Here is a 232,894-nt window from a genome sequence, read left to right on the forward strand (position 1 = left end):
AGAAGAAAAAAGGGAAAGCAAAAAGAATTACAACTCAATTGATCACCCTTAACAAAACCCAAAATAGACGTGACTAATTACATAGATTAATTAGCCAAACAGCACCTCCAAAGGGACCAAAAACAAATATCAATTAGCAATGGCCCTGAACTAGAATGTACCCCTCCAATGAGTAGACCAGATGCATCAAGTAAGTGGCCCAACACATTCAATCTCATGTTTTCACGGTGGTTGAAATCGCTGCAAAGTTACAAGAAAATGCAGGGTGATTTAAACCACCAGGAGAGATAAAAACGTGTTTTTTATTTTGTGAACTTAACGACGTGAGACCCGCCGCCATATCTCCAAAAAAATTAAACTTATTTTTTGCAAATTTTTTTCACCCTACTTTGTAATTTTGCGTACATAAGAAAATAATCCAAACAGAAAAAGAATTTTCCAAAATAAGTATTTATCAATAAGTTTTACACAATCAAAAGTACTTCAAATGACAATTAACATGGAAATAACATTGTCCACACATGATCCACCAAGTATATCATAAGGAAACCAGATAATCTAGATGGTGCTTTTTGATTTTCAAGCACATAATCCTTCTTGTATTTGGGTTTAACACCCATTATACTAAATTTAAATGCAATTAATTGATTTATAAAAAAAAAACTAAATGACGAAGAGCGACTCATTTTTCTTGGTGACTTTAAATTAATCAACTAAAATTAAAAAAATTATAAATTAAGTGAGATCGATCTACTAGTTGGGAAAGCTATAAATGCTTATCAAATTTACTGAAAAATTCTTTACCCCATTTTCCTTATTAACTTTCATAAGGAAAACAAGTTATTCTTTCAAAATATTCACTAGATTGCATTCTTAAATCCTGCCATCATTTTCAGGGATTGACTTGCAAAAGCTAGGTTCAATGATTTGAGTAGGAGTAATTCCATGTCTCACGTACATACCTATGATGATGTTGAAGAAAGACATACATAAAAGCATAGACGGATCTATGTGCCTCGCTTGATTTTGAATAAAATTATTAGAAAAAAAATTAAGTAGTAAAAAAGTATGTGGTCTTTATAACTTATTTGGTAAAAAAATATCATCACTTGTATTATTTTACATTGCTAAATATGTTGAACTGTTGGAATATTGTGATATGTTTAACTGTGCTTTGAAGTTGGAATATTGAATTTATTTGCTTAATGTACTTTTAATGTGCTTTTACATTTTCTTTACACGTACACTGAAACAATTTTCTGAAGTATTTTTTTTTCTGTGTGAAGTCTTGCAAGTTTACGGGGTCGGGTCTACGAACCTCCTGCTAATTGTTTATCATAAAAGGAGAACTTTTTCTCGACCATGAAAAATAAGTTAAACACTGATTTTTAATTGCTCATTTCAGATCACATTTTATTTTATCAGAAAACGATATATTATTCTAACTTGACATTATTTTGTCCTCTTGACATTGCATATACATTACATGTTCAGCAGTGAGACTCTTGTCTCAGTTCATGACCATTGTTCCGGTTAACCCATATGACTACACTATCAGTAACTATTAATTAAGTTGGTCGGCTAGGATGACCAAATGCAAAACTTTCACCCTTTAACCAAGTGACTCAACATAAAGCTAAAGTTGTTACAATTACGGTCAAGTCCAATTAAGCAAGGCAAAAACATCAATTTCACCTAAATGACCGGATGACAAATAGTAAACTGGCTCTACAATTGATCAAATGATCATTATATGTACAAGTTTGGTCGCACTATAAGTTAAGTACGTACAACTCATTTGCTCTTGTTGGTTGTCTAAACTTTGAGTCTTTTTCTCTCTGATCTCGAGCTGACTTGAGCATTAAAATGTCTTTTATAGGTACCTGCCACATCGGAGATTCTCATTCCACCACCTTTATCTCAGTTGCATTCACCAGCTTGCACCAAGTTGTCTAAGAACCCTTTACTAGTTTAACTAGACTCAAGAGTTTGAGGACCTTCCCTATGCATAGGAAAACATTAGCTTTTGGTTTTAAATTATAGCTTGAACAGCTAAGACTGATCAAAGTGAGAGAGCAAGTGTTCAATGTAAAATATATAATCATTGTTGAAAAAAAAGGGGTTCCACCTTATGGAGTACTCGACTAATTGCCTTCAAGGACTGTTTGAATGTACATGTTGTTGATTCCACTTCACATTCATCTCAACACTTTATTTATTAGGTTGCTGACTTGCCGTTATGTGAAGGATCGAATAGTAAACAATTAAATACAATTGTTCGGCTTAGCTTCTTATATAAATAGTATCTAACGTGAGCTTGATTTTGTACAGAACAAGTGCGAAGTGCACGTTTCTATTTAAACTTCCAATGCATGCATGGCGAATGCAAGTAGAATAATGCGAGTGTTTATAGTTATGTTGATGATGTCCACCTTGTTCATCATGAGTTTGGTGCAGGCTCGAAGTCTAGAGAGACGTGTAGACAGCCAACACCTACTTCAAATGATGAAACATAAACATCCTCGGAGAGCTTTGGAAGATTGGATCTCACCGGGAGGACCAGATCCTAAGCATAATAAGCAGGGTCATGGTTGACTGATTGTTAATTTAGAGTATGCTCCCCCTTCTTCGTATTTTCCAATAAAATGAGTATTCTGAACAAGAATACATAGTTAGAGTTTGGTTGTCATCAATTGGTTTGTGTTTTCTCTTCTCTGCGGTGTGATATTTAATTTGTTTTGTTCTCCTATTTTCTTCGTCGGTTGTTTAAATTACTTATGAGTGTTATTTAACTTCATCATAGATTGACCAATGATATTTAAGATAAATGAGTTAGAAAGTTTACAATTGTTTACTTTATTTTTTATAAATAATCATATTGGTCCACTAGGAATGAGTTAAATAACTATCATGGTTTTTTTACCTAACTATCTTAATTTCTTTTTTTGTTAGTTTTCTCACTAATTGGAAAAGGGGGAGGTCATGTTGTAACAGCTGTGATTTCTGTTTTTTTTTTCTTATAGAGAACCTTGTCTCCTCATACATTATCTGTTCCTTTTCTTTCTCATTATCAATTTTGTCTAAATTAATGTCAACTCGTTTTATGACTCTTAATTAATAATGAACGTGGGAATCCATAATCGCATGTCCTCGTGTTTAAGAAAGTTATTGACATTGTTATTGAATAGTATCACTTTGCAACAAGATGAAAACGAAAGATCTGCTCATTAAAAGAAGTCTGAGATTCAGTTTTACATCATTCAATAATATATACTCCTATAATGCAGTGGTTAATTGGTTGTACATATACCCTGAAAATTTTATGAAAAGTTGGTATATCGAATATTTTTTTTTCACAAGCTACTGACAAGTGATTAATTGTACATGTTTAATTTTCTTTAAGTACGAATCTTAAGTTCAAATTTTACATATAAAATAACATTATTAACAATTTCACTTTAAAAAACTTATAGTTAGATATTTTTCCCATTCAAATATTATTGTCTCCAATAGAATGATACTCGTGTAAAAGTAATTGCTTGATTGAAGAATTCAGTTACAAAATGTAAGTGGGATTGCGGGTGTGCCACCAAGGCATATGTACCAAGCTACTAGCTACCTGAACGAGCACCGCCTCTAATTAGGAAGGGAATAGAAAATAATACTCCCTCCGTTCCTAATCTTTTGTTGTTTTAACTTTTGGCCTAAATTCCAAAACTTTTGTTGTTTTACAAATCCAATGCATTTTTTCTCAATTTATTTCATATATACCCTCATTTAATACTATACCTCTCACCTGCCACCTCTTTTTTCACCAATCAAAATCATAACAAATTTCTTAACCAATAACTATTATTCTCTCTCTTCACTATAAGAGAACATTAAATAGGGGTGTTTATGTCAACAAATATATCAATGATTGCACTCTTAAACAATGTGCATAACCTTAAACAACAAAAGATTAGAAACGGAAGGAGTAAATAATTGTGATATGTATGTGAATCACTTGAGAGTTAAGGTAGTAGATTTTTTTTATACATCGGAAAGCTACCAAAGAAACGATCCCTCCAAATGAGGATTAATATAGTTTAAAATAAGTCCGAATTTTTTTTATTATAATTTATTTTTTATTTTTATAAATATCTTTATTAGTCCACTGGGCGAGGTTAAATCACCCTATAGATAATTTAGAAATTCCTGTGATATAATGTGCCTCGAAGAGATAGTGTTTGACGGTCTAGAAAATAGGAGATAGATTGGTATGATTCACAGATTCTACGATGACAAGATATGCACTAATTTACGTTTACTAACCATAAAAATAATAAAGCAGCATGGGATCAGAAAACTGAGTTCAGTGAGATTCATTTCAATAACATTTTCAGAGTTCTAGCTATGGCACACCCTTAATGAAAGCCAAAGAACAAAAGTATGGAGGTATCTTGCTTAGCGCCGAAATCCTCCAAAAAGAAAGTCACAGAATCATGATAATAATTTGTAGGCCTAAAAGCATTTTTAGTCCCCCACGAATGCGTTTCGTGCAAAATGAGTCCCTAAACTATTTATTTAGCATTCTCAGTCCCCCATGTTACATTCCGTCAATAGTTTTGATCCCTCTTCAGTTTTCCGTCAATTTTCTAACGTTTAAGTGATGTAGAATCTTATTAGGAGAGAGAATTCATAATTAAAAAATCATAAATATATTAAAATGAAAAAATATAACAGAATCACATTTGTTATTTTTTTATTTGATATCTCTAAAATTAAAATTAAAATAGAAAAATAATCTAAACAAATCTAAAATCTAAATAGAAAAACAAGAAAACTTAAACGGTGAAACACTCCAGAACTTCAACCTTTCTTCTTCCCTTCCAATGTCACTATCCCTCTCTCTATTGTTTTCTTCATTCGTTGCAATGTTTCTTTTTAACCGTAAAACCTTCTACAAACAAAAAGGAGGAGGCTTCTCCTCTGTCGTCGGAGGTTCAAGAACTGGGCATGGGTTTACCCAATTTGAGAATCGAGAAAAAAGGTAAACAGAAGGTTTCTAAAGATACCCATGTCTCCGAAGCCCTCAACAAGCTCAAGGAACAGACCAAAGAGGCTGGAAAACCCTCCCTCAACCCACACCCAAACTCACCATCGCCAGATCTGGAAAAAGAAAACTCGAGATAGACACCATTAACGAGAGAGAAGGAGAACACGATGGCTGGGAGAGGGAAAACGCGATGGCTCCGAAATGGCTTTGGGGTTTTGGAGGTTGCAGGTTACAGGCGATGGCTCCGAGAGACATGATTTTGGGTGTTGTGCATTGAAGAAGGAGTCTGGCATGGTGAAGGTGTTGGGTGGTAGGGACTGATTTTGGGTGTTGTGTTGTGGCTATGGGTGGAGAAGGTTTAACAGAAGTGGAAGGTTAAACTGTTGAAGAAGGTTGACTTACAGATGAAAGATGAAGAAGCCAGATGAGGATTGATTTTTTTTTTATTGGAGTTTTTTAATTAAAAAAATCCTAATTGAGATTTAAAAAAAAATGAAGAGTCAGCACTCAGCATGTGGAACTCTCTCTCCTACCAACCTTCTTCTCTCTCCTCCAAGTCACTTAAAAAACTCCACCAAGGCAAAAACCGTTTAAAATTTAACAGAAGGACTAACTATGGTAACAGGAGATAACGTGGGGACTAAGAATGCTAAAAAAATAGTTTAGGGATTCATTTTGCACAAAACGCATTTATGGGGGACCAAATATGTTTTTAAGCCTAATTTGTATACAATATTTGCTTTAAAAAGCTTGAACTTTGAAGCTGTAGTACTGTTTGCTTTGCACAGCCACGACTCCCATACTTCATTTCCTTATTTAGGCTGTAAAAAGGTTGTAAGTGCCCTTTCGACTTCTGTGAAAGAAAAGAAGCAACATTATTTTAGAAGAATGATGGACAGAACTACCTAAACTAGCTACACGGCCTCAAGACCTTTGCATGTTACTTTAGGACTCGCAAGGGACATCACCTATCTTTCTTTTCCTTTTTTTTTTTCCTTACTTAACTACACTCTGTTCTTCATCTATTGAGATTGAATGATTTGGGTATCTTTTTTTTTTTACATAGGCATTTGGGTATCTGTTATTTCAAATGAGCTATTCTATCTTTAATTTTTTGACGTGTGAAAATTAAATTCATCAACGTCCAAAATTTAACAATGTGAGTTTATGTCGCGCTTTTTAAAAAAACATGAACACTATAAAAGTGTCACTTAAATTTTCTTTTCTTTTATTTTAAAATAAAATTTCCATTTTACCATTTTTTATCTTCATCCTTCTCATCACCACACCTCCATATCCTAACCTCTCTCACCACCTTCCCTTCTTTTCTGGCTCGCCATATCTCTCGAAGCAAACCACTAGTCTCACATGTGCAGCCACCCCCACCCACTAGAACCCCTGACCACTGGCCTCTCAATCTCAGGCCAACAAAATCCCTATTCGCAAACAAAACACCTTCTAGTCATATTGTTTTATCGAATTTACATTTCCAAAATTTCCTTCACTTTCTTGCAGATTCGTCTCCACTTTTTCTTATATTTTCGCACGCATAATCTCGAACGTCAACAATCACGTAGAGCATTGCGAGGATGGCGAGAGTACTTGGAGAGTCTTCTCCACCCTCGCATTCAGGCTACAACTGCTCGTCCCCATAGATTACACCATCACCCTATGCCTCTATGTCATTGTTGATATCAATACAATTCATGAATGCTTTCAGGATTTCACTCAACATATATAGATTCGGGAAAAAGAGATGGGTTGCAAGCTGGTCTTCCGCACCCGAGAATTGGGAAAAAAATAGGAGATGGGTTTCAAACGGCCGCAAACAACATGACTAATCTAACAACCAACGACAATCCCTCGCTAACCCGTCATAAAACAAGTGTCGCTATTCAACTTTTTCTTGTAGTGAGTAGTGATGGTGAAGGAGTAGTGAATTATGTGGAGGTGAAAACTTTGGAGTTTTTGGCGGGGGTCGAAGGTAGAGGAAATAAAACATGGGCTTTCATACACACGCATATCGAGATATATATATATATATATATAGTTGAAGATCAAGAAGATGATATGACTTTGACACTCCCTGACCCTAACACTGTGTGTGTTTCTGGCCATTTATCAGGGAAAGAAAAGGCGAGATGAGTTATAAGGTTAGAACATAATCTTGGTGTGTGTTTGAAACACAAAGGACAATGTGATGGGATTGAAACTAAAATTTAGTTTTCCCTCGCACTTGCAATGAAAAGTGACATAGGGCTCAACAGTACATTTTACTCTATTTTGTTACATATATTAACTTATCTTTTTATTTTAAGGGTGTAAACATAATTTTTTTATAGGCTAGAGAATTGTATTAAAAAGAAGCACAAGAGGTGCTCTAGCCCTTAATTCAAGAGGAAAGAGAGAAATTTCTTCTTGAAAGGAAATTGCACTTTTTCTTTCTTTCAATTCAAACAACTTAAAAATGACCTTATTATTATGTTATTTATATTATTCACTCTTATGTTTATTCTTCTTTTTTCACCTCCAAATCCAAATAAAGCATAAAGGCCCTGTTTGGAAGAGCTTATTTGAGCTTATCTGATAGCATAATCGCTTATGTCGGTGTTTGGGAGAGCTTATGCAAACAGCTTATGGCCTACCATAAGCTGTTTTGAGCTTATTTTCATAAGCTATTCAGGATAGCTTATGAAAAACAGCTTATGCTTATGTATAGCTTATCTTTCCTTTTATTTCAATAAATTTTTTAAAATAAGTTATGAATAAGCACTTATGTCATAAGCGTTTATGGTCATAAGCGCTTAATTAAGTTGTTTTTCAAAACGGGGCCAAAATCCGCCTAAGGTTAGTATTAAAAAAAAACTCAATTGGAAGAACCAACCTCCATTAATGTTACCTCACTCGAAAACCTCATTTTTCCATTTTACATATATTGGAATACGGGCTAGATAAGAAATGTGGAAATAAACATAGCCTAAGTATCAAATATCAATTTGATTACCCATTTACGTTGACTTAAACGGGAAAACACACATCCCAAAACATTAATGAAGAAGTAAGATTTTATCACGCTAACTTAACTATAGATCAACATTGAGTTTGATGGGTTTCCAACATTTATTTGGTTTAACGTTTTTTTTTGAAAGAATTGGATTTAATGTTGAATTAATGTGAGAGCACATTCATCTTAATCAATAAAAATGATTTTATTCATTTTTTTCTCCCAAACTAAATGATAACACCCAATTCATGATTGAGTCAACGTGACAAAATATTACTTCCCCATTAATACATTACAATGTTTCTTAGTTTGCATTGATGATAACACCAAATCAAATGAGCATGAATTATAACATCTAACACATTTGAATCAACTTCTATTTTCTCCAAATCAATTTTAACATTTAAAAGAGAAGCTATCCGTAATCTCCACAATTAATTTTACCTTTAGAATAAATTGTAGCAAGATTTGCAAATCTTTACAAATATATAATGGCACAACCATATTGAATGGTTTTTTTTTTTTTTTTTGGTCAATATATTGAATGGTTTATGATTAGAATTTATAAGTTTTCTCTTTCTGATCATACATTAGAAGCTCACATAGCTTTAAAGTTTTTGTCAGCAGAAGCCCAGAACTTGAGCCAGAGCAACATGCAGTTGACAAAAATTAAGTGAGCTTTTTAACCCTTAACATTAGCCCATAGATGAACACAACACAACACATCCAAAGGCCCTATAAAACTTGAGCAATGCAGTTCAACCGCCACCCCGGCGCGTGGAAACCCCTTCTGGGAATCAGTCTGCACCAGTCACCGTCGCACTGCATGTATACGTCACGCGCCACGACACCACTACTAAAACTTTTCAAATTTTCACAAACCAAACTCCGCGCCACAAACTTCCCTCTCCCACTCACCACCGCGTCAAAAACACCACACACTCTCCCTCCCCCCTAATTGGTGCGTGTTTTTCACTCTCTACAACACCGCGTGAATCCGTATCCCCAAAATCTAGTCCTATAACACTTCCCTGACTGAACCCTGTTTCTCACGCGTGCCGGTACAACATCCCACCGTTGCCGTACACCTGTTAATCGATGAGAGGTCATCTCCGTTTCTAGAGAGAGAAACTCTGAAGAATTCTAGAGAGAGAAAGCTCGAGATCTGATCGGAAAACGAACCAAAAACGAAGGTAAACGAAGCTCCAAACCCTACTCTGTTAGTTTCTTTTTCTCCTCTTGTTGGGTAAAAGTAAAATCCTAGTTTTTTTTTGGAATCTAGGGTTTTGAATTTTTGTGCGGTGAAGAAAATTAGGGTTTGAATGTATGGCTTCGGAATCTGTAGTTGGTGATGATGGACCTAGAGAGAAGCAGAGATACGCGGAGAGCAAGGTGTACACCAGAAAAGCCTTTAAAGGTTTGAAGAACAGAGGCAACGGTGTTACTGTTCCTCCTCCTCCGCCTCCTGCTACCACCGTGACTACAACTGCCAGCTCAGCTACTGTGACTGCTGTTAGCAATAACGGTAATTGCAATGGTACTGTTGAGAAACGTGATGACAAGGCCAAGGATAGCTGCAACGAGGGCTCGGTTCAGCTGCCGGCGCCGGAGGATGGGAGTGCGGTTCAGCCGGTTGTGAGTTTGAGGTTGGATGTGGTTTCGGATGACTTGACAAGCTTGAATCGTCGGCAGGATGAGCCGCCGAGCGTCGATGTTGGGCAGAAGGATGTTCCTGGCTTGCGAGAATTGGGTTCGGAGCAGGGGCCGGAGAATCGTGTGAAGGTGAGCTTGGCGTCGAGGTCTAAGCTGGAGAAGCGGGAGCTCAGGAGGAAGCTTAAGGGGGAGCTTGTGAAGGTGAGGAGTTTGGTGCATAGGATTCAAGAGAAGCAGGGGAATGTTGGTGGTAATTCGAAAATGTCGGTAGTCGGTAGTGAGGTTGGGGCAAAGCGTGCTCACTCAGAGGTAGCATCTGTTGGTGTTCCCGGAGAGCCCACCAGGCTTCAGCGGCAGTTAAGTGTAGCGGGGTTAGAAAATAGTCAAGGGGTTGTCAGTGTAAATGTTGAGAAGGAGAAGAGAACGCCTAAGGCGAACCAGTTTTATCGCAATTCGGAGTTCTTGCTTGCGAAAGATAAATTTCCACCTGCAGAGAGTAACAAGAAGTCCAAATCGAGTGGAAAGAAGCATGGTGGGGGAGAAATGAGACACGCGCTTGTGATGGAATCCAAGTATTCCAAGAGCTGTAGCTCATTGCTGGAGAAGTTGATGAAACACAAGCATGGTTGGGTGTTTAATTCTCCAGTTGATGCTGAGGCTCTTGGTCTGCATGATTATTTTACTATTATCACACATCCAATGGACTTGGGTACTGTGAAGTCAAGACTGAACAGTAACTGGTACAAATCACCCAAGGAGTTTGCTGAGGATGTAAGACTTACATTTCATAATGCCATGACATATAATCCTAAAGGGCAAGATGTTCATGTAATGGCAGAGCAGCTTTCAGAATTATTTGAGGAAAGATGGGCTATAATTGAGTCAAATTACAATCGGGAGTTGAGATATGGCTTAGAATATGGGGCAGCTATTCCTGCAACTTCACCTCTGTCTAGAAAGGCTCATGCATTCCGACCACCCCCTCTTGATATGAGACGGATTTTGGATAGGTCAGAGTCAATGACGCAACCTTCAAAACTTATGAACGTCACTCCTTCATCCCGAACCCCTGCTCTGAAGAAGCCAAAGGCAAGAGATCTTTATAAGAGAGACATGACATATGAGGAAAAGCAGAAACTTAGCACACATCTTCAGAGTCTTCCTTCTGAGAAGCTAGATGCCATCGTACAGATCATTAAAAAGAGAAATTCAGCACTTTCCCAACATGATGATGAAATTGAAGTTGATATTGATAGTGTGGATAATGAAACTCTTTGGGAGCTTGATAGATTTGTGACCAACTTTAAGAAAAGTTTGAGCAAGAACAAGAGAAAGGCTGAACTTGCTATTGAAGCTAGAGCACGAGCTGAGCAAACTTCCAACAAGAAGGTAAACTTTTCAATTTTAACATCTAATAGCTGGTGCCTTCTTTTGCAAACAGTCATGGCTAAAGGCATTTATTTCATGCTTTGTGTAGAGTCTGGCACCATTTGTCGAGGTCCAGAGAGAAACACAAGCAGGTAAATTTTAAACGGTAAATGGACTGTTGTCATTCTCATCCATTGAATTAATTTAAATATCTTGTCTTCCTGTTCGTGAGCAGAAGAAAGAAATGTTCCCCCCTCCTTGCCTGTGCATGGAGAAATTCAAGTGGATAATGGGAGCAAGACAAGTAGTTCAAGTAGCTCAGGCAGTGACTCTGGTTCTTCATCAAGTGGTACTTTAAATTTTTGTTTTTGACAATTTTTTTCCAACTATTCATGCTTCTGCAAGTTCATTTCTGCTTATATATTTAATTTTTATGTTTTTACAGATTCTGACAGTGATAGTTCTTCAGCGTCTGGGTCTGATGTAGGGTCACAAAAAACCTGAGTACAGTCTGTCAGGTAAAATCACAACCTCCAAAGTTTTTATTCTGCTATGTTGTGCTTTTTGTATTGTATGCTTTCTGCACTGTATTTTTTTACTTCTGTCTTTTGATTTCATAAGGGGCATATGTATCTTTCTTGATGATTTATGTTTAACTGCAACTCGTGATTTTATTTATCATAAATGAGTAATACTGGATTAACATGAGATGTGTAATGAATGCATTTCTGGTGCTGCCGTTTTGTTACTGTTGTTTACTGTTTGCTAACCCCAACCCAGACCCATTTTAATGACCACTGTATGTCTGCTTATTGAAAATTTAAGATGGGCAATGTTGAATTTCATTGTGTCATGTTGATGGACGTTCAATACAGTTGTTTGATGTGAAATTATGTAGTCTTTAGATTGTAAAGAGATTAGTGGTACAGTGTAAATTTGTAAGGTATGTTTTATTGAAAAGTAAAATTTGATAGTATGTCGGAAGTTATGTTTGTTTTCTTACCTCATAATACTTCTCTGAAGTCTGAGTTATTTGGTATATGAACTGGTATAAGTACACAATTCAAGGATTCTTCATTTTTATTTTTTGCTGTGTGTAGGCACTTTTCGATGTGTAGGAATCATCATAAATTGTTTTGTACCTTGATCTCTTATTTTATTTTTGGCTCTGTAGCACTACCCTTATTTGCAGCTTCACCACTTCCTGTCACATTGGAATTCACCCTGTATGAGTTTGTATCATCGATTTTGAAATGTGGGTTTCTGTTTATTTGTTTATATACTTGGTGATGGGTTGCTTTGCTTATTAGCTATTATTTTACATGTCTAATTTGCTCTCTTGATGTTTACACTTTAAAGTTTAAACTAGAGGAACTGAAATCACAAGTCTCGGGAAATTTCCATGCATTCCTTGTGATTATTGCTCAGTATTATATTTTCTGATGAGTCTACAATGTTAAAATTTCTGTGGATGCCAATAGTTGTTCACTTTTGGCACAATCTACCTTGTTACAGTAGTAACTATTTATGCAATACTTGTCTTGAACAAATCAATATCCCGCCCGTTTGCAAGATTAAGTTGTCTAACATGTTCATCATAGAAAGAGGGAACTACCAACTGTTAACCACTTGTTTTTTCATCTTATGTGCCAAATTTTCAGGTGTGTAGATTAGCTAGTGATGTGATGCTTGCCTAGTTGATTTTTTTCAAGTTTCTAGATTATGGATCTGAATTTAGCAGTTGGTTTGTAGAGGAAGCATTCTCAAGGCCGCCTGTGATCCTTACTGAAGTATGGGATCTTTTCACTCATTTGTTGGAGCTGTCGCTCCATGACTATTTATGGCCTTGTTTGTGACACCACAACCTCTTGTATATTATTTGGTAGAATGTGAAGATAATTAGATAGTTCCTGTAGCAGTGTATATTGCTAACTACTGCTACTCTCATCAAGTTCCATTGATCACATGTTTACATTTGTTCTGGCAGATCAGGATTCTTGTTGTTATGCAAAGATAATCTGCAAGTCATTATTGGTTCACATGACATCTCATCCCATACCATATGGTAGCACTAATTTGGCATTAGTTTTGTTAAAATGACATTTTTTTGGGGGGTGTGTGTGTGGGGGGGGGGGGGGGGGGGGGGGGTACTTCAGGTCTGTTTTTTCCTCTGGTTTTTGAAGATTTGATCCTCTAAAGTATTTTACTGTGGTAAGCCTTTATTTGGTGAGCCTAATTTTTTTGTTATTATGCATGGTTCTGGTTCGCTTTTTCAAAGACGCACAAGCTTCAAGCAGTGTACATCATCAGTTGTGTACGATTATTTTCATTGGCCTTATTATAACACACATCATTTCTATGTTTTTGTTAACAATTAGTTTACGCTAGGTGGAAACTTTTCCATGTTTTTGTTAACGACTAGTATAAATTGGTGACTTGTAGTATTAGGAGTAATGTGAAGAGAAAATAACCATAAAAGAGTTGGATTTAATTCTAGTTCTAGTTGAATTTAACGCCACAATATCACGTTTGTTTCATCTTCATTTCTTCATGTGCTATTATGTATTTACCATACATTCAAATTCAAGTGGCATACACTGCGCTTTTCACGCGCTATGTTTAAATGTCCGTGAAAATTTATATGTTTAGCTATCATTTCCGATTTTCCAATAAAAAATTCAAGTGACATCCACTCTTCTGGCGGTTTTCAGCTGCTATATCTAAAGGAAGTCCGCGATCCATTATTTCCGAATTCCCAATTAAGAACTACACTTAACACAAAAAGAAAATTTGATAACATTAATATATTTCCGATTTCCCAATAAAGAATTATACTTAGCACAAAAAGAAAATCAATAAGATAGATATATAACCTAAAAACGAATTACATAACTTGGATTTTAATTTTAATTTATTATACATTTCAAAAAGAAAAGTTAATTTATTATAGTTGCATTTATGTTTTTTGGTAGTTTCAACATTAGTCATCACAACAGTCGGGCCGTCTTTGGGATCAAGGCCGCTTACAAATGTACTCGTAGATTACCTACTAACACAATCTTAAGGGAAATGATATTTCGTTACCAATTGAGTCAATATATATTTACATATATCCTATAACCTATTAATCTAATTTATCATATATTGTTTTATATAACCTTAGTGTATCTATTAATAAACAAGTTTTAGCTCCCTCAAAAAATAAACATGTTTTTTTATAAGACCAAAAAAAGTGAAACTATACAACATAAAAATTTAGCCACAATGGTTAATTGGTTATGTAGAGTCCATTTTGCGAGGTTTGGATTACACACCAGCGAGTGATGCAGCGTCTCAAGCTCCAACTGGTGCTACCATCACTATCACCCTCACGCTGCTCACACGTTTCTCTGAAACCCAATTTCCGCTTCTCTTCTTCCAAGGTTTCACCATGGCCTGGTCTCTGTTCATGGAGGGAGAGTCCTCTCAATGAGAATCGCAACTGGGGTCCCAATGGCCCTCAACCCGAACCCGAATCCGAACCCATTCACTCCCCATTCGGACAAGCTTCTTCATTGGCCGAGCTTGGTTCTATCGTTCTTTCCACCGCCGACCCTCTCACCAAGTCTCGCCTCTCTCACATGGCTTACTCCCTCTGGCGCCGCCGCAACCTCCCTGTTGGACGTTCGGATCCTCCCTCTCGACCCGCCCGACCCGAGAAGCCTCAATTGGTTCGTTCTCTGTTTCGCCCACCAACTGTTTGTTTCAATTCGTGAATGAAGCTTTTTTGATGACCCTTTGTCTTAATCATAAACCTCATTATGGAAAATTTGCATTTTTCAGTCTTAGGTGCTAGCAGCATTACAACACTGTTTTTCTTTTGAAACATGTTTAAGCAACTTCTATTGAAACATGATGTGTGTGCTTGATGAAGTTGTTTTCTTTGTTTTCAGGTTTCCCCTAAGGAAATTCCTGCTCCCAAGAACTCAGGTTTGCCTCTGAATGCTTATCTGCTTCACAATTTGGCACACGTGGAGCTCAATGCAATTGATTTGGCGTGGGATACTGTTGTTAGGTTTTCTCCCTATAGTGAGGTTCTTGGGGAGGGGTTCTTTGCTGACTTTGCTCATGTTGCTGATGACGAGAGCCGTCATTTCTCTTGGTGTTCACAGAGGCTTGCTGAGCTTGGTTTTAAGTAAGGGCAGTTGTTAATTCTGTTTTGTAGCAAAAACTAGTTGATTGTGCTGATTTTTGCTACTCTTTTCTAACTAGATATGGAGATATGCCAGCCCACAATTTGCTATGGAGGGAATGTGAGAAATCATCAGACAATGTTGCTGCACGTTTGGCAGTGATCCCACTAGTCCAGGTACCTTTTTTCCCCACCTACAGTTTTCATTTCAAGTCTCTAGTCAAAATTTTCCAGCACATCGTGGTTGGTACCATTTAGTGAAAGCTGATTAATATATATGATGATGCAGTTCTTTCCCACGAGTCCATTTTCCTTTTAGTTTAATAGTGTGTTTGGATTGACAGTGGGCACATTCCGAAGCACAGTATCCTCATAGACTATACATTGTAGCCTCTCCGATGAGTATTTTGAGGCATCCAACAGAGAACTAAACATGCTATAAGTTATAGAATATGTCACAAGTAGAATGACTCATACTGGTTTAATAATGAACATGACTTTATGCTTTGTATGCTACTGATACGATTAGTCATCACCGTCATATTGAATGATTCTTTTTAGTTTTACCTTCATGTGTGGGTCGGGTAGAAATGGATGGAGTACTAGTGAGCTACAGAAAAATGTCTGGGTACTTTTGTGAAGATTTCTAGAGGATTATTTTCTATGCAATGTAATTTAGGGCCCATCCAGCAACTTCTTTGAGGTTATGATGAGATAATTGACATGAGCCCACCACCATATTTTGATCAATGTTTCTGCCTTTTGACCTTGTATCTAACTTTTCACTAGCAATTGCCTTTCTTGGAATGGGGAAAGGCTTTTAGCAAAATGGGTGCTAATGCCTTTGTAGTCACTTGCTACAGAGATAGATAAGCTTTGAATTTATGCAATCCTTATCTTCTAATAGGATCCGGTTACTTCACTTGTAGGAGGCTAGAGGACTTGATGCTGGGCCACGCCTGGTTCAAAAATTAGTGGGTTTTGGTGATAATTGGACATCTAAAATTGTGGCTAGAATCGCTGAGGAGGAAGTTGCACATGTAGCAGTTGGGCTCTACTGGTTTCTTTCTGTCTGTCAAAAAATGGATTGTGCCCCAGACTCCACCTTCAAAGGTTGGGAAGCCTGATTAACTTCAGCTTATCTTCTCACTTACCCCTGCTCCCAAGGGACACAAGCTTCATAAATATTTTTCTGTAACCATGCAGACTTGCTTAAGGAATATAATGTGGAACTAAAGGGTCCTTTCAACTATACAGCTCGAGAGGAAGCTGGCATTCCCCGAGATTGGTAAGAGCCTGTACATTGCGACTAGTTTTCTTGGCTGTACCTCCTGCATTTCAGACTTTATGGCATACAAGAGTTGAAAATTTCTATCCTGGTGCTTGCATATAAATCTAACATTTCTTGTTGTCTCTTAATGTCCTGTCTAGGTATGATGCACTATCTTCAAGCAACGAGGACAAGAAAGACAAAGATGGCTATAAAAAGCAGCTCTCTCCGGTAAGTGACCATAATCTTGGTCATCACTTTAATTTGACTTAGTTTTTTGTTTGGTTTGATGTTTGTGCCTATGGATGAACTGTGACAGGTTTATGAGAGGCTGGCTTCCATCATTGCTATGGAAAGAGAGAATTCAAGTTTGGCCAAGCCACCTGAATGATGTTGTCATCATATAATATGATCAATTCTGTTCTTGAACGAAAAATATTGGCTGCTGTTTGAACTAATCTCCTCAACCGCCAACGAGCACGAGAGCGCCATCATATACAAGGGATGAGGTTAGTGATGCATTCTCTCATTAGCAACGTTGTTTGACTGGAAGTGCTGATGTAAATTCTGAAATCCAGCTGTCCACCCATCCACTATCTTTTGAGAAAAGTAAGCAAAAGAAAAATTCATTTTACCATGTACGTATACACATTACACCAGCTTTTAGTATAGACACTGATGTAAATATACAAACTTTATGAATTCTTAAGATCATTACAAGCTCCGAGCAACACTTAATCAAAGCTCTGTGTATTACTCGCGGAACCACATGTCTTCAAATCTTCGTTGTATTACATATTCAGTATAAAATTCCTGGATTTTACCGTGAAATACCCAAAAGTCGACATGTTATTTATTCATGAAATTAGGCAGATTGCATGAGTAAATATTTACAAAATATTGTGAATATATATTGGTATTGTGCAAATATATATTTTTATTAAAATTTTCAATTTTTTTTAATCCACAACAAGAGACCGAAGGTAGTAACAAACATGGTGTTTCTCCTAAGTACTCAACGAGATAGAGTAAGCTCAGCTGTCAATGTTTCTATGGCATATTTTAAATGTTTTTTTTTTGAAATTTTAGGTTCTACGTATGATGATGAATATGTTGATTTGATCTTGGAGTGTTGAATGCATTATTGAGAAAATTAGGACTGTTGATTTGACTTGATTAAATCAAGTGTGCCTTGTCTTAGATTATCCTTTGAGGTTTCAAATCTCGTACCAGCTCCCAGCCTCCTGCACTGTGGGGAGGGCTCATCCTCATGGGAGGCTTTCTAGTTTCTACCCATTTTAGGTGGGTTTTCTCCCCCTCTCTTGCGAGGGTCTTTTATCCTTTTAAGTGTGATTTTTCCTTATGTTATTTCAATCATGTTTTTCTCATTCTCCTCCCACTATCTCTCAACCTCTTTCTTTCTGTCATCACTTCTGAATACCTTCCTTAAATATTTGTTTTTGCTTCACTCTCATCTAGTTTTCAACCACCTCTTCCCCCTGTCCCTTCTCTTATATTTTAGTTTCAATCACCTCTGGAATTTTGTGCGGCTAAGCCTCTTGTGCTGTCACTAGTCTCCCTCGCAGAAGATCTGGCAAAGCCAGCTGGCCTGTGAAAATAGGACATTGAAGTAAAAATCGAAGGAATGGATGTATGAAAAAATAGCCAAAGGTTTGGGATTAACATCAAATTTGATAGATGAGTTTATTTTTGTGTTCTTATTTTTTTGTTGCTGATTTTGTGACAAACACGCTTTGGTTTTGTAATGTTCAATTATGTGCATTGTGGTATTGCTCATTTAATTTGTACTCCTCACATGGAGATTTAAGTGTCGTTTTGCTGCCTTAGTGGCATTAATCCAATCATACAAAAAAAAATTCTCATTTGATGCAAGTGTTGATGAGCTTCTCAATCCAAGACTCTTGGGGGAAAAAAAACTGAGTATTTTCATACAATGTCAATATATAATACTAATGTGTAGTTATGTTCGTCTCATAAATTTACAAAGTCTGCATGTTTGTATTTGATAATCCATATAACTTGTCTATCTTTATTACTATAAGCAAACATTACACGAATTGTCACTGTTAAACTTTAATAGTAGTAGTTAGGTAAGACTAAACATTTACTATTACCATTTTAATTAGCTTCTAACACATTATTGTTCATTGTTTGTGTTATAAATTAGTTAAAATATTAAAAATATCTTATGATGTACTAATAAAAATTTAATGTGCCATCTTATATATTCATAAAATTTTGATGAACATTGTACTGAAATTATTGGGATCATAAAATTTAAATTATAATCATAAGCCGTACAACTAGTATTCTATTTCTGTAATATATAAATAGCGTATTCTGCAGTAGTATAACTTTCCTTTCACGAAAATCTTGCTGTACTAGGCTCATATATTATCCTAGTGTTCTAGTTGCTTTGGCTTAAAGTCAGAAAACGTATCTATCCTCCTTTCCCAGCAGGACAAAGATTCTCAAGTTACACCTATTTCTTCTTCTCTCATCTTTCTTTCTCAAACAAATAAAGGAAAAAAACACTGATAGCTAGAAATTCATAGAAATGTGCAACGCAGACGGTGAGTGCAGGCCCTTGGGGTTTCTCTTGGGTCTTCCCTTCGCCTTTCTCTGTCTCGTCCTCTCAATCGTTGGCCTTCTTATATGGATTGTCGGGTAAGACACTCATCTCTCTCTTCCCATATGCTCTACTATAATCAATTGTTTGTGGCATCTATGTAAAAATACCATGTATTTTGATTTTGCTGTTGTTCTGGGTTGAGGTTGGTGTGATTTTTATAGGTTTGGATCTCTGATTCAATGAAAATATAAAAAAGATTAAAACCTTGCTTCTTAAAATTTGTAGGTTGTTGCTTACATGCATATGCCCCTGCTGCTTATGCCTCACATTAATAGTGGAGTTTGCTTTGGAGTTAGTCAAGGCTCCCTTGCATGTCATGGAGTGGTTCACCTCTCAGATTCCCTGTTGAGTGCTTTCGCGAATTGTATCAGAAAGTGCATGCTACACTGGTATTTGGATGGTGGATTGGTGGTGGTGGTGATGTCTTCTTTTTTTAATATGCTGGCTTGGGAAAATGACATAGTTTTCAAGTTTTTGACTTCTTGTGATTTCTGGTTTCTCTGGAAAATAACTGTATTGGGTTCAATGAATTTGCACAAAAAAGAGGAATAAAGAGTTCATAGTAGATTGTTGTTTCTTATGCATATATTGTATATATGAACTATTGGATAGATGATTGTTTTGGCTGATTTTTATCATCTACTAAATTGGCAATGAAAGCAACATAATTGTTAGTTGAAGATAAGAAACATGGTTTAGAAGATAGATATAAGAGATGATATGATAATAAGGAAAAAAAAATGCAGATAAAGAGACGTTTATGGGAAGAGAAATTCAATGGAATATATGGTAATATCAAAAAATGCAGTTAAAGAGATGTTTATGAGAAATGAAAAAACTAGTGTAAGAAAAGCATATAATTTGTTAGAAATGCTCTTTTTCTTTTCTTTCTTTTCAATTTGTTCCCATATGCTCTTTACATATTCACTTGCACTTTCATTTTGTGGCTGTTTTAAATGATAAAAAATGAAAAAACATTTTGGAATGGGGGGTTATTTTGCCATGCGAGCAAGCCACTATGGCATTTAACGTGACACATAAAATTAACTATTAATGCCTCTTAATGTTTTTAACACCAGAGACTAATTTGACCGATGATTTACAACATCGGAAACTACATGAGGTATTTGTTTAGTCTAAGAACAAATCAGTGAACGTCCAACACTTTCGGTCTCAGAGATCAATTTGGCCATTTGCATTACCAGTTAAGGTAAACAATGGAAACAACAAATTTTAGAGGTGTAATTCTTTAAAAACTGGCGAAGGAATAAAAATAAAAATAAAAAATGGTACTTTTTGGTGAGAGTAGTGCAAACGTGAGAATCATAGATGGCTATAGGGAGAAAGGGGATGAGGATGGGCCTACGTGGAAAATTGGCTGGCCCAAAGCTCAATTAGGCCATGCCCCTTTCGGCCTCTCAAAATGGCCCAAAGCTTTTTGTATGCTCATATTTTTTAACAAGGGGTTGCTTAAATCACTAATGAGAGTGAGAGTGATTAATCTCACCCTTGTACCATGAGATTATTATTAAAAAAATTGTGAAATTTTTCCCCAGTTATATTAAATTCTACCCGAAAAAACAAAAAACGTGTCACTTAGTTATCCGGAGAAATGATAAAGAATTGATTAATTGAATGTCTTATAAGAGTTAATTATCCTAAATTAGATAATAAGTTATTCAGTGTATGCAATAAAAAAACACTATTGCCGATATTGTTTGATGCAAAATCGTTTTTGTCCTTCTCATAATTATTGGACCATGATTGGCTTATAAAACTCCACGCATGCAATTCTAATATTTCTTGCATTGCCTCTTCGTAAAGATTAGCACTACTCATAAAAAAATTATATAATCTAATCACTCCCTCATTGATATGAAGCGATTATTAGAGACCCACATTAACTAGACATATGATCGATAATAGGGTATTAGCGACATGCAATCTAAATCCACACCAACATTTGTTAAGAATGCTTCAACAACATTGTGCTGAAGTCTGAAGATGTTGAAATATCACTTGGTTACAATACAGATAACAAGATCTACTAAAATATATGATGAATCAACACAAAATTAAGCAAAAATCAACGACCACATCGGAATGAGATTACAAAGTTGATTATGTGAGATATTCTCAACCCCTTATCTGTATCTCTATCTCTACATACATATAATATGAAGAAATTAAGTTTACGAAGCCGCTGATATTCTCCCATACTTTTCATGCCGCTATCATTGCATTTGCATAACCCTTCGAAATTCATGATATCTTGTGTCACAATTATCACACCACCATAATACGTTCTTCCTTCTCTCACTGATCAACAATATTTAATTAGTTAACAACACCACATTTCCAACCTCCATAGTTTTGTCGGCATGCAAGCTAGAAACACGTTTTTGTTAAACAGGAAAATTAACCACTAATAAAACGGAAAAGATACTTCAACTGCATAATAGTAGTGACTACAATATTTTGATACACACTTTGTGCTGGTTTTTACTGCCACAAAGTGAACAATAAATAAAAGTTGTTTTTACTTTAAATGTTAAATTTAGTGTAATAAAGTTTACACTATACCCAATATTGAGGGGTTCTTACTCATTTTGTAAATATAATATAAACAGTTTTACAAAAAGTTATTTTTACAAGCGATTTGAATCCGTGACCACAGTCACATTACAGTTGCATCGAGGCTCGCCCTATGCTAACTTTTCACTTTCAAAATGAGGGTCCAATTGTGGTCACTTTTTTTTTTGTCGAATTGTGGTCATTACTATACTACTACTCTGCAGTTCAAGTATTTGGGCCGGTTTGTTAAGAAAATATGTATAAAAAACTTATGTACTTTTTTTCGATACATCCGAAAGCAGGACACTTATGTACTGAATCAAATTCAAACTTGACTGTAAAAATTGTGACATGCATCATTTTCTCTCCTATTATTTTTTGTTCTATCTTTTAACATGCTTTAATTTGATTTGAAACTTGCAAAACTTTACCAAAAATTTCATTCTATTACGGCAGTGGTCCGTTCTCCCTAACCATGTGATGATTAATTCTTTTTCAAGTTTATCAATAGAACAATTCAATTTCAATTATATCACACATTTAGACTGAGAAAAGGCTACATCACCCACGTTTCACGATGCTGTACTGCGTTTCATTAACACTCTGGAAATTGTGCCTGTGGATTAAGAAAAGTGCGTACTAGAGGAGAAACTTGAATTTAAACAAAAGAAAATATATAAATTAAAGAAAAAGTATTTCTTTTCATTTTTTTACATGTAATTGATATATTTATATTGGCGAATTCTATGTTCAAATTATAGTATCATTAAATGCTTCAAGCTTAGGTCAACCTTATTTATCTCATTTAATTTGTGGAGAGAAATATTGCTAATAAGATTCTTCAGTTTGATGTCAGTATGTAGAGTGCTACAGTACTCATACATGGAATTACGGTGATAGTCGTGATGGATAACAATAATGCAATGTTTGTAAGACTTTTCTAGAAATATCACAAAGATTCTGTGGGTATATATTAGCTTTGAAATTTTTGGCACAGGCACATTCGAACGTGCAGCCCTTGTGTCTTTGTTTTTTCTAGCAAATTATGATTTATATCTTGGCAGGTATAAGAGAGGATCACATGTAGTTGTGGAAATTTAACTAGCAATTAGTTTTTTCTTTTTTGGTACATAACTAGCAATTTGTTAAACATATATATTGTACCAAAAAAATTAGTTAAACATATATAGACAGTCAGTCTTAATTAGGTTTATTTCTGTTAATGCTGTGCTGATCCCAAATCAGTTAAAAACTGCAAAACTGCTAATTATTTCCAAAATACTGCACTACAATTTAGTAATGGATTATTTGTACGTTCACATGGTATATGTTTGTTTCACTTTAGGAAAGTTTTATGGTTCGAGTGTTTAAATAAAATATTTTGACGAGGATAATGTAGTTTGACTGAAAACATACTCTCCTTATATACATACCCTTTGTTATTCAATTTTTGCTTTTAATATTTTTTTTTGTATAATTAGCAGCACAGGTGCATCAATAGTTAGTTGACTGATGATAACCTCATTAATTGTTAGCTTAGTGGCTAATCCATACACTTTCATAAATGATTAGCTATATATTTATATATCAGCGTGTATATAAAATTATAATTAATTAACATAATTTTAGATACGAATAAAAAATAATTCGTATCTTTTTATTTTGGAAAAAAATTAGATACGAATTGAAGGAATATTTTTCATTTCGAAAATATTCCTAAAATGACGAGCATATTCCTATCTATACAGTAGTCTCCTCCTTATTGTAGTATGAATAATTGTTAACACCCTTTTTAAATGGTGTACTCCTTATGCTATGATATGAATCATGCATAGATACCATCCTTCAATTCCTCCTTGATAAATGCAATTGCTTTTAATATAACTTTTCTATATGATTAGCAAAATAGTCCGTTGACGCTTTGGTCTGTCAATTACTCCCTCCGTTCCTTATTATAAGTCACATTTTTTGAAAAACAATATGTTTGGTTTTTGTGTTTAGAAAAACATATACCGTTAGCTAATCCATCAATACACGTTATTAATCAATAATTTGGTCATCATTAACTTGTGTAGAGGAGGTATAATTTCACACATCGAAGAAACTTATTCATTTCCATAAGAATTACTAGAAATAACGGATTCCTTTACTAATTAACTGCAAATTGTTACTCTCTTTTTTTGAAACTAATATATATTTTAGCTAGCCTGTCCACAGAAAAAATATTAGTGGTGCATGGTTTTAAAAATAAATTTGTATATAATTTATATTATAGGTTTAAAATAAAATGTTTTCCGATGAATAAGAAAAAAAAATAGATAAGCTTAATATTTACATTTTAAACTATAATTGTATAAGTGAATAATTTTTTAAATTTAATATATAATATATAATATAAAATATTATATGTTTGAGTTTATCTTAAATATTAACTATCACGAACTTGATTTAGTATATCTTCTTCTCGAAGGGGTTATGATAAGAATTGAAAATTTGATGTTATCATAATTTTTTTTGAAAGAATATGATGTTATCATGCATGCCATAACAAAGATAATAGAAAATGAAGTAAACATTAAAGAAAAAAAACAATATTACATAGATAATAAATTTAATTAAAATTTTAAATAAATTTTTTTCCGTGCAAAGGAAATAAAAAAAAACAGAAAAAGGGAGCAAGAACGTTCCTAAGTTCTAACCAACACGCCTATTGGAAACTAAAATAGAAAACACAATTGGGGAGATAATAATTTTTACATTATTTTTTTTACATCGGAAAGATAACTGCACCCTCCAGGGGTTAATTCCTGAACCTCCATCACTCAACTCATATGTTTTCTAGCTCTTACCACTTGATATATCATTCAGGGACAATTTTTCGTTATTTTTTTTTTTGGTTACAACGGAAAATTAAACAAAACTAAGAAAGGACATCCTGGCACAGCAGGGGAACGATGAACGCCGGAGGTAGCTTCCAGACCTGCCACCTGCATCTCGTTCTCGTCGCAAATTTAGCCAAAGCATCCGCCACCATGTTACTCTCGCGAGGAGTGTAACGCACCGTCACTTGCCATTCCCGCTGAATTAATCCCCGGATCCTCAGGATTTCATCACGCTGCCAGTGTAACCTCACATCCTGCGTGCCCATCACAAGCTCCACCATCTGATTACAGTCCGTGAAACAATCAACCTTGCGATGCCCAAGGTCCCAAACATGGCACATGCCACTGTACAACGCATGTAGTTCCGCTGCAAGCGCATCATCCCCATCCCAAGCTGCTGCAAACCCCGAAATATATCTCCCCTCAATGTCGCGGACTACACCACCACCTCCCAGGGTCCCCAATCCTGGTACCCTACTCCCATCAGTGCACAACTCGACAGTGCCTCTCTCCCTCCCGTCACCGGATGTTGCTGTCGTATCCTTCACGGAACTCATTCTGCCCCATCTCTGAAATTCTACCACTGCTATCTGGACCTTCCGTAGCACAACCTCCACTGACCATGGTGTTTGCTCGAAGGCCGCATTGTTTCTCCAAAGCCAAATCAGCCACATGACAGCGCACGCAAGCGAGTGATCCGAGTGCTGCAAATTCCCCACCAGCCACTCACAGAAACTCAGCGAACCTGGCAACCTTGGAAGTAGCGTACGAAAATGACTCCAAACCTGCACTGCCGCCGGACACGTTCTCAAGATGTGATCAACATCCTCAACCGCTCCACCGCATCGCCCACATGCCGGCGATGCTGCAAGCCTACAGCGGTACCTCCGGTGATTCGAAGGGAGAGCATCCCTAGCAGCCAACCATAGAAAGAATCTCACCTTTTCGGGTGCCCGGCATTTCCAAATAAGCTTCCACATCTGTGAAGGTTGTTGATCAGTTTCAGTGAGTAGGTTATACGCTGAAGCTGTTGAGTAGCACCCATTACTCTCCTCAGTCCATAATATCTGATCCTCACCCTCTGGCTTACTAGGTATTGAAACCATGCCAATTTCCTCTTTGATCTCCTCCGGTAACTGCGTATAGAGACCTGTAAAGCTCCACCTGCCATCACGCCACAAATCTGAGACCTTCATACTTGTGTCAGAAATGTGAACGAAAGGGATCCGAGTAGCCAACATGCCAGTCCCAAGCCAGTTACTGTACCAAAGAGATGATTCACCCGTACCCAACCTTGCCCTGAACCCGTGTGCAATTGCCTCCTTAGCCTTTAGAATACCTCGCCAGAGATAGGACTCCCCACGCTGATGTTGGGCTGTCAAAATGGACTCCTCCTGCAGATACTTGCCTTCCAAAACCCTTACCCACATCTTATCCTTCTCACGTAGCATGCTATGCACCATCTTACCCAACATGGCCTCATTATTCCGCCTAGCACTTCGAAGCCCCAAACCACCTTTATCCTTTGGCTGGGTGATGTCCTTCCAAGCCACCAAATTCCAGCTCCTGCTATTTGTGCCGTTGGACCAAACACAATTTCGAACCATTTTATCCACATGATCACAAACCGTTTCTGGCAACCAAAGGGCTTGCATGGTATAGACAGGTAGTGACGTCAAGACTGATTTCGCAAGACATAGCCTCCCCGCCTTATTAAGAAGCTTCCCTTTCCATGATGCCAACCGCGAGTTGACCTTATCCATAATGGGTGCAAATTGTGCTCTCGTAACCCTCCCTTTAAGGAGCGGGATACCGAGATACTTGCCAAGATCATGAGCCCGACTTATCCCCGAAATACTTGACAGTTCTTGCTGCCTTCTGTTATCGACATTAGTGGAGCAGAACATGCGGGACTTATCCACATTCACCTTCATCCCAGATGCCTCACAGAATGCATTCAGGGTATCTGTAACAACCTGAATTTGATCCCTAGAGGCCTGACAAAACAGCAGCACATCATCAGCAAAGAATAAGTGAGAGATACCTATCCCATCCTTTGATACCCTGACCGGTTGCCAAGAACCCTCTTCCACTTGCTTCTGGATCTGAATAGCAAGTCGCTCCATGCACAAGACAAACAGATAAGGTGACAGAGGATCCCCTTGCCTAAGTCCTCTTTGGGGGGTGAAGGACTCAAGCTTGGAGCCATTCCACAACACAGAGATGTTAGACCCTTGCACACCCCACATAATCAATGAGACGATCGCCGGAGGGAACCCAAAGTCATAGAGTGTAGCTCGGAGAAAATCCCAGTTAACTCGGTCATACGCCTTCTCAAGATCTATTTTAATTGCAACCAGCCCCCCCCCCCCTCTTATGAGTATGGATGGTGTGCATAACTTCCTGAGCCAAGATGATGTTGTCCCTTGTCCCTCTCCCTGGAATGAAGCTCCCCTGCAGTGGTCCTACTAAGTCTGATAGTAGAGGGCGAAACTTGTTCACCAACACCTTCGTAATCACCTTGTAGGCCACGTTGCACAAACTTATGGGTCTAAGTTCCTTGAAACGACATGGGTCATCCACCTTCGGGATTAACACAAGGAGAGTATCCAACAAAGTCGGGTCAGCACGCCCCTCCTGGAATGCCTTAGCCACCATCTGATGAAGATCACTCCCCACAATGTGCCAATAGCGTATGTAGAAGAACGCTTGGAACCCATCTGCTCCTGGCGCTTTGAAAGAATGCATGGCCATAAGCGCTCTCCGGACTTCTTCTAAGGACACTGGGGCAATAAGCGTCCTACGCTCGTTCTCCGGGATAGAAGGTGTCCTGTTCTCCATGATGTGGTTTCTAGTCACCTGTACATCGACAGAAAACAAGTTAATAAAAAATCCTCTCGCCTCCTCCTGTAACATCATAGGGTCTGTACACCAAGTGCCATCCTGAACAAACATGCCATGGATTTTGTTCCGCTTGCGGCGCACAATGGTTTGGAGATGGAAAAACTTCGTATTGCGATCCCCAAACATCACCCACTTCTCCCTAGATTTCTGGTACCACATCAGTTCCTCCTGGAGCAGAATGTCGTCATATTCTTGTTGGAGCTCTCTCTCAAGCCTAGCCAAAGATTCTGATGCATTCCAATCCAGCTCTCTCTGAATGCCCTGTAACCTGCGTTCCACTCGCCATTTCCTTCTCTGAATGCTACCAAAAACCTCCTTGTTGAATTTCAACGCCGCGTGTCGGGTGCTCTCGAGCTTCTCCTTTAAGGAGAGTCCCTGAAGATCCCATGAGCGGCCTACAATTTCCTCAAACGACGGATGAGTTGCCCAGGCAGCCTGGAATCGGAATGGTCGTGGCCTCCGTTCACCTGGCGCAGCATCGCACCGGACCAGGATGGGAGCATGGTCCGAGTATACCCGTGCCAAGTGCTCCACATACGCTTCCGGGAACAGCAACCTCCAAGCAACGTCCCCAAGCGCCCTGTCAAGTCGTTTGGAAAGTACTCTTACACCGTTAGCGTGTCTCTCCCATGTAAACTTAGGTCCTGTGAAACCTAAGTCAATGAAATTGCACCCATCAACCATACTCATCATCTCCATTGCCCTTGCCTCATAGAAATCACCCCCCACTACTTCCGATGGGTTACAGATCTCGTTATAGTCCCCCAACGCCATCCATGGTACCTGACATCGGTCCCTGAAATTAACCAAATAGTTCCACAGTTCCCGTCGTCGTATCGGATTTGGGTTGCCATATACCACTGAGCATATCCATCGCTTCCCTCCATGCTGGACCTCAGCAGAAACCACTTGGTCCCATGCTTCTACAAGGCTGACGTTGAAGCTTCGTTATTTAAGTACATTCTAAAAATTAAAATTATAAAAAAATCAATTTATCTTCAAATTAAAACATAATTTTAAATAAAATAGAAATAGTAAGAGGTTTTAAATTTAAATCTAAAAACAAATATTAAACCTTCAAATTCAGAAAGAATTGAATTTAAATAATTTTCTTACTTAGGAGAATCTCACTCTCATAAATAGTGTGATATTCTAAGATAGTGTTGCGAGATGAAAGAGACTTGGTCTTTTAGCGGCTTCCTCCTTCTCATATTGTTCCCGTGCTCTTTTAAGATGCTCTAGTGCAATTTGTTGTTTTAATGTTTTCCTTTGTAAAAAAAATATAATAATGTGAAATTTACATCTAGTTTGAGAAGAAAGAAAAACCTCAATATTCGTAGTCTCACTATCTAAAAAGAGTACTCTAATTTGTACATAGTGTTGATAAATAGTGTGTCAGAACCACACTCCAATATAAGAAGGGAGAACAACTGTTAGAATATAATATAAAACCATTGATGTGACCCTTACCTATCAGCTTAAGCTTTTGGGGGGTGTTGGCCATCAAAATAGACTTGGAGAAAGCCTATGATAATGTCAACTGGGATTTCCTTCGCCTTACTTTGCTGCAATTTGGGTTTCCCCTCTCCATCACTCGTCTAATCATGTGGTGTGTGACAAATTCGAGCCTTAGTATTTTGTGGAACGGGAGTAGACTTCCTAATTTCTGTCCCTCTCGAGGGTTGCGACAAGGAGATCCGATGTCGCCTTATCTCTTCCTCCTGTGTATGGAAAAATTATCCCTACATATTCAGGAGTTGGTTGATGCAGGAAAATGGATGCCGATTCACTTGGCTAGGAATAGCCCGGGCTTATCCCATTTACTGTTCGTGGATGATATTCTTTTGTTTGCGCATGCTCGATCCTCTCAGGTGGCCTTGATTGCTGAGGCGCTGCAGACGTTTTCGTCAGCTTCGGGACTCAAGGTGAATGTGGATAAGTCTCGGATGATGTGCTCTAGCACGGTGGCAAGAGTTCGCCGCAACATGTTCACTGCCATCTCTTCGATCCGGTGTGCTTCAAATCTGGGCAAGTACCTAGGTGTGAAGTTGGGCCACGAGAGGTCAAAGCGGAACCAATTCCTGTCTGTGATGGAGAAGATAGAGCAGCGCATGTCCTCTTGGAAAATGAGGCTTCTGAACCGTGCGGGAAAGTTGTGCCTGATCAAGTCTGTGGTGAATTCTCTTTCGGTGTATGAAATGCAGGTTGCGTGGATCCCTAAAAGTATCTGTACTCGCATAGACCAAGCCTGTAGGAGATTCTTATGGGGTCCGAAGGGAGATGGAAGAGGCTGGAACCTGGTTAACTGGAAAACAGTCACTGACATTCGTAGCGCTGGTGGCCTGGGTATCCGCGATGCTCGTAAGACTAACACGGCGTTGCTGGGTAAGTTGACTTGGAAGATGGTAAGCGATCCTCAATGCATTTGGGTCCGCTTGTTCTCTAGTATCTACTTGAAGGATACCAAGTTTATGGACTATAAGTTGAGTGGGAATGTCTCTTATACGTGGCGAAGCATAGTTCGCGCCCGGGATAGCTTGGATCAGTGCTTTTCTTTCTTGTTGCAGAGGGGGAACTCATCCTTTTGGTATGAGGACTGGCTGTGTATTGGTGCCCTATGTCACTATGTCCCTTTTGTTCATATCACCGACACAACCTTGACGGTGAGAGACGTTTGGGATAATGGCTGGAATTTGGATTCTTTGTTCACCATTATTCCCCCGCAGGTGCGTGACCTGATCTTGGCAGCAAAAGGTCCAACACTAGTGGATTTTGTGGATGCTTGGCACTGGAACCAAGAACCGGATGGCCACTTCACGGCCCGCTCTGCGTATACCTACTTAAGTTCGTGTGTTAGAGGGGATAATGATCACCCAATTTGGCAACAGCTGTGGCGTATTCAGATACCGGAGAAAATTAAGTTTATGGTTTGGTTGACGTTACACAAAGCCCTTCCAGTAAATTCTCACAGGCACCACTGCTCCTTGGCACCAAGTGCTGCGTGCGGTCGTTGTTCCTCCCCTCTAGAGGATGCTCTCCACTGTCTCCGGGATTGTCCCCATTCTAGAGAACTTTGGAACAGATTCGGGTGTGGTACTGTGGCGGGTTTTTTCTCCCCGGATGCATGGACTTGGTTGGCTAGCTTGCTGAATCACGTAGAAGCCAGAAGGCTATTATCTATCCTATGGTGGGTATGGCGGTGGCGGTGCAATATGGCTCTTGATCCTGAAAAGTGGACGATTGAAACTGTTGCTAGGAACATCATGACTGAGCTAAGTGAGGCAGTAATGATATCTACCCGTGTTCATTCGTTTTCTCCCCGTTATTCTGGTTGGGTGGCTCCGGAGGAAGGTTGGATTAAGGTTAATGTTGATGGGAGCTGTGGCCGGCGGTTGGCAGGTATTGCAACTGGGGGAGTGCTCCGCGACCATCATGGGAAATGGCAGTGTGGTTTCTCAAGTTTTGAGGGCCAAGGAGATGCTTATATGGCAGAGCTTCTGGGTGTGATTCGAGGGCTTCAGGTGGCTTGGCGGTGCGGGTTCAGGAAGATAGTGTGTGAATCTGACTGCTTGAAGGTAGTGGAGAGTTTACAAGCCAACAAAGTGCTGAACCTTCATTCATGTGCTGCAATTCTAGCAGAGATTAGATGTTATCTTATGTATGAATGGCAAGTGATTTTCCAGTATGTGCCAAGGGAGAATAATTGTGCAGCTGACACTCTGGCCAAGCTCGGGTTGATGAAACGTTGGAGACTCACCACTTGGAACTCTCCTCCTGCTGAAGTCTTGCATCTGCAAGAATTTGGATAGTTTTCTTTTTCTGCCTTCTTGTTTTTTTCTTTCAGTAATCTACCAAAAAAAAAAGTTTAAGCTTTTGGGATTAAGTGGTTGTTTGACATGGTATCAGAGCCTCTATGGCCGAGAGGTCTAGAGTTCGATCCTTGCTTCCCTCACTTTCTAATTAAAACGTGGAATTTGATTAAGCACATGGTAGGTGAGCCTGTGCATTTATCCACGCTTCAAGCCCAAAGGGCTCTTGCGTGAGGGGGCGTGTTAGAATATAATATAAAACCATTGATGTGACCCTTACCTATCAGCTTAAGCTTTTGGGATTAAGTGGTTGTTTGACAACAACCTTGTTGATAGAGTTTAAACAACTATAATTTCACTGTGGAAGAAGAGTAATCTAATTTGTATGATAAATAGATTAATAAAAAAATAATGGTTGAAATTACAACATATAACTCAATGAAAAAATATTTAAACGACATACTACCTCTGTTACAAAATAATAATTTTTAAAGTTATGCGTAAACAGTAATATATTGTTTTTAATATAAAATTTGATTGTAATACTCTTTTTTTTTTTTGATGTATTGTAATACTCTTATTATACTCAAATGTATCATTTACTATCTACCGAAAAAAATGTATCATTTACTCTTCAATTTTTCACAACAAACACGAATTAATACTTTTTTTTTAAGAAAAACACGAATTAATACTTATTAGGCTTAATTATAACTTTGGTCCCCGACGTTTACCAATGCCACGATTTTGGTCCTCCACCTAATTTAATTACATGGATGGTCCCCGACGTTGTAGGCAGTGTGCAACATTAGTCCTACTGTTTATTTCTTAATGGAGGAGACTTACGTGGACGTCTAGTTGGAGAGAAAAATGAGATCTGAGGAGAGAGGAAAGCACTTGAGTATCACGTGAACTCACGTGAACCTTATATGAACCTATTATACCCAAATCTGAAACTCTAGGGATCTAAATCGCGTTACCTTCTTCGTTCCAGGGAGGTCAGGGGTTTGGGTATAATGAGTTCAGATAAGGGTCACGTGCTGTGAAGCACGGGTACTTTGAAATTGGCTACGCACCCGCACCGGGTACGTACCGGGTACCGGTACTCTGTGGGTACGCCATGGGTACTTTGAAACCATGTGTTTTTTTTTTACAAGCTTTACCATGTGTTTGAATTGTTATTATATGCAAGATATATGAATATTGAGAGATTTGATATGTAATTAATAATATTATGTAACATAGATTATTTGATATCTATTTTTTTACTTCACTATATATATATATTTATATATATATTTTTAATATATATATTAACGTACCTATAACGTACCCGTACCTAGGATTTTCTAAAAATGTCGTACCTCGTACCCGGTACCGTACCCGTACCCGGTACCACACCCGTACCTGTGCATCCTAGGTCACGTGATACTCACGTGCTTCCCTCTCTCCTCATACCTCCTTTCTCTCTCCAACTGGACGTCCACGTAAGCCTCCTCCATTAAGAAATAAACAGTAGGACTAACGTTGCACACGACCTGCAACGTCGGGGGCCATCCATGTAATTAAATTAGGTGGGGGACCAAAATCGTGGCATTGGTAAACGTCGGGGATCAAAATTGCAATTAAGCCTACTTACTAATGCTAAATATAGAAGAATGATAGTTGGTTAAGATAAGATGTGACATAAATATTTAGGTAAATTCTGTGGTACCCTGAAATTCTTTTGGGTACGGTACCCCGACTAAAAGAAAATGTGAAATTGAAGGGCAAAGAAAGAGAGGAGATTAGACCTTTTGACTTTTGTTGGAATCTTAGACGTCATGTTGGTTGTTGTAGCTTTTTTTAAGTCAGAATTTAGTGGTGGAAGTGGAAATGTATGCGATGTAAGAACAAGAGAGTTATTGACCACAATAAGGGTGAGATATGGAAATTGGTGTCTGGCGAACGACAAGATAGTGAGATAATCTACTAAAATGCTCATAAATGATGGTGCTAGAGGCTTTTAGAAGTTAATTTTTTTTGGAGATAAATAAGTTTTACATCATTTAAGGTACCATACCCTCATTTAAATTAAGGTACCACAGCAAGCACCAAATATTTATTGAATGAGAATTAAATGGTAAATAAATAAGTTATCTTCAATTTCTAAAATAACAAATATTTTGAAAATGGAAAAGCTAAAATAACTCTTGTTCTGCAACAGAGGTAGTAGTAACATTTTTTTTATAAGTCAAAGTAAATTATAGAGGTACAAGGGATACCTCAAACCCAAATGCAAGAAAAAGCTAAGCATAAGGTCCTCAAGATAAAACATCATGGTAAGATGAATACAAAATGAAAAGCATGGAAAAGAGAGAGTTATAAAATGTGTGTAGTTCATTTAAGTTTCGTTTGGTAAATTAAAGATGAGAAAGAGCAGTACTAAACGCTTATAGAAAAGTTTAGTAGAGTGCTTATCTTAAGTTCTTAACCAATCTCGCTAGGCAAAGTGAGTTGCAAGAGAATGATAGAAATAATCAATCTCTTTTCTCAAATAAAAAATCAATTTTTTAAAAGCTGAGAAAAACTTAAACATTCTTTCTAGGGGCACATATAGAAATCGTCACAATTGGTTAAGTTTGAATTAAACATCCTTTAATTCGTGGTGATTAGAGATCGTCACAATTTCAATTTTTTTAATTTGTAGCGACATCATGGTAAGAAAACATTAAGTGATCCATGAACAAGCAAAAAAAAAAAAATGGTAAGAAAACATTTCAACCAAGAATAACTCCAAGCAAATGGTTAAGTTTGAATAGCTTGACATGTGATAGCTTGACATGTCACATGTCAAGTTGGGAGCTTCTAAATCTGGCCGGCCCAAAAGGCCGAATGTCTAATAGCATCTCACTTGACCAAGAGGTCCTGCAATTAACCAAGTATCCTAAAGGCAGACGAGATGACTAAATAAGAAACTTGGCGCCCAAGCACGACCCAGAGCAAGAACTCTGACCTACTAACTAAGGCTGGACAGCTAATATCTCAGAATATCTTCTAAAGGCATTGGGAGACATTATGATTGACACCGAGTATGTAAATACAAGCATAGTTGTCATGTAAGTATTACTCATAATGCAAAACATAGAGTTCTTAAACTCGGAAATCCTTTCTTTGTTCTCTCAGTGACTTAAGCGTCATAGCATCATAATATCTTTTGCAGATATACCCCACCATATCAACGCAATTCTTTCATGCTAGAAAAGAGACAAATATTAGAGACGTTCTCATTTGTGAAACTAACTCATATGTAAAAGAATTTTACAATAACTATTTTCAAGAGTGATTAGCATTATATAAGATAACGATTCTACCATGTCCAAGTGGGGCATGTCTTGCTGAACTGTATCATGAGATCATCTATACACCTACCATTGTTATATGAACAGAGCTAGTTGCTAAATGACACATTTCTACTTGAGCAACGCGTAGCACAAACAGTTACGTGTAAATACCAGAGTCTCAAGAATTTAATGACGATAAAAGACCCAGGGGTGTTAATGCAGCAAGAAGATATGCACGCATAAATTCATGCCACCACGCAGAGAACCTTATTTTCTGGTCATAAGAAAAGCATTTCTGTTATTACATTGAAGCAGAAAGATCACCAACACTTTCAGTTGATCACCATGGGAGAAGCATCATCAGAGATGAAGATAGCCAGGTTCTCAAGCTGTCGTGGTGTTGCATTTGAGATCAATCCAAACAAAGCCAGCCCCTTCGCAATAGAATCACCACCAAAAAAACAGGACAGAACAGGAACATGGCTCTGGCTTCCTTGGACTTCTCGAAACAACTCCTTCAAGGTTCTTCCTCATTCACACAACACTATTAGTCCAACTCGGAGCAGGGCTAGTAGCAGCCACTTCTGTGACATTGATATTGATGATGCTGATGATCTTGAACTTGAGCTTGAGTTCCTTGCTGAAGTTCAGGACATAGAGAAAAGAACAGAGAAAGCAAATGGAGTTGTTAAAGCTGATCCATCAAGGAGAAGTTCAAAATCAAGGCTCTCCATAATCCTGTTTGACCAGGGATTCACAGTGTACAAATGGCTTTTCCTGGTTTCATTGACATTGAATTTGGTGGCACTGTCTCTTTCAGCTGCAGGGTACTTCCCATATGCAGAGAAAAAGGCTGCACTTTTCTCAATTGGCAACATTCTAGCTCTCACACTCTGTAGAAGTGAAGCAGTTTTGAGGATTGTTTTCTGGTTCACTGTGAAGACAATTGGGAGGTCCTTTGTACCTCTTAGAATGAAAACTGCTACCACTTCATTCCTTCAAAGCATTGGAGGAATCCACAGTGGTTGTGGTGTTTCCTCTATAGCATGGCTTGTTTATTCCCTTGTTCTGACTCTGAAGAACAGAGACAAAACTTCCCCTGAGATTGTTGGTGTTGCATTCACCATCCTCAGCCTTATCTCACTATCGTCCCTTGCAGCTTTCCCTCTTTTCCGCCATCTCCACCACAATGTCTTCGAGCGAATCCACCGATTCTCAGGGTGGATGGCCCTGATTCTCCTCTGGCTGTTCATTCTTCTGACCATTAGTTATGATCCTAGTTCAAAGACTTATGATTTGACCATTTCTAAGGTAATCAAGAAGCAAGAGTGCTGGCTCACTTTGGCAATCACAATTCTCATTGTGATTCCTTGGATCAGTGTTAGAAAGGTACCAGTTAGTGTTTCAGCACCATCAGGGCATGCTTCTTTAATCAAATTTGAAGGTGGTGTTCAAGCAGGGTTACTAGGTAGAATTAGTCCTTCACCTTTATCAGAATGGCATGCTTTTGGAATCATATCTGATGGGAAGAAAGATCACATGATGCTAGCTGGTGCAGTTGGTGATTTCACCAAATCCTTGGTTTCTAACCCACCTAAGCATCTTTGGGTTCGTGCAATTCACTTTGCAGGCTTGCCTTATTTGGTGAACTTGTATCAGAGAGTGTTGTTGGTGGCCACAGGTTCAGGGATTTGTGTGTTCTTGTCATTTCTTCTGCAGAAAAGCCATGCTGATGTATGCTTGATATGGGTGGCTAAGGATATTGAATTGAACTTTGGGAAGGAGATGAGAGAATTGGTGGACAGATATCCGAAGGAGAAGGTGGTGGTTCATGACACGGCGGTTTCTGGTCGCCCCAATGTGGCGGATATGAGCGTGAATGCTGCAATTAAGTGGAATGTTGAAGTGGTTATTGTTACTAGCAACCCTGAGGGTAGTAGAGATGTGGTTAGAGCTTGCAATAGGGCTAAGATTCCTGCCTTTGGTCCCATTTGGGATTCCTGAAAGGCTCAATCTTCAAACACACGTGAAATTCTGAGGAATGTATCTCATAATAATTGTTCTGTTTGTGCATCTAAGGGTGCACAAACTAGTGATAAAATTTTAACTTAGTAGTACTTTACTCTAAATTCCTTCATTCTTTTTCTCTGTCTTTTCTTGTTTCAGTTTGATACAGAGAACTAGTTAAAATAAACTAGGTAACCATGACATTTCTTTAAAGCGATTGAACATACAAACAATGTAAGCATACATACAATACACACTCCATTTTTCTCCATAATCTCTATCTCTCTTCTATCATATATCATGTCCATTAGTTTACTTTTTTCCTTTCTAACTCTAAGTGTAATTCAGACACAACGACGCAATAATCAGGAGTGACTTTTATGTGGTATTCTATCAAGAGTGACTTCTATGTGGGCCTCCCACTAGAGGCCACTATGTCAAAAGTGAAAGAACTCATCTTCATTATTATCTTTATCTTTCCTATGATTCTGCAATGTGCAGATGTCTGTGCATTGCCATCCTTAAGAGTGGCGAAAGGAAAGAGGCAACACCAATAGCCACAATAAAATTCGTTCACAGTGAATTATTAGCTGAATTGAAAAAAAATTATGTTAAAATATACTAGATGTTAAGCTTTCATAGTATAGTAATATTGAATATACTGTTAAATACAACTGCACCAAATTGTATGTGTACATGAAACTCCACTTGCATTGCTTACAACAAAACATTACATATTTTTACTGCTGTTGACAAATCTCAAAAAAGAGATTCTTATTCACAACTCCATAAAACAGACCCAAAACATGGAACTTGCACTTACAGCTAAGCATGAACATGACATGTTACTAAACCTCCATGGAATTAACAAACTGTTCCCACTCATTTAAACACTCTTTGGTGATTGATCAACACCTTCATGCTTGGCACGATCAGAACTTGAGCGAGATTCTGACCCAATAATGTTATGTTTCCTTGACTCTCTTTCCCCCTCACCAGCAACAATGATTTTAGTTGTCTGCGCGATCTCTACTATGGTTTCACCAATAGCATCCAGCACACCACCCTCTTGTCCTTGTTGAACTTGACCATGTTCCTGAACTTTCTCTGCTGATTTAATCAAGTTTTTCCCAATCTCACCCACAGTTTCACCTACTGCTCCTAAAACCTCTGTTCCTCCTACAGTGATGTTCTCTAGTGGTTTCTTCACGTTCTCACCACTCTTTTTCACTGTCTCACTTACCTTCCCCCCTGCACTTTGGTCAGTACTCTCAGTTCCCTTCCTTCCTGCTCCAGTGATGTTTTCAAATGGCTTCTTCACCTTTTCCCCGACACTGCCCACTGTTTCTCCAATGGTGTTCAACACATTGCTCCCCATTCCCTCTTGATTACCAGTACTGCCTTGTGCTTGGCTTCCAGCGATGTTTTCAAATGGTTTCTTCACCTTCTCCCCAACATTGCTCACAGTTTCTCCAATGGTATTCATTACATTGCTCCCCATCCCCTCTTGATTGCCAGTACTACCTTGTGCTTGGCTCCTCTGAGTGCTTTCTCCACTTGGCATCATCTTTTGTGCATATTGGCTTACAGTTTCCCCAATACCCTCTGATGGCCTTTGCTCAACTTCCTAAATCAAAACATCATATTTCAGTTTGAAGTTGCATTAGAGTCCTTAATAACATAAATTACCTGCATATTGTGTTCTGGCCAAAAGACACAGAACCTCTCAAATTCATAAAAACTTGCTAGCAAAATTAAATTAGACAGCAGAGTTATTTTCTCCAACTAGACCATTTTGCCTTTACAACAAGGCAGATATCCACCTAAATTATGTTTTGGATGAGGTTGATTCTGAACAAAGTTGATTCTAGTTAATTCTATTAAGATTGTATGGTAAATATTAGTTAAAATGATGTGATTTATATGCGAATATTTTATTAAAAAAAGTGGGATTTGCAAAGTAATATTATGAAATTCTAAAGTTAATCATTTACTCTTCTATATGCAATAGTTTCTACTATAGTCATTAAAATCAGTTGAAGCATACCAAGGTAGGAAACGATGTTTCAAAAAAAATGTAGGAAGCAAACAAGCATAGGCCATAGACTATAGAGTGATGATAAAGAATAGAACCTGTTGTTGTGCAGCTTTTTTGGCCTCCAATTCCCTCTGTGCTTCCTCCTTCTTCCTTGCAGTGTACTCCTTAGCAGTCTCACCAGCAGCAGCAGCCAAACCCTTAACAGTATCCACCGACTTAGAAGCAAGCTCAGCCGCCTTATGACCTGCATACCCTGCCACTCCCTCCACAACATTCGCCGCAGCCTTAGTCCCCTCCACCGTCAACTCAGCAGAGTAATTCGCCGCAGTCCACCCCACCGCCGTGGCCTTGTCCTTCAAATCCGCCGCCACCTTCCCAGCATACTCGGCCGCCGTCTTCCCAGTCTCCACAGTCACATCCTTAGCCTGCACCGCATTCTCTCCCACGAACTGAACCGTGGTGCCGCCTGCAGACTTTGCCATCTCCGCAGCCTGAGCGGTGTACCCTTTTGCCTTCTCCGCCACCGGAGCAGTGTACTCCGCCGCGGTTTTCGCCGCGCTGGACAGCGTGTCTTTGGTCGCTACGTAACCCTGTTGCCCCTTCTCAAGTGTTGTGTCCTTTGCTTGTGATGCTTTTTCCATTGCTTGTGCTGTTTTCTCTTGCGCGGTTTGCGTTGTGCTGCTCAGTGCCTCGTTCGTTGCTTGCTTCGCTCTCTCGTATCTCTCTTGAGCAGCAGAAATCACATCGTTTGATTTCTGCTGAGCTTGTGCTCTGTACTTGGAGAGTTCTTCCAAGTAAGACTTTTCACTCTGTTCTCTTTCCTTCTCTGATTTTTCTTCTCTTCCAGTTTCTCCTTTCTCACCAGTTCTATTGAATCTCATTGTCATCCCTGCAGGGATATTTTCAGCCCCAACTCTTCCTTCTCCCTCTTTCATTCTTCCTTTCTCCGCCACTACTTGCCCTTTCTCAAGTGCTCTGTTTTTCTCCATTGCTCTGTTTTTTTCTTTATCCTCTGTTCCTCCGGTTATCACTCTGGTTCTTCTTTCGAGTACTTCTCTGTCTTTGGTTCTATCTGGACCCACTAGACCTGCGTTCCCTTCTGGTTTCAATTCGAACTTCCCCATGTCACGAACACCGCCACGATCCTCTATTCCTGCACCACCCTGAACGAAATTTGCAGCGCCACTCTGTTTTTTCTCGGTGCGGTCTTCGTCCTTCACTTTGTCAGCAATGGACTCGAATTGTGCTCCCAGTTCGTGTGTTTCTCTTGCTTTGCCACGTCCGCCGACGTCGCCGATGGCTTTCCCGGCGTTGTCTTTGCCAAGTTCACCGCCCTGTAAGGCTTCTATGCTCCCCTGCGGAGGCTTATTGCCTTGCAAGGAGAGGTGCTCGAAGTGGGTGGTCATTTTGGGGACCCTGTCCTTCTCAACTTGAATCTTTCTCTCGCTGGTGGTGTTCTCTCTGCGAGATAACTGCTCAGACGCCATGTTGTTGTTGTTGTTGTTTCAAATCGAATACACTCTCAAAGAAATTTTGAAGCAGTGGTTTCTGTGTTTGAGAACAATGTAGATAGGAAATGGTGTTTCAATGTGTGTGCTTGAGGGATTTAAATGGAGAAGTATTGGCGGTTCGAGGAGGTTGGTCGTGGTTGGGTTTGCATGGAGGAGGACATGTGGTACGAGATTTAATGGGTGGTGCTACGTGGGATGGTTCTGCATCTGACAAATGTTACTCAGGGGACATGCTCTGAAGAAAAGTTTAAGTTAGCTTAGGATTAGGATGATTGGATTGGATCAAGGCCCTTGATTCAAGGGGTTGGGTTGAGGACTTTCATGTTGAAGACACGTGGAACTGGAAGGACTGCCACGTATGAGTCAGTACTTGATACAATACGATGTGAGACACCTGGCCTGAGAGTGCTTGGTCTTCGAAGAGATTAGATCATCGATATTTGATGTGTTATTTCTTGTTCTGTGGAGGATAGAAGATCTTGATCTAGATTGATAGTGACAAAAATGTAAATTTATAGGTTGTATGGTATAAGAGAAATTAGAGGTGCACATATTTTAGACTAATTCATATAACTCAACCTGATTCAAACACAAAAGAATGAGTTGGTCGGGTAAATAGGAGGTTTGGATTTTGTAAGAAGGAAATCGATGACTTTGCCAACTTGAGTAAACCCGAAGTGAACTAAATAGGTTAATTAAAAACTAAAAGGTTTAAATTTGAAGTTACCTTGCTAGGCTACGTTTGAATTTTACTGCTCACATTTTAGTTCACATTTTCATTCAAAGTTTCACTCTCACTCAAAACACACTTACATCAAGAGAGATAAAGAAACACAAAAAATAAATGAATTTTTGTTGTTGTCAATGGTACGAATTAATAACCAAATGGTTATTATCAAAAAAAAAAATAACCAAATGGTTGTCTAGGACATTTATAAGTTATAACAATGAGGCTAAAATATCAAAATATGATACTACAATACAATCACATAAAACACACACTCATGCCAATAAAAGTACTTGTTATACTAGTAATCAGACATAATTTAGAATAAAAAAAAATCAGACAGCCCCTAAATTTCTAGGGACAACATTAGATTATCTATTGGGCTTGATAATATGATTGAAGTTTTACTTTTATAGGGCTTGACTCTTCTATTTTGAATAGGCCCACGCATGGATGAAGAATTACATGTGATCCATTAGGCAATTTATTTTTTAAATTCAGTATATTTCCATTTTATTTTATGCTTCTAAGAATAACCCATAAAATAGGTTGTGCCATCAGTGTAACTAGTGCGATAATCCGTGCGTTGCACGGAATTTTATGTTATATTTTTTTAATAAATAAATTAGTTTTCATATATAATTAAATAATAAATAAGTCAATTGTGTATAAGTCAACCGTATAATAATATATGAAGAGAAAAATGAAATTATGTTGTATACATCAACAATTTCAAAAAATTTCTTAAACACTACATTTACAGTACTGGTCTATTGTTTGCTCGAATCATCCAGTTAGGGATGACAATTTTCCTGCATGTGGGGATTACCCCATTTGGGGACCCATTATATTCTTGGGGAATTTTTTCCCGTGATGGTGGGCGTGGGGACGAAATCCCCCGAGATGAATTTGGGGATGGGGTGGGGATCACCCTCCCCGCCCCGCAGGATCCCCGCCTCATGTCTATAGGTAAAAATTCAATAATACCCTTAATAATAAAGTCAAGTAGCTAATAAGAAAAAATATAAAGGATCATAAACGTAGCTGATTCAGTACCTCAAAATTTCAGTTTGAACAACATATTTCTAATGAAGATAAAGATGTTATTCAGGTAAAAAATATGTGGTTTTTATATTTAAACATTTGTGATCCAGGTATAAATTTATGTATTTCTTATTTTATTTTTAATGATATATTAGTGATCCCTATGGAGATCCGTGGGACCTGTGGGGAGGTGGAAGATGTAGTAAAAATTCATCCCGTCACGGGGATAGGGAGTGGGGATGGGGACAGAGAAGGGATACGGGGATGGGGAGTGGGGAGGCACTCCCCGCCCCCACCCAGCGCGAGTGTCATCTCTGTATCCAGTATACAAATTCTAAGACTCTTTCTTGAGCGCATTGCAGAGAGAGGTACATATGACTGACCATGAGTGAAGACGGACCTCAGAAGGAAGAGTTCAACCTGAGATAGTGTTTGTCCTTGCTTTTGTTTATGGTCATCGCGAAGCATACTGCAATTGGAAACTGTCTTCTTCTGAATTTAACTCGAGATTTGGAATTAGAATGGACTTGGTTCCTTCTTGAAATGTGTACTTTGTCATTAGCATGTGTTCCCGTGATAACAGTTGTACCAATAGCACGTTCACCAAGTTCCATTGCTTAAACCTGTTGCTTGGTCTATATTTCTCAAAAGCATGATTGGAGTACCTACTTTCAATAATAGTTTGTGGTTAGGGATTCTTGAACTTTTAATGTCGTTCAAAATTCTATGGTAAAACCCAATGTTCTGAAAACCGGACCGGTCATCAAACCGGTTGAGGCACAGGTTCAAGGTTCAAAGGTTGAACCGGGGTTGAACCGAGGTCTGACCGTAGTAATTTAAATAATACATTACATATAATAATATAGATAATATATGTTATTTTTGTGATTAATGAATAGCTTATTAAATATGATAAAATTAATTTTTATTACATATAAAAAAAATAATACAATATTACATTTACATAACTTATTACTTAGTTTATCTCTATATTAAATTAAATACAAACTAATATGTCATTAATATGTATATGTATTCAAGTGATCATTACTCATAAATTAAATATGTGAGAGAAAGTTGTTTTTATTCAATAAGTAATATATAATTATATATATTACTTTGCAGAATACAACTCAAGTTCAATGTTGTCATAGTGGCTTGCGTCCCTTTTTATTACCTTGACGTGTTGTGTTCGAATCCTATCTAGGTGTTTTTTTTCCATTTATTTGATAACCGGTTTTTCTTCCATTTATTTGATAATCGTGAACCGGCCGGTTCTGGCCGGTTTGCCCGGTTCCAGACCGATTCAGCGGTTTGTTCTCCGGTTTGATAATAGGCCGGTTATATATGATGACCTAACCGGCCATAAGCCCGGTTCCCGGTTGAACCGGTCGGACCGGCCGGTCCGGTCCGGTTTTCAGAACACTGGTAAAACCACTCACCCCAGATTTCAGAATCCTCATCAGATCGAAAGGCAGAGTCGGAGCTCAGATATTCATGTTATGGTGCAGCTACCATGCCAAGCATGTAAGTGTTTATCATTTCAACAGTCTCTAGTGTAGGCGCAAATATTGCTCTATCTTGAAAGAATTGCGGGTCTTTCATTTTGCGTGGAAGGTCAGGATATGTATATTTAATCAATTCCATTAATGGGTCGGGACTAATTGGGATGAGCAGATATGGCGAGATTTGAACATCATACTTTCATGCTCTGGAATCAGGATGATCGTCATTTCCAATTTTAAGAATCCAATCTGCAAACTCTTTGATTTCTTTTGCTTCATCAGCCGTCTCAGCCGTGCTTAGACGCATGTTCTTAGACAATTTCATAACTTTAAAATGCTTCCACAACTTACTGTTTGCTTCCTCTAGTTATTACATGTAATATTGACTAAAATCATCTCCAAGTATTAATATTTTTCCTCCAAAAGGTTTATGTACGTTGTCTTCATTTTTCAACCCCATTAAATCTCGGAGTGTAACGTCAAAGAGTTTCGAAACAAAACTTTTTCAAGTGACGCAGATAAAGTGCTCCAAATAAAAGTCTTTTCGGTTCCACCATAGCCATGTAAAAAGTAGAAGCCTCCTGAGTTTGACAACACAGATGTGACAACCTTATCATATACAGACTTCTGCTAAGGTGTAAGCATACACAACAACTTTTCATATTGTACCTTTAATGCATCTTTGTCATAGTTTAGTTCATCGACAATAAATATATTATCATATTGCAGGACTTCATCATATTCTGGAGATGGCAAAGATGAGTAATCATTTAATGACCTACCATTTCTTTGGAGCAACTTCTCAATTTCAATGACACGTAAAATTTTTAAATTAGCATCTGCGATTCGTAGTCCAACAGTCGAGAAGGAATATTCACTAATTTTTTTTAACTGTATCGAATATAACTAATGATGTTCACACATTTTGCATAATTATCACGCGCAAGTGATTTTCTAAACTTTTGAATTTCATTTATATTAAATCTCAAGAAATAATTATATTATTATGGCAACATTTTAAATCTTAATAATATAACTTGAAAATCTACATACCTGGATCATGAAATATTTTTCTTTTATGGTGTAAAATGTCTTCTAATAAGAGAAGTCAGCATGCGTCACAAACATCATTAGGTTTTGAGATTGAATTTATCATTAACATTCTTACAAAGAGTTTGCTCATTTGTTGTTCGGAAGCTAAATCAGAGACTTCTTTAATTGCATATATATATTCTTTATTATCTGTTAGCAACCTCAATTGATCGCATGCTTCCTTAAAAGTATCATATGTTATTCCTTTCACCGTTCTGATATTTCTATATGATGTACAACTCTTTAGCATAATTAGTAGGATTCTTATGTAATATAATTCTTCGATGCCTGGATGGATATATTGTAGTCTACAAATTTTAAAACCTCTATTTCTTGGTTTTCAGATTCTATCTTTTTTATGATAAACAAATCTACTGAAAAAATCAGCTTATGTTCGATTCCGCTCGTCCCGGTATTTCTCATTAGCTGCAAACCAAGCTATAAACATTGTGGATTTTTTACCACTCTTTTCAATAACATCTCCAACGTCTTCATCATCATTATAATATACCAAATATTCATTTAGAAGAAAAAAAAATAGTTTTTGCACCGACGGTCATCGTTTGTATATGGTAAAGGCAAATGTTCTTCAAGTTGCCTCACACGGAGAAATATAACGACAATCATAATATTGTTTTACCTTGTCCACATGCTCTTTTGCTTGATCTTCGTTGTCCTTACAACTATAATAAATAACATACCTGAGCTATTTTTCATTTTTCACGAAGTTATGTTTCTTCAAATTTGGTATCAATTTACTGTATTCGCAATGCATATTACAACTGTAGTAAATAACATACCCGTTATCAATTTCAATTCTAAATAGTAAAAAATTTAGTTAGGGTTTGGGTCTAAAATAAAAATATTTTTTAATTTGTATAAATTTCAAAAAAATCAATGATGCACAATAATATTTTTATCTATTTAGTAAATAAAATTTTAATTCCCGATATTGGTTTAAAATTCATATCTAATTACAAAAATATTGAATTTCAAAATAAATATGAATTTTCTCAAACAAACCTTAGCATTCATGAGGAGCATGTCGATAAAGTCAGGTTAATCAGGCTACTTTGCGTTAGGGACCCTCCATAGTCGTAGTATTCTGACAACTATCTTCCAAGCTTTTGATTCTGGGGATAGATTCGAATTTTGAATTCATAGTGTGTTATCTCTGAAGTCACTAACAACATGAATAAAAAAGATAATATTTTGCTCTAAATAAACACAATATCAATGGTTATGTTTATATTTAATTGTGATTGACTTGTATAGTTTTTTTTTTGACAGCAAAAAGAGGAACTTTATTAATATTGAAACCTCCATGAGAACAACACCCTCATGAAAACTTGAAAATCATCCAAAAGCAACCCAACTCTTGTCTATAGTTTTATATTGTTCTATCAAATCAATCTTTAAGTTTGGCAGTGGCAGTGGCTAAGTGTTTTTGTGCTAGTAGTTTTGGTGCATTATATGCGTGAATAGCTTGGAAGGATTTTGTTTATGAATTGGCCTTTGAATGGGGAGTTTGAATGTGGGGCATTGGTTACTTTAGGTGATATTTTGTGACATAAAAATGGGTTGAATACAGGCTGTTTGCTTTTTCTTGTTCAATTTTTTTGGGTGGATTTAATGGTATGGCATGATGTATTGTTCAATTGCTCTTTATAGTTTGTTGTACTCTTTTTCCTACTCTAGGTTTTTTCCCAATGAGTTTTACCTAGAGAGGTTTTAATGAGTCTCAAACGATTGACTTGTATAGTTACTAACAATTTTCGTTGAATTTAAAAAGAAATGATAATATACCAATCACACTTTTACTTCACCAATTGGAAAAAAATGTATCAATTATGAGCATTTAATCAATGAGAATATTACTTTCAGTAAGTCATTCAACAATTGGAATAAAACATGGTATCTTTTTTGACATTTTATATGTGTCATTTATGTAGCAATCAGAAATTATGAGCATTTAAGCAAGATTTTCTATTTTTGGCATTTATCACAATTTTGCACTTAATTCAAAGAAAAATGATTTTTAATTTTTCGTTAATAATGGTTTGGGTCTAAATTAGGAAATAATTTTTTATTTGTTTAAATTCGGAAAATTGAAAATTAAATAATTAGTGATGCACAAAAATTGATAACATATATATATATATTCATTTGATTTGAAAATATTAAAATTCAAAATAAATATTGAATTCTGATTTTTAATTTTGTATTTGAATTTGAAAATTGTAATTAAGTCTATTCATTAATTTTAGATATCTAAAATAGGAAATTTTTATTTGTTTTGAAATAATCAGATTTCAAAAAATAGTGATGCTTTAAATAAAAAAAATACCGATTTTGCTTAGAATATAAAAAATATATTTGAAAAAATAAATAAAAATAAAACTAATATTGAGGTTGTAAATTTAAAATCAATATTTATTTATTTATTTGCTCATCTTACTCATTTTAAAACCAATCTAATATTAATTATACTGTAAAAAATTTAAATTTTAAATGTAAAAGTTTGAGAATTTATTTATTAATGATAAAAAATTGAATATTAATATTTCATTTCAAATTTAAAATTTTCAAAAATGGAAATAAATTTTTATTGGAACCGTATAAGTAATTTGGAATTTTTAATTTAGTTTTTTCTTTTGAAATTTTGCATTAAATAGTAATAATAATTAATTTCAAATTTGAATAATTTTTCATTAATCAGTATGATCTTCTAAACATTTCAAGTTGACTGCATTAAGAAAAGTAAATGGTTTATTTTGTTTAGTTAATGAGATGTTGAAAAGTTTAATTCAGGATAAAAAACCTATATATATATACACACACATTTAAAACAGGTTACCTATTGAATTAAATTGAAAAAATTCGAAAAAATCAAAATTTAAAATAATTATGTTTTAAAATTAAAAATGTATCCGAAAATGGATTAAAAATATCTATTAGATTTAGAAAATAAATAGCAATTAACGTGATTGACTATTCTGTAAAAAAAAACGTGATTGACTATTCTGTCAATAAAAAAGTCAAACCAATGGTATCAAATTAATTGATTCCACATGAAAGGCATCATAAGGTATCAACTATTAATTGATTAATTTATTGATTTATTTAATTATTGATTTATTGACTCATTAAATTCGACCAATGAAAATTAAATATGTGGACCAATCAAACGATGTCATTTGGAAATTCAGTGGTAACAACTAATAGAATACAAACATGTGGAAATTATTTAGCAATGTGGCCCACTTTGGTGGATGGACTTTATATATTATTAAGATTCTCATTCATTTTAAGGTTGCTTCACTTAGACCTAGTATAAGCTGATTTATGATGTTAATGAAAGGTAACGAGAAAGTTGATGCATTTGCCTTTCTTTTTTTGCTTGGCTTTTCTATGAGTAATGAAAGTTCTTGTCAGTGGCGGAACTAGGAAAAATAATATGAGGGGGCTAAATTTTAAATATAAATTAAATTTTTTTATTAACAATAGACATGTATATATACACACAAAATTGAAATTTGCTTTTTCATTTTTTTTTTTAAAGTTTCTATTCTCGAGTTATTTTTTGCATTTAATTAATTTTTTTCTTCTCAAAAGTTGTTTCTCTTGAAAAAAAATGAAATTCATATTTTTATGTTATACTATGAGACTATTAACTTTTTGCATGTAACGAATAAAAATATTTCAAGACTATTATATTTTCGACACACATTTTTTTTTTGCAAAGAAAAAATATATTGTTTTGATTCTTGTACTAACTAATAGTATAAAAGTTATTAAGTGATAATAAGTAAAATAGGAAATTCTGACAATGCTTAATGTAAGGACTAACAAAAATGAAATTGTATCAAATATTACTTAAAAAAAAGGTGAGTATAAAAGTTAAGTGATAATAAGTAAAATAGGAAATTTTGACAATGCTTAATGTAAGGACTAACAAAAATGAAATTGTATCAAATATTACTAAAAAAAAGGTGAGTATAAAAGTTAAGTGATAATAAGTAAAATAGGAAATTTTGACAATGCTTAATGTAAGGACTAACAAAAATGAAATTGTATCAAATATTACTAAAAAAAAAAGGTGAGTATAAAAGTTAAGTGATAATAAGTAAAATAGGAAATTTTGACAATGCTTAATGTAAGGACTAACAAAAATGAAATTGTATCAAATATTACTAAAAAAAAGGTGAGGTGGGATCAAACCTTATAAGCTATGGTAAAAGGGGAAAGCTTCTACCACTAGGACAATCTGTCTAGATTGCCATAATATGCACCGTAATATATATGTAAGAATTATTAACACAAAAAATATTTAATTCCTCTTCATTATTAAAGAAATTTCTAGAACATTGGGGGGGGGGGGGCATGGCCCTCTCTTGTCTCTATGTAGTTCCGCCATTGGTTCTTGTTAGATATAGTATTTCATTCTATCATAATATGATAAATGATGTGATAAGTAATGCAGATAAATATTGGAAAAGTTAGTGAAAATTAGATGGAATTAAAATGTTAGTTTTGTTATGAATCAATATAAAAGAAAAAAAATGATTCGAAGAAGAAGAAAGAAGAGAGAAAATAAAAATAAAAAGAGTAAAATACACTCACCCCCCTCAAGATTTGCAAGAATGACACTCCACCCCATTCTTTTTAAAAATCTACACTCCACCCCATTTTTTATAAAGGCAAATTTTAGTGACGAAAACAAATTCCTCACTACTAAAAACTAATTACTAATTAGTAAAAATTTAAATAAATTTAATGCATATACACTATCATACATTAATTTATGAAAATAATTTTACTGAATTAAATTTAAAAAAACCATTCACTCTGTCTGTTAAGTCCACGTCCCATCTATCTCCAAATCATATTTCTCACCACAAACGGCCACCACCAAGCCTTTACTCCCTTTAACACGGCTCCACTGTCCCACAATGTGAAACCCCATGGCACCTCCATGCCTCAAAGTTTTGTTGCAACCTGAACCCCAGAACGTGAATCGCACATCCCTAAAGCCACTTGTTCAACTACTTCTTGTGAATTTCACCCCTTGAAGTTGTGAGCGAACGCTCTGTTGGTCTTAGATATTGTTGGATTTTGTTAAAAACGATGCTCCACCGCCTCGTTGGGCTCTAATAACCTCAGATCCACTTCATATTTTCATAATTTTGTTTCTCTATTTTCTTCACCCATTTGTGTTGCTTTTTTGGCCTACAACCCAATTTTGAAAATTGGAGGTATAAAGAGATTATTTTGATTAAAATTGAATTATTACCAAATATGAAAACACAAGCATGTTTCACTATGTTCGAGATATGGTTTGTAAATCGGGCAGGTGTGCTATTGCATAATTTGCATTATGAATTTACGGAGGAAAAACGCGATTGAGAGAATGAGGAGGATTGTGATGTTTTCATTTTTAAATTTATTGGATTATATTGATTTTTTTTTTTGAAATTATTGATTAACAATTTAAATAATAACTAATTATTAATGAAAAATATTTTTCGTCACTAAATTTGCCTCTATATAAAATGGAGTGGGATGTAGATTTTAGATAAGAATGGGGTGGAGTGTAATTCTAACAAACCTTAAGGGGGGTGAGTGTACTTTACTCAAATAAAAATAAAAATTATAATCTTCCACATGGATGTGGTATTTACTCGCTTGAAAGAGAATTGAGAGAACTTAGGAATTCTGGAGAGACGATCGTGCTGATAACGTGTTATGAATAAAGAGTACACAAGAGAGGGAAAAAAATGTATGAGAGATAGAGAAATAGTCTAATGGGGATACTCTGCTAGGTGCAGACTCACTTGTATTTATATTATTAGGTTTGGAGTACTGAACAAGTATACATGTGAGCATGGCCCATGGACTCCTAACTCAGATGGGCATCCATATATTCATAACAAGTTTGAATGAATCATCACTCTTCTTATTCAAGGAAAAAACCCAACCCTAAGCACACTTCACAGTTCACATATGCACTGCAGCACTGTCGTCTTTCATCTCCAGTTCTTTTTCCCTTCAGTCCCTCACCTGATGCCACAAAATGTTCTTCCAAAAATTTAACCATGCGCTCTTGTAATCTTCGTGTGGTAGTTGTAGGCTGGATGTGGTGGAATTACTGAGTTTTATAAAGAATAATCTTTTAGTAAATAAACGATTAACCTTGTGTTTATAGGTTAAATGATCATAATTTCTATGACTTTAGGTTCTCGGTGTTGGCTTCAGTGGGACAGGTGAAAATTGTCACATGGTGGTGTAGTTGGATAGTAACCCTTAGATATATTAATTTTAAAATTGAACAGCTAAGATTGATTGGAGTTAAAGTGTTAAATTACAAAAATATCCATTACTCATATTACCCATTTACCCCACCATTTTCATCTGAAGTTCCATCTCCTCCTACCTCTGTTACCATGCTTGGAGCGCAACCATGCTCAAGTCTTGGTGTTACTTATTGATTCTTCTTATGTTAGGATAAAATACAGAGGCATTTGGGCTTGTTTCTTCTGCTTTGTAGTCATGGACTCATGGGTTAGGGTTGGGGGCGTGCCACTCTCTGGTGTGTTGTTTTTTGTTTTCCTTTTTTCTGTTCTTGTATCTTTGCAGATCTGATTATAGAGATCTATAAATGTTAGTGAATATTTGTGTAAACGGTTAAAGCTTTGCAGATCTGCCATGTTAATGCCTCTATCTTTAAAACACGAACAATGAATTTTTGTGAATGTGCTGAACAATCTCAAGCTTTCTGGGTTTACTAAATTTGTTTTTTATTTGTTTCTCACTTTCTCATCATAAACGAGTTCACACACACATATTCAGTTGTTGATGAAATTTAATGGACTAGCTAAACCCCAGACAACAATATGGCAATCGTACTGTAGTGAGTTTGGTGTTGTAGTGGAGAGAGAAGTCAAGGGTATTTTGGTGGTTGTAAATTAAGGGTATTACTGTCTTCACAATCAAAAAATTTATGTGTACCATGGTGTGTCACCAAACTTACTGTCCCACCGAAGCCATCGTCTTCTTATTCGAAGGTCTTCTGACATTTAGATACTTCCAAAGGTTAAGTCCATATTTTCCTCCTAAGCCTTCCTCAGCCGGCCCCATTGAACACCCATTCTACAATTTTCTTTATTGACCAAAAAAGAGTAGAGTTTTTCATATTTTTGTTCATAAGTCAGTACAAATTTCTTCCAACAATATATTTGTTCTTCTTGTTGAGTTGTATAATCCAAGTCCTATGTGGCTAATTAGTGTGATTAGTTAACTGAGTCAGCGTTTAGAAAGATTAGTTTTCTGTTGTTAAAGCCTTATTATAAAAGGCATGCTTTGTTACTTGTACAGTACAATTACTCATTCAATAAAAACTGAGAATTGTGGTTCTCTTCCTCATCTTTTCTCTCTCAAATTCTCTTAGTCTCTAACAAATTGGTATCCAGAGCAAGAGTGATCCAGGACCCGTGTTTGGCTTCAGAAATTGCACGTTCAGAATTGCGTTTCTACTGCGTGCAGAACACGATTCTTAGATTCACTGCGTGTGAATCCTTGTGTGATTGAAGCAAGAAAGGTGTTCTTGTGAGTGAAGCGGTGAAGGCTCGTGCTCGGTCTTGTGAGTGAAGCGGTGAAGACTTGGGTGCGTTCGTGTGAATTGAAGCGGTGAAAATTTGCGTTCTTGAGAAGTTGTGCGCAGAATTGGGAATCAGCGAGAGGATCTGTCAATTGATCTGAAGGTGTTGATACTGGGAAATTCAAGCTGCAATCAAGATTAGGATTGCTTTCAATTCTTCTGGGTGCGACCAATTTCGATTCTTCTGCGTGTTGAGTTGAGATTGAATTGGTGACTATTGATCTGCAGATTGTGATCAAGAACTCTGTAGCAGTAATCCACAATGGGTGGAAACAGCAATGGAAATCTTCCATCTATGTCCCTCCCAATTCTAACAGAGAAAAATTGGGACCGATGGTGTACGCAAATGAAGGTCTTGTTCAGTTTTCAAGAAGTGAACGATGTGATTGAGACTGCATTTCCAGTTCCTGGAAACAATGCTTCTGATGCTCAGAAATCTACCTACAAAGAGAACCAGAAGAAGGACAACAAAGCCTTATTCTTGTTGCATCAATGTGTGAATGATGTGCATTTTGAGAAGCTTCAGAATGCAAAGACTGCAAAAGAAGCATGGGATATTCTGGTTAGAAGTCATGAAGGAAGCGATAGGGTGAAGAAGGTGAAACTCCAAGCTCTTAGGAGGCAGCATGAGATGTTGCACATGTCTGAAGGTGAAAAGATTTGTGAGTATTTCAATAAAATTGTTACTCTTACAAATCAAATGAAAAGTTGTGGAGAAGTCATCACTGATCTCATGATTATGGAGAAGGTGATGAGATCATTGCCTCAGAAATTTGATCATGTTGTTGCTGCCATAGAAGAGGCAAAGGATCTGTCCAAGATGACAATAGAAGAACTGCAAAGTTCTCTTGAAGCTCATGAGATGAGGCTAGCTGAAAGAGTTCAGGTAAACAAAACTGAGCAAGCCCTGAAAGCAATTCACTACAGGGATGATGACAAGAAGAAGAAGAAAAAATGGAAGAGCAAGCGTGAGGGTAACAAAGAAGGATGGAATCAGAATACTGATAAAGGGAAGCAAGATTCAGATAGGGCAGAAACCTCAGAGAAAGGAGGATGGCAAGGAAAGAAGCAAAAGAAGCGAGATAAGAAGAATGTAGAGTGCTTCAATTGCCATAAGTATGGTCACTACTCATATGAGTGTAAATCTGAAAAAGGAAAACAGAAGAAGCACCATGAGAAGGAGGCCTATACTGCACAAGAAGATTCAGATTCTGAACCATTGAACTTGATGGTTATCAATTCTGTTCCAGAAGAATCAGATTCTGAACCATTGAACTTGATGGTTATCAATTCTGTTCCAGAAGAATCAGGTTCTGAACCATTGAACTTGATGGTTACCAATCCTGCAGAAAGCTCATCATCAGAGGTTTGGTATCTTGACTCAGGATGTTCAAACCATATGACAAGCCATAAAGAATGGCTTTCTGACCTTGATACATCAAGGAAGAGTAAGGTGAAGTTTGCAGATGATAGCACATTGAAAGTGGAAGGTGTTGGGAATGTGGAGATTCAGAGAAGTAATGGCACTAAAGCCATTATCACACATGTGTTGTTTGTTCCTGAGATGAAGGTCAATCTGCATAGTGTAGGGCAGTTGATTGAGAAGGGTTTTGTTGCAGTCATGGGACATGGCAAGGCTGAATTGTATGATCCAGATGACAACTTAATTCTGAGAAGCAAATTGTCCAGGAACAGAACTTTTAGAGTGAATATCAAATCTGAGGCCATTCAATGTCTATCTGCTAGAGATTCAAATGAAGAAAGTTGGCTATGGCATTCAAGGTATGGTCACTTGAATTTTAAAAGTCTCTCTCAGCTAGGTTCTAAACATATGGTATCTGGAATCCCTAGAATTTCCCAACCTGATAAAGTCTGTGAAGTTTTCTTAGCTGGTAAGCAACCTAGGAACTCATTTCAGTCAGAAGTTAAGCATAGATCTCGAGCAGTTTTAGATATAGTTCATTCAGATGTATGTGGACCTTTTGAGACACTTTCATTGGCTGGAAATAGGTATTTTGTTACCTTTGTTGATGAATTCAGTAGGATGGTATGGTTGTATTTGATTAAATTGAAGAGTGATGTTTTTGAAACATTTCTGAACTTTAAAGCATCAGTAGAAAGGGAGAGTGGGAACCTCTTGAAGACTCTTAGAACTGATGGAGGTGGCGAATACACTTCAAATCAGTTTGAGGTTTATTGTCAGAAGTCTGGTATCACTCATGAAACCACAGCTCCTTATACCCCTCAGCACAATGGATTGGCTGAGAGAAGGAATAGAACAATCATGAATATGGCCAGAAGCTTGATTAAAGAGAAGGGGTTACCACAGAAACTTTGGGGAGAGGCAGTATCAACTTCAGTCTACATTCTAAATAGATGTCCAACAAAGAAACTTGCTGGAAAGGTCCCTCTTGAGGTATGGACAGGAACAAAGCCTTCAGTGAGTCACTTCAAAGTGTTTGGCTCACTGGAATTTAGGCATGTACCTGATCAGAAAAGGACCAAGCTTCAAGATAAGAGTGAAGCTATGGTTCTAGTTGGATATCATCCTACAGGAGCTTACAGATTGTTTGATCCTTTGAAGGATAAGGTGTCGATTAGTAGAGATGTTGTTATATTGGAGAATGAGCATTGGGATTGGCAGACAAACACTACGAGCTTGAGCCAGAAATCAAATAAAAGCATGACTGGTACCAGGATGAAGCAGTTTAATTTTCTGGAACCTAATAGTGAAGACTCTTCTCCTATTGCAGTTGATACACTCCCAACAGATGATGTAACACTTCAAAGATCACAGAGAGTGAGGAATAGACCTTCAAGGTTTGCTGACTATGAAGTGTTCTCTGATGACCAAATTGGTGATGAAGGTGATTTGCTTCACCTTGTTCTCATGGCTGGAGCTGAACCTCTTGATTCTACTGAGGCATTGAAGCACACAGTGTGGAAGGATGCTATGATTGAAGAAATCAAGTCCATTGAGAAGAATCAGACCTGGAAACTTGTTGAATTACCAGCTGGAAAAACACCAATTGGTGTGAAATGGGTTTTTAAGCAGAAACTTAATCCAGATGGTACAATCTCTAAACACAAGGCTCGTCTTGTGGCAAAGGGATTTCTTCAGAAACAAGGCTTAGACTACTTAGAGGTGTTTGCTCCAGTTGCTCGCATTGAGACAGTTAGGCTTGTAGTGGCAGTTGCTTGTGCAAAGAATTGGTCACTTTTCCAGCTTGATGTAAAATCAGCTTTTCTTCATGGACCACTGGAAGAGGAAGTGTATGTGCAGCAACCATCTGGATTCATTGTGGAAGGGAAGGAGCAAATGGTTTACAAGCTGCATAAGGCCTTGTATGGGCTTAAACAAGCACCTAGGGCTTGGAACAAGAGAATAGATTCATTTCTGTTTCAGCAGAACTTCGTTAAGTGCATGGTTGAACATGGAGTCTATGTGAAAGTATGTGATGATAGTCATTTGCTGATTATATGCCTCTATGTTGATGACCTCTTAGTGACTGGCTCAAATGTTGGAAAAATTGAAGAATTCAAGAGGGTAATGAAAACTGAGTTTGAGATGACAGACTTGGGCGAATTGAGCTATTTTCTAGGCATGGAATTTGCTTATACTACTGCTGGCTTATTGATGCATCAAAGAAAGTATGTTAAAGAGATTTTGAGAAAGCTTAATATGCTCACTTGTAATTCAGTGACAAGTCCAGTGGAGGTTAACTTGAAGCTCACTAAAGATGAATCAGGAGAGGCTGTTGATGAGACTCTGTTCAAGCAGATAATTGGTTCATTAAGGTTTCTGTGCAATAGTAGACCAGATTTGTCCTTTGGAGTTGGCTTAGTGAGCATATTCATGTGTAATCCAAAGAAGTCACATATGTTGGCAGCCAAAAGATTGCTGAGATATTTGCAAGGTACCTCTGATCATGGAATTTTGTTTCCATTTGGAAAGGATCAATCAGAACTGCAACTGGTAGGATATTCTGATTCTGATTATTGTGGTGATCTGGTTGAGAGGAAGAGTACCTCTGGCTATTTGTTTCTCTTGAACAATGCTCCTATTTCCTGGTGTTCTAAGAAACAACCAGTGATAGCATTGTCTAGCTGTGAGGCTGAGTATATCTCAGGGAGTTATGCAGCATGTCAAGCAATGTGGCTTGAAGAGTTGATGAAAGAGATGAAGATTTCTGTTCAATCTCCACTGCAGTTACAAGTTGATAATATTTCTGCAATTAGTTTGTCCAAGAATCCTGTTAGCCATGGAAGGTCCAAGCATATTGAGGTGCGATTTCATTTCCTCATGGACTTGGTGAATAGAGAGAAGCTCAAGGTGGTGTACTGCAACACTGAAGTGCAGTTAGCAGATGCTTTCACTAAAGCATTGAAGACTGACAGATTTGAGAGCTTGAGGAAGAAGATTGGTGTTATGTCTCTTAAGTACTTGGCTTAAGGGAGAGTGTTGAGTTGTATAATCCAAGTCCTATGTGGCTAATTAGTGTGATTAGTTAACTGAGTCAGCGTTTAGAAAGATTAGTTTTCTGTTGTTAAAGCCTTATTATAAAAGGCATGCTTTGTTACTTGTACAGTACAATTACTCATTCAATAAAAACTGAGAACTGTGGTTCTCTTCCTCATCTTTTCTCTCTCAAATTCTCTTAGTCTCTAACACTTCTCGACCCATTTAATAAAATGTTACTTTCTTTGCCCATTTTGTTGTTCATCAATTGGGTCACACACATTTAATTAAAAACTTAAGGTGATATCAAGATTATTTGAGTATGAATTTCAATATTCTTAACTATTATTTTAATGTTCCCTAAACTTTTAATTAGTTAAGTTGAACCTCATAGACCATGAAGAATAATTATATCTTCACAAATCACACCTCATTTTTGAGGTGTGGAGAGGTGGATGAAGAGAGAGATAGGAAGAAAGGAGAGAGAAAGTAAAGATGTGATAAGTGATTTGATTGATAGAATAAGGGAAATAGATAGAAAATGAAGGTGGAAAAGAAGTGGAGAGAAGATGTGTGTATATATCATAACTCGACCATGAACTCCCTCAAAATTGACTCTCATCTAAATCTGGATGCCTTATTCTCACCCCCCTGGTAATTTAAAGCGAACTGCTGATGCTAAAGTTGGAGATCAGATTCTCTGCTTTGCTTTTTCATTCTTAAGCTTCAAAAAAGAGGAATTTCATAAAGTACCTTGTTCACAACAATCCAGCAACAAGTTATTCCAATCCAAAGTAAAATGCAAATGCTTTTCAATATTCCAAAGGGGAGTGTAATTCGGTACAATGAATGCATGTTTCTGGCAAAATAATATGAAAATTTACAATTAGGAGCATCAAATCAACCCTTTTATTGTCCAATTTCAAGAAGCCAAAATGCCAAATTAACTATTTCCTACATTAGAAAACAACAAGTTTTCCTCTAATAAATTGCACCTATTAAATAATTTAAGCTATATATCAAGTCTTCAACCAAAGAGAGATGCATGCAGAAGCACATTCCAAGTATCAGGAAGTCCTGGAAGACACCAATGGCTGCAATCAGTTGCCATAATCCCACTATACCCTTCAGGATGTGCATCTTTCCTGTACTGTGAGAGAGTAGTCACATCTAGAAAAGTCACTGGCTTCTTTATCCTGCTTAGAACCTTGTTCACCACTACCCAAGCCATTGGTGTCCCTGCGGGGTACTTCAAACCAAAGAAAGGTTCTGTCTCCCTCATGCATGATCTTGCTGGTTGATTCCAATCTCTCCCCCTAATTTACCAACACAAATATGTTATGATTTATACACCACAATGGACAGTCAACAAAAAATTCATCTCTGAAATATAAAACTTACTAATTTAATTGCATTGTTGGTCCATTAGTTTTGACTATGGGTGATTTTAGCACCAATTTTTTTAGCAGTCCCTCAACTTTTCAATTGTTGCAAATTAAGTCTCTATATTATTCTTTTCCTACTTAAAACTCTAAAATTTGCATTCTTTAAAAAAAATCTTCACAAATTGAATCAATTTAATAATCATGAACACTATTTTCATCAAAACTCCCTAATCAAAATATTAATATCAATAAAAAAAGTTAAAATTCCCATTTCCCACCTCTTAACACCCTGATCTTCCTTCAAAATTTAACAAATTTTCACTATTTTTTTTACTTGTAAAATTGCATCACACATAAAATTTAATTTTTTAGTACATCAAAAAGATAAATTACACACATAAAATTCAATTGATAGTCTTTTTTTCAATCTTTTAGGCATGAAAAAATGAAATTTTCAAGTAAAACTAGAATGTGTAATCTTATTTTTCATGTTCCTCTATTATTTAAGTAAATATTGTGCATCTACATTCTATTACTACTTAAATAATCAATGAAATGGAAGCAGAAGTAGAAATAACTTACTCGTAATGGACAGGAGAAATTCCTAAAAAGAAGACCTTGGTTTGGGCTGGATTTACATTGATGTTAACCCATCTAGCCCAAGTTGTCAAACCCTTGTAGAATGCAATGAATCGGTTCATGTCCTTGGACAACTTGTTACCCTCTTGAATATAATCCCACCTACAATCAATGAACACAGAATAATTAGTGTTAATTCATCATCACCATAATAACGAAATTGATGATGACATGATGATGTGGAAGATTAAGATTGATCCTACGGCTGGGCGTTTGCTGTGTGGGTCCACCAGTGCCACGTGTTGAATACCAGCACGTCCATCCCTCTCCAAGCATTACCACTCTTTATTGAGTCCAGCTTCAGAACACGTCCAACTTTCTCACGATCAAGGTCTACTAAGTATGGTGTGCGGTATAGAAATAATTGAAGACCATAATCCTGAAATTAAATAAAAAAAATTAAGCATCATTTGAGAATAAACTTTTAGTTTTAACCAAGATATCATTAACATCGATAGCCATGAAACTAATCTCTCACATCACAATTAACACACTAAGTAGTTAGCTTACCGATAAGTTTTCATCATTTATAAAAGTTAAGAATTAAACCTCTACTCACTTGATTATTCGTGAACAATCTTTTCACAACCATACTTTTTTGTTGCATTTTCTAATAACTTTTCTCTTTTGATACTTTTCTTCAAGTGAGCTACTACTTGACAAAGTGATTAAGCTTACTACCTAAGAAATTCCCCCACCCATTTACTTTTGAGTGATGAGTTTTCTTGCCTCAAGGTTGGATGAATAAATTAAAGGATCATGGAATAAAAATAACTAGGTAGAAGACAAAAGAAAATCTCATCACCAAGAAGTGGCCCACTCTTTGACACTTTTGCAGTTTGATCTTTGAATTTATACAAGAAAAATCGTGGAAGTAGAGGGCTGCGTCTGAATCAAGCGTATCGTGTCAAGTGGTCCATTGTGAAAGTGATTAAGAACTACTTACAAATTAATTGTTATTTTCAGAACATATATACACACAAGCATCGAAATAATTTAATGGCTCACTTCAACTTTGTTCTGTTTGATTGAACTCAATAGCAATAATATTGTGTAATAATGCTTGTAATATTGTGGTAAATAACATGATTGAACATTTGAAGCGTATATCATGGGTAATCAATCAGAGAAGGCAAATATATCAAATTGCCAATCATTACAGTTGCGTTATGTTCATAATTTAGTTACCAGTAATGATGATTGAGACAGGGTGGTGTTAGTTGCCAAAGGGCAAAGATTAGGAGGAAAAACAAGAGGTCCAACACTAATCATTGCTAATTAAGAAATTTGTTTAACAAAGTTGTCACATAAAGCAAGGTATTGAAAATAAGGAAGAAAAAAGCAAAAGAGAAATGATTTCTCTTTATCCTTTCTTTTGATCTAAGAAAATTATGCGCACGTTCGAATTCTGTAGAAAAAGTAACAGTTCGATAAGATAATCTAATGCATTTTAGTTTCTTAATGAACTTCAATATTAAATTAAAAATTAAGCTATTAATACATCAAAATACTTTATGCAACTTTTCAAATTCTGTGCACCGGAAACTTCACTTTATGTGAAAAAGAAAATGATGAGGGCTACCAATCCAACTCTTTTAAAGATACACTCCAACACATTTATTATAATTTATTTATTTTTTAAAATGTTATCATATTTTCTAAAAAAAGTTAAATTTTTATAAATAAAATAAATCATAGTGTTGAAGGGTATTTAAAAAGTGTGTTTGCTAGCTTTTTCTAAAAAGAAAACTAGAAAAATTAGAATGCCATGTTAATAAATACACCATTAAAGAATAATATACCAAACCAACACGAACAAAAAAGAAGAAGTAGTAAAGATTCACATTTATTATCCATTTAATTAACAATCACAAATGTCCCCTGCAAAAGGTAAACACCCCCACCAATCACGTCTCAAACTTTATTGCTCACGCTCTAGTGCCACACAGCACACATTCAAATGGATCAAACTTGAAGGTTTGGGTTCAAATATGGCAATTACTCACAAAACAAAACAAAAAGACTCTTCAACTTTTAGGTGCAGGGAAAACGACACTACTTGCATGAATTAAACAAAGCACACCAAACAATCATCATTTCCAGCACTCTCATTCAATGCCCAATTTTCAAATTAAAACATGGAGAGAGGAGAGAAAGTAAGAAGCACAAAAATAGTACAACAAGAATGAAAAAATTAAAAAAAAAAATCAAAAACAAACCTCAAATGTTATTGTGGTGATAACGTTCTGCTTTGAGAATGAGGTTCTTGTGTTTGGCACCCAAGAGTGAATCATACAAGCCAGTGAATTGAACTGGTTCAAGCTCAAAGAGTCACCTACAAACATAATCTTCTTGTTTCTGTATTTCAGCAGAAAATCCCAAGCATTGAACCTGTGAATATAAATATGAAACAATTATAATGAGCTACTTAGTTATACGTCTAGTCAATGTGAAACTTCTCGATACAAATGAAAATGGTTGAATTGAAGAAGACAAAGATGGAGCAATTAAGGGATGTACCTTGGTAAAGGACAAGTGAAGGGTTGCCACCTATATTGCTGGTACAGTGTGTCAGGGCGACCGTACTTTTGGCAATTGAATTGTGGATCTATGAAGGGACAGGTAGAAGGGTTGTAGAGAGGGTAGGAACGGTCGTAGACCCATTTGCCACGGAACCAGTTGCATCTTCCTCCAGCGAGCTTTCTGGAAATGGTGGTTGTTGCATTGGTGGTGGAGAAAGAGTTCAAGAACTCAGCCTCTGTTTGGTGGGAAAACAGAGCAAACAGAGACAGAAACAGAAACAGAGTAGTTGGTAAAAGGAAACCCATTCTTTCTTGGGTTTCGATCCTTGATTATCACCACCCTCCTATTGAGAGGGTTTTGTTTTGTTGAAGGAAAAAAAGGACTAGGAGTGCAGAAAAAGTTGTCTGGAACAGAAGCTTATATAATGTAAATAATCATGTGTTTGTGAAGAGATAGAGAGAGAGGGAGATAGAGACAACACAGAGTGAATAGAGGGTGAAGAATGTGAAAACTGATCCAATACCCTTTTATTTCTTTTCTTTTCTCTTTTTTAAATTATTATAATTTGGATGATAGAATCAGTGCAAGTTTAGGTGGATTCTTTCTTCAAACAGCAGCATGTGGTGGGGTTGGATCTCGTTTTTGATCCCTACATTGGAAATTTCTGGGATTCCGATGGTTTGGATTAAATAAAGATTGACATCATTCTCTCTAAGAAAGAACCAATTGAAATTTGCCTTGTATAAGTAATTTTCATTGATAATTACTTCTCATTTACTTTATTAATGATTAATTTGAGCATTGTGTTACAGTATTTTTTGAGTGTAAAGTGAACAAAGAGTTGTGATATATACATACATCTCCACTCCTTTTCCACTTTCATTTTCTATTATTTTTATTTTCTCTATTAATCAAATTATCTATCGCATTTTTACTTTCTCTCTCCTTTCTTCGTATCTCTCCCTTCCTCCACCTCTTCACACCTCAAAAATGAGGTGTGAAGATATAATTATTCAGTGAACAAATTTTCATTTGCAAATATTTACTACTTATCGTTGTTAGGGCGAATGATTTAGGCTCACCCAAAAATACCTACTGACATGTTTATGTCGATGTGAATGAGTCTTATTTTTAAACTCAAGCATTTCTCGAAATAATGAGTGATTAATTTGAAAGAGTTTATTGAGCTTGAAACGTAGGCATTCAATTTTACATACACTCATTTGCCATTTGGTGAAATCCAATTTTATTAGAATATTAAGGCCAACAAAGATCAAAATTCAGATTGTTCAGTCATATAAGCTCTAATATCATATTATGTATGAATGGAAAAATGTGTATGACCTGCGATTTTGGTGGGTCTGCTTTTTTTTTTTTTTGGTTTCCTAAGGTATTCCCACAACCGACAGCATTGAGACTAATCCTTCGAAACTCTGAAATCACGTTAAGCGGGTAGGCCTTTCCCAACATTTTCTTCATACGCACCGCCCAGGAATCGAATCCTGGACTAAATGATTAAGGAGCTCAACTATTTACCGGTTGTGCTACACTTTGTTGGTGTGGGTCTGCTTTTCCAACTCACTAAATCAAGTAGGATTAGGTTGGTCCAAATCACTAAGTTAGGTACTAAAAATATTACAACTTAATTAATATAAGATTTTGTGGTTTGCATTTGCTTAATTGCTTTTAGTTAAGATATTTGAACAATGTCGTGGTTGTGTTTATTAAGAAGGCCTTTAAGTCAAATTGTGATTGTGTAATTTGGGAGATTATTTTGTGTAGTGTGAACCTAATTGACTATTGGTAAAGTTAATGCTTAATATTGATTGTTGAATGATTTCATTAGATTTTGAGTTTGTTTTACAATATGTTTTTGTATTATAAAGGTATCCCACAACTGACAATTATGAGACTAATTTATTAAAGTTTGGAGATCACGTTTAATGGGTAAATCTCTCCAACAAATGTTTTTGTATCTTCAAGGTATCCTTACAAATGATAATCATGTAAATTTTTTTTTTTATTTTTAGGGGTCAACCCACTAAAATATGGACCGGATATAGACATCTAACTCAAATATCAAAAGTAGGTCAGCCAAATCCAACTTATTCTTGAAGAGTTTGATCCAATTGTCTTGTCTATCGACTTTTTTACTCCTAATAATTTATCGTAATAATTTAAACGATTGAGTAAAAGATGAATGAACGACTTTATATTATATTTCTACCAATTAAGGTCTCGTTTAAATGTGTTGAATAAAAGTTTAACAAGTGATCTTTCATCCAACGAGTGTTATTCACATTGGTAAAAAATAATTATTTGAATTTCTAAAATCCAGAGTAAGATCGGATTGAATCTTAGGGAGATATTTGACATTTACAATATTCAGGTCGAATAGGATTGTCTCAATACAAAATGTATATGGTGAAAAAATAAAGTGCTATTTGATCAACACTAAAAGGACATAACTTCGATTCTTTGTCATTTGTGCAGCTAGCTTCAATTCTGCTGCTTCCCTTCAAGTAACTCTGCCACCACCTCTGTTGGTATATATTTGTTGGCATCAAATATCTACCCTGCATGATTTGGAGTTCGGATCATAGAAACAGAGCATACCAGTTGACCACGGAATTAAAGTAGTTCATCTTTCATGTGCTTGGCTTTTCTTTTTTAATGTAAATTGTATACATTGCATCCAATTGGGAAAATAATATTGTTTGCAGAGCTATTATCAAAATGTGAAAAGAACAAAAATCACACCTGACTGAAATTAAATCTTTTTACCATGTCTAGATGATAAACAAAAACACCAATTCACGTGATTAGATTCAGACTTAGGTGTGAAAAGCAAACTTGTCAATTAACGATTAATTGATCAGGATAGTAGAGCACGCATCTCATGCAAAGATGTAGATCTCCTAACAGAGGGACCATGACGCTTGGCACTATTATATAATTAAGGATATAAAGTTGACAAGTTATCTCGAATCACAGATATGATCGAGCTTCCATTATACAAAAAATTGACAAGTTAATAAAGTTGACGTACATCTACTCCGTGACTGTTCATGTCTGTTTCTGTTCTTCCTATATATCTATTTTTAATTAATTATCCAATGTATTTACAAATGGTTAAGACTTATTTATGCAAAACTAAAGCTAGGGGTGAGCAGGGCCCGGCTCTGTCCAAAACCGATCATAGAAGAAAAAAATATAATAGATTTAGTTGAGGGCTGCGTCTACCGTGGGTTGTTTTGAAACTGACCCACGGTGGTGCAGTTTTACTATACTGCTGATAAGACAAAAATAACCTTCAATCTTAAATTTTTTCCATGTTTATCCTTCACCTAAATTCTTTCTTCTTCATCTGTATGTGTCCAATTTTGTCACCATTGTTCTGTACGTGTAAGCTTGATTCAAAAATGAATTTCCTAATTTTAGATTCTGTTTGATTCAAAGGTTTTGATAAGAAAAGTTAAATTAAAATTCTGATTTTTGTGGAAACACCGTTACTTGTTTATATAGTGATGTGTTTTAAATCCAGATTTTGAAACCTTTTACCGACAGCACCAGAGCATCGTCGTTGCAGCACCGTAGTCTCGCCGTTCCACCCAGTTCTTGTGTCGCCTCATTGTTGGCCTCATCTCCAACGGCTCCTTCCCCACCATACCCGAGACAGGTCAATCCACCAAATCCTCAACAGCCCCCTTTCTCTCCCATGCCACTGGCTTTCTTCATACAAGAATCAATCTCCAACAACCATGCTGCTCCTCCCACCGCCGCAGAACCACCCCAGCAGCCACCGTCCAGATAGAGGCCACCGTCCAGATAGCGGCCACCGGTGCCGTTTTCCAAGCCTGAAACCATCAAACGTTTTGCCTCTCTCTGATTCTCGTCAGGTTTCCTTCTCCCTTACCAGATCTGTGCCATGCACTCTTTCTTTTCCCTTTCTCTTTGCTACTTACACAAATTAGGCATGAGCAATTTTGGATCTGGGTTTTGCTCTTGAAGCCATGCAATTTCGGATCTGGGCTTTGCTAATGCGATTTTGGATCTGGGTGTTTGGAGGGGTGGCTTTGAGTGGGGGATTTGGTCGTTGCGGGTGGATTCAGTGTGGGTGGATGTGATAATCGTGGCTCCGGCGAGCTGGATTTGACACAAGTGAAGTTCTAGATATGAGTTTTTGGTAGGGTGGCTTTGGGGGAGGTGATGGGTTTACATGTTGCTTCAACTCCGGATCTAGATTTTTGATGGATCCATGGTGGCGGTGGTGCTGGTAGGCTGAGGGAGATTGACGGTGGCAGCATAGTGGTTCAGGCTTGGTAGTGCGGTTGAAGGAAGCATGGGAAAGGAGAAGGGTGTTTTTGTAAAGTTATATATATTTAATTAATTTATTTTTATTATTATTAACTGATCTGAACCGTTTAAATTAAAAATATTAAATCCAACGGTAGAAAGTGGAACTGAAGCACCGTGGGTCAGTTTCAAACTGACCCACGCTAGGTAAAAACCTTAGTTGAGTTATTTGTATTGGAAATTAAAATATATTGACACACAAGCTTTAGGGTCTTAAGGCTTAAGTGGTACGTGACTGATAGATAGTCTTGCGAGTAAGATAGAGTGCATACACGTAGGGTTAGAGATACACTAACAATTCACTCACTCGATTTATACACACATTTTCTAGAAAACAATAAAATCATAATTTTTTAAACAACATTTTAGCAAGAGTAATGTTGAGACAACAAACGAGGGTCAGGAGAAAAGAACGACCAAGAGCAAGGTGCAAGAACTAGGAAGAAAAAAATAGAAGAAATTCAAAGAGAGAACACTCACTCGACTGCGAAGCTAGATCAAGGTCCGATAGTGGTGATGACTCCATTGTGGCAGAGGCAACTCCAACGGTGGCGACATCTCCCTCTCTCAAGTGCATGTGTACGTGACTGTTTTCTTCTTAGGGTTTGAATAATGGGCGAAGAACCTGATTCATTGTATTTGAAGAAAAATTTAAAGAAAAAACCTAAATTACGATCTTCCAATTTGGAGATTTAGGTCAAAATTAAAAATTGTATGGACTTTTAAACTCGTCCTAGACTTGCAATTCTATGCAGATCTACCCGAGTCTACTCAAGTCAAGGAAATTGTGAGTTTGCCAACGAATTCACTCGATTTTGTAATTTGGATAAAATACAAAAATGGTAAAAGGATAAACAATAACAAAGAGCTCATATGTTAACCCAAAAAAAACAAGAGATCATATTAAGGAAAACTTTATAGTACTAGCTAGGGGCCTCCTGAGTGATATTGTCAACCCAGTGCTCGTGTCGTGTTATACTGAAAGCAAATTAAGGCCAAACTCACAAGTGTCAAAGTAGTAGTAGTCATCAAACTGTGAGTTGTCATCATTTACTATGTGCAATAATTTTCAAATTACGAAATTATACTATGTACAATATTTCTACCCGAACACATGCATTGTACGTACATCTTCATGATGATCTTCTTTTTTTTCCTTTTCGGATTCCAGCCAGAATAGTTGAAGACTTGATGGAGATCTTGTATCTATAATTAATAATTAATTACATGAAATTTCTTAGTGTTTACCGTGATATTTAGTAAACAAACATTTTCCAAGTTTGACTGGAAAAAGTTTAAGAGTTTTGCGAATTAAGGGTTCTTTTGGGAAAACGTCTTGTCAAAGCGCGTGTGAAATTGGGTTTTTCGACAGCCGTGTGTCGAAGGATAAAAAGAAATAAAGATTCGAAGGCAAAACGCAATACAATCAAAAGCGCTTGAAGGTAAAATTCAAATCCAAGTTCATAAATTCGACAGAAAATCTAACAAAAGCAACAACGACAACAAATTCGAAAATCTAAGTGCAGGAATTGTAAACGACTGGTTCGGCAACGTACTCCTCCATGATCACGTTAGGCTCGTTGAGTCTTTTTGATGCGGACATGAGAGCTTTTTAGTGATTTTAGAGCTGAGTTGGGAACCCTTTTTCTGAATTGGATTATCCTATTTATAGAGCTTCATGTCCCGCGTGTTCTTGGCGGTTTTCTTCCTTATTGGATGGGTTAGTGGGTCTGATTTCACCCCACGATCTGATGCTTGCCCCGGAAGTTCCCTGCATAGTGGTGAAGATCGTGCTCTTCAACTGCTTCAACTGCTTCTTGGCCACGTACTTAGCCATCGTGGTGAGAAACTGACTCAGTCAATGCTGCACGTGTTAAATATGCCTGTGTTTATAGCAACGGTTACCAGTGTCCCTTTGTCGAATTCGACTACCTCTCTAACTTGGCATTTTTTCTTAATTCTTTTGGTCCATATTCGACTGCCTCATGCTTTTTGGGCCAAATATTTTGGGCCAACACTTGGCCATATAACGTGCGGTCTAATGTGAAAACTTCACAGTTGACATCGGAAGTGCGCTGCTGGCTATATATTATGATTATTATGACAACTAGATTTGATGACTTGGTGAGGTTATGGAAAGAATGTAATAAGATCAGTTGTACTGCGTATAATAATACTCATCTTCACATGCAGAGGATAATTTGATCTGCCCACAGTTTGCAAATGATCCAATGATGGTGTGATGTCATTGATTACGAAATAAATATGAGGCAAAACTAAATAAAAAAGAAAGACAATAGAAAGGGTGACTTAATTGCAGGAGGTTTCTTCGGCGCGGGTAACATAATTTGTTTAAATCATTGAAAAAATTAAATTGCAGTTTGTTTGTGGGTCAAATTTCACTTATTTTATTGGGGGATCAATTTATATCTGTGCAAGACTTTAGTGGTCTTGTATTTTTCAATAACTTTTTTTTTCTATAATCTCTAATTGTATTATGAGATTCATCGTTAGATTGAAAGTTATTCTCACATAAATTAGAGATTTGGCAGCTGGAATGTGTGCCAACAGAGTTCAACCTAATACCCAAACAGATTGAACAATAGTAGGCTGGCTATGTATGTAGAATGTGTGCCGACAAAGTTCAAACTAATACCCAAACATGCACGTAATTGGCAGGCTAATGTTAGTTTGATTCGCGCCTTTCAAACTAATACCCAAACATGCACGTAATTGGCAGGCTAAGGTTAGTTTGATTCGCGCCTTTCCAAATCCCAACAGTGAAGCTAGCTAGCCCTAGCCTGCCAATTACGTGCACGTTTGGGTATTAATTTGAACTCTGTCGGCACACATTCTACACACATAGCCTGCTATGTCCATAAATAACATATTGACCAATAGCATTTGTTGCATTTGATTCTCTAATCCACTTACATTTAAAGAAATAACTCTAAAAACAAACATGCTTTCCATGAGCCATATACAAGTACTCATCTATGTAATATTTTCTATCTTTAATTAATTAATTAGGCAGCCACTATCATCCACCACCTTCTTGTAGGGCCTTTTCCTTTATGATCTGTTTGTCATCTTCTTTTGAACAAGTAGCATATATACCATCCAAAGAAATTTATAATAGTTGTTAAGTAGTTGACGACAATTATCCAAACAACATATATAGTTACTTAATTGCAAGGTTTTCTCTGATGAAAACCTATTGGTTAAGGTGGACGTACAAGAGTATGTGGAATCTCTCTTGTTCAAGAAAATTGCTATTTTAGGTGAGCTATGTGGGTCATGTCCAACAAAAGTGCCCCTGGTCCATCTTGATGGAATTCTGATGCAAGTTGCTTGTTAATGAGTAAACTTTTAGATACATGCATTTTCTTAACAGGTTCACTATTTCTTTTTAATTTGTTCTTGCACTTTCAATTTAGTAAGTCAATCATGGCTGGCATTATCCTGAGAGAAACCAGATGTGCATTGATGAACCTAACTTTGTACTTAAAGCTATGTGCTTTATGGTTGCAAATGTATTTAAGAACTAATGGTGGGTAGAAAGTATGATTCGCATGTTAATTACAATTAGACTTTTATGCAAAGAAGGCATAATAGACTTTCAAAAAAGGCTTTCTTTCTAGAGCTAACTACCACCCGAAGCATAAAAACATTGGCGATGGCACGAGGTAATGAACTAAAGGGTCCAAAGTATCATTCAATACTTAATTCTATGGACTAGATGATACTAGAAAAAGTTGATAAGAATTTCACATTAAGTTAAAAGAAAGTGGTGAGTTTATTAAATGAGGGGAATGTTGTGAAGTTAAGTATGAATTTGAAGTTCTTAGATTGTACACTTTATTTATTTGTGAGAATACTCATACGGAGGCGTTTAACATGGACCAGTTTTTTCTGGTCCATGGTTGCACCACTTGCTTTTTGACCTTCCATTGCAGGTTTCCCGATTTTAAAATAAAAATAAAGATACATATTTATTAATCACAACAATTAATTTGTGATAATTTTAATTAAGTTAATTAAAACCTAATTCTCCATAATCTCTCCTCTCTCTCTCCTCTTCATCTTCTACCTCCCAATTTCAGAAATCAAAACCTCTCCCCATTCTCATTTTTGTTGTTCTTCCTCATCATCATCACTCTGTCTTCTTCCCCTGTATTGTTGCTTCCTCTGTCCAAGACCAGCCTCCAAACCAAGCACCTCCCCTGTCCATGACCCATCAATCCTCCAAACCAAGCACCTTCAAATTGTACAAACCAACCCCAACGTCTTGCACCAAACACCAAAACTTGACACCAAACTAAGACAGCCCATTACATTACCAAAGCCAGCACAAAAACGCAATTTTATAACATAATACCAATATATGTAACTTAAATAAAAACAATCTTCATCCAGCTTCTTCTCATCTTCTTCATGTTCACCCATCGTCCTCCTCCTCCATCTTCTTCTTCTTCTTCCCTCCACATTTCCCCTTCATCTCAACAAATTAATAACTGAAACCTAGGAACCCAACACCAGAAAACCCAGAAACAAAGCCACATAAAACCAAGATTCCAGAAACCAAATAACAAACCCAGAATTTTGCTCCTCACAAAACAACCTGTTAGAGCATCAAACCCCCACAACCACTAAACAATAACAAGAACACCAAAATAAAAATAAGAAGAACAAACTCACTCCTAACCCAGAATCTCCACCACCACCCAGATTCCACTCCCAACCCAGAACCACCACCACCACCCACCCTGAACTCCTCACAAACCCCAGATCCAAACCACCACCCAGAACCCACTCCCAACCCACTACCACCCAGAACCCACTCCCAATCCACGCCACCACCAACCCAAAACCCCCCTCAAACCCCAGATCCAAACCCCAAACTCATAACTCATACAAAATCGAAGGAAAAAAAGAGAAGAAGAAGGTGGGTCGTGATTGAAGTCTCAACCCAGAAATCAGACGCCGCGAGAAGCGGAGGTGGCTGGCGCTAGCCGTGGAGATGCAATCGGATCTGGAAAAAATTTCGAAGGCACCAAATCTTGTGGTTTCCCTCTACTTGTCTCAACTTTTTTGTGAAATTTTCCGATTTCAACTTCACCCAACCACCTTAGAGAAGATTGACGACCCAAAGCTTTTCTCTTTCGATTTTGTGGTGGTGGTGGCGGCGGGGTTGTGGTGGCGGCGGTGGGTTTAGGGTTGTGGGTGGCAGGAAGAAAAGAAGAAGATGAAAACTATATAATTTCATCTAATTTAATTAATCTAATAATTAATTAAAGATTAATAAAATATGTTTTTTGATTTTTTTTTAAAAACCTGTTATTGTGGGTCAAAAGGGGGTTGTGCAACTTTGCACCACACAAAAGTGGTCCATAATAAATTTTTCCTACTCATACACTTGAAGTCCATTTTTTTTTTTTTATCTTCGTAGCTAGGTCAATGTGGCGTGTGAAGAGACCTATATGCCCCATTCATACACATTCTGGATGCAGACATTTTATTTAGTTTTGGTAATTTTGTATTTGCTTATTCTATCTTGTTTCTAGAATATTTCTTTTACTTAGATAATGTCACTTTTAGAGCCATTATTGCTTCATGGTATTTATATAGTGTAGCTTTCTATCAATGAAAATATTAACGAGAAAATTGATCAATGTCTCTCTTTTGTTTTTTTAGTTTAGATTTTAGAATTCTTAGTGTTCTTCCTTGATAGGAATTATCATCTTATCAGAAATAACACCACCAAGCACAAAAGGGGGAAAAAAACCATCCCCATCTCATATACTAGCCTGAAATGCACCAATTCGCACCAAGCCTTTGGACCATTATAGGCTCAATATATGAATGAAGGGTTAAATGGCTAAAATGCTAACTGTCTTGGAAATCAAGCTTTGCAATAGACCAGAAAGGAAATCCTCAAAACTAAAACCATCCCACAACATATGCACATGCAAATAATAGCACAAGCCTAATTGCAGCAACCACAAAACAGCACAGACATCACTCATCAGAGTAAGAGCTCTAGGAAAAACTGATCCATGACATCCAGCCAAAGAAAGAACAGTAAAATTCAAGTAATAAATACTAGATAGCATCCTTAAGCCTAGGAATGGCAATTTTGCCCAAACCCATGGGTACCCGCCCGAACCCGATCCAATTTGACGGGCAAAATCCGAGTTGACTGGATTTGGGTTTGGGTTTGGGTTTTGCCCGTTACTATAGCCATTTATGGGTTTGGATTTGGTATTAGTTAAATCCGTGCCCATACCCGCCCAAACCCGAACCCAAAGATACCCGAAACATAAAATTACAAAAAAACCCTCATACATATATATATTTATAAACTTTGTTCTTAGTGTTTGATGATTAATTGTACTTTTGTATGTTTGAGAAAGTAAACTTTAAACTATTGTTGTCTCACTTTAGTGATGAATGAGGATGACGAATAGTATTTATTTTTTTTTTCTTTATATGAATTTCACTTTTTTTTTATATGAAAGTAAGTTCTGGATTGAGTTGCTACGTAACTAATGGGTTTGAGTTTGGGTTTCGGGTAAATCCGAAACCCAATGGATTTGGGCATGGATTTCATTTTATCGCCCATAAGGGTTTGTGTTTGGGTTTGGGTTTGGGTTCTGGGATTTGGGTTTGGGTTTGGTAATTGTTAAACCTGTGCCCGATCCTACCCGTTGCCATCCCTACTTAAGCCAAAAGGAAAACCTTCAACAACCAGACATTGAACAAAACCTCCTTCCCAGAGCACAAACACTCCATCTAAAACACTAAGAGCTATGACTATGCATCATTTTTCAGTTGATTTTCGTCACAATGGTTCCCCAAGCTTGTAATAAAGGTGAAGCAATTTGAGTTGTTATTTCTTTGTGATTCAGATTTCAGCGCATGGTTGTTGTATCATTCTTCTTAAAACACCTAATTGAACAAATTCATATTTGTATATCTGAAATTATATAATTATGAAATTTGATTATTAAAATAGTAAATTAGGTATACAAGTGAAATCTCTAGCTATCGGCTATGGGAACTCTTGGTACACAAAAAGTTGTAAACTGAGTAATAAAAATTGTAACTAAATAAGGAGTTAAAATTTAAGCGAGAGCATAGAAACTATAAAAATCATAAGTGTAATTTTAACTTTTCCATTTTGAATAAGAAAAAAGAGAATAGAAATAGGATATACCCAAGCAAGACATTCATCATCCATGATAAAGCATTAAATCTTCTAAAAAGATGTGTGTATTTGTGTGTGTGCACATGTTCATGTAAATGGTATATTCGTTTTAAGTTTCTAATGCTCAAATGAAGAAGCAAGATTTTTTCAGGGTGACTTCCACTTGAATCGGCGTTGAGTTTAAAGAAAATTCAAACACATGAAGAATCAAAGGACATTGCCAATGGAGAAAATCTAAATAGTAAATACTGACATGAATAGTAGGCCCGAGCTGCATTAACTATTCTATTTGCAGCAACTCATTTGAATGGTTTGTTACGGCTTCTTTTTTTGTTTTTTCTTTCACCAGAAAAGAGAGGATAGGGGAGGGCATTTTGGAGCAAGGAAAGCACATGTAGTAACATAGTAGATATTGTGGGACATTGAGACTAAAAGGTGAGTGTAAAATATGCAGGGTTGGTTGTGTATTTACACAACTTATCACCCTGGAATTCAGAGAAGCTCCCATTCAGGTTCAGAGATACCAGGAAGCAGTAATTCCTTTTGATCCTCTTGTAAAGTTCGACCTGAATTCTCCAAGCAACCATTCTTGCCTTTTTCATTGTTCCCATGCCATATGGCAAGCTCCTCATATTCTTGCTTCCTCGCAAACTTCTTGGATAAAGAAAACGGCCTCTTTTGTTTGAAACACAAGCATAAAAAAATACTTTAATTAGAAGTTTAATATGCGCCAAAAACCGAAAGCGGGGTTCAGGGCAGGGTGTACCTTGCTAGTCTTTGAATTAACCCTTGCCTTGGGAACAAATTGTAGATCATCTCTGGTTACCATAACACATGTTTCCTCAAGCTTTAACTCATCAAATTGTGTGGTTTTACGGCCTTGCTCTTTCACACTATCAACCTCTGCTATATCCAAATTCCATGTCTCTGCGACTTCTGAAATAATTAGAAGTGTCAGCTTTATACCATGAGTAAGGACAACATGAAACTGAATGACTACACGTCTAAACCCTACCTGCTTCTATGTGCATGAACCCTGAGCCCCTGAGCTGTTGACACTTGACAGAGGGATTACCAGGCGTTTTTTATATCTAATACTTGAAAACAAAATCTACTCCAAAATGAGTCTAAACACACCCATGAAGACTTTGCAAAGTGTAAAAATCCCAATCAGAGACAAAATGAATATAATTATGTCTAAGAAACCATTTTTGGGTCTAAGGGGAATCTCAATTGGTAACGCAGGCTGAGTGTGCAGGAAGAACACTCGGATCTAATTCCCGCATAATACACCCTGGGGGAGGGATGATGAGCCTTAACTGTGACTAAATCTCGAGTGTGAAATAGTCGGCATCCGAAGGGTGATCGGATACGGGGTGGTTTATACCAAAAAAAACGAGCTACAAGTTCTCTACATACTATATAAAAATACAGTTGATTTATCTAGGACAATTAATAAGATAAGCAGCAGAGAAAATGTTTTCTAACAGGAAATTGTCCAGAAAACTTCATCACACCCCCATCTCTCAAATGTTGTTATGATCTCACAGATACAATCAAATGGGAATGCCTCAACTTTTGGTTCTAATGCACTTTTTGTAAAAAGAGACCACAGCAGCACCAAGATATATTACCACAAATTCAAATCAAAGATGTTCATACTCCATATGCTAATCTGAGTTAGTACTTCTTGACAATTGAATTCAGTAAGTGTGGTCTGAATTAATACCTGGACGAGATACAATGACTGTATCACAACAACAATCTTCAGGCTGCATCGTACTGACCATCGAGAACTCTACCAGAAAAGTAATACAATTGTCACAACTCAAATCAAAAGAAAAAAGTTAACAACCAGAAACAATGAGGAAAAATAAACTATATTTGATATACGCTCAAATACTGACCATAAGGATCTCCATATAGGACAATGGAGGAAGAACTCATATCCTCTTTCTCTTCATCTGATTTAAGAACATTGAGGATGTGTTCAGTATTTTCATTTCCAAATTCATTGCAGCAGTCTGCTACAGAGGCAAGGGTTGTTACTTCAGTAGAAGCTGGTTGTGAAACAGTAGCTTCCTGCGTTTGATTTACATTGGAGAGTTCACTTGTATCTGTTTTTGAGGAAGTGATTTCATTAACTGTTTTGGGTGCAGGCATCTTTCTTTTTTGTAGACTTTCATCAGTGTCAAGGTTTAATTGGATACCTGTGCTCCTAACATGACGTCCTGTATGTGAAATAAAATTGTTCCCTTTGACAGAATTGCCAGAAACTGACATGATGGACACATCAGCATCATAGGATTCAGCATGGATTACACCAATGTCAACATCATTTTTGGTTCTTGAATCCTTGGTTGTTAACTTAGTATCAGGCTTTATAGTAATTTTCATGGAACCTTGAAATGACTTCTTACAGAAGTCAGCATCGGTATATTGATCCACAGGCAATTCAGGGACTTGCTTTTCACCCAAATGACATGAAGATGGAGGAACTAAATCTTGCATGACATCTGAATAGATCTTTTTAACACTTTCCCCGACAGTCTTCTCCATGTATTTAACTGTTTCCTATCCCAAAAAACAAAATTGAAAAAGAAAAAGATTATTGAGGACTGTTAATGCAAATCAATTTCAGGACAGGAACTATCAGTCCCCAGAACAGTTCAACCAGGGTAGTGTTACACACTTTAGATCATATGCAAAAAGGATTTCTGAAAGTTATCAAAGATTTCCATAAATACCAAGGCATATAAGAGACTAGTTGCTTTCATGATTCAATTCTGGTGTAGTGTAATAATATATATGGTAACAATACAAGCAAGAACATTATATATAATGCTAAGCACACATAAGCCAAAGGTGAAAAAACTTGCAGCTCTACCAATAGCAGTGAAACAACTTGAATTATAGTCTGTTTTCAAATGCTTACCTCCAACATTGTCTCTTCCACCTCCAGCCACATATTCTCAAACTTCTGGTACATATTTCCGACCCATGTTATGCCTTTTATGTCCATACTCATCGTAATACAGTTGCTAGAACAGTAATTAGACCTGCCCCTGCATACCCTATTTGAAGGTGATGATTCTACCTGATTATCTGGCAAGAAACCATGTGGAAAAAAATGCTCAATCGATGGAGTCATTACTGTAAAAAGACATAAAATGGGATGCAGGGGAATCTCAGCCCAGAACACATTTATGCCAAAATCAACCCAACATTCCCACAATCCCACTACCCACTTATAAAATTCAGGATCAGTTATGATTCATAAACCATTAACAGTACATACACCCTTAAACACCCAAATTTTCTCTGTATGTCCCTTTTGATCGCATCACATCATATATCACATGTATTGCTTCTCTCTCGTCTCTTCCTTTCTCATTCTAGGTGTATACACGCATTGGTTGTCTACCAAACATTTTCCATTCAGGATTAGTCCATAATTATATCCTGAAAATTATACCACAGACTTCAATTAATTTACTGCACAGGATTAACAACCCTATATACTCTTAACTAATTTTTTTTTTCCTTAATGGCCTCTCTCAACTAGAAAGAAAAGAAAGAGAAAAAAAGATAAACAAACAGCACGCAAACTACTATTTTACATGATCAGAATCACCACAAACAAGACAACCAAAGAAAGAGTACAAATTAGCCTAAAGGAACAGCTGAAACTAAATAAACCGAGAGAGGGAGAGTATCAGAATTCAGAATAACAACATATAGTTAAATATGTGAACAAAAATGAAACATGTTATCAGAAAATAAAACCCATTTAGAAACAAGAAGAGCAGCATAGAACAGAGTTTACTTGTTGCAAGATATAGAACGAGAAGAGATCACTCAGCAATTGACAAGGCTAAAGTAGAGTGAAGAAAAGAAGAGTACTATGAGGAAGGAAGAAAGAGAGAGTAGAAAGTGAGAAACGCATATAGTCACTCAGCTCTACTGAGCCTTACGTTTGACATGTGGATTCTGATTCCTAAGTTACCTTTTGATGACTGTTGTTCACTTTACCAGTGTGAGGTGAGGCCCCATCGTCCATTCCATTATTTTTTCACCTGCCATTGTTGTTGCCTTGTACTATTCTTTTGTTTTATTCAGTTCCTTTATGATATAGTGACAACCGTGACAAGTAGGGTTTGTTGTGGTCCTTCATTACTTCATTTAATTCAATCTTTATCTTTAAAAAAAATCGGATTGGTTTAACTTTAATCTCCGCTACGGGTCGGGATATATCTTCGAATCATAAGTTGTTTATAAAGGTACTTACAAATCACTCGTTAATACAACTCTCACATTGATGATAGAAGTTGAAAACACAATCTTCTAAGAGTAAACTAAATTTTTGATCCACTTCAAAAGCGGTAGGTTTTGAAGAGGAAATAAATTGTATGCCTAAAATGTCATTATTCATTTAGAAACTCAAATATATGTAAAAGCAACACCAATAAAAGTATTTTAAAATTTCTTCCCCCATGAATCAAATAAAAATGGTTTTTAAAACATGCCAATTTTATGTGTTGATATTGAAGCAATTGATTCATGCAACAACCCATATTTGTTGTCCATTTACCCCCCAGCTTATATATGTTGAGGGTTTGGTCAGTAGCTTGAGTTCAATGGACATTTAACAACCTAGCAATGCATGAAGCAACTTCCCAAGGATGAAGACATGTCAATGCAAAAAGTGAATAAAACTTTTGATAAACTAAGATAAAAGTTTGTTCGCATTACACTCAAATGGTATCCAAACACACAAAAACATGGGGAAAAGGTAAAACATAATTGGCGTTCAACGGAAACCAACCTAAGTCAAACACGTCTTTCATTTTTCTTTGTCCTTGCTTGTTGCTACTCATGGTCCTCAACCACGCAAGGGAACGGATACACAAGGCCATAAAAGCTAAATTTGGTTCTTTGATAATAGCAACATTTATATTATCAACAAAGCTATGAACCCATGTTTAGAATGTACCAAATGACTATTGACTATTGAGGTATGCCAACACTGAGAAGTATAAACAAAGCATAATACTGAAAGAAAGAGACTCAAGGAGGGAGGAAAAACTCTCAATAGTAGTTACCCACAGTGCAACTAAGACAACAACCTATTGACAAGCAGAAGAGGTAGATTCTTAAATCTTAATGATATTTTGTTGGCTATTTTGGAAGGACATAATTGAATCTCCAAGCTGAATCAGCAGTCTGAACAAGGAGTCCACAATTGAGCATGTTTCCTAATCATTTCAAATTCAAACTGCCCAATGGATAGGCTAACCAGCTGCTTGGAAATCGCCAAAATCATCATCTACTACATCCTGTGTGCTTTGGTTTTCAGGAGGTTTTTCACCTTCTGCATCTTCTTGAATCGTTTTAGAGGTCTCAAGTTTTGAAGTTTTCTCAGGGCTAAATTCTGTAGGTGAGTTTGTTGGAGAATTCTGTACGGCAGCAACAGTTAAAACTGATGCAGGAGGAGGTGGGGGTAACTTAATTGCGGGTACAGATTCTTTTCCACTCTTTTCTTCTGAGGAGTTGTTCAGACCCTGCTCAAAAAACTTGGACTTCACATTGGGGCCACTTCTCTGCACACCACAGATAGGATATATAGAGATCATAATAATGGAAAAATAAATGAACCTCATGCATAACAGGAAAGTGCAGATTTCCATACATTGTTCTTAAGTTGCAGCACAAGAGTCTCTCCTTCTTTCAAACTGTAATCAACTGACGAAGATTGCTGGTAATGCTGTTCCATCTCTTCTGCAGTCTTCTTTTTGTTCAGGTATCTTAAAAACAGTTTAGGAAAAGACAAACTTTCCATTTGTAAAAAAACAGCATGAAGACTTTTATCCTCTATGCCAACAAGAATGTATGCAAAGTGTAAAGAATACTAAGTTTTGCAGATAGTGAGATCGACAAATCCAATAAAAATGGTGAATCTAATTATACTGGATGGAGGATACTTCATATGATCATGCAAGGCAGCTTGGAAGTCATAAGCCTCTGTTCTTTCTCGGAATCCTACGCCAATAAATGCGTGTCGAAGACGACCACCTGCATGATTTACAAGTAATCAAGACCAAACTTTGTAAGTAATAAGAAGTAGATTGCAGCAAAATGAAAAATACTCTTTGATAACGAGGGAGCAAAACTAAACAGCCTTTCCATTTTGAAATGTCGAAACAGGAAACAGGTAAAAAGCACTAAAACATAAATTTCCTCATGTTCAAAAGAAGTAATGTGATAACATGGATAGAAAATTATAAATTATGGTTGTTACAAGAAGAAAGTGGAACTGGGGAAGATGGTAAAAGTCACTTGTCATTAAAGGATCAGAGGATGTATTTCCCTTGTACTGCATCACAAAAGATTGTCCTATATTATACTAGTAGTAGAGTACCGAGAATATGATCTGGGCACAATCATATTCTAAGAATTCTTTATTTAAAGACAAGTGGTGCAATGAGCCGATCTTGAGACCTCTTGGTTATAATGGTAACTAACTAGAATTTTAAGACAGTTGTGCAATAAAATTTTATTTTGAGACAATTTGTGCAAGAATGTAAAGATTCTGGAGTTAGGAATATTTATGGTCATGAAACACTACGGTTGTTCACCTATTCAGAAGGTCTAAACACTACGGTTGTTCACCTGTACTAGGGCGGAAGATAAAAACAAATAAATTGTCGTAAACTCAAGAATTCAATGATTGCAAGTCGGTTTTCAGAAGCTTTCACAAACAAGCTAAATTCTTAATAAAAACAAATAAATTGTCCACAACTAAGAACTTTTTCTATGTACTTGATAGTTGAAACCAAGCTAATTGTTCATTATAGTTTGTTTTGAGAGGAATATAAACCAACCAAATAGGTTATCATTTCATTTTATCCAATTTCATTCGTTTACAAATCCTACCTTTAGCCCGCACATGGGAAGTAAGATGATTAAGGGAACAAAAGAAGTAAAGAAAAATGTAGATGAAATGGCTTACCTATGTTCTCTTCTATGCGAAGAACAAAATATCTGCAGAACGTAAATATAATTATTTAATCATCCTAAAGTACAAAAAAAGGTATGATAACAACTAAAATCTACCAACAGTAATGAAAAACCACCTGCTGCTATCAATAACAGCTTCCACAGGATGCGGCTCTCCATTCCTTAAAAATGCCCGAGCATATAACTCACCTAGTTAAATGCATTTCATTGTAGTAATGAACAATTTAATAGAAGAAAAACAATTAACTGTATAATCTAATTAAAGCTTATTTTAAACATTACCTGTGTTCTTATCTTCAAGTTTTATGATGCATTCTTCTCCCTTGCTAACTACTTTCAATATCCCTTCCCATGCCCATTTATTGACATCCCATTCATCAGCCCTGAAATGTACTTCAAAAACATAAATATTGGACAATCACACGCTTAACAGCAGCCAATAATAATAACAACAAAAACACCAATAGTTAGTGACTAAACAGTCAAAAGTTGAAAATCAATTCCTTCATAAAGATCACTGTTCCATCATCCATGAGGGTAATGAGACACAAAATAATTAAAAGAATAGCAAATATACTCAAATAGATCCTATTGACCTATTCCTACACACTTCCATGGACTCTGAAAACAGCAGTTTCTTTATCAAGAGCAGAGTGCATTATTAACTTTAACAATATGCTGTGCAGGAACACAACAGATCACAAGTACAAAGATCAGAAGCTAGTTTTAAATTGATCACAAACCTGTAAGAAGCTGCACTCTTTCTTGGAGGTATCTGCACAAATAGTAGAATACATTAGCTTGAAAGCAGAAAAGTGTTCAAATTCCAAGCCCCATCTCATCACCGAAAGAGTGACAGTCAATATTGAAAAGAAAAAAAATGAAGTAATATTCAATGCCACCATAATCTCTTGACAAGCTTAAATTGCAATTCCAAACCCTAATATCAAACTCGATCCTCTATACCCCATTCAATTGCAAATTGCAAAATATTCATCAAAATCAAATTTTGAAACAAACCCATCAAAAGTATTGGCAAGACTTACTATGTAGACGTAACACTCAGGCACTTGAAAGAGAACGAGCTCAATGGGTTCAGTGTCATCGGTTTCGCCGCCATTATTCTCAATGTCGGGTTTGTTCTCCTCCTTCTCCATGATTGGGAGGCGAATTTGATTATGGAAATGGGGAATCGATCTGGGTCAGCAGAGAGTGAGGATTTGGGGGAAGAAATGGGGAATCGAATTTCAGAGAATTAGGGTTTGGTAATTTCTGGTTGAAGAGGACGGAGACGACGCCGCATCGAAACGGTTGTGCATTGGAGCAATGAGCACCGTACGATTGGGACACGTTAGGTATCAGACGGTCTGAAATGGAGGGTTTGGTACATGGATTGGGTGGGACAATGGTTGCTTCAATTTCAAGTCAACCAAAAAAATACAGAGAAAAATATAAGCCAAAAATATATTAGTCAATACAACATATGCTTAGAGTTAATGGAATATACTGTAGAAATGTTTTTGGAGACTTTAGGCTTACATAAACTTAAGCATTTTTATTTGAAAAAAATATTTTTGTTTTCATTTTGAATAGCATTTTGTAGCAAGCATTATTGAATTTTTAGTACATATGTTCTTATTTATAAATCACTTTGATGATGTTTTTTCCATAATATATAAGTTCGTAAATAGTATATATATATATATATATATATATTTTTTCAAATTTACTCTCATATTTACTATAAAAGAGATGATGAGATTTTAAAAAATTGTTAGTTTTGCAAAAGAAATTCATAGGAAATTAAACAGATAATTAAAGTTGAGAGAAATTAAAAATATTGTTATTTACAATCTTGGAGGAGGAGTCGAAGGAGTAGTTTATTATTATTATTTTATATTGTATTGTATTTTCATTAGTATAAATTTAAAAATAAATACACTTTTGATAACACCATTGTCCATTGGTACATTGTCAATTTGGTCACCATTAGCAGCCGATTGAATTATTGATGGTTGTAATCGTTAGTAACTTACTAAAAACTCTATAAATAAACCATCAGTAAATATTACCGGCAAACCTAGTACCGACGATCATTCAGTACTCAGAAGTCCATTGGATATAAGTAATTATCGACTGACTTATTTAAGATGCAAGATATTCAAGATCATACATATGCAACCATCCTCAAAACTTTCAAGAACTAAGCCTCATATCATTGCTTAGTCAATATCCTTGTATAATTCAACTCATAGTGACCAAGCTCTCTCTTCACAACCCTTCATGTCACATGGTGAATTTTTCATACGGCATATCAATATCCATTATGATAACCCCATAAACATTTTGATGTAGTTTTCAAATGCACAGGCAAATTGTTCTTAGATAAAGAGCATTGAATAACATGGCCACATAGGTTATTTTTTGAACAAATTTCAAATTAGCAGCTTACAAAAGTTTTGTTTGCTTTTGTGGGCTGGGCGGGACACAAAGGAAGGAACGGCGACACAATTATCAGAAGAACGAAGTAAATGGTAAAAGCAGGCGACGAAGCAGCATATAAAGACATTTCGACTCAACTTACTTAAGTCTCATGTCTTGGGGGCATGTGGACTGGGCGGGACATAAGTATCCCTTATTCCCGCCCAAATCAAGCATTTAGATAAACGAAAGCAGCCATGGCGGGGTTTGTGGAACAACGTCGAAGCCCGCCCCTCTTTTGGATGGGTCCACGCGCCAGCTGGAAGATTCCTTTAGTTTTGTCTTATATGTATAGAGGCTTGGGCCCCGGTTGTCAGGCCCAAGTACAGTGAAAGTCCACGTTATGATCATTCCCTCTATAAAAGGAGAGGTCAACCCCTTGTAAAAAGCACCTTTTTAACATTTAATGAGAATATTCCTTTTGTGATATTTTTAGTACTCTGCTAGGGTTTACTTTCTGTCAGTTTCCGACGTCAGATCTCCCTAGTACAGAACATTGGCGCCGTCTGTGGATCTTACCTCGATCTACAACTTGACGTAGACGGTGAGCTTAAAGATCCATGGAAACCCGTTCGTGTGGCATGGGCCGCCGAGATCATCGCCGGAGGGGGGGTGGTCGTTACGGTGGCCGCGGCGGCGGACGACACAACAATCACGAAGTACCACAAGAGCCGGAGCAGGAGGCTTCGTCGGAAGGAGTTCACTCGGTGGCACAATCACCGGTGTCGTTGGTGAAGGTTGCTCCGGGAAAACCTTCAGATCTGATCGCTAGATCAGATCCAGGAGTCAGGCGACGATCAGCACCGCCTGAATACGTGAATCTGGACGACTACAAAAGCAACGTTCCGAGAAAAGCACCAGAAGTAGTGACGGGAATCACTCCGGCGGCCTTGCAACAAATGTTGGATACTTTGCAAAAAGTGCAAAGTCAGAATGAACAATTGCAAGCCCAGGTGGAGTATTTAACCCGGCGACAAGACTATAAGCAAGAACAACGGCTCGAGGCTGAAGACGTTGTTGAGTTCCAGCCTTTTGTTTCCGCCATCACAAGGGTGGGCATACCAAAGCATCTGCAAACGATGGCTTTGGACGCCTTTTCAGGCGACTCAGACCCCATGGAACACTTGCGTTACTTTAATACGAAAATGGTTATTGGAGGAGCAACAGATGAGGTGAAGTGTAGGTTGTTACCATCAACATTCAAGGGGATGGCGATGCAATGGTTCATCCGTCAACCGCCCTTCTCTATCGACAATTTTACTGATTTGTCCACAAAGTTCTTAACTCAATTCTCCGCCAATAAAACTACCAAGGCAACCATGTTTGATCTTATCAGCATACATCAACAGCCAGGGGAGAAGCTCAAGAACTACATGGCGCGATTTAGTAAAATGGCGGTTCAATTGGAGGAAGACAATCCGGATGTTTGCCTAGCGTCTTTCAAAAATGGCCTTCGGGCAGGAGATCTGAATCGAGACCTAACGAGGCGACCGGCGAAGGATATGATGGATCTTCGTGCTCGTGTTCAGGAATTCATATTGATTGAACAAGATGATCAGAAGAAACAAGAAAGAGAGGAAGGACGCAAGCAATCTCAATCTGGCGGTGTTTCACAAGAGAAACCCAAGGCGGGGAAGGAAACCAGGGTAGCGCAAACCCCCCGTGTACCAAGACCGGGACCATATCAAAACTCCAAACCCGGATTTCAGAATACATGGCACAGAAATGCTCAAGGTCCCACGGCAGCCACAACCGGTCAGCATGGTGCACCGCCAACTCCAACGCCACTCACTAAGTTGAATGCACCCTTGAGTACCATTTTAAGGGCAGTTGGGCAGACACACGTTGTACAGTACCCGCCACCACCACGGCGGCCGCCAGCTAATGTGGATACCAATAGGTGGTGCGAGTACCATAAAGCGTTGGGACATACGACAGATAATTGTTGGAACTTAAGGCGGGAAATTAATCGTTTGATTAAGGCTGGTCATTTGGCAAACTTCGTTAAAGACACAGCAACGCCAGAGGTCGCTAGGATCACCCAAGGGGACAAAGGCAAAGGCAAGGAGATAGTTGAAGAGTTGGGTGATCCTGTTGGGGAATGTTCATCTATTGCAGGAGGATTTGGCGGGGGTGCAATTTCAAGTAAGGCTAGAAAACGCTATGTGGCGGCAGTACACTCAGTACATGAGGCAAGCGAAAGCGAGTGTGGGGTGAATCACTCCCCTATCATATTTACCCCTCAGGACTTTGCGTATGTGATTCCCCATGACAACGATCCAATTGTGGTAACAATCAGGGTTAACAATTATGTGACGAAGAAAGTGTTTTTAGACCAGGGGTCTTCGGCAGATATCATTTATGGAGATGCCTTTGATCGCCTGGGGCTAAAAGAATCAGACTTAAGGCCGTATAAAGGAACCTTGGTAGGATTTACAGGGGACCGTGTCACTGTGCGGGGATATGTGGAAATACCAACTGCCTTTGGTGAAGGAGAGTTTGTAAAGAAATTTCAAGTGAAGTACTTGGTCTTGGCGTGCAGAGCCAATTACAATGTACTCCTGGGGCGAGACACCCTCAACAAGCTATGTGCGGTCATTTCAACTGCTCATTTGACTGTTAAATATCCAGCCTGCAATGGAAAGGTTGGGGTATTACATGTGGACCAAAACGCAGCAAGAGAATGTTATTTAAGAAGTGTGGCGCTCTATGGGCGTAAGGCCGCCAAAGAAAGTCACAGAATCACGGAAATCTTTCCACAAGAAGGATTTAGTTTGGATCCAAGAGACGATGCTGATGATTTCCGCCCACAACCTTTGGAGGAAACCAAGCAAGTACAAATTAAGGATAAATTTTTAAAAATTGGCAGCAGTTTAACAAAGGAGCAAGAAGAAAGATTGATCACCCTGCTGGGTGACAATTTGGATCTCTTTGCATGGACCATCAATGACGTACCAGGGATTGACCCCAACGTGATCACTCACAAACTGGCCATACGACCAGGGGCGACCCCAATCATCCAACCAAGGCGAAGAATGAGTGAAGAAAAGAACAAGGCTGTACAATTAGAAACTGAGAAACTGATCAAGGCTAGCTTCATCCGTGAGGTGCAGTATCCAACATGGCTCGCCAATGTTGTGATGGTCAAAAAAGCCAATGGGAAATGACGGATGTGCACGGATTACACAAGCTTGAACAAAGTGTGCCCCAAAGATTCGTATCCACTTCCCAATGTTGATAAGCTTGTGGATGGAGCTTCCGGGAATGAACTTTTAAGTCTCATGGATGCTTACTCGGGCTACAATCAAATCATGATGCATCCCTCGGACGAGGAAAGTACAACATTTATGACCAATCAGGCGAATTATTGTTACAAGACAATGCCTTTTGGTTTGAAGAATGCAGGAGCTACGTACCAACGGCTCATGGATAAAATCTTTTCGAAACAAGTGAGCAGGAATATGGAGGTGTATGTGGACGACATGATTGTAAAGTCCGCCAGGGCTAGTGATCATGGCGGCGATCTTAAGGAAGCGTTTACTCAATTAAGAACATATCAAATGAAGTTGAATCCCGAGAAGTGTTCTTTTGGGATCCAGGGAGGAAAGTTCTTGGGATTTATGTTGACATCGAGAGGAATAGAAGTGAATCCTGATAAGGGAAGGGCGATATTGGAGATGAAAAGCCCAACAAGTGTCAAAGAAGTTCAACGTTTGACAGGACGAATGGCCGCCTTATCACGTTTCTTGCCAATGGCGGGTGACAAAGCGGCCCCATTCTTCACATGCTTAAAAAAGAATTCAAAGTTTCAGTGGACAGAGGAATGCGAACAAGCTTTTACCAAATTAAAAGAATCATTGGCCACATTACCAGTACTTTCCAAGCCAACACCAGGCGTTCCATTAGTGCTCTATCTAACAGTTACTGACAAGGCGGTGAGTACAGTGTTGCTCCAGGAAGAGGGAAAAAAGCAGAAAGTTATATATTTCGTGAGCCATACTTTACAGGGGGCAGAGTTGCGGTACCAAAAAATTGAAAAGGCTGCATTGGCGATTCTGAAAACTGCGAGGCGCCTCAGGCCTTATTTCCAAAGTTTCCAAATTAAAGTTAAAACTGATGTCCCCTTAAGACAAGTACTTCAGAAGCCTGATTTATCAGGGCGATTGGTTAGCTGGTCAGTGGAATTGTCAGAATATGATATACAATATGAGCCAAGGGGCTAAGTCACAGTTCAAAGTTTGATCGACTTCGTGGCGGAATTAACACCCACGGAAGGCGAGAAGACTCAAGGAGAATGGGTCCTATCTGTGGATGGATCCTCTAATAACACTGGAAGTGGGGCTGGGATAACAATTGAAAGTCCAGACAAAATGATCATTGAACAGTCTCTAAAGTTCGAGTTCAAGGCGAGCAACAATCAATCTGAGTATGAGGCTTTGATCGCCGGCTTAAGGCTAGCCATTGAGCTGGGGGTCCAAAAGTTATTTATCAAGGGAGATTCGCAGTTAGTGGTTAAACAGGTGAAAGGCGAGTATCAAGTAAAGGATCCGCAACTTTCCAAATACTTGGAAGTGGTGCGCAGATTGATGATGGAGGTCAAAGAAATTAAGATAGAACATGTCCCGAGGGGACAAAATGAGAGGGCAGATGTGTTAGCAAAATTGGCGAGCACAGGGAGATTGGGCAATTACCAAACAGTCATTCAGGAAACCCTGCCTCGCCCGAGCATTGATTTGGTATAAATAAAGTTGAAAGCAGTCAAGTCAGTAAGTGAGGGCGAGCCTTCTTGGATGGAGTCAATCAAGATCTTCTTAGAAAATCCTCCAAAGGATGATGATCTGAACATTAGAGCAAAACGCAGGGAAGCCAGTTTTTACACAATGGTGGATGGTGAGTTGTATCGACGAGGAATTATGTCCCCTATGCTCAAATGCGTTGACACCAAGGACGCCCATGGAATAATGGCGGAAGTCCATGAAGGTGTTTGTTCAAGCCATATAGGCGGGAAATCCTTGGCGGTAAAAATTGTGAGAGCAGGATTTTATTGGCCGACAATGAAGAAGGACTGTCTGGAGTATGTTAAGAAATGTGAAAAATGCCAAGTCTTCTCTGACTTACACAAGGCTCCGCCAGAAGAATTAACAACCATGATGGCGCCTTGGCCATTTGCTATGTGGGGGACTGACATTTTGGGACCATTCCCAGTAGCGAAGGCACAAATGAAGTATATCATCGTGGCGGTTGATTACTTCACTAAGTGGATAGAAGCCGAGGCAGTGGCAACTATCACGGCCGCCAAGGTCAGGAGCTTCTTGTGGCGAAGGATTGTTTGTAGATTTGGGGTCCCCATGGCATTAGTAATGGATAACGGAACACAATTCACAAGTAGTGTTACCCGGGAATTTTGTACAGAAATGGGAATCGAGATGCGATTTGCCTCTGTAGAACATCCACAAACCAATGGGCAGGCTGAATCGGCTAACAAGGTTATCCTGAAAGGTTTAAAGAAGAAACTGGATGAAGCAAAAGGGCTTTGGGCGGAGGAACTACCAGGCGTTCTTTGGGCATACAACACCACTGAACAGTCAAGCACAAAGGAAACCCCGTATCGTTTAACTTATGGGACTGACGCCATGCTCCCAGTGGAAATTGAAAACCAAAATTGGCGAGTGGCTCGGTTTAATGAGAATGACAACGGGGAAAATTTAATAGCAAATCTAATCATGCTGCCCGAGGAACAACGTGAGGCTCACATAAGGAATGAGGCGGGAAAAGTGAAGGTTGCAAGAAAATTCTCAACGAAAGTAGTGCCAAGAAAAATGAGGGTAGGAGACTTAGTGCTCCGAAAAAATACAATACCCGATAAACACAACAAACTTTCACCCAACTGGGGCGGGCCTTACAGGATTATAGGCGATGTTGGAGGAGGAGCTTATAAGTTGGAACAACTAAATGGTCAAAAGGTTCCACGAACATGGAACGCCTCTCATCTAAAGCAGTATTTTAGTTAATAGAAACAACCAAAGGTGAATGAAGCCGCACTCTTTTTTCCTTTCTTTGGAGAGGTTTTTAATGAGGCGGCATGTAAAAAGAATGGAGACAATTGTTCTCATGTATGAAAGAGAAATGAAGATTATTTCAACAGAAGTTACTTTTTAATTTTTTAATTTATATTACGAGTTTGTGCAAAGTAAATCGTATCAAGGTATATAATACCGCGAATAAACCTTTCGGAATAAGAAAGTATCGCCATCCAATATTGCAAGCCTTGGCAATTCTAGTGGCCACTAGAAACCAAGCCGCGTCGAAAAATCGACAAAGGTATATAGACCTAAGTAACAACAAAAGTTGGTAACAACTCAAGATAACAACGACTGAACTTAAAGCTGTCTTCATTAAAGGTAAGAAAAAGGGGCGACGCCCGTACATGATTGAGAATGATGACAAACAAAAGGGCAAGGCCCAAAGAAAAAATTGACTTAAACAAAATAAAAACAAATTACAAATTCAAGCTACATTATCATTGTTGGCGTCGTTTCCCTGGCTTGCTCCAACTTGAGGGTCTTCCTTCTCTTGATCCTTATCCTTGTTCCGCTCATTCCTATCCCCGCCATCATTTTCTTCTTCTTCAGACTCACTTTCATCATTGAATTGAGGAAGGAGGTCGAGGCTAATGTCGTCATCACCAACCACTTGACCATCCTTGATCTCCTTCAGCCACCCAATGCGGAAAAGATCAAAGCCCGGCTCAACCACACTAATCTGCTCTTTGGCCGCCAGAAAGCCTTGAGCAAACTGAAGAGAAGCACGCCCTAAGATGGAAGCATTCAGGCGTTCGCACTTCTTTTCCAGTTTTTGGCACTTGGCTTGAACAGCAGTGTGCTTATCATTGATGGCCTCTTTTAGAGACTTGGTCTTCTGAAGAAGCAGGTCAGAAGCCGCCAGATCAGCAGTTAACTTAGTGCACTTTTCCTCAGCAGATGTCAGCTTCTTATTGGCGGTCTCAGCATCAGCCTTAGCTCGCTCATAGGCGGTTTTATAATCGGCTACCTTCTTCTCGAGACGATTCTTGGCTGAAATCACTTCTTTCACGCACTGGGCCATTCCCGCCACAGTGCTGGCGGCGGAAAGTGCATGAAATATGGCCAAGGAAGCAATGTTGGGGGGACCTTGACCGGAAATGTCTTTGTGGACCCGATTGTCAAAAGTACGGGTCATGAAGTCCAACCCGTTGAAGTGAGGATCATTTAAACTCAGCAAGGGGGGAGGAGCCTCGCCACCAATGGCTGAGCTAGTGCCAGCTTGGCTAAATGGAGTTGGCGGGCGGTTAATCAGCAAGCTTGAATCCTGGTGAGGTGGCGGGACAGCGTCGTGTCCCTTCTTTTTCTCTGCAGGCTGCCTTTTGGAAGCCTCGCCAGCTGATTGATGAGAAGGTTTACCACCAGCTGCACCTGAGGTTCTTTGGCGTTTGGGGTCCCTGACGTTATCAGAGCCCGAGGCATCTTCATTCTTTTTCTTCTGTTCATTATCGGCGGCCCTTTTCTTGGCCGCCGCAGCAGACTGGGCGAGGTAGTCCTTCAACTTCAATGGGTTAGTGTCAACCTTGCCTTTTCCCATCGTAGCTACATGGAAAGTATTAGTTAGATAAAGCACATGCACAAAAAGAAAGGCAAGTTATGTGCAAGATTATAAACTTACTAAAAAATTGATTTAAAGTGCCGGATTTCGACGCCTCAATCAAGTCATGACCAGAGATTACTGGTAGTGTGCGAAGGTAATCGGCGATGCCTTGCTCAGATTCATCCAAGGCGTCATATGAAACGGATATTTTCCGGCGAGGGTTTTTTGTCCAGTAAAAAGGGAAGAGGGGATTATTGTCAGAATCTCGGAACAAGTTCTTTATCTCGGGCGACTCCATAACTTTGAAATATTTTTTCTGCCATACTTTGTAATGGCTTTTAAGGGCGGTGAACCGGCTCATGTTCTTACGGGCCAAAAGGGGAACCCATTTCACCGAAGTCGGTTTAGTGGTGACTGACTTATAAAAAAGGAAAAATAAGGGGTAGGTCGGAGTGAAACTCAAATGTTCACAAAGAATTTCAAAGCAGCGGATAAAACCCCAGGCGTTGGGTTGGAGTTGGCAAGGCGCCACATTTAGAAAAGAAAGAATGTGACATATAAAAGGCGAGAATGGAAGCTTGATATTCAAGTCTAAGAAGAAATAACCATAAACAAAAAAGAAATCAGGCGATCCATCGGCTGGCTCTTTGCGCAAAAGAACGCAATCATCCTCGCCACATGGAAGAACATTCAACTGAAGGTCTTCATTATTGGAGGTGGCGGGGTTTATTTTCGTAAACCCTTAGGCAGATATTCGAAGCGAATTAATGCTCCCAACGCTGCTCCAGATAGAACGCCAGAGACACTTATCTTCAACTAAATGCGCGTTTGAGCGCCATTCAGGTGAAGACAACTCTCCATTAGAGGAGAGAATTGAGTCTACGGAGCCGGCGGGACCGGAATCCTCGTGAGTGGAAGGCGAGGATTGAATTTCGATAACGGTGGGGGCAGAAACTTCCCCCTCCGTAGAAGGGGAAGTGAGTTCTAAAGAGGAAATGCTAAAGTTTTGTGTCGACATACTGGGTAATTTCATAAAAATAAAAAAGAAGATGAACAGGTCCAAACACAAAAAAAAAAAAAGAAGACGCACAGTGTCAAGAAAAGAGAAAGGGGAAGGACTCACCGGAAGAAGAAGCGGAGGATTGAGTAAAGAGAACGTCGGCGATGGGGGAGCACCGCGCAATGACGACGGCCGGAGTGAGCAAGGTTCACCGGAGAACAAAGAAGAGAGGGAAAGCTGCGATGAAAAGTTTTCAGAACAAAGGTTTCCAGAAAAGTGAAAAATGAAAGGTGAAAAGGGTATTTATAGAAGAAAAAGGAAGAGAGAGAATGAGTGGGAAAGATTGTGAAAGGTCGTGGGATCGTGGGATTTGAAATTTGAAAAGGTATGAAACGAAAAGACATAACTCCTCGAGACGCACAACTGCATTTATGGCAAATGATAACAAAATCCCGGAAAAGAAGGATACGTGCGTCAGTTGAAAAGACGTGATTGACGGGTGTGATAACGGCGATGTATCAACAAAGATAAGAATGGCGACATATAAAGAAACATGAAAATGGCGAGAACTCATAAGCAAGAATGCGACGACAGGCCCATGACTACGAAGAATGGCGATATACTGTAAAGACGTCTCGACTCGAGGAACCTAAGTCTCATGTCTTGGGGGCATGTGGACTGGGCGGGACACAAAGGAAGGAACAACGACACAATTATCAGAAGAACGAAGTAAATGGTAAAAGCAGGCGACGAAGCAGCATATAAAGACATTTCGACTCAACTTACTTAAGTCTCATGTCTTGGGGGCATGTGGACTGGGCGGGACATAGTATCCCTTATTCCCGCCCAAATCAAGCATTTAGATAAACGAAAGCAGCCATGGCGGGGTTTGTGGAACAACGTCGAAGCCCGCCCCTCTTTTGGATGGGTCCACGCGCCAGCTGGAAGATTCCTTTAGTTTTGTCTTATATGTATAGAGGCTTGGGCCCCGGTTGTCAGACCTAAGTACAGTGAAAGTCCACGTTATGATCATTCCCTCTATAAAAGGAGAGGTCAACCCCTTGTAAAAAGCACCTTTTTAACATTTAATGAGAATATTCCTTTTGTGATATTTTTAGTACTCTGCTAGGGTTTACTTTCTGTCAGTTTCCGACGTCAGATCTCCCTAGTACAGAACAATTTGTAATAAACTAAGGAGAAAAAACTTCAGCTCTTATTACAAAGGGAAAAAGAATTCATGACAGCAGAAACTTTTCTCTGAACAAGTCACAACATCATCCAAAGAGTTCATATTGTATTTTGGTCAAAAGATAAAAGATGCAGCAATCAGTCATCAGTCCATATTACTGAAAGTTCCCCAATACATTTACAACCCAGATTCACATGATTCGTCTTCAGAAATTACAAATCCATTAGAAGAATGGAATGACAACACTGCAGTATATCTAGTCTAGTTTACATGGCCATTGAAATTTCCAGTTAGCTCCCAATCCCTTATCATAGTCAGATATATGTTATTCATATGGAGATTTAAATGTTTTCACAAGAAATCTTCTAAAGATGTAGAACTGAATATAGAAATCCTCCTTCTCTTTCTGCTTTCTAAAATATCTTGTGAAACAGAAAATCTATCAAGCACAGATCTAAGAGCTTGATGTACAGAGCCAGCTAGAAACTGCCGGTACTCGGCATCTTCGAAGTTCTGTTCTTTGCAGCTAATTATCACAAAGACATTCTTCATCCTGCCTCCCAAGGTTGCAATCTCTGCCCTCATTATCATAAGATGAAGTGCATCAAGTGCTTGTCTTATATCAGACAATAACCCAGGCTTATATTCGCAACATAGCGATGCCCGAATTGAATAAGGGAAACCATTCAATCCACCTTCTTGTTCTTCAACTCTTATTTCATCATTGTCCTTCGGTATCATTAAGCCTTCACTAGCTTGTGCTGCATTTGTTTTCAGCTCTTTCAAATGTGTAATTACCTCAGCCAGCAAGGAGGCCTTGTCCATCTGAATTCAAAAAAAGTGTACAAAGAAAAACTAAGATTTTCAAGCTATGAATGAATAATGTAACTTATTTATCTGTACTGATATGAATTCAAAACTCAAACTATGCGTATAACTAAGTTCCCCAGTTAATAACAAGTTCTTCTCTTCCCTTCTTTTAGGAAGGAAAATTGAAATTAAATCCTTCAAAACAAAACTAAATTAACCAAAAAAAGGAAGAAGCAAGACTTGTAATCTTTTACTCACACATTGGTCCAAAATATGGTCATTGACTACCTGATATCCACTCCAATTGTATGAGCATCCAAAAAATCTTTTAATACAGTTCCAGATGCATTGATTAAGAACATAATTGTTTAATAAGTATCACTTCCAGTTAAAAGCTTTAGTGCTGATGCATGTGAAACAAGGCTATTCTTTTATTCCAATGACCATAAAAGAGGGCAAAGGGTACATCATCAAAATATGAGCAAAACCAGCATTGACTAATTGAAAATAAACCAAAATTAAAAAACTGGTGATGGAGAAAGCAGCATGTTGAACTTGAAACTAACCTTGTTAGCACCTGGAATCACAGTGCGAAGGGTATCAAGATGTGCATTAATTCTTGCTCTCCTCCTTCGCTCTGCTTCACTATGGTTCCTCAAAGCTTCAATACTTCTCTCAGGGGACACACCCTTTCGTTCCAATTGCATAGGGGCCTCAACGAGCTCTCCCTTGTCCCTATCCAAAACCAGAGACGAAGATGAAGCATACCCACTTCCAATTACCCCTGAGCTCACTTGAAAATGGGTAAAAGCTTCCATTTCCATGGCAAAAAATCACAGAACCCAAGAGGGTGTCTAGAAGAGTATACTTTAGCTTTGGCTGTGTTGTGTTTGTGTTGATTTATGTTGTGTAGTTTCTTGTATGAGGAAAATAAGGCTAAGATTGTTACTTGTTAGTGTTTGGGACAAATTGAATGATGAAATGGGAAAGGGTTGAGAGGTGGATGCCAGTGGAAAGTGAAGTATCTGTGTCAGATGTGTATGTTATGATGATGCTGATGATGACAGGAGTGGGTGGGTTTGATGAGATCCAGATAGTACAGCTTCTGCTACGGATTACCTCTTATGGTGGGGGGCTACAACTATACACTTTTAAATAGTGCAACTTCTTGTCCCTTTTCTTTTAAGATTTAAATATCAACAAAATGGATACACATGATGATTCATGTTCTTGGATTTGCTTTTGTCAAAGAAAAAATCTCCTATTGAGACAATTGTATTCTTTTTTTAGTGAGACAATTGTATTTGATACGGTACAAATCACCTTTAAAATTCTGTTCAGATGTATAAGTTATTATGAGTGATAAAATTGTAGATGAGTTCAACTCTTATTGTTATTATAGGTTAAGATATACCTCCCAAATTATATACTTTTACGAAGATACTTATAGATCATCTATCAACACAATTTTCACATTAAAATTTATAGAAATTGAACACAAAGTCATATAAGAGAAAGTAATTCATTCTTACTAAATAAATTGCTAGTAGTATTTACTGCAGCTTGATCCTCAACATAGAGAAAATAGATAATGTTACCCTTTTATAGAATTGCATAAAGTTTAAGAGTTTCATTTATATAATTCTAAAGTTTAAAATAATAAATTAAGGTGAATACGTGAGGAGTAGAATACACGTTAGAAAACTATTTGTGACTTAAGGTATTTACTATTTATGTTTATGCTAATGGTATATTGACTTTCTTCAAATGCTTAATGGTATAAATATTCCAATGTTATCTTTATATATACGACACCATCTCAAATAGACAATGATGCAGAGTAAATAGAAATGGAAATACTAAAAAGTAGTCACTAGATTTAGCAGAAAGTCCAGTCATGGGATATTATGTCCAATTTAGTGGTCCATGTTTTGAAATTTGATTTACATTTCAAACTTTACCCTGCGCTGTAAATTACACATGATAAACTTCAAAAGAAACTCAAATATCTAGAAGAGTGCCTCATGGAGTACTGAAAATTTCACTGTTGGATTAGTTTGTCGTGATTAATATGAACCAAATCAGACTTTTTTTGGAACGGAACAATATTGTTTGTCCACACAGTGACACAAACAAATGAACCCTCACGAGTGCATTTATGAATGTGTTTGAATAATGACAAATGCATATTCTAGCACATTATGAAGGGAATCTTATGCACGAGTCTTCATAGTCTTTGAAAGGATATAATATTATTCATTGTTTGCCATTACCTCAATGCTTTTGGGCTCATTCATACCAATATAGAACTGCATTAGCACTTATTGAGATTTTTTTTCTCCCTTTTTGGGTTTGAATCAAGTATCATCTACTGAATTAATTTTATTCGAGTTAAATAAAACCACTATAAACGTCAAAGCCTTTTTACCAAGTATTTAGCATGACAGCATGACTGAAATATGTGCTTAAGCTATAACAAGTTATGTTAGTTAATCTACACGTTTGGTGATAGCAATAATTGGGATTTCTTGTAATTTCTAAATTGCCGGAATTTGCGTTTGCGTCTCTTTCGCGTCTCTAACGCACACTATGGTTGAAATTTCTTTCGGAGTTATGCATAATAGTGAGATTTGTGGGGGAATGTGCTGGGTTTTTTAATGAGCAACTATGATCTTTAAGATAGACAAAAGGCAATTTTAGATGTCACCCTTTAGAGTAAAGAGGTAGCTACTTACTTTTTTTTATAGTCTAATCACCGCTTTGTCTATCATTTTGCTTTGACAATGGAAAAGCAATCCATTATCCACATCACCGATTGTGACACTAAACGCAGTTTTATTTGAATACGGCCACTTGGATTCACACTCATTTATGAAAGTGGCACTAATGTTTCCTTTGTCACCTTATTTTAGTCATTCTATGGTTGTCCTCAACTTTCCACTAAGGCAAAAATGAAGTTAAAGGTTGCTAATTTGGTTCAATGTACATAATTTCATCTTCTCGATGATTATGTGAGAGTTGTAATGATATTGGGCTTTGTCAACAACTATTATTAACCCTAAATAGATGCATTAATACTTTCAATTACTAATTTAGATATTTGTTATTCAAGAATGTTCTTAGTAAAAGAATGTGGTCACTTGTATGCGTATGACTATCCTTAGCTTAAGGGGATCATTTGTAACATTAATCGTAAGTTCTGATGATGAAGATATCCAGAAAATTGAAATATTGCTCTGCACTAATCTTTGTTGATTTTATTTTCTTTGAATTTATTCTAGTTCTAGCTTGGAAGAAAATTTCTAACTATTAATTGATGCTTTCATTCTCGTTCTTCATGCCTCCTACTACAGTTCCACACTTCCACTAGTTTTGTCTGATGTACAAACTTTCATACTTGGCCAACAACCTTCAAGGTTCAAGCTAGGATTGAATCCAGACAGCATACCCTCACATTTGTTATTTTTGGTTTCACTCCTCAACAGTCAGCCACCCCCCATTTCACCACAACCCCTTACCCCACATATAAATGCTTACCCCTTTTTCTTCTTTTTTTTCGCTTTGAGAAAAATTATATTTGCTGACAAGTTGAGCAAATAATTCGAGATTGAAAGCATGAAGGAGATGGAAAGCATCAAAGGATTTGCTGACAAGTTATTAAGCATAACAAACAAAGTGCAAATTCTTGGTAAAGATTTTTCTGATGAAAGAATAGTGCTAAAGATTCTTGTCACTAAGTCTGAAAAAAAATTCAGCATTAGAGTCAAAAAGACCTGTAAACATACACCTTGATAGATGCTTTACAGGCAGGTGAGCAAAGAAGAATTACGAGACATGAGAAGGTGGTACCGTGGTACAAGGTTCTATTAATATGGATGCAAAAAATTCAAGAAGTGGCAAAGACAACAAATAGAAGACCCCAACAAGAAGCAATGTGAGATTTCCCCCCTTGTCCTCAATCATCCTCAAAGATGTTGGTGGAGGCCGCATGTCGAGTTCATAAAATCTTGCAATATGGGACATATAGAGTGAAAACCGAAGGAGACTACCACGAAATAACAAGATGAAGTATTTTTTATCACAACGTGCTTGGCTACAAGCAATAGTTCAAGTAAATCATTGTTAATGGGAATTTTTGTGCAAACCATATAACCAATGACAAAAACTATATAAAGGGCTTGGCAAAACTTTAGTTTCCAAAGTAACAATTGATAATGATGATTTCATCTTTTTACATGTTTGAATCATATCACCGATGTTTTATTTGTCCCTGACATTGATTAAAACTTGCTTAGTGACAAAAATTCAATGTAATTAGTGCTTTGACGTATTTAAGGTGAAAATAAAAGCCAAAAGGCATGCTCTGATGGCATAGAAGAAGGTGATGGAAAATGAAAGCTCACAATTGCAAAAATAAACTACAGAATATGCGAAGTAATAATAAAAGAATATCCCATAGGATATTATGCCTATTTATCTCTAACAATTTCATCACTTAAAACATGTTAGGTACTTTTTACAGGGATGAAAAAATTGACTCATTTCTCATTGTTTGTATCATATTCTATCATTATCATGTCCCCTCAAACACGAAAAAAGGGTGAGAAACTATCCTACTCTTATCATATCATGCACTTGTATCATACCTTATCCAATTCTAACCAACAAGCTAGCCCTAAGTTAAGTGTGGGTCACGAGTAGAAACTTTCCTCATAATGACCTGGGTCGGAAACTATTTATACTTACTTGTTGTATTCACAACAAATTACAATTGTGAAGGAGTGGTCATTAGCTTTTAGGACATTTCATGAAGTGACAAACTTTCAAAATTACATATATACGACTATTACAGGAAGTCAGGAATAGAATAAATGAGAGCACCGGATTTAATGTATTAGGGGAGTAAGGTAACCCCCATATCTTTCTTCCAGTTCTTGAGGCAAGTCATGATGGTCAATTGTCACAACTCACAAATGGCTCAAATCCTAGATTAGCAAATGTCCAGATTTAGGTACAACTAAGGACAATCTCATGCTGCTATAAAATATATCTATTAATTAAACCACTTATGAGGCCTCAGGAGAATCCTAGTCCATGAAATTGGAGTAACATGCCTTAACGACAAAACTATGAATTTCATTTCAATAGACTCTTTTAGTTTGCAGAGGGACATACCAAAAGTACAAAAGGCCTTTTTTGTGTGAATAAATTAACCAAAGCCTTTTAATTTGTGGTTTGTTGTCTTACATATGTTTATTAGCTATTTATATGTTGTCTATATTGACCAATATATATATATATATATATATATATATATATATACAGTTACACACACACACATATATTGTCTATTAATGTCCAGAAGATTGTACTAAACAACAATGCTTTAGTGTTGAGCATTAGCAGTATACAATCAGAGAAAAGGAGCACTCATGCATAAGATCAATTCTAATTTCTAAGCATCGAAGTCACCTTTCTGGGATATTTAATAATTGTGGAAATAAATCATGTCATGCCAAATCATTAAAAAGAAAGTTGAAACTATAAAATAGATACTACACCTCAAGCATGAAATACAAGTTAGCTGCATATAGTTAGCATTGTAATACATTCAATCAGTTAGTGAAAAGAGAGATTCAGTATATGATCTCTCTCTCTCTCTTCTACTCTATCTCTCTATCAAATATAACAAGATAAAAATCATTTCGCAAATATTTCAGTCAGAAAAAAGATTTATAATTAAGTATTGAAAAATAGATAGGAAAATATAATTTTAGAAACTAAGTTGAAGTTAGATAAAAACATTTCGTAAAGTAATTAGATAAAATCATTTCGCAAATATTCAAGTAAAAAAAGAGTGTAAAAACAATGAGGGTGAAACAATATTTAATAGCTTCTTCTTATAAAAAGAATAGAGAAAAAAACCAGATTATACTTTACCTCTTGGAGAAGACATAAACTAACATATCTATCTAGTTCCAATATGAATCAAGGGTTCGACTGCCGCATTGTCTCCTATTTTTCTTCTAAAATCCAAGAAGAAACTCAAGAATCACCTAATTCTGGACTAGGTGATCTCTCTGTGTTTAGAGCAACTCTTAGCTCTTAAACTGAATAGGAGGCACTGAATGTATCTTTCTGACATTGCTACACTGACCCTTTTCTCCATTCAGTTGATCATTTCCATTCAAGATCAGATCTGAAGTTGTGGAACTTTAAAGGATTTTGAGAACCCATACCAGAAACTTGGCTTGAAGGATTGTGGCAAAGATTGTTGATGGAAGATAACCCCTTGATGAAGACAGAGAAGACCCTGATAATATCTTCAGGCATGAGCAGAGCATCCTACCACTTCCAATCTGAATGTAAAAGACAAGAAATGGGAAATAGGAACAGGGTTATTAAGTGGAAAATGAATGCAAAGTCAAATGAATAAAGATATATTATCATGGCAACTATCAGTAAAAGAATACAGTGTTGATGAGATTCCTAATTTATCTTTGATAGGTACCAGAGGTAAATAGAAAAGCAAACAAGATAATGATGTATGTATTATCAACTATGCTGGAATTCTGATGAATTCAAAACCAGCTTGAAGGAATGTACAATCAAGAAAAATAATAGAAATGGACTACAGGCAGTTCTGAGGCTACCTTCCCCTACCAATTCACAGTCAGTTTCTGCCTAACTCCCTCTGCTATCTCCTTGGTTATATTTACCTCGCTTCCCACTCTTTCTCTCTCATTCACACACTCACACACTCCTTGCTTAGATAATTCTACTCGAGAGTGAGTGCCACTTCAGCATGGTGGTTTCCTCTTGGTGGGGATTTAAAGTATTCCCTATCCTACCCCTCCTTTCATACACTGCAGTGATCCTTGGTCTGTTGGTAACACCTTGGCCCCTGTCATTTTTTTACTGGTTTGCATCATCACACCCCTACCCCTCAAAATTCTCCTTGTCCTCAAGAGGAATGATGAAAACTGTGCTTTCATGACAATCACAGGTTACCAAAAATTCTTCAAGTCAGGCAGGTCCTTCCACATCACTAGAACTTCCTGTTCTTCTTGCAGTCGCCGCCTGATATCTACAACCTGTTCTGGCTCAGGTTGTAATTCCCAGTCATCAGTCAAACAAGAAAGGAGTGGTTGGCTCTGGATGTTTGTCTTCGTTGTCCTTTTTAGCAAGAAAATGTGAAATACTGGGCGTACTTGGCTTGTCTTAGGTAGTTTCTTTTCATAGGCCACTAGATTGATCTTAGCAATTATCCCATAGGGTCCATAATACCTAGGACTTAGCTTTTGGTTCATCCTCTCCGCCATAATTTTCAGTTTGTAGGGTTTGAATCTTGAGGTACACCAGTCACCATGTCTCCCACTTCATATTCAATTTCCCTCCTCCTTTTATTTGCTTGCTGCTGCATCCTGTTCTGAGCTTTAATAAGTTGCTCTTTAAGTTCTTCCAACCATAAAGAGCCTAAATGGAGTTGTTTTAATAGAAGAATGATAGTTTGTGTTAAACCAGAATTCTGCTCACCCAATCCACTTTGGCCACTGCTTGGGTTTTTTCCCTGTAACACACCTGAGATAAGTTTCTAAACATCGGTTCACAACCGCGGTCTGCTCATCTATCTGTGGGTGATACGCAGAACTGAATTTCAGCTTGGTTCCAGCCAGTTTAAATAGCTCAGACCAAAAAATGCTCAAAAATATTGTCTCTATCTGAAACAATAGGTGTAGGAAAACCAACAAGTTTTACAACCTCATTTACAAAAATCTCAACCACTTCTTTGGCTGTATAAGGATGAACTAGTAGAATGAAATGAGTGTATTTGGTCATCCTATCAACAATAACTAATATAGTGTCTGATAGGTTCAAGCGGGTTTATTCAAGAAGAAGGGCTCAGGGATAAATATTAGTTAGTAAGGGGACTTAATTGTAATAAGCTGTTAGGTTGTTAGCTGACAGCTGGCTACAGCTGGAGCAGTTATAGTTAGTAACAGTTGTTAGTTACAACTGAGTAGTATAAATAGTTATATTACTTGTTGAGGAAGGCATTGAAGTTAGAGGTTCATTTCTGATTGAGGAATCAGAGAGAGATCGAGGGATCTCTAGGTTGAAACCCTAACCTTGTGTTCTTCCCCAATTTCCCAGTTTTTCCCAAATTCTCTGTAAAATCCCTAGATTCCCAGTCATAGCTCTATTGAGCAATTGCATTGTAATCATTTTTCAGTTCAATAACAATCCCTGAATTTACCAGTGTTATCACTGGTATCAGAGCACCATTCTTGGAGCCTGAGGGTGAACCCACGCGATTTCTGCAACTCTGAATGGTTACGACAAGAACCATGGCAAGAAGCGATGGAAGCTGGAGCCAGGAGAGAGATGAATTGCGACAGGAAACAGAGGGCTTGCGCACTCGATTGGAGTTGACTGAGGCGCGAACCAAGGTGGCAGAGGACCTCATCGCGTCGCTGCGAGCCAGGCTGGAGGTTCGAGATCGCGAATCCGCTGGAGAAGACGAAATCGAAGGCAGTAGGAGCAGAGAGGAACGAGATCGAGTTCCTAGCAAGAATCGTTGGAGGAAATTGGAGATTCCAATTTTTTCTGGAACTGATGATGTAGGTTGGACACAGAAATTGGAACGTTACTTTGCACTGAGGGAAGTGACTGAAGAGGAAAGAATGCAAGCAACTATGGTGGCATTGGAGGGTAGAGCACTCAGTTGGTTCCAGTGGTGGGAGCGATGCAATCCATCACCTTCATGGGAAGCTTTCAAGCTGGCAGTGGTACGAAGATTTCAACCCTCTATGGTTCAAAATCCTTTTGAATTACTGTTATCTTTGAAGCAAGTAGGATCTGTAGATGAATATGTTGAGGAGTTTGAAAAATATGCTGGAGCTTTGAAAGAGATTGACCATGATTTTGTGAGAGGAATTTTCCTAAATGGACTCAAAGAAGAGATTAAGGCTGAAGTGAGGTTGTTTGAGTTGAATACTCTTGTTGAGGTTATTCAAAAGTCTTTATTGATTGAACAAAAGAACCAGGTTGTTACTAAGAAGAGTGGGGGGTTTGTGAGATCTGTAGGTTCTTACAGAAGCAACAATTACAATAAAACTGTTACAATAGAGCCTCATAGCAATAGTGAGCATAAACAGGACAATCCTGTAGGAACTGCTAGGAGTGGGCCAGTTCCAGAAGCTGGTAGGACCAGGGTAGAGGGTTACAAGCCCTTGACTGCTGCTGAAATGAAGGAAAAGAGGGAGAAAAACCTGTGTTTCAGGTGTGATGAACCCTTTACTAGAGACCATAAATGCAAAAACAGGCAACTTAGGATGTTACTCTTGGAAGAAGAGGAGGACTTGGAGGGGGGAGAATTTGAGGATGCTCTATCTGGAGAGTTTAATTCTCTGCAGTTGTCCCTCTGTTCAATGAGTGGGTTTACTTCCCGCAAGTCTTGGAAAATGCAGGGAACTGTCAAGGACCAAGCAGTGGTGGTTCTCATAGATTGTGGAGCCTCACATAGTTTCATTTCTAAGAAACTGGTTGGAGAAATGCTGTTACCAGTGGAAAACACCCCAGATTACACAGTGGAAGTTGGTGATGGTTATAAGATTGGATGTAAGGGGAAGTGTTCTGATCTGAAGTTGATGATACAATCATTAGAAGTCACTCAAGACTTTTACCTGTTTGGCCTCAATGGTATAGATCTGGTGCTGGGTTTAGATTGGTTAGCTAGCCTGGGTGATATTAAAGTTAACTTCAGCAAGATGAGGTTGTCCCTAAAGAAGGATGGTCAATGGTTTACCCTGGAAGGTGATCCATCTCTGACAAAATCTGAGTTGTCTTATGGAGCACTCATGCAGATTTTGAGGGAGGAAGGGGAAGGTTTGCTGGTTCACTGTGATAAAAAAGCCACAACAGCACAGGATGACAGAATTATTCCAGCAAGTTTGGCTGCAGTTTTGGCCAAATTTGACTCAGTCTTCCAAGATCCTCAGGGCTTACCTCCAAGGAGAAGGCATGACCATGCCATACAACTGAAAGAAGGTGCTGACATACCAAATCTGAGGCCATACAAGTGCCCTCACTATCAGAAAAATGAAATAGAAAAATTGGTGGCAGAAATGTTGGAAGGAGGGGTCATAAGGCCTAGTATTAGCCCTTATTCCAGCCCTATCATTTTGGTGAAGAAGAAGGATGGGGGATGGAGATTTTGTGTTGATTTTAGGGCTCTTAATAAAATCACTGTTCCAAATAAGTTCCCTATTCCTATTATAGAGGAACTTTTGGATGAAATTGGAGGTGCCAAGGTGTTTTCCAAGCTGGACCTGAAATCAGGGTACCATCAAATAAGGATGAAGGAAGAGGATATAGAAAAGACAGCTTTTCGTACACATGAGGGCCATTATGAGTTCCTTGTTATGCCGATTGGCCTCACAAATGCGCCCTCTACATTCCAAGCCCTTATGAATGAAGTCCTCAAGCCTTATTTGAGGAAATTTGCCTTAGTATTCTTTGATGACATTCTGATTTACAGCTCAGATTTATCATCCCATTTTGAACATTTACAGTTGGTCCTATCTTTGCTAAAACAAAACTCTCTCAAGGCAAATAGGAAAAAATGCACTTTTGGCCAGTCAAGCTTGGAATTTTTGGGCCATACTATTTCCGGAGCTGGTGTGGCAGCAGAACAGACTAAGGTGGAAGCCATTAAAGATTGGCCAATCCCTAAAGATATTAAGGGGTTGAGAGGGTTCCTAGGGCTCACTGGTTATTACAGGCGCTTTGTGCATAACTATGGTAAGATTGCCAGGCCCTTGACTGATTTGTTAAAAAAAGAGGGGTTCAAATGGACACCAGCAGCCACTGAGGCTTTTGAAGAGCTGAAAACAGCTATGATTAACCTTCCATTACTGGCAGCCCCTGATTTTTCCAAACAGTTCGTGGTGGAAACAAATGCTTCCAGTAAGGGCCTTGGAGCTGTTCTCATGCAGGAGGGCAGGCCATTAGCTTTTTGGAGTAAAGGCCTATCTCCAAGAGCACAACAGAAATCTGTGTATGAGAGAGAACTCATGGCACTTGTCCAGGCCATACAAAAGTGGAGACACTATCTCATGGGAAGACACTTTGTCATCAAAACAGATCAAAAGAGTTTGAAATTCTTGAATGATCAAAGGTTGTTTACAGATGAGCAATTTAAATGGGCAGTGAAGTTGGTGGGATTGGATTTTGAGATTCAGTACAAGCCTGAAAGTGAGAATTCTGCAGCTGATGCACTTTCTAGGAAGATGATGTACTCAGCTATTTCTGTCATTTCTACAGCTGATAAGGATGAATGGAATTCAGAGCTTCACCAAGATCCTAAGCTTGCTAAGTTGATTCAGGAACTTCTCATCTCTCCTACTTCCCATAGTGGGTACAGTTTTAGGAATGGATTCCTGTTTTACAAGGAGAGGCTGGTCTTGCCCAAGAACTCTAATCGGATCCCTATGATTCTTTCTGAATGTCATGAAACACCTATGGGAGGCCATTCTGGCCATTTCAGAACCTACAAGAAGATAGCCAGCTTCCTTTATTGGGAAGGAATGAAGGCTGACATAAGGAAGTTTGTAGAGGAATGTGATATATGTCAAAGGAACAAGTATTCTACCTTAGCTCCCGGAGGGTTGCTGCAACCATTGCCTATTCCTACTGAAGTTTGGATGGACATTTCCATGGATTTTGTGGGGGGGCTACCTAGAGTTAGAGGCAAGGATACCATTTTGGTGGTAGTGGACAGGCTTTCTAAATTTGTTCATTTCTTTGCACTAGGACACCCTTATACAGCCAAGGATGTTGCTTTGATTTTCATCAGAGAGGTGGTTAAGCTCCATGGTTTCCCCACGACTATCATTTCTGATAGGGACCCCTTGTTCCTCAGTCAATTTTGGAAGGAGATTTTCAGATTGGCTGGCACGCAACTGAAATTGAGCACCTCATATCATCCACAAACCGATGGCCAAACTGAGGTGGTCAATATGTGCTTGGAGACATACTTGAGGTGTTTTTGTGGCCCTAAACCCAAGCAATGGCTGGACTGGTTATCCTGGGCAGAATTTTGGTTTAATACCAATTTCCATGGTTCCGCAGGAATGACTCCATTTAGAGCTTTATATGGGAGGGACCCTCCTATTCTTCTCAAGGCTGGAGCTATTCCTTCAAGGGTGGAGGAAGTCAATCAGTTGTTTTTGCACAGGGATGCTATCTTGGAAGAGTTGAAAGGGAATTTAACTAAGGCTCAGAATCAGATGAAGGTGCAGGCTGATAAGCATAGAAGAAATGTGGAATTTAAGGAAGGGGACTGGGTATATCTCAAGCTGCAACCTTACAAATTAAAGTCTCTAGCTTCTAGACCCTTTGCTAAGTTAGCCCCAAGGTTCTATGGACCTTATCAAATTCTGAGTCGGGTGGGACCAGTAGCTTACAAGCTAGAGCTGCCACCACAAGCTAGAATTCATGCAGTTTTTCATGTGTCTCTCTTAAAGAAAGCTCTGAAGCCAGATCAGCAACCTCATTCCCTACCTCCTATGCTCAATGAGGAGCTGGAGTTGGAAGTCACACCTGCTGAAGTCATAGCTACCAGGGAAGATGCTTTTGGCAACTTGGAAGTACTTGTGAGCTGGGACACTTTACCCACTTGTGATAATTCTTGGGAATCAGCTGCCAAGATCCAGGAACTTTTTCCTTCTTTTCCCCTTGAGGACAAGGTCAAACTTTTAGGGGGAAGTATTGATAGGTTCAAGCGGGTTTATTCAAGAAGAAGGGCTCAGGGATAAATATTAGTTAGTAAGGGGACTTAATTGTAATAAGCTGTTAGGTTGTTAGCTGACAGCTGGCTACAGCTGGAGCAGTTATAGTTAGTAACAGTTGTTAGTTACAACTGAGTAGTATAAATAGTTAGATTACTTGTTGAGGAAGGCATTGAAGTTAGAGGTTCATTTCTGATTGAGGAATCAGAGAGAGATCGAGGGATCTCTAGGTTGAAACCCTAACCTTGTGTTCTTCCCCAATTTCCCAGTTTTTCCCAAATTCTCTGTAAAATCCCTAGATTCCCAGTCATAGCTCTATTGAGCAATTGCATTGTAATCATTTTTCAGTTCAATAACAATCCCTGAATTTACCAGTGTTATCAGTGTCTTTCCCCATGGCCTTTGGGCTGTTTCTCCTTTTCATTGCAGCTTCTGAAAATGCTACTGCAACCACTGCCTATCGTGCTGCCTCTTCAGCTTCTGCTTCCTCAACTGCTCGAGCAGCAACTGCAGCTGCTTAACCTTGCTGTTGTGGAGTCATGGACCTTAACCTTGCTATTGAAATATCTATCTGAGATTTCGTCAGGATGTTGGTCTCATCCTTCTCAAGTTTCACAGAGGCTTTCTGCCTCCCAGGCAACAATGACATGGATAAGTGTGTTGCTCTCACATCTGAGCAGGAGCTGCAGGTAATAATATCATTAGTGTAAGTGTTTTCCTCAAGTTCAAAAGCAACATTAAAGGGCACTTTGCTTAGTTGCTTCAATTAGATCATACCATGTTCTGCTGTCATCATATACTTTTCTATTTAAAAAATAAACAAAAAGAAAAAGATATAACATATAACAATGTTCAGATACATTAAACATGGGAGTTAAGGTCCATAGATCGATCTATAGTCTAAAACTTGCTATTACCTAACATGAAACTCAACGCAAAAGGAATAAATTTTGGTATACAATATCTATATATGCTAATATAGATAGAAATCACCAATATAGAGCTTCTGTCAGTCAAGAGATACAGAAGTAAGCGGGGAGGATCCGATAAGCTTACTTGAGTGAAAGAGTTATCCAGCATCTGATATAAAAATTCAATGATATCACCCAATACATCAAAGTAGAAACACTATGTCTAATAACTGTTCGCCTCAATTATCCCTTCTGGAAATTCTTTCCATGTTGGCATCTTCCTTATTGTCACTTGCTTCAAGAAAAGATCCTCTCCTAAAGTTAACTTGACAAAACCCGTTAAACATCATGTGATTTTACATTTTAGCTGATCCAGAGTGAAAGCAAATATTTAGCAAACCTACAACCCCTTCAAGTGTGTACTACTAACATAGATTTGTCCAGAGTCATTTCCATCAATAACGATGGAAGAGGGTACGCAGTGTGGAACATGAATGGATATAGGAGAAATGCATACTTTGAATAAGATGCTTTGAACCATTTTACTCCACCTCAGTCCCTGCATACTTTGAATATACAAATCAAGCCCCTGTCTGTACAAAAGAAATGCATCACATAAAGTTCAAAATTAGATGGAAGGAAACAACCCCTATGATTTCCAAAGACAGTATGATCACCTTCACACTAATATCAACTTTGTTGTTCCCAACTGACTTCCCTTCTCGAACAGCAACCACCTCACCTCCTTGAGGCTTTGTTTGAGCAGTCGTAGGCAGTAAAATCCCACCGACAGTCTTCTCTTCGGCATCCTTAATTTTTACCAGTACTCTATCACCCAGTGGCTTAATAGCAGTGCGCTGTATAATGAAATTACCAATCAGGTCCATGTAGCAATATGTGTGTGTGAAAGATACTATCAATAAGACATGTTCAATTACAAATGCCACCAAGAAAAGAAACTTAAAAATTATATTACTCGCGAAATAATGATAGAAAGTTGCATCTCTCCTAGTGAATGAAAATGATAGATAAGAGAAAATGAAAATAACTGGTAGTTAATTGGTAGTTAATTGATGAGCATTGTTCAATTGCTCTCAAACATATAACGAAATGATAACTGTTTGCAAAGAGAAGTTTCACCAAACCCATAACACTCCCAATAAACAAGTGAACAAATACACGAGCACAAAAAAGAACTCTACAAATGTTAATATAGACTTTCTGCAGAACTGGACAAATCAATTTACCTTGGGGGCGAAGACAGTAGCAGCTTTGAGTGAAAGTGTCAACTGAAGAGCTGAAGGTCGAAACCCTTCAAGGGATGTGGCAAGTTCTTGGCAGAAATCGTTGATGCAGTGAGCTGAGAGGTCGCCATTGGAGTGTGTTGTTTGTTGTAGCTGCTCATTGCTCAACAAACGAACGAACTTGAGGTTTATCATCAATGATTGGGTTTTTAATTTGATATAAAATATAGCCTAGCTTGTGACTCAATTTAGATGGCAACAGTGAAAGAATAATCGCTGGGAGAAGAAGATCTTAATTTAGGATCTTAAAATAACATCTTGATCTAACAAGATCTCACGACTGGAGTAGTCCTACATGACATTAAATTTTACCACTGTACCTTAACTCGCTACTCTCAAAAGTAAAGTAAAATCTGAATTATTAAAGCAAAATATGCATCAGGACTGGGTATCTTAAATCTTATGTGGCAGTACGGGTCCACAAAAAGTGAGTCAAATCCCAAAATAAGATCTCCTTGCTAGAGCATCTCAAACAATACTCAATATATTTATATTATTTCTCACACAACGTTGGGCTAGTCAAACAAGGCCCAATGTTCTGGTCCATTACCGACTGAGCTGGTCAAAGAGCTTAAATATATATTCCCCATTTCAGCAAAACCGTCATCCTTTCTCTGGTCAAGTCCTTCATCTCTTCACCCAAAACGCGATTCTCTCTGTGGCCCTCTCCATCGCACCCCCTCTCATCTCCTCCATCACCATACCTCTGATCTCCCATCTGGACCCATCCAATTCCTCTCCATGTCGCGAATCCTTCAATGGAGTGGTACACCCGTGACGGACATGGCAGATATGCGGCTATGAAGACACGATGAAGACATAATGACAGATCTAGGGTTTGATTTTATTTTTTATTTTTAGGGTTTGATTTTTTCCATTTTCTGAAGCTGATCTTTGTAATCAGCATTTGTATAACATTCTTGTTAATGAAAGTGATTCAGTTTCTTTCCCTCCCTATTTTTCACTTTAGTTCTAGTACTGAATGAGAAAAAATACTATTTTGTTTAAGATCTCAGCTTTGAGAGTACCTAGGCTAAGGCACGGATCTTAGCAAAAGCTAAGATCTCATGTCATGCAGGATAGCTCCAATTGTGGGATCTAACAAAAGCCGAATTTTATTTTAAGATCCTAATTTAAGGACTCTAAGGGTAATTGCAGGTGAAAAACAAGGTTCGAACCTTGAGGGAAGATAATTTGTATTAATTTACTAATAACTAACATTTGCCTGTAAAAAAGATCTTACATTTGAGGTGGTCGATTGCACTATGAATATGCATTTTGGCATTGAATATCGCCAAATGCACCTTTGGGTCAGAGTTGCTATTGTGCAAATCCAAAATTAGGGTTTTGAACTTGTCAAACACCTCCACAGTGATGACTATGAATTATGCTTGCTCCTTCTACTGTGATAGTTGATGCTTGATTCGAAGCGGACCTAAGGATCTTGATCAATTACTTTCGTAGATTAAGGGATTCACTAATCATTCATGACAAGAGAAGATTCTGGTGAGATGAGGAGATATAACCATTGATATGATCATGGTGGAAATATGATTGATCGGGCAGACCAAGAACAATTAGATGGTACGATTTTCAAAATAAGAAAAAATCTCACTTTTGTTGGTTCGAATTTTCAGCTGAACATACACACGCTAACTCGGTTGAGTAATGATTCACCCACATTCCACTTTCTCTTACATATTATTTCCACTTTTTTTTTTCTCTACATTTTCTATTGCATTACTTATCATATCACTTATTTACCTCTCTTTTCTTCATATTTAAAGAGGTGAAGATAAAATGAACATGTTAACAAACTATTATTTTAACTCAGGCGACAAAGAGTGCATTGTTGAGAATTCAAGTGCGGAGTTGGAGTCCCACATTGGTTAAGTATGAGTGAGGAGAAGAGTTTATAAGAGATGTGACTCATAAACCTAATGCCTTAAGGTTTTGGGTTAAGATGTGACATCGATATCTCTTAGTGTTTTGCTCCTCGGCTCATAGGCCCCCCTGTCTCCGTTGAATTTAAACTTTAGATTGAAAGGAAAAAAAAATCAAATTGGAATGGGTTTTTGCTACGGTAAAAACCTAAAATATATCTACTCTATCGCTTTCCCAACGATGGATCTAATTCTAAACATGATATAGTTGCTTGCATTATAAAGCCATACCAATCATTTAATATATTTGGACAATTCATAGTTTATGTACTTGTTTACCGTGATATTTGGTAAACAAACATCTTTCAAGTTCGACTGGAAAAAGTTTAAAGTTTTGCGCATTAAGGGTTCTTTTGGGAAAACGTCTTGCCAAAGCGTGTGTGAAGTTGGGTTTTTCGACAGTCGTGTGTCGAGGGATAAAAAGAAGTAAAGATTCGAAGACGAAACACAAGACAATCAAAATGCTTGAAAGTAAAATTTACTAATTGAAAAAGCTTTACACAAAGTAAGATTGATAAACTCGATAACAAATCCAACAAAAGCAATAACAGCAACAAATTCGAAAATCTAAGTGCAGGAATCATAAATGGCTGGTTCGTCAACGTACTCCTCCATGATCACGTTAGGCTCGTTGAGTCTCTTTGATGCAGACATGAGAGCTTTTTGAGTGATTTTTAGAGATGAGTTGGGAACCTCTTTTTTTGAATTGGATTCTCCTATTTATAGAGTCTCATGTTCCGCATGTCCTTGGCGGTTTTCTTTCTTCTGGATGGGTTAGTGGGTCTGATTCCCCCCCACGATCTGATGCTTGTTCTGGAAGTTCTTTGCATAGCGGTGGAGATCGTGTTCTTCAACTGTTTCAACCGCTTATTGACCACGTACTCAGCCATCGTGGTGAGAAACTGACTCAGTCAATGTTGCACATGTTAAATGTGCCCGTGTTTGTAGCAACGGTTACCAATGTCCCTTTGTCGAATTCGACTGCCTCTTTAACTTGGTGTTTTTTCCTTTCATTCCTTCAGTCCATGTTCGACTGCCTTGTGCGCTTTGGGCCAAATATCTTGGGCCAACAGTACTATTATCTTCAACTCAGCTCTAACGCATTATTAATTATTGGATTATTAGTTCATATGGGATTTTTTTAAAGAATCACTCTTAAAAAATATTCCGGGAAGAAAATCTACAATACCAACAAAAAAGGTTCACGTCAACACCAGAGACAGTTTTTCTTTAATGCATTATATTATGTGACTTATAGCATTAAGTATTTAAGTTAATAAGTTAATTGATTCGCATTTCAAAGCAGAAACCAAAAAAACTGATATTGAAATGGCAATGTGGAAAGAAATGGCAATATGGAAATGCAAGTTAACTAGAGCAAGCAATGAGCTGGATTGCATGATTTACCTGAAGCGTCTTTTATATTATTTGAGACCGGCGATTTTGACATGCGTGCACGACCGTTATCACTGCAAAATCAAAAGAATTTGAGCTTAGGTTGAGGTGAATAAATTTTGGAAGAAGTTATTATAAATAATTTTTGTGATTTGAGATATAATTTTGAGAAAGATAATCCTTTAATGTGGAGTAATGTTATATCTCTTACAAAGTTACAGGTCATTTCATATACTAAATTATATTAAGTAAAAATTAAATTTTGCGATTCTGATGTTAATAAGATCCAATTCTTGACCAAGTAGATGAAATAGATGTTGTTAATACATGAACTTCTTAGGATTAATTTTAACCAATTAAAATTGATTTTATAGAATTAACTATACTTTTCAAACACCCACAAAGCCATGTCGACATAAAAAGATGAAATCAACAACAGCATCATTCTTTGTCAAGAATTAACCAAACTTCGGAGACAAAAATGGAGTTATCTTTAGGTAGTGTTGTGCAAAGGGAAGTAAAAGATGGGCAGCAAAAGTCGCAATCGTGATGGGCATGCATGAGACAAGAGGACAGTGGACATATGAGAAGCCATGCCATGCAATCTTTCTCATTTTATCAGTAACATTCACTTTAACATTTTTTTAAATACTTTTTAATTAATTGAAAAAAATTTATATATATATCGCACGGGAAGCTTATAAACTTGGATCGCCAGTTCAAGTGTGAAAGAGATCCCCTTCTTTTATTTATGCTTCCTCGTATTTAAATGCAGTTAGCTAGTCTTACTTTTATGTTAATTTTCCTCGTGTAACAAAAAAAAATTAAAAATTAAAAACAATGATATTCCTCTTATAACAAAAAAAAATAAAAGCAATCAACACTTCATTTTTATTTTCAATGAATCTCACTTAAGCTGTCTTCGAATGATGGCTCAAGCGATGAGAGTTAAAAAAACACATAAATTGAGTGTGAGAATGTCTAGAGATCAATCATTCAAACCAATGAGAAAGCAAGAGGATCATTGTTTCTGTTTTGTAAAGTTGCAACTAATAGTTTTTTTTATCCTCTTTTCCTACTTGTATTGAGTCGAATTACCCGTTTAGACTTGAGAATTGAGTGTTGTTAAGGATTTTGTTAGACTACCCACAATGGTGTTGAAAGTGGGTAGTTGAAAGTTGAAATGAGGTTTTAATGGTGTTGAAAGTGGGTGTTGAAAGTTAGAAGGAGGAGAGAGGTGTTGAAAATTTTCAACACAGCTGAAACCTGCCCTCGGTGACACGTGGCACGGCCTGGTTGGCGAATGCCACACACGCGCAGACAAGGCGCGTTTCTGCAGGCCGTGGTGGGACGCGTGGCACGCGTCGGTTGGGCACCGACAGGCGCGTGCGTGCCACGCGTCAGAGGAGAGAGACGGTATGAGGAGTGACGCGTGTCACGCGTTGATTGGTCCGGACGATTTTCTTTTATCCTAATCTTTCCAACTCAATTATTTCATTCAAAAAAAAATTAAAAAAAATATAAAAAAATTACCAAAATTCATGATTTTTTTTTCTCTATAAATAGAGACTTGGCTCGTTTGATTTGAACACAGAAAAAAAAACCAAGTTTTCCATCATCTTATTCATCTTATTATCTTTCTACTATCTCCTTTGCTTTGAAATGGATCTCAACAAGTACCATTTCAACACCCAGAATTCTTCTAACCAAATTCCCAACAATTATCAACATCCAAATCAGTTTCCCAACAACCAAATTCCCAACAATTATCAACATCCAAATCAGTTTCCAACTACCAAAATCCCAACATTTATCAACATCCAAATCAAATTTCCAACTACCAAAATTCCAACAATTATCGAGATCAAAATCAATCCAACTACCAAAATCACAACAATTTTCAAGATCCAACCCAATTTCTCAACCAACGTCCTCATCCCCATCATGGATCTATGTTCAGATATCCATCTCCAACACCGCCGTCTAATGATGGTACACCTGAATTTCCCAAGTTTTCAACACAAATGAATCTTGCTGGCATGACAGCTGGTAATGAAGCCACTCCAAATTATGAGGATTCAACTCCTACGAGCAGGAGAAGTCACTTACCAGCATGGAACACTGATCAAAATAAGGTGTTAATTAGTGGGTGGCTTAAATATGGAACAAACAGTGTTGTCGGGAGAAACAAAAAAGGAGACACATTTTGGGGTCAAATTGCTGAGTATTGTAATCAGCATTGCTCATTCGATCCTCCGTGAGATGGAAATGCATGCCGAAACCGTTATAATTATATGAGCAAACAAATAAATAAATGGATTGGCGCTTATGAAGGCGCTAAGCGTATGCAACGAAGCGGTTGGTCGGAGAATGATATTTTAACCCAAGCACAAGAATTATACGCAGATGGGAATAAGGGTCAATTTAATTTGATGGCAGAATGACAGGCTCTCCGTGATCAACCACGTTACTGTAGTCAAGCAGGAGGAAGTGTTCGCTCAGGGAGTAGTGGATCTAAGAGATCTCGCGAGAGTGGTGCATGTGGCTCAAACTCTATAGGATCGATTCCCCGTCCAATGGGTAGAGATGCAGCTAAAAAAAAGGGTAAAAAGAAGAGCACAACGGTTGCCTTGGAGGCGATGGAGAAAGATTGGGCTGCATACAAACAAGTCAAGGAGATTGAGGTTGAACAATTGAAGCAGATGGCGGCGATGCAACAAGAGACTAATAGATTGAGGAAATAGGAGAATGAAGCTAAGGAAATAGAATTATTTCTAAAGTTAAGTGAAGAGGAACATCTCAGTGACCACAAGAAAGAGCTGTTGAAGCGGTTGTCCCAAGAGCTCTTTGGAAATTAATTGTCTGTAGTGTTTGCTTTATTATTTTTCAAGTGGTGTCAAGTCTGTAGTGTTTGCTTTAATAATTTGTCAGTGTTGTCGAGTCTGTAGTGTTTGCTTTAATAATTTGTCAGTGTTTTGTCAAGTCTGTACTGTTTACTTTAATAATTTGTCGGTGTTGTCAGTGGCTTTAATGTATCGGTTACCAAGTTTGAACATGCATCACTCAATTCGAATCTAGTCATTATCCGATAATTAACTATAGTTCATATTATTTCGAATCCGTCAATGTCCACCATTCAATTTATCTATATATATGGACTCATAGATCCACCATTCAATGTATCTCTTCCCATCTACTTCTCATCTCTTCCCATCTCTTCCCATCTACTTCAAATTTCACAAAAAATGGATCCACTAGAGTTTGATCTCAAAGCTTACCTTGAAAAAAGCAAGAGAGAAGACACTTATGTACTCAACCACTTTAGGGAGCGTCGAAATCTAATTTTGGAGGATAGCGCACCTCGTGGTAGAAAACATTTCAGTAGAGATCATGCAGGGGCAAACCAAAGGTTAATTGCCGACTACTTTGCCAATGAGCCTACATACGACGATGAAATATTTTGTCGCCGGTACCGGATGCAAAAACATGTGTTCCTTCGAATCGTTGCAGACCTTTCAAGTAGTGATAACTACTTCACCCAGCGAGTTGATGCAGCGAAGAAAGAAGGTATATCTCCCTTAGCAAAATGCACCACAGCAATGCGAATGTTAGCATATGGTGTGGCAGCAGATGCAGTCGATGAGTACATCAAAATAGGAGAGACTACAGTATTGAAGTGTTTACGTAGATTCTGTAAAGGAATCATACGATTGTACGAGCAAGAGTACATGAGAGCACCAACCCAAGAGGACCTGCAAAGAATACTACAGGTTAGTGAAATGCAGGGGTTCCCAGACATGATCGGGAGTATTGACTGCATGCACTGGGAGTGGAAAAATTGTCCTAAAGCATGGGAAGGTCAATTTGCTATAGGGGATAAGGGAACCACCACAGTTATTCTTGAAGCAGTTGCATCTCCTGATCTTTGGATCTGGCATGCCTTTTTTGGATGTCCGGGAACGTTGAACGATATAAACGTTCTAGACCGGTCACCAGTGTTTGATGAATTGGAACAGGGAAACGCTCCACGTGTGAATTTCATCGTGAACCAACGTCCCTATAATATGACATACTATCTAGCTAATGGTATCTACCCTTCTGATCCAACTTTCGTCAAGTCTATTAGACTTCCTCAAACTGAACCCGATAAGTGCTTTGCAAAACATCATGAGGGATGTCGGAAGGACATCGAACGTGCATTTGGAGTGCTTCAAGCTCGTTTTAAAATCATCTGTGAACCAGCTCGCTTCTGGGACATAACTGATTTGGGTATCATCATGAGGTCATGCATCATATTACATAATATGATTGTTGAGGATGAACGAGATTCATATGCTCAACGCTGGACCGATTTTGAGCAAGCTGAGGGAAGTGGATCTAGTACACCGCAACCATACTCGACCGAGGTGTTACCCGCTTTTGCGGATCATGTGCGTGCTAGATCCGAGTTCCGTGATCCAAATGTCAATCACCAACTGAAAGCAGATCTAGTGAAGCACATATGGGCAAAGTTTGGAATGTATGATGATTAAATATGCTTTGTATCGTACTAATTACATTATTTGTGTGTTGTGTGTTTAGTTTGTTGTCTTGCATTTTAAGTTAAGCAAATAAAATGTATTATTGTGTGCTTAGTTTCTTTTCTCCCATTTGAAGTTAATAAAATAAAATAAATTATTGTGCATATTTTTTTAAAAAAATATTAAATTGTTAAGTGTTTTAATTTAATTTACGTTAAAAAAATATCACGTTAATTTAATTTAATTTAAATAAATAAAAAATATTAAATTAAATTAAATCGATAATAATTTATTTAATTTAATTTTTATCGTAAATTTTAATTTTATGAAATTATAAAAAGAAAAATATAAAATTAAATCAAAATATGAAATAAAAGTGGTGAAGTAGGGGGTAGAGTGTTGAATGAAAAACCATTGGAATGAGTAAAAGTTGAATGAAGTGTTGAACTGGAGAGAGAAGGTGATGTGGAGTGTTGGGAAGAGAAAAAGTAAAGTGTTAAGAGTGTTGAATGTTGAAACCAATGTGGGTAATCTTATGGTCAAAGTCACAAGTGAAGTCACACCCTATGGGCTATGGCTATATCCTGGTAGCCCATGTTTTTCCACTGGCATTGAATTAAACATTGCTTTTTCTGATAACGTGTAGTAGTACTAGAATGTGTAGCCGGAATATGCTTGGCACGAGACCCCAGAGTAGCACCTACCTCAAATCAAAGGCGAATTGAAGCTTACAAGTGGATAATTAATCGAATATTGATGAGTGGGACCATGACCTATGAGTAGGGAATATGATGTGCCAAGCTGGCACTGTACTCTATGCACATGCCAACCTGTCACCACTTCACCCTCACAATCACAAGTCACAACACAAATATAACCTCTACCGTTTTACTCTTTAATTAATCCAAATTACTAAATATTGACATTATTTAATTAATCCAAATTATTGAAGAAATTTTAGAATGATTAAAAGTAATGTGAGAAATTCACACAAATTGGTCATGTGAGTACCATCGATCACATCACTTGTCATAATTTAAATAATTTTTTTATTAAGGACCAAAAGTCATAAATAAATATATATTGATGTATTTGAATTTGAACGTTTATGTGCTTGATTGGTTTTCAGTTAGGAAGTCCATTTGAAACATTGGAATTCGAGATCACGATTTTCAATGCACATTCAGGCAACGGAATACACTTGCACGATTGAGTGAATGTGCTTTCACATTCACCCAACTGAAAACCAAACAGGCTCTATGTTAGTGACTTAAAACATATATAACTCATTTATTAATATTAACATAATGTCATAATGTGTTTTTGTGCTCATAATTATAATATATAATATTTATATCCATTTTAGTAATCACACCCTAAAACAACTCTACTAATTTTTTTCAAACAAGATTCTTATAGAGAAAAAGTTTGATACACCGACGGTGTAAAGATTTTTTACACCGTCAACCAATCAGATTTCAAGGATGTGCCACGTCAATTAATGAAATTAAATAAAATGAGAGATTTTCTCACATCCTTGAAATCTGATTGGTTGATGATGTAAAAAAACTTTACACCGTCGATGCATAGAAATTAAACTCATTCTTATAAAGAAATTACTTTTATCATAAAATATTCAAATATAAATTACATCATTTTAACTTAAGCTTAAAAGACTCAAATTTTCCTTTCTTCTTTTCAAATTCTACTCCAAACACATTACTAGTAATTTGCTATCCTCCCTTAAATTACTTATTACTTTTTAAAAATAAGAGCCACGGGCAAATCTTCAAAATTCTTCCCTAGGTGCCACAATATAAATGGAAATAGGTGCTATCCATGTTTTTTTATTGGAAATGGAATAAAATTATAGAAAATCTACAAAATCTTTCAGGGTCTGGATTAAGATTAAAAATATTCTTAATGAAAATTGAAAATACTAAAGAAATAAAAATTCTTAGAAGTTGTGATGGTGTAAAACCCCTTTAAATACATCAATTAGTGAAAATAGTATGGAAGATTCAATTCTCCTCGACTACATAGTAACTTCACTACATGTTGCTATCACCAGCATTGTCGTGTTTAGAAAAGATGAGATCATGAGAGAGAAGGGGGTGATGAGTAGTAATATCCGCAAAGTTAGAGAGAGATAGAGAATCTAGCATAGAGAGTAAGAAAAATCCACCATTCTTCTCTCTCACTCTCTGTCGAAATAAAATCTACAATTTCCCTCCATGGTGTTGTTCTATAACAAGTAACAACAATCAATTCAATGCACCATATCTCACATCTTTCCTTTCCATTTCTATCTTAAACTCAAAACCAAACCAAACCAAGCACACTGATTACCATTAACCACACTTAATTAACCAACAAGCCTTTTGTATCAATCAAATCTCCCTCCTATATATATAAAAACAACATCACCAAACAACAACATTAAAATTCAGACACACAGAATTAAAATGTCCAAGACTATGCAACAACAACAACAACAACAACAGGGTTTCGATTCCCTGTGTTGCGACTACAATAAGCCCGATTCCAAACAACTCGATCTGCCCGCTTCTTCCACCGCCGTTCCTCCCAAACTCCCCACCAGCCACTCCGGCGAGCTTTCTCGCGCTTCCAGACCCGCTCACCGGAGATCGGTCTCCGCCGGAGCTCCGCTAATCTACTCCGGCGGAGCCAATGGTGGTGGAGGTTCTGGTTCTGGTTCGAGTCCGACCCTGCTTCCGACCGGGAACATTTGCCCCTCAGGGAAGATCCTCAGACCGGGTTTGCCATCTCGCGGCCCGAACCGGACAGAAGTTTTGGGTTCTGGCACCGGGAACTATGGCCGCGGTAACATAGTTCGCGGCGGCGGCGGTGGGAACTCGGTGGCGGCGGATTCACCGGTGAAGCGGGCGATGCGTGGCTATGATCCCGAGGAGGCGAAGAGGGTTGGGAACGAGATGTATAGGAGTGGGAACTTTGCGGATGCGTTGGCATTGTATGATCGTGCTGTTGCCATGTCGCCTGGGAACGCTGCTTACCGGAGTAACCGTGCGGCGGCGCTCACGGCGTTGGGGAGGTTGGGTGAGGCGGTTAGGGAATGTGAAGAGGCTGTGAAGTTGGACAATGGTTATGCTAGGGCTCATAAGAGGCTTGCTTCTCTTTATCTAAGGTATCTAACTATGCTCTCTCATGTTATGCTATGATATGTTATCTAAACTCTGCAGTTTATCTGGATTCATCATTTGTGTGCTATAATGAAATGTGATAATACTAGCATTTTGCAATGACTTGGTTCACCCAATCATATTGATTTTGGTATCAGCTCATTTTGGCTTATTGCTTAGTATGATGAATTGATGATGCTTGAAATTGAATGTCTAATTTCTATTGGTTTTGTTGACAATGGAATAGGAGGGGTTCAATTTTTTGTTGGGTTATTAGATTTGGAATTTTCTATATATGTAGAATCGGGCAGGTTGAGAATTCGCGGCTCCACCTGTGTCTCTCTGGGCTGCCGGAGGATCCATCGGAAGAGCAGAAGCTGTGCTTGTTGGAGAAGCAGCTGAGTCGATGTGCTGATTCACGGAAGATTGGTGATTGGAAGAGGGCACTTAGGGAATCCGAGGCAGCCATTGCTGTTGGAGCAGATTTCTCACCTCAGGTAGGTTTTGGTTGATGAAATAAGCCCATAATGTCTGGGTCAGTTCCGTTAAAGATAGCATTTATGTGTTTTTCGAGCTTGTTTGAATTAACTTATGTTTCATTAGAATCGCTCCTCACATAAGTTTCTTCCCATAAATGATTGTATTTAAAATCAATTAAAGAAATATTTATAAACATGCTTATGAGTCTGTTTTTTATTTTAGCCCAATCAATGTGCATTGTTTACATTGGCTAACTTGTTGGTTTGCTGCTACCTTCAGTTAGTTGCTTGTAAAGCTGAAGCTTATTTAAAACTCCATCAACTTGAGGATGCTGAATCCTGTGCTTCCAAAATTCCCAAGATGGAAGGTTGTCCTCCATCCTGCTCTCAAGCCAGGTTCTTCGGCATGATTGGTGAAGCCTATGTGCATTTGGTCTCCGCTCAGGTTGAAATGGCATTGGGAAGGTAAAACACCTAAGACACCAAATCCAAAACTACATAGAACTTTTGTGTGAATGAGTGAGAAACCAATGATGGGTTGTTGCAGGTTTGAGAATGCTGTCACAGCAGCAGGAAAGGCTAGGCTGTTAGATTATAGTAATTACGAAGTTTCTAGGATTGTAAATACTGTGAACAGAGTGGCGCAAGCTCGTTCAAGGGGCAATGAACTTTTCAGTTCTGGAAAATTTTCTGATGCTTGTACTGCTTATGGAGAAGGCCTCAAATATGACAATTCCAACTATGTTTTATATTGCAATAGAGCTATTTGCTGGTCTAAACTTGGCCTATGGGAACAATCAGTTCAAGACTGCAACCAAGCTCTTAACATTCAGCCAAACTACACCAAAGCCCTTCTCCGCAGGGCTGCGTCAAATGCAAAGGTGAGCCCTCCTTGCAATGCGCATATATGGGTCTGTTCATTTTCATTGTTGTTTTGTTGTCTGGATTTGTTTCATTGTCGTTTTTAAAAATGTATAATCTTGTTGCAGCTTGAAAGATGGGCAGAAGTTGTTAAAGATTACCAGGCCTTGAAACACGAGCTGCCTAATGACAATGATGTTGCTGTATCTCTTCATCAAGCTCAACTAGCATTGGAAAAATCTCGTGGCCTGGCCAATGGTACCAAGTTTGGAGTTGAAGTTGAAGAAATCTCTTCAGTAGATAAATTTAAATCTGCGATTGCTTCTGCTGGTAATTTTAATACCTTCTTAAAATGTTGAGTTAGCATTTTTCTAGCTTCATTTAAGCGTACTTCTTTTTATTAATGCAAATCTGAATTTGCAGGTGTTTCGGTAGTTTATTTCAAAGAGACATTAAATGAACAATGTGAAGAAATTTCTCCATTCATCAATACATTATGTGTTAGATATCCCTCTGTTAAATTTATTAAGGTACACAATGTTGTAAGTGGCTTCCATGAATTTACTAACATAATTGTCCTATCTGTCTAATTTTCTTTATAATTTAATTGAAGGTGGACGTGGAGGAGTGTCTAGCAATAGCAAAAGTTGAAAGCATAAGAAGTGTTCCCACTTTTAAAATTTATAAAAATGGGGAGAAGGTGAAGGAGATGTTCCGCCCAACCCATCAGGCCTTAGAGGACTCAGTAAGGAAAAGTAATAGCATCTAGATTTTTGAATTCATACTCTCATTATTTGCATTCACCAGCAACTCAAACCATAGCAATTGAAGAAGGTGCACCAAGAAAGCACCAAATATTCTTTAGTTTACGTTAGAATTTCAGCTTTTCTCTGTGACACACACGCACACGTGGATACCAATTTTTCAGTGCTTTTAGACAGGAAAACCTCATAGAGATAGATGTTCGTTAGCATTTTTGAAACCTTATATGTATATTTCTTCCTTTGTTCCTCTGATGTGCTTCCCAAAAGAGATATTTTTTCCTCAATACCTTTTATTTTGTTGCATGAGGCTTAAGAAAAATGCTTGAGTAAATATATACTCCAATCTTCAAACAATGAGGTAGATAGATTTGGTCCCTGAACATATTGTAATTGTCTTATTCAGTTCTTCAGCATTTTAAATGCCATATCAGTTAAAACTGGACAAAATTGCAGATATTGCATGTTCTGAGGTTAACAGCTCTGTTAGCATGGTTAATAAAGCATCACACAATGCTGACACTACATTTGGATACATTGATAGATGGGGTATCAGGTATGTAAAGTATTCAAAAGTCAAAACAACAAACCAAGAAAAAAAAACGTGATAGAATATGTTATAAATGTGATACTTTCGCATCCATTATTTGATATAGCGAGCTTGAAAAGATAGATCAATTAAAACTGTAGATATTGTAAGCTTGACATATAGCTAACAGAATCCTGTTACATGAAATAGAGTAGAGAGATCAAGCAGATGTTTTTTATTCTAAGCCAATTAAGCATCTATATTGGCTTGCTGGCTTACTCTTGAGTGATCTTTTTTATCTCACTGGCCTGCAGCAAAGGCCTCAACTGGGAAAGTCTTGGTGATACCAGCAAGACTCTTGAAGTGAACCTTCCCAGTTGGTTGGTCATCAACAGTGATCTCACTCACAGGGGGCCATAGCATGAGCTCTTTAGCCTTCACACCCTTGAGCTTCTTGATCTTTTTCTTTGAAATGAACCCTGTGATCTCGGTGTCATAGCTCACGAGCTTGCTCACCATCTTGAACTGGTGCTCCACCTTCTTCTTCTGTGCGATCCACATGTAACCTGTGGCTTTCACATGACCAACTTCGATCACGTCAGCCAGAGGTAGAAGCCCTGCTGGAAGTTCAAACTCTTGCAGCAGGGAAACAGCCATTTTCAGGCCTTCTTCATGCCCTTTCTTCACAATCCCTCCTTCCCTTTCGGCCATTGTTTCAATGCTGAGGATAGAAACTGTTTTGTTGCTTTGGAATGTGAATTAGTTGATTTGAGAGTTTTCTTTGTGTGAGAGTATATATAGATTCTGCTTGAGGAGCTAGCGGTAATGAGGGACAATATTTGTGCTTGGTAGAGATCGAAGTAACTAAATTTCTGGTATGTGCCGTCCAATGTGGTCCTTAATTTTGCTTCTCTTCACCACCTTGTCAGCTAGCATTTGTCATGTACAATACCAATTTGAATTTTACCTTTTCGAGCATTGTTATGATGAAAGTTACACAAAAATTGTAGGACGTGGGTGTGATTTTCTAGAAATAGTGACCAAGGCAGAGATGTAGAAGATGCCAAAATATCCACCTGAATAACCAATGCAAAACCATGGAGAACATAGTGTGTGGGTGTATGAAAAAGAATGGTTTTTGTTTGTTTATGTAAAAGAAAAAAAATCTCACATTTTTCTAGGTAAGATGTTCAGGAAATTGTTGTATAATTCTTCTAACTAATGTTTTTTTTATTATTTGAACTTGTGATTTCATTTTTATAGGGGTTACCACTAGACCAACATGAGATAAATAACTAAGATAAAATAAATAAATTTACATAAAAGGATGAGAAGATAGGGAATTGTAAGAGGAATTAAAAATAGTATTTCAGTTTGTAAGTAATAATGTATTTTTATATAGTTAGAATTAAATATATTTAAATATAAATTATATTTTTGAATTTGAAATGAATAGGCAAGAGGGAAGGAGCTGATGGTTCTGCCGAAGGAGTTCTTAAAGCCTTATGGCGTTTTGACTAGGGTGAGGAGCGTTATTTTGATGGGGGAAGCGATGTGGCATGAGGTATGACTGCACAGATGATGTTGCCCTCTACCAGATAGTGGCCCAAATCAATGTGCACAAGTCGTCTTTGGGGAGTTGAGGTAGTTCCTTGGGGTCTTAGTAGTTTGAGGTCTTGGTTTGTTCCTAGTTCTTTTAGGGTCTTAATAGGTTTTGGTTCGTTAGGGTTTTTGCATGTTTGCCTGTTGGCCTTGGGAGGTTTTGTATTTAGGTTGGGTTGTTTGGGTAGTTGTTAGTCTTACTGATTTTTTAAGCCCTTTTGAGGAGGGTTGTATATCTTGATCAATTTCTAAATTTCCTCATTTATATATACATATTTTGCTTTAAAAAAAAGATATTATGGTAAAAATATATTGAACTAATAATTTATTTTAAACTTAAGATATAGATATTAAAGTATTATTATTTGAAATTAAAAAAACCATTGATCTCAATACTTAATATTATAGAAACTTAATAAATTCGGTCATTATAATTATTAAGTTTCCTATAAATTAAAACAAATTCAAAATTGATTTCTTTAACCATTAATGTTTGATGCACCAAGAAAGCACCAAACACATTCTTTAGTTCAAGTTAGAAATTTCAGCTTTTTCTTTGTGACACACATGCACTCGTGGATGCCAATTTTTCAGTGCTTTTAGGCAGGAAATGTTAGGAAATAACACAACTGAATAAGTAAAATAAATCAGGAGCGCAATCAGCAACACTAGAATATAACGTGGAAACTCTAAAATCGGAGAAAAAACAACGGCCGTTGTCAAAACCGACAACCAGAGAATAAACACTATGTGGAAATTGTTACAACACATAGACTTCACTCTCAACCACCACATGACTCCAGTACACCCACACTATCCAAAGTAAATATTTGAACTACATCTCACAATATTCTAAAACAAAAGCATAAGAGAAAGGCTTAATCCTCAAATTAGTCCCTGTTTTTGTGTCGCCGTTAGAACCAGGTCCCTGACCGGATTTTTTTTTTGGAATACGTCCCCTTTTTTGCAAAACGTTTGGAGCCAGTCCTAGCCGGAGCCCGGAGCTTCGACGAGTGATGAAATGACATGATGATTGTGTAAATGAAGCTGACATGACATTAAAAAAATAATAAAAAATAATAATTTACAATCATATAGTTAACATAATTAAACCTATTTCAAATTCTAACCCAAATCTAATTAACAAATCTTAATTCCCCCACATTAATCTTAATTCCCCCAAATTACCCCAATTTCCAATTGCATCAACTCAGAAATTAGGGTTCATCTGTTCTTCCTCTTCTTCTCCTTCCCAATCTTCTTCTTCTTCCTCTGCCATTCTTCTTCTTCCTTTCTTCTTCTCTTTTCTTCTCAATCATCACCCTCTGAATCTCAAACATCATCATAGCCATGCCTGAAAGAGAGGGACGAGATCGAGGGCGAGAGAGGGGCGATGTAATCCATATAGATGGACAGAGGAAGCTTCATGGTCGTTTGTAACCATCACGACCATAGCCGTGGCGTGGTGGTGCGAAGTGGAAGCATCGTCGTTGACGTTGTAGAGTCTGGGTCATGGGTTTAGTGGCTGAAATGGCGAGGGGAAGGGACAATGACCTCGATTCGCAACAGTGAGGTTTTCTGGGTTGAGAATGGAATTTTGGTTGAGTTGAACAAGCTTTTTCGTCGTTTTATGCTCAAAGGTTCCTAAAGGTTCAAGCTTTTTCTCCTTCTGGCTTCATCAAGGATTTTTTCTGGGTTGAGTTTTTTTGGGTTGGGGGTGCTTGATATGAGAAAGAAGGGCAGTTGAAGAGGATGAGGGTTGGGGTTTGAGTTTTTCGTTTTTGGATTTTTGATTTGACATGAGTTTCTGGATTATTTGTTTTTGGCTTTCACTTTCTAAATGCAAACATTGGAGGAAGATGAAAAAGATGAAGGTGGAGGTTTTGTGGGGGAGTTTGATTTACTGGGTTTTTGTTATAGGTTCTGGAATATACCCATGTACCCTGTCGTTCCAATGTTTGCTTTGGAGGGATTTCCTTGAGATGAAGAACTTGGGAGTTTGGGTTTTTAGCTTTATGGTTTTTTACTTTAATTAATGGGTTTTTGTTTTTGTGTTTGGATTTGAGAGTTTGATTTTCTCGGTTTTTGTTATAGGTTCTGGATTTCTTGTTCTTGTTTTGGGTTGATGAAGATGAAGATTAGTTTGGGGTTCATGGTTGCCAGAAATGTTAGATAACGTTGTTAACTTTTTTTTTGTTGCAGATAAGGTTGTTAACTAAAAGACAAGCTTTTGACTTTTTATTTTTAATTAATAGTTTTAATTTAATTTAATTATTAATATATGTGTCATTTAAAATTTAATCAATAATGACGTGGAAATGCCACGTAAGCGTTTTCCTGCCACTTAGCAAACTCGCCGGAGCTCCGCCCTCCGGCGATGACTGGCTCCATACGTTTTTCAAAGTTAGGGATTTATTCCACAAATTTTTCTGGTCAGGGACCTAGTTCAGATGGCGACAAAAAGATAAGGACTAATTTGAGGATTAAGCCTAAGAGAAAAAAAAACACAAAATATAAACTTAAAGTGTTTTCAGGTGCTACTACATCGTGTTTTTGGTGTGTTGAAACAAGGAGCTTGAGATCCCTATATATAGCCTTGGACTCTCCCACCCCTCACTAATCTAAGCAATGTGGGACTTTTCCAATAGCTTTTCTTGATCTTTTTTCTTCTTCATTAATCATTAGCAATGTAGGACTTACATTCCAATCAACCCCAACAATCTCCACCTTAATTGTAATGGTCTTCAATCTTCATTGTCTACACCAACAATCATTGTCTTCACCGACAAACATAATTTTCATTGTCTATATACTGACAAATTAAATTATCATACTCCACCATAAATAGTACACTACACTTGGAACTAAACCATCCCAAGAATTTTCTTCACTTGGAACTAAATCATTCCAAGAATTTTCACATGCCGAAACTTTGCTGAAAATTTATGGTGTAACTTCCATGTTGACTTTCCCCGGAAGTTCATCAGCCATCGACATAACCATGTACCTTGCATCAACGCCAACCATTGCCCGCACACTATCACCACACACCTTGCATCTATATCAACCAATGCCCGTGTGTTACCTGGACAATTTCATGACCAGAACGCCTTGTGTAATTATGATTGCATCGACTCTTCCATCACATCATCATCGCAGCTGCAGACCACTTCTTCAGCACCTTCGCAATACCACACAAAGTGATATCCATCGAACCGGAAGCTCTAATACCATTGTTAGGAAATAACACAGCTGAAAAAGTAAAATAAATGAGGAGCGCAATCAGCAACACAAGAATATAACGTGGAAACTCTAAAACCGGAGAAAAAACCATAGCCGTTGTCAAAACCGACAACCAGAGAATAAACACTATGTGTTAATTGTTACAACACATAGACTTCACTCTCAACCACCCCATGACCCCATTACACCCACACTCTCCAAAGTAAATATTTGAACTACATCTCACAATACTCTAAAACAAGAGCATAAGAGAAAAAGAAAACACAAATATAAACTTAAAGTGTTTTCAGGTGCTACTACATGGTGTTCTTGGTGTGCTGAAACAAGAAGCTTGAGATCCCTATATATAGTCTTGGACTCTCCCACCTCTCACTAATCTAAGCAATGTAGGACTTTTCCAATAGTTTTTCTTGATCTTTTTCTCCTTCATTAGCAATGTTGGACTTAAATTGCAATCAACCCCAACAGGAAAACCTCGTAGTCATAGAGATAGATGTTAGTTAGCATTTTTGAAACCTTATATGTATATTTTTTTCTTTGTTTGTTCCTCTAATGTGCTTCTTAAAAGTGATCTATTTATCTCAATACCTTTTATATATTTTGTTGCATGACGCTTAAGAAAAATGCTTGATTAAATATGTACCCCAATCTTCAAACAATGAGGCAGATAGATTTGGTCCCTGAACATACTGTAAATTGTCTTATTCAGTTCTTCAGCATTTTAAATGCCCTATCAGTTAAAATTGGACAAAATTGTAGATATTGCATGTCTGAGACTAACAACTCAGTTAGCAAGCATCTCGCAATGCTAACACTTCATTTAGATACTTTCATATCCATTATTTGATATAGATAGCTTGAAAATACATATCAATAGAATATGTAGATTTGTAAGCTTAATATGTAGCTAAAAGAATCCTATTACATGATATAGAGTAGAGAGATCAAGCAATTACTTTTTATTCGAAGCCAATTAATTAAGCATCTAGATTTGCTTGATGGCATACTCTTGAGCCTATTCTTATGTCACTGGGCTGCAGTAAAGGCCTCAACTGGGAAAGTCATGGTGATACCAGCAAGACTCTTGAAGTGAATCTTCCCAGTTGGTGGGTCATCAACAGTGATCTCACACACAGGGGGCCATAGCATGAGCTCTTTAACCTTCGCACCCTTGAGCTTCTTGATCTTTTTCTTTGAAATGAACCCTGTGATCTCTGTGTCATAGCTCACAAGCTTGCCCACCATCTTGAACTGGTGATTCAGTTTCTTCTTCTGCTTGATCCACATGTACCCTGTGGCTTTCACGTAACCAAATGTAAGTGGTTAGAATTAGTATTTTAGTTTGTAAGTTTTTTTTTATAAGCAAATGTTAGTGGTTAGAAATGTTATTATTTTAGTTTGTAAGTAATAATGTATTTTTATATAGTTAAAATCAAATATATAAAATATATTTAAATATAAATTATATTTTGAATTTGAAATGAATAAATAAAATTTGATATTTAAATATTATAGTCGGACCATAATACTTTAATATCTATGTCTTAAAATAAAATATATTTAAAAAACTATTGATCTTAATATTTTTTATTATAGAAATTTAATAAATTTGTCTGGTCATTATAATTATTAAGTTTCCTAACATTATTAAATAACATTTATTAAATAAGACAAATTCAATTTTTTTGAAAGTGATGATTTTCTAAATTGATGATATAATGCTGATATATTGATTTTCTAAAGAAAAAATTAATTATTTTGTAGTTATATCAATTTATCATCATCATTTTTTAAGGGAAATATTGCTGATATATTAAGATGCTAAAGCTACATCAGAAAGTCGATCTACGTAAGATATTTTAAGTCGTAGGAGCTGGGGGACATATGAGTTGGGTATGAGAGGTTCATGGATCGATTCCTGGCGCGTGCAATTTTACTTTCCGATTTACCAAAAGAAAGTTGCATCAGAAAACAAGAATTTAGAAAATAATCACTTTCAAAAAATTGAATTTGTCTTATTTAATAAATGACATTTAATGATATTAGGAAACTTAAGTAAATATAATGACCTAATTTTGAGACAAATTTATTAAGTTTCTATAAAAAAAAATTAAGATCAAGTTTTTTAAAATTCCAAATGATAATACTTTAATATTTATGTCTTAAGTTTAAAATAAATTATTAGTTCAATATATTCGTACCATAATATTTAAATATCAAATTTTATCTATTTATTTCAAATTAAAAATATAATTTATATATTATATATTTGATTTTAACTATGTAATGTGAATCTTTATTATTATAGAAACTTAATAAATTTGGTCCCAAAATTAGTCATTGGAATTAGTAAGTTTCCTAAAAACATTCAATTTCATTTATAAATTAAGAAAAATTCAAATTTTTTAAGAATGATGATAACGAATTGATATAATTTGATACAATTATAAAGTCATTCATATCAATCATTTCTTTTTTCTATTATAGAAACTTAATAAATTTGGTTCAAATATGTGGTCATTACAATTATTAGGTTTCTTAACATCAATAAATGTCATTTATAAATTAAGATAAATTCAAACATTTCGAAAATGATGATAATAAATTGATATAAATTGATTTGATTACAAAATCGTTAATCTCAATTATTATTATTATTAATGTTTGCAGAAAAGGACTGGTCATCGAACTGGCCGAGGCACCGGTTTAAGGTTAATTGGTTGGACCAAGATTGAACCGGGTTCGAACCAGTGAGAATTAATTAATATAATTTTATGTATATAATATACTAAACACTATTTTAAATTGATTTGATTGCAAAATCATTAATCTCAATTTTTTTATTATCAATGTTTGCAAAACCGGACTGATCATCAAACCGATCGAGGCACCGATTTAAGGTTCACTGGTAACTCATCGTTAAGAGTTGTTTTCCTTTTTTTTATACTTTTAATCATGTGTCTTATTCTCCTTAGAGCAAGTGAAGTGCCCCTCGGGTGAGGGACACGAACGCTTGCTTTAAGAAGCAGTGCTTTGTTGGGGTGGTCAAGATCCGGTTGAAGAGGAAGAGAGAGTTGGATGAAGCCTGCCAGGGTGCGGAGAAAGAAGAAGGTGTGATCTAAGGAAGAAATATCTCGTCTCGCTATCCGCCTTGTCCAATCTACGATCGATATTTTGCAGCTGACTATCTTATTGTACTATCCATTACTGTGTGAGTGTGAAGCATCTCAATCCGGCTTCAACCCTTCCTTTAAATAAAGGTGCCTAACAAGGTCTTTCGAACTCCGAGGTTGAATGCCAACTACGATGCCGACAACACTCGAAGCTAGGTCCACACGCATAGGGAAGTGATAGATTAGTTAATGCTCAAGTACAGGCAGAGTTAGCAAAGGAAGAGGTACAACATAAGCAAGTAAGCGGGTCACAAGGAAGTCAGATTCCAATCACAGTGAGTCACGCCGCTTTCAAGCCAGTAGTCATCCTGTCCCAGTTTCTGTCTCTGCTTTCTAAATTGTCTTTACCGTCTTTGAACGAATCTGTTTGTTGGTTTTCGCGTCCCTATGCCAAAAAGGATGGGTGAGTTCGGTTCGAGTCTTCATCAATCGGGTGGATCTATATGCTGAGGGGTGAGACGAGGTGTAGCGCAGTCTAGTCAGCGCATATGTTTCGGGTACAGAGGGCCATAGGACCAAAGATTGAACCGGGGTCGAACCAATGAGAATTAATTAATATAATTTTATTTATATAATATACTAAATACTATTTTAAAATATTATTAGCACATTAAAAGGTCATTCACCAGATGTTGGGGTGACTTTGAATAAAGAAACAAAACATAAATCCTAAACTTACTTACATTAAAAAAGATGCTTATAGTGGCTTTTCAATTTTCAAAAATACATGGATGATTGAGAACAATAACTGACTTTATATATTATTATTTGTTAATACAATATTTAGAAATTATTACAGACCTAGCCTAATAAATAATTTCATGTATACTTTATACAATTAATTTCATTATGATGAAAACTGCAACAAGTTAAAAAGTTATTCTGTCTTCCCCAGTTATAAGGTCACTCGAGCGAAGCTTTTTTGTAAAAAACAAGGGAATGATGGCAAATCTAGTGAAGCTCTCGCAATGGACTTGTATTCTTCAACTTTCTCCGATTCTGTTGATGTGAGGTCCTGTTCATGCACACACATTTTGAGCAGGGTTGCAAATATAATATTAATGGATGCAATTATGCACATCATAGAACTTCCCTAATATATATATGAATAGTAGTGTTTAATCATTAATGTATCATTACTCTATCTCTCTGGCAGCAAAAAAATTATCCTCGTCGTCTGATTATTCCATCAAAATATTCACCATTACCTTGTTATCCCAAGCTCTTATGTAGCCAACAAGATGGATTTGCATATGCTGCTTAGATTTATGGTCACTGTTTGCATCAATAAACCAAACATGCTGCAAAATGAGCCCCATAAAATGTCCATTAATGACAAACATGAGCAAGGTCAAAAGAATATAATGTAGCATCACAAAATCAAGGAAAGGATCAAACCAAAGTGTTGGATTATTAGTCCATAAATATGTCTATATGATAAACAGAAAAACAGTGTAGCTGTTTAAGCTGAGTTTCTATCCAGGTGAAAATTTTCAGAATGACAAAATGTATCATATATTAATATGTGCTTATTAATGCTCATTAGAATTTGTATAGTTTTATAAATGAATACTCACTATTCTTTTGGAGGTAACACTGGGGAATTCGAAATTAATGCTAACCAGTATCTTAAAGTTCCTATCTGGATCAAACTTGGACCAACCAAAGTAAAGCCCCGCAACTTGATCAGGAAGTGAAAGTGTTGCATTCTCTGGATGATGTAACTATATCTTATCAGATTGATAAAAACATGTTAAAACTAAAAACTAAACTTGAAGAGATCAATGGTGCTGTCAGTTGCTTTGAGTATGCAAGATTAATCACATATTCCTACTCAGTCCGGAAAGTGTGCTCTTTGGAGATTACTTACTCCAGTGTCATAACAGCATCTAATCTAATTAGAAAAGAAGGTCCTCAAGGGATGTGCAAAATTTGTTGTTCTTATTACATATTTTATGAAATGAGAAATTCGGAACGTTACCCACAAACCTGTGGTTTCGAGTAGAGATCCGGTAACATACAAACCATTCAGACGAATTGGCTCAATAGGCAATGTCTTATCTACCCCTGAATAAATTAGTTTGAAAACTTGCTCTGGTCAGAGAACACAATATTTACAGAAACATATCAACATAGTTTATGAACTAAAGGGTACATTACAGTCATCAAAAGGTGGAAGACCCCATAGCTCAGGTTGAAACTCTAAAAGGGAATGAAGAACAATGTTTGCTAGCCCATGACAATCTGTTTCGCTTCGAGATGGTACAGCCACTACCTTCATTTTTGCAGCATTGGCTGCCTTCACACCAACCCTGTTTTAGTACATTGCAAAACATATATTATATGTAACAAATATCATTATTACTTATTAGTCTATATCACGAAGGAAATCTGAGTGGCTGCAGAATAAGGTGTGATCTGGCAGCAGATGGTGTGACATATCCTAATGGTGAATAAAAAAATCAAAGTGAAATGCTCAATATCTACAGATGAATAGAGGTTAAATCTGCTAAACATGTACAGATATCTCAAGAACCTACCACACTATTTTAAAATGCATCAAAACTATCTAAGAGGATGAAAACTTGAGTTACAGCAGCAAGCAATGGACAGATTATGCATTGAATTTTTATTTTATTTTTAAATATTGCAGTTCAGAATTCATAGGCAATGTCTCCTCCATGACCATGCTTGTTTGAGTAAATGTAGGTGATCTTCAGAAACTAACAGAGTGAATCTTAACATAATTCACTCAAAAGGTTCATCCAATTCCCAAGTGTCTTATACACTCTGATCTGTGCAAGCTCTAGAATTGGATATGGCCAAAGGAATGGTGGGAGGAATACTCCCATTGTAGGTTTTATCACTGGTGGTACAGTGGCCTCTTCATCAGGGAACAAAGTTTGATTTATCTTGCCAACTTTAGATGGTACATGGAAACCTGACCCCAGAAATTAGAAATACTACACTACCCTTGGTCAAGACTAGAGTTTACTGCCATTCTGTCATACAATTGACATCTTATAAAGCGATGAAGTACTCCAAGCTAATTGATAAGCTCAGAAAAGAGCACAATAGCAAATGAGTCATCATATAGTGCCATAGACAAACTCTAGGAGACTTACAAGGAATCTTCAATCACCAGACAATTAACTGCATCTACACCCAATTTCTTGGCCGCTTCTTCAAATCTGCAACAATTAGAATTTGTTACTATGATAAAATTAAGAGCACAATTCACTCAAAAGGGAGCATTTCTACCAAACAAAGTGATGGAAAACTGAGAAAATGTTTAGAGATGTATTCTGGAGAAATCATGTAATGTCACTGTATGGAGGAGAGACAATTGTAATCTATTCTTTACTTTGTTTGACAACGTCTGCTAGAACTCGGGATGGGGAAGAGAGTTGCTTGCTACTGGAAAAATGTTGCACTAGTTCAATGCCAACAAATCCACTTCTATTAAAGGTTCCATATGTTTCCCAAAAGACATTTGAGAGGTGAAAGTGGAGAGGACAATTTAAGTGGTTATTAAGGGAATTGCTTATGAAAGAGAACCTTACAAATATGGAGCAGGCTTCCCAGCTTTAACCTGGTCACTTCCGAGAATTACCGAAAAGCTTTCTTTCCAACCTACAAAACTCAATTCTGGAAAGTATCAAGTATAAACTCTAAAGTTGCAAACTATATGTCAATGAGGCAAAGCAAAGGCAATCATGATATGAAAAAAAAGTGAATAATTTCAGGGAGCCTTTCCAAAACAGATCATTTAGACCAGAATTACTTTCAAACAAATGCCATTTTCCTCAGCTGCTAATCAACCATCCTAACGGGTCAAACAACTTCAAATTATTCCTATAAGTTTTGGATACTTATGTCAATTTAAAAAGAACAGCCTAGGCATAAAATATAAGTATTTACTATTTACCAATCAGAGAGCATTATTTTCTGAATTCTATAACTGTCGAGTATTCTTCCCAATCTATCATTTATATAGATTATAGCTGATTGATATTAAAGATATTAAGCACAGCATCTAATTGATTGCAAATCCTTAAACTAAAGAAACTGATACCTAACCAGTGTCTATATGTAATTTAACTTCTCAGTAATCAATCAGAAGCGAGAAGCCAATGACTAGAATGATATCAGACTTGTGATTTTTCTTGAAATTGAAAGACATAAAGTAGAAAGTCAATGATGAACAAGAACAACTACTAGCTTTGAAGAATTTAAGTATTTAACCTTCATGGTGAGAAATTTTTCCGTCTACGTATTCTCGCAAGGAGTTTGAAGCAAGAGCCATTGGCACTCCATTCTTCCGGAGATGTTTAATAAGACGATTAGCACCTGGCAATGCTTTGGCTTCTGCCCACCTAAACCAATTATACATTTTAAAACAAGAGCCATCGAATGTCTACACAATTCAAAATCCAAATACAAGAGAGTTTCCTCCCCTTTTGATTTTAGTTAATGGAAACAAAAATCCACATTTTGTAAGAACAAGTTCAGAAAATAAAATACATCAATTTTTTATATTCAATTAAAAAGTTATTTAACGACCTAACTATGTGGTATCTCATGAATCAAAGCAGTTCAGAACCATATTCAACATTCTTCTTCTTAATAGATATGGATATGGGTCATTGGTCATATCAATCTGAGCTCATATACTAGCTGGATTTTGTTGCATAAGGGAAAGGGGTGATGGTGCAAAACAGAGAAGAGGATGAGAGTGTTGTTACTTGTTAGTACCTTTCCCTGTAGAGAGGAGTGATTTCTTTGATAAACTGATCAGGTGTGATGGGGAGTTGATAGTCCTGAACTGTTACAGCTGCTGTCTCCTTCTGTGTCATCCCCAACCTCCTCTTTTCTTGCTTCTCCTTGTCCACTTCTTTCCCATACCTTGCTAAAAATTCATTCAACACACCCCTTGTAGCCCTTTCTGCACACCAAACATCAACACACATCACATGCCACTGTTTAGACAGAACCCTAAAGGAAAAAAAATAAAAAAAATCAACCAAGCCATTGTTGAAGGGAACAACAACATAGTTACCAGTATCCAAAAGGGTACCATCCAAGTCAAAAATGACAGCCAAAATCTTGGCTTCTTCATTGAACCCGTTCATGGCAGGACAAGGTTGATTCTTTGTAACAAATTGATCAAACAATGTGAGTGGGTGAGGGTCTCTGAATATTATATTATACGATACAAAGCACAAGAGATGGATATTTTGTGAACATCAACTTATAAGGCGTTACATTCGATAGGCATTTCACAATTTGTATGATTTTGTGTCTTTAGAGGAAGTTGAATCATATTCTCCATCACGTAAAGCAGTGGATAATCAATACTGTGTGTGATAGTTGGCATCATCCAGTGGATATTCCGTTAATATATAGAGACAGAGTTGGAATGGAATGAAACTTTCTTCTTCACACGATTACACGCCACATTAATAAGTTATTAACATCTCTTTTGAATTTATAACAATGATCACTTAAACAAAATCAAGTACTCCATTAATTTAAATTGAAGAAAATTATAGTAACAGATAAGTGTTTAAAACGATAATTAATATTAATTTAATTTTACATGACATGCTCATATTCTAAATTTATGAGGGGATGAGCTCGTGGTGTATATGTTTTCATGGTTACTTTCATGCTATCTCATATTCTTATCAAGAGCTATAATTTGTGTAGGCATTAAGAAAGATGTGGATCAATTTGATGCTTTGAAAAATTGTATTAGTGTTCGCTGCTTGCTAGGTAAATCTTGTATTGAGATTCAATTTATACAATAGTTGTTCTTCACGTAGGACTCATAGTCAGGAAAATTATGAACATCTCATGACTTGAAAATATGAAGGTCTTTTGTTAAATTTAACAGTTCTTTAGGTTCTTGCAATAAAATTGTATGTATCTCTATCAAATCAAAAAAGTAGTAAAATAGAATTTTAAGAATTGCCCATTAAGACAAACTAATAAAAACACTCTAACTAGTTGCTATGTTAGACATAAAATAGGTACAATCCTAATTACTACGTTAAGTTCTCACCACAGCCACACCACTTACTTCAGGTTTTCCTCTCACCGTTTTTACTTACACTTTTCGCGGCAACAGAAACGGCAACTAATGCAATATTCAAGAGAAAATTATTACGCAAATAACAATCTCCAATTGCATATAAGTTGCAGCATTTCATTGGAATAGGAATACATCATGAGCAATCCTCATCAAATCAATCCCCATGGGGAGGAAAAACTTAGACAACATGTCATTTTTAGACACCACACAATAAAAACATCACCATAATATAACACAAATGAAGGAGTTTTTCTTTTTCCCCTATCGGGAAGTATGACCCCAATCAACATGAAACAAAAAGAAAAAAAGAAACAATGAAACTCTATCTCTAGCTAGTACACAAATGAGTAATTAACCCTCATGTTTCATTCTCAAACACAAGCATCAAATCTTAAGAGAGTTGCCATCAGTCATCAACCTCACTGCAAAAAAATAATGAGATGAGATGAATTAAGTAAAGCCATCAAAGATCAATGGAAGTAAACTGTCAAGTATGAAAAAACTAACTACTCACCTCCGCATCCTCTCCTCCGCCAACCTTGGCAGTGCCATTCGCTTTCAGGGAATCTTCTGTAACAGAGACAGAAAATAGTAGTCAACATTTATAGAAAAGGAGCACCAAAATAACATAATATCATAATTTATTCATGGTAAGATCATTGACTTAACAAACTATCATGATTGCGTTTTTTTAAAAATAATTATGTTCAGCAACAAATCTAATGGTCTTGGTGACTTTATATATAGTGTTTAACATCCTATAAAGTCAGTTTCAAGAGACTAGCATTAAAACCATCATTTGACATCTGAAATGCATATTTAGAGATAGGAGAATTTCTACCATGGGCTCCACAACGTCACAAGTGTCCAATAATGATTTGAGTGTTTATTGTAGACCGTGCCTAACTAAGAGTTACTCTAGCTTCAAACCTAGCAGTTATAATCTCATAACTGTTAGTAACAGCTTGCCTTGTCATATCCTCACCGATTATCCCAAACTCTTCTTACACATCTTAATAGACCCATTGAAATATAGAATTTAGACCAATCAAAGTAATAAATCAGTTAACTATAAGTCCTCTAGTCAGAATTACCTCCCTCTTCTGGAATGTCAGAAGTCCATAGAGTAAGGTTGTCCCTGAGAAGTTGCATGATCAAGGTGCTATCTTTGTATGACTCTTCATTCAAGGTATCAAGCTCTGAAATAGCTTCATCAAAAGCTTGCTTTGCAAGATGACAGGCTCTGGAAGAAGGAAAATAAGTTCTACCACATTCAAAAAAAAAAACCAATTTACAATCACAGTTTAGTACATAAATCAAACCTACCAACCTTTCAGGTGAATTCAGGATCTCATAATAGAAAACTGAGAAATTTAGAGCCAGGCCCAGACGGATGGGATGAGTGGGGGGTAATTCAGCCTCTGCTGCAGTGGTAGCAGACTGCAATATATAAAACACACAAATTTGAGGTAAGAGAAGGACAAAGTATTCTGAAGAGGAAACTCCTTTGAATAACAGCTCTTTCAATAAGGATATTGTTAAATATCATGCCAGATCCTCAGAAAAAAATAGAGCATACAATACAACAAAAGCAACTAAATACAAATGGAAATATTGATTGAATGCTAGGAAGGAAACAATTACAAGTTCTTATTTGAAAGCACTAGAAATTTGAACTCAATACAAGACCAAGGTCAAACCACAGGTGTGTTTAGTTGACCAAAATAAAAAATGAAGACCAAAAGAAACCTCTCAAGTCTCAAGTGTAAACTGCAATGGAAATATTGATTGAATGCTAGGAAGGATATTGTTAAATATCATGCCAGATCCTCAGAAAAAAATAGAGCATACAATACAACAAAAGCAACTAAATACAAATGGAAATATTGATTGAATGCTAGGAAGGAAACAATTACAAGTTCTTATTTGAAAGCACTAGAAATTTGAACTCAATACAAGACCAAGGTCAAACCACAGGTGTGTTTAGTTGACCAAAATAAAAAATGAAGACCAAAAGAAACCTCTCAAGTCTCAAGTGTAAACTGCAATGTCTAATTTTAACAAACCCAGTAAACAAACATATCCTGTAAACTGCAAAAACAACATATAATAATATAAATCTCACCTCATATGCTTTCATTGACTGATCAGCAGCCTCCTTCTTCTCATTGCCTGACTTAAATTCTGCAAGATAACGATAATAGTCTCCTTTCCTGCAAGCAGAATATTCGATCATCGCACAATCCACTTGGAAAAAAACAAGAAAAAAAAAACACACCAAAACCTGTAGCAGAGAACAAGACACCAATGCTCACATCTTATAGTAAAACACAGTCGATTCACCAGCAGTAGCTGAAGGTATAAGGTGTTCATCAATCACCCTCATAACATCATTACAGATGTCCGCAAGCTCTGACTCAACCTTCTGCCTGTACTCCTTAATCCGCTTCGCATTTACATCATTTCCTTTAGTCTCTTCCTTCTGCTCAATGGAAGACAGAATCCTCCACGACGCTCTGCGAGCACCAATCACATTCTTATAACCCACAGAAAGCAAATTCCTCTCTTCAACAGTCAGTTCAACATCCAAATTCGCAACCTTCTTCATCGAATCCACCATCTCTGTCAAAACAAATGCAAAAAAAAAAAAAACATCATAAATCAACCTTCAAATATAACAAAATTCCACAGGAAGAACAACAACATGCTTTGATCAACAAAAACACTCAAACACCCTAAGTATCATGCCACCACTTGAACATGCAGAGTACCAAAATTTTGAATTAGCAACATGCCCACATGCTCAAAATGAACAAACTTTGACAGAAATTAAATAAAAATACTGAAAAACTAAATTCCTGTTAAAGGGCTCTTAACCCTAACTAAAGCCCTTTCTTATAGTCTCCTTGGAATTCAAACTGACAGTAAACACTGATCCAATTTTCCAAAAATAAAAATTAACTCTATAACGATATAAAATCGAAGAAAAAGAGCATAAATTTACTCAAAAGAAGTTCAACGAAGCATCGCATGAGTAGGAATCAACGAAATCAAGCAAATCGATTTGCACGAACAAGGCAGTGACACGAAGGAAGAAACGCTAACCTTCGTATCGCTCAGCCTGCTCTGCAAGCTTGGCGACGTAGACGAAGGTCTCGCGATCCTTGGAAGAAGCCATGACCACCGATCGATTTCTTCAAAATTAGGGTTTCGAATTGCAGAATCTGAATTTCTCTCTCTCTCTCTCTCTCTCTCTGTGTCTGTTACTTCTTCTTGGTCGAGGTTCTGTAGAGAAAGAGTGGGGGAGTGAAATGTCAGATATGTCCCTGCTTTTTCGTTACGGACATGCTTACATGCGCGTGAGCGTAGACTAAACTGGATTTCTAACCAGTTGGATTAATCCACGTGTCATGTGACAATCTTCGGTGTTATCATCGAACATGTCGCGTGAAACCCTATGGCTAATTGAGCTTAGTTGGAAATTGATTGATTTGTATTTTTGTGTTTGGGTTAAGTGATGTTGAAACTTGTACTTTTGTCTTTGTTGGTGAGGGGTGGTGTTGTCTTTCCACATACTTATATTAATATTTATAGTATTAAATATTAAATATATACAAACGATGCTGCTTTTCTTGTTTTTGGTTTTTTTATTTTACATGACTGTATTTGTCAATGGATTCATGAAAAATGGATTACTGTTTTACTTACGTTACTAGCATTTTCTTTGACTGAAAATGTGACCGGAGGAATATTGGGTAGCTTAAGCATCGTTTGATTCGAGCCTATCATTTTTATGTAAAAAATAAAGAGTGAATATTCAGTTTGGTTAAACGCCGGGTAATCTAGAATAATGAAATATTTATGTGACCCTTAATTATGTTAACTATCAATCAAATTAATCAGTATGATCAGATAAAATGTCTATCAAGTTACTCTCCCTAAATAATAACTTGACCGTATTTGACACGGTAAAAAACCTTAGAGTATTTCTTTGCAAACTTTCTTCACTGATGAAATTGAGCAACTATAGATAGTTTAATATTGTTGTAGTTTTAAAAGTATTTCAAACCTTTTAAACTATATTATTTTATTACCTTGATTATGTTTTTAGTCAATTACCTTGATTAATTATATTATTTTATTACCATTTAAGATTTGTTATGGTCCTTATTCACAAATTCTTAAAACCGTTGATGTATATGTCTTCAACGTATTTCCTTAATAATAATTCAATGATTATGATTATAATATGTATAATAAAGGTTGTGTTGCCATATGATCAGTTACTATTCTATCTTAAAGACACATTATTTCTATGTGTAATGATTTAGTTGGTTACCATTCTTTATCTCGAAACGGTTGATTACTTTTAATGGTTGTTTTGAAATGCTTTGAAACACTTAATTGGTGAATGACCATTCACTAAAAGTTTCACACGGTTCTTTTCTTGGTGTATATATATGTGTTGATATTGCAGGTGGTGAGCAGTGAAAAAGATAATATCTCCTGACTTCATATGCCAGTGTTTCTTCTTGGTTCTGAGTCCTAATAAATTGTTAGAAGAGTTTACTGTATCTTGGGGAGTTATCGCATCTTGAGCGAATAAACTCTTGAGAACAATGTCATGTGATACGCCCCAAACTATTGTAATTACATTTGTAATATTTGGTTTGAGACCAATGTAATTTTATTGTGTTCTCACTGCAATATTTCCAACAAAAATAATCTTTATAAAGGCAAAAACAACTCTCATATTTTAACTTTTTTTTAGAGTTAGACATAACTTAAATTAAGATGATATCAAAATTTATTATAAATTTGTTAATGGGCCACCTCTTGATTTTCAAACTTACAAACTAACTTTATCATTGTGCGTGAATGCCTCATAGGCTCATACATTAACTAAATAAATATATAACTAAAACTTTTTTTTGTTCGAAGATGTGGATTTCATAGAATAAAGTGGGCTGAAGCCCAATCAGAACAAATGATAAGTTCGACCCAAAAAGAAAATGATAAGGAGATGCAGGATTTCAGAACATGGCAGTATGGCACCACATCAATTCCACCCTCAACCTCTAAAAAATCAATAATGAAATAATAAATAACATGTCACTGAACTTTTATTTATTTCACAAATATTTTAAATTTAAAAATAAAATTTAATAAATTGGAAAATAAAACACTATGATTGAAGAAACCAATTTTCTCTACTGATAATTTACCGATTTTAAAATTAGCCGAATTTTAAGTTAAATGAAGCGATCCTTTAATTTGACTGCTCAATTTTTTTTTGATACATTACAACTATTCTAACTAAGAGTAGAAAGAAGTAAGAACAAAACAAATTTAAAGTTTCTTATAATGTTTATTGTTGAATAATTATAGCATCAACAAAGTTAATATAGAAGCAACCAAGGAACTATACATCTTATGAGTCCATCAATAACAAAATATTTAGTCCTCCTTTTATAAAAAGTCATCATTACCTTTAGACTAGAATTAATAATTATATTCAAACTGCAGGTTGATTTTTAATTATGTTATAAAGAATCACTACACCATCATGATTCATGAACCTATAATGGAAACACCTCGACCTTAAATTGTAGAAGAAGTAAAGGTACAAACATGACTATAAAGGCACACATACTTGAGTAACTCAAGAGAAAATTTACAGTCTAAATGGACAGAACTTTAATTAAAGCTTCATACACTTTTTATGAAAAAGCACATATATGATTTTACTTGAAAGACTTATTTTTTATCTCACCAATCAAACTATATCATGTCATTTAAAATTCAACCATGTAAAAATATTTGATTGGCCGGTGGGACGTGATAGGGACAACAAACCGGGAGAGAAGATCAATCTTCGTCCTAGAATGGAAAGATCACATAATTGAGCAACCGTGAGGATTGTCATCACTGAAAGCAGCACCGGCTTGATGGCCAAAGATGCTGGAAGATTGGCCTGCAGGGTAGTGATAATAGCGAGGATCACTGCTATCATAACCATGCTTGTAGTAGTTATAAGATGAAGAAGGTTGGGAACCATAGAAGTTGACAGGACCATTGCAATGGTGTTGTTGAACATATTGGTTCTGGGAATCTGTGGTGTAAGGAAGTTGCCACAGTTCAGCTCTTCTACCAGTTTTTCTAACTGTTTTCAAAACCTTCTTCTGGTCAGCATACCCATTCACAGTCACCTTTTGCATGCTCATGTCTATTTCAACGTTATCCACACCTTAATAAAACCATACACATGTAAAGAGCACACAAGAAAAAGGAAGAGAAAGAAAATAAGAATGTAGAATCAGATACATGAAAAATTAAGCAATTGAACTAGAAATAAAATATGACCGGTTCAAATATATCGGTTCCGACCGGCTCAATATATAGCATTGATTTTGACCGATTCTTAATTGATCATGAGATAAAGAGAACTTAGATACAGTTTTCTAGGTGCTATTTATACTACGACATAATTAAAATCCCAGTTATCCATTTTCTTTATCACATTAAAATATTAATAAATCGATAAGAAAATGAGTAGCTGAATTTCTCATTGAGCAACAATATTAACACATATTGTATCTAACTTTTCTCCTTATTATGAAATCTATAAGTTTTTTCTTTTCAAATAGACCGATTATAAACAGTTTTCGGTTCAACCAACCAAATTAACCCTTTATCGTCCAGACCGGTTTTCAAAAATATGCGATCTACATGGTATTTTGCATCCAAAAATGAAGGCAATATAATGTATGTATACCTTTTAGTTTTTGAAGTGCACTTTTTACTTTGTTTTCACATCCAGGACAATCCATGTGTACTCTCATCTCTGTGATCTGAAAGAAATTAAAGAAGGAAACATTGATTTATATATATATATATATATATATATGATAATATGAATATGCATGATATACATATATCAAACGAAAAAATAGACAAAGAAAGTGGAGTTTCTTACTGTCATTTTGCCTGTAGTGTATAGTTTGAAACTTTGAATCACTTTTATGATGTTGATTTGTATCTCTCTGAATACAGCAATAATATGAGTTTGCCTCTAGCTAGCTAGCTAAATATATGTCATATATATATAGGAGAGCTTCAATGGCTGAGTGATGGGTTTAATTCTTTTACATGTAAAATACTAATATTTTTGTGTGCAAATTAGTTAACCTTATGGCACCGACTTTTTTGGTCTTTGGGGGATTGGGATAAGAACTTTTAAGCAAACGGGAAGTATTGCTTTATTCATGGAGCAACCATCTCAACATCACGTGTCCATGCTGTTGAAGTTAATGCATAATATTATTTATATATCCAAGCCAACTCAATATACATGGTTGACTTTGTTTACATACTAGCCGACCTCTTCCCTTTTTTTTCATTGTCCTAGGCCTTCCTCTTGTTAATCTGAAGACAGTCAATGCAGCGTTTATTCTGAAGAGTAATCAGAACAATAACTTTTTTTTAATTGTAACAAGTCCTATAAATATTAAATTTAACTGGAATACTAACTAAATATGAAGTTGTATACATGTGAAACATGTACCGATGCATAATATTGTTAACCGTTGATATAATACTTAGAGTATCGAACAACTGAGATTAAACTATTGAAATGACTAAACTATATTTGAAAACCTAACTCCATTCCTTCCCTTCCTCCTAGAAACGTCGCCTTCCCTGTCTTTCTTCATCCACTTGTCATTGTCTCACCACACACATATATCAAGAAGAGCAGGGAAATGGAGGTAGATGTGGTGGTTTAGAGCTTGGATCGACGAGTTGATGGTGTGTCAGACCTCGGCCACTCACCTCACTTCCCACACGACTTTTTTACCAAAACAAAATAAAGAGCAATTTAATTCACCTAAACCCAAAATAAAAAATGAACAACTTTCTCTTTCGTTCAATAGAACGCAACCCGAAAGAGGGTGAGGGGGAGCGCGATGAGGTCATAAGAGAGAGGGAGGTATAGATGGAACGAGGCTGGTAACACGAGAGGTCGTAAGCGTGGAAAACAATGGAGCACGACTGAGTTTGGTGCGCGAAGGTGACAGTGATTGCTGGATTGCCTGGGGCTAGTACACAATAGTGGGTCTAATTAAGCTGAGACGTAGGAGCCTCGAGGTTTTGCTAGCTAGGGTGATCAAGTGGCTTATGTTTTCATAAGGTTTGCATGTTGCACAAGGTGTTGTGTGATGGTTTGGCAGAGATAGTTACCTTGGCGATGACATCCTTACGGTGAGGAGCGTAGCTTGAGTTTTGGGCCGGTGATGCGGAGGGACACAATATTGTACGTATTTATACGTATCTGTAGTGGTTGTTTGCACAAACCCAATGAAGCGCTTGAAAAATGAGGTTGTGGTTTGATTAAAAGGATGGGATATATGGGTAATTTCTTAACTAATTTTTCATATGTATCAATACAAGTTTTATTTCCATATTTACATTATTAAACAATGTATGGAAAATCATCTAACATGTTTTTTTAATATATTTTTTATTGGTGAAAATTCATATGATTGTACTCCCTCTGTTCCTTTATTATAAGGTCATTTTTTAGTGTTTTTCTTGTTCCTAAATATAAGTTCATTTACATTATCAATGAAGCATAATTATTTTTTTCCAAAACTATCATCATATTTAATATGAAAGAGACAATGAGATTTTGAAATAATAACCTGGAGAGAGAAAGTAAATAAGGATAACTACTTTTCTTAATCTAAAAGAATTAGGTAAAATAAACTTATATATAGGAATGGAGGGGGAGTAATAAATTAAGATTGAGATCAAGCAAATTAAAAGTGACACTATATGATTTGAATTTCAATTATTTTAAAAAAAAGTTTTGAAAAGAACGGTGAACAAGAATTTCAATCAACTAAACGGAATTTGGAGAGCAAGAAACGAAGCATATTTTAACAACACCTCAGCTGATCCTGCAACGATAATGGCTCCGGCCTTGAGGGCTCTTGCGGAGTGGACACAAGCTCAATTGAGGCTTTCTGTTGGTAGCAGGATTGTCAAAGACAACACGAAATGGACAATATAATTGAATTATGTAAATTATATAGATATAAAAAAATAACCACAAAATGTTAAGTTAATAAATTTAACTTCAATTTGAATCATCTATCTTTCATTCTTTTGCAATAAATTTGTATAGTAATATACATAAAATTGTCTCAAAGAAATGCGAGTGCATTAATGTGGAAAAATAATTGTGCCATAAACCATTTTTTTTCTTTTTGAAAAATAACAAATTTACAAAACTATGAAATATGAATGGATGGTAGGTTTGGAATGGGCCCCCATCACGTTAATTATTTTGGTTGGGCCTCCACTTATTATTGAGAATTGATAGTATTTTATTACTTGAGACTCACTACAAAAAATTCGCTGTTTAGTGGGGGTTTTTTAGCGGGGGTTATTAAAACCCCCGCAAGTTTCATTAATTTCTATTAATTACGGAGGTTTTAATAACCCCCTCAAATTTAGTTTAATAGTTCCCAATTTTCACTCTGAACTCACTCGCTCTCTCACCCTCTCACCCTCTCCTCACTCACGTTAATTTCACTCTCACACTCTTACTCGATTCCTTTTCCTTCTCACCATCTCCGCCATAACCGCAGGCTCTTCTTCTTCCGACGAGAACTTCCGATCTATCTCCGCCGTTCACCGAGAGCGAGACTGTCGCAAACCACCATTCGTCTTCTCCATTACCGCAGGCACTTCTTCTTCTCCCTTCTCCATTACCGATCTATCAATTTTTGCGATTTTAGAGTTAGGGTTCAGTCGATTTATCAGATTTTCAGGATTATTTGTATGTGTTTTCATCATTCACACCATAGAATTCCACCTAGGTCTGCATTTCACTCTATGTTGTGTCTTTCTCTACTTTGCTTTTCTCCTATGATTTCAATTTCAATCTCTGATTCATGATTATCGTCTGAGTGTGGTTGATTTCTTATCATTATATTCATGATTTCTGAGTGTGGTTGATTTCACAATCAGTTAAATTTATCATTATTTTCATGATTTCTTTCAATTACGAATTTGTAATCTGTGTGCGGTTGATTTTGTGAATCAGGAATCTGAATCAGCTAAGAATTTGAACGCTCGCAAGTAAGAATTTGAACTTTCGTTTTCACTTTTACAATAGCTGGAAAAGTACTCCTACATGTTCTTAAATTTTTCTCTGTTCCTGAATTAGTGGGTTTCTTGTTATATATGAGTGTGGGTGATGCAGCTACAATACAATTACTGTCGCAATGTGATTGTGAAAACCTTCGAAATCATGAAATTATAGCTACAATCACATCATTGGGGAGCTGATTTAAAGCCTTGTTAGTTGTTACCTAGTAGGATGTTGGCCGTATAGAAATTTTTGTGATTTGGGATAGTTAAGTTGTGATGAAATTTGATGATTTTTTTTAGATGGAGCTAATATATACTGCTACTTGTTAGTGTACTTTATACAAGGAACACGTCATGAGGCATCACCATTTCCAAGAGCACAAAAACTCATTAGAAAGCACAAAAACTCAACTGACGTTCCTAGCCACCAGCTAAGTCACTCTGTTTGTGAGGAAGATGTGAGCACGTACTTCAATTAGTGTAGATTGTGTTTTACTTTTACCTTATAAATTGTAATGATTGTGTTTTACTAGTGTATTTCTAGAGGCTTATTTAGTCCAGATATGTTTTTTACATGTGTATAAATGAATTAGTAATGTTTATATATTACTTAGGAGTAAATAAGAATTTATTTATAATTCATCATCTGCTGAAATTTGGAAGCCTCTTAAGTGTTTTAAATTACTTTGTTGCAGCTTGGAGGACCCCATATCCCTCTTAAAACTGGAAGAAGGGATGGGAGAAGGAGCAGAGCCTCAAAATGAGACACAACCCATATGCTGCAAATGTCTTTCGCACCTGGCTGTTGTTCCCTCGCGAACGACACGTTCACCTGAAGCCGGGCATATCTGGTAGTTACATTCAAATCAGTTATCTTGTTTCATTCAAATTAGTTCTTTGTTTTAGGTTCATTCGATATCTATGCAATTTTACTCACACGGTATTTGCATTTCTCTCTCTGTTCTCTCTCTATCTCTGCATTTGTTTGTGATTCTCATTGTTGATTTGTGTATTAGTGATTGGATTTGTTTCTGGAAATTGATCAATTTCTTGCTTATTGTGGTATGTGATTGGTGTATATAGGATTTTGCGTACTTATATAGATTAAGTTTTCAATTAACAGATAGTTTCAGAACGACTTAAACATGACCATTTGCGATTTCATTTGCTGAGCTTCAGGGTGATGAGGAACATGCATTCAGAGATGAAGACGTTCAAGGGAGAAATGTTCTGACAAATTTCTGGGTATGATAGGTTTCTAAGGCTTCTTTTGATCACTATATTTGTCTTAAATTATTCTTATCAAATCTCATGTGGATGTGAATACCACTGATAATTACATATTGAGGATGTTCTGCATTGGATTTTCCAAGAGGAGAACTTACATATTGTGTACTGACCTTTAAATTGAAATATGCTTAGTGCAAAATGTAATGGGTTTGGTTTGATGTTTGTTTCAGTTTTCATTTACCTTGAGATAAATTTAAAGTCATTCTTCCCTTTCTTATGCAAAAATCTCTCTTCTATTTTTTGACTTCTCTACCTGTGAAGGTCGTGATAATTTTGATTGTAACAGTTCTAGCTAATGTCCTTGGTTTCTATACTAATGGTTAAAACACTGCATGTAAAATATGTTAGTGGAGACAATTGCATAACAGTGAACAATCTATCCTGAGGATGTATATGAAAGAGCTTGACCAATTGTGTAGCCTTGATGATGAGTATGTGTCATTGGCTACGGACCATCTAAATGATGATGTAAATCTATGTTGTGGTCAGTAATACTACTATTATCATTTCTGCTAAGAAAGATCCGAATAAGGTCTGTTGTTGTCTCTGCTACAACATAGAAATTATACTCTTGCAATAGCCTAATTCTCAGTGTTTTTGCTTTGTTTATGCAGTCATGGCAAAGGTCAAGCGTTTCCAAAGTCTGACAAAAATCAGCGTTGAACCACAATGTGGAGCATATCCTCCAGCACATATAGAGCCTACACCATCAGTTGAAGTTTCTTCGCAATAGGTAAAAGTGTTATGCTTTCATTATCTTTAAATAATTAGCATGTTGATGCAATAGGTGTAAATAATTAGAAAACGAAAGTGTTAAGTTCAAATAATTAGAAAATGAAAGGTGAATTCATTTAAAAAACTGTAAACAAGCTAATCTAAGCTTGTTTGCCACAACCACAAAGTGTGAAGTATGCCCTTACTGTGCAATTAGGGAAACTCTCATCTCCTTACTCTTATTTTTCTTTTTTCTTTTTTCTTTTTAAATTTTCAAAGCAATTGTTCCTTATAATAAAACAATCTATTAATCTGGCATTTTCATTTTTTTTCTTCATTTTGTATCATTACTTTTTTGATTCAGTGTCAACCTTTGGAGCCGTGCTTGACATGATAACAGACAGGTCATTCTCTCTTTACTCTATGTATGCATGCAAGCCCAAGGAATGTGCTGATTATTGCTGTTTTAACTTCTTTATATTGTTTCACAAGTGTACAAGTATGATATTTCTCCTTTCCAGCGGTTCATCAGTTGTTATAATTTTTAACTTCTTGGATTGAGAGTTGTGTATGAGTTATTTTGGATTGAAAGTTGTCCATGGGTTTGTTTCTTTATTTGAACTGTTTTGTTGTTTTGGATATTTCAACTTTAAGTTTCTCTCTATGGATGTTTGGATTATGAGGTTAAAAATGTCCCAAGAATAAACTCTAGTAGCCAAGGGAGATTTAAAGCGGTAAATAATCTCTTGCATTTAAGGGAGGTTGAAAACTCCCGTTAAAAAAAGCTTGCGGATAAGGGAGGTTTAAAACCCCCGCTAAAAACCGCCGCTAAATGCATCTGCAGGTACCAGGATTTGCTGAAAAACGCCGCTAATAATTTGTGGCGAGTGTAACTTCGGGATTTTTCAAAACCCCCGCTAAGTAACTCGCGGGGGTTGAAAACCCCCACTAAATGCAAAAAAAACCCCACTAAATAACGTTTTTTTTGTAGTGACTGCACCTGTATCTAGAGGCAATAACAATGATTAATATGACAACAGGTAGGATCGGGTACGGGTTTTACAATTACCAAACCCAGATCTCAGAATCCAAACCCAAACACAAACACTTATGAGCGATAAAATGAAATCCATACGAAATCCAAACCCAAACTCATTCCTTACGTGAAATAGCAACCCGATCCATAACCTACTTTCACAAAAAAAAAGTGAAATTCATAGAAAGAAAGATAAACAAATAATATTCATCATCCTCATCCATCACCAAAGTGAAACAGCAATAATTTAGAGTTGACTTTCTCAAACATACAAAAGTACAATTAATCATCAAACACTAAGAACAAAGTTTATAAGTATATACATGTATGAGAATTTTTTTGTAATTTTATGTTTTGGGTATCTTTGGTTTCGGGTTTGGGCGAGTATGAGCACGGATTTAACTAATACCAAACCTAAACCCATAAGTTGCTACAGTAACGGGCAAAACTCAAAGCCAAACTCAAATCCAGTCAACTCGGGTTTTGTCCGTCAAATCGGATCGGGTTTGGGCAAAATTGTCATCCCTAATTAATCTCTTTGTTATAATGGCTCGCACAAAAACCAGCGGTAATCTATTTTTTTTTGTTGGTACATCGGAAAGATAAATTGCACTCGCCAAGAATCGATCCCTGGACCTCTCCTACCTAACCCAAATGTCCAGAGCTCCTACTACTTGAACTATCCTACGGGGACCAGCGGTAAACAATTGAGAATTGGTTATTACACGTCCATTTTGTGCCTTATTTTGTGTGTGCTTTTTTTTTCATTTTGTGGGGTTGGGGGTTAAGGAACGAATAGTTTCAATTAAATTAAGCGTATGTCAAATTTGATAAAAAAAAATACTTTTGGGTTTCCTTGAAATTAAAGGTCATTTCTTACCCGACATGCACGTGAAAAATTAGTTGAGAAATGTTCACATATTTAATATGATCTTAAAATCTTAAGGAGAATTTCATGAGATGCTCTGGTGAAAAAAAATGAAAATTAAAAGAAAAGAATCGTGCAGTGTTCATTGCACGAATAATTCATTTAAAACAATTTGTTAAATTTCTGAATCTAATTAGCATGTACAAGTGCTTCTGATAAATTTCGGTATAATAGTAGTTTTTAATTACATCATTGCACGAAAAATATCCTCGTATCAGCACCTATCATCGAGCTTGATTACCCTTAAATAATTGAAGTTAGGCAAAAATTTACATCGAATCTTATAAGTTATAAATACAAATACTCAAATAGTAATGATGTGTTCTCTTATAAATCCTCTATACACCACTAAGTGATCAAAGAATTAAATGAAAAGTTATGGTGTTTGGTATTTTGGAAGTGTACAAAATTTTAATTCCTTCTTCAATTTGTATGTGTGAGGATTTGTAGGAGAATGGAGGATCAGAATATAACATTACTCAAATATAAAAGATAGATAATGAAAAACCTTACTAACTCAAATAGGTTTATCCAACTTGTCTGAACTAAAACACGGTCCAATTTCAAATGTTGAAATTATCCTAATATGTTAGGGTGTGTATGGATATAAATTGACGCAAGTGCTAACTAAGAGGGAAAAAGTAAACAAAATTATTCTAATAGATTGAGATGAGTGTGCTTTTAGGTTAACTCAACTCGAATCTAAATACACACGGTATGTGGCACATACTCCAAATATGAGTACTACTTTGCATATTAAAAAAGTTTCTACATATCAAAGCTAAGCCTTTGGCAAATCAGAATAAACGAAAATACAAAAGAAAGAAAAAAATAGTATAAAAGAGATAAGATAACCGTGTAAATTTATAATGAGTTTTTCAGTCTCTAACTTTTTCTTTGCAGACTATTTGCATAGGTAGAGAATCCTGTTAATTCACCAGAGAGGTTTAATATACCCCAACTAGTGTCCATTAGAAGCTTTTCTTTTCCTTAGGTTATAAACACCAATGCCTTTTTCCCAACTTAGCTCATTAATGCGATGTTGAATCTCATTAATTAGATCCTCAGATTCTAGATTGTTGTCTGAAATGCATTGTTGAACACTTTTCAGGCTAGCAATTTCTTGATCTCTGGCATCATCCTGAGTTCACATTAACATATATATAGTTAGCTACCATGTAACTATGAAGATAGAATACTTGAGAAACTAGAATTTGAATCAGAAAAAATTAACCTTGATTTCAAGAGACATGGTGTTCTTGCAAATGCGCCCAGAAATCAGTTTTGCATTCTGCGCGTATTTCCGCAAGAGATCAACAGGTTGATTCTTGTCTTCCAACTTAAATGCACAAATGAATCTAACAGCTTCAAAATACTGCTCCTTCTTAATAAGGCTCTGAACAAAATCTGACAATTACAGCCAGAGAATTAGTTCTAGTTAACCATAACTAAGCAAAGGGGCTTAATTTAAAATTCCAAGCCGGGAACTGGAAGTAAAGAGAACAACAACTCAGACCATAGATGTTTTCTCAATTGTTAGTTTTCTTTTAGCTATGTGCCAAATTTTAACTGAAGGGTTAGGAAAGAGAACAAGAGAAGGTCAAAGAGTTTTCTTTCTCAAAGGCAAATCTTGGGCTCAGAGAATTAATACAGCTATTTTTTTTTTGAGACAGAAAAAAGCATCCCTGAAATTTGAAGACCAACTTAGAACTACCATTATTGATCCTAAACACGGCTTAAAGCTTCTCATTACTAATCGATGAACAATAGTGCTTCCAAATTATCACTTCAAGTGAAAGACACAGGACATCTGTTAATGCAGTCAAGCCAAGAGTTCCTAGAAGGCTTGGTGACTCGACGCCATACCACAGTACTGTTGCATTGCACTTGAAGCTAAGTTGCCAGTTGACATCCTTGAAGCCTCCATGTTCCTGTCACTCAGTTCTAGGTTACTCTGCAGCTCACCAAGAATGGGCTTGCTTGCAGCATGCATACAAAAATGCTCAAAAGCAAGTTTGTAGTTAGGAATTTATAGTTTTTACTTTTTTCAATGATGGTGATGAGTTCCCATCATATTTTTCACCAAATAAACTTTGACATGTCAAGCTAGTACTAACCATGCAATGGTGAAAATCATATTAAATATAACTGCTTAAACATATCCAAGCTGAAAATGGGAACAAAATCAGCCAAGGATTTTAAAACTTTGATCTCAATATGGGCTCAATGATGAACCTTAAACTAATATTAAGACTGAGCTGATAAACTACATGTCAGATGCTAACATCAATTTGCCTTAAGTTGTACCAAAAGAAACACACCATATAAATCAAACCGACACACATGACACAATTACAAACAGCTTTGAAATAAGAAGAAATATAATTCTTAACAGGCAGGAAAAGCAAGTTGTATCCCAAAATGAACCTGAAAATATGACTTGGGTATGCAGGTCAACATTTTTAAAAAACTCATTGAACCTATACATACATAGTTATAAAATAACCAAATGTAAAAGAGTGATATCTGATCAGGAAAGTGCCTAGTTTAATATGCAAACTGATGCATGACTAGAATTTGAGTTTCAGCTCCTTGCATGAACTCTAGTTGATGTTTGTTAATGATCAGAATGAAGTCAGCTAAACCCAAATAAAAGAGAAAATTTCTTTACTATTTAAAGTCAAACTATGTGTCTGGTTGCATTGCTTCAAAGCTGGAGACACATCTTAGATTAGCTCTGTCTTTAATGTAAATATATTATGAATCAAGTAAAAAATCCTATTTCAGAGATAGCTAATAATCTGCTCTATTGATATTAACACATTAGACATATGATGTAACCTATAGTTGAGTGAGATGAAAATAAGTATAATTCAGTAAACATACCAGAGACTTTGTCTGTGAAACCCAGGGTCTGAAACAGCTCGACAGTTTGCTTGTGATGAGCAGCAAAGTCAAAAAGCTTTAAAACTTCATCCTCATCAAAAGAAGAAAGTAATCCATAGATTGAAAGGAGTTGTAGAAAACACAGAACCACCAAAGAGTTCACAGAATTTTCTCTCATGTTAGCTTTCAGATCACAAGCTTTCTTCAGATCAAGTGCTAGCCTCATTGCTTCTTCTCTTACATGAGGTTTAACATGTGGCGAGATACGCATCAGTTGTTCTAGAATCAAAATGTGGCTGCTTTCAATAATTACAGCATTGTCTCCCTTCATACATGGTGGAACAATCGGGTTCTGTATAATATCCAAAACGACTTTTGATGGATCTGATGTTGCTTTGAGCTGAGCTAGAATGTTATTTTCAATCGATTCAGGTTGTTCATCTGTTTGCTCACTTGGTAGCATCTGCAAACTCCTTCCATCAATGGTGGGACTCAATTGATTATCTGTGTAAGATGTAACTGCATATTAAGCTAGTAGATATTTAAGCTCTTTCATACTTATAGAAGCATCAGTATATCAAGTAGATAATAGAATTTAAAAAAATAGAAATAACATGAAAGAATGAAAAATCTCTCACAGATTGAAATAGGGACTGGGGAAAAACCATTCTATACTCAGTTAAAATAAATATCATCATATCACTAGAACTGAAGCAATAAAAAGTAAAAACTACATTACTCTACTAATCTATATGTTGCAGTAATGTACATTATTTACGACACTTAGCTAAAGATACAATATCAGAGGTTTTCAATTTAAGAGCTTCTGAAAATGTTTAAAATGGGAGGAAAACATTTCCTCATAAGTTTGACAATGCATGTGTCCATGCTCGCGCAGTGCACACGAAAACTAGAGAAGTTTTTCAACTTGACTAACAAATGATATTTTTAACAAATTAGGCAGATCAGTTGACTAGAAGTATCAATATCATTCAAAGAAACAGATGAAATGAAGATGCTTCAATAAACTGGATAAAGAAGAATATTTACCCAATTCACTTTCCTCTTTAATTGATTTTACTGATACTTCATTTTGCTTCTCTCTTCTCTCGTCTGATTTGAGCTCCTTTACTTGGCTTTCGAATTCCTCCATTTTTAATTCAAATTCCTTCACTTGATCTTCAAGTTGCTTCTCTTTTGATTCAATCTCCTTCAATCGGCCTTCAAGTTTCTTCTCTTTTGATTTGAGTTCCTCCTCCACTAGGCTTTCATAATGCTTCTTTTTTGATTCAAGATCCTTCACTTGTTCGACAAATTCCTCCTTTTTTGATTCAAACTCGTTAACTTGGCTTTTAAGTTGCTTCTCTTTTAACTCGAGCTCCTCCACTCGGTCTTCAAGTTCCTTCTCTCTTGTTTTGATCTCCTCCATTAGGCTTTCAGAATGCTTATTTTTTGATTCCAGATCTTTCACTTGTTCTGAAAGTTGCTCCTCTTTTGATTCGAACTCCTTAATTTGGCCTTTAAGTTGATTCTCTTTTAACTCAAGCTCCTGCACTCGACCTTCAAATTCCTCCTCTTTTGATTTGAACTCCTTTAGTTGGCCTTTAAGTCGATTCTCTTTTAACTCAAGTTCATCCGCTCGACCTTCAAGTTGTTTCTCTTTTGAAACGAGCTCCTTTAATTGGCCTTCAAGTTGCTTCTTTTTTGAATCAATGTCCTTTTCTTGGCTCCCAAGATTTGATTCAATCTCCTTCACTCGGCATACAAATTCCTCTTCTTTTAAGTCAAACTCCTTCACTCGATCTTCAAGTCGCTTCTGTATTGACTCAAGCTCCTTACTCCTGCCTTCTTGTTGCTTCTTCATAGACTCAATGTCCTTCACAGCACAATGATAAGTCCTTGTCGAGATTACCTGAAGTAACTTCTTCCTTTCTGACTCTAGCTCTTTTTCTTGTTCATCAAATAACTTGTTTATTGCATCAAACTCTCCCTCTTTGGTCTCCATATCCTTAGTACATTGAGCAATTTTTTGAAAAAGAACCTCAAGTTCAACCTGTTTTGTCTTGAGCTCTAGCTCGCACTCTTTAACCAAGTCCTCCATCAAACTGTGCGATGTTTCCTTGGTCACAAAATCGCAGACACATTCTTCAATTTTCATCTGCAGTTTTTTGTAAATTTCATTAATTCTTCGAATACAGCCAACTTGGATTTTCTTATTATCAAGCTCTATGGTGCACTCCTCAACTTGTCTCTCCAGGGAGTGCAATCTCAGTTCCTCTGCTTGTCGCTTCCTTCGGCATTCCTCAAATGCTTTTTCTAGCAAATCAAGTTCTTTCACTATGAACTTCTTCATCATGGAAAGTGATTTATCAGCTGAAACGGACGACCTTTTCACTATCCATGAAATAGGCATATCATCATCATCATCTTCTTCATCATCATGTAATGACACCTTTGATTTCTTAGCTGAACTGTGCGAGGAATTGTTGTTATCAATATCTAGTGTTCTCTTCTTAACAGGCAGCACAGTAGGAACCTGGAATGAACTTGCTGAAAAAAGGATATCATCATCACCACCACCACCAGATCCTTCATAAGAAGCAAACTTCCTCACTTCTGAATCTTGCTTCAAAGTCTCTCCCCCATCATCTCCAAAATCAGAACCACATGACAAATTTAGGTCACCAGAAGCCTCACCAGCCATTATTCAACTATTGAATGTTTAGCCAATGGCGTGTACACCACATAAAAACCCTGGGAAGAAAAATACATTTCATTTTAGCGCGTGATTGTTTAGGCCTCGGAGCCAACGCCAACATGACTTCACCGCACAAACAACAAATAAGCTAGAATTTGACACGTTGAGTTTAACATGGATTAGATATGCACAATTTTGACAGTTTGCTTCACATTACAGAATTACAAACGCACAAAAGAAACTACTAGATGAAAAATCAAGTATTACAATAAACTACCAAAACAAACTTGAACAACAAGAAAATAGACATTTCAACTTGGATTCTCACAACAAAACATGGGAAAACAGCATCAAGCACTACAGAGCTAGTAAATTCATCATAACCGTCATCATCATGATCAACATTGTAATTATTGTTGTAAAAAAACACACCAATTTTACAAAAGAAAAATACTGTTGACTGCTCAAAATGTGTAACAATCACAATGCATGTGAAAGAAGAATGAGGGAATAAGAAAGCGTTACTCACAGAGTAAATGCTACTCTTCCAGTACTAGCAAATGAATTTGGAGACACCCCAGAAGCGAAAAGTGGAAGAAGAAGATGAAAAGGTGAAAGCTTTATAGGATTTGTTCAGAGAAAAGGAGCGAGGAAGAAGGATCAAACGAAACAACTGGAAGTAGGGTTCAGCATGAAAAAGATTGCAACTTTGGCAATGCTTTTGGTCAGGGTCATGAGAGTGAAGTGTTGAGTACAGCATTCACACACAATGTATTTATGGGAATGAAAACAGAGTCTTCTTCACAGGCCAAGATAGATAAAATCACACTCCACAATACATTTTTAGCTACTTTTTTCTTATTGGCTGCAGAGGTAATTGATTTGACCTATCTTTATTTGGCTGCAGAGGTAATTAATTTAAGATACTTTTCTTACCTATATCTAAATATTCTATTTTTAAATTTATATTCTAGTGTTTTTTGGTACATATTTTTTTTTCCATAGATTAGGTACATATATTCTTTTAATTTTTGTACATATTTAACCAAAAAAGCTTTTTGTACATATTTTTTTTCGTGTCAGAAAATAAATAAGTACAAAGCGGGTCAAAAATCACAAAACTAAACACGAGTGAGTGAATGAATTCCCTCCTATCAAGTCAATCTGTAGCTTCATTTTAATGTGTAAATTTTATATTTTTTATCTTAAGAATATTAATTCAAGATATTTACTGTACCTAGACTGTCATTATAAAATGTTTGAGTTTTAACTTTTAAGTAAATGAAGAAGGAATCATTATCAATATTTTTAAGTGAAAAATTGGAAATCAAGTAAAATATAATTCTTAGAGTTAGAAGTATATATTTGGATTCAGCAGTGGATTACGGCTTACGAGTAAGGAATGAAATTTAGATCATTTATATCCTTTACAGGAGACAAATGAGTGAATGACCATGTATTTTTCAGTTTAACAATTTATTTTTTATCTTAATTGTAAAATTCAATAGCTATAATTGCGTAGGAGGGGCTGCATGTGTTAAGCATCTACAATGTCCACTTATAAAAAATATTGCCCATAATTAATTATGAAAAATGTAATAACTTCATAAATATTTCAGTGGATTTTTTTGTCAATGACGTTGTTTACATGATCCAGCAAAGCAAGCCCATGCTTCTTTTGTTATTTGGATTACTTTTAACATTTTACCAAAAAGAGACTACTTTTAACAACATCAACAACAAAAAGTCTAGGCCTATATATTAAGTGAAGGATGGGAAATAATACTATAATAGTTTTCCTTTAAAAAAATTAATGTAGTAAATAGTTTATGTACGCCTTACATATTTTATTTTAAAAATCAAAATACCTTTCAGAACTGTCTACATAATCCGGAAAAAAATTAATTAGTCACTTTATAGTTAAAAAAAAAAAAATTGGTCCAGGCTCATGTTTGTATATTGAAATTGAATTATTGATTTATAATATAAAACAATTCTAATCCAAGTTAACCAAATAAAATTCTCTTCATAGATTTATGAGAAATATATTCAAACATATATCACAACACTTTAACTCTCGTTCACGTAAATTGTCAGTAATCATTAATTATTGGTGGTTTTGAAAGCCATTAAAAAAGTACTCACGAGGTTAATTAATATTAGGACTGTTCATGGTTCTCTGAGAACCGAAGCTAACCAAGAACCGAACCGTTTAAGAACCGAACCTTTAAGAACCGAACCGAACTCGAACCTAAATTGAAAAACCGGTTTTGTAACCGAACCAAAATATCAACTATCAGTTCAGGTTCGGTTCGGTTCGAACCATAGTATATCGGTTCGGTTCGGTACGAACCATCTATAAATATGCATGTTTTACCGAACTGGTTAACCGAATTTTGAAACCGGTTCGGTTCGAACCATACTATATCAATTCGGTTCGGTTCTCTCAAACCAAAATTTTGGTTCAGGTTCGGTTCGGTTCGGTTCAAGCAAAGAACCGAACCATGAACAGTACTAACTAATATGCATGGTTTTTTGGCTGTTGATAATTAAACATTACCGACAATTATTTTTCTTACTACCAACGCTTTTGGTTGTGGGTAATCATATTTTTTTTGTAATGAAAGGAGAGAGATGAGTTCGAGGGAACGAGATGAGGGTGAGGGCGATGTCACCAGAGGGAGGAAGAGGATGAGGGGGACTGAGGCGTATCTAGGGAGGGGATGATAGGGGTCATCGCGCCCCCAAGAATTTTGAAATTTTCACCTACTATAGGTATTTTTCCGAGCTAGAAAAAATGAATTTGCCGTTCCAACTGAGACATTATCATTCAGATGTTTCTCGAGATCCTAATTTATGAAAAATTTCCAGTTTATCCGAGTTTTACCATAAGTTAGTTGAAATTGGAAAAGCAATAATATTTCCACTTGTTGATAGATTGATGCGTCTTGTTTTGGCACTCCCTGTTTCAACAGCACCTATAAAGCGATTTTTTTCTACAATGAAAGTTGTTAATGACTCGACTTCACAACAAAATTGAAGATGATCTTCTCATAATTTATTAGTTGTATATATCGAGAAATAAATTGCTGAAAAAATATTTGTTGATACAATAATAGATTAATTTAGTACAATGAAAGAACGAATAGTTGTATTTAAATAATTTTTTATTATTTAAAGTTTATATAATAATATTCAATATTGATTTTTTTAGTCTTATATTTCACCCCCTAACAAGAAAATTCTTGATACATCCCTAGAGGAGGGTGAGGGTGGTAAAGGATGAGGGAGAAAGTGAGGGCGACATCATTTAGGGAGAAGGGGATCAAGGGTGAAGGTGGAAGAGGAAGAGGGAGGGGCCGAAGGTGAGGGTGAGGATGGTAGTACAAGGCTGAGAGAACTCAACTCAACTACAATTGAAGGTTATCCTCATGACCCCTTCCATGCTTTGATGTACCCTCCTCTCTTGATTCATCTTAATAAAGTCTTAAGTCTTTGGTTAATGTCAATACATAAATAAATACTCAATAAATTTAGGTTTAATTCCCAGTCCTAACTTAGATAAAAAGAGAAAGAATATTCTAGCTAGCAAAAACCACATGAAAAGATATGAGAAATCCAGTGGCACTACAACAAAAAGGCTTTTTGCCGGCAATAAATATTACCTTTAGCGGCAATAAAAATGGCCGCAATGGCTTTTACCGGCAAAAGCTACTTTGCCGGTGCATCGGGGGTCGGCAAACGCTTTCCCGACGCTTGTACCGGGCGCCGGTAAAGATGTAAAAAAGGCCGGCAAAAGTGCTCGTCGTTTACCGGCAATAATTACCGGCATTTATTATTGCCGCTAAATGTCATAGTTTGCATTGGCTTTGTAAACCAATTTTTGGGGGTTTTGAACCGCCAGAAATTGGTTTCATAGCTGCCAAAAAGTAGAACTTGAAACTCAAATACCTACTTGCATAAAACTCACAGGAGCACTAATGCGCTTACCACTCAATTCATTACGTTTTATAGTTTCAGAACTATAGTAGAAGAAAACCATGGAAGTATAAACACTAAAACTACTCTACAAATCAAATTTTAAACTTCATCATTTAACAACACATTTTATATTATTCACAAACATGCAAAACATTTTAACACTACACTAACCTAATGCTAGAAAAAGGAAAACAACACCATCCGTTCTAAAGCAATATATAGTTGGAAGAGCACCATAATTATTGCAATCCTGCAGTCAATTGAAAGTATGACAACCCATCCCCCCTCACTTTCAGTTTAAGTTGTTGAAAATAACTGAGTTAAAATTAACCATAAATACTCATGATGATAGCATAAGCTGCCACACTAAAACAAGAAGAATGCTCCATTGTTCATATTTAGTTATTTACTCTTACTCACAATAAGACACAACTAAAATAAGCTCATCTCAACTTAATATCTATATGAAAATAAGAAAATGCCTAAGTTGATCTTTAATTAGGAAAGCATGGAGTCAAACTGAGAAGAACAAAAAAGAAGAGTAGTTATACTCTTGTGAAGGTAGAAAACTAAGTAGAGAAAGATAAGAAGACTTGATTCTAATTACTAAGACATAAATTCCAAGTTGTCTCTTACAATGTTAGATTGCTCAATCACAACAAATTTGAAGAACTAGAGTTTAGTGAGATAATTTTACCTTGATGAATAGAGGAGAAGAATTAGATTTCACCAAGAGAAGCACTCAAGTACGGAAAATCTGAAGCACTTCAGAGTCTAGAGAGAAAAAAGTGAAGCTTGGAAGTGAATGAACACGATTTGCGTCTTGTTCAAAGTATAGCAACTGAAAAATTAGACGTCACCATTACAATTTAATATATCATATTATGTGCAACAGATCAACAGACAAGAACAGAGGAATTACTATAACAAAAGGCATACCATCCTTGACTCAGGAACTACGACATAAAGTTTCTACCTGCAACAAATTAGGACTATAGCATTGCTTAATCAACATGAAGAATGTAAGAACCTTTCCACTAACAGACAGACAATGTAAGAAAATTTATGACATTGCATTGTAACATACCTTTCATGGCAGATGCTTTTGTAACAGATTTTGATTCCTCATTAGCTTCCTAAGAAAAGTACACTTCGTAACAGATTTAGATGAGACCTTGCTGCTAAAGAGTGATTAATAATGAAAACAATGGATACCTTTAGCTTTTGAAGTAGCCCAAACAAGTATTCAATTTGTTTATCAGTCTCTTGGGTCTAACAACTACATAAAGAATATCAGTAAATGTAGGATATAACACTTCCAAATAATCCATAAATAGATACCTCACACCCCTGCATCTCTGAACCAAAAACCTGAGAAACTGAAAGATACATTTTACTAAAACTACTAAAGTCACAACACACCGACGAGACGAAGATGCCCATTTTCAAGTTCCTTCAAACTGCTATGCTACTGCTACTGATATTCTGCAGCAGGCCCACCATAGCAGGAAAAAAATTAGATACCAAATCAGCTGCAAAAAAGTCGAACAAGAGCTTGATCAGATGAGTGATATACATGAGAAGATGAACTCAACTTAAATAGAATCCCCAAGCAACTTGTACAAATAATAAAAGAAAGGTTCTCTAACCAATCCCGAATTTTCTGCATTAATTAGAATGAACACACTAACTAGAAATCAAACTTAAATTAATATTTAGATGGTTATCCCCTCCCTCTAACTTTTGGCTCGACACAATCAACATTGCTGAGATAACAAAAAAGAGTTTTCATAGAATGGAGGAAATATATTGCATATTTTTACCGAATCATAGGCACACAATCAAAATCCAGATTCAATTTTCTTAAAATGCATAGAGGTAACTACAAAAGATGCATACTAGAGCAAGAACAGAGATATTTGAGTGAGAGAGAAGTTACCTTGGTGATTTTGAGTTCGTTCCTGGCATCAAAATTGACCTTGTCTATGGGCACGATCCAGTGATGAACAACATCGAGAAGCTGGTAGTGAATCGCACAAGAAAAACCCTAAATGTTGGAATCGAATAAGCACACAACCAAAATCTGAAGAAAGAGAGTTGGCGAAGAAAAAAACTGAAGAATTGAACGTTGTGAGTGAAGATTTCAGATCAAACCCTAGATTGAGGATAAAAGAAAGAGAAATTGGAGTGATTTCGGATCTAGAAACACGTTTTATGAGAGAGAAATAGAGAGAACTCTCTCACCTGTACGCGATCTCCATCACCTTATCGTTCTCACGTTCACGTAAACCTTCAGGATTCAGAGGATGGTGAATTGGTGGTGGCGCCTTCAGTTTCAGCGAATGGAAGAAATGGTTTCAGAGGGAAACGAGGGAAAAAGCGAGGTCGCGGTGGGTCTTTGGTGGATTTATTCTCTAATTGCCGGTGCCGATGAATTATTACCGACCAGTTTCTGATTAACACAAATCTTTTAATTTTGTGATTAAATTAGCGACGGTAACATTATTGCTGCTACAAAAATGTCGCTAAAGGCAATTTTTCTTGTAGTGTGGCATTGAATGTGCAATTAATGTGATTATGATGGAAGCAAAGATAGCGGCTACCTAGCAAATCCGAAACATACAGCAGTCAATTTTGACAAGCATATACATGGTCTCCTTTTCACAGTTAAGACGACTTAAGATCAAACATCCTTTAGCTGATAAGACCTAAATCTTTCTTCATATAGTATATCGGAATAATATCTCCATTAATTACAAAATGAAAGACTACAATAATAATGACAAAAAGCTCACGAGCAATTGTGATGATTTTTCAAAAGAAAAAAACAATAATTGACGACTCAAAAAAAGGTCCTCCACAAACCAGAATAATGCAATGGTTTCCAGACCAATACTGCAATCAGCAGCACACTCCCAAACAAAAAACACATACAAACAAAATCTCCTTTAAAACTCAGCAAAATTTTGTGGTTGACATCCTATCTCTTCTTCCCACACACTCATCACTCTCTCTCTCTCTCTCTGTAGCACTTCAAGAAACGAAAAGGCAATTAATAAATCATGTTATTGATTTGATGCAACAATTGTAGTTGAGTTGAGTCCCCCATTATTAATATTGCTCAGCTTTTCTGAATTTTCATGCACGTGTGAACACTCCTTTAAGGGGGAAAGCATTCATAATGTTTTGAAAACATCTTATTGGAGTTTCCCTTTTCATTGTTATTCGAAGGCTTTTGAGGATTGATGCTTGTAGTGTCACCTTTGAGGAGCAACAAAGATGAAAACCAAGAGGAGATGGAGAGCTTTTCCTTTGGAATCTCAAACGGCGGTTGTGGTGGTGGTGGTGACGAGTTTGGTGACTTTTCTGAGGGGAATTTGTTGGACAACATCAACTTTGACGACCTCTTCACTGGCATCAGCGTTGACAGAGATGCCTTGCCAGATTTGGAGGTGTACCCGGAGATGTTCGCCGAGTTCTCCCTCAGTGGCGGGGAGGATTCGGAGATGAACTCGTCGGTGGAAAACAGCAAAACTCATGATAATGACGACAAGAATTTAAAGAAATGTGATGAAGATAAAACAACTTCTTCGAGTTCAGCAGGTTGTGGGCGAGGGGAGGAGATAGTGAGCAAAAGGGATGAATCTATGGTGGTGAATCCATCACCAAAGGATGGTGATGGAAAAGGAAGAAAATCATCAGCTCAAACAAAGAATAATCTTCAAGGGAAGAGAAAAGTTAAGGTAAAAAAACTTGCTAATTCTTATCATTCTAGCTTGATAGTATAAAAGATAAGTTTTGTTTGGCTTCCATTTCACATATACAATCAGAAAAACAAGAATTTGACACATAGAGAGAGAAGACCGAGGCTGTTAAACTTTTTTAGGATTATAAGTAGTGATGGCCGGGGTGTATTAATATGTGTGTAATTTTCTTTTTCTTGGGGTGTTAATTATTTTTAGGTGGATTGGACACCAGAATTGCACAGGAGATTTGTGCAAGCTGTGGAACAGCTAGGAGTGGATAAGGCTGTGCCTTCAAGGATTCGGGAGATTATGGGAATCGATTGTCTCACTCGCCATAACATTGCCAGCCATCTTCAAGTACATTCTTCTACATCCTATTCCCTTTGCATTAATTGATTAATTTTCAATCTTTGTATGAATATTTCAAGCAAAAAAAATTTGGAAATAGGCAACTTATTTGAATTTTGAACTTCTTTGAATACAAGGTTTTCAGCATAATACTCTGAAATTAATTTTTAATTTGGAGGATTTTCAAAGGAATCTTCTCTATTATTTCCTTTTATGGAAACTTATTTGAATTTTGAACTTCTAATATGCATGGAGTGTCCAAAAATGTTCATGTACATAAAGTGCTTGGATTTTATGTTTGTCTTACTGGTTGGAAGGGTTAGATTCGTATCAAGCACAATTCAAAACTTGCATAGTGTAAAGTTATTAAGAACTTAGAGGAGATTGTATTCTAAAATGTGTAGGTTTTTGAATGATGATGCAGAAATACAGATCCCATAGAAAACATTTGCTAGCACGTGAAGCTGAAGCAGCAAGTTGGAATCAAAGAAGACAAATGTATGGTGTAGCCGGAGGAGTGAAGAGAGAGGTGAGTCCTTGGTTGGCACCCACAATTGGTTTCCCTCCCATGACACCTCCTCCAATGCACCATTTCAGACCCTTACACGTATGGGGGCATCCATCTACGGACCAGTCCTTCATGAACATGTGGCCTAAACATCCACCACATTCACGGCCATCGCCACCACTGCCGCTCCCATGGGTACCGACGGCCACTTCCCCAGCACCCCAAGACCCTAAGTTTTGGCACGCTCAACACCAACAGGTTAGCTATGTACATGCACTATATATATGTACTACGGCAAATTAACCCCCTAGGAAACTTCTGCGGTGGACCTTTTACAACTAATATATATATCTAATATATATCTAATACATATTACTTTTGATATAATTCTTATGTGTTAAAATTAATTTGTAAAGATGTCATTTTAACTTGTGAACCATGTTTTTCTTAGTTCATGGTAGACAAAGTCAAATAGAGTTTATTTATATCTGCTTAAAAATATGTGATTTTAATGTTTAATAAAATTTCAATTTTATTTTTAATGTTTTTTAAAAATAAAAAATTAATTTATGTTCGTGTACAAATGTAGAAATTACTTTTCACTTTGAAATATAAAAATTAATAATTATTTAAAAAATTATTAAAAATAACTCAAGGAAATATATTCAGATTTCTACTTTCTTTTTAATGTTGGGAGAATAGGCTTGAATGTGTTAGGAATCTATGTATTGACATATCTCTTTGCTTTTGGGTTGAAGCACTAATTTTGCTTTCTACTAATATATTTAGTGTTTTTTAAAGAAATACTTAGATATCTATTTTTTTATCACAAGGACACACAAATAACTTAAAAAATAGATAGGTGATTATATTTTAAAAAATAAGTGATTGTATATATAAAAAATAAACAATTTCAAATTGGTTTATTTCATTCTGAAATGTTACTCTCCTTCTTGGAAAACAGACTCCAAACGCTCCAATCCCAGGAACAGCTTGCTTCCCACAACCTCTGACAGCAGCGGTAACTATTCAGTAATCGCCTTACTATTTAATTTGGAGTCGTGCACGTTGTCGTCATTTGAATTTTGGATCCTTTTATAACCAGCATTTTATTACTCCGTCATTCACATTTTACTTAGCAATTATTAAGGTGATGCCTCAATAATTAACAAATATGACATTCTATTTTTGTACAAATATTCAGCGCTCCTACTCTAACATGCATGAAATGATGAAAGACATATTAGACATAGTACTTTTCTTTTTACAAATTGACAGTTATTTTTTTTTTTCAGTTTTTCATTTGAATTTTGAAGTAAATTTACGTAGAAAAAATTATTTAATTTTCTATACATTTATTATTCTCTGTCTCTCTTTTTAATTAATTTCTATACATTTAAGTTTGGGTGACTGACCATAGATGAAATACAAATATATATCATGCAGAAATTTGGATGTCCGCCGGTTCCCGGAATCCCACCGCCGCTGCATGCCGTATACAAAACAGATGTCCGCCGCCACCGCCGCGTCCCTGCTCCTGCTGGACCCATCTTGAACTTACATCCGGTCAGTTTCCATCTATCTTCTCTCTTTCATTTTCGTCATTTTCTATCCGACACAAAAACATGTTGCCATGTGTTAGTTAGTGTACATCAAAATTATATGTTAAATCATTCAATTTCCTTTTCAGTAATCATTGTACAATCTTATTATAATTAACAGGCCATTAGATAACACCTGATAATTATGTCTAATTGTAACTTTTTATGAATGGATTAATTGTCATATATATGATGCACATGCTTGATATAGGTTGTGCTAGAATTGTAATTAATTAGCAATTAAGCAAGGGAAATATTGCATGGATCAATTAATATTGGTGAATGGTTATATGTGCTTTACATTTGAAGTTTAGAATTGTTGCATGCATGATTAATTAGTTCTTATATTATATACTATTTTATATGTCCACAGTCAAAGGAGAGCATAGATGCAGCAATTGGAGATGTTTTATCAAAACCATGGCTGCCGCTACCACTTGGACTCAAGGCTCCAGCGCTTGACAGTGTGATTGGTGAATTGCAGAGACAAGGAGTTTCCAACATTCCACCCTCTTGTGAAGGTCACTAAACCCTAATTCGACGACTTCTCAATTCTCACCCATTAGATTTTGCGCATTATTGCGCAATGCATGGGTGATTCATTTCTTCTTCTTTTGCTTTTCAAGTTCAAAAGGGGCAAATAAAATAAACCTTTAATTAAGAATTAATTTCTAATTTCATGTGTAATTAGTGCATGACTTAATGCAGTAGACTTGGTCATCATTAGTCATTTTATGTATGTACTTAACCCTATGATTTTGTACTAGTCATGGTATGAGACTAGGAATCTTAATAAAATACTTTCATAAAATACTCTCTCCATTCATATTTGATCTTCGCAGTTCAAGTATGTGTCTTGTATGCAATAATTATCTTTATACAACAACAACGACATCCAAATGAATTGGCTATAGAAATGTAGCCACATTATATTGAAATGGGCCACACACATTATACGTAAAGGGGCATATGTGTTGCCCATAAAGAATAATCAAACCGGATAGCAATGTGTTGCTCAATTATTGTCTTTCAGGCAGGAATTGTATTACTTGACAGATGACAACTCAACGATGATATGTTTGTGAAAGGTGACAAAGTGGAGATTAAAAACTCTCTTATATTAATGTTGAATACCTGCATGTAGATCGTAGGCAAAAGTGAAAAATACTATAGTGAACTTATAGAATATGACTATGCATTCTTTCGTTTAACAAATTCATCCATTTTGTATGAAGGCATGAAACTTATCTTGACAAAATGTTTAATTAAGCATGTTAGTTGTTGATTATAAAATGATTATTAATTTATGGTGTGAATCAACTAATATGATTAGTAAAAAAAATCGAATAACTGCACCATATAATTCAATATTAATGAATTAAAAACATACTAAAACAATCTTGATGTATGGCACTAGAAAATATTAAGGTTTCAAGCGCATATTCAAGAAACAAATAAGGTTTGTGTTCTCTGAAAATGCATTTAAAACCATTTTGAGAAGTATTTTTTCTATTGTCATACATCTAGACCATTTCATGAAGAGGTGGTGAAGGTGGTGTGTGCCTGTGTGGAAGAGGTAATAAAAGGGTGGGGCTGAGTTTAGGAAAACTAAATGAGAGGCATGATGTGAATAGAAATTGGGATGGAGGGAATAGTATCACCCATCTTCTATTTGTTGTTTTTTTGAAGGCCTCAAATTTTATGTTGGGCTTCACAACCATCTCAATATAAATGTGAGCCCAAAATGCTACGTTGGGCTGGCCCATTAAAATGAAAATCCTCTCCATCAAGAAACCTCTTCATTCTCTTTTCCTCATAAACGCATCTTTGCTTCTGTTCCAAAGTCCCAATTCCCAAGTGTGTGTTTGCAGCAACTCCACTCGCGACATCTTCATTTTATTCTTCACTCCCTCGCTAAATCCCTCTTTCGCTCCTCGCTAACACGCTTTTAGGGTTTCCAATTTCCTCGCTTCTCCGATGGCGCCCGACCCCAATCGCGCCGGCGCCAGCTCCAGCGCCGCCCCCAAAGACGACGCCGTCGCCAAGAAGAAGGTCGAGACCGAAGATCTGGTGAGTCTAGTAGCTCTGCTTCAAATTTTCACTCATTCCACGCTTCAATTTTGCATTCTACTTTCTCAAGGAAAAAATCAAATTCGATTCATGTTTGTGTATTCAATCTGTGTAGTCGGATGAGGATTTAGCGTTAAAGCAGCAACTGGAGTTGTATGTTGAGAGGGTTCAGGATCCCGACGCTGGGTTGCAAAAGGTTGCCCTAGAGAGCATGAGGTAGGTAAACCTAGTTTTATAGCTGTGAATTGCAGAATGGAATTTGATTTGGATAGGTTGTGTTTAAAATTGGAATGTGTGGTTGTGTTGTAGGCAAGAAATTCGAACTTCAACTAGCTCCATGACTTCAGTTCCGAAGCCGTTGAAGTTTCTGCGACCCCATTATGGTACTCTTAAGGCATATTATGAAATTATGCCGAAATCTGATTTGAAGGTATTGTTGCTGTTCATGTGTTTTGGTGCTGCTTTTATATGAAATGAATAAATAATTGTATAATGGCATGGTTATCTGCTGGTTAATCGATTTTTCTTTCTTAATGCAGAAGTACTTGGCTGATATATTATCAGTTTTGGCCCTTACCATGTCTGCTGAGGGCGAACGAGTGAGTTTCCTGTTTTAGAAATTGGAAATCTTTGGTTGCACCTTCATTAAGACAGTTTTTAAAACCTTCCGAAACAGTTTTCGTTTGGCTAACGTTTTGTATATTGACTATTTCCCCTGACTCTGCCAGGAAAGCCTCAAGTACAGATTATTGGGTTCAGAGGGTGATATTGGTTCTTGGGGCCATGAGTATGTTAGGTAAGAATTATCTTTTTTCTGGGACACTGTTTTTGTTTTTTGGCATTGAATTGGTTCTATTATAAGTACATCCTAGGAAAACTAAAATTCTGTTGATTCGAATCTGACTGGAAAGGAGTGGTATATATCATCAGTCTTAATCTTACTTTATATGTTTTTATTTTGTTGTCAGGAATCTGGCTGGAGAGATTGCACAAGAGTATGCAAAAAGACAGGTTAGGCGTCTGGCTTATTTAAATGATAATGAATGTATTCAGTTAAATGTTCTGCTATAGTAAACCCTTAATAAAACAAATTCTTCCTTCTCCATTTTCTTCTACAGAAAGCATGAACGTATGTTTGTAATATATTTGCAAGGTTCAGAAAATTACCCAATATTTACATCTTGGAAGTGCTTTAACCATCCCATTTTGTGTACTCTTAGCTCATCCTGAGCCCATTGAATAACAATGCATCACCTTTTCCATGTATAGAGTCAACTATAATCTATTTTTGCATTTGGAAAAGTATGTCTGGAGTATGATTTAGGGTACGTTTGGGAAAACAGCTTAATTAAGTGCTTATGGAAAAATCTAATTAGCCTATATTGAAATAAGCTGAAATTGGGTTATAGGTAAGCTTAAAAGAGTGTAGGTAGGTCATGAACTATTTACATAAGCTCTCACAAAAACTTGCATAGGCACTTATACTATAAGATAAGCTAAAATAGCTCTTCCAAACGGGGCCTGGATCTATTGGCATAATCGTGCACCCGTTGGAAAAGTTGGGAGCCAAGGGGTGCATAACCATAAATATAAATGTAGTAATTAATTGCAACAACAGTAATGATAATATACCCTCGAGTGTCTTGATCAGCTGAGAGGGTGTAGGTGCTCTTGAGTTCGCGTCTTGATACGCAGCTACGTTCAATATTAAGAGGGAGCTCATAGTGGTTTCCAGCGGAAATTTCCTGTGGTGTCGACCAAATATAATAATAATAATAATAGTAATAATAATGTATCAAATAAATTTAGTATGTCATATAGATATCAAACAACCATTGTGATTTGGATTTTTGTTGAGCTGTGTTAACTAATGGAAATTGAGTTCAGTTGTGCACCTATTTGATTGCTTTCCAGCTCCTATGTAATCCTTAGATTTTTTTTGGGTGCGTTGACAGACTGAAGAGGCCCCCATAGATGATCTCATGGAACTTGTACAACAAATAGTTGCTTTTCACATGAAGGTATCACATTCAATTTTTTTTTGAAATTTGTGCAATATATGGAATACTGGGTCACAAGATGTGTTGGAGGAAGATTATGAATTACATTTTGACTAATTTATTTGTCCGCAGCACAATGCAGAACCTGAAGCTGTTGATCTTTTGATGGAGGTAAATTTTCCAGATCCTTATTTAGGTTGCTGGTTATGACACCAGATGGTGAACTGAACTCTGTTTTCTTTTGATGAATGTTTACTTTTAGGTTGAAGACCTTGATTTGTTGGTTGAACATGTTGATAAAACAAATTTTAGAAGGACTTGTCTGTATCTCGCCAGTTCAGCTAGGTAAGTGGAAAAAGGTCTCGGTTCACAAAGGTTTTAAGAGAATTCAAGTAAATCCCATGATAGCCAAGAAAGAGATGAGATGGTTCATCTTTACATATGAACTTTTGATTTTACGTCATTCTGTTTATATAGTCATTGGCTTGGCTATGAAGCTTTTTATTTTTCTGGAATCTCATTCAAGAGTGGTTTTTTATGACATAAAGGTTTGTTGGATGGAATTTGGTTTGCAATTTGGTCTTTTTTATGAAAGCTATTTTGATTTGTAAGCATCATTTTGCATGATAAATCAGAGGTTGTTTTGGTTTATTGCTTTTATGTTTTGTTTGGGACTTTCGGTAAATTAGTCCTCTCTCTGTCTAACAGACAAGTGATTCTTTTTTTGGTTATTTTTCAGATACCTTCCTGGACCAGATGATATGTTAGTTTCAGACATTGCATATTCGATTTATCTAAAATTTGAAGAATATCCGAACGCAATCCAAATTGCATTGTTTCTGGATAACATGCAGGTCTGGCACTCTCGAATTCTGTTTTTAAGTTTTTTAACTCTAATTTGTGATTGATTTTCATTTCGAAGGATAGTTCTTATCGATAATTCACTAGCTTAAATTGTTTAAAATCTGAAATTACTTCTATATTTTGTTCCTTCATGCTTTCACGGTTAGAAACTAACTAGTTCCGGTGTTGTTGACAGTATGTGAAGCAGGTGTTCACCTCCTGTGATGATGTGCTGCGAAAGAAGCAGTTTTGTTACATCCTTGCACGTCATGTAAGTCCTGGGTTCTGTATTACTAACTAGCTTATGAGTATATCAAGTTCAAGTATCCTTCCAAGCGATAATGAATGTAACTGTTACCCCTCAGTTGTTTAACAGATTAACAGTGAAGTTATATACTCAACTCTTTTAAGCTTTATGTTTGTAAACATCAAAGTTAGTTGAAGTCTGAGACTCTGCGAAGATTCCTCTCAAATTTATTGAAGCTCTCTTTTGATGGATTTTGTGACATTGATAATTATTTACGTGCAGGGAATTACTTTTGAGCTTGATGATACAATGGTTGCTGATGATGAGGACAGAGAAATGTTGCAGGAAATCATAAACAATTCTAAGTTAAGTGAAGGATATCTGACTCTTGCTCGTGATATTGAAGTCATGGAACCCAAGTCTCCTGAGGATATATACAAGGTGTGATTTTGATGATAAATTTACTTCTGCCATAATTAACACTGGACTAGACATGACTTCCAGTTTGTTTCTAGTTTTTTATACATTTAATGCCCTGATATTTTAATTTTACTTAATTATATTAATGTTGAATTTAATATAATGATATATACATGAACTATGTTCATATATTTTGGTGTTCATACTTCATATTTTAGTTTTGCAGCTTGAATTATGGTTGCTTGTCATGTCTAAGAATTTCTACTGATAAGATAAATATATGGAGATTGTGGAACAATTGATTCTGATTATATGTATGTTTGCTGACTTTTTGTTTAAACTTAAAATGTAGATTCTGTGATGTGCTATTTTTGAGATTTTTTCAGAAGCTATTATTTTCTTACGTCTGCGAAAAACAGAAAAATTCTTTTTTTTGGTTAGTTTTTCTTTGGAAAACCTACATGATTAGTTATGATTTTTAAACATGTATTTTAGTCAGAGAAGTGCCTTTTTAGAAAAGAAACAAACAGGCCCTTAATGTCTTGCTTTGCTACAGAGTGGCCTTGTTAATTTCTTTTGGTGATTCCATCAAATTTGACTTATACTTTTGCAAATAATATTTTAGAAGACAATTTTTCTTGATGATTCATAAATGGAACTGTTTCTGATGTACTGAATAAGATAATGACTAGATAAGTTACTGGAGTTATACCTATGATTTGGTCATAATTGATGCAAAATACCAATATTTGAATTTTAAGAAATCAGGTCTTTTTGAATTTTAAGTTTGGCTATTTGTTGAGGATCCCTCATGGCTAACACAGCACTTTATCTTCCAATGCGTCTTGTATTTCAAAACGTGGCTGCGATCATATTACTAATAAATTAATAATAGATGTGCTAAAGAATGTGCTATTTTTTTGTCTGAAGTCTTTCAATTTCCTGATTGGCTGAAAGCCTGAAACCTTACATTTTACTCTGCTTGGTTTTTACTAGGCACACTTGCTTGATGGTCGTGCTAGTGCTGGTGCCAGTGTTGATTCAGCTAGACAGAACCTTGCTGCTACTTTGGTTAATGCATTTGTGAATGCTGGTTTTGGCCAGGTAACCTCATATTTCAAGATTGCTTTGGTTTTGGTTTACTGATTTCTTCTGTTTCTTCTGCTTGTTCCCTAATTTCAATTATTGCTGTGCAGGATAAGTTAATGACTGTTGCATCAGATTCTTCAAGTAGTGGTTCTTCTGGAAATTGGCTTTTCAAGAACAAGGAACATGGGAAGACTAGTGCTGCAGCAAGTTTGGTATTTTCACTGAATCATATCATTTTTCTTATTTATGGATCATTTAAATTTCATCTGCAATACTTATGTTATGTCATATGCATGTTATAACATAACAGGGTATGATTTTACTATGGGATGTTGACTCTGGACTTGCACAACTTGACAAATACTTCCATAGTAATGATAATCATGTCATTGCTGGTGCATTATTGGGAGTTGGAATTGTCAATTGCAGTATCAAGAATGACTGTGATCCTGTGAGTTCCTTTTATTCCGCCCTATGGTCAGTATGGCATATTTTTATATTTTCTGTATCATATCTTATTTGATTTCTTTTCAGGCAATGGCTCTCTTAGGTGACTATACAGATAAAGAGGATGCTTCAATCAGGATTGGTGCAATTATGGGATTGGGAATTGCATATGCCGGTTCACAGAATGAGCAGGTGAGCTGTTCCCCTTTATATTTGTAGGAATCTTATTCCAGTAATACTGCTTGTTGAGACATGTGTGGCTTTTTATTTGCAAATGTAAGAAGTTTTGATTTATTCTTTGATTCTTTCAGTTACGTTGCAAATTGGCACCTATACTAAATGATACGAAAGCTTCACTTGATGTGATTGCTTTCACGGCAATTTCATTGGGCTTGATCTATGTGGGTTCTTGCAATGAAGAAGTTGCTCAAGCAATCATATTTGCACTGATGGATCGTAGTGAGTCGGAGTTGGGAGAGCCCCTCACACGACTCTTACCTCTTGGCCTTGGTCTTCTTTATCTTGGGAAGCAGGTATTTAGAATTACTTTTTTTTTTCTGTTTTGGAATTATGGTTATGGCCGTTTTTGGCAAACAACTTAATTAAGCTCTTATTCGATAAACAATCATCATATGAGATTGTTAGGACCCCATTGCAAGGTATGGGACTTGAGTCCCACATTGGAAGTATGGGATTCTAATGTGGGGTTTATAAGGCCTTGGGCTCTCCAACTACAACAGCTAGTTTTTGTGGTGTGGTTCTCCCAAGGTTCTTATCAGAGATCTTATCTTATAGGCGCTTAAATTTAATAAGTTATTTGTGTTTGGGTATATAAATGAGAAAGAGCTTATACAAAACTAAAGCGTTTGGATGCATCATTACACAAGTGCTTATAAGTTATAACTTGGTAGATATATAAAGCTAAAAGCTAAAGAATTAAATATTATTATCATATATTTCTAAAAGTTAAAGATAATAAATTGAACATTAGTTACCATTTCATGTCATCCATGTTAGTAATTCTGGAGCATTGAAATTGAGATTCAAAATTTGAATCACAGCTTTACTTTAAAAAAGATACTTCTGACTCAGTGCAGAAAAGCACCCAACAGAACAACTAAACTCATGTGAGTATCTTAATCCATCGTTGACCACAGCTTGACAACGTGAGGGAGGACAACTCGACTTCCAATTTCTGTCGAGAAAAATCTATACTTCCATACTAGACAGATTGAAAAAATGTAAAAGTTACTCAGCCAAATTGGAAAATACTTCCTTTAATGTACCCAGTAAAAATTTTAAAAAACTATTCCTTTTCGAATGTTGATAAGTGATTATAATACAACATTCGAGAGTTATTTAAACAGTGAAAAACCTAGATAAGAAGAAATTGCTAAAGTGACCAGGAACTTTGATGCCCGTGGAAGGGAGAGGAAACAAATGCCATGCCAGTGGAAGAGAAAGGAAGGTGGAGGGTTTGTCGAGAAGGAAATATGAAATTGTGATCCAAAAATAAAATTAGGAAGATGACTTTTTCTGGAGATGGGGTTCGTGAAAGCTCCACTTTTAAGCTAAGTGGAGCTTATTTCCATTAGCTTGGGAGAATAGCTTAATAGAATAAAGGTCAAAATAGCTTATGAAGGAGCAATTAGCGCTATTTATAAGCTCTGCCAAACACGTATATAAGTGCTTATACTTTTAGATAAGCTCAAATGAGCTGTAAATAAGCTCTCCCAACCTATTTCCTTTTCTCAGCGATATTATTTATTTAATTTTTGAATAACATTTGATAGCTAGGAGGGGTTTTGCTATTAGGTTAGTTCAAAGTCACCATGGTGTATTATTTACACTTCACACTGCCTTGTGACAACAGGAAAATGTGGAGGCAACAGCTGAAGTTTCAAAGACTTTTAATGAAAAAATTAGGAAGTATTGTGACATGACACTACTATCATGTGCCTATGCTGGAACTGGGAATGTTCTCAAGGTAAAATCTTATGAATTAGTTACTATATACTTTGAATACATTTCTGCTACAACTTTTTTTTTTTGGTTTCTTATGCTTCTTTCATGCAGGTTCAAAATCTATTGGGTCATTGTTCACAACATCTCGATAAAGGTGAAGCACACCAGGGACCTGCAGTGCTTGGAATTGCTATGGTAGCAATGGCTGAAGAATTAGGTGTTGAGATGGCAATTCGATCATTGGAACATCTTCTACAATATGGAGAGCAAAATATTCGCCGGGCTGTTCCTCTGGCACTTGGTCTACTGTGTATATCAAATCCAAAGGTAAAATGGGTTTGCACCCCTGCCTTTTATCACTTTGGTAATTTCAAGTCTGAAACACATAATGACCTTGCTCCGAAAAGATAGCTAAGTTAAACCTCTAGTAAAATTGCTTAGGCAAGATGTCACTTTTGTCTACTTTTGGTAATCCTTTACTGTATCATCACAGGTCAATGTTATGGATACCTTAAGCAGACTTAGCCATGACACTGATTCAGAAGTTGCAATGGTAAGATGGTAGAGCTACTTTACTTTAATCATTATGGTATATCTCTTGATCTATAATCTATATGTAAAAAAACATTTTGTATGCTAACAGGCTGCAGTTATCTCCTTGGGTCTAATCGGTGCTGGAACAAACAATGCTCGAATCGCTGGCATGCTTCGCAATCTTTCAAGCTATTACTACAAGGATACCAGCCTTCTATTTTGTGTATGCTTCATACAAATTCATCCTTATTTTTTTAATTTCCGGTGTTTCAGTGCTCACTGGTTTACTTTTCCTACAGGTGCGGATTGCCCAAGGTCTTGTACATTTGGGAAAGGGTTTATTAACGCTTAATCCATACCATTCTGATCGCTTCTTACTATCACCGTGAGTAAATCCTTATTTGCCAATCTCCTTTTATCTGTCATAAATCCAACCTTGTGTTGTGAGCTAGCAAGCCAAATTAGTTGGTGATTTCAAATGACACGTACTGCTTTCTTGTAACAATTTGTAATTGTCATTTTTCCTTTCATGTTTTACAGGACAGCACTTGCTGGACTAATTACCATGTTGCATGCATGCCTTGACATGAAAGCTATCGTGTTGGGAAAATATCACTATGTCCTCTACTTCCTCGTTTTGGCAATGCAGGTTTGAGTCTCATTTCCTCTTTGATTGATTCCCCCCCCCCCCTCCATTTCAAGTTAATCTAAGACTCTTTTTGAAGATGGGCTTATCTTATAGCTTATGCGCTTACACAAGTATCTATGACTTATTAGCTGTTTTGAGCTTATTTTCATGAATATGCATTTATACTTAACTATAACCTATTTTGAGATTATTTCATTAAGCTTCTCAACTTAGCTTATGAATAAGCGCTTATTACATTAAGGCTTATTGCCATAAGACTTAATTTGTTTTTGGTTGCAACAGCCGAGGATGTTGTTGACTGTGGATGAGAACTTGAAGCCTCTGTCAGTGCCTGTTCGGGTTGGTCAAGCAGTCGATGTTGTCGGACAAGCAGGTCGTCCTAAGACAATTACTGGCTTTCAGACCCACTCAACCCCTGTTCTCCTGGCTGCTGGGGATAGGGCAGAGCTGGCAACAGAAAAGTAATGTACCACTGCCTTAAAATTTTCAAAACACGATTTTGTTGTCTTTCAAATACTAACAGTTGATTTTTCTGCAGATACATTCCCCTGTCACCCATTCTAGAAGGTTTTGTAATTTTGAAGGAGAATCCAGATTATAGGGAAGAGTGAGGGCCGTAAAGATGTTCTTTTTGTTTTGTTTTTGTTCTTCTGAACAGTATGTAGTTAATATATTGCCTTTCAAGGTTGTGTCAAAATCTAGAAGAAATTGTTTTAAATCATTCCTTTCGTAATATAAGGATGAAAAGTCAAACTGTGTAGATGATTGCGATAATCTTTTAGCTGTAGTTTTTTTAATTTCTGTTAACTTACACAGTACTTTTGAACATGCATAATCACGTTATTGATTCATTTGAAAGATTAATGTCTACTTCGGTTCGGAAACATTTCTTTCTCAATAATCTTGAAGTGATGTAAAATATTCTTGTAATTGACATGTGAAACATTATATTAACTGGAATTCAGAAATTATCAACCAAAAGTATAATGCAAATGCAGCAATGATAGCTCTGATGTGGCAAAAAAAACAAAGATGACTGCTGAGGAGTCGGCGCCACAATCTACACTTCACAAATTTTGGAAATGGAAATACATGTGATAATTGATGTTTTGTTTGTGTGAAGGAAAACTAATTGACTCTGATATGTTATACACATAAATCAAATAATCATCATCAATATCTCGTCTCTAAGCTTTTTCCCACTTGGTGGAGTTTTTACATGGATCTGTCTACGCCAGAAAAAACTGCTACATATTTTAAATAGGACCTGGCTCATAGTTTTTCTAAGTTTCTTTCTAATTCTAAACTATTGAACTTTGATCCATCTGGTCAAAGGCCCTTTGACGCGAGATTAACCGAAATTGAGTTCTTAGATTCGACTGTGTACATCAAATGAACCATGTCCTCCTTCAAATTCATATATGCCTTCGTTTTTTACTCCAGTAGGATCAATCAAAGTGAAGGTTGCTCTACTATGAAGCCCGTTCGTCTGCATTATAAAATAAGAAGAAACTTTTGCATGATCCTGCATTAACGTAAACCACCAATAATATTAAATATTAAATCAAAAATAAAGTAGAAAACAAAATCAAAGGTTTTTAATGTCTGACCATTGACATGTCATTGTGTATCAAAACCCTATAAGCCGCCATGAATAGTTTTTAATTTTAACAGTAAATACATACAACAGTATTGCTAATATGTTTACAATGAAAAATGTTGGGATATGTATGTTTTTTTTTTTTGAAACTATATGTATATATCTAGTAATTTTTAGGTTTTTATGTATATCTAGTAGACTAGTACTAATAAAGATTAGGCATTTAGACTAGACATGCTACTATGTTTCATACATTATATATCTCTCTTGCTTAGTCTTAAGTCTTAACTATGTTAGCCCATACTCAATAAAACTATAAAACTATCTTAGCCCATTATATTTTTAGAAACTTGTTTATGTTAGACCCTAGAGAGTAGAAACTCGATTTTTATAATTCAACACTGATAAGATAAAAAAATAAAACCTACGCCGATCACGAAAATGGCCTCCGCCGCCGCCAGATCAATTTTCCGATCGTCTTCCGGCGGTAGGTCTGCGTTTCGTGTTGCCTCGGAAGCTAAACCAGCTCGTTCACCGTTTCGCATTGCCTCCAATAAACCTTTTTCGCAATCCCAATCAACTCTCAGGTAAAAATCTAGCCGCAGATTCACGCATTGCACTGAAGCTGCTTCGTTTGTGTTTGTGTTTTTTCCCTTCAAATTTATCATCCATTGATGGCACTAGCTGAATTTCGTTGCGTTTGTTATTTGTGTTGATAAGGTTACCTGTTGAATTGAGTTCCTGTGTGGTATCTATGCTGCCATACCATACAGCCACTGCTTCTGCCCTCATGACTTCCATGCTCTCCATTTCAACCCGCTCTTTCGCTTGGCTTTCTGAAGGTATCATCAAATCATGCTAAAGTTTTAGAAAAAAATTAATGCCTATATAGAAATGGTAGCAACATATACACCTAATCATATGTGAAATTTGAATTGCTTTGGTTTAGTGGCATTGTTGACTATGCACAAATTAGAAATGACTTAGAACAGGTTATTCTTTTGGATTTTTCTATAGGTGTGCCTTAAAAGAAAATTAAAGCAAGGAAGATATGTTAAGAACTTTGTTGTATGTGTTTATTATGAGAACAACAATTGATCTGATCTTTTTTTCTCTAAATTACACCGGTCACGAAAATGAGTCAATCTTAATCGCTTTTGTTATGTTTTGTATATTTGATGTGGATAAGATTTGTTAGAAAGTGAAGTGGAAGATGTTATGCAATTTTTTGTTGTAGAAAGTAGAGGGGGGAAGTTGTGTGATATGTGCCGAATTTGGGTCTATTGGTTTTTGCCCAATTTTGATTTCCTGACCACTGGTTTACTTTTGAATTAGGTTCCTAAGCATCTCTAGGATTCCATGATGTTCTTTCTACATTTTATTTTCGGGTATGTTTTCTTTTGATTTTTGGGTCTGGTGAGATTTAATATCTAGTGATAATGCAGTCAGATATACATAATCTAACATCACCATTTTTATAAGTAAAAAGGCAGTTCATCTATCTGGTGCTTAACTATATTTTCCTGTCACTACTAATCATGTAGGTGAGATTGATGGATTATTCATGCCATGAGAATCATATTGTCCAATTTTTGTGCAGCCTGAAAGAATTATGATTTATGACAAATTGTAAAAGAATAGTGGAATTGTTTTCTGCAGTGTTCTAAGTTGATATCAAAACTTCATATGTATCTCCTCCACACTTGTGAGAGACTGTCTAGAAGTAGAATACTAGAATCTAGTTTATCTTGTGATTGTGCTACTGAAATTTTGTTTTAATAACTGTATTACTGCAATATTTCTTGATTTGCTTGCATCATAGGGTCAATTAGTAAGGCATATTTTATACTGATCTCTTTTGTTTGATCATATTGCAATGATTATAAGTGTTTTATCCATGTGAAATTTAGTTCCTAAGTGCTAAGTGTTGGGTCAAGTTTCGTCATTTTTTCAATATTAGTTAGAATTTTCTTATTGACTCACCTAGGGATATTTGATGAATGTAGGGCAGGATAAGTAATGTGGTGAAACTTCTGCAGTTCCAATAGAATGATTCCTCATAATAGGAATTTCAAATGAATTGCAGTGTACGTGAAGCATCCTTTTTCTCACTATATTTTGTGATCTTAGCTGGCTACATTATGATGTATACATTTAGTATTAGAACTTTTGTCACGTATGAGAACTTTTGTTGATTGAAGCACTTTTTGTTCAATTGGAAACTTGACATAGGACTACTTAGTGGACTGCTTTTTTTTGTTCATTTTAATGTAGTTTGGACCTTGGATGCTGGAACTCTTATAAACTGCATGATTTTACCACCCCTCCCTTCTCTCTCTCTCATTTAAGTTCTGATTCAGTGTTTTGCTGATATAGATTTGTGAACTCCCCTAAAAGCAGCTTGGGCTTGCAGAATCATGCTTGTCACTTTCATTTGCATAGTTTATGTTTGCTTTCGGTGTGCAAAACGGTTTGCCACCAAATTGCCCTCAGAATATGAGCAGTTTCCTCATAAGTTAGCATTTCAATCATGCACGAGATTATGTTTCATGCGGAAGTATGAACTAAGGTTTCTTTCATTTCAGTGTCCAAATTCTATCAAGTTACCTGATTAATTAGTATATCCTTACATATAGAAGGAGATACAGTATATGTATGCACCATAACTTATGAGTCACTCCTTCAAAAGCATATCCGTCACTGTTTAGGCACACTTTCATTTCATTTCTTTACTATTACGTGGCTGGAACCAATTTTGACTTGAGCGCTGTAGTATACATCTGCGTTCTTCACCATACTTCACCGTTTGAAATTCATCTTCACCGTGTGGAGCCACGCTCTGTCCCAACATTCATTTTTCAACCAGTAACAAGTATCAAGCAAGATTGCTGAGTGGATATAATACATGTGATAATCACATTTCAAAATAGTTATGCATTGTATATATTGTTAGTTTTCTTAATCCTTAAATTCATTTCGGGCAAAACTTACATACAGTTACTTAGGTATAGTTTTTACTGTTTTTCAATTAAAATGCGACATTTGGATCTCTTTTTCCACATTGACTTTAACAAAATCCCACCCACCTTGAGCCATAATTCTGAAATAGCAATTATCGAAATGCTCCCTCTTCAATCTCTCAACGACAGCAAAACATGAAATGCTCCACCTCAATCACCGAAAGAATACGTGAAAAGTTTACCTTCTCTCGAGCCTTTTATGTTATCCAAAAAATCAGTAATGTTTGTAATTGTAAAAGGTAATGATACGTACTCGAACATGACTTTATTCCTCAAGACTAGAGATACCAACTAAATGCTAGTTGAACTTATTTGTTGGAACAAGTGCAATTAAATGGACATGAAGCCTTTTAAGTTTTGAATTATGATAGTAGTTGCTAGAGGTTGAATGATTTGAAGATAAGTTGAAAGTTTAAATCATAATATGTGTTGAGTTTGTATATATATATATATATATTATATACAACAATTCTTACTTCTTTTTTTTTGTCAAAGATGTATGGAATTAAAACTCAGAGGTTTGCCAACCGGCACTTACAACATGCGAGAAAACTCTCTAAGAGCGTTATTCGCAATGCACAAATACATAAGAAAATTAAGCGCAAGCATGCACACTCAACTGAAATAATCAGCTAAAACATGATGTAAAAATCCTAGAGTCCAACAAAAGCCCCTAAAAACCAAATGAACAGAGAGCCAATTAACTTCTGAGCAGATAAAAACCAACATTTTTAACCAGTGCTCCCTCTTTACAACAAAACGGCTTTGCCGAAGTTGTACTGCGGCGGCGAAAAGCGAAGCCAGTATGCTTCAACGGCACCAAATAGGGGTCAACTCTGCAAGCCCAAACTCATGCAAAGTGGAGTGAGGCTCCAACCCACTTTTTTGCGGGTTAAGTACATGTTGGGTTAACCCACATTGCCAACCCTAATCACACAAGGCTGAAGCTGACGAAACAAACCATAAACTTGCATTGTGATTCATGATAATTACTCCCTCCGTTCCCTATTATAAGTCACATTTTTTGAAAAAAATTTGTTACAAAATATAAGTCACTTTATAATATCTAGGAAGCATTAACTAATTTTTTCCAAATTCACCCTCATATTTAATATGAAAGAGATGATAAACTTTAGAAGTATTAACTTGGAGAGAGAAAATCATAGGAAAGTAAATAAGGGTAATCTAGGAAAGTAAATAATTTTTTTTACAAATTTATTACTAGTAACTACTTTTTTTAATCTAAGAGAATTAGTTATTTGTGACTTATATATAGGAACGGAGGGAGTACCATTTTTTGGATTGAAGGAGGGAGTGAGAGTGCATTGAGTTTCAAAATGACAACATTGACACGTATGTCAGTGAGGAAATTATCGAATTAAAATTTAAAAAACTATTAAAAAATAGAGAAATTAATTTTTGATTGGACAACAATATCCAAATTACTGTAACTGAGTTTGTTTTTTCCTTTCATATTCTTTTATTTTTTATAAAAAATAATCATGTAATTTTTTTACCTAAATAGTTCAATGATTTTTTTTGGTACATCGGAAATATATAAATTGCTCCCACTCTGGACCTCTTCATCCCAACTCATATGTCCCCTAACTCTTACCACTTGAGCTATCATTCGGGGACATGAATTTCTAATAATTGGATGAATTTTTGTGTGGATAAGTTGTAGATAAAGGTGAGAAAATCATTTTGGGGATCAAATTAAGTCATCATAGTCATTATTTTACCTTTTTTTTTCACTCTCTAGAGGAGTCATAACCTATTTATAAGCACCATTATTCCCCAAAATAAACACCAACGAAGGTTTTTGGACTTGTTCAACCAAAAGTGATAAACCCTACGCCGATCACGAAAATGGCCTCCACCGCCGTGAGATCGATTTCCCGATCATGTTCCGCCGCTAGGTCTGCGTTTCGTGTCGCCTCGGAAGGCAAATCGGCTCGCTCATCACTATTCCGCATTGCCTCCAATAAACCTCTCTCGCAATCCCAATCCACTCTCAGGTATAAATCTCACCATTCCGCTTCTTTTTGCGTTTTTCCTCCTTCAAATTTATCATCCATTGATGGAAGTAGCTGCGTTTCATTGCTTGATTTGTGTGTTGATAAGGTTACCTGTTGAATTGAGTTCCTGTGTGGTATCTATGCTGCCGTATCATACTGCAACTGCTTCTGCGCTCATGAATTCCATGCTCTCCATTTCCAACCGCTCTTACGCTCGGCTTCCTGAAGGTATCATCGAATCATGCTCTACTTTATAGAAATGTTAGCAATGCTCTCACCCTTTATTCTGTGTGATTGAATGAATTTCAAGAATAACAAGTGTCTTGGAATCAGAGTATTAGAAATCTAGGAAGCATGGATACTTGTCTTTAGAGAAGTCTCCTTCAAGTGTTAGACACTTTTTTGTTGCAATGTCTCAGTAATTTTTTGTATGTTTAAAGAGAGTAAGTTGACACCTCTTGTTGGCCGGCATTGATATTAAATTTCTTTCAAGTCAAACAATAACAAGATTTTTATATATATATATATATATACATTTTTTTCAAATTAAACTTTTAACATCGTAGTGGAATTCTTCTGGTTATTAATTTTTCACTTGATGACAGCTAGAGGCTTTTTTTTTCAATGATGATGGTCAAGGAGGTGAAAGCTGTTAGATGGATTAATTATTTCTTTAGACAAAGTGTTTACTTTGTAAAATGATGTCTCTTGGTTTTTTTTTGAAGCTCATTGGCATAGGGATTATGAAGTTGTTTTATGTTTTTTTATAAAGAGACTAACTTGTCTTGATTTTGAGAAGGTGGATATATATAAAACTTAATTTCAGATTATATTTTTTAGTTTTATTTTTTTTAATATAAATAAGCGGTGTTCAAGTTTCCTACTATTTGGATGTTACCCGTGTTGTAGTGTTGGTGTCAGGTCCGGTGTCTGTGTCTGTGTCTGTGTCGATGCTTCATAGTTAGAAATTGAGAGCCTGACTAGCACTTCTCTTGTGTGAAATTTGAATGACTTTGCTTTAGTCGCATTGTAGACTGTACACAAATCAGAAAAGACTTAGAACAGGCTATTGTTTTGGCTTTTTCTCCATCATAGGGAGAGGTGCACCTTAAAAGAAAATAAAAGAGTCGAGGAGGAAGATGTTAAGAACTCTGTTTCTTGTCATATTCGTGTGTTTAATTATGGGAAGAGAACAGCCATGGATCTGAACTTTTTTCTCTAAAGTACACTGGTCACTTCAAAAGAGTCAAATCCTATTCGCATTTATTATTTTTGGTATATTTAATGTGGATAAGATTTGTTAGAAGGGGAAAGTGGAAGATATTTTGCAGTTTTATGTTGTAGAAGGGGGGATGTGTGTTATGGGCCCTCTCTCTTCAAGTCTATCCAATTTGATTTCATGATGACTGGTTTACTTTTGAATTAGGTTGCTAAACATCTCTAGGATTCCTTGAAGTTCTTTCTACACTTGACTTTCGGGTATGTTTTCTTTTGATTCTCGAATCTTGTGAGATTTAATATATGGCAATAATGCAGTCAGATATACATAGTCTTATATCACCATTTTCAATAGTGAAATGTAGTTCATCTATCTGGCGCGTAACTATATATCCCTGTTACAACTACTAGTACTGTAGGTAAGTTGATGGAGTAGTTATTCCATGAGAATCATATTGTCCAATGTTTATGCGTCCTGAAAGAGTTAGATTTGTCACAAATTGAAAAAAAAACAGTGGAATTGTTTTCTGGTGGGTTCTAAGTCGATATAAAAACTTCATATGTATGACAATAAGTAAAAAAGACTAGGCTAAAATACTCCTCCACACTCTTGTGATAGACTTTCTAGAATTCAGTCTATTCGTTCATACCTTATACTTATCTTGTGATTGTGCTGCTGATTTTTGGTATAATAACCATATTGCTGCAATTTTTCTTTATTTACTTGCATCATAGTGTCAACTAGAAAGGCGTATTGTATGCGATCTCTTTTATTTGATCAGATTGCAAGGATGATAAGTGTTCTTATCCATGTGAAATTTAGTGCCTAAAGTGTTTGCTAAAGTTTCATCATTTTTTCCATTTCATTTAGAATTTTCATATTGAATCACCTAGGGATATTTGATGAATGTAGGGTAGGGTAATGTGGTCAAACTTCTGCAATTCCAATAGAATGATGCCACTTTAAATAAGAATCTCAAATGTTTTGAAGTGTACATGAAGCATCCTTCCTGTTTCTCAGGATATGCTTCCTCCTTGTCAATGACTTGGGCCTATTCAGTTGGCTATGTGATCTGAGCTGGCTATATTAGGATGAAGACATTTCGTATGAGAATTTTGTTGATTAAAGCACTTTTTGTTTAATTGGAACCTTGTCATAGGACTGGTATCATTCTCTATATTAGGTGGTCTGCAATGTGCTGCATGATTCTGCCACCCCTCTCTTATCTCTCTCATTTCAAATTCTGATTCAATGTTTTGCTTATATAGATCTGTGAACTCCCCTAAACGCAGCTTTGGTTTGCAGCAAAATGATTGTCACTTTCATTTGCGAAGTTTATGCCCGCTTTCGGTATGGGAGCCGGTCTGCCATCAGTTGTCCTCAGAGTTGAGCAGTTTCCTCATAAGTTATCATCTCTATCATGCACAATATTATGTTTCATACTTAAGAATAAACTAATTTTTGTTTCCTTTTAGTTTCCAAATTCTATGAAGTTACCTGATTGATAAGTATATTTTTATGTAATCACTCCGGGTCCTTAATATAAGAATCAATTTGGTGGTTTAACTTGGTTTTTTATTTATAAGAACCGACTTAAAGTTTGTGGTGCATTAATTGTTGAGATTAATTTCTATGCACTGACGGTGTAAATAAGTTTTACACAATCATTCACTTATTTACACCGTCAGTGCATATAAATTAATCTCTTAAGTATTTTTTGAAATGAATACCCATATTTAATTGAATTTTCTCTCTTTCCACTCATAAACATTGATAATGCATAGAAATTAAGAAAATGCCTTACGGGTAATTTTGTGTGGTAGGGTAAGGTTCACCTTGTGGGTGATAGGTTTATTATTTCATAGTTCACCATTTTTTTTTGTCGAAGATGATTAGGTTTGTTTCAAGAACAACTGAACTACACTTATATCAATCATTCGAAGTCCATGCAAGAGTACAAATGAGCATTAGCACTGCTACAGAAATGAATACAAAATAAAGAATGTTTGCTCACAAAATAAACTCTCTACAATTGATCAAAATAGAAAGAAAACATAAACACATAAAAACCCTTCTCCATTTGATATGATGTCAGAGCTAAATCTAACTGTTTCTTCATATTTTTATTCCTTCATAGCCCTAATTTTCAAGGCCTAGCTTTGCCAAATTTTCTACAAGGGAGGCTAATGACAACATAAGACTTCAGAAAAACTTAAAACCAAAGTATAGGAGAAGGGAAAAGGGGAAGGAAGAAAAAACATGGAAAGGATAGTGATGGTTGACAGAATGATAGTGAAAAAGATGGTGGGTGGAGAAGGAAGAAAAATAAGAGATGATTAGCAAATGAAACCCTCATAAGAGAGGGAAAGTACCCGCCTAAAAAAAAGGCAAAAAAAACGTCCATACTATCTATATAAAAGTTGTGTTCGACTTTGTTCGTAGGTAATTAAGGCTATGTTTGGCATGTCATTTCAGCTAGCTTATAGCTTATTTGACTACCTTAAAACTTATTTGACTAGCTTAAAAGCTCTTCAAAAGTGTTTGGTGAATGAGCTTATTTCAGTAGCTTAAAGCTTTAAGTTATAAGCTATCTCAGGTAGCTTATAACTTAAAGCTTATAGCTTATTAAATTTATTATCATTTTTATCCTTATTATTTTATTAAAATTCCACCATTACCCTTATATATTTATAAAAATACTATACTTATTTTCCCTCACACTTACGTATGCAGTTCCTACCACCATTCCCGCCACACTACTGTGCACCACAAGTATTAAAAATATTATATTAATAAAAATAAGTAAAAATTAATATTATATTTTTAAGATGATAAATAACTTGAGTTAATAAAAATATTTAAAGTGATAATAATTTTAATAATAATATCATATAGGTATTAATGTGAAAATAAAGTAATGTTAAATATAAAAATAATTATACAAGTATGTCCTTTTATGTCCTTTTACCATTTCAGCTTGTTTAACAGCTAGTTTTACCAAAAACTTTTGTTTCAATCACGTAGGTTTTTAGCTTTCAGCTATCAGCTTTCAGCTAGCTTATCAGCTTTCAGCTATCAGTTAGCTTATAAGCTTTCAGCTAGCTTTTCAGCTTTCAGCTAGCTTATCAGCTAAACATGCCAAACATAGCCTAACTAAAGTAAGCAATTGACAAAATTTATTGGCTTATACACATTTATTTGGTTGGGCCAATTCAACAGAATGCTAGACTTTGTTGGTACGTAAATAGATATTCCATCTTCCTAAATTGTGTTAAATGATATTTTATCCTAAATATAAAATATTAAAATAATTCTAAACATATTTTTATTGTGGCAATGATGTCTACCTTTTCATCTCCTCATGAAATTCACTAACAAAGATTAAAAAAAATATCAATAAAGGGAAATCAAGAACTCGCGAGAAGTTGCAACAATATGAGTTTGAGGTTGACTAAAAGGAAAATCTTCATGGAAAAAAGGTCTGTTCAAATTCCAAGAAGAAAGAGTAATCCGAACAACAAAGTACAATGGCAATAGAGATGGAACTAGAAAAATGAGCAAGGGGGCGAAGACTTAACCCATTGAGCAAAATTAACAAGCAGAAATAAGTAGTATAAAGAGTTTAATGGGGGAAAAAATAACACCCTATTTTATACAAGAATTGTCAACTTAGAAAGGATATATTTTTTTTACCAAAAAAGTAAAGATAAAATAAAGGAGATATTTTTGCTTTGTTTGTAGCAGCATTACTTCAAGATTTCTTACTTTTTACAAGAAGTACTTTACAATTTTATGGATAAAACTTACAAGGAATTTCAGGAACTTCTCTTGTTCATTTCCTATGTTTGTAGATAAAAAAAATTCATCTCAATCTAAATCACAAAGACTTGTTTTTCACCTCATCTAAGATGATTTATAAAGAATTGGGATCGATCCCGACGACTTGGTTTTCACCTCATCTACAATGATTTCCCAAAGGATTGAGGACCAGATATTCTTCTCGGTCCAAATCATAAAGACTTAGGTAGCGTTTGGCAGCGGAACGGAACAGGACAGAACGGGACGGGACGGGACAGAACGGAACAGGACAATAATGTTATGTGCAGTGTGTTTGATAAACACAGCACAGAACAGGACAATTATGTTCTATTCTGTGTTTGGTGCACGTGAAACAGAACATAACCATACAGTTAATTACACATATACCCTTATCATATATAATTTAAAAAATTATTTTAGATTAAAATATAAACAAAGAAACCCAACCTGGAGTATGCAAAAAACCCTAGTACCACCAGCACACCATAGTAAGAAATTGAATAATACAAGCACCAAACATGACACAAGTTGCAGTTCCATCAAAATTCTCATCTCATACAATTTAATTAGCTTTCCATGATTGTAACAGATCTATTTCTTTTGTTAAAACAATGAATACAAATAAACAATCAAATAAAATATCTAGTGAGATGTTCAAGTGTTTACCCAGAAGATATATGAGTGTTTTGATGGGTTAATATTATAATAGTTTCCAAGAAGAGATGTTAACAATAAAAAAGGTGTGATAAGAAAGTATGGCCACAAACAGTTCCTTCACGTGAGGGAAGAATAGAAAGTAGCAATTTTGAGTGACAAAATTTCAATAATGTTATATTCACACCTCTCCACCTCTCTCCACCTCTAAGAGAGGTGGAGAGAGGTGGATGAAGAGAGAAATATGAAGAAAAGAAAAAATAAGAGAGAGAAAATATTAGATGTTATAAATGATAAGAGGAGAGAGATAGAAATAAAAAGAGGTGGAAATGAAGTGTTTCAAAAATGAGGTGTGTATATATCATTACTCACAAAATTTACCTTGAAGGAGGTGACAAGGTGTGCAGGAGGTGACGAGGTGAATTGCGCAGCCACAATTGCAGAGGTGACGAGGTGGAACCAACAAGGTTTGATCGAGAATGAGAAGAGTCAAGTGTGAATGAGAGTATATACCTAGGGGTAATTTTGTCTGTGTAATTTTTTTTAATAGTGTTCTGTTCTGTTCCCATCCGTTCCACATTTTTTTAGAGAACCAAAATGTCCTGTTCCAACACCCTTTTGTCCTGTTCCATTCCCTCTTAAAAGCATGTCAAACACAGAACATGACACATATGTCCTGTTCCGTTCCGTTCTCACCTGTCTACCAAACGCTACCTTAGTTTTCACCAACTAAGATGATTTATCAAGACTTGGAATCGATCCCACGGATTTGGTTTTCACCTCATCTAAAATTATTTCCCAAATAATTGAAAACAAGATTTTCATCCCCGTCCAGATGATAAAGACTTGGTTTTCACCTGGCCTAAGATGATATGTAACGAACAAGATCTTAATGATTGAAGATTTTTCGAAGGAACCGAATCTGATCAAGCAAGAGGTTCATCAATATTCAATATCTAAACTAAATTTAAATTTTACATGTATGGTCTTTTTAAGAAGCATTGTAATACCCCGAAGAACATTCTCAAAAAACCTGCCTCAGTACGCACTACACACACTATTATGGTAATTTTTTAATCAAATTCAACATTATCCATAAGAACATAAACAAATTGTCCCAAATAATTTCTTTTTGGGAAAGCTAACAGCTACACAATCAATTCTCATATGAAAGAGATCAATTTCACAATTGTCAGCAGCGAAGGAAAAATGTAGTTGTTCTCTGATATCATCAGCTATTCATAGGGTAAAACCTTTTGCAGGGTACCCAAATGTCAACTACAAAAACAAGACAGCTAGATGTTATAACTCAACCACCCAAAGCATAAAAGTCAAAAATCGTCACGGATAGATAACTTACCTCATAGCAAAAGTATAAAAAAGAACAAATTGCTGGTAAACTCTGCATGCATTTTACTTGCTCATAGTTGATGACAGGTAGAAATTCCAAAATATTGAGCCCATTGACATGAAAGCCACTCGAGCTTGAAGAGGCACCACCCTGCACAAATGCCATAAAAATAGGCAAGGAATGTAAGACTCATTGCGTAAACACTTCAAACCATTACTAACTAGATTATCAATCAGATATTGATTGCTAGATCAAGTACGTGAAATCAGTAAAATTCATCAGTTAAACATGCATGATCACAACTTCCCAAAGAACAATATTCTCATCAAGGGATAAAAGTGGAGTTACCTTATATCTGTTATTTATATTCTCTAGAACAAGAATAATACTACGCCATCGTTGGAGAATTTCTATAAAATAATTGAGAAAGCGAGATAACAGGTAAAATTGTACACCTTTACTGTTAAATGGTTAACAGCAAAAAACTGGAAGATCCTGATGTTGTTTAACTGGTTAAGATCCTACCCAGTTCCCACTTTAACACGCAAGACATTATCTATAAATTGGAACTGCCAGACCAAGGGGCAAAACAGCAGCATATATATCTAACATTAAAGCCTGAAAAATAAACTTGCCAATCTTTGATCATGAATTCCAATTGAAAAAAGAAAAAGTAATCGTAGTAATAGGAAGCGGTTGCAGATAGAGGTTAGAGATCAGTATTGACTTGTACAAGTGAATTAGAGAAGGGGTTTCGATTTAAAACCAATTCACAAAACTGGATATGGCATTACCCATTTGACACAATTATTTACAACTTTACATAAATTCTATCAAGCTTCCATCATCTCCCAGCACTGGTAGGGAAACTACTACTTGGTAGAAGAAAATAATTTCCTCTACAGAGGTATCTATTCCGGTGGATTATTGAAGTTCCTTGGAATGAGGCCTGACCCACTAATCCTCAAAGAAACTATATTTCCAACAGTATGATCTCGTACAAGGAAAATACTCTCATTACAGAGTACAGGGACAGCACGCCCCGAATCCCTGCATACATTCAGCATGCAAAAATTTCAACACAAGGGTCGTTGACTTGAGTTGAAATGTCTTTTCGCGAAGTGCCCTAAATTTCCCACAGGAGAAGAAGGGAGCTAAGGCGAAGAGAGATACATTGTGATGGACTCAACCAACCTAGAACCAGGCATCAGAAAAGTATCTAATAATGATTTTTTCAAATTGCTCAGGTTTTAAATTTTCAGGTTACCTAAATGGATGGATATGCATCCTCTTGTTCATAAAAAAAAAAAACATTTTTTATGGCAGCTTGACAAGTGGTCTTTTTGAAAAATATTATTAGAATTTCCAAAGGCTCAACTTACTGGACTTGATAAAAGGGGTAAAATGATAAACAAAAGCCAAATAGAAGATTAAACTGAAGGACATGAACATGCGTACCAGAAGTTCAGAATACTGACAGGGATCCAAAATCTAAATCCTGCACAGACAAATTAGATGGAAAGGCTGGCATCAACCAATGTGAAATACACATCACTAAGTCATGATAACAATTAAGCAATGAGGTTTCTACCATAAAGTAATGTTGGTAAAGCATCTCTTCTGTATTTTTCTGGAAGCTCTGAGAGCTTCTGCTGCCATAAATTATTCCACGCAAAAATAACGGCAATGACAGATGGACCTAACACAACCTGATTCAGTAAAACCTGCCAAAAGCAAGAAAGGACAAGGCAAATTAGAAGCTATCACAATCCTTAACTGGTAAACTTAATATAATTTATAAATGGAGCATAATAATACCTTCAGCATCAGATTCTGGACTGTTGGTTTGCCGAGAAAATGGTCAAGACACTGGTACCAAGCATAAGAACCAGGGCCATAGAAAAGGAATCCATAGGAAGTCATTCGCAGAGCACGTAGCCAATCATGGTCTGAAAGGTTGCTCCACAATTCATCCTAAGAGAAAACCTTTTTGTGGTTACTAATGAACCCCAAAGTATCACTGTATACTATCAATGCAAATAAAAACATAGCAACCATGATTCACCCCCTCAACTTGACCAAAACCCATTCTACATACAAGGCTTCTGTTCAAGTCCACAAACAAATTGTCCATGACTGAAACCTCATTGACAGCACATATTGCCATGTGAAATACAAAATGTGCAAGGTAATAAAATACTATAACCCCATCTCTTAACAGTAACACTATTGGAGTGTCTCTAAACTAATCATAGATATTCATCAAAGAAAACCCATTTCAGCTGGAATCTTCAACCATTGTGCTTTTACAACCAAAGAAGCTAGCAACATATAATACTAACATGCCATCAAAGAAAAGCTACATGAAAATTGAATTAACACAAACTTTCGACTTACCTGAGATACAGTGCCACTACTAGCCTCCTTCTTGGTTTTTCTCCACCTTTGAGTGACCTGAGCAATGGTGTCGCCGGTGAGGGCGAGTGAGGCGGCGGTCGCCGCCTGCTGCACCGGGAAGCGTAAACCTCCTCCGGCGGCAGAAGCAGATGAATCGGAATGAGAGCGAATACGACGGCGTCGAGGTTGTGGTAACGGATTCCAGTTCGAGAACCAGCAATGGCCGCCTCCAATCGCGTCCATTCCCGGCTGAAAATGAAAATGCCACCAAAAAAACAGGATTTTGTGGCTCTTATTAACATGTCTGACTGAAAAAAAAAAAGATAAAACGCAGCGTTTTATTCTTAACTTCTCCCTTTATTTTACAAAATATACTTATTTATTTTCCTTCTTCATACATCATTTAAAATAATAGAAAAAATGTTAAGTGTTATAATGATAAATTTGAAAAAATGATGTTAATTGGCTCAAATAAATAGACATAAGCATGGCATCAAGATGCGGTTTGTCGAGTTTCGCTCTCTCGCTAAGCGGGATGTGTTCGAAATTGGATATTTTGATTATATGAAAAATGAGATAAAACCATGATACTCGATTTCATCCTGTCATATATGAGAAACTCTAATGTAAACAACTTTTTAGTTTGAAAATGTGGAAAATCTACACGGTTAGTGTTGTATGACTTTTAAATATTGAGTTTTAGGAAGAAATAATAACCGTCGATGGCAAACAAGAAAAGCGACATTCAATGAAGATATTAATGACACTTTTATCAAAAAAAAAGTTTTGTTCACACCCCACACCTCTCCATCTTTAGAGAGAAAGGAATAAAACAGAGATAAATGAGAGATATGATTGGAAATGTAATACGAATAAAAGAGAGAGATAAAAAGAGAAGAGTGAATCTAAAATAGTAGAAAAATATATGTGTGAAAATATCTGAACTCAAAAATTGCTAGATCCCGCATGTGGGGGTCCATTGAAGTTAAAAATCATTTTCGAAAAATCAATCTAATGTGTTTTCGTTGGTTTCATGTGTTACTGTTAGCGTTATGAGACATGAGTCATTCAGGTGAGTGTTTGCTGCAACTAGCACAATGCTACCTTAAACACCCAAGACAACTGAAGCAAATCCATTCCCTTATAGTCACCAATGGCCACCTCCTTCTTCCTCACCCCGAACCAGCATCATCTTCTTCCCATGATAAATGGAAACCAACCCTTCTCTTCAACGCCCTCATCAGAGCCTATCACATTCACAACCACCACACCAAAGTCCTTCTCCTCTTCACCCACATGCTAGCAAACCAAGCCCCACCCAACACTCACACCTTCCCACCCCTCTTCAAATCCTCACCTCCTTTTCTTCTCACACCCCTCCACTCTCAAGCCCTCAAGCGTGGCACACTCTCTGACCCTTTTGTCCTCACCACTCTCCTTGTCCTCTATGCTAGAAATAACCACCTTGTTCATGCACACAAGGTGTTTGAGGAAATTCCTACCTTTTGCGTCGTTGCTTGCAACGCAATGCTCAATGCTTTGTCCGTGAATGGGAAAATGGAAGCTGCTGTGTCACTCTTGCATAGCATGCCAATCAGGGATGTTGTTTCATGGACAACTGTTGTCAATGGGTTTGCATTGAATGGGAGTTTCGGTGCTGCGATTCGGTTTTTAGGGATGATGATGGCTCATGAGGACGTTGTGGGTGGTTTGGTGAGACCAAATGAGGCTACTTTTGTTAGTGTGCTCTCCTCATGTGCCAATTTGGATGGTAAAGCGGGTATTGATTGTGGGAAGCAAGTTCATGGATACATGGTGGTGAGAGGGGTCAGCATGGGAGTCTTTGTAGGAACTTCATTGATAGATCTTTATGGGAAGATGGGGTGTTTGAATTCTGCTGTGAATGTTTTCAGAGTGATGGTTGCCAGAGAGGTCTGCACTTGGAATGCAATGATTTCTTCACTGGCTTCAAATGGTAGGGAGAAGGAGGCTCTGGAATTGTTTGAGAAGATGAAGCTTCGAGGTTTGCAGCTTAATGGCATTACCTTCGTGGCGGTTCTTACAGCATGTGCTCGTGGGAAACTTGTCAAGGAAGGATTGGAGTTGTTTCAATCAATGTTGCATGAGTTTCAAGTGGTGCCAGTAATGGAGCACTATGGGTGTGTGATTGATCTTTTGGGTAGAGCAGGACACATCCAGGAAGCGGCTGAAATAATCCGAAACATGCCTTTTCAGCCCGATGCATCTGTATTGGGGGCATTCCTGGGTGCATGTAGGATCCATGGAGCTATTGAACTTGGTGAAGAAATAGGGAAAAAGATGCTTAAATTGCAGCCACAGTACTGTGGCCAATATGTGTTATTATCAAGTATGAATGTGGAGAGAGAAAGATGGGATCATGCAGCTGATATGAGGAAAGAAATAATGGAGACTGGAATTCAGAAAATTCCAGCATACAGTATGGTTCATTTGACATAATTTTCTTCTTATCTTCTAAGTCTGTGCTATGTACAATAGAGGTAAGGCACTTTATAGATTAAAGATTGAGAAATTTAATTGTCTGGGGTTTGACAGTAGTTTTTTTCTTGCTGGTGTATTTGTATAATCCACCTGTTACACATTGATTGAACATGTAATTTAGAATGAAAAGTTTGCTTTTTCTTGCTGGTGTATTTGTATAATCCACCTGTTACACATTGATTGAACATGTAATTTAGAATGAAAAGTTTGCCACTGTCGAATATCTCAGTTGTACACTGTTGAGATTTGGCTCATTATATTTTGGGCTAAAATATTTAGTTTATTAGGATTTGATTTAATGTGGATTGTAAAAGGTTTTAAGGGATTGTTATAGGATTTATTGGGATTTTATTGTAATCAATAGAATCCACTATAAATAGGATAACAATGTAACCCTAAAAGTTGTACTTAGTACCACATGCTTCATGCCACAAGTAATACAAAGGAGCTATAGCTACTCTATAGCCGCAGAGGTAGGCAATTTGGCCAAACTGCGTGATAAAAAATGTTGTGTGCTTTATCTGTGTTTTCTCGCTCTATCATACTGTCTGAATCAAGTTGTGCCTCTTTTCCCTACATACACTCATGTTAAATTGGATGTCAGCATGATTTTTTCCATATAATAAAAGCATTTGTTCATAATTAATGCAATTTTATATTTTTACCTAACTACAAAGAAATGGATCTGAAACAAAGGACCTTGATACATACTCGTGATCAGAGTCAAAGAATGAATGAATACATTTTATGCACTAACTTAAAATAGCTTGTGCAACAAGGCTATGACTATAATAGAACGCTGAAGCACATCTTTTATAATTAACCTAATTGAAAAGGAATGATTCATCCATGGATGCAAGATATATATACCTCTGATTGTAGAAATCCTTGTAGCAGGATTCTACGGTCAACTCAAAGGTTGGTGGGATAACTATCTCACTGATGATGAAAGACTCTAAATTCTGTCAACCATCAAGCATGATAATGGGAATAACCCAATTAGAGGAGAAGATGGAGAATATACCTATGATGTTGTCAATATCCTTATCTTCACCGTAGCCCAACACTTCATAGGAGACCCTTCCTTGATCAAAGATAGGTATGACGACCTATTATCCAACCTTAAGTGAAAATCATTAGGAGACTTTAGGTGGTATAAAGATACCTTCCTGACTAGGGTTTACACTAGAGAAGACAGTCTGCAGGCCTTCAGGAAAGAAAAGATAGAGGCTTACAAATTATCTCTCTCTAACTCTCTGACCAACTAGAGGGATTAGAAAGTAGATTTATGAGTTAAAAATTACAACAGATAAGAGAAGTAGGATGCAGCCAGATTGTAGAAGCAAGAAACCAACTGGAAAATAAATAAAAGCGCAGAAAAACAAAACAATTAAAAGGAGGTTCAGCCTTCCATAGACAGAATATAACAAAATAGGAGGCTTAGCCTTTCATTAATCAAGAGGTAAGAAAAGATTTATTATTGACAACTGTAGATTACGATTACAAGATTGAAAGCAAAGATTGAAAGAGGAGAAAAGAAAAGATAGAGGCTTACAACTTATCTCTCTCTAACTCTCTGACCAACTCTTCGTCCATTTCTGCCTCTTAACAAAAGATGTGCTCTCTATTTATAGAAAATAAAAAACATTGTTAGAATAGTTCCGGTCAAGAACAAGAATTATTTGATACTATAAGTTACAATAAAAGTCACTATTGCTACACTAAAAATTACAATTATTAGGTTGGTAAATCAACTAAGTTCATCTTTACTGTCTTTCAAGCTGTCTTAGACAAAATTGGAGTCAGATTCTGATTGAGAAGGAATCTCATACTTTTCCTTTCGCGGCAAAGGGTCCTTTGAAGAAGATGTTTGACTGTCTTTTGAATTCTTCTGAAGAAGTTGAAGAGCAACTTGGAGGCTCTTTAATAAACCTTCTTCTGAAGAGGCACCTGCGAGTGCTGCAGTTATGTGAGCCTCCTAGTTGAGCAGGAGGCAAAATTGAGGACTTGCATGATTCGGACATTTCAGATTTGATCTGAAACAGAGATTGATATTTTATATTGAAACCATAGAAGCATCAAAGCTTTTCCACCATTTGATTGAAGTCTGTTTGTGGAGCTCAAGAAGATTCTTGGTTTTAAGATTGTACTGCCATGAAAAAATCCAAGACAACGAAAAGATGGTATAAAAATTTAAACTAACAGGATAATTGTTTAAATCCTTATTCCAATTTTTTGAAAACAGTTTGAATCCTTCCAGTACTTCGAGGGGGGGGGGGAATATGTCATTTATAGGTTCAAAAAAATCCCACCAAGAGTGGAACCAATTTGAAAAAAGAGTAATTGGTGGCATTCTTAAAATAGATAAGCCAGGAATGCTTAAGATATTTATTTTGAAAGCCAAGAATGGTATTTTCTCAAGCTCTGACATAGTCATAATAATTAAAACATATTGGGTTGAAGTTCCTGGAGAATTTCTTGGTCTTGTTATGATTGTTACCAAAGTCTGAAGGCCTAAGGACTCTCAGGATTTGGAAGGTTGAATGGGTTATTAGGGATTTATCATTCTTATCCCTAAAGTGTTTGATTGTCACGTTATCTGTATCTACAAGAATAAACTCATAGAAGGCCTGAGTTTTGTTGTGGTTGATTGGTTCAAGGTGGCTTGTTGTCGGAAATTTTTTTGAAGCTGTTTTAACGACTAAGAGCTCACCACTAGTGTGATCCCAATACTCGGGTTCGAAAAAGATGACAAATTTCGATTTTGGCTTTTTAGGTATTCTTGTGTGGGAAGGGTTGATTGGATTGGTCTGGGATTGACTTGGATGACTTAAGATTTTTGGTTTTGGATCATTGTTTGGAGTGATGATAAGTCTTGGTCACTATCATCATCTGCAATGCTAGCCCAAGTCTTTTTGGGAAGTTTGGTTAAGCCTTGTTCTTGGAAGACCTGAAGGGTTTGGAATGGGAAGAGATAGTCTGTCTTAATTTGTTTAGATTGAGAAAAGTTTTGGGAGGAAGACCCAGATTGGTTAAGGGTAGATGGACCCAGTTTGATAGACAGAAATACTTTTACCTTTGGCTTTGCCGCTTCCCATTCCTCTCGAGGAAGAGGTTTTGGAGGTTATTTTAGCCTCTTCCCTGCAGATATTCACGGGTGAGATAGTCGATGAGAGAGTTTGTTGATCCTTTGATATATTCTAAGTAGAGATTAAAAATGTCATTCATGATCTTCTAAAACTCAGAAGGGGCATTTTTCAATCCAAAAGGCATAACATTCCACTCATATTATCCAAAAGGGACAGTAAAAGTGGTTTTATACTCATCTTCTTCTTTGATTTGAATTTGCTAAAATCCATATTTCATGTCAAATTTGGAAAAGATTTTAGCATTATGCAGTCTTGCAAGAAGATCTTTTTTTGTTATGAATAGGATATCTATTCCAACAAATGACTTGATTAAGAGGCTTGTAATTAATTACAAATTTTTCCTAGATGGCAAGCTATTTTGAGTGTTTTGGATTTTGAAACAGAATATATCAAAGGCTCAACAAACTCTCTCACTTGGTGGTCTCTCCGTTGCCGGACTTAGAGGCTATCCTCCTTAAGGATAGATTAGGAGTGTAGTTTGTTGTTTTGTTTTTATTTCCGAAGCACCAAAATAATAAAGCAAACTCTCTCACTGACTATCTCACCCGTGAATATTTGCAGGGAAGAGGCTAAAGTAGCCTCCAGAACCTCTTCCTCCAGAGGAAGGGGAAGCGGCAAAGCCAAAGGTAAAAGTATTTATGTCTATCAAACTGGGCCATTTACCCTCAACCAATCTGGGTCTTCCACACAAAACTTTTCCCAATCTAAACAAACTAAGGCAAACTATGCCTTCCCAATCCAAACCCTTCAGGCCTTCCAAGAACAAGGCTTAACCAAACTTCCAAAAAAGACTTGGGCTAGCATTGCGGATGATGATAGTGACCAAGACCTACCATCACTCCAAACAATGATCCAAAACCAAAAATCTCAAGTCATCCAAGTCAATCCCAGACCAATCCAATCAACCCTTCCCAAACAAGAATACATCAAAAAGCCAAAATCCAAATTTGTCATCTTTGTCGAACCAGAGTATTGGGATCACACTAGTGGTGAGCTCTTAGCCGTTAAAACAACTTCAAAAGTTTTTCCGATAACAAGCCACCTTGAACCAATCAGTCACAACAAAACCCAAGTCTTTTATGAGTTTATTCTTGTAGATACAGATAGCGTGGCAATCAAACACTTTAGGGATAAGAATGATGAATCCCTAATAACCCATTCAACCTTCCAAATCCTGAGAGTCCTTAGGCCTTCAGACTTTGGTAACAATCCTAACAAGACCAAGAAATTCTCCAGGAGCTTCGACCCAATAGGTTTTAATTATTGGGACTATGTCAGAGCCTGAGAAAATACCATTCTTGGCTTTCAAAATAAAAATCTGAAGCATTCCTGGCTTATCTATTTCAAGAAAGTCACCAATTACTCTTTTCCGAATTGGTTCCACTCTTGGTGGGGTTTTTATGGACCTACAAATGACATATTTCCCCCGAAGTACCGGAAGGATTCAAACTGTTTTCAAAAAATTGGAATAAGGATTTAAAAAATTATCCTGTTAGTTTAAATTTTTATACCATCTTTTTCGTTGTCTTGAATTTTTTCTTGGCAGTACAATCTTAAAACCAAGAATCTTCCTGAGCTCCACAAACTGACTTCAATCAAATGGTGGAAAAGCTTTGATGCTTCTATGGTTTCAACAAAAAATATCAATCTCTGGTTCAGATCAAACCAGAAATGTCTTAATCATGCAAGTCCTCAATCTTGCCTCCTGCTCAACCAGGAGGCTCACATCACTACAGCACTCGCAGGTGCCTCTTCAGAAGAAGGTTTTTAAAGAGCCTCCAAGTTGCTCTTCAACTTCTTCAGAAGAATTCAAAAGACAGTCAAGCATCTTCTTCAAAGGACCCTTTGCCCCAAAAGGAAAAGTATGTGATTCCTTCTCAATCAGAATCTGACTCCAGTTTTGTCTAAGACAACCTGAAAGACAGTGAAGATGAACTTAGTTGTTTTACCAACCCAATAATTGTAATTTTTAGTGTAGCAATAGTGACTTTTTACTGTAACTTATAGTACCAAATAGTTCCTGTTCTTGACCAGAACTATTCTAACAGTGCTTTTTAATTTCTATAAATAGAGAGCCAGTCTTTTGTTAAGAGGCAGAACTGGACGAAAAGTTGGTCAGAGAGTTAAAGAGAGATCAGTTGTAAGCCTCTATTTTTTCTTTCCTCCTCTTTCAATCTTTGCTTTCAATCTTGTAATCGTAATCTTGGTGGCCGGGAGCCCCTCTGTTATTCATATAATGATCAAATAGTTCACAAGATGAGCTTTTCGGAAGGCATAGTCATTGGCCTACTTCTCGAACCACAGTTACTATATTTGATCTATCACACAAATATCAAAGAGGATCGTAGCAATAAATCTTTGGTCGGATATATTTCTGATACACCAGATCCTCATGAAGAGGCAAGTGTAGAGCATACTTTATATCTCGAAGAGTCATCTTCTCTGGAACTCAAGAATCTATGCCATAATAATAAGAATCAAGCTTTCAGAAAGAAAAAGAAAGAGTTTTAGAAAGACATGTTTATAGAACACACTTATATTATTGATGGGTAGGAAACTTGATGCTTACAAATGAGGAGGAGTGCTCCTTATATAGGCAAAGGAGCCCTAATACAACAAAATGTAGGCAACACTTAGTGGATGCTTATACTAGCATTCCACACTATTCTAATGGATGCATACATCATGATTGCATCACTTACAACATCATTATCTTACATTATCATGACATCATCACACCATATTTTACATAATCACTTCTAGTAATTTTTATTTAACTTTTTATTTTACAATACCATAAGACGACAAATGACTCAGCACATCAGTCTCATCTTTTGAGTATAGGCTCATGCTCTAGTGACATGTTCATGTCAGACAGATTACCTGTGTCATCAAAAAGCATTGGTTCAGGCTCTTCAAAGGGTTGAGACGTTTCTGGATAAGGGTCCTGTGCATCTTGCATTATCACATAACCTGGTCCACCCAAGTCTACTGCACTAAGAGTCTTGTCAGTAACACTCTTAACAACTGGCATTAGTTTTGTTGCCTGATCATGAATAGTAGGAGGATCTTCTTTTGGAGGAAAGCAGATAATATCCATCGGCTTTAGATGAGAACATGTGGAACTAAGGTTAACCACTTCACCATAAGTTCCATTCAACTCATGGAGCTGAATTATCAAATAAGCTTGATGAAAGGGAGGCTTGTCCTCTCCTTGGAAGATCGACATGTTAGGAAATGATGACCAAATCCTAACTTGATTCTAAGTCCAAAGGAACTTTGTTGTAGGATGCTGGAAATAAGAACGATGAATTATTGCAACAGTAACATACTCAGCTTGCTCTTCTTCCCTTAGCTTCCAAGTCTCCATTCTTTCAAGCTCTGAACGGAGATTTTTTCTCCAGAGATCCATTGGTTGGTACCACTCTAGCAAATTCCAAAGTAATGAGGATTCATTCTCTGGATTTTCTAAAAACTCAAGCATCTTCATAGTTGAGAATAAAATATGATAATTATGGAGTAACGTAGTACACCATAAATACCATAAGTCTTCCTCTATGAAAGGTTGTCCTGATAAAAGGGCAAAAATATTTAGAAAAGGAGTTGCAGGGTGAAACCAGTTGGCCTTTGGTATAATGCCATGTTTATGAAGGGATAATGCTAATGAAACATGTGATCTTCAACAAATCTTTTAATGATGCTCGGGTTTAAGTAGTCCGTCGAAAGCTCAGGTGGAAAATATTTCTTTTTGGCTGAAGGGGCTGAAGAGGAAGATGATGGATCAGTATTCATCATGATGAGAGGATAGAAATTTGTGGATGAAATCATTTGGATGGATTTTCCTGGCAGTTTAGGTCTAGAAAGATAGTCTGGAATGAGGTTCTTGGACCCTTGGACATAGTTTACAGAAAAATCATACATGGAGAACCATTCTTTGATCCTGAGAATTTGAGGATTGGGAGGAGTTTTGTTTTTGAACTCAAGCATTTTTGGGAATGATGAGTTATCAATTTGAACTTCAAAATGATGTCTTCTGAGATGAAAATCAAACTTCTTGATCTCGTACTTGACTGCCAAGGTCTCCTTAAAGGTAGTATGATAATGAAGTTCAGCATCCTTGAACTGACCACTAGCATGTCCACAATAGAATTTCTGGCCATCAATTTCTTCAATCAATATTGCAGCCCAATAGTGATCATTGCATTAGTTTGTAGAATTCTTTTCCCATCTCCAGGAATCTTCAAAAGAGGAGGATTCTGAGCAGCTTTTTTCAAGAATTTTACTGCTTCTGTTTGTTCTTTTCCCCATGGCGGTGCATTCTTCCTTAACATCTTGGAAAGCTTTGAAGTGTATTTAGAGACATGCGGAATGAAATCTCTAATGTAATTCAAGATTCCAAGAAATTGCTGGATTTGCTTTGTAGTGAGTCCTTCATCAGGGAACTTCGGAAGTTCTTCAACAATATGAGGTTGTGGGACATACTTTCCTTCAGTAAAGTGCATCCCTAAGAAGTCTACCTCCTTTGTTGCAACTTGAGATTTCCTGGATGATAGCATAACATCGTACTTGTTACATATGCCATAGAACTGTTGAAGGAGCTCTTTGTGACTTTCTTCATCAGGAGAGAATAAAAGTACATCATCAATGTATACCATAGAGGTATGCAGTATTGGTTCAAAGATTTTTGTCATGGCTTTCTGGAATAATGATGGTGAAACCTTGAGACCAAATGGAAGGACTGTCCATTGGTAATGGGCATTCGGAATGCAGAAAACTGTCTTGGGTCTGTTTTTTGGATCAATGCCAAGTTGCCAAAATCCTGACTTTATATCAAATTTTGAAAAGATGTGGGCATTCTTTATGTAGGAATAAAGAGAATATATTTTTGGCAATGAGAACTTATCATCTTTGATTAAATGATTCAAAGGACGATAATCCACTACAAGCCTTTTCTTTTTCCTGACTTGTTCTGATCTCTTATTCACATAAAATGATGTGCAAGCCAACTCTGATTTTGTTAATCCTTTGAATGGTAGGAGGATCTTCTTTTGGAGGAAAGCAGATAATATCCATCGGCTTTAGATGAGAACATGTGGAACTAAGGTTAACCACTTCACCATAAGTTCCATTCAACTCATGGAGCTGAATTATCAAATAAGCTTGATGAAAGGGAGGCTTGTCCTCTCCTTGGAAGATCGAGATGTTAGGAAATGTTGACCAAATCCTAACTTGATTCTAAGTCCAAAGGAACTTTGTTGTAGGATGCTGGAAATAAGGACGATGAATTATTGCAACAGTAACATACTCAGCTTGCTCTTCTTCACTTAGCTTCCAAGTCTCCATTCTTTCAAGCTTTGAACGGAGATTTTTTCTCCAGAGATCCATTGGTTGGTACCACTCTAGCAAATTCCAAAGTAATGAGGATTCATTCTCTAGATTTTATAAAAACTCAAGCATCTTCATAGTTATCAGAGTGGGCTTGCACATCATTTTATGTGAATAAGAGATCAGAACAAGTCAGGCAAAAGAAAAGGCTTGTAGTGGATTATCGTCCTTTGAATCATTTCATCAAAGATGATAAGTTTCCATTGCCAAAAATCTATTCTCTTTATTCATACATAAAGAATGCCCACATCTTTTCAAAATTTGATATGAAGTCAGGATTTTGGCAACTTGGCCTTGATCCAAAAGACAGACCCAAGACAGTTTTCTGCATTCCGAATGCCCATTACCAATGGACAGTCCTTCCATTTGGTCTCAAGGTTGCACCATCATTATTCCAGAAAGCCATGACAAAAATCTTTGAACCAATACTGCATACCTCCTTGGTATACATTGATGATGTACTTTTATTCTCTCCTGATGAAGAAAGTCACAAAGAGCTCCTTCAACAGTTCTATGGCATATGTAACAAGTACGGTGTTATGCTATCATCCAGGAAATCTCAAGTTGCAACAAAGGAGGTAGACTTCTTAGGGATGCACTTTACTGAAGGAAAGTATGTCCCACAACCTCATAATGTTGAAGAACTTCCAAAGTTCCCTGATGAAGGACTCACTACAGAGCAAATCCAGCAATTTCTTGGAATCTTGAATTATATTAGAGATTTCATTCCGCATGTCTCTAAATACACTTCAAAGCTTTCCAAGATGTAAAGGAAGAATGCACCGCCATGGGGAAAAGAACAAACATAAGCAGTAAAATTCTTGAAAAAAGCTGCCCAGAATCCTCCTCCTTTGAAGATTCATGGAGATGGGAAAAGAATTCTACAAACTGATGCAAGTGATCACTATTGGGCTGCAGTATTGATTGAAGAAATTGATGGCCAGAAATTCTATTGTGGACATGCTAGTGGTCAATTCAAGGATGCTGAACTTCATTATCATACTACCTTTAAGGAGACCTTGGCAGTCAAGTATGGGATCAAGAAGTTTGATTTTCATCTCAGAGGACATCATTTTGAAGTTCAAATTGATATTTCATCATTCCCAAAAATGCTTGAGTTCAAAAACAAAACTCCTCCCAATCCTCAAATTTTCAGGCTCAAAGAATGGTTCTCCCTGTATGATTTTTCTGTAAAACATGTCCAAGGGTCCAAGAACCTCATTCCAGACTATCATTCTAGACCTAAACTGCCAGGAAAATTCATCCAAATGATTTCATCCACAAATTCCTATCCTCTCATCATGATGAATACTGATCCATCATCTTCCTCTTCAGCCCCTTCAGCCAGAAAGAAATACTTTCCACCTGAGCTTTCGACAGACTACTTAAACCCGAGCATCATTAAAAGATTTGCTGAAGATCACATGTTTCATTAGCAGTATCCCTTCATAAACATGGAATTATACCAAAGGCCACCTGGTTTCACCCTGCAGCTCATTTTCTAAATATTTTTGTCCTTTTATCAGGACAACCTTTCATAGAGGAAGACTTATGGTATTTATGGTGTACTACGTTACTCCATAATTATCCTATTTTATTCCCAACTATGAAGATGCTTGAGTTTTTAGAAAATTCAGAGAATGAATCCTCATTACTTTGGATCTCTGGAGAAAAAATCTCCGTTCAGAGCTTGAAAGAATGGAGACTTGGAAGCTAAGTGAAGAAGAGCAAGCTGAGTATGTTACTGTTGCAATAATTCATCGTCCTTATTTTCAGCATCCTACAACAAAGTTCCTTTGGACTTAGAATCAAGTTAGGATTTGATCAACATTTCCTAACATCTCGATCTTCCAAGGAGAGGACAAGCCTCCCTTTCATCAAGCTTATTTGATAACTCAACTCCATGAGTTGAATGGAACTTATGGTGAAGTGGTTAACCTTAGTTCCACATGTTCTCATCTAAAGCCGATGGATATCATCTGCTTTCCTCCAAAAGAAGATCCTCCTACTATTCATGATCAGGCAGCAAAAGTAATGCCAGTTGTTAAGAGTGTTACTGACAAGACTCTTAGTGCAGTAGACTTGGGTGGACCAGGTTATGTGATAATGCAAGATGCACAAGACCCTTATCCAGAACCGTCTCAACCCTTTGAAGAGCCTGTACCAATGCTTTTTTATGACACGGGTAATCTGTCTGACATGAACATGTCACCAGAGCATGAGCCTATACTCAAAAGATGAGACTGGTGTGCTGAGTCATTTGTCGTCTTATGGTATTGTAAAATAAAAAGTTAAATAAAAATCACTAGAAGTGATTATGTAAAATATGGTGTGATGATGTCATGATAATGTAAGATAATGATGTTGTAAGTGATGCAATCATGATGTATGCATCCATTAGAATAGTGTGGAATGCTAGTATAAGCATCCACTAAGTGTTGCCTACATTTTGTTGTATTAGGGCTCATTTGCCTATATAAGGAGCACTCCTCCTCATTTGTAAGCATCAAGTTTCCTACCCATCAATAATATAAGTGTGTTCTATAAACATGTCTTTCTAAAACTCTTTCTTTTTCTTTCTGAAAGCTTGATTCTTATTATTATGGCATAGATTCTTGAGTTCCAGAGAAGATGACTCTTCGAGATATAAAGTATGCTCTACACTTGCCTCTTCATGAGGATCTGGTGAATCAGAAATATATCCGACCAAAGATCCATTGCTACGGCCCTCTTTGTTATTTGTGTGATAGATCAAATATAGTAACTGTGGTTCGAGAAGTAGGCCAATGGCAATGCCTGCCGAAAAGCTCATCTTGTGAACTATTTGATCATTATATGAATAACAGAGGAGCTCCCAGCCACCAGTGGTATCAGAGCCTAACTGCAGTCAGAGCAATCTTCTTTGTTCTCTTTCAATAATAACCTTTTCTTACCTCTTGATTAATGGAAGGTTAAGCCTCCTATTTTGTTATATGTCTATGGAAGGCTGAGCCTCCTTTTAATTGTTTTATTTTTCTGCGCTTTTAATTATTTATTTTCGAGTTAGTTTCTTGCTTCTGCAATCTTGCTGCATCCTACTTCTCTTATCCGTTGTAATTTTTATCTCATAAATCTGCTTCCGAACCCCTCTTGTTGGTCAGAGAGTTAGAGAGAGATAAGTTGTAAGTCTCTATCTTTTCTTTCCTGAAGGCCTGCTGACTGTCTTCTCTAGTGTAAACCCTAGTCAGAAAGGTATCTTTTGTTAGTCAATTATTGCACCAAAAATTAATGCCCAACCACCAAAAGATAAATCCATAAAACAAGGAATGTTTTGTGGAGCACTAGTCAAAAGGTAAAGCCATAAAACAAGGAATGTTTTGTGGAATGCTTTATGCCATGTTTTATGGAAATGCTTGTCTTCTATGCATACACATGGAGTATACACATGGTGACATGCTTCAACAACTATAAAAGGAATGCAAGGATGAAGGCAAACGCAATTCCAACAACTAAGAGCATAACTACAACAAAGAGTGAGAGTATTTTCATAGTGAGAGAAAATCCTAGTGTGAGGGAAAAATATCTGTGAAAGATACTCTTGGGTGTAGTTGGGTTGTGGGTTTGTGAGAGAGTGTGAGTGTTTTGTAAACACAGTGTACATTTCTCATTTCAGTAAAAAGTCTGCAGCAGCCCGGAGACGTAGGCATTATTGGCCGAACTCCGTTATCAATTTTGTGTGTGCTATTATTCCGCATTTTATTGCTTCCACCAATCTGACCATGGGGAAATTTTGCGTAGTTTCCTAACATCTTTATACCACCTAAAGATTTTCACTAGGTTGGATAATAGGTCGTCAGACCTATCTTTGATCAAGGAGGGGTCTCGTATGAATTGTTGGGCTATGGTGAAGATGAGGGTATTGACAGCATCAGAGGTATATTCCCCATCTTCTCATCTGATGGGGTTAATCTCATCATCATGCTTGGTGACTGACCGAATTTGGAGTCTTTCATCATCAGTGAGATAGTTATCCCACCCACCTTTGAGTTGAGCGAGGTATGAATGTATATATGCGTGCCAAGTTTCAAGAAATGACCGAATGAAGAAAGTTTCTAGTGTCGGCGCGCTTGTTTCTCCATCTTCTACTTGTTGTATTACATTTTGCCGACTATATCTGGCTATTACAAGCAATATAAATGCTGCAAAGGAGGGGGAGGGGGGGAATACATCATAAGATTCAAATATCACAAAGTTGCCAAATGTGCATGGCAATTAAGCTGTCCAGGCCTTAACACAGGACTGATAACTGTGCAGTGTATACCACGGAAATATGTAAGCAGAGCAGAACTCTGTCTTCAGGTAAAGGTTGTTTTTAGTATTCCAAATTAGATGATTTTTGTAGACTGTTTATTCTTAAATAGTCATCGCTAATACATTCATTCAGAGATATTACCTGTGAATATTCGAGTCTTTAGAGTAGATAGATTCCAAAAGGCAATGATTGCTGATGCGACCTATCTTCTTGTGAGTGCAAGCACTCCATGTGTCCAACAGTCGCAATTTCAAGCACTCAGCTACATAACAAAACCCAATCTACTGTTAGTTATTAATATGTGGATAGACCTACAAAATTTTAGTGAAAAGGTGGAATTTTACCTCGCTGGTTGATCTGATCAGAGTAGCAAGAATAAAGCTTTGGGATACTGAAGCTGACAAAAATCCTGCTCATAAATATTTAGCAAATTATCTATTATCAGAACTAACATGAAAAAATAATGATTATGCTGATGCTGACTCAATTTGAGGAAAACAAGGTTCTAACTCCTTTTCTCAGCCTGGTCTCTGACCACAAACAGATGCAGCGAATGTAAATTCATTGAATACATCCAAATTCACTACTAGTATAGCTTGGAATGCCATAATGACAAAGTAAAACTGTACCTTTGAGAAACTGAACTTGAGAAGAATGAAAAGGCCAACAAGAGAATTGCCAATTGCGATAAGGCAGAGATGATACTGAAACAACCAGCACGAGAATATCTCAGAAGTCAGAACTTTTCACTATCCAGCAGCAGAAAGAGTCAAAATAATGAGAAGAAAAAGCAGTTACAAACCTGAAGTTGACTCCTTTGGTGAAGAAAGAAGACAAGAAACAAAGAGACCCGAGACCAAACCAAAAGCTCGATTTTGACACATCTCTCCTGACTCTCCACATGATTAAATCAGTAATGAACTGCCCAACATGATCTAAATCACCTCCAGTTTCTTCTTCAGCTTCTAAACACCAAAGTATATAATAAAAGATGAAAACAAACAAATATAACAACAAAAAACAGACTTAACCCCTGAACGTATAGCAGGCAGGGGCGGACCCACGTTAGACCCAGGGGGTTCATCTGAACCCCCTGAAAAAAAAATATTTCTCACTTACCCCCCTATATAATATTTTTTTGAACCCCTGAAAATTTCAATTTGCACTAAAGACCCTCTCTCTCACACACGCACTCACTACTCAGCCCTCAGTCCTCACCCTCTTTCTCTCACCCTAGGTCAAGCACACACACGCACCAGTGCACCACCGGCCACCACCACGCCACCACCAGTTCACCACGCACCTTGCGCCGCGCCTCTGCCTCTCTTTCTTGTCTTCTCCAGATCTCGTTGTCTAACCCTTTCTTTTTCATGAATCTTCAGTCACTCACGTCATTTCTACCTCGCAGTAGACAGGCTTCAAGTCAAATTGGTATTTTCTTATTCAATTCTTCAATTCGTGAACCTGAAACTGTGTTTGCTGAAAACAGTTGCGTAATTTCATTGCAGCAAACGCTGGTTGATCTTCTCGATTTGGTGGGTCGACGAATTTTAGTTGGTCCCGTTCTCCCCTTCATTTCCTCTTTTGCATGGGTTGGTCCCGTTCTCCTCTTCACAATTTTCTGCTCAATTTTTTGTGCTTGCTGATTCAACTTTTTTGTTTTCCCTATATCTTAGTACATTGACCTTGCTGAAGGTGAACGCGCTTCATTTTTAGAGAAATTCTGGCATGTCACAACGAAGTGGAACTAGATTAATCATGCTGGAGCAGGGTATGAGGATGATGATGATGAGGCAATTCATGTGGTATGTGATAAAGCTGTTTTCTTTGGTCACGGATTTTGTTTCATTTCATTAATCCCCAAATTTTAGTGAATTTAAAGGATGATGACATTATTAGAACTCTGTTTCATGTGTAAATAGTTACTTGTTCATGCAATCATGAGTTGATTTGTTCCCCCATTTTGTCTTCATGTTTGTTCTCCTCTGTTTTTTCATCTTGTTTCCATGATTATCTTAGCACCTTATCACTCATGTTTTTTCTCCTCACTTTTTATATTGAATAAACAAAAAGAAAAAAATGAAGCTTCACTTCCTTTAGCTAGTTATGGATTTGAAGCCTCTATGAATTGTATCCTTGTCTGCACTTTGTCCATCACAGCTTTGCCCTATTGTTTGTATAGTCTTGCAAATGTTCAATGGCAGTAAAGTAAGGATATTCATATGATTTGGAAATAATTTGCTGCATATTTTCCCTGCAGCTTCTCTGCCAATGATCGTGTTTCTCTGCACTGGTATTTGCATATCTTGCTGTGGTTATGAAGCTGTGATATTTGCTATTTCCTACTTGTTGTGATCCTTGCTGATTGGTATACTGAAGCCTAGCTCGTGGCTTTCTATAATGGAGTGGAATTGGTTGAATGCTGTACTCTTTTGAATGCTATGCCCCCATAATTATTTTCTTTTTCTGCTACTTGTAATGCTTTCTGTTCTGTAACTGTTTCTTTTCATTTTGCTGACCTTGTGATCCTTTGTGTGGATCTTTGGTGTTGCGCCTTGTACTGGTTCTTTGAGCTATCTTTTTGCTCTTGGTTACCTTTCCTTATCAATAAAGATTTTGCTTTCAAAAACAAAAAATGATTTGGAAATAATTCAATTTCAACCATTCATAATAAAATTTTCTGCCTTTAAGCCAAGTATTAAGAGGCATAGGTTATGTGATTTGTGATTTTTTAGATGATGTTGTTCTTGTTGTTGTTGTGTATCTGTATGATGTGTAAAATTCTTTCGTAGGAGATTATGATCATGATATTGTAGATTTACTTTAACCAATCATGTAAAAGATTTGAACATCCTGCTTTGGGAGGCACTTTGATTACAATCTTGTTTATGAATTTTTGCACTTGGAAATTTTGTAATCTCAGATGATGCTTAGCTTAAATGTTGTGTACTTGTGTTACCATATATTGCTACTTCTCCCCCTTCAACAAGAGTTAAACTGCTGATTTAACTCATGCCTTGTTTTTTTTTTTTGCTCTTTCTTTTGTATAAATCTAACTATTTTTACCGTTGTGTTCATATGAAAAATTTGAACCCCCTGACCCCGGGGTCCTGGATCCGCCACTGATAGCAGGCATGGCAGTCACATAGGAACATGCAAAGATTTATTTTCATCTTTACTTACTAAAAATCACAAAAGTCTATGCAAACAGCTTTTTACAATTCAAAGACTAAGGTTATGTTTGTACCTGGTTGGTGAAGGAACCAGGTCGAGAGATATGCGAATAGGCTCTATAGTTCCATTTTCACCGATGCAAGCCAGGCCAGAAGAGGTTCCAGACCTGCTCCAATCAGAGGAACGGTGGTGGTGGCGGTGGTGGTGAGAGGTGGTGGCAGTTGAAGGTGAAGAATCCATGAATGCAAGTGAGTGATGAGTGTTTGGTAAGAATGGGATGAGTGTTGTTGAGTTAGATTCTGTTGTTTATTATTGAATGAGTTTTGTAGACATTTGTTTTTGGGTGTTGTAGCCGTTGGAGAAAGGCGGCATTCTAAATCTAGTGGTGCTGGAATGGGACCCCATGCTTCAACGGTTATTGCTACAAAATACAAATACAAATGATTCCTTTTAGATACATTTTTCATGTGGTAATCAAATTACTATCTAGTTTAATATTTGTAAGGGTATCTCCAATAAAAGGTTCTTAGTTTTTATTTCTGAGGTAAGAACTGAGAACTGAGTTCTTAACCATTGGAGGGGCTGATGTGAAGTTATTAGTTCTTAAAAATAAGAACTAGTTCTTATATAAGGAGTTTTACTTTTTGAATTTTTAGCACAAAAAAATATTTTTTATCTCTTATTCATCAATTGATTTAATTTAAGTATTGAATTAGCATTTAAATTTAAATCAAAATTATATGAAAATAAAAAATATTACTACTATAATGATATTGTGGGACCAAATTAATAGTGCTAAGGACTAAAAATTCATAGTTGAAGCAAAATCTGCAAAGAGTTGCTTAAGCACATGTGGCACGGACCTACATGAATAGTACTAAAAACTAAGAATTAATGGAGATGTTCTAAGAGATCTAGTTTATTACTTCAATTTATCACTAGATCATCATATGATTATTTCTACAGTTAATGGTTCTCACAAATCCATTTATTGAACCCCCATGTTATGGATCCCAGGGAACCAAACTTAATTGACCAAAACATGAGTTTTTATGCCAGCAGACAACAAGTTTAGTTACGGTTCATTCATAGTGTTACCAAATGTAACAAAAAAAACATATTAAGTAATCCACTTATATTGAAAAAAAATTGTGCACACTTCATTGTAAGTGTAAGTATCGCAATTCAAAATCCCTACACTTGGTGAATATTGCATTCACTAAAGTTAGAGGGTCAATCATTGTTTGATCTTAATTAGACCGCTATAGGTTAATTTTAAGTGCATAATAACTAATAAAATCAAAGTCGTCCAATGAAGATCAGGTCGTCACAAAGTCTTCACTTGAGTAGGATGTTTGAATGCTGAATATCAAAGTCTCCACATGTTACACATTGATTGAACATGTAATTTAGAATGAAAAGTTTGTCACCGTTGAATATCTCAGTTGTACACTCATGTTAAATTGGATCTCAACAGGATTTTTTGCATATATAATGAAAACATTTGTTCATAATTAATACAATTTTATATTTTTACCTAACTACAAATAAATGGATCTGAAACAAAGGACCAAGATACATACTCGTGATCAGAGTCAAAAAATGAATGAATGAATACATTTTATGCACTAACTTAAAATAGCTTGTGCAACAAGGCTATGACTATAATAGAACGCTTAAGAACATCTTTTATAATTCACCTAATTGAAAAGGAATGAATCATCCATGGATGCAAGATATACATATATATATGCGTGCCAAGTTTCAAGAAATGGCCGGATAAAGAAAGTTTCTAGCGTCGGCGCCCTTGTTCTGCAACTACTAGTGCCTGCTGCAGTTGCTCTTCCTCTGATGCCACCATCAATGTCTATTTTTGTCCCTTCTCTCCCAGTTGTGCTTCTCCATCTTCTACTTGTTGCATGACATTTTGCCGACAATATCTGGCTATTACAAGCAGTATAAATCCTGCAGAGGAGGGATTTAAGCAAGTCATGTTAACACATGAGACCAATGAAATATGGAAGAGAAGCAAAACTCTCTTCAGGTAAAGATTGTTTTGATATTCCAAATTAGATATAGCCGTTAATCCATATTTGGAGGCTTTTGATCCTTAAATGGTCATGCATCCTTAAAATTACATGAAAAAGTGCCTCTTGGCAAGTGGCAGATTCCAGAATTACCTGTGAAGATTCGAGTCTTTATAGTAGATAATTTCCAAAAGGCAATAAGTGCTGATGCGACCACTATCTTCTTGTGAGGGCAGGCGCTCCATCTATCCAACAATCTCAGCTTCAAGCACTTAGCTGCATAACAAAACCTAATCTACTGTTAGTTATTACAATGTGGATAGGCCTACAAAATTTTAGGGAAAGGGTGGAATTATACCTCGCTGGTTGATCTGATCAGAGTAGCAAGAATAAAGCTTTGGTACACTGAAGCTGACAAAAAATCCTGCTCATAAATATATGAAAATTTAGGAAAATATGTATTATCACAACAATGATAATGCTGATGCTGACTCAATTTGAGGAAAACATTATATAGTTCATGAGGTCTTCACTCACCAATGGCACTGAGTCTCCAAATTGTAATAAGAGAGCCATATTCAGCTCCTAGTAGAAGGAAAGGAGCTAGCTGCAAAATAAGGATCCTAATTAGTACTTAACAAACACTAGAAAGAAACTTTGCAGACATCAATCAGGCATTCAAGACTTTGGTTGGGGGTTTTACTTTCAGGGTAATGGATGGTTCTCCTGAGAACAGCTCTCTGGTTTTTGAAATTGCAAGATTGAAAGCAGGAAGAATCAAGTTTGTGAGACGTAAAATGTCATCTTCTTTCAGCTTGGCATAACCCTTCTCAGCCTGGTCTCTGAACATAAACAGATGCAGCAAATGTTAACTCATTGAATACATCCAAATCCAATACTAGAATAGCTTGGAATAGCATAACAGTAAATTGTACCTTTGAGAAACTGAATTTGAGAAGAATGAAAAAGCCAACAAGAGAATTGCCAACTGACATAAGGCAGAGAAGATGCTGAAACAACCAGAATGAGAACATCTCAGAACTTTTCACTATCTAGCAGAAGGAAGAGCCAAACTAATGAAAAGAGATAGCAGTTACAAACCTGAAGTTGACTCCTTTAGTGAAGAAAGAAGACAAGAAACAAAGAGACCCAAACCCAAACCAAAAGGCTGATTTTGACACATCTCTCCACATGATTAAATCAGTAATGAATTGTCCAACACGATCTAAATCACCTCCAGTTTCTTCTTCAGATTCTAAACACCAAAGTAACAAACATCAGTCTCTGGTTCTATATTAAAAGATGAAAACAAACAAATATAACAACAAAAAACAGAGTTGACTCCTGAATCTACAGGCTACAGCAGACATGGCAGTCATATAGGAACATACAAAGATTTCATCTATACTTCCTAAAAATTACAAAAGTCAATGCAAACAGCTTTTTACAATTTAAAGACTAAGGTTATGTTTTTACATCCCTTGATACCGGTATAAATGGACATTAGCACGAACTTCAAAACAAAAGCGAACAAAGCTCCTTTTATGGATTAGGATGGAATCTGTTCATGTTACACTCAACTAATATCCAAACACACGCTAAGTGGATGTCAGTATTCAAGTTAAGCAAGTCATGTTAAATGAGAAGCTAGATATTGTAGCTTCAGCCTTAAGGGGACTTTGTAGGTGGAACCAAACACAATGTAACATGATCTAAATGGTGATTTTTTAGACATGGGATAGAATTTTTGCATTACCCCTAAATTCTATGTTCCTTTTTACTTACAATCAAGTTCTAAATTGTTATTGAAGTCAATATGGCAGATATATCATGATTCTTAACATTGTGGAAGATTAGAGGAAAATGTGATTGATGCAACCATAACCATATGTTATAGCCACTGTTGCTGTGGCAGACAATGATATAAACATTGTTTACATAACAAATTAACCACCTCTAGTGGTACATAACAAACTTGTAACCCAAATCAATTGATAACTAGCTTCAACTAAAATTGAAAATGAAAGCTATATTCATATATCCTAACATTATCCTAGAATCTCATGAAACTACTTAACTACTCAATTCCCTCCTCACTAGTTTGAAAGTAGAAAAATAGCAGCTAATGCTAAATTTCTATGGTTGAAAGTTGAAATTGAATGAATTAGCCTTACTTGGAGGAGACGAAGAAATTGAAGGTGGTTGAAAAGGGACCAAGCTGAGTTTTTCCTTTCTGGGTCTTCCACTGTGCCTCCTCTTCCTCTGTTTTCCAGCCTCATCCACCACCAACCCAACCTCCTTCTCTTCCCGCCTCGACCTCCGCGAGCTCCTGGGCGAACAGAGCAACCCCATCTGCGCCCCTCGGCTCTTACACCGGCGGCGAACACCGGAACCTGCCTCCAGGAGCTCATCGTCGAACCGTGGCTTGGACTTCCTCGCCGGAGAAGGAGACATGAGGAGAAGCTCCCGGAGTGGGAGACAGGAGTTAGGAGAACGCAGAAGGGAGAGAGGTGAACGCGATGATAATGATGGTGATGGGAGTTTGATGGTGGTTGGTGAAGGAACCAGGTCGAGAGATATGCGAATAGGCTCTATAATTCCATTTTCACCGATGCGAGCCAAGGTGGAAGAGGTTCGAGATCTGCTCCGATCAGAAGAACGGTGGTGGTGACGGTGGTGGTGGTGAGGGGTGGTGGTAGCTGAATGTGAAGAATAAGAATCCATGAATGCAAGTGAGTGATGAGATTGAGGTAAGATTGGAATGCTAGATTCTGTTGAGTTATGCAGACATATTTGTTTTTGGGTGTTGTAGCCGTTGGAGAAAGGCGCCATTCTAAATCTAGTGGTGCTGGAATGGGACCCCATGCTTCAACGGTTATTGCTACAAAATACAAATGGTTCCTAGTTCCTACAAGATACATTTTCCATGTGATAATAATTAAATGAATAACTAGTTTAATAGTAATTGTAAAATGTCTAGTTTATAATTTCAATGTATCACTAGATCTTCAATTCATATGATCATTTGTGCAGTTAATGGATCTCGCAAATCCAATGTTATGGATCCCTGGGAACCAAACTTAATTGACCAAAACATGAATTTTTATGCCATCAGACAACATTAACATTTAAGTTTAATGGATATGCACTGACAGTGTAAAATAGTTTTACACAGACATCCAATTGAATTCCGTCAAATCAAAAAATATATTATTTTTTTAATCAAAATTAAAGTCAAATGTAATTATCTCTCCTATGTGGCATGCTTTGATTGGATGACTGTGTAAAACTATTTTATACTGTCAGTGCATATCCATTAAACTGTTAACATTTTCAAGTTCAGTTATGGTTCATTCATAGTGTTACCTAATATAACAAAAAAACAACATATTAAGTAATCCATTTTAATTGAAAAAAAGGAATTGTGCACACTTCATTTTAAGTGAGTATCGCAATTTATAATCCCTCCACTTGGTGAATATTGTATTCACTAAAATTAGAGGGTCAATCATTATTTGATTTGATCTTTAATTAGACCGCTCTAATTTAAATAGGTTAATTTTAGGACCATAGTAACTAATAAAATCAAAGCCGCCCAATTAAGATCATGCAGTCACAAATTCTTCACTTTGGAATGCTGAATTGGTAAACGAAGTAGAGAGAAAATAGAAATATGAATAAAAGGAGAAAAAAAAAAAAAAGGTAAAAAATCTCATTAACAATATGACTGAATAAGAACATTAGTGTTGATGCAGAATAAGGAAAAAATGATATGAGTATATCTTATGGTTGATTTGCCACCGCCAACAAAGCAGTAGCAGTAACAACCGAAAATTTTGAAAAGTGAAAGAAATAAGTTCACAGTTTGTTTCCTTACCACTCCCGTAACCTGTGCTGCCGTTTGATGCACCAAAATAGATCTCAAATGTCAAGCACACTTTTTTCTTTGTGCGCACAATTTCAGCAACATAACAATCCACGACTACTCCCACGGTCTCAGCGCGTGCGTCACGTTCACTTTCCCAAATGAATTGATGCGGTGCGAAAAGCGCGTCACCCACACGCGAGTCTGGGCGTGGTGGAGGAAAGTGAGTTGCCGCCACGCGGTGCTCCGTTATTTAACGGGACCGTGACGCGATTTAGATGTGGAGGCACCGAAACAAGAATGATGAGAGTGACTGGATTGGATTGGATTGGAAGGTGGGTTGTTGTTTTTTCAAACGACGCGTCAAGTGAAGGATAGTGACGCGTGTATGCGTTCTCACTGGTCAGTCATTCAGGTTCATCACCAAACAAATAATTATTAAGAACGATTCAATAGCTCTTTCTTCTTCTTCTTCACTTGTTCTAGAGAGAGACGGCAGTGTAGTGTATTGTAGGCATGAGTGGTGACACATGTTACAAGCTTAGACTGGGTCATTGCTATCCAAAATCGGCTACTGCTATTTCACTTTCAAGCCTTCATCAAAAGCGCGTACCAACACTGAAGACCTTCAATTTTTTATTCTCTTTCTTTACTAATGTGTTTTAAAACTTCTTTGTTTATGTGATCCAAATAATTTTAATATTTGCCATTGGGTCAATTATTACGTTGAATTCTAGAGGGTGAAATAAAAACATTTTTTTCTTCTCAAAACTCGTGAACTTCTTTTATATGTTATTGTTATTTGACATGGTCTTGCAAACTATTTGAGATTGGGATGTAAGCAGTGGCGGATCCAGGACCCCGGAGTCAGGGGGGTCAAACTTTTCAAATGAGTACATCGATAAAAAATATAATTAAAAACAACTGTAATATGTTTATACATAAGAAATTATACAAATCATAGTTGTCCTCTACGCGATTTCATATTCTGAAATCGTTGAACAATAAGCTCAGAGTCAATGTTATTAAATACATCACTCTCAATATAAGTAACTAAACAATCATTCATCCATGTATCTCCAATTCGGTTACGCAGCCTATTCTTCACAATATTCATAGCAGAGAAAGCTCTTTCTACAGTGGCTGTTGCAACAGGCAAAATCAGTGCCAATTTCAAAAGAAGATAAACAAGTGGATACACAACATGTCTTCCTTTTTCAACCAACTTCTCTGAAAGTTGTTGGAATCCTTCCAAAGAGGCAAATTCATCACTTGTTCGCATATCCATGATGTAACAATCTAGTGCATTATCAAGCATCACTAAATTAAATGGAGTGAACTCATTTGGATAAAAACTTGCAAATTCCAACACCTTTGCCTTATCAAAAGCAGAGAACAAATTAGATGGATCCAAAGAAGCCAAACAAAGGAGCAATTGGGTATTAATCTCACTAAAACGGTCATTGAGTTCTTGAAGCTGCATATCTATCACGGTATAAAATAACTCAACACGATAATGATGCTCTGTTGTAATGCTGCGCGTTTGACGTCGTGACTTCCCACTAACAAACACACTTTCCATAGGAGGAACACTAATAGATTGCTTATTGCAAAATAAAGTTACTTCCTTCAATAAAGGCTCCCATCCATCATTCCTAAGTGATGCAAACCTAGTCTTTGTGATGTTAACCAAGTTCATAGCATTCATGATGTCTTGATCTTTCCTTTGCAATGATTGTGACAATTCATGTGAAATACCCAATACACGTCTCATCAAATGCAAGAAGAATACAAAATCAAAACCTTGCAACATAATTAAAAGACCAGATGCTTCACCTTTTGCCTGTCGGGGGTATCCGTCTTCTTTCATAATGTGCAGAACATCAATAATAGCAGAATACATCAATATTATCCTAACCAAAGTGACTTAATGAGAACTCCAACGAGTATCAGCAGGGCGTGCCAGATTAGTTTCTTGGTTAAGACCTTGCCCACTAGAAATTTCTCCTCTGCTTAATTCTTCTCTAATATGTTTCAATTGTTTTTCATGAAGCATGTCAACTCGCTTGCAAGATCCCCCAACAACATTCATTAACTTGGAGACTAAGTTAAAAAATAAGGAAACTTCACCATGTTCTTGAGCAATAGCAACTAAAGTAAGTTGTAATTGATGAGCAAAGCAATGGACATAATATGCACATGGATTCTCCCTTAAAATTAAACTTTTCAGACCATTAAATTCTCCACTCATGTTGCTAGCACCATCATAACCTTGTCCACGAATACTTGATATACTAAGCCCATGTTTACAAAATAGTTCATCAATTGCTGATTTCAATGATGAAGCAGTGGTATCCTTAACATGAACAATGCCTAAAAAACGCTCAACAATACTTCCAGTTTTATTAACATAACGCAGAGCAATTGCCATTTGTTCTTTAGTTGATATGTCACGAGCTTCATCAACAAGAATAGCAAAGAATTCATTTCCAATATCAGCAATAATAGCATTAGTAGTTTCTGATGCAGCAGCATGAGCAATATCTTTTTGGATTGTTGGAGCAATTAATTGATGGTTTTCAGGAGCATTATCCAAAACAACACTTTTTATCAAATCATTGTGCATGGCAAGAAATTTAAGTAGCTCAAGGAAGTTACCTTGTCTGGTAGAACCCTTTGACTCATCATGACCACGAAAAGCTAAGCCTTGCTTTAGTAGCCAACAAACACAATCAATTGTTGCCTTTAAGCGTGTTCTGTAGATGTTGCGTTGTGTGTCAGAATGCCTAGACATGACAGTGTCAATATGTTGATCTTGTTTCATTAAGTCCTGACATTTCTTGAAAGCAATGTTATGAGCACTATTAGGACTTCCAACATGAAGTGTGATCCTTTCTTTGTTGTTCCATTTGTTGAATCCCTTGGTGACAAATGTCTCACCACCACCTTGGTTTCCTTGATCGGGCCTAAAGAGATAGCAACACAAACAATATGCAGCATCTTTTTCAATGCTGTACTCTAACCAACTTCCAAATTCAGTGAACCATGCCGTGGAAAATCTTCTTTTTGAGGTTCCGACTTTCTTTTGTGGAAAGTTGTGATTCTTAGGTTGACATGGTCCTTTTTGCAAATATGCTCTCCGTATCTTATCTTGATCATTAGGATGATATGTTGTAATTCTTGGTCGCAATCCAGGATCCGATGGCAACTCATTTAGATTAACTTCAACATGTGGTGGTTGTTGTTGTGACGAGCTTGATCCACATTGCTCACTTGATGACCTTGCTCTCTTTACTAAAAATTTATCCATGACCTTCACAAGATAGAGTAGACTTAAATTAGTTCGACAGCTTGCAAAGATGGACGGATACTTAACACAAAATTCCTTTCAGTTTTGACAACAAGCATATATTTTAACTACAAAGAGAGTTAAAAAATTCTGAATACTGATTTGTTACATTTTATACTAGTTAAATCACTTGGATGATTGTATCACACATCTCTTAAGTTAATATCTGAGAAACCAATTGCAAAGAACATCAATGCTGCATTGAAATAATCCCTCTGATACAAAGGAGTTGTGCCAAATAAGTCCATGGGAAGGAAACTAACCTTTAAAACAAAAGGAGCAAGTCTGTAAAACGTGAAGGTTGACAATCAGAAATTAGAGGATAAATTCCACAGCTTGCAAATATATCAAGGGATTTTCAATTTTTGGGTTTTCAATTTTGGGGTTTTCAATTTTGGGGTTTTCCAAACCTAAACCTAACTAAGTACTAACCTTCAACAGCTTGCAAAGATGGACGGTGGCGCCAGTGGTGCCGTGGTGGTGGCCGGTGGTGTCGTGCCGTGGCGGTGCGGCAGCCGGTGGTGGTGGTGCTGTGTGAATGAGTGCGTCTGTGCGTGAGAGTTTGAGAGAGGGTGAGTGCGTGAGCGTGAGAGACTGAGAGAGAGAGAGTGTGTGAGAGAGAGAGAGATAAAGGAGTGTGAGTGAGTAGTGGGGTCAGGGTGGCTGGGTGCAATTTTAAAATTTCAGAGGGGTCAAAAAAAATTTATTATAGGGGGGTAGGTAGGAAATTTTTTTTTTTCAGGGGGGTCAGTTGAACCCCCTCAACACTATGTGGGTCCGCCCCTGGATGTAAGCCGAATTTGATATGATTAGAGAACGTTTTCATATATGATTTGAAGTGATAACAAGAGTTAGAGAGAAAAAAAAAGTAAATATAAGATATTGTTTTTATTTTTGAAATGAAATACAAGATATTGTTACTATTAAGTGATTTATGAATTGAGACTATTTAACATAAACACGCATTTAAATGAACTTCAAAATTGAGAGGCACAATCACTTAAGAGAGTGTATTGATAATGGAGGAATAGTGACGATGAAGGCGGGCCTTATGTGATTTGATAAACTATTCCTTCTTGATAACTCTAGTGGGGCTCTGGTAGAGGATTTTGCAAGGACCACTCTGACGTACAAGTTAATGAGAAGAGAATGAGTTAAAAAAGAAACTACATCTTCACGGATTTTTCTTCACCTTTTATAGTGTGTGTTGAAATCTCTAGATACATGTTCTTGAAGTTTGAAGTATGAGGTTTGACGCCATTTTGTAGAGACACGCGAGTATCTTGCAAATGAGACATTTTGCATCACCTAGTCGGATAGCCTACAAGACTCTTGTGCACTATTTTTGATACCTATGTCTACGTAACTATTTCTTGAGCAGTGTGTTGCTGACTTTGGCTTAAGTGATCAGGGGGTGCAAATATCTAGTCGTCCTCAAGGGGTTGAGGCAAGGGTTTGGTCGAGTGCCAGGTGATTAGACTGGCGGCTGAGGTTCTTGTGATCGGTCTCATGTTAAACCAACAAGTTACCTTAATAAAATGCTTGGCGTGTGATTAGTCTGGTCGGATTCCATTATTGCGGGGTTCCTAGTGGTATGGGACGACGTGTTGGTGTGCATTCGGGTCGGATTTGTGCCGCAATCGACAACAAAGGAGGTTAAGGGGCAATTTTTTGTTGGATCAAGAGCCTCTTCGTTTTAGCCATCACAATGAGTGAGACTGGCCAATAATCTATGGTCGTATTAGGAGTCATCTTCTACTCATTACCATAGTGAGAGCCAAGAGCTTATCTTTGGCCGAATCAAGAATCAAACTATAAAACATTAAAACCAATCGACTTGTAACAAGTTTAAGGAAGTAGTATTTTTTAAGAAGTTAACTGTTAAAACTCATTTTTAAAAATTATTTTTCGGTTATATTTTTGTGTCTTTTATTGATCATTACACATAAAATTTGTAATAAAAAGGTATAGAGTTTTTATTCTTTTTATATAAACATATTTTTTCATTTTTATTTAAAATAATATTTTTATTGAACAGGCACATAAAGTTCTTTGAACAGTTAAATAGCTTCATCTTAATTGATTATAAAAAATTATAGCTTTATTTATAAAATTAATAAATTAAATTAATTTTTTTATCATTGTTTTAATTACATCAAAATTTACTCCGATAAAAAATGGTTAGAAAACAGCATAAGTCATGTCAAAAAAGAAAAATCATTACAAACAAGACCTGGTAAAAAGAAGAAGCGAGTGTAGTACACGCATGTTGAACAAAGGGGTGGCAGAAAAAAGAAGGAAGAAGGGTGAGCCGAAAAAACGGCCCATTAGGTTAAAAGCCGGCACGCATTATACCCCACCCCCACCCTCGCCGCTTGTCTCGAAATTCCCGCGTGCCACGTAACCCCCCAACACCATTATCCTCTCTCTCTCTCTCTCTCTCTCTTTCCTTTGGGCGGCGTCACACACATTCACACACCTCCCCCCTCCTTTGACTGCACCTTCCTCCCACAATCACACAATCCCCATTTCCAAATCTCATTTATTTATTCATTTTTAATAAATAAATAAAATTATATGAGAGTCGGCTTCCGTCACTACCACGAGTTAGACCATACCTTCAAGATTATTGGTCGTTTGAGATATGGATCGCGAACCACCCACAACGCACCCATCTCATCGGCTGCGGCAATCAAACCACTTAACATTTTTTTTGAAGTCTCTTAACTTTTTTAAGAAAAGTGATTCGTCCTTACATCGTTACAAACCCAACTAACATGAAGTTTTTTTAATTAATTTGATTTAAAGATTAAAAAAATACACCAAAATTGGATCACAAGGTACTTATTCACATTATATATACCCCACAACCCCTCTCAACAAAGCAAGCACCACTACCTCACACACGTACCTGCATTCTCTCATCAAATCAATCATCATGCGAAAGGCACCCTCATCGACCACCGTTACGAAGGCGAGAAACACCGCCGCCGCAACCACCGCCGTGAGCGCCAAGAGCAAGATACACAAGCCTTCCAATAATGCAACCGAGGTTCATTTCAGAGGCGTTCGTAAGAGGCCATGGGGCCGTTACGCCGCCGAGATCAGAGATCCCGGCAAGAAGAGCCGCGTCTGGCTCGGCACCTTCGACACCGCCGAGGAAGCCGCTAGAGCCTACGACGCCGCCGCCCGCCAGTTCCGCGGCCCTAAAGCCAAAACCAACTTCCCCCAATCACCCTCCCCGGACAACAACACCGGACCCAACGACGTCGTCGTCGCTAACGTCAAGGCCAACCAGAGCCCAAGCCAGAGCAGCACCGTGGAATCCTCAACCCCGGAGCGTGACATCACGCGCGGCGGTGGTGTGGTCGTCGACCGCTTCCCCTTCCTCCCGCTGCATCCACAACAACTGATGCCTTTCTCCGGCGGCGGTGACGTTGTTTACACTGCTCCGGTCCGCCCGGTGATTTTTCTAGATCCGGCTTCTCAGGCCGAGTTTTTCGCCCAGCGGTTCCCTGTCCGATTCGAATCAGGACCGGTCGATTTTACCGGCATGTTTGGCGGTGGTATCCAGAGCGATTCCGATTCGTCCTCCGTCGTGGATTGCCGGCCAAAACCTACACTCAATCTCGATCTTAACCTTGCTCCGCCGAATGAAGCTTAATTTAATTTAACCCCTTTTTTTAGTTTACTTAAAAAAATTACACACCGTATGTAGTAGCAGAAAGTGAAAAGATGAAGAGCAGAAGCTAGAAAGTAAATTACTGTTGTTTTTTAACGGAAGATTAATCTTCCATTATTTTGAGGAAGATAAGCTGTTAATTAATTGCATCGATCCTTTGATGTAAATAAATTAATTTTCTGTTTTTAGTTAGTTCTTTTCCATTAACTAGCTTAAAGAGTAAAGACTATGGATCTGAAATTCTCTGAGATCTGTTGTGACCTTTTGTAACCTCTTAATTTGCAGTAATTCTAGTAGCTGATGTCAATTTTCTCTATTTTTTAATTTCACTTTTTTGCTACTTCAGGTTGCTTTTAATTTACACAATACTATTGGGAAATATACTAATTTTGGTTATCAACTGTATTAAAATATAGTAGTGGGAAAGAAAGTTCGTTTTCCTGAACTAGGTTTGAAATTAATGGAAAATTTAACGCGTTATCAAACTATGGAAATTTCCGTGGTAGTTGTCATAAAGCATAACAATAAAATATTTGAATTAGCATAGGTATGAAATGCAATACCATGTTTTTATTTTTTTCGTGCATTGACCAAAGAAAGACAAATCAGAAGGCAGGGAGAGATGCAGGGGCATGCTTTGCAAGTTAAGGTTTGAATAAATAAATGTGATTTTAAATTATGGCAATTAATTATGCCTGAAGCATTATTGAAAATTTTAAATAGCAGCCATGCTATAAAATGGGGTAAATAGCCAAGTTGGTCCCTGAATGTGTCAGCCGCCTTCAAGTTGGTCCCTCAACTTCTAAAATGTATCTCGCGGTCCCTGAATGTGGCAAAAGTCATTCAAGTTAGTCCCAGCGTTAAAAAAAAGAGACGGACGTTAACGGAATGCTGAGTTGGAACGTTGGGAAAGTTTGAAATGCTTAAATTTAGTCATTGATCTCAATTTTTCCCCAAATTTAATTAATAAAATAATAAAAACCAGAAACCCAGCAACAATGATGAATTTTCATCATCTTCATCTCCTTTATCATAAAATAATGAAACCTCTGGGAAAAAAACACCAAAACTGACGAAACCTCTTTCACCTAAACTAAACAAAACATCTTCAACACCCAGAACTCAAACACCAAAATTGACGAAAAAAAGAGTTTTAAGAAACATATGTAAATCTCATAGCTTTTTAAAGTTTCTAATATATTTCTTATTCAAATCTTTTTTCGTAAAACCTTGTGATGAAAAACAAGAAGTATTTTGTTCTCTAATCACAAATACAAAATCAACAGGATCCACGTTGACAAACGCCAACAAATCAACTCAAAGTTGTACTTGTGTTTTATGGTGCAGGCCGCAGGGGTTGCAGATCTGGGTAAAAAAAAATGTTAACCTTCAAATTTCTAATTAATATTAGGGTTCAAGGGATTCAATTAAACTTCTGTCTTTGGCTCTTCATCATCTTCTTCTTCTTTCAGATCCAGCAAGAGAGCCAACAATTCGAAGGTTGTGGGTTTGGGGTTTCACCATTGTGGGTGGAGCTCGAAGGTTCTGGGTCTTCTGATGGGTCCTTCTATGGAAACCACAAATTGGGTTATGCTGCAGGCAGATTAAGATGAGAGATTTATGCACAGCCAAGCTAGAACTGTTCATCACCGTAACCCTGGTTCATCCACCACCACCAAGCCACAACCAAAATCACGTACTGTACAGAGTGAAATATCTCAAAACTCCAGCCAGATTCACAGTAAAGAGTTAGAAATCCCAAACGCCCAAAACCACCCCCATCGTAAACCTCGAATTTATTGAGATGCCGCGCTTCTCCTTTGAGTCCTCGCTGAAACCACGCTGCGAAACCCAGACCCCTCGTCGCAACAACAACAATCAGCAACAGAGAGAAAGAGAACCCTGCACATTCGTTTCTCTGTCAAGGTAGAGGCTTTGGGGCTTGGATTTCACTCTCTCTTGGTGGATGGGTCAAAGTTCTTATCTTTATGTGTGGCTTTGGTGCGTTTTTGTGTCGAAGAAGAAGAGGAAGGGCATGTCGAGATCTAGGGGTTAAATGGTTTCAAATCTTTGTGTTAGTGTTTCTATGTGTGAGTGAGTGTTTGTTTTCTCTTTTTTTTTTTAAGGTGTTGAAGATGTTTTTTGTTTATTTTAGATGTGAGAGGTTCTGGAATTTTCAGAAGTTTCATTATTTCATGATGAAGATGATGAAAATTCATCATTGTTGCTGAGTTTCTAGTTTTTATTTTTTTTATTAATTAAATTTGGGGGAAAATCTAGATCAAGGACTAAATTGAAGCATTTCAAGCTTTTCCAACGTTCCAACTCAGTCTTCCGTTAACGTCCGTCTCTTTTTTTTAACGCCGGAACTAACTTGAATGACTTTTGCCACATTCAGGGACCGCGGGAGACATTTTAGAAGTTTAGGGACTAACTTGAAGGCGGCTGACACATTCAGGGACCAACTTGGCTATTTACCCCTATAAAATGGTAGGCATAACCGCATAACTAATTAAGTATAATTATTAAGTGATATCTCCGAAATAAAGTTCGATTACACTAACATAATTCAAAGTTCAAGCATGCTGCGCTAATTACATCAAGCAAGCATATGAGTATGACGCATTCATTTTCTGATCATTGAAAAGACATATAGAACTCATAGACTCTTGGTGCATATTTATATTTAGATACTTGCTGAAACTAAAATAACCCTGAACAATCACAAAAGTTAATGAAAATTGTTTATGTTATAGATACATATCATTTTATTTGTTTTTGAAGGATAATTCAATGTTCATTTTTGAAAACACTATGTAGAAGCCTCGATGGTCGCTAGTCGTGGTCGCTAGTAATCCTAAGAGAGAAAGAGGACTAAGCGATAAATGAAGCATAAAAATTTGGAAAAACCCATACATATTAAGGAATAAAGAAGAGGATAAGTTGTGGTGATCGCTAGCTCCATCCGAACCTTTGATTTGAAGAGGAGCAAAATACTCTACCCTCTTAGCCCCGCCAAAGGAGCTACATGCCTTTAACTGACAGCCTGGACCGATCACCTCCGCTCCAGTTCAGCTTCAGTTTTATGCGGTTTTGGTTTATCATGGTTTTATACCATATACTTAGCACTAAATCAATATAATTTGTCTCAGTTTGACTAATTATATATTTTCATTAATTACAATAAAACTAAAATCATAATAAACAAATAAATAAAAATCTCTAAGTTTATCATGATTTTGATCTCATAATATTCTATAATGTATATGTAAAAATGAACTAAGCGAGGACCTTGAGCATGGGATTTCATTTATGCGATTTTTATACCTTGAAAGGTCATTAATTGTCGGCTGGAGAGCAATTCCAATGTTAAACAAAATTGTTCAGTGAGTGGGGTGCAAGTCATGCTATAATGTGTGTGGGAGCTTTAATTTAAAAATTCAAAGTAGGTTTCTAGAATCATCATAACGCGACACCCACAAATCCTTAGTTTTGGAGATAGGTTTATTTATAATCATGCATTTCTGCAATTGATTTTTCCTTTTAATTATGAAAATAATCATGAGGATAATGGATAAATGTTTTGATTTTTAGATCCAAATCTTTAGAATTAAATTATAATTCCCTTTCGTCGACCAAACAAAAATAACCATGATTCCCTTCCTCTGAGAAAAATTCTACTACTCCTATATGAGAACTATAATATGTAGCAATAGAAAAAGGAGAGATGAAATGATAAACAAGTGAAAATAAGATGAATGGGAAAATAATTCGCTTAATGAATAGAAACCATACTAATTGAGTAATTAATTACAGGGAAACTAAGTTGAGGGCAATGAGGATCCTATCCTGGTGTTGGTGCACCGACGGCAAATGATAAAAGCAGAACAAATCAGCAGATTTTGGAGTATCCAAGCTGGACCCACAGAAAGCTCTCCGTGTTGACGTCTACGTGTTCAGTGTCTGAGTACTCGGTGGCCGGCACGTGTATCTCTTTTGCCGTCCAGATAACAAGCTGCTGATTCCTTAATTAATTAATCCACTTTTTCACTTATCTTGTTGTATCACATAATTTAATATATAAGTACCATCTGTTTAATGCGGCTGGTTGCTTCCAAGTAATGACGGGGAAAGCGGCAGGAATCACAAAGGTCTAAGGAACCACCATGTAACTATTAAATATTCATATCAGAATCAAGGTTGAGGAATTAGATTATTTTGAAAAAAAACTTGTTTTACATACAAAATATATTGCAGTAGTTACCCACCTCAATATTTCTTAACCATAAATTCAGGTATTCGTTTCTCATTTATGGAAATATAGCACATTTAATTTGCTACCTGGTGTTTTTTTTATGAGTGTGATTAGTCAATATTAGTTGTTATTTGCGGTGGATACTCAAATCTAGAAAAAGAGTTGATTAATTAATGTTTTACTAGTAATTGATAAAGTATTTGTTATATATTCTTATTTCTAGCTTCAATGACTGATATTATACCATTGGTCTGTATAGTCAGAGGGGCCAGCTTGGGCACATGCCCAAGCTCCATGGCCGAAAAAATAAAATTGACTTGGGCAACAAGGCTCTTTTTAGGCGAAAAAGAAGGGGCAACCTGGGCACAAAAAAACTGCTCTCATTCTCTTCAGAAATGGAGATGAAGAAGGAAGCGGAGATAACACTCTGACCTTCGCTGTGAGTGTTGCTGCAAGATGAAGCAGTTCTAGAACTTAAGTAGATCAAGTGAAGAAGATGAAGCATTTTTCTTCTAATAGGTTTACAACAAGGCTGATTGAAAAAATGAAATTAACATGGGGATGGGGATGAGCGGGTTTGCTTGAATCGAAGAGTGTAGAAGCTTTTCTGTAGGTGATAAGACTGAACGAGTATTGATAAGATTGAGACACAGGTGGCAAGCTCAAGTTTCAACTTTGAATTCACTTATCTGATATTATATTGTAAAATTGTGTATTGTGTTGGTTAGGAACGAAACCTTTTCCTTGATCTTCTGCATCCAGACTAAAAAATGTACTTTTCCTCTATTCAAGCTAGAAACTTAATAAGTTATTATTCCCACCAAGTGAAGCTTTTTTGTTTTTCCTTTTTATAGATTTTCTTCCTTTTCGAATTTAATTTTCTCCTTTTTTTTCATTGAATTAATAAGGGCTAGAAGGTCCCCAAATGATACCTCAAGTGTTAAGAGTTAAGGGACATATGAGCTGGAGTGGGGGGAGGTCCATGGATCAAACCTTGGATGGTGCAATTTATCTTTCCGATATAAAAAAAAGGCTAGAAGCATGCTTGTAAGTCATGGTAATAAATCAAATACTTTACAATTCATTTTCTTCAATCGTGTTCACATATGGAGATGAAACTTCATAATTTTTTTTACCAATTTTACATGATTCATTCAATGATTTTCACATGGTAAAAATTAAATTGGTACTGTGATTTCTATGTATCCTTTTATTTTCTTAATCTAAAAGTCATGTTTACATTTTGCAAGACTTTCACCCAAATTTATAAGAAAAGTCATATCACATTTTGCATTGAAGCGCCTGTTAGCACTAGCACCAAATTTCACATTTTGCATTGAAAATTGTGTTCATCATTTCATTTTTTACTAATGTTGATTTGCGATTCTAAAGTTTGGTGCCATTTTACATGATGTGTATTCGAATATTCAATTATAGTTTTTAAATTAGACACTTGGGTTTAGCCTTGCCCAGGCTCAACAAGAATTCTGGCTCCGCCACTGTGTATAGTAGTAATTCTAAGTAAATTAAAGTACTTTTCCTATATATTAAATGTCTCTATATATACAAATTCAATGAACATTTATGTGTTGAAGAGGCTGTAGTACACTTTTCAGTGCACGTAGCAACCAACTATGAGGACTGAGGAGAGGAGTGAGGAGCAAGATAAGATGAGTAAACAATGAGAGTAGTGGGTGAGGAGGGAACAGAAGCAATTGATTCTGAAAGTGGTGGAGTTAGCTGCCGCTTTCGGTTCATCAGAACCGGGTCCATGCGTCAGCGGAATCTGTGGTCAAGGTATTGCTTACTTTTTAACACGAATGCATTTTTCAATTAATGATATACGTTTCTTAATTGTTATACCTTATTTTTCTTACCAGATTAGCTTTGTCGACATAGTGAGAGTTCACTAAAAAGATTTATTTAGAGCATTAATTCACAATGCGACCTTAATAAATAATATGATATCTAGAGCTAGCAGATTTTTTTTGGTAAAGGCCGGAAATAAAACTAGCAAATTATAGCCTTAGAGCTAGACAACCAAAGAAATCAATAAGAAATAAATTGGTCAAGCTTTCAAGAGGGGAATGTCAAACATCAACCTATGGTAGATGCTGAACCCAACTTTCTTGTGTTGCGAATAAAAATGACACATTCACGAAAGTTTTAGTCACAAAAGTGACATTGTGATCTGCAACATAACTAGCATTTTGCAGCCACTAAAACGATAACTATATTCATAATTTATACGAATGTGAGGAAGAGAAGAAAAAGAAGAAGATACATATGAGTTTTTAATGATAATCATAGAATACTGATTGTTCACGTTAGTGAATCGGAAATAAGGGACCAAGGGAAAACACCTTTGAAATTAGGTCATAAACCTATACATTTGTGTATATTCAAGTGGACCTCCCTAATTACAATGGATCTTTTTCTAATATCGTAGGAAAAATGTACCCTTAACCCTAAATCTCCATAAGGCTTTGGTTGTAAACAACAGCGACCAAGTGTACATAGGTTATTACAAAGTAAAACATCGTTCAACAAATAGGTAAGTTGCTCATAAGGTGAGAGTTGACCTAAGGAAGGCTTCGTCGAACAAGGAAGTCGTCCAATATCTTGCAGCCCATGCAAGACCATCGCCTTAAGGCTCCTCCATGTACACTTGATTTGCTCGAGCTCAGTAAAGGAAACCAGGACAGTAGGTCGCCCTGAGATATGTACGAACTTTTAACCAGGTCATCCTGGACTGGTCCACCAACGATCAATGTCGTTGATAGTTTATGATAAAATTTTCAAAAGCCTACCAAACTATTAGCGAGACACAATTTCAAATTTTTGAAATTACAGATGACTTTGACCATCGGTAATTGATGTCCAATTTTCTTTTAACTTAGTAAATTAAGTTACCCACAATCTAGGCCATCACTAATGTGTTATAAAACATTTAAAAATACATGATCTAGAATCCATGTTAACTTTACATTTTTAAAATACATTATATTTGTAGTATTTTACACGGTAAAATATCAATAATCTTTAAATAATAATAATAAAAATTACATTAACAATGAATTCATGAAACAATATATTTGGATTTTTTTAAGTGATTTTTTATATTTTAAACACATCAAAACATATAATTAAAGTCATATTTATTGGTGTTCCACATATAACTTTCACATCCTCATATGTTAATAAGGATGTCAACGGAACCCGAATTCGTGGAGCTCACCTGAGCCCGATTTTACGGGGTAAAACTCGATATGATTGGGTTTGGGTGAAACCCGCACCCAAACCCGAACAATATGTAAGAAATTGTAAAACTACTTTTACATATCATTTTAACAACTCAATTTGTTAACAATTTGATTATATTTGAACATCAAGATATCATTTTTTTTTGGCAAAGAAGATATAAAATGTTTTTTCACAACAAAATAATACAAGTTACATTTTGTTTTGCAAAAAAATCTATACATCAAGTTAGGCTAGCTAGGACGTGAATCTACAACGGGTTCGGGTTTGGATTTAATATGAGAGTTTGAGTTTGGGATAGACAAAACTCGAACCCGATCCGACCAATTGTTATCCCTGTTAAAGATTTAAATTGTCCCGCGTCAATTAAAATCACAGTTGGTGGTGATCTTTCTTGAGATGGTGGTGACCTTTCTTGAGAAGATTCACATTTCTCATTTAATTTCTTAGTATGGTATATAGTTGAGAGGTATTTCCTCTCCGTTCTACTTAAAAAAAACATGTAATTATTTATTTAAAATGAATCATAAAATATTAACTGAAAGTTTTAAAGAAATAAAAAGAATCATATGAAATATTCTGAATTTGATTTTAGTAAATTGTTCGGACAATAGTGATTTGCCAATGCCAATAAAAAATGAGTGGAGGATATATAGTAAGAAGACAGGAGACGCGCGAGGTGGGGAGAGTGTGAAAGTGTGATGGAAGTTTCGCCGCCGGAGTTGGCAATGCATCACAAGTTAATTGAATGTGGGGCCAAGACATGGTTCCATGTTGAGGCGCCACGTGACACGGTGCTGCAGGAAATGAGTGTGATGATTTATAGGGGCGGCTATATTCGGTCACGACTCAGAACCGCCAATTTATTTACAAATTTTAATAATCATATAAGCTGTGGGGGTATGGAAATGATGTTTTTATCCCAATCACAAGCGTTCATCAGGGGGTAGTATAGGAAATTCATAAATTTGATAATGTGTCCGACAGTTTGTACCCTTTAATTTTCATTGTTTACCTAAACTCATAGCACTTCTCTTTTAAGATATGATTCAGATTTCTTCACCATGTATTGATATTGCTTATTTTATCTTAGCACATAGAGTCATGTTAATGTTTGACTGTTTGAGTATAAACTTTATGAGCACCCTAGTGAATTATTTGCAATTTTCTATGCCAAAGGAGGGATGTAATCGTTTTTTTTTGGTAATCAATGGTGTTAAACATAAGGCTGATCGATACGCTGCATTTGGTAGTTAGTACTTAGTACTTGGTATCGCGGCAGCCCAGTAGACGACAAGATATGAGTGGTTGGAACTTGGATAATACACCATGTATGATATATCATAGGAACATATATATAACTAGATTCGATGAACTAATTATATTAATCAACTACCAACAAGTATATATATTTATGAAGAAATAAATTTTAGGCTGTGTACTCTCAATCATCATGTTTAGTGTGTTTGTATTAGGTTTCACTTATTAAGGTATGAATTTTTTTTTTCTGCTTTGAAAATGAAATTATATGAAGATAAGATGGGGACATAGATGTCGAAGTATCAAAATTAACAAAATAAAAAGGTTTGGGAAATATCCTCCCTCCAAACAAAATGACAAATCGAAAAGTATTATAAGTCAAAAAAAAAAATTAGTGATACAGTTTCCACTCCTATAAATAAAAGGAAATTGTGTTAGAGCAAAACGAAAAGTGTGGAATTGTGGAATAATATTTTCTATTATCACTAACTCTGAATATAGGTACAGGGTCTAGTATTTATAGTGCTACTAGACAATTACACTATTTTACATATCAGTCCTCAATAGACTACATGTTTTTAACTATCAGATATATCACCTACACAAGCCTATTTAGAATTCAACATAACACTCTCCCTGAATTCAAATAGGTCCAAAAAACACTACACCAATCTCTCCTCTCAACCTTACAAATTGATCTGTCTTCACAGCTTTTGTGAGCACATCTGCAACTTGCTTCTCAGTTGCACAGTAAACCAAC

General features: G+C 36.6%; 22 protein-coding genes, 2 long non-coding RNA genes and 1 pseudogene across 63 annotated transcripts; 12 read left to right on the forward strand and 13 right to left on the reverse strand.

The window, feature by feature from the left end:
- Positions 1 to 8,993: 8,993 nt before the first annotated feature.
- LOC130746849 (transcription factor GTE4-like) lies at positions 8,994 to 13,102 on the forward strand. 2 transcript variants are annotated; one of them, XM_057599594.1, is made up of 6 exons: positions 9,007 to 9,235; positions 9,325 to 11,084; positions 11,173 to 11,215; positions 11,299 to 11,412; positions 11,509 to 11,581; positions 12,725 to 13,102. In XM_057599594.1, exons 2-5 carry the CDS (start codon positions 9,369 to 9,371, stop codon positions 11,565 to 11,567), a joined length of 1,932 nt encoding a protein of 643 aa, XP_057455577.1. In that variant the 5' UTR covers positions 9,007 to 9,235; positions 9,325 to 9,368; the 3' UTR covers positions 11,568 to 11,581; positions 12,725 to 13,102. The 2 variants fall into 2 exon arrangements, with proteins under 2 accessions (XP_057455578.1, XP_057455577.1); XM_057599595.1 differs by lacking the exon at positions 11,173 to 11,215 and having other exon boundaries at positions 8,994 to 9,235.
- A 1,208-nt stretch (positions 13,103 to 14,310) lies between these two features.
- LOC130746850 (uncharacterized) lies at positions 14,311 to 19,737 on the forward strand. Of its 3 annotated transcripts, none has more exons than XM_057599596.1 (8): positions 14,311 to 14,773; positions 14,996 to 15,237; positions 15,315 to 15,411; positions 16,164 to 16,347; positions 16,441 to 16,522; positions 16,666 to 16,735; positions 16,824 to 19,192; positions 19,383 to 19,737. In XM_057599596.1, the coding sequence occupies exons 1-7, from the start codon at positions 14,387 to 14,389 to the stop codon at positions 16,893 to 16,895; spliced, it is 1,134 nt and encodes a 377-aa protein (XP_057455579.1). In that variant the 5' UTR covers positions 14,311 to 14,386; the 3' UTR covers positions 16,896 to 19,192; positions 19,383 to 19,737. The 3 variants fall into 3 exon arrangements, with proteins under 3 accessions (XP_057455579.1, XP_057455580.1, XP_057455581.1); XM_057599597.1 differs by having other exon boundaries at positions 16,824 to 17,113; XM_057599598.1 differs by having other exon boundaries at positions 16,824 to 17,013.
- A 15,010-nt stretch (positions 19,738 to 34,747) lies between these two features.
- On the forward strand, positions 34,748 to 36,766 carry LOC130746851 (adenylate-forming reductase 06235). Its single transcript, XM_057599599.1, has one exon. The coding sequence runs from the start codon at positions 34,995 to 34,997 to the stop codon at positions 36,651 to 36,653; it is 1,659 nt and encodes a 552-aa protein (XP_057455582.1). The 5' UTR covers positions 34,748 to 34,994; the 3' UTR covers positions 36,654 to 36,766.
- A 526-nt stretch (positions 36,767 to 37,292) lies between these two features.
- On the reverse strand, positions 37,293 to 40,850 carry LOC130746852 (seed biotin-containing protein SBP65). The gene is made up of 2 exons (XM_057599600.1): positions 38,790 to 40,850; positions 37,293 to 38,283 (listed from the first exon to the last, which is right to left on the reverse strand). The coding sequence occupies exons 1-2, from the start codon at positions 40,179 to 40,181 to the stop codon at positions 37,543 to 37,545; spliced, it is 2,133 nt and encodes a 710-aa protein (XP_057455583.1). The 5' UTR covers positions 40,182 to 40,850; the 3' UTR covers positions 37,293 to 37,542.
- A 16,634-nt stretch (positions 40,851 to 57,484) lies between these two features.
- Positions 57,485 to 61,711, reverse strand: LOC130746853 (protein trichome birefringence-like 39). The gene is made up of 5 exons (XM_057599601.1): positions 61,234 to 61,711; positions 60,933 to 61,104; positions 58,917 to 59,092; positions 58,657 to 58,815; positions 57,485 to 58,005 (listed from the first exon to the last, which is right to left on the reverse strand). Exons 1-5 carry the CDS (start codon positions 61,539 to 61,541, stop codon positions 57,717 to 57,719), a joined length of 1,104 nt encoding a protein of 367 aa, XP_057455584.1. The 5' UTR covers positions 61,542 to 61,711; the 3' UTR covers positions 57,485 to 57,716.
- An 11,217-nt stretch (positions 61,712 to 72,928) lies between these two features.
- LOC130746854 (uncharacterized) lies at positions 72,929 to 76,900 on the reverse strand. 9 transcript variants are annotated; one of them, XM_057599606.1, is made up of 6 exons: positions 76,806 to 76,900; positions 75,735 to 75,904; positions 74,707 to 75,373; positions 74,529 to 74,597; positions 73,566 to 73,735; positions 72,929 to 73,474 (listed from the first exon to the last, which is right to left on the reverse strand). In XM_057599606.1, the coding sequence occupies exons 2-6, from the start codon at positions 75,825 to 75,827 to the stop codon at positions 73,292 to 73,294; spliced, it is 1,182 nt and encodes a 393-aa protein (XP_057455589.1). In that variant the 5' UTR covers positions 75,828 to 75,904; positions 76,806 to 76,900; the 3' UTR covers positions 72,929 to 73,291. The 9 variants fall into 9 exon arrangements, 6 of the variants coding, with proteins under 6 accessions (XP_057455589.1, XP_057455588.1, XP_057455586.1 ...); XM_057599605.1 differs by lacking the exon at positions 76,806 to 76,900 and adding an exon at positions 76,626 to 76,786; XM_057599603.1 differs by lacking the exon at positions 76,806 to 76,900 and adding an exon at positions 76,626 to 76,780 and having other exon boundaries at positions 75,735 to 76,261.
- Positions 76,901 to 77,625: 725 nt separating this feature from the next.
- Positions 77,626 to 81,252, reverse strand: LOC130746856 (uncharacterized). Its single transcript, XM_057599608.1, has 8 exons — positions 80,863 to 81,252; positions 80,560 to 80,591; positions 80,099 to 80,199; positions 79,933 to 80,005; positions 79,809 to 79,840; positions 78,781 to 78,871; positions 78,489 to 78,603; positions 77,626 to 78,399 (listed from the first exon to the last, which is right to left on the reverse strand). Exons 1-8 carry the CDS (start codon positions 80,971 to 80,973, stop codon positions 78,091 to 78,093), a joined length of 864 nt encoding a protein of 287 aa, XP_057455591.1. The 5' UTR covers positions 80,974 to 81,252; the 3' UTR covers positions 77,626 to 78,090.
- A 10,856-nt stretch (positions 81,253 to 92,108) lies between these two features.
- On the reverse strand, positions 92,109 to 94,055 carry LOC130746857 (transcription factor bHLH30-like). Its single transcript, XM_057599609.1, has 2 exons — positions 93,483 to 94,055; positions 92,109 to 92,931 (listed from the first exon to the last, which is right to left on the reverse strand). The coding sequence occupies exons 1-2, from the start codon at positions 93,738 to 93,740 to the stop codon at positions 92,458 to 92,460; spliced, it is 732 nt and encodes a 243-aa protein (XP_057455592.1). The 5' UTR covers positions 93,741 to 94,055; the 3' UTR covers positions 92,109 to 92,457.
- Positions 94,056 to 98,791: 4,736 nt separating this feature from the next.
- LOC130746858 (20 kDa chaperonin, chloroplastic-like) lies at positions 98,792 to 108,122 on the reverse strand. 2 transcript variants are annotated; one of them, XM_057599611.1, is made up of 5 exons: positions 107,866 to 108,122; positions 107,296 to 107,475; positions 107,136 to 107,177; positions 106,080 to 106,390; positions 98,792 to 99,275 (listed from the first exon to the last, which is right to left on the reverse strand). In XM_057599611.1, the coding sequence occupies exons 1-4, from the start codon at positions 108,055 to 108,057 to the stop codon at positions 106,313 to 106,315; spliced, it is 492 nt and encodes a 163-aa protein (XP_057455594.1). In that variant the 5' UTR covers positions 108,058 to 108,122; the 3' UTR covers positions 98,792 to 99,275; positions 106,080 to 106,312. The 2 variants fall into 2 exon arrangements, with proteins under 2 accessions (XP_057455594.1, XP_057455593.1); XM_057599610.1 differs by having other exon boundaries at positions 106,080 to 107,177.
- Positions 108,123 to 117,904: 9,782 nt separating this feature from the next.
- On the forward strand, positions 117,905 to 123,467 carry LOC130746859 (inactive TPR repeat-containing thioredoxin TTL3-like). Of its 6 annotated transcripts, none has more exons than XM_057599614.1 (9): positions 117,905 to 118,946; positions 119,189 to 119,438; positions 119,701 to 119,885; positions 119,968 to 120,301; positions 120,410 to 120,611; positions 120,705 to 120,811; positions 120,895 to 121,026; positions 121,499 to 121,598; positions 122,582 to 122,975. In XM_057599614.1, the coding sequence occupies exons 1-9, from the start codon at positions 118,246 to 118,248 to the stop codon at positions 122,626 to 122,628; spliced, it is 2,058 nt and encodes a 685-aa protein (XP_057455597.1). In that variant the 5' UTR covers positions 117,905 to 118,245; the 3' UTR covers positions 122,629 to 122,975. The 6 variants fall into 6 exon arrangements, with proteins under 6 accessions (XP_057455597.1, XP_057455595.1, XP_057455598.1 ...); XM_057599612.1 differs by lacking the exon at positions 122,582 to 122,975 and adding an exon at positions 123,028 to 123,467 and having other exon boundaries at positions 117,906 to 118,946; XM_057599615.1 differs by lacking the exon at positions 122,582 to 122,975 and adding an exon at positions 123,028 to 123,197 and having other exon boundaries at positions 117,906 to 118,946; positions 120,895 to 121,036.
- Positions 123,468 to 130,321: 6,854 nt separating this feature from the next.
- Positions 130,322 to 134,959, reverse strand: LOC130746861 (bifunctional riboflavin kinase/FMN phosphatase-like). 5 transcript variants are annotated; one of them, XM_057599620.1, is made up of 10 exons: positions 134,649 to 134,952; positions 134,345 to 134,534; positions 133,835 to 133,965; positions 133,153 to 133,222; positions 132,715 to 132,780; positions 131,750 to 131,901; positions 131,579 to 131,656; positions 131,212 to 131,300; positions 130,798 to 130,890; positions 130,322 to 130,604 (listed from the first exon to the last, which is right to left on the reverse strand). In XM_057599620.1, the coding sequence occupies exons 1-10, from the start codon at positions 134,719 to 134,721 to the stop codon at positions 130,485 to 130,487; spliced, it is 1,062 nt and encodes a 353-aa protein (XP_057455603.1). In that variant the 5' UTR covers positions 134,722 to 134,952; the 3' UTR covers positions 130,322 to 130,484. The 5 variants fall into 5 exon arrangements, with proteins under 5 accessions (XP_057455603.1, XP_057455604.1, XP_057455601.1 ...); XM_057599621.1 differs by having other exon boundaries at positions 131,167 to 131,300; positions 134,345 to 134,584; positions 134,667 to 134,945; XM_057599618.1 differs by having other exon boundaries at positions 131,167 to 131,300; positions 134,649 to 134,944.
- Positions 134,960 to 135,751: 792 nt separating this feature from the next.
- Positions 135,752 to 139,000, reverse strand: LOC130746862 (14-3-3-like protein B). 2 transcript variants are annotated; one of them, XM_057599624.1, is made up of 7 exons: positions 138,789 to 139,000; positions 137,999 to 138,305; positions 137,809 to 137,896; positions 137,014 to 137,123; positions 136,778 to 136,926; positions 136,198 to 136,253; positions 135,752 to 136,105 (listed from the first exon to the last, which is right to left on the reverse strand). In XM_057599624.1, the coding sequence occupies exons 1-7, from the start codon at positions 138,859 to 138,861 to the stop codon at positions 136,103 to 136,105; spliced, it is 786 nt and encodes a 261-aa protein (XP_057455607.1). In that variant the 5' UTR covers positions 138,862 to 139,000; the 3' UTR covers positions 135,752 to 136,102. The 2 variants fall into 2 exon arrangements, with proteins under 2 accessions (XP_057455607.1, XP_057455608.1); XM_057599625.1 differs by having other exon boundaries at positions 138,688 to 138,812.
- A 2,265-nt stretch (positions 139,001 to 141,265) lies between these two features.
- Positions 141,266 to 142,772, reverse strand: LOC130742911 (heavy metal-associated isoprenylated plant protein 28). The gene is made up of 3 exons (XM_057595015.1): positions 142,660 to 142,772; positions 142,459 to 142,534; positions 141,266 to 141,930 (listed from the first exon to the last, which is right to left on the reverse strand). Exons 1-3 carry the CDS (start codon positions 142,663 to 142,665, stop codon positions 141,578 to 141,580), a joined length of 435 nt encoding a protein of 144 aa, XP_057450998.1. The 5' UTR covers positions 142,666 to 142,772; the 3' UTR covers positions 141,266 to 141,577.
- Positions 142,773 to 145,788: 3,016 nt separating this feature from the next.
- LOC130746863 (uncharacterized) lies at positions 145,789 to 148,504 on the forward strand. 2 transcript variants are annotated; one of them, XR_009022237.1, is made up of 5 exons: positions 145,789 to 145,826; positions 146,534 to 146,689; positions 147,012 to 147,083; positions 147,743 to 147,861; positions 148,207 to 148,504. It is a non-coding gene; the product is annotated as an uncharacterized LOC130746863 (long non-coding RNA). The 2 variants fall into 2 exon arrangements; XR_009022236.1 differs by having other exon boundaries at positions 147,018 to 147,083.
- A 2,022-nt stretch (positions 148,505 to 150,526) lies between these two features.
- On the reverse strand, positions 150,527 to 162,286 carry LOC130746864 (uncharacterized). 10 transcript variants are annotated; one of them, XM_057599631.1, is made up of 11 exons: positions 161,616 to 162,286; positions 161,311 to 161,418; positions 160,794 to 160,903; positions 160,587 to 160,650; positions 160,459 to 160,507; positions 160,311 to 160,363; positions 160,069 to 160,212; positions 153,743 to 155,446; positions 152,693 to 153,211; positions 151,041 to 151,213; positions 150,527 to 150,947 (listed from the first exon to the last, which is right to left on the reverse strand). In XM_057599631.1, exons 8-11 carry the CDS (start codon positions 155,394 to 155,396, stop codon positions 150,768 to 150,770), a joined length of 2,526 nt encoding a protein of 841 aa, XP_057455614.1. In that variant the 5' UTR covers positions 155,397 to 155,446; positions 160,069 to 160,212; positions 160,311 to 160,363; positions 160,459 to 160,507; positions 160,587 to 160,650; positions 160,794 to 160,903; positions 161,311 to 161,418; positions 161,616 to 162,286; the 3' UTR covers positions 150,527 to 150,767. The 10 variants fall into 10 exon arrangements, with proteins under 10 accessions (XP_057455614.1, XP_057455610.1, XP_057455611.1 ...); XM_057599627.1 differs by having other exon boundaries at positions 160,459 to 160,903; positions 161,616 to 161,823; positions 161,975 to 162,286; XM_057599628.1 differs by having other exon boundaries at positions 160,311 to 160,347; positions 160,587 to 160,903.
- An 89-nt stretch (positions 162,287 to 162,375) lies between these two features.
- Positions 162,376 to 166,385, forward strand: LOC130746865 (transcription activator GLK1-like). Of its 2 annotated transcripts, XM_057599636.1 has the most exons (6): positions 162,376 to 163,114; positions 163,334 to 163,474; positions 163,890 to 164,231; positions 164,938 to 164,994; positions 165,420 to 165,539; positions 165,948 to 166,385. In XM_057599636.1, the coding sequence occupies exons 1-6, from the start codon at positions 162,617 to 162,619 to the stop codon at positions 166,101 to 166,103; spliced, it is 1,314 nt and encodes a 437-aa protein (XP_057455619.1). In that variant the 5' UTR covers positions 162,376 to 162,616; the 3' UTR covers positions 166,104 to 166,385. The 2 variants fall into 2 exon arrangements, with proteins under 2 accessions (XP_057455619.1, XP_057455620.1); XM_057599637.1 differs by lacking the exon at positions 164,938 to 164,994.
- Positions 166,386 to 167,393: 1,008 nt separating this feature from the next.
- LOC130746866 (26S proteasome non-ATPase regulatory subunit 2 homolog A) lies at positions 167,394 to 176,696 on the forward strand. The gene is made up of 25 exons (XM_057599638.1): positions 167,394 to 167,644; positions 167,760 to 167,860; positions 167,954 to 168,074; positions 168,184 to 168,243; positions 168,373 to 168,440; positions 168,613 to 168,655; positions 169,600 to 169,665; positions 169,777 to 169,815; positions 169,907 to 169,989; positions 170,384 to 170,498; positions 170,684 to 170,758; positions 171,017 to 171,175; positions 172,151 to 172,258; positions 172,351 to 172,455; positions 172,554 to 172,694; positions 172,778 to 172,882; positions 173,002 to 173,223; positions 174,564 to 174,677; positions 174,767 to 174,982; positions 175,149 to 175,208; positions 175,299 to 175,412; positions 175,489 to 175,574; positions 175,730 to 175,838; positions 176,121 to 176,299; positions 176,377 to 176,696. Exons 1-25 carry the CDS (start codon positions 167,552 to 167,554, stop codon positions 176,447 to 176,449), a joined length of 2,655 nt encoding a protein of 884 aa, XP_057455621.1. The 5' UTR covers positions 167,394 to 167,551; the 3' UTR covers positions 176,450 to 176,696.
- A 1,081-nt stretch (positions 176,697 to 177,777) lies between these two features.
- LOC130746867 (protein NUCLEAR FUSION DEFECTIVE 6, mitochondrial-like) lies at positions 177,778 to 180,330 on the forward strand. 3 transcript variants are annotated; one of them, XM_057599639.1, is made up of 3 exons: positions 177,778 to 178,025; positions 178,159 to 178,280; positions 178,983 to 179,279. In XM_057599639.1, exons 1-3 carry the CDS (start codon positions 177,880 to 177,882, stop codon positions 179,009 to 179,011), a joined length of 297 nt encoding a protein of 98 aa, XP_057455622.1. In that variant the 5' UTR covers positions 177,778 to 177,879; the 3' UTR covers positions 179,012 to 179,279. The 3 variants fall into 3 exon arrangements, with proteins under 3 accessions (XP_057455622.1, XP_057455624.1, XP_057455623.1); XM_057599641.1 differs by lacking the exon at positions 178,983 to 179,279 and adding an exon at positions 179,815 to 180,330 and having other exon boundaries at positions 177,779 to 178,025; XM_057599640.1 differs by lacking the exon at positions 178,983 to 179,279 and adding an exon at positions 179,445 to 179,759 and having other exon boundaries at positions 177,780 to 178,025.
- A 1,919-nt stretch (positions 180,331 to 182,249) lies between these two features.
- On the forward strand, positions 182,250 to 185,261 carry LOC130746868 (protein NUCLEAR FUSION DEFECTIVE 6, mitochondrial-like). Of its 2 annotated transcripts, none has more exons than XM_057599643.1 (3): positions 182,250 to 182,476; positions 182,583 to 182,704; positions 185,001 to 185,261. In XM_057599643.1, the coding sequence occupies exons 1-3, from the start codon at positions 182,328 to 182,330 to the stop codon at positions 185,006 to 185,008; spliced, it is 279 nt and encodes a 92-aa protein (XP_057455626.1). In that variant the 5' UTR covers positions 182,250 to 182,327; the 3' UTR covers positions 185,009 to 185,261. The 2 variants fall into 2 exon arrangements, with proteins under 2 accessions (XP_057455626.1, XP_057455625.1); XM_057599642.1 differs by having other exon boundaries at positions 182,251 to 182,476; positions 184,964 to 185,261.
- Positions 185,262 to 189,091: 3,830 nt separating this feature from the next.
- Positions 189,092 to 207,520, reverse strand: LOC130746870 (uncharacterized). Of its 3 annotated transcripts, XM_057599646.1 has the most exons (9): positions 207,403 to 207,518; positions 195,992 to 196,060; positions 195,461 to 195,557; positions 191,917 to 192,165; positions 191,338 to 191,493; positions 191,111 to 191,243; positions 190,978 to 191,017; positions 189,529 to 189,669; positions 189,092 to 189,446 (listed from the first exon to the last, which is right to left on the reverse strand). In XM_057599646.1, the coding sequence occupies exons 4-8, from the start codon at positions 192,157 to 192,159 to the stop codon at positions 189,582 to 189,584; spliced, it is 660 nt and encodes a 219-aa protein (XP_057455629.1). In that variant the 5' UTR covers positions 192,160 to 192,165; positions 195,461 to 195,557; positions 195,992 to 196,060; positions 207,403 to 207,518; the 3' UTR covers positions 189,092 to 189,446; positions 189,529 to 189,581. The 3 variants fall into 3 exon arrangements, with proteins under 3 accessions (XP_057455629.1, XP_057455630.1, XP_057455628.1); XM_057599647.1 differs by lacking the exons at positions 195,461 to 195,557; positions 195,992 to 196,060 and having other exon boundaries at positions 207,403 to 207,520; XM_057599645.1 differs by lacking the exons at positions 195,461 to 195,557; positions 195,992 to 196,060; positions 207,403 to 207,518 and adding an exon at positions 193,021 to 193,068.
- LOC130746869 (putative pentatricopeptide repeat-containing protein At1g10330) lies at positions 192,699 to 194,602 on the forward strand. The gene has a single exon (XM_057599644.1). It carries the CDS (start codon positions 192,976 to 192,978, stop codon positions 194,392 to 194,394), a length of 1,419 nt encoding a protein of 472 aa, XP_057455627.1. The 5' UTR covers positions 192,699 to 192,975; the 3' UTR covers positions 194,395 to 194,602.
- On the forward strand, positions 206,229 to 210,933 carry LOC130746871 (uncharacterized). Of its 2 annotated transcripts, none has more exons than XR_009022238.1 (4): positions 206,229 to 207,308; positions 208,770 to 208,853; positions 208,938 to 209,066; positions 209,522 to 210,933. It is a non-coding gene; the product is annotated as an uncharacterized LOC130746871 (long non-coding RNA). The 2 variants fall into 2 exon arrangements; XR_009022239.1 differs by lacking the exon at positions 206,229 to 207,308 and adding an exon at positions 208,236 to 208,692.
- Positions 210,934 to 211,898: 965 nt separating this feature from the next.
- Positions 211,899 to 215,309, reverse strand: LOC130746872 (reticulon-like protein B17). Its single transcript, XM_057599648.1, has 8 exons — positions 214,637 to 215,309; positions 213,564 to 213,717; positions 213,398 to 213,472; positions 213,166 to 213,304; positions 213,000 to 213,069; positions 212,821 to 212,886; positions 212,616 to 212,738; positions 211,899 to 212,400 (listed from the first exon to the last, which is right to left on the reverse strand). Exons 1-8 carry the CDS (start codon positions 215,292 to 215,294, stop codon positions 212,303 to 212,305), a joined length of 1,383 nt encoding a protein of 460 aa, XP_057455631.1. The 5' UTR covers positions 215,295 to 215,309; the 3' UTR covers positions 211,899 to 212,302.
- Positions 215,310 to 217,285: 1,976 nt separating this feature from the next.
- Positions 217,286 to 219,924, reverse strand: LOC130744911 (uncharacterized; annotated as a pseudogene).
- A 2,618-nt stretch (positions 219,925 to 222,542) lies between these two features.
- On the forward strand, positions 222,543 to 223,674 carry LOC130746873 (ethylene-responsive transcription factor 4-like). Its single transcript, XM_057599649.1, has one exon. It carries the CDS (start codon positions 222,615 to 222,617, stop codon positions 223,338 to 223,340), a length of 726 nt encoding a protein of 241 aa, XP_057455632.1. The 5' UTR covers positions 222,543 to 222,614; the 3' UTR covers positions 223,341 to 223,674.
- The last annotated feature ends 9,220 nt before the right edge of the window (positions 223,675 to 232,894 follow it).

Source organism: Lotus japonicus, chromosome 3 (genome assembly GCF_012489685.1).
Source record: "Lotus japonicus ecotype B-129 chromosome 3, LjGifu_v1.2".
NCBI lineage: Eukaryota > Viridiplantae > Streptophyta > Magnoliopsida > Fabales > Fabaceae > Lotus > Lotus japonicus.

Bases quoted from the DNA above. Each gene is read 5' to 3' on its own strand.
- LOC130746870 (XM_057599645.1), bottom strand. From the start codon at position 193,053: ATGGATTTGCTTCAGTTGTCTTGGGTGTTTAAG. The intron at 191,494-191,916 runs GTAAGTCGAAAG...GTTTTCTCTTAG, and splicing joins GTAGTGGCACTGTATCTCAG to GATGAATTGTGGAGCAACCT. The intron at 191,244-191,337 runs GTATTATTATGC...TGCTTTTGGCAG, and splicing joins TCCAGAATCTGATGCTGAAG to GTTTTACTGAATCAGGTTGT.
- LOC130746872 (XM_057599648.1), bottom strand. From the start codon at position 215,294: ATGGCGCCTTTCTCCAACGGCTACAACACCCAAAAACAAATATGTCTG. The intron at 212,887-212,999 runs GTGAGTGAAGAC...ATTTATGAGCAG, and splicing joins TTGGAGACTCAGTGCCATTG to GATTTTTTGTCAGCTTCAGT. The intron at 212,401-212,615 runs GTAATTCTGGAA...CCTCCTCTGCAG, and splicing joins AAAGACTCGAATCTTCACAG to GATTTATACTGCTTGTAATA.
- LOC130746849 (XM_057599594.1), top strand. From the start codon at position 9,369: ATGGCTTCGGAATCTGTAGTTGGTGATGATGGACCTAGAGAGAAGCAG. The intron at 11,085-11,172 runs GTAAACTTTTCA...TGCTTTGTGTAG, and splicing joins AGCAAACTTCCAACAAGAAG to AGTCTGGCACCATTTGTCGA. The intron at 11,216-11,298 runs GTAAATTTTAAA...GTTCGTGAGCAG, and splicing joins CCAGAGAGAAACACAAGCAG to AAGAAAGAAATGTTCCCCCC.
- LOC130746852 (XM_057599600.1), bottom strand. From the start codon at position 40,181: ATGGCGTCTGAGCAGTTATCTCGCAGAGAGAACACCACCAGCGAGAGA. The intron at 38,284-38,789 runs GTTCTATTCTTT...GTTTTGATTTAG, and splicing joins AAAAAGCTGCACAACAACAG to GAAGTTGAGCAAAGGCCATC.
- LOC130746857 (XM_057599609.1), bottom strand. From the start codon at position 93,740: ATGGAAATGGAAGCTTTTACCCATTTTCAAGTGAGCTCAGGGGTAATT. The intron at 92,932-93,482 runs GTTAGTTTCAAG...TTTTGAATTCAG, and splicing joins TGATTCCAGGTGCTAACAAG to ATGGACAAGGCCTCCTTGCT.
- LOC130746850 (XM_057599596.1), top strand. From the start codon at position 14,387: ATGCAGCGTCTCAAGCTCCAACTGGTGCTACCATCACTATCACCCTCA. The intron at 16,523-16,665 runs GTAAGAGCCTGT...TGTCCTGTCTAG, and splicing joins GCTGGCATTCCCCGAGATTG to GTATGATGCACTATCTTCAA. The intron at 16,736-16,823 runs GTAAGTGACCAT...GAACTGTGACAG, and splicing joins ATAAAAAGCAGCTCTCTCCG to GTTTATGAGAGGCTGGCTTC.
- LOC130746866 (XM_057599638.1), top strand. From the start codon at position 167,552: ATGGCGCCCGACCCCAATCGCGCCGGCGCCAGCTCCAGCGCCGCCCCC. The intron at 175,209-175,298 runs GTAAGATGGTAG...GTATGCTAACAG, and splicing joins CTGATTCAGAAGTTGCAATG to GCTGCAGTTATCTCCTTGGG. The intron at 176,300-176,376 runs GTAATGTACCAC...ATTTTTCTGCAG, and splicing joins GCAGAGCTGGCAACAGAAAA to ATACATTCCCCTGTCACCCA.
- LOC130746859 (XM_057599612.1), top strand. From the start codon at position 118,246: ATGTCCAAGACTATGCAACAACAACAACAACAACAACAGGGTTTCGAT. The intron at 119,886-119,967 runs GTAAAACACCTA...GGGTTGTTGCAG, and splicing joins GTTGAAATGGCATTGGGAAG to GTTTGAGAATGCTGTCACAG. The intron at 120,812-120,894 runs GTACACAATGTT...ATTTAATTGAAG, and splicing joins CCTCTGTTAAATTTATTAAG to GTGGACGTGGAGGAGTGTCT.
- LOC130746854 (XM_057599603.1), bottom strand. From the start codon at position 75,950: ATGACTCCATCGATTGAGCATTTTTTTCCACATGGTTTCTTGCCAGAT. The intron at 75,374-75,734 runs GTAAGCATTTGA...TTTTTGGGATAG, and splicing joins TGGAAGAGACAATGTTGGAG to GAAACAGTTAAATACATGGA. The intron at 73,736-74,528 runs GTATTAATTCAG...TAATTATTTCAG, and splicing joins AGTCATTGTATCTCGTCCAG to AAGTCGCAGAGACATGGAAT.
- LOC130746867 (XM_057599639.1), top strand. From the start codon at position 177,880: ATGGCCTCCGCCGCCGCCAGATCAATTTTCCGATCGTCTTCCGGCGGT. The intron at 178,026-178,158 runs GTAAAAATCTAG...TGTGTTGATAAG, and splicing joins CAATCCCAATCAACTCTCAG to GTTACCTGTTGAATTGAGTT. The intron at 178,281-178,982 runs GTATCATCAAAT...CTAATCATGTAG, and splicing joins TTTCGCTTGGCTTTCTGAAG to GTGAGATTGATGGATTATTC.
- LOC130746869 (XM_057599644.1), top strand. From the start codon at position 192,976: ATGAGTCATTCAGGTGAGTGTTTGCTGCAACTAGCACAATGCTACCTT.
- LOC130746865 (XM_057599636.1), top strand. From the start codon at position 162,617: ATGCTTGTAGTGTCACCTTTGAGGAGCAACAAAGATGAAAACCAAGAG. The intron at 163,115-163,333 runs GTAAAAAAACTT...AATTATTTTTAG, and splicing joins AAGGGAAGAGAAAAGTTAAG to GTGGATTGGACACCAGAATT. The intron at 165,540-165,947 runs GTCAGTTTCCAT...ATATGTCCACAG, and splicing joins CCATCTTGAACTTACATCCG to TCAAAGGAGAGCATAGATGC.
- LOC130742911 (XM_057595015.1), bottom strand. The intron at 141,931-142,458 runs GTATACATACAT...GGTTTTATTAAG, and splicing joins TGCACTTCAAAAACTAAAAG to GTGTGGATAACGTTGAAATA.
- LOC130746856 (XM_057599608.1), bottom strand. From the start codon at position 80,973: ATGGAGAAGGAGGAGAACAAACCCGACATTGAGAATAATGGCGGCGAA. The intron at 80,006-80,098 runs GTAATGTTTAAA...GCATTTAACTAG, and splicing joins ACTTGAAGATAAGAACACAG to GTGAGTTATATGCTCGGGCA. The intron at 78,872-79,808 runs GTAAGCCATTTC...TAAATCATGCAG, and splicing joins TCGCATAGAAGAGAACATAG to GTGGTCGTCTTCGACACGCA.
- LOC130746864 (XM_057599627.1), bottom strand. From the start codon at position 155,396: ATGGCTGGTGAGGCTTCTGGTGACCTAAATTTGTCATGTGGTTCTGAT. The intron at 153,212-153,742 runs GTAAATATTCTT...CTTAATATGCAG, and splicing joins TAAAGAGGAAAGTGAATTGG to TTACATCTTACACAGATAAT. The intron at 151,214-152,692 runs GTATGTTTACTG...TGTAATTGTCAG, and splicing joins TTTCACAGACAAAGTCTCTG to ATTTTGTTCAGAGCCTTATT.
- LOC130746853 (XM_057599601.1), bottom strand. From the start codon at position 61,541: ATGGGTTTCCTTTTACCAACTACTCTGTTTCTGTTTCTGTCTCTGTTT. The intron at 59,093-60,932 runs GTTTGTTTTTGA...ATTTAATTTCAG, and splicing joins TCACCACAATAACATTTGAG to GATTATGGTCTTCAATTATT. The intron at 58,816-58,916 runs GTAGGATCAATC...CATTGATTGTAG, and splicing joins CACACAGCAAACGCCCAGCC to GTGGGATTATATTCAAGAGG.
- LOC130746858 (XM_057599610.1), bottom strand. From the start codon at position 108,057: ATGATAAACCTCAAGTTCGTTCGTTTGTTGAGCAATGAGCAGCTACAA. The intron at 107,476-107,865 runs GTAAATTGATTT...TTCATTATACAG, and splicing joins CTACTGTCTTCGCCCCCAAG to CGCACTGCTATTAAGCCACT. The intron at 107,178-107,295 runs GTGATCATACTG...CAAAGTATGCAG, and splicing joins AAGTTGATATTAGTGTGAAG to GGACTGAGGTGGAGTAAAAT.
- LOC130746873 (XM_057599649.1), top strand. From the start codon at position 222,615: ATGCGAAAGGCACCCTCATCGACCACCGTTACGAAGGCGAGAAACACC.
- LOC130746851 (XM_057599599.1), top strand. From the start codon at position 34,995: ATGGGAGAAGCATCATCAGAGATGAAGATAGCCAGGTTCTCAAGCTGT.
- LOC130746861 (XM_057599618.1), bottom strand. From the start codon at position 134,721: ATGAACGGGTTCAATGAAGAAGCCAAGATTTTGGCTGTCATTTTTGAC. The intron at 131,902-132,714 runs GTAAGTCTCCTA...GTACTAAAACAG, and splicing joins CTGGTGATTGAAGATTCCTT to GGTTGGTGTGAAGGCAGCCA. The intron at 130,891-131,166 runs GTGAGTATTCAT...CTCATTTTGCAG, and splicing joins GTGTTACCTCCAAAAGAATA to CATGTTTGGTTTATTGATGC.
- LOC130746862 (XM_057599624.1), bottom strand. From the start codon at position 138,861: ATGGCTTCTTCCAAGGATCGCGAGACCTTCGTCTACGTCGCCAAGCTT. The intron at 138,306-138,788 runs GTTAGCGTTTCT...TTGTTTTGACAG, and splicing joins GCAGGCTGAGCGATACGAAG to AGATGGTGGATTCGATGAAG. The intron at 136,254-136,777 runs GTAATTCTGACT...TCTCTGTTACAG, and splicing joins TGACATTCCAGAAGAGGGAG to AAGATTCCCTGAAAGCGAAT.
- LOC130746868 (XM_057599643.1), top strand. From the start codon at position 182,328: ATGGCCTCCACCGCCGTGAGATCGATTTCCCGATCATGTTCCGCCGCT. The intron at 182,477-182,582 runs GTATAAATCTCA...TGTGTTGATAAG, and splicing joins CAATCCCAATCCACTCTCAG to GTTACCTGTTGAATTGAGTT.